The following is a 251,849-nucleotide window of genomic DNA, read 5'->3' as shown; positions in this document are numbered from 1 at the left end:
GATGGACGAAAATAGAGAAGAAGTAAAATACAGGGGCCAGATAGACTTTGTCCTGAATGTGAAAGCAGCAACCACCCTTCCCATCAGTTTGTGTTCAGCTAAGAAGCCAAACACATATCTTCTGGTTCAGGGGATGTTTTTTACTTGGTGAGTAGAATTGAAAATGGGGGTTTGTCATAGAAACAAACATACTAAAATTCATTAATATTTATGTGCATAGACATTTGTTTTAGTGTTCAATGTTATGGCTGCTATGAAGGGGCTGTTCCTTGGTGGACAGTCTGCCTTTCTCTTTATTTTCTTGCCCTGGCCTCTCTGTTCACCTGTTTTCTCTGAAATCAGCTACAACTGACACCAGCATCAATCTTGTGAGGCATCACCGCTTCCTGCCACTTTCTGTCATGTGATGTCACCTGCTTCCTGCTCATGCTCAGCTTGAATCCCTAAGGATGTGGTTGGAAGTTGAAAAAGGAAGGATAAACCAATACCCTTGAATATAAGGCCATCTCCCCAAAAAAGTCACCTCCGCTAAACTTTAAAAATAATTGTAATGGGCTGGGAAGGTGGCTCAGTGGTAGAGCGTTTGCCTTGCATGCTTGAAGCCCTGGGTTCAATACCTCAGCACCACATAAGCAAAAAAGAAAAAAGCTGGAAGTGGTGCTGTGACTCAAGTGGTAGAGTGCTAGCCTTGAGCTGAATTGCTGAGGGACAGCGCCCAGGCCCAGAGTTCAGGCCCCACGACTGGACCCCTCCCCCCCAAAAAAATACAAAAAAAATAATAATTGTAAGAGGAAGAAGAATAGCAGTTAAAAGATTATCTCAGGGTTGTAGGTTTTGCCACTCAGCTCCCTGGAGAGGCAAATTCATCAGGACACAATGCTGATAGATTCTGAAGGAGCAGGAACTAATTATTGACAGTCTTTCTAGGGCATGGCTACCATATCCATCATTCTGTTTCTTTCATCATTGGTCCCTCCTGTCAGACTTCCAATTCCTTCTAGAGCTTGGCTCAAGGAGAGACAGAGAGCCAGTGGCCTGTAATCCTAGCTACTAAAGAGACTGAGATTTGAGGATCCCAGTTCAAAGCCAGCCCAGGCAGGAAAGTCTTGAAACTCTTATCTCCAATCAACCACCAGAAAACCGGAAGTGATGCTGTGGCTCAAGTGGTAGAGCGCTAGCCTTGAACTGAAAAGCTGAGGGACAGCACCCAGGCCCAGAGTTCAAGATCCATGACCAAAAAAAAAAGGTAGATACAGAGAAAGAACCTTGATCTACAACCCCACAGGACCGAAAGGAATGGCAAAGGTAGTTGCATGGATACACAGCAGAGGCTGGATTCTGTCCTTAGTAGAAGAAGGCCTGTGGGCCAGGTAAGAGCAACAGATGTCTCCTCAGGCAGTCATGCTTTTACTGAGCATTTCATTCACATTCACTTTTCTTTACCTTAACTTTAATTTACATATGCATTAAATTATCACAGAAATCCTGGTTATGGGACACCAGAAAGCACGCATCAGGACGCTGGCCGAGGGGAAATAGTAATAATATGCTCTTGCAGAGAATATAATCTCTGATATACTTACACCACCTGGGCTCATTGAACCCAATGATCTGGAGGTGAAGTACAGAAAGAATATATTTTGTATAATTTCTGCATATTTACTGTCTTATAAGCAATCCTTGTAGCTCCCCATCCTTCTCGTGGCTTCCCCCCCCTCCTTTCCATGTCCCCCTTTTCTCTGAGAGGATTGCTCATCAGTTTACCCTCTAGTCCATGAGACTGTCACCCATTCAGCTCTAACATTCTGCCACTCTGGATTGGAACAAGCCTTTCCTATGTCATTGTATTGTAGCCCCCACCTAGAGTTAAAGTTTTAGGAGACCCTTTCTTCTTGTTCTGTATTCTCCTTTAGGCTGCATCAGTTCCTACGAACAGTAGTTAGAGAGTATATGTTGATTAGCTGGTTGATGTTGTGTCTCATCACAATTCATCTCATAGGATATCAATCTCCAAATCACTCCTAGACCTAAGGCATCTGAACATTTCCATGGAGGGCTGAGAAGTGGCTGTTAGAAAGGAATATGCCTGGAGAATTCAGTAAAATGAAACTGTCACTAAGACAGTTCCAGCATAGGCCAATTACTAGAAGCCATTACTTGAAGAGTTTCCCTCCAGAACAACTTAAAGAGTCTACAGCTCACCGTTTTTGAAGCAAAGGCTTAAAAACTAGATTGCCATGATACTTACTATAGTGAATTAATGCAACTGCCCTTAAGCAGTTACATTTCCAAGAAATCATCAGGCATATGGTGTATTTTTCTCTGTGACTTTCTGAGTTGGTTAACTTGTGACTTCTAATGAAGAAGGACATCACTGATGAGTGGCTCTAAATAAAAGTTAAGGTAATGGGGTGGAAATTTAATAACACCAGTAATTTTCTCTTCTGATAGCAAGCTGAATTGTGATTAATGAACCTATTAATAATGGCAATCTGTGTTGTGTTTAAACAACTGAGTTTGTGGACTGTCCTTGTGTCCACAACCAACCAGATGCAATTTTCTTAAAACTGGATTTTTATCTGTGACTGTTACAAGGGAATTTTTGCTTATAAGATCACCTTTCTGAAATTTTCTGAGGGGATTTTTGTTCTTTTTGACAAGTGTCAAGCATTAAAAGTAATTAAATCAAAGGATCTGGCTGGTTTATGGCTTTGTGTCAGTTATTGTACCTCAATAACTCCTTGTTTGTCTTCAATATTTACTCAGCTGTGTACACAGTATTTTTACTTAGTAGTATTAAACCTGATATACTTGAATTGGTCAAAATCATTGCTATTTTCAAAGGTGTTTACAAGATGACTCGTGCAATTTGGATAAAACTTTTTTATCTAAATATTTTATGGGACTATGCTAAAAGCTATTTTATAATTTGATGGGGAAGTAATTATGAAAACTAGAATTGGGATTCTGCCAATTTCTGCCCCTCCCTCACTTCTATAATACAACAGCCTTTGTGTCTGTGTGCCTGTGTGTGCACGCACACACACCCACATCAATACTAAGGCATAAACTCAGGATCTGGGGGCTGTCCCTGTGCTTTCTATTGCTCAAAACTAGCATTCTACCTCTTGAGCCATAGCTCCATTTCCTTTTGTTAGTTAATTGGAGATAAGAGTCGCACAGATTTTCCTGAGCAGGCTGGCTTCACACTGCAATCCTCAGATCTCAGCCTCCTAAGTGGCTAGGATTACAGGCATGAGCCACAGGTTACCAGCCTCAGCTTCTGTTTTTAAAGCTCTCTTAAAATCTGATGTTCTTTGTCTGTGGAGCTTTTTGAAGGCATCCCTAGATTCATCAGTGAGTTTGGGGTGTCATCATGTAGACTAAAATAAAACATCAGGTTGATTAGAATACTCCTCACTCTATAAAATAGTTCATCATAAAAGACCTCTATCAAAAGCCAGCAATAATTTTTAATCTCCACGTACACAAATTTACTAATTTATCAAAAATATCCCTAAGGTATCTTAAAATAGAATTTTATTATTAAGGTGTTGTACAGAGGGGTTACCATTTCCTAAGTCAGGTCATGAGTACAATTCTTTTTAGATAATGTCTCCCCTTCCTTTGATTTCCCCCAGTTTCCCCCTCCCATCCCTGCCCACAAGCTGCATAGTTCATTTTCCACATAGTGTGTTCTGAGTAGCATGACTGAATTTGCTCTAAGATTTTTAATTACAAAACAGTCCCTTTAAAAAATCACATCTGCTGTTCACAAGCATCTTCATAGTGGAAAGCTGTGGAATCATTTTTAAACAGTCTTTTTCTTTTACAGCAGTTTTGAGTTTACTGCAAACTGAGTTGGAAAGTACTGAGAGTTCCCCTGTGCCCCTGGCCCACCACACAGCCTGTCCACTGTCCGCAGAGGGGTCCATTACTTACACTCAGTTAACCAACGTTGATGCACCATTAGTAATGAAAGTTCGTAGTTTGCATTAATGTTCCCTCTTTGTGTCACACATTCTGCAGTTTTGACAAGTAAACAATGATGTATATCCACCTTTTTCAGTCATTTAGAAAGGCTTTATTACCTAAAAGTCCCCTGTGCTCTATTTGAAGTTTATGTCACAAACAGAAAAGTCCATACCAGCTGACACTACTTCTAACCATGAAAATAAAACATCAAATCTATTAGCCTTAAGTGGTTTCTCTTTGTTCTGTCTGCATTATATACTTTCAGGAGAAAACAACTGATGATTGCACCCAGTTATCTTATTCTATACTAATGTTCAATCTACTGATAAAAGTTATCAATCAGAGCCAGGTGCTGGTGGCTCATGCCACCAGGAGGCTGAGATGTAAGGATTGTCTGTGAGATTCTTATTTCCGACTAACTACCAAAAGCAAGAAGTGGAGCTTAGGTTCAAGTGGTAAAGCACCAGTGTTAGTAATAAAGTTAAGGGACTGGGCCTAGGCCCTGATTTCAAGCCCCAGTACTGGCATGCACACACACACGTGCATACACACACACCAAAATATGGACTGGTACACTAGACCTTTTATTTTATTTTGTCAGTCATGAGTATTGAACTCTGGGCCTGGACGCTGTCCCTGAGCTTTTCAGTTCAAAGCTAGTGCTCTACCATTTGAACCACAGTGCCACTTCCGGCTTTTTCTGCTTATGTGGTGCTGAGGAATCGAACCCAGGGCCTCATGATGCAAGGCAAGCACTCTACCACTGAGCCACCTTCCCAGCCCTACACTAGACCTTTTAAAGCTTATAGCCATTCAGGTTTCCTGAGCTGAGCCAGGAGTGAGACAAACATGTGCAGCACTGACCATGCTGAAGGGACTTTGGACCCCATGGCTGCTTTAGCTGAAGGCTGTATACCCCAACCCCAATTTATTCATTCTGATGGAATGGTATTTGGAGTCAACAAGTCACCCTCATTAATGAGATTAGAGCCCTCACAAAAGGGACTTCCAGCTGGCTTAGCTACTGGGGAGACTGAGATCTGAACATCACTGTTCAGAGCCAGCCCAGGCAGGAAAGACTGTGAGATTCATCTCCAATTAACCACCAGAAAACCAGAGGTGGTGCTGTGGCTCATAGTGGTAGAGCACTATCAGTGAACAAAAGACTGCAGGGACAGCACCCCAGCAAGTTCAAGCCCCAGGGCTGACAATAAAAAGGGGAGGAATTCCGAGAGTTCCTTTACCCCTTCCACCATCAAAAGGATATGTTGGCCATGAGAAGACAGCAGTCTGTGAACAGGGAGCCTGCCCTCACCAGACTTGATTTCAGACATGTGTTTTCTTTCTGTTCCACAAATAGGAGTCTCATGAGAGTTAAGGGAGTTTGTCTGATTTGTCCTTCTGCCATGTCCTCAGCACCTGACACCTGAAAGTAACTCAGTAACTATTTGTTGAAAGAACAAATAACAGCATGGACATGATGCCAAGCACTTCCCAACTCCCTGAAGCATAAATGCCGTGTCATCCTGAGTTACAAAAATAACCTCATGTACAGTGAGGGTCACGCATCTGCCCCTGCCTGGGACGAGACCTGGTTTGCACAGCTGAGCCAATACATCTGAATGGGGAGTGAAGCCACTCAGGCATCAGGAGACTTCTGTGGAAAGTGCTCCGCAGACATCCATGTCTCCTCTGGGTCAGACTCAAGAAGCAAAATGTGGTAACAAACATAATTAGCCCCCAGCTGATGTTCAGTCATATGAAGAGCCCGCATGGGAGTGCTTCCTGTGTGCCTAGCTTTGTGGCAAGTACTTCTGGTGGATCACAGATGCAGAAGGCCGGGGATTACTGAGCTTTCCCGTCATATGAAGCCCTGACACTCATCTGCCTGCGGGCACCCTGGGCCTGCAGGGAACACAGGGGCTGGCATTTCCGCATCCTTTTGTTCAGACATCTCTACAGTGAGATATAAATAAATTCGGTGGCCAGGCCAGGGACAGAGTGGGGCCAGGGGAACAGTGTTGTGCCTGTGTTTCAAAGCCAGCCTTCCCAGCATTCCGAGTCGGCGTGCCTTCTCTGTGGCAGCAGTGTTTCCCAACCTTGGCACTGCAGTCATTCCCAAGCAGTGAGTTCTGCGCTTATACTGCCCTGGCCATTGTGCTTCATAGCTGTTCATGTAATGGAGGTCCTAGCTCTTGCTAGCTCACCCACAGAACTGTTAGAAACCAGATAGGGCAACGGGCAAGCTGAATGCAGATCATGGCAATCCTGCAGATAGCGATACATGCCGTCAGATTCAAAACCAGGATGGTTCCTGGTCAAACAACTTCCACATCCAAGCCCCACCCCCGCCCTGCCACACATGGGAGAGGAAGAGAGCCCTGGTGTCTTGCTGTTGCCTTTGCCTGTATCCATGATGCAGTTTCTCGAACTCTCAGCCTGCTAGGCGGTGCTGTGATCACAACTGAGTTCAGGGCAGTAGCAGCTACTGCCACCACCTCTCCCAACACCACCCTTTGCCCGTGCCAGGCACCTGGCTTCTCAGCATGCAAATGCCAACTTATTTACTTCTCCCAAAAACCCCACAGAGCTGGTACTGAGATGCCAACTTCAGCAAAAACCTGCTTTCCTAAACCACCTGCAGAGGTTTTCGTTTCATATCTAATTGATTTTTATTTTTGAATGTACTGAGGTTTGAACTCAGGGTCTCACACTTGCTATGTTGGTGTTCTACCACTGGAGCCACACCCTCAGCCCTGTCTTGTGCTGGTTATCTTCTGCCAAACCTGATCTCAACAGCAATCTTTCATCTTCAGTCTCCTAAGTAGCTAGGATTATGGTGCTGGCACTGGTGCCCCAGCTTCAAGTTGAGATTTTTTTTTTAAGAACTTCACTTTTTTTTGTTTGAGAGGTCATCTCAATATATAATGCAGAACTACTGACCTCCAGCCTCAGCCTCCTAAATGTTGAGATTACAGATGTATGCTACCATACCTGGCTCAAGAATTTCATTTTGGGGGGCTGGGAAGGTGGCTCAGTGGTAGAGTACTTGCCACATGCATGAGGCCCTGGGTTCAATTCCTCAGCCCCACAAAAGCAGAAAAAGCTGGAAGTGGCGCTGTGATTCAAGTAGTAGAGCGCTAGCCTTGAGCTGAAGAGCTGAGGGACAGTGCCCAGGCCCAGAGTTCAGGCCCATGACCGACAAAAAAAAATTCATTTTTGGCCAGTTGCCGTACCTCATACTTACAATCTAAAGTACTCAAGAGGTGAGTGATTGAATCATAGACTAGCCATGGAGTTGCTGTTCTCTCTTTCTGTCTCTGTCTATCTCTCTCTCTCCCTCTTTCCCTCCCTCTCTCTTATTTTTCCTTCCCTTCCTCCCTCATGTGTATGCCAATACTGGGACTTGAACTCAGCGCCTCTAGCTCTCTATTAGCTTTTTTAATTCAAGGCTGGTGCTCTACCACTTGAGCCACAGCTCCAGTTCTAGTCATTTTTTTCTGGTTAATTGAAGAGTCTCATAGACATTTCATTTGGGGCTGACTTTGATCCTTGGTCCTCAGATCTCAGCCTCTTGAATAGCTAGAACTTATAGGTATGAACCACCAGAATCAGTGTTTCCTTCACTCTGAGGGAGATGGTGATGAGGTGGGTTGGATAGGATACGTGCATCAGCAGATTTGAAACAGTCCAACCCACCCACCTAAAGCTACTGCATTTCATTGCAGATGCTTGCATTCTGTTTCCTTCTCAATCCACGCCTCCTTTCTTCCCTCTTTCCCTCCCTCAGACCCCTGCTCAAATACAACCTCGCTGTGGGCCACCTCACTGCCCACTGGCCAGAGCAGTTTCTCTCCTTTGAAGTCCAGTGATGATGGCAAATAGTCCACGGTATTCCCTCACCACTCACATCTGCTGCTCTGCTGGTGTGTGTGTGTGTGTGTGTGTGTGTGTGTGTGTGTGTGTGTGTGTGTGTGTGTGTGTGTGTGTGTGTGTGTGTGTGTGTGTGATCAGAACCTATCCAAAGGAAAGGATTTCTCATTCCTTTTCAGCTCCTTATCTGTCACAATTCCCACCTACTGTTGCAACAAAAAAAAAAAAAAATTCTGATGGAATTGAATACTATTTTTCTATTTGATCCCAGAAGATGAGCACCCATGAACTAGTGTGTTCTGAAGAAAGGTGTTTTTGGTTTTTTTTTTTTTTTTTTTCGCATTTGCTGTTAGTAAGTTGGAGGCCTGGGGAGTCTGGGTGGTGTTTTCTTGTGAGGGTTAGGATCTGTGACGCTCAGGTTCTTGAGAAGGCAGCACAGCTTGTCTTTACCCCTGGGCAGAGAAGGGGGAGAAACTGAAAAATATTTACTTATCAGTCACCATGGCAACACAAAAAGGAAAGAGGACTTGCCAATGAAATAAAGTTCTCACCATCCAGATGCTTAGCATCATGAAGTTGAGTTTCAGGGTAACTGTTTTGCTCTTATGAAGGGTGAAGTATTGCTGGTAATAATCTCTTTTCTATATTTTCTTTTGTTGTTGTTATTTCTTGTTTTCAATATGGGCTTTGACTCAGGTTTTTGCACATGTTAGCCTGGTACTTTATCACTTGAATCACACTCCCCAGCTCTTTCTGCTTTAGTTATTTTTTTTTAAAAACAGGGTCTTGGGGCTAGGAAGGTGGCTCAGTGGTAGAGTGTTTGCCTCGCATGTAGGAGGCCCTGGGTTCGATTCCTCAGTACCACATAAGCAGAAAAAGCCAGAAGTGGTGCTGTGGCTCAAGTGGTAGAGCGCTAGCCTTGAGCTGAAGAGCTGAGGGACAGCGCCCAGGCCCAATGTTCAGGCCCCACAACTGACAAGAAAAAAAAATCAAACCCAAAAACAAACAAACAACAACAACAACAACAAAGGGTCTTATATTTATGCCTGTGATGGCCGGCCTACAGTGTACCTAAGATAACAGGTGTGTGATACTGCCTGGCTTTATATTGATTGAGATGGGATCTCAGGAGTTTTTTGCCCAGGCTGGTCAGAACTCTGTCCTCCTAAACTTGGTCCCCAAAGTCCCTAGAATTCAAAGGCATGAGCCACCACTCTTGGCTGTAACAGTCTGTGGCCATTTGTGTTTACAAGATTCCAGCTGAGGCCGGGCGCTGGTGGCTCACGCCTGTAATCATAGCTACTCAGGAGGCTGAGATCTGAGGATCGCGGTTCAAAGCCAGCCCGGGCAGGAGAGACCGTGAGACTCCTATCTCCAATAAAAACCACCAGAAAACCGGAAGTGGCGCTGTAGCTCAAGTGGTAGAGCACTTGCCTTGAGCTGAAGCGCTGAGGGACAGCGCCCAGGCCCAGAGTTCAAGCCCCACGACCGACCAAAAAAAAAAAAAAAAAAAAAGATTCCAGCTGACTCTTCTTAGTAGAGATACAAAGAGGAAAAAACAACACTGGTGTGCTAAAGCAAAGTCCAGAAGCTCATCTGTCCCCTGTGCCTGGGAGGCCTAGACTAGCACATCTCCAGGTTGTTTTTGTTTTTGTTTTTGCCAGTTCTAGGGCTTGAACCCAGGACCTAAGCACTGTCCCTGAGCTTCTTTGGCTCAAAGCTAGTATTCAACCACTTGAGCCACAGCGCCACTTCTGACTTTTTCTGTGTATGTGGTACTGAGGAATCAAACCCAGGACTTCATGCATGCTAGGCAAGCATTCCACCACTAAGCCACATTCCCAGCCCACATCTCCACGTTTTAGCACAGGATATGACCCAGACACATTGACTAAGGTGAGAGGTTGCTACACCTCTGCTTGGTGCTCTGCTTTCTCCAGCACACAGTACATAGAACCACCAAAGGGCCACCTCTGGCTGAGCCTGGGTCCCACCCTGCATGTCAGGCAGCAGTGCTGTTCTCTCCCTTTTATTCTCTCTACTTTGTTCTGTTTTTCCAGAGTAAAGCCTTGGTAAGACAGGCCCCTTAGCTGTGCCGCATCTTGAAATGCTTTTCCTGTGTGGATCTGAAGCCCATGATTCTGAGTAGCAACTGGAAGACTTGAAGGACCCCTCCCCCCCACCCCGCCCTGTCTAGCCAGTGGTACTCACAGAGTCCAAATCTTAACCCAGATCCTGTATGTCAGCCCAGCACGTGGGCTGCTGACAGCTCAAGGTTCTCTCTGTGTAAGAGGGGAATTATTTTTTTATTCTGTAACAAAGATTTCAGAGTTGCTTGTTATTCAATTGGACTGAGAATTTGCATTTGCACAGACTATATCAAATGTACTACCATTTCCCCAGGACTATGTCCCAGTTGACTTGTTATGGTAATGAATACAGAAAGAGTTGATGAACAGTTCTATTTCAGCATAGAGGTATTAGATAGAAAACACAGTGAAAATAATTTTTATTTAATAGCAAGATGCACTGTATGAAAGAACTAGCAGAATCTTGGTGCGTGGACATTCTGTATTACTAAGATCAGATATCTATCTGTGACTTAAATGACTTGAAATCAAGTTTTCTAATCTCCCTTGGAGGGGGAGGAAATGAACATATTTTAATTAGTTTTTAATTGTTATTATAAATGTGTTAGACAGAGGAGTTACAGTTATTACAGTTATATAAGTCAGGAAAAGAGTACATTTCTTTTTGGACAGTGTCACCCTTACCCTCACTCTCTCCCACTAAGTTTTCTAATCTCTTTTGAGAACACTTCTCTTTCTTTTGAAAAATTGTAATAATAAAAAATTACCAAAGTAAAAGAGACCCTTTCTCCAAAAAAATATTTCTTAAGTCTACAACATGAAATGTTTCGGTCATTAAAAACTTTAAGTTAGCTGGCTGATGGTGACTCATGCCTGTAATCCTAGCTGCTCAGGAGGCTGAGATCTGAGGATCACAATTCAAAGCCAGCCCAGGCAGGAAGGTCATTGAGACTCATCTCCAATCAACCACCAGAAAACCACCCGAAGTGTTGCTGTGGCTCAAGTGGTAGAGCACTAGCCTTAAGTGAAAAAGCTTAGGGACAGAGCCCAGGCCCAGAGTTCAATCCTTAGCATTAGCATGCATGGACACACACACACACACACACACACACACACACACACACTCACAAAGCACACAGCCTGTTTAAAGTACTAAAATAAACCTCCAAAAAATCACTTAGGAAGAAGCACAGACATTGGAATTACTTGATTAACTTTAACCCAATTGTTGCAAAAGTGTTCAAGTAGCTAAAGGAAAACAAAGATGGGAGGAAACTTAAAAAGCTACATAGGAATAAAGTGAGAATATTAACAGATATGGAAATTATTTTTAAATAATCAAAAAAGAAATTGGCAGAGTACAACAATTTGAATAGTAGAGGGTTTAATTGAACATGTATAAGAAAGATTCAATGGATGCAAAGGTGGGTCACGTTAACTTACCAAGTCTAAGGAGCAAAAAGAAAACATGAACAGAGACTAAATTGTAGCATACAATTTTAAGCAGACTAATATAGTTAATATAGAAATCTAAGAAGGAAAAGAAAGAAAAGGGATAATTTATTTGTGATACCAATGGCTGAAAACATTTCAAATTTGATTAAAGGCATAAATACACAAATCATAAAAACCTAGTAAAGTCCAAGAATGGCAAATCCAAAGAATCCCACTGTGAGACACATACTAACCCAATGTCAAAAGCCAAAGACAAGGAGAGAATCCTGAGAGCAGCAAGAGGAAGATGACTTGTCACATAAAAGGTACGCTAAGTTACACACTTTTTGTTTTGTGCCAGTCCTGGGGCTTGAACTTAGGTGCTGTCCCTGAGCTTCTGTTTTGCTCAGGTTAGGGCTCTACCTCTTGTGGCTTTATTTTTTTGTAGTTTATTGGAGATATTTTCTTGCCTGGGGTGGCTTTAGACTGTGATCCTCAGATCTCAGCCTCCTGAGTAGCTAGGATTACAGGTGTGAGCCACTGGCACCCTGCTATAAGTTATATAATCAGCAAATTGCTTGGCTGAACATTGTAGGGTAGAAGGCAGTGAGTTATTTCCAAAGTTCTGAAAGACTATCATATGACAGTTTTATATCTACCAAAACTGTCCTTCAAAAATGAGAGAGGCCGGGCACTGGTGGCTCATGCCTGTAACACAAACTACTCAGGAGGCTGAGATCTGAGAATTATAGTTCAAAGCCAGCCTGGGCAGGAAAAGTCCTGAGACTCTTATCTCCAATTAGCAAAAAAAAACTGGAAGTGGAACTGTACTTCAAAGTGATAGAGCGCTAACCTTCAGCAAGGGTTCAGGGGCAGTGCCCAAGCCCCAGTGTTCAAGCCCCACAACCAAGCAGAAAAAAAAAAGAGGGAAGAGTTAAAATATTTTTAGATGTTAAATGAGAGGTAGTTCATTACCACTAGGCAAGCCATACAGTAGGCATTAAAGGGAATCCTCTACTTTGAAATGAAGGTGTAACAGTCACTTGATGATGCAAAGCTCTCCAGTAAAGGTGAATGTTAAATATTTCTTTAACAGTCCTCCCTTGCTAAGTGCAGGAGGCTCATACCTGTAATCCTTGCTATTCAAGAGGCAGAGAACTGAAGATCATGGTTTGAAGCCAGCCCAGTCAGTGAAGCCTGTGAGACTCTTATGTCCAGTTACACACCAAAAAGCCAGATGTGGAGACATGGCTCAAGTGGTAGAACACTAGCCTTGAGCCAAAAAATAAAAATAAAAAAAAATAAAGCTCAGAGACGGTGCTCAGGCCTTGAGTTCAAGCCACCAGACCTGCATACACACACACACACACACACACACACACACACACACACACACACACACACACACACTCACACACACTCACACACTATTCCCATGTTCATGAATTGAAGAACTTAGTGTAAGACCTGAAATCACAGAAAAAAACTGGAGAAACACTGTACGATATAAGCAATGAACTTGAGGAGCTCAGGAAATAAGAACTGATAAATGGGATTATAAATGAAAGGGGAGTAATACCCAATATATACTATATATACATATGTTTTATATATAATATATACCTATATATAGGAATGTGTATGTGTACATAACACATACATATACCAACATATATATGATCTAAGAAAAATGAACACCAAGATAATAATCCAGTCAGTGGGCCCAAGAACCACTTTTTGAAACAAAGCACAAATGGCCAATACATGAAAAAAAACTTTCAACTTCTTTAGTCATCAGGGAAATGCAAATCAAGATGACACTGAGATCCTGTCTCATCCCAGTCAGAAAGGCCATCAAGAATCAAACACTACAATGCTGGCGGGTACGTGTGTACAGGCAGGGAGAGACTTTTACTCTGCTGGTGGGAATGCAAATAAGCATAGCCACTATGGAAATCAGTGTGGCGATTCCTCAAAACACACACACAAAAATAAGCCTGGTGTGGTGGCTCATGCCTGTAATCCTAGCTACTCAGGAGCCTGAGAGGATCGTGGTTTGAGACCAGCTTGGGCAAAGGGTTCTGAGGACCATCTCAACAGAAAAAGCTAGGTGCGATAGGGCACAGCTGTCACCCCAACTGTGATAAGAAGCACAAATAAAACTTACAATTACACCAGCACAGGCAAATGTCAAGACGCTTTCTTAAAAATAACCAAGAGAAAAAGGTCTGGTGGTATGGCTCAAGTGTTATAGCACCTGCCCCCAAGCCTGCTTTGCCACCTTGTAATCACAATGCCCAGCTGAGACCTACCTCATAATCACACTGGGCAGCTCGGACCCAGGTGCTGGTTCCCACAACCCTCAGCCTTTGGCTCAGTTTCCATGTGACAACTCTGCTTCAATGAGCTGTCCACAGGAGAACCAACCAGTACTGGGCTCAAAGTGCACTAATGACTTCTCTCCACATCAGGGGTCATTTCTCCTCTGCCAACGGTTAGTGCTGTGTGTGCTTTTTTGGGTGCTGGTATTGGGGCTTGAACTCAGGGCCTACATGCTATCCCTGAGCTTTTTTTGCTCAAGGCTAGTACTCTAGCACTTGAGCCAAAGCTCCACTTCCAGCTTTTTTTAAAAAAAAAATTGTATGTGGTTATTTAGAGACAAGAATTTCACAGACTTTTCCTGCCTGGGCTGGCTTCAAATCATGATCCTCAGATCTCAGGCTCCTGAGTAGCTGGGATTACAGGCATGAGCCACTGGTGCCTGGCCTCTGACAAGATTTAAGACTCAAATCCTTTGAGGCAGATACTGCTGTCCAAAGCTCCTAATTTATGAAGCAAAGAATTTATAAATCATGACCCTCAAACTCAGCCTCTTAAGGAACAAGGGTTATAGACATAAGCCACGTGTGTGCCAGGTCACTTTCTGCTTTTTCTTTCTATTTTCTTTCTATTTTCTGTCTATATAATGATAACAAACCTCCTCTGCTTGCTCATTGGAATACTCATTCTAGTTAATGAAATGATGAGTTACATAATTGTAAAATTTAAAAAAGCCAAGTAAGACCTTTAAATGATTATAATTGCCAGGCGCTAGTGGCTCACACCTGTAATCCTAGCTATTCAGGAGGCTGAGAGCTGAGGATCATAGTTCAAAGCCAGCCTGGGCAGGAAAGTCTGCGAGACTGTTATCTCCAGTAAACCACCAGAAAACTGGAAGTGGTGCTGTGGCTCAAGGGTAGAGCGCCAGCCTTGAGCTGAGGAACTGAGGGACAGCACCCAGGCCCAGAGTTCAAGTCCCATGATCAAAAAAAAAAAAAAAAGGAAAGAAAGAAAATTACATCCTCTGAGGATAGCTTGTAAACTTGGAGCTTGTAATTTGAAGAAAGCAGTAAGATGAAAGGTAACAAAAAAACTCAGAGAAAAAATATCTGAGAGGCTGTAACCCAGGGATGCCATCTAGCTGTCACAAAGCCCATCCCAGGGACTCACGCCTGTAATCTTAGCTACTCAGGAGGCTGAGATCTGAGGATTGTGGTTCAAATCCAGCCCCGGCAGAAAAACTCAGAGACTCTGATCTCCAGTTAACTACCAAAAAAAGTCAGAAGTAGAGGTTACCACTCTCAAGTGGAAGAGGGCTAACTTTGAGCAAAAAGAAGCTCAGGGACAGGACCCAATATCTGAGTTCAAGCTCCAGGACTCACACACACACACACACATACACACACACACACACACACACTCACACACACACACACACACACACACACACACACACACAAAGTACACCAGGCTTCCAAACACATATGGCTAATGGAGTGTGTCAGCCCAGGGACTGTTTCCCAGAGCAGAGAGAAATTCCTGCTGTCAGTGACTCTACTTGACAGGCTCTATTACCTGTAGTTATGTATTACTATAAATGAGTGGGTAACAAAGACAATGGCACGTGAACCTTACATGTCCATAAAACCCTCAAAAGCATTGTTGCTGCTAAAATTTTGTGGGTTTCTGACTTAGGAATCATCTAATTCTCTAATAGTATCATGAGAAGCCAATTCAGATGTAAGAGACAGTTTATTTGCACTTGTGGGAGGGGGCTACATTATGATTAAGTAGGCATCTAGGGTCCGGAAACTACTTTTATTTGTATGGTATAATAAAGATATTACATCCTGGGTTAAAGACTTTCTAAGGAGTTGGAAGACTTATGTGGTGAATTATATCTTGACTTAGGCATAAATTGCAATTTGTGTTTGGTGATAAGATTTCTTGTATTTACTTTCTCCTGCCTTTGGCAAGTTCACAAGATGGAAAATAACTAGAATGAGGCTGTCGTTTTCCTGATATATTTCTAGAGCTATAAAGCTCAAGCTTGCTTTACTAGATAGCTAAGAGAGATAAATCTGGGAAATAGTTAAAATGACAGGCATGTCTGAAAGATACTAAATAAGAACAACTGTCCAATTGTGAAAAGCTCCTTTGTGTAACTGGCTTATTATGTAGGCTGGAGGTGATTGAGTCTGCTCTTAGGGTGAGAAAAACAGTAAAGTCAATGGCTGGAAAAACTTGTTCTATCTTCTCCCCTTGGCTACAAAGATGATCATTTCACAGAATCCGGAGCCCCCCCACCCTGCCCACCCCCTAGGAGGTAGTTCCAGCCTCAAACTCACAGTTTCCAAGGTGCTTTCCCTTTGGTCTCCAGCACTTACATCCAACCTGGACTTCAGAGCTAATCTTCCCCGCCCCCCAAGTTCTGGGACTTGAACTCAAGGCTTCTCACTCGTTCTTGGATTTTTTGCTTAAACTAGTGCTCTACCACTTGAGCCAGGTCTCTGCTTTTTTGTGAGGGAGGGAGGCTGGTTAATCAGAGATCAGAGTTGGGAATTTGCCTGATATTTAGATCTTAAGCTCCTGTAATTAAGTGTGATTACAAGTGTGAGCCACTGGTACTGGCCAAAGCTACCCTCTTCAGACACATTTTTTTTTGCCAGTCCTGGGGCTTGAACTCAGGGCCTGGGCACTGTCCCTGAGCTTTTTTGGCTCTAGGCTAGTGCTCTACCACTTGAGCCACAGTGCCATGTCTGGCTTATTTCTGAGTCGTTTATTGGAGATAAGAGTCTCACAAATTTGCCTGCCCAGGCTGGCTTTGAACCATGGCATTCAGATCTCAGCCTCCTGGATTAGTTAGGATGTCAGATGTGAGCCACCAGTGCCCATCATCTTAAACTCTCAGCCTCACAATGTGGCCACTGTTGGATTGGCTCTTGTTTTTCTCCCCCACAATTACTATGCCCTATGTTATGTCTTCCCAGATACAAATATCTCAAGATAGGGGCTGGGAAGGTGGCTCAGTGGTAGAGTGCTTCCTTGCATGCACGAGGCCCTGGGTTCGATTACTCAGCACCACATAAGCAGAAAAAGCCAGAAGTGGCGCTGTGGCTCAAGTGGTAGAGCTCTAGCCTTGAGTTGAAGAGCTGAGGGACAGCGCCCAGGCCCAGAGTTCAGGCCTCAATACTGACCCCCCCCCCAAAAAAATCTCGAGATAGATCTGTCAAGAATTAATAAAGGTTAATGAGATCATAAAAGTGGGGGGGGTCTAAGCTGCCAAGAAGAAAAGGATCACTCAAAAATATTTTTTAGCCAGGTGCCAGTGGCTCATGCCTATAATCCTAGCTACTCAGGAAGCTGAGATCTAAGGGTTGAGGTTCAAAGCCAGCCTGGGCAGGAAAGTCCATGAGACTTATCTCCAATAAAACACTCAGAAAACCAGAAGTGGCACAGTGACTCAAGTGATAGAGGGCCAGCCTTGAGCTGAAGAGCTGAGGGTCAGCACACCCAGGTCCAGTTCAAGCCCCATGACCAACAATATATATATATATATATATATATACATATATATATATATATATATATATAGTTTTGTTTTTGTTTGTTTTTGTCACTCTGCTGCTTGAGCCACAGCCCCACTTCCAGTTTTCTAGTGGTTACTGGAGATAAGAGTCTCACAGACTGGGGCTGGGAAGGTGGCTCAGTGGTAGAGCATTTGCCTTGTATGCTCAAGGCCCTGGGTTCGATTCCTCAGCACCACATAAGCAAAAAAAAGCCGGAAGTGGTGCTGTGGCTCAAGTGGTAGAGTGCTAGCCTTGAGCTGAAGAGCTGAGGGATAGCGCCCAAGCCCAGAGTTCAGGCCCCACGACTGGACCCCCCCCCCAAAAAAAAAGAGTCTCACAGACTTTCCTGCCCCGGCTGGTTTTGAACTGTGATTCTCAGATCTCAGCCTCCTGAGTAGTTAGGATTACAGGCGTGAGCCACCAGCACCCGACTATATGTAGTTTTTTATACAGGTAATGTATACAGGGGCTCCAATTTCATAAGTTATGTAATGAGGACATTTCTTTTGGACAATGTCACCCCTCCCCTCACTTGCTCCCAGTTTTTTTCCCTCCTGTCATCACCCACAGATTGTGTAGTTCATTTTCAACATAGCATCTGGTAAGTATCACTTCTACATTCATTTACCCTTTGTCCCTCTATTTCTGTGCCCCCCTTAACCTCCCTCCCCAAAATAAATGAACAAAGAAGACAAAAATAAAATAAAACAAAACCAAAACAACCTCTTGTTTCCATTTTCTGGAGTTCATTTCAGTATCACTTTGTAAAAATTAATTAATTAGATACCGTACAGAGGGGTTACAATTACATGGGCAAGATAACGAGTACAATTCTTATCAAGCATTGTTGCCTCCCCTTTGTTTACACTTTTTTTTTAAGAGCAAAAGTGACTACAACACTGGTGTACCATGTCTTCTAATCCCCAGACGAAGAGGAAGACACCAGAGGGCTGGCTTTCCCTCCCTCTCCCTTTCCACCCTCCTCCCCCTACTCCTTCTCCTCCCTTTTCCCTTCCTCTCCCTTCCCTTCTTCTCCTCCTCACCCTCTCCTTCTCTTTTGCCCCTCCTCTCCCTTCGCTCTCTCCCTCTTCACTCCTCTTTTCTCCTCTCATCCCATCCCCACTTCCCCTTCTCCTCTAAACATACACAGAGAAGAGGCAATGGAAGAGCAGAGCAAAAAGACAGGTATCTCCAAGACCAGGAAGAGAGATCTCACCAGAAGCCAGCCATGCTGGCGCCTTGATCTGAACACTTGCAGGAACCTGAAGGCAGGACCTTTCTGTTGTTCAAGCTTCCGGGTCTCTGATGCTTTGTTACAGTAGCTGAGTGGACTACTACATGAAGAAAGCCTCCTTCAGACTTGAGAGTCTCATGCTGTGTTCCAAGCGGGGTCTTCCCACCTTCCTCTTGGTAGCAGTTCCTTGTTCTTTACCAGGTAAGTCACAGACACCAGGAGTGTTGAACTTGAATGGGATCTCAGAGATGTGAGTACCAACTGCACATCCTCTGCTATGAAGAATAAATGAGAAACTGGCCCCAGAGAGAGAATGCAGACACATGAGCACATATGCACACAGCACTGCAAACATGATTACTTAGCTGGATGCTGCTGATGGTTTCTGGATTCCCATACCAAATGCCATTTCTCCCTATAATGTGTACTTCTCAAATGCCAAATGGGTTTTGCACAGCCTGTGCAGGAAACAAACCCTCGATTAGGTACAAATGACTCACACACATTAAAGCCTAGAACACAGGAAGTCAGAAACATCAGGGATCAAGTCTCATATTCTCACTGGTTGGAGGTGTTCGGCTTCCCCATCTGTAAAATGACAGAAATACCTCATAGAATTGTTTCAGGAAAGTAACTGTGCAACTTGATACTTATTTTGAGCGTATCTGGATACAGTGGTCTATCCAATAGTAGCTGTTATGAAATTGGTTAAGGTCAGGACACATAACATGAATTTCTTAACTGAAAGTTCTGGAGTTGTTTTTCAGGAAAAGCCTCCAGAATCCACACAGCGGTGGTTTGAAACCTGCTTTTCTAGACTAGACACGCACACAAGAAGTTAGCTTGGTCCTAACCATCTGGGCATTGACCTTTAGATGCCATAACTCAAAATCCTCTGAGCAGAACCTAGCTCTCCTCAGAAGACACATGAGTCAGGTGAAGAGGCCTGCCCTATCCAGGCCTGTGCAACAGAGCCCTAAAATGTCCCCATATTATCATCTAGTAGGTCAATGAGCAATCCTACCACCTACCTTCCTATAATTTCTCAGCTCCCAATTGACTAGCAAGGCAGATCCAAACTTTCCCTCCCAGTTTCTAGCTTTTTTGTAAGCCGACCATGCAATAAAACACTTTTTAAAAAAAAAATAAAACACACAAAAAAGGTCAGTGGGCATTTCTAAATGCAAGTTCTCAATGATCACTAGAAGAGAGTCAATTACTCTGTTTAAAAAAAAAAAATAGGCCGGGCGCTGGTGGCTCATGCCTGTAATCCTAGCTACTCAGGAGGCTGAGATCTGAGGATCGCGGTTCAAAGCCAGCCCGAGCAGGTGAGACCGTGAGACTCCTATCTCCAATAAACCACCAGAAAACCGGAAGTGGCGGTGTAGCTCAAGTGGTAGAGCGCTTGCCTTGAGCTGAAGAGCTGAGGGACAGCGCCCAGGCCCAGAGTTCAAGCCCCACGGCCGACAAAAAAAAAAAAATAGATTTCTCCCTAGGCAGATTCCTCTTCTGATAAACACTCCACATGTAACTCCTGACAGCCTGTTTCCTTCCTTGGTACCAGAGACCTGGCTGGGTTGGGACCTGAATGCTTGCCTTTGGTGCCTCCTACTGGTACTCTGCGCAATTCCATCTCCTTAGTTCCTTCCTCAATTCCCTACAGGAAACCTGGTTATTTTAAAAATTATTGGTAAAAAAAAATTCTTAGTAAGAGCCTAAGTCTATTTGCATTTTAGAGGGACCAGAAATATAGTGACAGAAAGAAATGTGCTATTAGAGGTGTGATATTTTATTAGAGAAATTCTCAAATCACTCCAAATCTGTTCATCAGAATTAATTTTGTAAAGCAGCAGGAAGGAAAAAGCCAATTATGACTTCAATTCTCATTTGAATAATTCCTAGTTGGAAAATTGAGAAGAATCAAGGAATCTTTTTGAGTTGACTGAATCTTTGTAAATACCATAAGTCACTGTGGGAAGCACCTTGTATAAGTGAGAAGAGGAAACTTCAAAATTATTCTCATGCCCTGAGATAGTATGCCTCTGACAACAGCCAAAGAGGCTGAACAGATTTTAGTATATCGTTGTGTTGTTTTGGAGTACTTAGTTCCTTTCTAGATCATACATGCATGTATGAAAACCTATGTAGCAACCCACTAGTGTATATCAGTGCTCAAGAGCTGGGCACCAGTGGCTGACACCTGTAATCTTAGCTACTCAGAAGGCTGAGATCTGAGGATTAAGGTTCAAGGCCAGCCTGGGCAAGAACGTCCTTGAGACTCTGATCTCCAATAAACCACAAGAAAACCAGAAGTGGCTCTGTGGCTCAAGTGGTAGAGTGCTAGCCTTGAGCTGAAGAGCTCAGAGACAGCACCCAGGCCCAAAGTTGAAGTCCCATGACCAAAAAAAAAAAAAAAAAAATCAGTGCTCAGGTAAGCAACAAGACAATACTGGAATGTTCTGGTTCCTTGTCCCCATACTGCTAGCTGGGGATTCTTTTCAGGTACGTTCACTCCAACAAATTAAAGTGAGCAGGAAGTTAAAACTGTCCCGATCTTCATTTTCTCCTTGTTCTGTTCTATACAGCCGCCAGACTGATATTCCAAAGCACAAGTTTTCAAAATTTTCCCAAAACTTAGCTTCCTGTTTTCTAAAAATGAATTTCACACGGGCTGTGTGCTCTGGCCTCCTTGTATAAAGACCTCCTGGGACCCCCCAGGTCCCAGCCAAAGTCTCCAGCATCTTCCAGGCTCTTTGGCTCACTAGCAATGTCCTGAACACAGGTGGCTGAGGGCTTCATCACCCTCTAGAGCCAAGGCAGAGGGGATACCATCGCATCTCATGAGCTTTTCCAGGGGGAAACTGGAGTACTATTACAAGACATTAGATGGCAAAGAAGCTGAGCACAGCTGCAATAGCTGTAACATGCTCTGGAAAACCCAGGACCTGGCTGCATCAAATGGATGCTCTACCACATAGCTGCATCCCCAGCCCTCACTGGGTAGAAGTAATCATGTGGCCCAGGCTGGCCTTGAACTTGTGATCCTCCTGCCTCAGCATCTCTGGGATTATAGGGATGCACTGATACATCTGGCTGAAATAAATTACTCTTTCCCCTTGTTTAATGATGACTCTTCTAACAATCATTATCTGTTTTTGAAAAGTCACTAATCTTTTTTTTCCCCATACTTTGGGCTACAGTCATGGAGCTAGGAATAGGAACAAAGGGTTTATGATTTGCCAGTGCCGTGGTTCACGCCTATAATCATAGCTACTCAGGGGGCTGAACCACCTTCTCTCCTGTGTAGGTGTCCAGAGACCCATTAGCTTCTATGTCCAGACTATGCCATGGAAGAAATTCTAGGCCCAAAGAAGGGGATGCTGACAGGCCTAAGACCGGAGTCAAGCACGCAGGACGAGCCCTGTCTGTGGGCTCGGGACCACGAAGGTGAGCAGGCTGTTCTAGTTTCCCTTCATTTGTCAGAGCCAAGCTTTTGGCCAGAGTGGCTTCTTCATGAAACTTTACTGAGGACATTGCACATGGAGCACTGCTCTCTTTTGGAAGCGGGTTTCTAGAGCTCTGTTCCTATGTTCAAAGGGAGGTAGAGATTATTTAATGTCCTCCAGAGATTCCTGCAAAATTCAAGTTGCCTGCAACCTTCCCATCGCAGACTGTTGATTCAAAAGCTAAGACACAGCAGTCTTCCCCGGTCACAGTCTCTGATCTCTTAATTGTTATAAATCCCGCTTAAATTCAATAGTGGTGGTGGTTGTTGTGGGGTTTTTTTTTGGGGGGGGGGCGGTCAGGGGAGTCTCACGGACGTTCCGGCCCGGGCTGGCTTTGAACCGCGATCTGTGGCTACCCTGGAGGAGGTCGGTTTATAACTGACCACGGCGCAGCCTTCCGGAGGCCCGGCTCTTCACCTGGTGCCGGTGAGCGGAGCCGGGGCGGGTGGCCGTGTCCCCCAGCGCCGCCCCGCAGCTGGTGCCCGCGGACGTCGGCCCTGGGCCCGGAGAGGTCGGCCGGCTGGCCGAGGGCGCGACCCCAGGCCGAGGGCGCGACCGCAGGCGGAGCTCGCGCGATCCCAAGCCGAGTGCGCGCGACCCCAGGCCGAGGGCGCGCGACCCCAGGCCGAGGGCGCGCGATCCCAGACAGAAAGTGACCCCAAGCCGAGGGCGTGACCCCAGGCCGAGCGCGCGATCCCAGACGGAGTGCGCGCGACCCCAGACAGAAAGCGACCCCAAGCCGAGGGCGCGACCCCAGGCCGAGCGCGCGATCCCAGACGGAGTGCGCGCGACCCCAGGCCGAGGGCGCGACCCCAGGCGGAGTGCGCGCGACCCCAGGCCAAGGGCGCGACCCCTGGACGAGGGCGCGACCTCAGGCGGAGTGCGCGTGACTCCAGGCCGAGGGCGCGACCCCAGGCCGAGGGCGCGACCCCAGGCGGAGTGCGCGCGACCCCAGGCCGAGGGCGCGACCCGGAGGGAGAACGGGCGCGCGCGTCCCTGAGGCCCTCGCCAGGTGGGCGGGCGCCGCGGGGGCTGGGGCCGGGCCGGGAGGGCGCAGGGCTGGACGTGAGCTCGGGCGCTCGGTGACCCCAGTTGGAGGCGCGCGCCCCGGGCCAAGGCTCTGTGGATCGCCCGGGCAGGAAGTGAGAGCGCGGGGGAGCGGGGAGCGGGAGAAGGGGAGGGAGGGAGGAGAGGAGGGGGAGAGAGAAGAGGGGGAAAGGGAGGGAGGAGCGGCCGTCGCCGCCGCGGGGCGCACCGAGCGCCAGGTTTGGAGCCCCGCGCGCGTCGGAGCCGCCGGACGTCGGGCCGGGGTCCCGCTCTCCTCCGTCGCCGAGGCCGCCCAGCCCCGCTCGGCGCCCGCCTGCTCGCCCGCATGGCTTCCCCGGGCGACCCTCTGCGCTCAGGTAAGGCCACTGGGCGCCCGGCCCTCACCTGGGGCCTGGGTCCCGCCCGTGGCCGGGGGACGGGAGGGGACGGCGGCGCCCCGGCACGGCCTCGCTGCCCCCCCTGGCCCCCTGGCCCGCACGCGCCGCCGCCCGGGCCGGGCGCCTTTGTTCCGGGCCCCGGCGAGGCCGCGCAGCCCCGGCGCGGGGAGCACGAGGCGCCCCCGGGCCTCGGGCCTCCTCTCCCCGCGCCTTTGCCGCACGGGCTCGGCCGTCGGGGCTGCTCCGTGCCCGTTGCACGGTGGACACTCGGAGGCCTCTGGGCCTCGGCTGTCTTTGAAACCTGGTGCATTGCGCCCGAGGCCCGCGCCCGGCTTTGCCTTTGGTGCCACCTGCCCAGCAGACCCTGCCCGGACCTCTGTCCCCGCTGTCGCACGGGGGGCCGCCGGGCTGGGCCGTTGCCGGGGTTGTTTCTTGAGGTTGTACTGGGGTGGGGGGTGGGGGCGCAGAGCCGGACGGTGCCAGTGCCGACTGGTGCCTGGAGCCGTTAGGAGGAGATAGAGGGAGTTCGGGTGTGTTCAGGTGATCGGATCAAACCCAACGGGTTCGGGAAGTTTCCTCAGGACTTCAGAGGAGACCCCCGTTCTTCTCCAGGTGGGGCATGGTAAACGTCTTATTCACTGCTGACGGAAACTAGCCTGGATTTCTCCTGCCCTCCCCCGCCCCCACCCAGGGTTTCAGAAGACAGAAGGGGAATAAGAGTGTCCCCACCTCTGCTGCCCGGGATCCATGTCAGCGGTGGTGGTCACATGGTGCTGGTGGCAGAATTAAAGGAGACCTTGGGAGGGAAGGATTTACATGGAAGGCCTGCCTGGGCCCCCCAAATCGTAGTTAGCAGAGAAAGTAGGGGCCCACAACCTACTCAAAAGAAATCGTGCCGAGGCCACTCAAGGGCGACAGAACTAGCAGTGAATTTACTATAGGGGAATTCCAGCGAGGGTCAGCTCAGGCCGCTCTGCCCAAGACGCACACCGCCTGGAAACGGGTCCCCAAAGTTCCCAGGGTGTGTGTGCGCGGACAGCTCCAGACGTTTCACTGGTCTCCTGCCCTTCCCCCCCTTCCTGTGTCTGAGCTCCAGTAGAGAACAAATCCTGAGATAAAGGGTGAGCCTGGCAGGACCTCCCAACGTGTGCCCAGCTGGATGGGCCTGTTCCTCCAGAGCCTCCAAGTGTGTGGGGGATGTGTGGTTCTTCCCCCTCTCCCTCCCTCCTCCCTGTGGCTCACCACTCCAGGATGTCTTTGGAACCAGTCATGAAAACAGCTGTGGGTCAAAAGAAAAAAAAAGCCAACAACAACTCTGAAATCCAAGTTCAAAGAGTTGCCTTTAATTCTTCACTGGGGAGCACAAAGCCCCACTCTCTCAGCTCAGGAGGCTCAGGAAAGCGCCTGAAGCCCTCGCTGCTTCCTCTGTTTTCTCTGAAAGATCTCTTCAGAGATGTTTGAACTTCCTATGAGAAAGTCTTCTATGAACTGTGGGCTCCTCTGGAATGGGACAAGGAAAGGGAGGTGTCACCAGGTTGACCTGTGCCCCCAGCCTTGCCAATTTATTATGCCACAGATACAGATATGTGTGTCTTCATGGTCAGGAAACACACCAGGCAAGGTACAGGGGAAGGAAGCATGGCGTGTGCGTGCCTTCTCTGCATTCTCTACCCTTCCTGATATCCCAAGCATGGACAGCCATGTAGAATTGTGATTGGACAAAGGAGGTTTGATGTAGAGACGTGATTGGACAAAGAGTCCAATGTAGAGATATGATTGGATGAAGAGGGTCTGATGCAGAGATGTGATTGGACAAAGAAATCTGGCTCTGTTCTATAGACTGAGGGGACCCAGCAAGGCTGGCAACTCAGATTCCTCCTGCCCTCCTAGTAAGGTACACCCCTTCCTCCCAGGATGGGGCGGGACCTTTCTGATATAGGAATCTTGGACCAACTATCAGATGAAGCAGGTTGGAGAAATTCCTGATGTCCAACTCCAAGGCAGACAGGTAGAGTGAGGTTAGAGTTCATATGGTATCCCCTTGGGAAGGCTGTTGTGAGTCAGAGACAGTGGATTCACACCAAAACATATGGTAGCACAGAGACCGTGAGTGTAGTGGAGAGGCCCCGGGGGAGGGGGAAGGGGGCTGTAGACCAGGTCTGTAAGCTCAGCTCAGACTATTACTGTGTGGCTCCCACAGTCCCCACTCATGGACTTTGACATATGCAGACTAATGGAGGCTCTCTTTCTAACCCCTCGTGTTACAGGTTTAAGGATATGTGATCACCAAAACCAAATGACTGCAGCTTGCCTGCAGAGCCTGAAAGACACCGCATGAGACAGGCAGGCCCCTCAGCCACCTGCAAGTGGGGGGATCTGAGCTTGTTGTCATCACTGGGGGGGGGGGGCAGGCAGCTTTGAGGAGGAGCCTCTGCCAGCCGAGGTGTGACAGCCAGGATGGGGGAGGGTCCCCACTAGCCCTGGCAGAGCTATGGGCCTTGCCCTCCCTGGGCTGAGGCGCCCCCTTCTGCTTCAGGCTCCTTGGTGGCCCCCATCAGATGGGAATTCAGTCCACTGTCACCCAAAGCTAGTAAAAAAAGGTTCATTATAGAACTTTAGATGAAAATTTAACTTGATATCTTTAACCATTGTATTTAGGAAACCCCAAGGCATCTAGGTAAGACTTGGGGAGAACTTTCTACTTACGAATCTGTCTCAAATAACTAGGAGTGCTCTTCACCCAAAATCTGCCTTGCACAGACCACTCTGGGCCTGTGAGAGCTGAGTTCTTCTGTCTTGACCTCAGCCAGCTGCAGGAAAAGGTGCCGGGAACACACGTGGGCTGGCCGTGGGCTGGCTGTGGGGCACTTTGCCATACCCCTGACAAGTATAGACTTCATTCACAGCCTGCTGCACAGCAAAGGCTGGTGCAGTCAAGACTTTGCTGACCAGAAAAAAAAAAAAAAGTCCTGAAAATGCTTGAGTTGCCAGCTTTGCTGGGTCCCTTCAGTCTATAGAACTGAGCCAGATTTTCTTTGTCCAATCACATCTCTGCATCAGACTTCTGCTTTGGCCAGTCACATCTCTGCATCAGACCCTCTTCATCCAATTGGGACCCGCTTTGTCCAATCACATCTCTACATCAAATGCATAACCCTTTCTCGGGGCTGCCTCACCTCACTGCTATGCTTCAGAAAACAATAAACCCCCTCATCCCTTTCTGCTTAAGTTCCATTACCGAAACTGCAGACATGAGCCACCCGGCCCTGTTGCTTTCTGCCTGTCTCTTGATATGCCCATGCTAAACTGGTCCAAGGTAAATGGCTCTTGGTTGGGCTTCTCTGAAATCACAGCGTGGATGTCTGTGGTGCCACACCTTCAGACCTGCCCAAGGTCTTAGCATAGACTCCTGAAAGACAGGTGGAATGCAGGTGAGGACCCCCACCTCCTCCACAGGCTCTGCGCTGCTGCCTTGGTAAGAGTCTTCCTTTCCAAGCCATTGCCTCCATTTTCCTCCCTCCTGTCATGTGCTTTCTTCTCTTACAGTAAGTCATCAGGAGTTTACATCCAGCTGTGCATCAGTGCTAATAAAGTGGTGAGGGAGGACGGTGGGGGGACTCTCTTGGATGCTTCATGGGGGCTTTCCCCCGACAAAACAGGAACCAGAATGGAAGAAGCACAGGAAGAAAAAACCAGAAAGTCGAATGCAGGCTGTGAGGGTGTCGGAGTTCATTTGAAGTCCACACACTTGACCCATTCTGTCCTCTGCGGGCTTGGTCTTTGAGGTTCTTCAGTTGAGTGATGCCACCCATTCTTGGGGTACAGTTGTCAGATCCTCAGTAGGCTCTTTCCCCCTGCGCTGCTGTTCCCGTGGGGTGCCATGCATTTGGCCCCTCCTACTCCCCACCTAAAACTACATTGCAGCTCTGGCCTGGTTCTTAATTACTCAGGGCTGCATGAGTTAGCCATGCAATTCATTTCTTTCCTGTGTATCAAATCTGAGTCTGGATTCAACTAGGATGGTGGGAAATCCCATTGCTGTCAGAATTGCCCCCCTCCCACCCGCCCCCTCACCTTAGGGCCACAGAAGAATCAGAGGCTAATGTGGTGTCCGGATCTCTTTCTGAGCATCCCAGACAGTGACTGAAGGCATTGCTGTCCTCACCATCCCAGCCTGAGCAGTCCCTTGAGACTCTGGCTGTCTTACAAGCCAGACGCCAAACTGGCTTGTGTGTTCTGGGACTGGATGCTGGCTCCTGGGGTTTAAGCTGTTCTGCATTTTCTGACATGTGGTCCCATGTCTCTGTGCTCTACTAGAACGTGGCATAGTCTCTATTCTTTGTGTCACTGGCAAAGGTTCTTTCCATTGGCTGAAATTCTCCCCTTTTCTTTTTTCTTTCCAGATCAGATGACCAAGGAGCCGGTGGAAGACACAGACCCCAGCACTTTATCTTTCAGCACGGTGGGTTCCAGATTGTATGGTTGTGGCTACATGTGGCGCTCAGCTCTCCACATCCCCCTACCCCTTCCCCCTTCCCCCTTCCTCCCTCCCTTCCTCTGTTTCTCTTTTCTTCTCTTTCCCTTTCTCCTCTCCTCTCCTCTCTTCTCTTCTTTCTTCTGGTCATGGGCACTGTTGCTGAGCTTTTGTGTTCAGGGCTAGTACTCTTCCACTTGAGCCACAACTCCATTCCCAGCTTTCTGAGGTTAATTGGAGACAAGAGTCTTGCAGACTTTCCTGCCCAGGACTGCGATCCTCAGATCCCAGCTTCCTGAGTAGCTAGGATTACAGGTGTGAGCCACTAGCAGCCAGCTCCATCCCCCTGTCCCCCTGTTACTTGACATTTTCCACTTCTGGCTTTTTGGTGGTTAATTGGAGCTTGGAGTCTCACAAGCTTTCCTGCCCTGTCTGGCTTCAAACCTGGACCCTTAGATCCAGGCTAGCCTGGTATTCTGTCTTCTGGATAGCTAGGATTACAGCCATGAGCCACCAGTACCCAGAAGGGGCCACTTTCTTTAGTGCCTCTTTCCTGCCCAATTGTATTCGCTGACTTGACACCAAGGCCCATTGGCCATCTACCCATATGCAGACCAGGAGTGGATGTTTGATGAAGTTGGCGTCTCAGAACTTAGACCTGAATCCCTCCCTCTGTTTCATGAGCCTCACTGGAAAGAGGTTCCGTTGTGTTCCACCCAGCCCCACCTTCTTCTGCCCCCTCCACAGCCACCTGGGCTTTGGGCTGATGGCTTCTTGTACCTGCCACTCCCCCACCCTCTGCCTCTTGTGCTCACTGCAGCTGGCATCTGAGGCGAGCCTGCCTTCCTCTGTCCACCCAAGTCCTGGACACCAGCTTACGCATTGGTACCCAGGTGACCTGCACTCAGTCCTGCCCATGTGCTTGTCCAGATCTTTCCACAGCTCTTAGTGTACACTGTGTTGAATCTGAGGGTGTGGCAGACATGGTCCAGTCAAGAACACTCACAATCTACAGGCAACACTGTCACAGTAAACCTGTGTGTAACAAGCACAGAGGACTCAATTGCTTCTGTGCTCTGGGAATGGAGTGACCAGAAGAACTAATTTAGTCTTCAGCAGGGACTTTCTGGTTTTCTGTGATTGAGTGGGAAAGTGTGAAGGTGGCTAATTAGACATTGTGAAACCTGACTGCCTAGCTCCCAAAGAACTCCAATACCCTGATGGCACACTTATTTACTTCTCTCCTCTTTCAGAGCAAGGCTTTTGTGACACTTGCAGAAAACTTGGGAAGTATCACTTTGTTCAGACAAGGCTGTCCCATTAACCTGAAACAAGTTTACAGAACATTAGATACCTGGACCTGCTATCCACAAATTACAAATATGTGACTGGCTGTAAGAACTCTGTGTGTGTGTATATGTGCGCGCGTGAGTGCTTGCTTGCACAGCATGCATATGCTGGTACTCTGCTTGAACTCAGGACCTGGCACTCTAGCTCAACTTTTCCCCCTCATGGCTGGTGCTCTCACTTGAACCAGGCCTCTAGTTACAACTGCAAATTGAATTCTCTGTAGCACGTTTACCCTCAAGTAGTGCATCCAAGTGTGTGCATAATTAGTAACTGAGTCTTAGATCCCTGTGCATTGGATAACACAGTTGTATCCTGTTCTGGAATTCAACCTCAGTGGTGAACAGTGCCTAGAACACATGTTCATGGACTGTCACCAAAATGCAGAGAAGAAATAGCTCTGCCCATAATGCACACAGATCAGAGTCCCTCAGTGCTGGCTGCAGGAAATAGACAGAAAGACTAACAGCCCAACAGAGAGGAAGTGTGGCTGAGTAGTCAGAGCTCAAGGACATAGGAGAACCCTTTCTCTGTTTTAGGTTCCAACACTTGCTTCTTTTCTTTCTTGATTTCATTTCTATAAGTGGAAAATAAAAATCACCAGTAGGTCAAGCCTGTTGTTGATAACTCCATGAAAACCTTCCCAGGTTTTAATTGGAAGTTATGACTTAACCCGCACAAAGCTTTCATTATACTTTGATCTTCTGACTGACATTTAAAACTCACCCTTCTCCCTTGTTGGTTTCTACAGTCAGACAAATATCCCATCCAAGACACTGGACTCCCAAAAGGTATGTACAAATAATATAACTACTTGGACTTGTTATTAATGTCTTGAACCATGCACTAATGTAAGTGATTTTTCACTTTTTAAAATTATAAAATGGAAACATGCCAGCACTTAGCACATGGCATGATACATACTGTAGCTCAGAAATTAATTTTGTTAAAATGTATAATTGGGAGGTAGGCACCAGTGGCTCACACCTGTAATCCTAGCTACTCAGGAGCTGAGATCTGAAGACTGGAGTTTGAAGCCAGCCAGGGCAGGAAAGTCTGAGACTCTTTCCTCCCATTAATCCCCAAAAAGCCAGAAGTGGAGCTGTGGCTAACATGGCAGAAAGCTAGCCTTGAGCAAAAACAAACTCTGGGACAGTGCCCAGAGCCCAAGTTCAAGCCCCAAGACAGGAAAAGAAATAAATAAATAAAATAAAGTAGCCGGGCGCCGGTGGCTCTCGCCTGTATTTCTAGCTACTCAGGAGGCTGAGATAGAGGATTGCGGTTCAAAGCCAGCTGGGGCAGTAAAGTCAGTGAGACTTTTTTTTTTTTTTTTTTTTTTTTTTTTTTGTCGGTCATGGGGCTTGAACTCCGGGCCTGGGCGTTGTCCCTCAGCTCTTCAGCTCAAGGCGAGCGCTCTACCACTTGAGCTACAGCGCCACTTCCGGTTTTCTGGTGGTTTATTGGAGATAGGAGTCTCACGGTCTCTCCTGCCCGGGCTGGCTTTGAACCGCGATCCTCAGATCTCAGCCTCCTGAGTAGCTAGGATTACAGGCGTGAGCCACCAGCGCCCGGCAGTCAGTGAGACTTTTATCTCCAATAAACCACTAGAAAACTGGAAGTGGCACTGTGGCTCAAGCAGTAGAATGCTCACCTTGCGCTGAAGAGTGCAAGGACAGTGCCCAAGCCCAGAGTTCAAGCCCCATGACTGACCTAAATAAATAAATAAAATAAAGTACATAAATTGTGGCTGGAGGTGTGGCTCAGTTGGTAGAGAGCCAGACAGTGAGGGGAAGAATCAGATACTGAGTCCATATTTGGACCAAAATAATTATATAATTTTTTGGTCAGTCATGGGCTTGAACTCAGGCCTGTGTGCTGTCCCTGAGCTCTTCAGCTCAAGGCGAATACTCTGCCACTTTGAGCCACCGCACCACTTCCAGTTTTCTGGTGGTTAATTGGAGATAAGAATCCCACAGACTTTTCCACCCTGGTTGGTTTCAAACTGAGATCCTCGGATCTCAGCCTCCTGAGTAGATAGAGTTACAGGTATGAGCCAGTGGCACCGGGCTAGCCCACTGATTTTAAGAGTCACCCTTTGGGCTCTAGAGAGCAGATGTGTTAGGTGTAGCCTGGTGTACTGGCCCCGAGACCCTTTTCCTTTTTCTCTTGGGCCTCACCCCACCCTCGGAAGCAAAGGATGGGGGAGCAAGGGAAGCAGCAGGTAAGGGCCAGGCAGAGTCACTGCTCTTTCCAGGGTGGATTCTTCCAGAAGGGAAGTGCCTTCTGCATGCCTCTGAACAGCCCTCTCGGGCCTAGGCTGGGACGACCATTGAACACTGCTTAGGATGGTGATGCCTGGCATAGGCGGCCAGAGATAGTCACTAAGCTAGTGGCAGCGCCTGAGCTGAGGCTCCACCAGGTAGAAAGCTGGGCTCTGACTGCAGGCCTTGGTTGTACATTCAGAAACCTTGTGCCAGCACTCCACCAGTCTAGCCCATCACAGGCATTTTCACCCCAGGACAAGAGCATTTTAGGTGAAAGAGAGGGCAGACACCCAACAACGAGAGCACAACCCCAAAGTCCCATCTGGGAACAGCTGCCAGTAGAGCCCAGGTGGTCTCCTTCGTACCTGTGGCGTTGCTCAGCAAGAGCAGTCCACTAATTCTGCCCTTGACCGTGGTGGAGCCTCTGTTGCTTGGGTACTCATGCCTTACTGGGCCAGGCTGGGCCTGGCTGGGAAACAGGGCTGAAAGTCCCGGGCTACATGAGGGCAGGCTTTTAAAGGGCAGCATGCCCCTGGCCCCCATGAAGAAGAGACTGGCTTGTGTAATCGTTCCACAGGCCAGCGAAGCCTGGAACCCACAGAGCATGAGCAAAATCACGCCTGGTCCCTGAAAGGCCAGCAGGCTTGGTCTCGGGAGAAGCACTGAGAAGAGAACTTGCCATTAAGCGATTTAAGCCCTACCAGTTTTACCAGATGGCCAGGCAAGTGGGTGATACTGAGCCTTAATTTTAGTCTTAACACCAGAGCGTGCTCTTTCCAGTCAAGTTGTGTTTTTGTTTTCCCTAGCTGAGGAATGTGATCCAATAACTTTGAACTGCCCACCGAGTTCTGATGATCCACATCAGGTAAGAATAATTTCAGTGGCTTGTCACCCCTTGAAGTATTCAATGTCACCTAGATTTTTTTTTTTTTTGGTCGGTCATGGGGCTTGAACTCTGGGCCTGGGCACTGTCCCTCAGCTCTTCAGTTCAAGGCGAGCGCTCTACCACTTGAGCTACAGCGCCACTTCCTCACCTAGATTTTTTTTAAATAATGATTTCACACAGTGCTTTAGAAAGAAAGAATGTTCAGATAGGGTGACACAAATCTGTAATCTCAGAGCTGTATAGGGAAGATTCTGTCTCAAAGTAAACAAATAGTAAAGAGCAAATAGGAAAATTTAGAGATAACAAAATAACTTGGAATTATCTCGGCAAGGTAGCTATCTTCTATCACTTTGAATAACAGGTCTCTTTAGTCCATTCTGTAACATAAATATGTATTATGATAGAGAGATGAATGTTAGTTGGAAAAAAGAGTTGCTTTCTTTCATGTGTCATTGATACACATAGGGGAAAAATTATGAGCCAACAAAACTGGATAATGCCAGGTGCTGGTGGCTCCTGTAATCCTAGCTACTTAGGGGGCTGAGATCTGAGGATCACAATTGAAAGCCACCCATCCAGGAAAGTCTGTGAGACTCTTATCCCCAATTAACCACCAGAAAACTGAAAGTGCACTGTGGCTCAAGTGGTAGGGGACATTTTAGCCTCAGCTGGCTTCAAATTGTGATCCTCAGATTTCAGCTTTGTGAGTAGCTAGGATTACAGGCATGAGCCACTGGTGTCCAGTGACTTTTTGTTGTTGTTGGTCGTGGGGCTTGACCTCTGGGTCTGGGCATTGTCCCGTGTTGTCCCTCAGCTCTTCCGCTCAAGGTGAGCACTCTACCACTTGAGCCACAGCACCACTTCCGGTTATCTGGTGGTAAATTGGAGATAAGAGTCTCATGAAGGGCTGGGAAGGTTGCTCAGTGGTAGAGTGCTTGTCTTGCATGCATGAGGCCCTGGGTTTGATTCCTCAGCACCACATAAGCAGAAAAGGCAGGAAATGCGCTGTGGCTCAAGCGGTAGAGCGCTAGCCTTGAGCTGAAGAGCTGAGGGACAGCACCCAGGCCCAGAGTTCAGGCCCCACTACTGGCAAAAAAAAAAAAAAAAGAGTCTCATGGACTTTTCTGCCCAGGCTGGTTTTGAACCTTGATCCTCAGATCTCAGCCTCCTGAGTAGCTGTCAAGGCAAGAGCCACCAGCGACCAGTGACATTTTTTTTTGGGGGGGGGTCCGGTCATGGGGCCTGAACTCTGGGCCTGGGCGCTATCCTTCAGCTCTTCAGCTCAAGGCTAGCATTCTACCACTTGAGCCACAGTGCCACTTCTGGCTTTTTTCTTTTCGCTTATATGGTGCTGAGGAATTGAACCCAGGGCCTTCAGCTCAAGGCTAGCGCTCTACCACTTGAGCCACAGCGCCACTTCTGGCTTTTTTCTTTTTGCTTATATGGTGCTGAGGAATTGAACCCAGGGCCTCTGGCATGCAAAGCTTGCGCTCTTCCACTGAGCCACCTTCCCAGGCCCCGACCAGTGACATTTTTTAATGATTTCTAAATACTGTCATTTTTCTTTTGAGAATTCAGAAGTCAAACTTAAACATTTTAATTCTAAAAAAAAACAAACAAACAACAGCCCTAGCCTCCCTACTGTGTTCAGTACCAACTCAGGCAGTGGCTTAACCATTGCTGTTTAGGGAATGGGACTGAGGCTGGGAGGCCTGGTGTGTCAAGGTGGCACAGATGCCAGTGACCTGGGGCTGTGGCTCCAGCTCTTTGTGGCTTGGAAAGTTAGACTTAGTGTGAAGCGTTGAGCAGTGGTGGGCCTTCCAGAGGCAATGAGACCACGAAGGATTTCCCAGCCTCTAGAGCTCTGAGCTAAATCTGCCTGCCTGCCCTTCCTTCCCTCCCTCCCTCCCTCCTTCCCTCCCTCCTTCCCTTCCTTCCTTCTTTCCTTCCTTCCTTCCTTCCTTCCTTCCTTCCTTCCTTCCTTCCTTCCTTCCTTCCTTCCTTCCTTCCCCGCCTCCTTCCCTCTCTCCCTTCCTTCCTTCCTTCCGTGTGTGTGTGTGTGTGTGTGCACAAGCCAATACTGGAGCTTGAACTCTAGGCTTTCCACACTTATCGCTTATGGATGGTACTCTATCACTTGAGCCATGCCTCCAGTTCCAGCTTTTTGCTTGTTACTTGCATTTAAGAGTCTCACAAATTTGTGTGCCCTGGCTGACTTTGAACTGTGATCCTCAGATCTTACCCTTCTGGTTAGATATAGAATTCTAGGTGTAAGCCACCAGAGCCCAGCTTCAGCGTCTCTTTTTGAATTATCCAGATATTAGGAAACCGATTAGGAGCTGAAGGGGCCCTTAGAAGCCTGCTGTTCAGCCCCTCGATACAGAGGAGGGAGCCCAAGACAGCTGGTGAGAGCAGGGATGTAACCTGGGCTTTGTCCAGTGCCACCCCACTCCCCCACGGCCCCCCAGAGTTGCCAACAGCTGGCAGAACGGGAGCGAATGCTACTGGAACAAAACCGGCAAATGGAAGGTCATTCTTCTCAGAGACAGAATCCCATGCAGCAGACTCATGGCTTTGGCCAGACAGCAAGGAGCTCAAGACGTCCGCAGACCTGAAGCCCTTGTGGGCACCGTGGTCCCAGAGCATGGTGACCGGCTCCTCCGCTGTGGCTGTGCTGCGTGAGTCAGCCGGGCAGGCCCCTGCCTGCTCCCAGCCGTGCAGCAATCCTTTCAAGCTCTGACAAGACCTGTGCACACAGCCAGCAGCTCTTCAGCTTTGTCTTCCTCTAGGGGAGAATCCGACAGCACGGGTTGCCTCAGTGCGTCCTTACTTTACCCCTGCTGCAAAGTTTATAGAACTTTGAAGAACCACTGCTATGAGGTGGAACTATAAACTTCTAGAACGTGCCCTCGGGTGAGATGGAGATGCTTCGAAGCCTTCCTGCTATCCTCTGCCTAGCCACACTGTTCTCTCCCAAGCCAGGCTGGGAAAGGGCTCTAAACACTGCCGCCAGGCTTTGGGGAGGCGGGAAGGAATCTCCAGAGGCTGGCCTCCCCAGAAGGAGGTCAGATGTTCTGAGCTGTCAACATGGCCTGGTCTGGCTGCCTCCCCCGCCCCTCCTCCCCCTCCTCCTCTTCCTCTTCCCTCCTCCTCCCTCTTCCTCCCTCTTCCTCCTCCTTTTTTCTCTTCCCTCCTTTTCCTCCTCCCTCCCTCTTCTTCCTTCCTCTTTTTCCCTTTCTTTCCTTCCTCCCTCCCTCCCTCCCTCCCTCCCTCCCTTCTTTCCTTCCTTCTTCATTCCCCCTCCCCTTCTCCTCCTCCAGGTCAAGATAAGATATTTGTAGCTAGGCACCAGGGGCTCACACCTATAATGGTAGCTATATAGGAGGCTGGGATCTGTGGATAATGATAGCAAGGGCAGAAAAGTCTGTGAGACTCTTATCTCCAGTTAACCACCAAAAAGCCAGAAGTAGAGCTGTGGCTCTAGTAGAGATTCAGCCTTAAATGAAAAGCCAAGAGAGAGCATGAGGCCCTAAGTTTAAGCCCTAGTACTGGCACAGAGAGAGGGGGGGGGGGAGGGGGAGGGGGAGGGGAATGAGGAGGGAGGGAGGGAGGGAGGGAGCACACAATTACTGGTTTTAAAAAGATGTCCAGGATGTATTATAAAAAGAAGTGAAAGCAATTTGTAAATGTGGTTTAGGAGTTAAAAGTGTCCTGCTCAGGTGGTTCACACAGGTATGATTAAGTAAACAGGAAGGGGTGGAACCACAGGACACCACCAGCAACCTGTGGTGTGTGAGATGGAATTGAGAAACTGGGTGAAGATTCTCAAACCTAGCCAGGCAAGCACTGGTGGCTCTCACCTGTAATCCCATCTACTCAGGTAGCTGAGATCTGAGGATCACAATTGAAAGCCAGCCCCTGCAGGAAAGTTCGTGAAACTCTTGTCTCCACGAGAGAACCAGAAATGGAGCTGTGGTTCAGAGTGGTAGAGCACAGGCCTTGAGTGAAAGTTCAGAGACAGCTCCCAGGCCCTGAGTTCAAGCCCCATGACCACCACCACTAACAACAACAAAAGGGATTCTCATACTTCTTTTTGCTTTGAAATACATGTGCCCATGCAGACACCAACACACACACACACACACACACACACACACACACACACACACACACACACACACACACACACACACACACACACACACACACACACACACACACACACACACACACACACACACACACACACACACACTGGAATAAATCATCCAAAAGTTTTAAATAGTACTTCATCTCAGGAAAACTTTTTGTACAGTAACACATGCCCCTCAAGGAGCCAAGCTTCAGTCACAGGTAATTCTGCCCTGCAGGAAAATGACAGCCCCAGGAATTTGTTAGCATACTTCCTCAGCACACAGCATATAGCATTCCAAGTAGTATCGGTCACCCTCTTCCCTCACAGTGGGATCTGTGAATGAAGCAGATAGGTGCTGAGACCCCGCCTTGCAGGAAGACCCGTTTCCCCAATGTCTGCCTGTGTTCACATGTATAAACCATAGCCTCCCGACCCACGCTCTGCAGTGCTTCCGAACAATAGCCAACTATACTCCGGGCACAAAGGGAAAACCCGCCTATCTTTCATCTTTGAAAGCATAGCAGAGGTATGGAATTACACCCAAGGATGCCTCCCACTGCAGCTGCAGCGTTGGCTGGCCTGCCTGGCAGCTGGGTGCAGAACTTGTTGGTGGGAAGAAGGATTAAGTGCACGCAGACCTCCAGGTTTGCTCTCAGCCTAGCAAAGCACCGCAGCATTTATTTCAATGATTTTGTTCTTCCATATGTAGGATTTCTTTGTTTTTGTTTTTGTTTTTTTGGTCTGGTTGTGGGGCCTGAACTCTGGGCCTGGGCGCTGTCCCTCAGCTCTTCAGCTCAAGGCTAGCGCTTTACCACTTGAGCCACAGCGCCACTTCTGACTTTTTTTTCTGCTTATGTGGTGCTGAGGAATCGAACCCAGGGCCTCATGCATGCAAGGCAAGCGCTCTACCACTGAGCCACCTTCCCAGCCCCAATATGTACGATTTCTTTCATCCTAGTTGCAATGCTTCCTGTCCCGAGGCCTTGCCTGGACCTCTACCCTGCTTTGTGCTGGCTTTATTCTGCCTGTACCTTTTGTTGTTGTTGTTGTCAGTTGTAGGGCTTGAACTCAGGGCCTGGACACTTTCCCTGAGATTTTTCACTCAAAGCTAGTGCTTTACCACTTTGAGCCACAGTGCTATTTTCCATTTTCTGGTGGTTCATTGGAAATAAGAGCCTCACCAACTTTCCCTCCTGGGCTGGTTTTGAACTGTGATCCTTGAATCTCAGCCTCCTGAATAGCTTGGATTACAGGTATGATCCAATGATGCCGGCCATCTGCCTATGCCTTTTTAACACAAGTCCTAAGATACCAATACTTGGGCACATTACTGTTTCATTACTGGATAGTAAGATTAAGGTAGTAGATCTTTTTGTTTGTGTTCCAGGCCATAGAACATTCTCTTACATTGAAAATATGATCAATGAAGCCAGTTTCTCAAATATACTTTCAAAAAATGGGCTTGTGTCCATTTTTTCTTTATGTGTGCCACGTGCTATAATCCTATAATCCTAGCAACTCAGGAGACTGAGATCTGAGGATCAAGGTTTGAAGCCAGCCCAGGCAGAAAAATCTAAGAGACTCTTTATCTCCAGCCAACCAGCAAGAAGCCAGAAGTGGAGCTGTATCTCAAGTGGTAGAATGCTAGCCTTGATTTAAAAAAAACAACAACAAAACAAATAACAACAAAACTCATGGAAAATGCCCAGGTCCTGAGTTCAAGCCCCAGGACTAATACAAACCAAAAAAACTATATAAATAAAAGAATCTACCTGTCCTTGAGCAAAAAAAGCCAATTGAGAGAGCAAGGCCTTGAGTTTAAGACCCAGGAGTGGCACACACAAAAGAAGTAAAAACAAATACTGTTACTGTCATTGTAACATAGCAGTTTATTATAAAAAGTTGGCTTTTTTTTTTTTTTTTGGCTGTGGGGTCTGAACTCTGGGCCTAGGCACTGTCCTTCAGTTCTTCAGCTCAAGGCTAGTGTTCTACCACTTGAGCCACAGCACCACTTCTAGCTTTTTCTGCTTATGTGGTGCTAAGGAATTGAACCCAGGGCCTCATACATGCAAGATAAGCACTCTACCACTGAGCCACCTTCCCAGCCTGAGCTGGCTTTTTTTTTTTTTTTTAAGACAAGCTCAGTGGGAAGTTCGCAGTATAATATTAATGTCTACATGTGGCTAGCAGATAGATGTTTTCAGAAGAGTTTCATTCTAATATTGGGTCTCTTTTGGAAATTGTCACCACTAAACGCTACTTGAATTTCACAGGCCCAGGAAACAGCTTTAAATGATCTAGAGTCTTGCTAGGTAAACCCTATTACCATTGCACCCCGGCATTTGAAAACCTATTTTTGAAGCAACCTAGTAAAATATGTGCTTAAAACAGAGAGACAAAACCTTAGCAGGGATTACTGTCCCCCCAAACTAGCTAAGTAACAACTGGATGGTGGTCCTTAAGTGTGCATCAGGAGGGCGGAGCTTTCCTCTGGGGCTCCTTGTGATCTAGGCTGCCACCACTAGGGGGCGGGGACAACTTGATTTTGGTCTTGAGGGTGAGTGGACATGGCCTTGGGGACTGCATTCAACTTCACAGTAATGGAGTCAGTCCCTCCCTTGTGTATATCCGGGGATTCTGGGCAGACATTAACTGTGGAATATGAGAAATTAAGCCAAATATGCCAAATATGTAAGACACTTTTGTTTTTAGTAGAGGATCTTGCAAATTTTTTGTCTAGGCTGCTCTTTAAACTCAGTCCTCTAAGGCTGGGAAGGTGGCTCAGTGGTAGAGTGCTTGCCTTGCATGCATGAGGCCCTGGGTTTGATTCCTCAGCCCCACATAAGCAGAAAAAGCTGGAAGTGGTGCTGTGGCTCAAGTGGTAGAGCGCTAAGAGCTGAGGGACAGCGCCCAGGCCCAGACTTCAGGCCCCACAACTTAACAAAAAAAACAAGACAAAAACAAAAAAACCCTACAAACCTCTAGCTCTCTGCCTCCAGATTAGATTGCAGGCATGAATTACTATGCCCAGTTTGATTTTTATTGTTTCATGCTTCCCTCCTCCCACCTCCTCCTCCCACCTCCCCCTCCCACCTCCTCCTCCTCCTTTCCTGATAATCAAACCCAGGACCTCAAGCTTACTAGGCAAGCACTTTACCACTGAACTAGATCGGAAGCCTTTGATTTTTTGAGACAGTCTTGCTGGGTAGCCTAGGCTGGCCTCAAAACACCTGCCTCATCCTGCCAAGTGCTGAGATTACAAGTGTGCCCCCGGCCTTGTAGCATCATTTTTACTTTGGGAAAACCTCATGTTTTAGCAGGGACCACAAATACCACAAAACCTGTCAACTTCTGGCATTCGTGTCTTTCGATATGACCTGCAGTTCCTGTTCTGTTTCTAAGGCCCAAGTTTCCAGTTCTCCAAGCAGAACTGACTGTGTTGATCAAAAGCACACACAGGCCTGCCCAGTCCTGCTAGAAACGTGCAGATGTGCAGAGGCCAGCCACCACCCAGCTGTGAGCTCTGAATGGAGGCCCTGACTCAGGGCTTCTATTCACACAAGGCTAGATGGAAGGAGACATTCCTATCCTCCATAGGCTCCCTGTAGCTCATACACACACACACACACACACACACACACACACACACACACACACACACACACACACACACACACACACACACACACACACACACACACACACACACACACACACACACACACACACACACACACACACACACACACACACACACACACACCCTCTAACTAAAGAAAATGGAAAAAGGGGTTGGGAAGATGGCTTAATGGAAGAGTGCTTGCCTAGCATGCATGGAGCCCTGGGTTCAATTCCTCAGTACCACATAAACAGAAAAAGCCAGAAGTAGCACTGTGGCTCAAGTGGGAGAGTGCTAGCCTTGAGCAAAAATGCTCAGGGACAGCACCTAGACCCTGAATTCAAATCCCAGGACTGGCAAAAAAATGAAAAAAGGTCTGGTTCAATCAATTGGAAAGGAGTAAAGTGTGTTCAGCAGGCTGGTTTGGTTGTTCCAGTAAGCACAGCAAGTCAAGGAAGAGGACTCACACCAGAGCAGGAATTGCTTCAATTAGTCCGGGAAGGGGTCTCCCACGTGGGGAAAACAGGAGATGAGACTGTGCTTAGACAGGTGTATACACCCCTACACCCGGCCGAGACCCAGGGCTGTGTGCTCACAGCGAAGAGAGCGGCCTCGCAGATTCAGAGATGACTGCTTAGGATTACATAGGACACACTGCTACTGCAGAGTTAGCACTTTCATGTGTGCGGAGGTACTGGGCTCAAACTCAGGACTCCACGTTCTCACTTGTTTGTTTTTTCCTTTCTACCACCTGAGGCACAGCTTCACTTTTGGCTTTTTGTTGGTTAATTGAAGATAAGATTCTTGTGGACTTTTCTGTCCAGGCTGGCTTTGAATTGCGATCCTCAGATCTCAGCCTCCTGAGTAGCTAGGATGACAAGCAGGAGCCACCAGTGCCCAGCTTGATCCGCTGTTTTAAACAGGATGTTAACAGGGTCCACAAATACATATGGAGTGTCCCCCGTGGCAGGATCTGTTCTGGGCACTGGGGGTGTCATGCACAGTACAGTGCTGCAGGCCTGCCCCAACGGACAGGGAGCACTGGTGACACCGCCACTCACCTGGGGGCGCGATTCCAACTTTTTATTTTTATGATAAAGGTGATGTACCGAGGGGTTACAGTTACTTAAGTCATGAATCTGTTTCTTTGTGGATGGTGTCACCCCTTCCCTCACTCTCGCTTCTCCCTGTGGGTGTGATTTTAATGAAGGTCACATTCTGGTTTCTAGGGAGAAGAAAACAGCTTTCCAGACAGTACTGAAGAACCTCTTTCAGGTAAAATGACCGACTGTAAAGATATTGGGGCTTCAGGGATAGCTAGATGGTGAACCAGAGTTGAGAATGTGTTTGCCATTAATGTGTGTGTGTGTGTGTGTGTGTGTGTGTGTGCGCGCGCGCGCTCTGGAAAGCGGTGGTGCACAGGTCAGCAGAGCATATAACTTGCTTGGTGACTGTGTCCACTTTGCCTTTTCTGGGGACGGCACTGGGACACAGTGTGAGGAGTTCCTTATTCCTCTGGTCCTGATAATTGCGTGGGACATCAGTGCACACATCCAGAGCTCCGTCCCTTTCTTGGCACACCCCCTAGGCTCTGCATGGTGTCACAGCAGAGGGCACACAGAAGCAGGCATAAATTTACCCCTAAACAAAGTTAACTGGCTGGGTGCCAGTGGCTCACACCTGTCATCCTAGCTACTCAGGAGGCTTAGATCTGATGATCACGGTTCAAAACCAGCCCAGGCAAGAAAGGTTGTGAGGCTCTTATCTCCAATGAACCACCAGAAAACTGGAAGTGGTGCTGTAGCTCCAGTGGTAGAACGCTAGCCTTGAGCTGAAGAGCTGAGGGACAGCGCCCAGGCCCAGACTTCAAGCCCCACTGACCAAAAAAAAAGAGAGGACAGAGAGAGAGAGAGAGAGAGGAAGGAAGGAAGGAAGGAAGGAAGGAAGGAAGAAAAGGAAAAAAAAAAACAAATTAACTGCACGAGTGTGTAAATCTGCTTTGACCCCGGGCTGGAATTTTGCAAGCTCCAGACCTGACACCTGATTTCCGTTAGAACTCTAATCCTGGGCTTTCTCTACAGCCTTCAGAATAAAATGTTTACTGTTTAGTTGTTCTGAGTAATTCAGGCTATAATTACACCTTTCCAAGCCATCCGCTCACAGGGTCCCTGGAGCACACAGGGCTAGGAAGCAGCAGAGGAGATAAAAGGGTGCCTCCCCTCTCCTCCCAGGGAGACTCCATGTCCCCACCATCCCCGCCAGCCTCCAGGGGGAGCCATTTCTAGGGTCCACAGTGTGACCTCTGAACCCAATCGTGTTCCAACTCACAGTGAACTGTTCATTGACTGGTATTTTACCACCTACCAGCCCCAAAGGGAAGGGTTAAGATAAGGCTAAGGCGCCATCTGAAATTAACCATTGTGTGTGTGTGTGTGTGTGTGTGTGTGTGTGTGTGTGTGTGTGTGTGTGTGTGTGTGTGTGTGTGTGTGTGTGTGTGTGTGTGTGTGTGTGTGTGTGCCCTAAGCTTTTTTTTCTCAAGGTCTGTGTGCTACTACTTGAGCCATAGGTCTACTTCTGGCCTTTTGGTGGTTAATTGGAGATAATAGCCTCATGGATTTTTCCTGTCGAGGCTGGCTTTGAACCACCATCCTCAGGTCTCAGCTTCCTGAGTAGTTAGGGTTTGGGGCTTGAACCATCAGCACCCAGCTTGCTGGTTCTTTTGTTGTTGTTGTTGTTGTTATGGGGCTTGAACTCAGGGACTGGATGCTGTCCCTGGGCTCTTCAGCTCAAGGACAGCACTCTACCACATGAGCTACAGCGCCACTTCCGGTTTTCTGGTGGTTAACTGGAGAAAAGAGTCTCACGGACTTTCCTACCCAGGCTGGCTTTGAACCGTGATCCTCAGATCTCAGCCTCCCGGATAGCTAGGATTATAGGTGTGAGCCACCAGCACCCAGCTTGCTGGTTATTCTTAAGATAGAATCTCACAAACTTTTCTACCTACTGGCTTCAAACTGAGACCCTCCCCTCTCAGCTTCCCAGATAAATTGGGATTAAAGCTGTGGACCACTGATGTCTGGCCAAAGCAGTATCAAGAGGAGGGCTGCACTTTCTCAGTGCTGCTATTTTTGTTGTTGTTGTTGGTACTGAAGGTTTGAACTCAGGTCTTTGTGCTCGCAGGCTGGCTTGATATTGCTGAGATCTCTTCCTCCTCCTGCCTTACTATTATTATTATTATTATCAGTCATAGGGCTTGAACTCTGGGCCTGGGTGCTGTCCTTACGCTCTTCAGCTCAAGGCTAGTGCTCTACCACTTAAGCCACAGCGCCACTTCCAGTTTTCTGGTATTTTATTGGAGATAAGAGTCTCATGGGTTTTCCTGCCCAGGCTGGCTTTGAACCATGATCTTCAGACCTCAGCCTCCTGAGTAGTTAGGGTTACAGGCATGAGCCACCAGTGCCCAGTATCCCTTAGCTTTTTTTGTTCAGGGCTGTCTGCCACTTGAGCCACACCTCCACTTCTGGCTTAATTAGAGATGAGTCTCAAGGACTTTCCTGCCAAGGTTGGCTTTGAACCCCAATCCTCAGATCTCAGCCTCTTGAGTAGTTAGGATGACAGGTTTGAGCCACCAGTGCCTGGCTCTTGTTTTTAAATATGCATATTACTGATCTGAATGACCCTGAGCCTGTTTACCCTTTCTATATAGCTAGCAGGACAGGCGTAAACCTCCCCACCCACATTTTTATTGGCTGAGATGGAGTTTAACAACTCTTCACCCTCTGCAGGCCTCTTACTGTGATCTCAGCCTCCGGAGTAGCTGGGATTATAGATATAAGGCACTGTGTCCAGCTAGGTTTAATTAAGACCTTTTAAGGAATCATGTAATCCATGATACCTGCCACTCTTGAGTCTGATGACAAATCTTGCGGGGCAGAGGGCTGAGGCATGCACAAACGTGACAGGTTTCTCAGGGGTCTGGCCTTATGGACTGATCTGATTGCAAGCCACACACTGAGAGGCATGCTGGGAGGTGCAGGGAGCTTTGGTCAGAAAGGACGATACACTTTGTCAAGTCTCACGACTTATCTAGTACTCAAAACAGCTTGTCTTTGGCAGTCAAGAATAATAACCTTGTAGTCCTGAAAATGGGTGTTGTGAACAGTTTCTGTCTATGGAAGGCTGTGATAGTCCTAGATAGATGGATACTGTCAAACTTTGACATGAAGGTAAAGGGCAGGAGGAGTGCAGGACATGTTTGCCAAGCCCCCAGCTGACCGGCGCGTCCCCTTCCTTCCTTCAGGGGTCGGCCAGGACCAGCTGTGTAAGGAAGACTGTTCCTGCTCCTCGTGTTCTCTCCGGGCCCCCACCATAAGCGACTTGCTCGATGACCAGGACTTGCTGGACGTGATCAGGATAAAGCTGGACCCGTGTCACCCCACCGTGAAGAACTGGAGGAACTTCGCCAGCAAGTGGGGCATGTCCTATGATGAGCTCTGCTTCCTGGAGCAGAGGCCGCAGAGCCCCACCCTCCAGTTCTTGTTCCGCCACAGCCAGAGGACTGTGGCCCAGCTGATGGAGCTGTGCCGGCTCTACCACCGGGCCGATGTGGAGAAGGTGCTGCGCAGGTGGGTGGACGAGGAGTGGCCCAAGCGGGGGCGTGCAAACTGCCCCTCGCACTTCTAGACTGCCCGACTGCTGCCGACGGCCAGCAGGCGTGTGAACTATTCCTAGGAGCTCGTGGCGTGTCTCCCAGGGCTGTTGGGTGTGGAGGGGCAGCTCCTGTGGGGTGGAAGATGTTTGTTTTTGCACATCTGTTTTAAGATCTGGAAATGGAAAAGGATATTTTCTAGGCTTCACCTAGGAGCCAAAGCCTACACTGGAATGGATTCATGCTGTGATAAAAATAAAATGAACCTCTCCTTCCTGAATGCTGAAGATTTCCATGAGGCCTGAGCCTTGCATGACTCTGGGTGGGTGGATGCCATGCTCTGGAGGAGTGGCGGCCTCTGTTTACAGCAACGCCACGCGGAGAGCTGGCCCACTCCGTCCCTTCCTTATGGCTTCTCTTATAAAGTCTTGTCTTTGTGTATGGTACTGGGTGAGATTTGAACTTGAGGCCTCTTGTTGGCTAGTCAGGTGCTCTTCTGCTTGAGCCATACCTCTAGCCCTTTTTTTCCGTGCTAGTCCTGGTGTTTGAACTCAGGGCCTTGGTGCTGTCCCTGAGCTTTTTTGCTCAAGGCTAGCATTCTACCACTTGAACCACAGTGCCACTTCTGGCTGTGTGTGTGTCTCTAATTGGAGATGAGTCTCATGGCCTTTCTTGTTCTTCCTGGTTTGGCTTTCAACTGTGATCCTCAGATCTCAGCCTCCTGGATAGCTAGCATGAGCCACTGGTACCCAGCTAGAACCTTTGTCTTTAAATTCAGGGAATTCTGTCACAATATAGCACCCCTCCTCTCTTAAGCTGATGTCATTATTTGTAGAGTCCTGATGGTTATTCATTTCTAGCCCTGGATTTATTATCATTGAGGATGTGGCCATGGAAGCCATATATAGTATATATGTTTTGGTTTGGGTTGGGAGTACTGGAGTCTGAATTCAAGGCCTCATGCTAGGCAGACACTCCACTGCTGAGCCATACTTCCAGACTTTTTTTTCGGCGGTGAGGGGGGGTTGGGAGAAGAGGCCTTTAGTTGTTTGTGAAAGGATGTTGTCTTTTTACATGGGCCTGTGCCCTGACCTGGGTCCCATTTTCAAATTCTCCATCCTGAGAGGTGAGTGCCACCATACCCAGCTTATTTGTTGAGAATGGAGTGTCAACAGACTTGCAGCACATCCAGACTCTGACTGGGTGAAATGTAGGTTGGCTTCGATGTGTATCACATTCTGAAAGACCAAGCAGTGACTCGCCACTGAAGTACAAGTCTAAATCACGTGATAGTCTCAAACAGTTGTTTAATGCTATTAACTTATACCTCCAGTAACAAGAGCACACTGATACCTTGCCCAGACAAGAGTGGAAAGGAAGTTACTTTATGACTAACAGCTTGAATAACTATTGAAAGTTAAGTCCTTTATTAGTGCTGGAGATCCACGTGAAGTTGACCACACAGTAAACTTTAGCACCTTGAGGTGAGCTGGTTTTGCTGTTAGGGTTGATGAAATCTCTTTAGCTAAGGTCCAGGAAGTATTCTCTTTAAACCAACTCCCATCCATAATTCCCTGTGACCAGCTTCTGCATAATACACATATTGTTTGACTGCAATAGCCAAGATCCACAAAGATAGGAAGGGGAAACAAAGCCAAACTGAGCCTTACACACACTGCAGACACACACACAAACACACCTCAGGGGGACCCAGATGGGAGGAGAAAGACAAAAGATGTGTGTTTTTTATTTTTTTTTATTTTTATTTATTTATTTTTTTGGGTCCGGTCGTGGGGCCTGAACTCTGGGCCTGGGCGCTGTCCCCTAGCTCTTCAGCTCAAGGCTAGCACTCTACCGCTTGAGCCACAGTGCCACTTCCGGCTTTTTTCTTATGTGGTGCTGAGGAATCGAACCCAGGGCCTCAGGCATGCAAGGCAAGCACTGTACCACTGAGCCACCTTCCCAGCCCCGATGTGTGTTTTTTAAAATATGGCCTTGAATAGTTAGAACCCCCATTGTGCTAGAATTTCAGATAAAACTGTAGAAAGAGCCAGGTGCTGGTAGTTCACATCATAATCTTAACTACTCGGGAGGGTGAGATCTGAGGTCAAGGTTCTAAGCTAGCAGGTAAGTCTGTGAGACTCTTATCTCTAGTTAACCAGCAAAAAGCTGGAAGTGGGGTTGTGGCTCAAATGATAAAGCATCAGCCCTTGAGGGAAAAAGCTAAGGGACAGCACCAAGGCCCCTGAGTTCATGCCCCAGTACTGGTAAAAACCAAAACAAAACAAAACAAAAACTACACCCCCTCCCCCCCAGTCCAATTTAGATGTACTCTTGGTAGCTAGCAGCCAAATTTTGTTCAGGTTCCTGATTATTTTAACTTCCATTCATGAAAACAAAAAGTCCTTTTCCACAGCACTCAACAAGAAACGTCTTGTTTTACCTGTTTCTGGCAAAGACAGCTTCACACAAGTGAGAAACTATAGAGATGAAATTGTTCTCTACTTAATACTTAAATCTTTTTTTTGGGGGGGGCAGTTGTGGGGCCTGAACTCTGGGTCTGGGCGCTGTCCCTCAGCTCAAGGCTAGCGCGCTACCACTTGAGCCATAGCACCACTTCTGGTTTTTTCTGCTTATGTGGTGTTGAGGAATCAAACCCAGGGCCTCATGCATGCAAGGCAAGCACTCTACCACTGAGCCACCTTCCCAGCCTCAATATTTACATCTTTGCTGAGGAAGATTTCAGGTGTGTGTGTGTGGGGAGAGATCCACTGGGAAATTTCCAGAAGCTTCATTCCCACAACTGTGGGTGCCAGAGAGCAAGCACCACACCAGCCTGCGAGGACCTGGTCCAGCGCGGCCCTGTCCTCTGCTCAGGATCCAGAAGACAACATGGCTCCTCCTGGTGCACCCCAAGCCACTGGGCCTCCGGTGCATCGTCTCCCCATAAGTGCTGTATACACCAAGTGGCTCTGGCCTACCTGGCCTGTTTTAATTCCATCACAGCTAGTAAAGAGGCAGTTTTGAACAGGTATGCTAATGTGTCTGCTGAGTTCAGAAGACAGGCAATATGTATATGGATACTCCATACTATGATTTTTAAATGCTGACCCCACCAAGGGAACCCTCAAAGCTGAACCTCCATGAGTCTCCAGGAAGCGTCTATAAGCAGACATACTTCATAGGACTGGATCAAAGTGCAGGCTCTGTTCTGAGCAGTTTGATGGGAAGCAGGAGTGGACTGGAGGGGGCTGGGCACCACCACTGGAATGACGGTTGGCTGGTAAGTGAACTCTTAAGACTCACTCGGGACATTTTCAAAGGACGGGCACGGGGGTGGAGATCCACTGCTGCACGACATCTAGAGGGTAAGGCCTCCTGGTACTTGGGGAGCGGGTGTCCAGAGCTGTCCTCACTGCCCCTCTGGAGCTCTGGGGTTGCTGGGGACTGAAAGCCTCTGTTGTATGAAGTATGAAAGTTTCCATTGTATTATGTGCGAGCCTTTGATAGAACACATGAAATGCTACATTGAGGCGGAATCCACCTAACCTGACCTTTGGCTGCCACAGCTCCTCAGCGTGAGTGACCTTGCGAGCTTAGGGTGGCGGCTTGGAGAACCCCTGGCTATTGGTCCACCGGATTCCTCATGAGTGAAAAGTTCAAACCACAGGGCTATTTGCAAGCTGTTCCCGTGTTTAAACACAGGACAGCATCTCCGCCTTTGAGATGAATTAATGTACAACCTTAAGAGCTTTCCCATCACTAAGGTTTTTTTTGTTTGTTTTTTTTTTTAAATACAAACCACAGTTCTAGAAGGTGTTTCTTACACCTGAAGAAACCGGACTTGGGATCCGAGCCTACAGAAGCTGAGGTGAGCCCCGTGGATTTGAGCACAGTGGGGCTGGAGGGGGGAAAAGAGGTGAGTGCTCCCTAAATGTAAGAGAGATTAGGAGAAAGCCAGAGGATTCAGAGGTGAGCCAGTTCAGACTGGGAGGATAAGCAGAAGGACTGAGTGATGACTGTAAGGTACACAGGCCTCTCTGTAGTCGCTGCATAAGTGGTATGGTTTGGTGAGGAATTTCTGAAGACTCAGCCTCATTTAAGACTGCTTTTCTCATGGGAATAAACGAATAAACGGGAAGTGAGAAGATGTTCTCGGAGCTCCCACGCTTGTAACTATTGTGGCAAAATTTTGCTTCAATTTTGTCATTATTGTAGGCTCTATAGCTCTGGCTTCACAGCACAATATGTCACTTTTTAAAGCTCTGTGTTTTATTACATCTAATTTGCGCTCCAAAATTATTAATTTAGGTGCTGGGGTACTTAGCGAATGTTCAAAAGGCCAAAACATTCAAGGTGCTGGTGGCTCACACCTGTTATCCTAGCTACTCAGGATGCTGAGATCTGAGCATCGAAGTTCAAAGATAGCCAGGGCAAGGAAGTTCGTGAGACTCTTATCTCCAATGAACTACTCAAAAAAACCAGAAATGGTGCTGTGGCTGAATTGGTCGAGCACTAGCCTTGAGCACAAAAAGCTCAGGGTCAGTGCCCAGCCCTAGGACTGGGGGGCAGGGGAGAGGGGAAACATTAAGTTGCTGTTACACAGCGCCAGAACAATCACCTGAAATAGACCCAGGCAAAACTGTAAAGATATTCAATTGTCTTCATGTTATCAATAACCTAATATTCAATATGGTATTAGGTATCTATTTTTCACAAAGCAGTACATTAAGCACTTGGGAATGTGCAAAACAAGCTCCTTTTTTTTTTTTTTTAACTTACACTAGCATGATGTAGGTCAAACACAGCACACAGAAAGACAACTACACATTTAAAGCAGTGCATGTCAAAGGCTTAAATTAAGCTATTCAATCTTGAAGATTGGATCTTGAAGAGTGCATCAATCGTAAGACAATGGCTTAAGAGCCCCTGCAAGAGGCCAGGGCCCTGGGCTTGACTGTCCTGTGGGGTGCTAGGTCATTCCTCAGCCCCTGTGCACTACCAAATGTTCATCAGGATTTGCAAATTTGGAAGAATTCACAGTACAGACTTTGTTTCTCTACTAGAGGAAAAAGGGCCCCTTCTGTTGTTCCTGTCTTCCTTCTGCTTTCCATTTTATTTCTTCTGGGGAGACAGTAATAAATTATGTCATGGTGGGGGAGGGGGGAGAAAAATGGTAAAGAGAAAAACCACCATAGAGCACTGCTGTAAGAGCTTGAAATGAATTCCTCAGAAAACAAGGGGAACGGACACTAAAACACGTGTGGGAGAAGAGACGCCTTTTAGGTACCTCCTCATTTGTGCTGGCTTTGGGGCTTGAGCTAAATGCTGCCCAGCCTCACATGGCCTTTTGTGCTCAAGGTTGGCACTGCACCATGTGGGCCAGGCCGCCACATCTGGCTTTTGGGTAGTTAACTGGAAATGAACACCACGGACTTGTTCTGCTCAGGCTGGTCTAGAACTCGGATCCTCAGATGTCGCCCCCCGCCCTGAGTGGCTGGGGGGGGGAGGGGACCGAGGTGCCCGGAGCCCCGATCCTCGGATCCCAGCCTCGGACCGGCTCACCTTTCAGCCCCTGACGTCACTGCAGGCAGCCGCCGGGCCGCGGTTCCGTTCCCGGAGCTGCCGGCTCAAGCGACAGAGAGACCTCGGTCACTGCGCGGCTGGCGGGGCGGCTAGCTCCGGGACTCGGCCCGGCCCGCAGCCCCGCCGACGCCGACCCCCCGAGGACGCCGCGCCGCCCCGCGCTCTCCGACCACAGCCCCCACCCCCCTCCCGCCCCGCGCCGCGTCTGCGCACGCGCAGGGAAGTGGGCGTGGCCTGACCTCGGCGGAGCTCGGACGGCAGCCGCGGCGTACCAGCCGGGCTGCGGGAGCGCCGGCGGCTCGGCCGGGGTGAGTGGAGACGCCGGGGGCGGGGGGTCGCCCCGGCTCGGGAGAGGTGAGGACCGGGCCGTCTGTGAGCCTGGGACCGATGGGGCCGTGTCCCGGGTCCTCGGCGCGACGTCGCCCGAGGGGAGGCGCCCGGGGCCCGGTGTCGCCCGGAGCGGGTCGCCGGCCGGGGGCGCGGCCACTGTGGCCTGCGCCACCGCTGCCGTCAGCCCGGCCGACGAGGGGGCGAAGGAAGGGTTCTCCCGGCGTTCCGGGGACCGGCCTGTGTCGGCCCCCGTGACGGGGCGACAGGCCCGACGCCGGTGACGGGCCCGTGGTTATCCTCGGTGACGGGGCTGGCTCCTTGTGGAACCCCGCGGAGCCCCAGTGTTGAACGTGGGAACCCGGTCCCCAAACCCTCGTGGCGGAACCACCCGCGGCGACGGCCGAGCCGGCCCAGTCCCGAAGCCTCCCGCTTCGCCGCGGCTTCCGGCGAGATCACGTGGTCCTGCGCTGCCTAGGCAACCGCGGGGCGGGGCTCCAAGGTCAATCCCCCCCAATCTCGTGCTAGTGACGTCACACGCCCAAGCCCCACCCCCTTGCAGCCTTAAAGGGATCGTCCCCGGCTCAGGACCGACCAAAAGCTTGAACGCCCCTTCTTTTTCCTCTGGTGCCGGTGTCCTGGATTTCAAGGAACAGAGCGAAGAGGTTCTGAGGTTTTGGCTCACACGTGTGTGAGTTCATAACACCGGTGGATGCATTCTTTTTCCCCTCAGTAAAGATGAAGCAGTAGTTGCTGGACAGTGTGCCAGAATCGCAGGAAGTAAAACTAGGAAGTTCCAGTTTCATTTCTCTTTTACTTCTGCCTAGAGGTTACCAAGTATTCCCTAGAATTATTAAATGTGATTACTTATGAGAACTTTTTATCTTTAAAAACGTGGCTAAGCCGGGCGCCGGTGGCTCACGCCTGTAATCCTAGCTACTTAGGAGGCTGAAATCAGAGGATCACAGTTCAAAGCCAGCCTGGGTAGGAAAGTCTGTGATACTCTTATCTCCAGTTAACTACCGGAAAACCAGAAGTAGTACTGTGGTTCAAGTATGTAGAATGCTGTCCTTGAGCTGAAGAGCTGAGGGACAGCACCCAGGCCCAGAGTTCAAGCCCCATGACGGACAAAAAAAAACAAAAACAAAAACACTGAGTTCCAGCTCCAGAACTGGTGGGGGTGGGGGATGGGGGGAAGATATGTAGCCAGATGCTGGTAGCTCACACCTGTAATCCTAGCTATTCAGGAAACAGATCTGAGTATCATGGTTTGAAGCCAGCCTGGGTAGGAAAGTCCGTGAGACACTTATCTCCAATTAATCACAGAAAAAAGCCAGAAGTAGAGCTGTGGCTCAAGTGGCAGAGCACCAGTTGTGAACAGAGGAAAAAACTAAGCAAGAGTGCTCTGAGTTCAAGCTACACATGTAAATATGTTATAAAGAAAATTAATGCATGCTTGTTTTCTTTTCTCCCACTTTGACTTTTACATAGGACAAGTATCTAGGTGTCACTCTGGGTCCCCTTTAAGTGAGACAAGGTTAAAATTTTATACACAGAAGAGAGACTCCAGTCAACAAAATCAACATTAGTTGGAAAGGAATGATGTTGTCCTTAAAGAACTTACAAAATACCATCTACAACCCGGTGAGCAAGTTTTGTGAATTCCCTTTTTTCATATGGCAGAACTAAGAAAATCCAGTGGAATGGAAATTGTGCATTGGGAGCAGAGCAAGAAAAGAATGAATTTAGTGAACACAAGTAATGTCCCTGCTGTGGGATAGGGACAGTGGGCAGTGCTCTCTGAACAAAAGGTCCAGCTCTCATTCTCTAGCAGAAGAATAGGTCACAGTGACAACCAGGTGATGGAACAGTGTCACAGAACATGGGAGAACCAGAAGGAATGGAAATCCCTGTGTGTGGGCTCAGACCATAAAATACAATAAAAAGGAATATGGCTTTCTTACTTTATGAACTTTTCCTCTCCTCTTCTTTCCTTTTCCTCTTCTTTTTTCCCCTTCTCTATTCTTTCTCTATAGTTAAACATTCACAATATCGAGTGCCATATTGCACTGAAGTTAGGCTCTCATTTGTAGTTCTACTTTTTAAAAAGACATTGCAAATAAATCCAGTAAACTCCAGTGTCTTAATCAGCTAGTGTTTTTTACAAGCTAGGCTTAATAACTGTTTTAGAGGTTGGAGGCATGGCTTAGCTGGTAGAGTGCTAGCCAATGAGTGAAAGCCTTAGTACCAAGTTTGAGTCTCAGTCTTGTACCTAAAAAAGACCAAAGTTTTACTGCATTATGGTTATTTTATTATTTCAAACAATGAGGAAGGATAAGACATAAGACTCACTTTTGGGGCTGGGAAGGTGGCTCAGTGGTAGAGTGCTTGCCTTGCACGCATGAGGCCCTGGGTTCGATTCCTCAGCACCACATAAGCAGAAAAAGCTGGAAGTGGTGCTGTGGCTCAAGTGGTAGAGCACTAGCCTTGAGCTGAAGAGCTGAGGGACAGTGCCCAGGCCCAGAGTTCAGGCACCATGACTGGCAAAAAAAAAAAAAAAAAAAAGACATAAGACTCACTTTAATGTTTATTTCATTAATGTTTTAAAATGTTTAGTCTACCTAACTGTCCAAGTTACTTCTCTTAGAAAAGAGAAGTAAATATTATAACTCATTTGTGTCTTTTTTTATTTTGAATATTTTTTGACTAGTTCCATTGATAGAATTCTAAGACTTAAAAATGTCAGGCTCACTTTTCTTTCTATTCAAGTTGATGGAATTTGAATTACTGGTGACTCATGGCTGTACTCCTAACTACTCAGAAAGATATCTGAGGACTGGGAAGGTGGCTCAGTGATACAGCACTTGCCTTGCATGCCTGAGGCCCTGGGTTTGATTCCTCAGCACCAATAAGAAAAAAGAAAAAAGCCAGAAGTGGTGCTGTGGCTCAAGTGGTAGAGCGCTAGCCTTGAGCTGAAGAGCTGAGGGACAGCACCCAGACCGAGAGTTCAGGCCCCATGACTGGACACCCCCCACCCCCAAAAAAAAATAAAAAGGAAAGCTATCTGAGGATTGCAGTTCTAAGCCAGCCATGAGACTCTGATCTTCATCAAAAAGCTAGAAGTAGAGCTGTGGCTCAAGTGTTAGCTATGAGTAAAAAGCTACGGGACAGTGCCCAGGCCCAGAGATCAAGCCCTAGTTCTGGAAAAAAATTGAGCAAATAATTTGGAAGATAGTATCTTCATACCAGAAATGCTGTGTATACTATGCATTTTGTGATTGTTCTTCATAGTTCCTTTTTGTTGTTGTTTATGGGGCTTGACTTCAGGGCCTGGGCACTGTCCCTCAGCTCTGTTCCACTAAAGGCTAGCACTATACCACCTTGAGTCACTGGTCCATTTCCGTTTTATGTGTGGCCTTTGAAGCATAAACAATCTTTGCCAGGTACTTGTGGCTCACACCTTTAATCCTATCTCCTCAGGAAGTTAGATCTGCAGAAGTCTGAAAACAGGAGAGTTCATAAGACTTATTTCAACTAGCCAACAAAAAGCCCAAAGTGGAGATGTGGTTCAAGTAATAAAGCACTAGCCTTGATTAAAAAGGCTAAGGTATAGCACCAGGCTCTGAGTTCATGCCCAGTACCAACACATATGCGCACACACATTAGCATAGTCTTCATCAATCACTGAGTTCCATTGTAATTGCTTCAGAATTTAATTTTGTTTATGTCAATGAACATTTGTCAAACTTTTTTACTTTCTAGACAATCCCCTATGTTGGCACCATTTCTGAGCAGTTGAAGCCTGGCTCTTTGATTGTGATCCGTGGGCATGTTCCTAGTGATGCTGACAGGTAAAATCATTGTGTGGGAAACACACAAATGGTCTAGGTGGTTGCAGAGTAAGAGGTGGAGAGGCTGTCTTGCTTCACTGAGGCCTGGCATTGTTCTCGAGCAGCCCTGCCAGGATGTGAGGAGATGGGGCCGAGCCACCGAAGACCGGTTACTGGGGTTACTGGGGTTTTTCACCTCATGGCTGATATAAAAATTAAGCTCATTGATTAAAAAAGGCTTGTTAAGCTGGGCACTTGTGGCTCATGCTTATAATTCTAGCTACTCAGGAGGCTGAGATCTGAAGACTGTGGTTCAAAGCCAGCCTGGGTAGGAAAGTCTGAGACTTTTCTCCAATTAATCACCAAAAAGTCAGAAGTAGAGCTGTGGCTCACGTGGTAGAATGTTAGCCTGGAGCACAGAAGTTCAGGGTCAGGCCCTCTCCTGCTTCCTGCCATGCCCCATGGCTCCCGCTCCTCAGATTCCAGGTGGACCTGCAGGTCGGCAGCAGTGTGAAGCCCCGAGCTGATGTGGCCTTTCACCTCAACCCTCGCTTCAAAAGATCGGGCTGCATCGTGTGCAACACTCTGACCCAGGAGAAGTGGGGGTGGGAGGAGATCATCTACGACACCCCCTTCCAGAGGGAGAAGTCCTTCGAAATTGTCATCATGGTGCTGAAGGACAAGTTCCAGGTGGGTTGTGCCTGGGCCCACAGGGGACCCTGTTGGTCAGGTGAGCCACCAGTGCAAGGCCTTACACTCACCCTGCTTGTATTGTACCTGACCTTGTCCCTGGGATCGCCATGAAGGCAGAAGGCAGATGTTAAGTGAATCTGCACCTCTGCCCAGGCTCTTCGTGGCCTCTCAGCCTAGGCGTCTTATCTTCCAGCAGGCCTGGGCTCAGCTGCCCCAGCACCCTGTTAATCCTGGGAATGGGGATGGTGGCAAAGGGGGAGGGTGGTGGGAAGGAGAGACAGGCGGTCCGCAGTGCTTAGTTAAGTTTCCCACTAGATGGTGCTGTGCATTTCTGAGGGGATTACAGCCCTTGCCTTCCTGAGGTGGGGACTCACTGCTGGTGTGGGGCCTGGAATTGCACAGCATGCTGCTCCCTAGCTCTCCCTCGACCTCCTGTACTCCATTCCTGAGGGAAACTGTTTTGCAGTGCAGGTACTGGGGCTTGAACTCAGCCTCAAGCCCTCACTTGGCTTTTCTGCACCTGGCTGGCACTTTTATCACTTGAGCCATACCTCCGCTTCTGGCTTTTTGATGTTGGAGATAAGAATACATGGACTTTCTTGCTTGGCCTAACTTTGAACCACAGTCCTCAGATCTTAGCCTCCTGAGTAGTTAAGATTACAGGCACAAGCCACCAGCGCCTGCCCCCAAAGGAAACAGAAGTTTGGATAATAAGTTCATTTGTTAACTGTATCCATCCAGGTGGCTGTGAATGGAAAACATACTCTGCTCTATGCCCACAGGATCAGCCCAGAGAGCATAGACACGCTGGGCATTTATGGCAAAGTGAACATTCACTCAGTTGGTTTTAGCTTCAGCACGGTGAGTGTCCTTCCATGCATGCCTGCCTTGGTGTCTTTAATTGAGATAACGTGGTGGAAGAAACTTCTTCATGTAGGCATGACTGGCTGTTGCTTGCTGCCTCTGACCAGGGCTTTGTGGCCTGTGGGCGCTCAGATGGCAGCTGGTTCTAACACAGGGAAACCCTGCCAGGCTGAGGGTGCACTTCCTTTCCACAGGGATCATGGAGGTTGCCCTTCAGGCTTCTTGGCCTCAGCTAACTTGTTCCTGTAAACAGTTTGCAACCTCAGCAGCTGTGCAGCTGCCCAGGCTCGTGTTCACAGGAGAGCTTTCTCCACTGCTTGTTCACCAGGGGACCCTAGGGTCAGAGCATTTTACAATTGCAGTTCTGGATGTTCAGTACTACTGACCACTTGTATGTTAAACAATTTATTTTCAAAAGATGCTCTATGGGTGTGGAACATTAGTGTGTATTTTCTTTTCTGCAGGATTTACAAAATACTCAAGCATCGATTCTGGGACTATCAGAGATAAATACAGAAAATGTAAGTATTAACTCTCTTAATAGAAAGAATATAGTCATTGAGTAACAGCTGTCATTTTAACTCTCATTTCCTGCATAGGAAATAGAATGTTTCTATTTCTCCCTACTCTGGCCCTGTTATAAATCCTTGCTAAAACTTAAAGTGTTCTTAGGTGTTACTGGTGGGTGTTTTTCTTTTCTTTTTAAAATTATGGTTTTACTAGGAAGCCAAGATAGACACAATTGTTTAAGCATGTGCTGGTGGCTCATACCTAGCTACGTGGGAGGCTAAGAATGGGAGGACTGTGGTTTGAGGCTAGCCCAGGCAGAAGATTTTGCAGTATTCCACCACAACCCATACCTGGACATGGTGGTGCTTGTCTGTCACCCTAGCTATGAGGGGAAGGATTACAGGTGTGAGCCACCTACACCTGGAAGATACCTTTCTTTTAAACGTGCTTTTTTCTTTCTCTTTTGATAGGTACAAAAGTCTGGCATTTCACAGTTTGTAAGTAGTTTTGTCGGTTGTTCCATGTGGTCTGTGTTGTCAGCTGTCTAGAGGAGGGGCAGATTAGCCGTAGATGGCAGCTCCGTTCTTCCCACCCATGTGGACTGTTTCTCTGCAGCCTAGTAATAGAGGAGATATTTCCAAAATCGTCCCCACAACTGTCTACTCCAAGAGCAGAGACTCGACCGCGAACCACACTGTGACTTGCACCAAAATCCTTCCTACCAACTATTTGTCAAAGGTTTGAGGAGCCAGCCATATTGTTAGCTAAAAATTCAGTGATTAGCAGTGTGAGGACCCTGGCCCCCGCCAGGAGCCAGAGGGCCAGCTTGGTCACGCAAGCGTGCGTGCATGTGTGCTGTCCCCGAGCAGAGTCCACAGGCCATGTGTCCTGCTGGAATGGAGCACTGGGGCACCAGCTCTCCCTGCAACCCCTAGCCACAGTGCTCCCAGCTGGGCCCAGAGGCCCTGCTGGCCTAGATGTTCCCCAGGGCAGTGGACAGTCTCTTGGGAGGTCCCTTCGGCAGTTGCCTGCCTGACTGTGGCGTCTTTACAGACCCTGCCTTTCAAAGGGAGGCTCAACTCCCCTATGGGCTTTGGACGGACCGTCGTCATTAAAGGAGAAGTGAATACAAATGCGAAAGGGTGAGTGTTACACAGCAGTGGCCCGGCTGTGGGGACGGGCCTTGCTGCAGGGTGGCCACCTCGCACCTCGTCATGGGCTCGGGGTAGAGGTGGGCCTGATGTCGGGCTCTCGTGTGAAAGGAGCCTTGATGGCTCAGGAGGGTGGCCTGTGATGTTGCCAGTAGTGTTCCTGTGAGTACACACTCAGTTGACAGTCTCACCACCAGGGCACGGCTGTACATGCCCCTCCTACAGTCGCAGTCTGAGCTCCAGTGTGATTCACTCTTCTCTTCTGTTTGACTATTTTTTTTCCTTCTCTTGAAGCTTTAATGTTGATCTAGTGGCAGGAAAATCAAAGGATATCGCTCTCCACTTGAACCCACGCCTGAACGTGAAAGCATTTGTAAGGAATTCCTTTCTTCAGGGAGCCTGGGGTGAAGAGGAGAGGAATATCACCTGTTTCCCATTTAGTCCTGGGATGTACTTTGAGGTAAGGTTGTTTGAAAATGGGGCTGGGTGAGCGAGTACCCACTGCTTCAAGTCCAGTGCAGTGTGGGGCTGTGGAACGCTCCCGTTTCTGTGGAGATGAACTTGAATGCAGGGTGCCACTCATTGGCACTGGAGGCTTTTGGCAGTAAGATGGTCTCAGGACTGGAGGGGATCAGGGGTGCAGGAAGCACTCCATCCAGGGAGTTGGTCCTGCTTACATTCAAAGGACAGTGCATACGTTAGACCTAAGAACCAACTGAGCCCTAGATGTTGGGCACTGCCCCCGTTTCTGGAGCTTGGGTGGAGCATGGTCTCCAGAGATGAGCTGGGTTGCTGGCTGTGTGACCCACTGCGTGCCATTTCCCACCCAGTATTGCTGTCAAGAGAACACTCAGCCACCTGATTTGCAGATTGGGTCTGGTGTCTCCACCTGGCCCTGGTGGGTGGGTAGCAGCCAGGCTGGGCATCCTCCCTGCTTGTTCCTGAAGCTGGCACTGGAACAGAGCTGAGGGCATGGTGGTGGGTGCCGCTGGCGGTATGCTCTCAGCTGCTCAGGTTTGGGGCAACTGGCCTGAAGAGCTTTGGGGTGAGCAGGCTGAGCAGCGCTTCAGCCAGGATGGCCACCAGAGGACATGCCGTGGGAATCCTCAGATCAGTCAGGATCTCCGCGTGCTGCCTGGGTAGCTGCCCTCCATCACTAGTTCCCACCTACTGGCAGGGATGGCAGCTCCCCATATTCCCAGGGAAAGCGAGGAGGTAGGTAGTACAGGTCTGGGGGACCCTGAGTGGCTGAGGCAGAAGACACTGCCAGACACAGGCACAAAGAACCCAGCGTTTCCTTCTGATTCCCCTGGGTGATCCCCAGGGAAAGCACAGCTGGTGCTCCTCCCTTCCTTCCTTCCAGATGATCATTTACTGTGACGCCAAGGAGTTCAAGGTGGCGGTGAATGGGGTGCACAGCGTGGAGTATAGGCACAGGCTCCGGGACCTGGGCAGTGTTGACATGCTCGAGGTGGACGGCGACGTTCACCTGCTGGAGGTGCGGAGCTGGTAGCCGCCACCGCCAACCCAAATACATCAGCCTCTGTGACATGGGCCTGTCCACGTGCATCTCGAGTCACTACGTGTTTGTTGTTGAGCTCTCAGTGTCAAGGCCTCCTGGTGTTCCCCTGCTGTCCGCTGCCCTGTTTGGCCAGTGTGCTTTCTCCTCCAGTGCTCAGGAACAAACTGGCAGCCAAGGCTCTGCCGCTGTTAGTACCACACTCAATAAGCAGCTAAGCACCTGCTCTGCTGTCAGTGCTGAGGAACAGGGGTGTGGTCTGTGCTAGTGGCTGGGCCCCAGCAGGCAGAGCTGAGGTGATCCCTGTCCTTCCGGCTGGGACAGTGTGGTGGTGCTGGGCGCACTTGTCCACATGCGCACTCACTGCGTCCTTCCAGGTCAGGAGAGGTTAAGTGCTGCTGGGTGAGATATTACCCCTACTGCACACCCTTCCTTCCCTATTTGCCTCATCTGATCCTGTGGCCAGGACACTGCACAGTGTCTTTAGCAGTGTAACTAACTCTTCTCGCTATAATAGCTTTACTGAACAATTAACATGGAAACATGAGAACATAGTAAAAACACCCAAAACCAACCATGTGGAGGTTATGGCAGCCAACTTGAGGTGTGTGTATGTGTGTGTGTGTCCCTGCCTGTGGTGAGCTTAGGGCACAGGCCAGATGAATGCATTCAGTAGGGAAACCCTATTGTAGTGCCATGAGACGGGTGGACTCCTAAGGCAGGCACCACTCTGAGAGCTAGGCAGCGGAGGCTGCATCTTGTTCTCCTGCAAACTGGCACTTGCTCTACTTAGTGACTGCTCAGTCATCATGGCATGAGATCAAAACCTTGCTGTGTTTACGTGATTACAATCAGGCCTGTATCGGCAAGTCAGACAGTTGCATTTCTGTAATTTGTCTATTATTTGAAGGGATCTGGCAAATGTCTCACATAGAATCTTTACAGGTCACATCTTGTTATAGATTTCAAAGGTTTGGACGTGGGGCAGAACAGTCTAAACCAGTAGTTCCAAATTCTGCTGGGGTTTAGGAATATTTTCGTAACAGATTTGGATATTATTTGCACCCATATATTAAAAAAATACCATAACCAATCCTATTTTTCAAAATTCTTTTGTTGAAAGTGCTATCCTTTAACTCTCTTCACATTAATTTATTATGCTGTCTTGCCAAACTCAAGATACAAGGGCGGTGGGAATGGGAAGTTAGTAGGAGCAAGGAGGCTGCTCCTGCAGCCCTGCCTTGAAAACATCAGAGGGTCTGACTGAGATGCTGGAGACCGAAGGCACTTAGGAAAACGCAAAAGCCCACTCACTGTTCCCTGCCAGTGTGAGAGTTCCTTTTCATCTGTTGTACATGGAGCATATCTAATTCTTTGATAGAATAAGCACAAAGTTAAATGAGCTGGGTCTGGTGACTCCTGTTCGTAATCCTAGCTATTCAGGAGGCTGAGATCTGAGGATCACAGTTGGAAGCCAGCCCTAGCAGGAAGTCCATGAGACATGAGACTCTTCAACTAATCACAAAAAGTGCTAGAAGTAGAGTCATGGCAAAAAACATCATGGCAAAAAACAAACAAAAAATGCTCAGGGACAGTATCTACCAGTATCCTGAGTTAAAGCCCCAGTTCCCTGCACACACAAAAAAAGGGCTGGGAATGTGGCTCAGTGGTAGAATGCTTGCCTCACATGGGTTCCATTCCTCAGTACCACATAAAAACAGCCAGAAGTGGCGCTGTGGCTCAAGGCACTAGCCTTGAGCTGAAGAGCTGAGGGACAGCGCCCAGGCCGAGTTGAAGCCTCACACTGATTTAAAATAAAAGGATTCGAGTACTTATTAAGGAACTGTACTGAGACGTTCTTTGAGAAGAACGAGTGTTTCTGGGATGTTCTCTAAGGAAAGGCTTTCAGATGCCATGCTGACACCGAGGGGCAGTTCTTCAATGGTTCTTTAAGTTCAGCCTTCACTGTAACACAGTGCTCAAGATTAGAGAACATCAAAACCAGGGAAATGATGCAGATGCTTTCCACGGTGAATGTGCTCATGGCGAATGTGCTCATGGCGGCTGCAGAAGCTCCTACTCCCTCCGTGCTGGTCACAGGACGGGCCCGGGGTGGGTTCACAGGCAGCTTCTTGGCTCCTGGGCCCCCCTTCCCAGAGAAACAGAGACTGGCCCTAGAACTGCCTGCCTCTGCGGCCACCCAAACTCCAGCGGCTCCAGCCAGTATGCCTTGCAGTGGGACGCTGAAAAGCTGTTTTGTTGGGTAGAGGGCAATAGAGTGAGGCCCACAGACCTCTCACAGCACGGAGTGAGGGTGTCACCCTCCAGGACTCGTTGGCCTTGGGGGCCATCCTCTCAGCGCCATGTAGAAGAGACCACACAAAATGGCAGACTGTTTTATAAAAAGATAGCACGACTATTTACCAACTGTACAAAAGGCAGCCCAGCCCGGGCAGGTCATCTGTAGGGAAATCACGAGGTATCTGCAGTGAGCGGTGCCAAAAGCAACATGGCACCAGCACCAGGATCGACCAGCTGAGTGCATGCACGGGGTCAGAAGTAGCTCTGCAGCGGCTCCCCCAGCATGGTCTCCAGCTGCTGGATGCTCTTCTGGCACTGGTGTTCCACTTCTTCACACTCATCTGAGAAGGAAAAGCAAAGTGAACCCACCAATCACCCGCACCTGGGCACTCAAGTCTTCACTGCCTGCACCCTCTGCCCTCGGCCCATCAGAGTGGGGCCGTCACACTCGCTCCTCCCTCCTGCCTGCCTCGTCCTGTGACTCCAAGAACGGGGCTGACACGTACATATCCCACAGCCCGTCACCAGGGGTTGGGGCACAGTGAACAGAGATGAGTGTTCCTTTGCCGCTTGCTGAGTGCACGAGTGTGCGTTCCAGCATGGTGAAGCCCTGCGAGAGTGCATTCCAGCACAGCAACCGTGGCTGCTTCAACCAGTGACATAGGCCACAATCACTGGCTCACTAGTGCTGCTACTGTTCAAACCTCTAAAAACAGGGGCAGTGTCATTTGCCCACTTAGTGGGCCACATGAGGACCGAACACGAAGTACGCGTGGGCGTCTACCACGGCATCCTCTGTGATGCACCACATTCCAGCACAACCTCTAGCTGGGGACAGAATGCTCACAGAAATTACACTACTGCAGCCTGTGTGTACACCCAAACCCAAGACCGTACTGCTGGCAGACATGCAATGACTGCCGGAGAATCCTGCCAGTTCCCACCTGTCTGGGAATGAGGCAGGATGGTATCTGCTGCTAACCACGAAGATCCCAAACGTGGCATTACTGGGGATATATGTATGCGCACACACACACACTCATTCACTCTTTTACCCTAGTTATTAATAGTTTGGGAATTACCTTCCATCAATTCTGCTAGGAAAGGAATGGATTCTGGTAGCAGGACAATGTAATTCTCCTTTAGCTTTTCAGCCAGTGCCACCACAGTAAGCAAGGCTGCAAACCTCACCTGTAGGAGTAAGACAATCAAAGGGTGCAGTTACTTAGGGCTCACAGTCGTGTTTCCTGCCTTAGGACCTGAACTGACTGCAGAAAAGCTCTTCTTCTGATAGCTGTCATCTCATGCATTTATTTTCTCCTTAGTACTCCATCACAGAAAACCAGCTTATCCATTTGTGATCATCTGGAATATGCCTAACATTAAAAAAAAAAAAAGTTTCTCAAACTGTATTTCTACCCCTGAAGCTCTTTAATGAGTCTATCTTCATGGCATTTTCCTTTAAAAACAAAACAAGTCGGATGCCGGTGGCTCATACCTGTAATCCTAGTTCTTCAGGAGGCTGAGATCTGACAACTATGGTTGGAGCCAGCCAAGACATGAAAGTCCCCATGAGGGGAGGCTGAGATCTGAGGATCACAGTTCAAAGCCAGCCCAGGCAGGATACTCCATGAGACTCTTATCTCCAATAAACCACTAGAAAACCAGACATGGTGCTGTGGCTCAAGCGGTAGAGTGCTCACCTTGAGCCGAAGAGGACAGGGAAAGCACCCAGGCCCAGAGTTCAAACCCCATGACCAACAACAACAACAAAAAGTCCCCACGAGACTCTTGTCAATTAACTACTCAAAAACTAGAAGTGGGGCTATGGCTCAAGGTGGCAGACCGCTAGCCTTGAGCTCAGGGACAGCACCCAGGCCAAATTCAAGCCCCACAATCACCATCCCCTCCCACCACAAAAAAAATTGCCATGTGTCACCAGACTTAGCAGCACTGGATAGAGCTGACAGATCCTGAGCTGAGATTGCCGGGCTGGGGGAGGGGCGCATGGAAGGATGCCTGGGCCAGGACAGTCACTACCACCTCAGCACCAAGTGAAAAGTAAAAAGCACACTAGAGTTAAGATTTCCTGACATTGTGCAAGTAACATAATCTAAGATTAAATCTGCTGTTGCAATTTATGTATGAAACTATGATTTTAGATTTGCAAATTCATCGGAACAGCGTCATTGTTTCTGCTTGCTAACATATGTTATGAGTTGAATCCTGTAAAAGTGTTTTGGTCTGTTTTACAGTAGTTTAAACCATTAGAAATAGCTAAAGCCTTTAGAAAGCGTGACCCTCTCATGTCATTGCAGTTACCAACCTCGTGCCCACTGAGTAGAGAGCACACCGTGTCCTGGCAGTGCGCGTGAACAGACTCTAACCCACACCTCAGGGCCCAGTGGCAGACACAAGCAGCAAATGCTTTTGTCATTAGATTTAAGGGCTCTAGAAAGTATTTTAACACTTCTATCTCTCATGTCACGGGGAATTGGAGGAGACTGCTATTGTTTATAAATTAACCAGGAAGGAAAGAGAAGAAATCCCTTGGCTTGAGATTCTGTGAAACTCAGTGGACCAGACCTCTGACACAGATGCCAGAGGCGGTGCACGTCCCTGCTAGTGACCGGGCCAGCCTTAGGGCCCTTCGCTATGGGCTGGCCTTCAGAGCTTGCTGCCCACTGTCCTCTCCCCACCTTGGGCGAGGAGTCTCGTGTCTTCAGCAGAATCTGGTAGTTGAGGGGTTTCCACAGAGAGTCATCAGCTGTGGCCACGGAGAACTGTGCGATGCAGGGAATCAGGTGCTTTGTTACCCGCTCCTGGAACCGCTCCTCTCCGCCGAGCCTGTTTTCCAGCTGTGAAGAGAGAGACAAGGACTTAGAACAGGCTGAACGTTTTCCTTCTGTTAGAAAACATATTCAAGCCGGGCACTGGTGCCTGATGCCTGTCATCTTAGCTACTGAGGTCTTAGGATTGTGGTTCAAAGCCAGCCCAGGCAGGAAAGCCCATGAGATGCATCTCTACCAGAAAACCAGAAGTGGCACTGTGCTTAAAGTGGTAGAGCACTAGCCTTGAGGTGAAGAGCTCAGAGATGGCACCCAGGCCCAGGGTTCAAGCCCCATGGCTGACAAAGAAAACCATACTTGGTGTGTAAGTAGTACAACAGGCTCAAAAATCAGGCCCTTGTAGGACTAGAACTCAGTGTCAGGCTTTTCTCCAGAAGGTTCTGGGGCAGCCACACTCTGAGACTTGTGTGGCAAGGCCGACAGTTAACATCTTAAATCGATTATTTGACTGTAAGACCTTATGTCTTCCTTTTGAAAAATTCAAAAGTAAAACTAAATGAGCTCCACAGTGAAGCTATGTTATGTCCATGAAAAATCTATTTTAAGATGAAAATGTCATGAAAGAACCCTTCCTTCACCCTTAAGATTAAGCAAGTATCATCTTGAAAAGCCTGTGGGGAGGGTGGAGGTGGCACACACCTGGTCTACCAGAGGTGTCATTAAGGCCTCGGCTCGCTCCTTGCTCAGGAAGTGCTGCGTGTCATAGAGGAAGATCTTATGTAAACAGTTCAGGATGAACTGCAGCAGCAGGCAGCACTTCTCAGGGTCATGTTCCGAGTCAAAAAACGCTTCATCTGTAGATGGGGAAGAGAGAGAAAACCACCCAAACTAGTCACCATCTGACACCAGTGCTAATGTGAAACCACACTGAGATTACCCCACTGAGATTCGGAAAACAATCCAGCAATCCTAAAATGAAAGCAGATCGCAAGATCATGGGGCCACTCCGGTCCTGAGGCTCAGCCTGGCACGGTGAGTTACCCCACTGCCCCTGCTCACCAGCACAGACCTACCTACCTTCAGTGCTGAGGATGGAATCCAGGGCCTCATGTGCTAGACAAACATTATACCTCAGCCCTAACTTAAATGTTTTAAAGTCATTTCCAACAAGAAGTAATAGCTCCCACTTAGTTATTCTTTCTCCTCAGTCAGAGGATTCATGCTTATTTTCCATCAAGCTAAAACACAGTTCCATGTTTGACGATAAAGCAGCTCATCCTCCTCCACGGAGAATTCAGGATCCTTCAAAGTCCTGCCTGGGCATTAGCTTGAGTCTCACTAGCTGCTGGGTTAGATGCAGAGCGAGGGCAGGGCTGACAGGGGCTACCGACCTGTTTTGGAGATGTTCACCTGGTTCAAGGTGTCTGCAAAAGGCTTCACCAAGTGCCCCGCAAACAGAGTGAACAGGCCTTTCAGTTTCTCGGCGATGCAGTCAGCCACGTTGAAGAATGTCAGCAGCCTGTCCCTCGGGGCATCTTCTGTTTTGGCCCAGTCGAACAGCTAGAACCACAAAACAGGCGTCGTGTCTCCTCACATCACAAGTCACACATGCCTGAGCAGGCAGTGCCGAGGAAGAAAGCTCACCTTGAAGAAGAGGGGTCTGAACGTGGCCTCAGAGAGCTTCACTACCATGGCCACGAGGCAGGCGATGACATGGCCCTCCGCCTCCCCAACTTCCTCCAGGTCATTCTGCAAACATGGGAACAATGGTGAGCTGGAGTGTGAGTTCTACAGGGCCTGCAGCCAGGTCCGGCCCTGGCTTCTGCTCACCTCTGAGTGCTGCGCCCGGAAGTCCAGGGCCTCCAGGAAGAAGTTGGTCAGCTGAGACTGGTGGGACAAGAGCTCTTCCTTCTTCATCACCCCGATGTGCTCTTGCAGAATGCTCATGAACGGGCCCATGTGATTCTACCACAAATGGGAGACAAAGCTTCACTATGCGCCCCTCCACCACGTGCCCCTCCACCTCCCCCCCCCCTCCCCCCGGGCAGACACAGGCTGGACCATCTCAGCGCCACTGCCCTGAGCGACCATGGTGAGCTTACCTTCCAGGTCCTCTTTATCTCCTTGTATGTTTTGTTAATGGCTGGCAGGAGGACTCGGGGTGCGAGCCTGGTAGCCAGGGTCTTTTTAAGAGATGTGAGACGGACGTTAGCATGGGAGGCAGAGCCCATTTCACGTGTGACTTTCTCCAGATGGATCACCTAGGGAAATAAACAGCAGTGAGCAGGTGTCACAGATCCGTGGTGACAGCCACACTCCTGGACAGGCTTGGTGGCAATGCAGAGCCACACCCAGTGTGGTGTGGTGAACACCGGAGGGCATCTCAGCTAGGCACAGAATTCCTTCTAAAGCCATCTCTGAAGAGCTGTCGATAAAACTGGGCAAAGCTGGCATGGAGGTGCGTGTGTGTAATCACAGCTACTTGACACAGGGGCAGGAAGGTACTGAGTTTCAGGCCAGCCTGGGAAAGGTTAGCATTACCCCATCTCCAAATCAAAATATCAACAAAAGGGCTAAAATAGTAAAGCATCAGAAATGCCACCTGCCCATGGCACACTGAGCAACCTCCTATCAGCAGTGCAGGAATTCTGCCACGCAGGAACCCTAGGTGCAAGAATCTTTTACACACCCATCTCCACACTAACAGGTGGCTCTACCTGCCCAGCTGCCTAGATCTTGCAGAGGGAGAAAAAGTAGTGAAAACTCTGTGCGCAGTCAAAGAAAAGAGCTGCACTGAGAAGCAAGCTAAAGCAGAAAGTATGGTAGAGGAGAGAGAGAAACACGTGTGGTTAAGAGCCGGCTTCCATCTGTCATGCAGAAGCCAGCGCTGGCAGTTCTTCATGACCTGCCGCCACCCAGGCAGCGTGGCGTGGTTGCCAAAGCTTACCTGGCATAGAACATCTTCCAGGTAGGGGCTGATGAAGTGCGGGAGGGTCTCCACCACTTTATGCAGGGCAGCCAGCGCGCTGAGCAGACAGACCTCACTGTGGACCGGCTTGCTGGTGCTCTTCACGGCTGCCAGCAGCGACGGCATCAGGCTGGCAAGAAAGAACGAGCGTGTTAGAGGGACTGAAAGCCCAAGCCAGGGTGCCTAGAGTGGCTCGAGTTCCCAGCATCTAGTGGCTACCTGGGAAGTTGCGGGATGGCCAGTGCCTCCAGGGTGGACGTGACCTCGGCGATGCACAGCAGGGCACTTCCTAGCACGTTCTTCTCCTCCTCCCGCTCTGGAGCGATCAGCGCCACCGCAGTGCTCAGCACCGGCACAAAAGGCTCCTGGTTTTCAGCACCAAAATTCTTGCATAAAAGCTTTAGGGTATACAGCGCTGTCTGCCTGTTGATTGCTTGTTCTTCTTCCGCTTCCTTCTTCTTGTGCTGCACAATGGCCAGAAGGACTGGAACCAGTTTGAGGAAGCGTTGAACCTGCAGAGGATTGTCAAAGTCTCTTAGTTACATGGCTGCACCACAGCCAGTCCATTTTCCCATGTCCCCAGTTTGAGACTACCAAGATGGGGGTCAGCCTGTGGGCCCTGAGCCACAAGGTTACAGGTGAGGGCTGCTTCCTCCCCATTTGTCCCTCATCAGCTGTGCTCCAGCGGGAACTGCCAACGCTGAGGCCACCATGTGGTCCAATCAAGCAAGGACTGCACTGGGCCAAAGTCCATTTTAAGAACTTCTACGACACACCTGTAATACATTCAGATCAGAACCCACCGTGCTGGGACCCTGGAAACGCTTTGGGGAGTCGAATGCGGCTTGTTAAGAGGGAGGCACCAGGATCTGCAACAGTCTTGACTCACCGTTTTCCTCTGCCAGGACGCAGGATGCTGTAGTTTGTTATTTAGAAGATCCAGAGCCTTCCGGCGAACAGAGGGAAGAGGATTGCCCACAAGTCCCTTAAGTACAGTGATGAAAGTTTCTGTGGGCAGCAAGGCATTGGCCTGTATAGTTCCACATTCACATTAAAGGAGAAAAAGAGAAAGGTCAACTCTCACCAGGACTTGTGACTTTTTTGTGAGTCTCATTATGTAGCCCAGTCAGGCCTCAGCCTCCTGAGTGCTGCCATTGCAGGTGTGCAGCATTGGACCCCTACCTGGACTACAGTTTATTGCCTATCTATGGTGCCCGGAATGTTCATAACACTTTCCCATGTGACTCTTATAGTACCCCTTCAGCTAGTCCTTACTGAGGTAAAACACAACAGCACAACAAACTCTCTGATGCTGGGAATAAGTGATAGCTAAATAATCCAGTTAGACTTAAACAGTGATCCTAACGTCAAGTCCAAGGACCAATCTAGTTTATGTAATATTCTTACTTTATTCTGCTCCAAAGAAATGGAGCACTGTACAATACATGACTAAAGACTAAGAATATCAGACTTATGAAGCAATGTGTCCCTGAAAACATTTTTTTTCTGGACAAGTTTTATTTCCAATCTTTAAGAAAATTTGAGCCTTGCTTATTAAGATAAGGTATTGCTAAATTTAAGGTAAAATTTAAAGCTACAAAATATTTCAAGGATACCAAAAAACAGTGACAAAACTCAGTAATTAAAAAATGAGGGCTGGGAAGGTGGCTCAGAGGTAGAGTGCTTGCCTTGCATGTCTGAGGCCCTGGGTTTGATTCCTCAGCACCACATAAGCAAAAAGAAAAAAGCCAGAAGTGGTGCTGTGGCTCAAGTGGTAGAGTGCTAGCCTTGAGCTGAAGAGCTGAGGAACAGCGCCCAGGCCGAGTTCAGGCCCCACGACCAGACGACCCCCCCCCCAAAAAATAAACAAATAAAAATAAAAAATAAAAAATGAGCTGGGCACTGGTGGCTCATACCTATAATCCTAGCTAGTTGCCCAGGAGGCTGAGATCTGAGGATCATAGTTCAAAGCCAGCCCAGGCAATAAAGTCCATAAGACTCTTACCAATTAACCACCAAAAAGCAGAAAGCAGAGCTGTGGCTCAAGTGGTAGAGCATTAGCCTTGAGCACAGAGAGGCTCAGGGACAGTGCCCAGGCGGAGCAAACAAACCAACTAAGGGAAAACAAATGCCAGCAATTCTAGGAAGAAGCGGGAACCCACCTTATCCAGCATGTCGTACGCTTTGCTGAGAAGCGCGCGCCAGAACTTGGCAGTGAGCTGGTCGGCATTCTTTTCCACGGACTGTGCTACAGTGTTGATGTAGCTGAGCACCGTTTCTAGCAGCCTAAGAACAGAGACACAAACAGCAGCTGATGGCATGAAAGCATACTGTCCCCTGTGTGTGGTGCCCACAAACAGAAAAGGCAATTACGGTTTCAGGAGTTGTGTGGAAGGAAAGGAGAAATGTCAGTGGTCAGAGGCTGCTGTCGGGGCAGGGCTTTCTCCAGCTCTCAAGTTGGCAGTTGTAGTATGCTTTTCTAAGAGCATCTCCTACTCTAGGAAAATGTAAAGTACTCAAGGAAAAAAACAAGATGTATAGACTTCATTTCAAATGGCTCTGAGATAAAACCACTGGCAGAGAGGCTGCAGTGAAGCTGGCAGGTGGTGTGTGTGTGTGTGGGGGGGGAGGTTGAGGGGCGTTGCTTCAGCATGTTTACTTGTTTCCAAATAAAAAGTTAAACAAAGTGAACATACCTCTGTTCAAGGCCTTTTAAGATCTGAGGACCCCCGCTTTCAACCACCTGAGTGTGAAAGAATGCTCCATCAGCACATCGTGTGGGAAGCCCAACCCCACACCAATGTCACCTGCACTGCTCTGACTGCTTGAGTCACACGCCCCTCCCTTCCAGGGCCGCCTCAACTCAACACCTCTTCACTTAAATTACATTCTTTCGTAGTGTCTTAAAACATGACAAAGATTTGGAAAAACAGAGCATATAACCCCCGCCTCATTTGTGTACTCTTAAGTTTTATGAAATGCTTCCTTTGTTAGTTCAAAAGAATTAAGACGAGATCCTTTTCAAGTTGTCATTTGTGTCCTTTAATATTTTGGAAGTTTCTCTAGCCTGTTAGTATTAAGGTTTTTTTTGGGGGGGGGGTTGCTCATACTTTACTATTTTCTAATGCTTTTATTTTTACGTTGTAATGGGGCTTGAACTCAGAGCCATGAACTTTCACTTTTTGTTCTCTACCACTTGAGCTACAGCTCTTTTTCTGGCTTTTCGGTAATTAGTTGGAGAGATGAAGTCTCATGAACTTTTCTGCCCACACTTGCCTAGAATAAACAATCCTTAGATCTCAGCTTCCTAGTAGCTAGGATTAGAGGTGTAAATCTAGTTTTGCTAAGATAAACAGCAGCATTAAACACTGCTGTGCAAGATCAGTCCTACCTGCCTCCCCTCACTCTTTTTTTTTTTTTTTGTCAGTTGTGGGGCTTGAACTCTGGGCCGAGGCACTGTCCCTGAGCTCTTCAGCTCAAGGGGAGTGTTCTACCACTTAAGCCACAGTGCCACTTCCAATTTTCTGGTAGTTTATAGGAGATAAAAGTCTCACAGACTTTCCTGCCCGGGCTGGCTTTGAACTGTCACAGACTTTCCTGCCCAGGCTGGCTTTGAACTATGATCCTCAGATCTTAACCTCCTGAGTAGCTAGGATTACAGGCATGAGCCACTGGCACCCAGCTTGTATTGGATGTTGGGTATTTACTGATAAGAATGAAGTTACCGGGTCAGAGGGCCTACACTGTCAACCTTGGTAGAACATGACAAAGTTTTTTTCATGGTGAAATGAATTTCCATTTTTCCTATCTTTAATGGCATGCCTCCTGTTTTCATGAAACAGTTGATAAGCTATTTTCTTAAGTTTAAAACACAGATCTTTTAGTAAAAACAAGATCACTTTATCATAGATACATTTTAAGGAACACATCACCTTTTTAAGGAAATTATTGGAAGCCAGGAGCTGGGCCATGAAGGACACTGACAGAAACTTGAAATGCCGCAGTTGCTTGCTGGTGTGCATGTCCACATTGAAGATTTGCAGCACGTCTTCTTTGACTTCAGTTTTAACAGAGCCTGTCTTGTGGGCAGCCTCTGAAACACAGCAACAAACCTCACTCATCCACAACCTGACTCAGCACAACAAGCCTTCAAAAAACACTGCTAATGACGGGCGTCAGTTGCTCACACCTGTAATCCTAGCTACTCAGGAGACTGAGATCTGAGAATTGCAGTTCAAAGTCAGCCCAGGCAGGAAACTCCGTGAGACTCTTATCTCCAATAAACCACTCAGAAAACTGGAAGTGGGGCTGTGGCTGAAGTGGTAGAGCACTTGCCTTGAGTTGAAGAGCTCAGGGACAGTGCCCAGGCCCAGAGTTCAAGCCTCACAACGGACAAAACAAAAACCACAACAACAACAAAAAACCACCACAAAAAAAAACACAACGAAAACACTGCTGAGTGGATTTCTGATAGAAATTTGCTCAGCTGGAGCACTGCTGTGGATCCTACGTACTTTTTCTTTTTGTATATGTATTCACTGGTATTTTAGTGGGAAGCTGAGAGCCAGCTACCACGGTCTAAACAACTTCCTGTCATTTGAACACAATTCCTCCTGGACACGTGCGTGATGCTCCACCGTTAACACAAGTGCAAGGCACAAAACATAAAGTAGTGTGTGAGAACTAGTTCTTAGTTTGTGTGGGACACAGGGAAAAACACAACAGGGCCCAGTAACTGCAAGTTCTTTTCTCCCTAGCCCTCAGACGGACCATTCCCAGCACCAGACTCATACTTACCTTCTTTTTCCTCTGGTAACTTCACCAAGTACTGAAGGATGTTCATCAAGCTTTGCAGCTGATGCTGGACACCAAATTCACAACACACTGAAATCCAAAATTCAGTATCTGCCTCTAAAACAGCATCCTGTAACACAGAGAAAGGGGAAGATGGCAAAATGAGCCTTCGGATGTACAAATACGAAGCATGCTCATGAGACCCTCAGCCTCAGAGTTGGAACACATGTTCCCCCAAGTAGATTGATCAAGGATGCTTTGATCAATTTGCTTGGGTATAATTGTACAATAAACCCTGTGAATGTTATCATGTATGTTTATTTCTAGACCTAACTTCCAAAAGCAATTTTTAAGAATGCCAAAAACATTTTTGAGACAAGGTTCCAGAGGTGCTGTGTAATAATGTACATCAGCCATCACCAGCCTGTGTTTTAATGGGACACCATGAGAAAATCTGCATGGAGCTTCCTCCCCCAGAGCCCTCTCCCCACCAGGCCCGACGTGCTGACCTTTTCTCCACAGGCAGCAACCAGCACTGTCTTAGTGACGTACTGTTCAAAGAGCAAGGCAAGGAGAACCCACAGGAACTTGTCTGCTCCAAGTGTGTCCACAAGCTGGACCAGGATGGGCAGTCGCCGGTGCTCAGGAACGTGTGGCAGTGCATCCACGAACACGCTGATGATCTTCACCGCGAGCACTTCCACATTCCTTGTGACTTCCATGGAATCTCCATGGTCAGACTGCAGAAGAGTGGGAACAAACCTCGAGTGAGCGGACAGCGCCTTCGGTGTGCCCAAGGGGACACTGAGTGTGAACTGAGAGGAGCGCCCGGGGCTCTTCATCTCATAAAACCTCCGTACGCAGACAGGCACCAATAGTAGGACGATGGTGCGCAGCACGGACACTGAGTCTGCCTGCAGTCCCAGTAAGGACTGAAGCAGGCAGGGCACAGAAGAGACCACTTATTTCCTGCTGCTTCAGAATACAATTGTGTTACTCCAGGAATGGTGCTCAGCGAAAGCACAAGTGAATTACTGAATAAATGCTCGCATGAAAAACCCCACGCCCACGTGCCTGGCTCATCCTGCTCCCCATCAACTGCCTAGTGCGTGCTTCACATGTGCTCAGGCCTGGCCCACACCAGGCCTCTCATCCTGCCACTGAGGGCTTACCGCTCCTTTCCTGTCTTTCTGTCCTAAGGGACACTCTTACTCTCTCCTGCTTTCCAGTGTTCCCTAGTCCTATGGCACACAGCTTAATGAATACACCTGCTTTTCTTCTCAGGCGTGTGTATGCCCTACCTACACTTGCCAACCTGGCAGGCATAGGAAACACCAAATCTGATGTCAAGATTAGAAGGAAAAGGTTTATTCTAAAACGGCCAAGGCCTGGGGAGGCATGCTCATCACGAGCAGTTAAGCAGAATCTCAGTGGAAATAACCACATCCCAACTCTTCCTTCCACCAGAAGAGACGATATCCACATGTCTGAAGACTTTCTTGAATATGCCTTGGTAAATTTTTTTTTTTTTTTTTGTCGGTCATGGGGCTTGAACTCTGGGCTTGGGTGCTGTCCTGGGCTCTTCAGCTCAAGGCGAGTGCTTTACTACTTAAGCCACAGTGCCACTTCTGGTTTTCTAGTGGTTTATTGGAGATAAGAGTCTCACGGACTGGGCTGGCCTGGCCTTGAACCACGATCCTCAGATCTCAGCCTCCTGAGTAGCTAGGATTACAGGCGTGAGCCACCGGCCTGGGCCTTGGTAACTGTTTCAAAATCAAAGTGTTAAAGCTCATCTGGAATTCCACAACGCATCCACATGATCTGAAGGCACTTCTGTTGTTATGCCTTATAGTGCAGCGTAACTGGATGTGACATATTTATTTGTATGGTTGGAAATGGTATTATTCGTAAGAACCCTGTTAGTCTTGCTATTCTTGAGCTTGGGAGGCACAAGTATGAAGGCACTTTAGGAGTGCTGAATGTGCCATTAACGTGCGAACTGCAGAAGTGAATAAACAGTAGTAACCTGAGACAGCTTACCTGGATAAGTGCTGGAATGACCATTTTCACTGTCTTGCTAATAACTTGGAAACTGTAAGAATCATCTAAGCGCATAACATTGGCTCCCATGAAAGTAAAAATAGACATGATATTGTGTAGAACTTTATCCTAAAAGAAAGCATATTTCTGGTATCATTTTCTGTTTCAAATACACCAAATACCAACAATTAATTATTAATCACCAATAAAATGCAGAGTATCTTGCTTTAAAAATGGCAAAAAGCTTGGTTAGCCCAGTGGCAGAAGACAAATTGTGTTCAGTCTCCTACACTGGCAAAAATAAAATCCATAGAGCGCTCGCCTTGGGACAGGGCCCAAGACCAGAGTTCAAGTCCCACAACTGACCCCCCCCCCCAAAAAAAAAAAAGTACTAAAACTTCAGGGCTGGGAAAGTGACTCAGTGGTAGAGTGCTTGCCTTGCATGCATGAGACCCTGGGTTCGATGCCTCAGCACCACATAAGCAAAAAGAAAAAAGCCGGAAGTGGCGCTGTGGCTCAAGTAGTGGTAGAGCACTAGCCTTGAGCTGAAGAGCTGAGGGACAGCGCCCAGGCCTAGAGTTCAGGCCCCATAACTGGACCCAAAATAATAATAATAATAATAATAATAATAATAATTTTCTGGTTTCTGGTTTCTTTGCAATATTGAAGATGAAACCCAGGATCTTGCACAAGCCGGGAAATGCTCTACCACTGAGCTAGACCCCCAACCCTGCAGCCTCAAAAACTGCTATCAGTATGTGCCAATGTACTTCTTCTAGGCAAGGAAATCTTACATCGTTAGCACTTACTGGGAATATTCCAGCAGCAGTACCCAAAAGCAAAAGGGCTTGGTGGTGGGTTTGCGGCATCTCTGAAAGGCGGATGCACTGGACTATCAACTCAACGTTGAACTTCTCCGCATCCAAAATATCTGTGGGTGAGAGTGGAAGGTCAGCGGCAGACACATCCACGCCCAGCGGACAACTTCCACTACCAACATGCACACACCTTTAGGTATCTTGCCACCGTCTGGGGACAGCTTCTGGCAGATGTTGAGCAGACAACTAAGAATTAATTGCTTGGTGTATTCCATGTTCTCCTGCTCTGGGGACTTGGGCTCTAAACACCTTCAGGATGCACAGAGAAACAATAGCAGAACTGTCACATCCATGAGCACCATCCAGAGTGCACAGCAGACAGGAATAACTACAACACTTAATACCAATCACTAAACAGAAGTGCAATTCTAAATTAAGTATAGTAGTAAGGTCTCCAGATAAGATTTAAGATTTCTAACTTGAGTTTTTTCTCATGTAGACAATTCTCTCTCCTCTTCATGGTCTTTCCCATTATACTATTTGGAATCTTACAGGACAACTTGGAAATTTACTTTGCTTTTTGCATGACAGCATGTTCCATATTCTTCAATTCAGTGACGTACTCTACACATAGCTATCTAAAAAAAAAAAATTTGCAGGTGTCTCACTGTATCTCTATAGTACAAGGAACACAGCCCAGGGACCTCACTGAAAGGTGAGTGTCCACCAAGCTATTCTTACATCTTTCAACTATGGAACCTTCCTTTATTGTTCAATTATAAATAAGAACACACTGAAAAAATAAATAAAACGAAGTGGACAACTTATTAAACCCTTATTCTGTCACAGATCCAAGCTGGGTGTTGTTACCTTGACAGCAAGTTAAAAAGACTTGGGATGAGTATCTGGGGGCTTTTGAGCTTCTTCTTGTGCTGAAGCAGTTCAAGGATGAGCGTTACTCTCTGCCAGTACAAACCTCCAACTTCCTGGACAGATTCCACATCTTGTGATTTTCTGGACAACAGAGCAGAAAAAAGGCTGAGATGCAAATGCGATCACCGTTATGTGGAAACTGTGGTACCCAATGAATCATGCCACTGTAATGACATCAAGAATCACAATGGAAGCCAGGCGCTGGGTGCCTCATGCCTGTATTTCTAGCTACTCAGGAGGCTGAGATTGAGGATCACAGTCTGGGCAAGAAAGTCCGTGAAACTCTTATCTCCTATAAACTACCAGAAAACTGGAAGTGGCACTGTGGCTCAAGCAGTAGAGCACTCGCCTTGAGCTGAAGAGCACAGGGACAGCACTCAAGCCCAGAGTTCAAGCCCCACAACAGACAAAAAGAAAAAAGAATCAAATGGTTCCCGACATCAGAGCCTGGAACAAGCATGCACCAGGCAGTCAGTCACAGCTCTTACTTCTGCTGCATTTTCTGCCGTCTTGTTTGCTGGATGGTGCCCAAGGATTTGGCTTTATCTGATGGCTCCAGCTCTACTCTGATTTGTTCAGAGTTAACAGAAATCTGAAATTTGAAAAAGAATGGCTGATGTTATCAACAGTGACCAAAAGAGACATAACAAAGGCATTTATGTCTCCTCCTGTGTCCTGCCACCACACTAAAACCAGCCAAAGACAAATGCCATCGATAATGTATGTCCTCCAGCTGGCTGACTACTGAGATGGAAGATGGAGGGATTTTGGCTGACACTTTCCTTCCCAGAACCTCTTAAATGTTCCAAGATAGTCCTTAATTGAATCAGCACCAAGTCATCTCCACAAGACACTCAAAGCCTGTTAAATACGTGTAATCTTTGATTGTAGTTTTCACCAAGATTTCTTTAGAAGTACTAAGATTGAAAACAAACTTTATCCCATAAGAATTTTCTCAGCTGAGAAGTTAGAATGACTTTGGGGGTCTGTGTCTCCCCCCACTCCTACAATTTTGATGCTACTATCTTAAAAAAGACCTCAAGAAAAAATTTCAAAAAAACAAGAAAGAAGAGAGGGGCTTAAACTAAAACCTCCCTAGCACTAGTCAACATTATTTCTAATTTGAGATTCACTTTTAATTGCACAGTTGCTTCTCCAGGGTGTCCTGAGTCTAAAGCTGCAGCCCTGCACTTCTCTGAGCATGACACTGCACCAGCGCCTGGCCATATTCATCACCACAGAGTCACTCAGAACTCTCCTCCACACTCACCACTTCCAGGGGCTAAACCAGACTCATATGGTCAATGGGAAAGATAACGTGTGCACACGCACAGCTTACCTTGAGAGTCACTCTAGATTGGGAATGGGATCGGAAAAGCTCTTTCTTTAGAAAGTTTCACATATCACAACTAAATGCTTGCTTTTTTTTTTTTTGCCAATCCTGGGGCTTGAACTCAGGGCTTGGGCACTGTCCCTGAGCGTCTTTTGCTCAAGGCTAGTACTCTACCACTTGAACCATCGCACCAATTCCAGCTTTTTCTGTGTATGTGGCACTGAGGCTTCATGCATACTAGGCAAGCACTCTACCACTAGGCCACATTCCCAGCCAATTCTTGCATTTTCACTCAAAAGAATCTCAAAAAGTATTTTAAGACAGCCATAAAATATGATTGTAGACCAAAGTATTACATGTTAACAGGAATTACTGTTAAATTTTTTTCTGGTGTGTTCGCTTCGGCAACACATATACTAAAATTGGAACGATACAGAGAAGATTAGCATGGCCCTTGCGCAAGGATGACACGCAAATTCGTGAAGCGTTCCATATTTTTTAAAAAAAAATTTTTTTCTGGTGTAACAATGGCATATTAAGAAAAAGTCCTTTAAAAAAAAACGCATACTGATGTACATAGGAATACTAGTAAATTAATGCTTGAAATTTACCTTAAAATACTTCAGAAAAAAAAAAAAAAAAAAAAGAACAAAAAAATTGAGCAAATGGGATAAAATTTTGAAAGCTACTAAAGCCAGAGACTAGGACTTCACCATGGGTATTTTCATAAATTCAAAAAACAGAATGGCCAGGTTTCCTGATTTCTCCTTTTATAATAACACAGAGCTGCTTACTAGAGTGATGGTTCCTCACCAGCATGAAGCCTTTCACTCGCATAGACCAGGCAGATCACACCAATGTGGGTAAGATCCATATCTTATGGCTATGGACCTTGGTATTAAATCTATGATCTGCTTTTCCCTGTCTCTTTAATGGTGATAACTGACCTCTCAAAGGGCACCGCAGGATAAGTTAAGTTCACTAACTGGGAAGAGATAAACTAACAAATGACACCAAGTTTGCAACTCACCCCTTTAAAGACACTGCTCACAGTCTGAGCACAGCAGGTGTTTTTGCAGTTCACCAGGAGGTCAAACAACATGCACAAGAGTTTCTGCTGGACCTTTCCATCTGACACAGCTGCAAAGAATGGCTTTGTAATCTGGAGGAGGGAAGAAAACCAAGTGAACTCAACAAGCCTGAGCTCCAAAGACTCAAAATGCAAAACAATAATTGTATTCTCTCACAACATAAAACTGCTCCCCACTTTATTTTCTCATGACAATGTACTTTTTTTTTTTGGCCAGTCATGGGGCTTGAACTCTGGGCCTGGGCGCTGTCCCTCAGCTCTTCAGCTCAAGGCAAGCAATCTACCACTTGAGCCACAGCGCCACTTCCAGTTTTCTGAGTGGTTTATTGGAGTCTCATGGACTTTTCTTGCCCAGGCTGGCTTTGAACCACAATCCTTAGATCTCAGCCTCCTGAGTAACTAGGATTACAAGCATGAGCCACTGGCTTCTGGCTTGGACTTTTTTATGACTCATGTTCAGCTTTCTTGTACAATAGGTGAAATGCATCATGTGCCTTTAAAATGTATCTAGTTCATTAAGAACCTACAGCTAGGTGCTGGTGGCTCACACCTGTAATCCTAGCTACTCAAAAGGCTGCGATCTGAGGAGTGCAGTATGAAGCCAACCTAGACAGATAACCCAAGACTCTTCAATTAACCACCACCAAAGAGCCTAAAAGTAGAGATGTAGCTTAAGTGGGAAAGTGGCAGCATTGAGTAAAAACGCCAAGCAAGAGCTCAAGGGAGGTCTTAAGTCCAAGCCTCAGTGTACACACACACACACCACCCCCCCACCCCCCCCACACACACCTTCCATTACAAATCCTTAACTGTCTGAAGGAGCTGTTGTTTCTGAAGAAAGCCACTGACCTTTTCGAGGGCTGTGATCTGAACGGTTGCCATTCCCGGGTGGAGTTCCTTTGTTGTGTGCACAGCTTTTATAAACATATTTAAGCTCTTGGGGTCCTTATGTAAAAGTGAAACTGAGTGTTCATTGTATTTCCCCAGTGCAAGATGCAGGACAGTGACCTCATCTTTCAGAACGGCTGCGGGGTCCTTCTCTATCTTCTCTAGTAACCGTTCCACCAAGGGCAGCAGCTGGGAAAGCACCATCTACGACAGGGGATTCGTTAGTGATTGCACTCAGCAATGCTGATTTTTCGCTGACTCTGCAGAGACATCCTATTGGAAGACCAGGGGCTTATCCGGGAGGAAAAGCCCCCTGTGGTGATGCGTGGGCTGGGGGTGGTACAACTTTCATAGTGCTTGCCCCTTCTTGCCCTCACTCCGAACAGGTCCCCAGGGATACTCAAAGTGCTGAACACTTCAGACAGGACCAAGAGCCTGTGTGAGCCTTCCTCAACACTCAAGAACAGAACTAAAAACCAAGTATGGTTTACCAATTGAGCAATAATTTACCATTTGCTAAAACACTGTGCTTTTCTCCCTGTTTCCAATTTAGAATGATTAGCATGAATGCAAATTATGTGTGTGCAAATCATGATTTATTTGGAAAATGGACACAAACCAAGAGTTCTTCCAGTAGACTTTTTTTTTTGGGGGGGGGAGGGTGGGGGGTCTGGTCATGGGGCCTGAACTCTGGGCCTGGGCACTGTCCCTCAGCTCTTCAGCTCAAGGCTAGCGCTCTACCACTCGAGCCACAGCGCCACTTCTGGCTTTTTTCTTTTTGCTTATGTGGTGCTGAGGAATCGAACACAGGGCCTCATGCATGCAAGGCAAGCGCTCTACCACTGAGCCACCTTCCCAGCCCTTCCAGTAGATTTTTAAAGCAATTAAAAATCAAGCTGATGATAAGACAGGGATAGCACACTTCATTTTAAAATATAAGGAGATTCGTATTTCTGGTATCCAGTATCCATTTCTCTACCTCACCTTTCCTCCTCCCAAAAGATTAAGACAACCTCAGTGCTGAGAGCACACACGTGACTCCTGTGATTGCCTTCCTCACACATGTGCAGTAATAGTAACTTTTCAGGAACAGCGCATGGCACATACAGTCCGCTTAATTACACATACCTCACTGTTGACGTCCTGAATTACTTTCAGCAAATCTTTTGCAACGTATGATGGGCATTCATATACAGTGTAAAGCAGGGTTTTCAAAGTTTCCGACAACTTCTGATGAGATTTCTGTTTCTTTACTCTCTGTAATTCATCAAACAGAGTAGCCAGATCCTAGAATACCAGAAAGAAAACTGTAATGAAGGGTTCATGAAGGGGGAAGGTTCAATGTAGTAGATATAGGACAACGTGATGTCCTTACACCTTTTCATTCTCTATGAAGTTCCAACTGGGAATACTATCAGTTCCCCAAGAACTAGCTTACTAGAAGCTGGCCATGGTATTGCAACCATTAGAAATGGAGCAAAGACAGTTACTGACATCAGTTTCTAAGTTCAGCAGCAATCTGTCAGATTCCCTGTAAAGTAAATGTTCATGTGTCGAGACAGACAGCCAGACCTGTGTAGTTTACCTGAACCACATAGGTGGGATCTGAGGTGATCTCCTCTGCTTTGGGAACCAGGTGGTCTATGAGCAGCTGAAATGGTGCCGTCAGTCCACTGAGGGCCTGAAGACACTGAAGGGCAGCCCGCCGCACCTCTTTGATGGGGCTGCTCAGGTTTACAAGTAGAGACACCACCACTGAAACCAAAGGGGAGATGTACATCACAATCAATCAAACTTAAGTGGCACCAAAGACATACCTCCCCAGGAGGAGGGGCAGCTTGGTGGTAAAGTACTTACCTAACTTGTGCAGCGTACTAAGTTTGATCCTTAGAACAAAAAAAAATATTAAAACTGAAACTCCCTTTTTTTTGGTCCATCTTGGGGCTTGAACTCTGGTCCTGAGCGCCTTCAGCTCAAGGCTAGTGCTCTACCACTTGAGCTACAATGCCACTTCCGGTTTTCTCAGTAGTTTATTGGAGATGAGTCTCATGGAAGCCAAATGCCAGTGGCTCAGTCCTGTAATCATAGCTACTCAGTAAGCTAAGATTTGAGGATCGTGGTTCAAAGCTGGCCCTGGCAGGAAAAGTCCGTGAGACTCTTATCTTCAATAAACCACCAGAAAACTAGAAGTGGCGCTATGGCTCAAGTGGTAGAGTGCTTGCCTTGAGCTGAGGGACAGCACTGAGGCCCAGAGTTCAAGCCCCATGACTGACAAAAGAAAAAGTCTCCTGGACTTTTCCTGCATGGGCTGGCTTTGAACCTTGATCCTCACATCTCATCCTCCTGAGTAGCTAGAATTACAGGCGTGAGCCACTGGCACCCGGCTCAAACTACCTTTCTGAAGACTTTGACTACCTAATGATTTGTCATTATGGAAAAATGGTCATCTATTCTCTGGCGCGCGCACACACACACACACACTCCGGTTCACACATTGTCTGCACCCACTGCACTATCTCAAGGGAATGCAGAAGTGTTTTCCATCTGGTAATTGTGTTTCCCAATACACACCACCTTAACAGTATGTTTTTTGTAAATGGAAAATGCTCATTTTGGTTGGGAATGTGACTCAGTGGTAGTGCTTGCCTAGCATGCATGAAGCCTTAGGTTCGATTCCTCAGTACCACATAAACAATAAAAGCCAGAAGTGGCGCTGTGGCTCAAGTGGTAGAGTGCTAGCCTTGAGCCAAAGAAGTTCAGGGACAGTGCCCAGGTAGAGCTCAAGCCCCAGGACTGGCAGAAAAAAAAAAAAAAAGAAAGAAAGAAACTGCTCATTTCTAAACCAGGATGTCACTGGGAAAGTTTGGGTGGCTGAAGAATGAGGCAGAAGCAGACACCCCCCCCCCATTCATTCCTGTGCATGTGCACACAAAAGCGTCCGTTTGTGTCAACGACATTGATTCAAGAACATCTCCAGGGGCTGGGAAGGTGGCTCAGTGGTAGAGCGCTTGCCTTGCAGGCATGAGGCCCTGGGTTCGATTCCTCAGCACCACATAAGCAAAAAGAAAAAAGCTGGAAGTGGCGCTGTGGCTCAAGTGGTAGAGCGCTAGCCTTGAGCTGAAGAGCTGAGGGACAGTGCCCAGGCCCAGAGTTCAGGCCCCATGACCGGACCCCCCCCCCCAAAAAAAAAAAAAAAAAAAAAGAGTATCTCCAATTCCCTTCACTTTCACAGATTTGGGAACAACAACAAAAAGTCTAGAATATCTTCCAATTTCCCAGAGGCCACTGCCACTCTGCGATACAGAAGCAGTCATGCTGGTGGGAGGCATTAGCCAGACCCTTTCTCCCACTGACTTTCTACCTTCAGCCCGGTCCTGGCCAGCGGCCAGATTCACCCATCTGTCAGCAGCCAGAAGTCAACACCCTCCCAATACGCACTCACCAACTTCATCAGACTGCAAAGCTGGCATGATGCTCTATAAAACAGTAACCAGTTTGTGCTGAATGGAACCCCTTTAGATAATTGAAGATAATACCAATAAATAAATCATACAAACTTGAAATTTTTTTTTCAGGTATTTCATTAGAAAGCAATGCACCTGCAGATGCCTTGCCTGACACAGATAAACCCAGGAAGGCTTTCTAAATACAGTCTGCTGACCACCGAACTGGGTCAGGACCTGGCCTCTGTAGTGACGAGCTGCTGGAGCTCAGAGGGGAACAGCTGCGTATGAGAAGTGCACACACTCATTTTCCAATCACTCCACAACGCTGTCTACAGAGAAAACCCCTACCTGGCGAGGAGGCGGAAGTGAGCTGCTGCCTGCAGTGTGTCGTCTGAGCAAAGAGCATGGCGGAGCCTATGTAGAGGGCCTGTGTGTGCAGCGCTGACTTCACCCTGCAGCTCAGGGGATCAGCGAGGCTGGAGGGATAGGTCCACAAAAGAGAGAAGAATTTGAATAACTGGAGGACGTCTCCTAGGTGCACCTGATGAAGAAGAAAGTGGAATGGAGAGCTCACTCCAGCACGATGGTGCCAAGTCCTCTCTTAATTAATGTACAATTATAAAACACTAATAATTCAATGTTACATCTTGCTAATAACTGAAATTTTAAGCAGTTAGGAAGGATGTCAACAAAGGTTAACAGAAAGAAGCCTCACTCTAACCTTGCCTTTCAAACACCGAACAAAAATATGAGGACAGTAAATAAGTAGAAACCAAGAGGAGAGTGGTTCAGAGGCTTCATTAAGAAAGTGCTTCACCCAGGCACCGGTGGCTCACGCCTGTAATCCTAGCTATTCAGGAGGCTGAGATCTGAGGATCACAGTTCAAAGCCAGCCCAGGCAGGAAAGTCCGTGAGACTCTTATCTCTATTAAACCACTAGAAAACCGGAAGTGCCGCCGTGGCTCAAGCAGTAGAGTGCTCGCCTTGAGCTGAAGAGCGCAAGGACAGCACCCAAGCCCAAAGTTCAAGCCCCATGACCAAAAAAAAAGCTAGTGCTTCAGCAGGGTGCTGGTGGCTCACGACTGTAATCCTAGTTTTTCCTGAGGAGGCTGAGATCAGAGGATCATGGTTTGAAGCCAGTTGGGGCAAGAAAGTCAATGAGACTCTCATCTCCTATTCTCCACACAAACAGAAGTAGAGCTGTGGGTCAAAGTAATAAAATGCTAGCCTTGAATGAAAGCTCATGGACAGCACCCACGCCCTCTGTAATATCAGCAACTTGGGAAGTGGAGAAAGGAGAACTGTGGTTCCTGGTCAGCCCAAGGAAAGACAAGAGACTGTGAAAAAAACTGAAAGCAAAATGACAGGGTGTGAGGCTAGACTGGCTCAGTGTTTACCTCATAAACTCAAGTCCCAGTCCATAGTGTCCAAAAAAAAAGCCAAACAGACTGGGCTGTGAAGTCGGGCAAGGAATCTGTGGCTACTCGGAGTGCTGCGGTGTGGAACACAGCGTGCCCGGTGAGGACTACTCCCCTGGCTTCTCGTGACCACGCCCCCTCGCATCCCTATTGGAGATGAGCTAGAGTCCTGCTGCAAGGGAGAGGGCACAGGGGGCCGAGTACCTGTATGAAAAGCTTCATCAGCACTCTGAAATGAAGGGCCTCAGTCCCCTGCAGGATGAGCTCAAAGAGCCCCACCAGCAGGTGCAGGTAGTGCTTCCCGTCCTCGTCCAGCCGCTCAGGGTTCCACCACGTGGCACCTGTGGGACAAGGAGCAATCACGCAGAAACTATCAGTACAACACAGCAACTGCTCACTCAAGGCTTGAGTTCCATGTCAACAGAGAGTACCCTTGAAGACCCATGACTAGCACCTTACCTTTAGGAAAAGATTTAGGCTCCTTCACAGCAAAAATGAAAACTTTCAGGGAAAAGACAAGCAAAACTGAGTCTTCCACAGCAATGCTCCGGGCACTGCCCAGCTGCTCCACGTAGTGGGCCCACAGCTCCTCCGGCAAGACTCTGTCTAACATCAGCTCCATGTGCCACTCCGGGGGGATTTCCTGCAACAGTAAAGGAGACCGTTAGAAAGGAAACAATATGCAAAAGGCCCAGGAACCGGGGTCTGCAGGCGGACCCCACCAATGTATTTAAGGTCTTCTGAGCGTTAAGCAAACTGTGCTGAGTCAAGACACAGGCTAGCAGAGAGTGGGGTCTGGCTGTCCTGTTCACAAAAAAAAATCACAGATTAGCCAGGCGCCGGTGACTCAAGCCTATAATCCTAGCTACTCAGGAGGCTGAGATCTGAGGATTGCAGTTCCAGGCCAGCCCTGGCAGGAAAGACCGTGAGACTCCTATCTCTAATAAACCACTAGAAAACTAGAAGTGGCATTGTAGCTCAAGTGGCAGAGCGCTTGCCTTGAGCTGAATAGCTAAGGGACGGCACCCAGGCCCAGAGTTCAAGCCCCACGACCCACCCAAAAAAAAAAAAAAAAAAAACACAGATTAAGTTAAAAATGGGTTCATTTTATCTGTTTTGCCTGAAAACACTATCACGAAAAACAAACTATTCATACAAATTCTACCAAAGGCAGGAATATCTATATACATATGTGTGTGTGCATATATCTATATCTATATCTATCTATCTATATATACCTATATATATCTGTATCTTTATCTATATACCTATCTATATCTAGATATATAGATATAGATATAGATATAGATAGTGTACACGCACATACACACACACAATCCCTTTTCCTCTAGAGGCTCCACAGTACCATAGTCCATACTAGCCTAGGCAGAAAAAGTTCACTAGACGACCTTCCCAAAATAACCAGCAAAAAGCAGGGTTGCAGGAGTGGTTGGAGTGAAAGAGCACCTGACTAGCAAGTAGGAGACCTAGAACCCTAGAACTGGCCTCCTCATTAAGCAGAAATAAACAGGCATTTTCCAAAACAGAAATAGAAGGAACTAGATTTCTAAGAGAACTTTAAAAAGGATTTCTTTCAGGCTAGGAAGGTGGCTCAGTGGTAAGAGTGCTTGCCTTGCATGCATGAGGCCTGGGTTCAATTCCTCAGCAACACATAAACAGAAAAATCCGGAAGTGGTACTGTGGCTCAAATGGTAGAGCTGAGGGACAGTGTCCAGGCCCAGAATTCAGGCCCCACACCGACAAAAAAAAAAAAAAAAAAAAAGGGATTTCTTTCTCTCACTTTATGTTTTTATTGCTGCTCTGAAGGAGTATGGTAAAATCACCAAAGAAAAATGATCAAAAGGTAGATTTATAATACAATAGTATTTGGAAGGGTATTAGGTATTTGGTATTTTATTTCCTCAGTTATGTTTCTACAGCTGTAACAGGGCTTCAGAAAGAAGCGAAAACAAAGCCACACAAAAGAACTATTGTCTGTTTATATAAAACACAAACCTGTCCCACTCTAACCACCGAGAACATTTTACTTCAAGACCGTCTCCAACTCGAATTTTCTCATGGCGAACAGAAAACATTTTTCTAGTCTCCGTACTTTAACCCCGTTGTACTAACATGCATCCTTGCTAAAACTTGGGAGGAAGGAAGGAAAGATTGGACATTAAGAAGGACTCACCTAGGCCGTTTTTTAAACTATGAAGACCGCTCTTAGGGTGGCTCAAGTGTTAGAGTACCTGAGTTCAAACCCATGATCTGCCTCCAAAAAGCCTCACTCTATTCAAATTTATGTAATTTTAGCTAATAGTTGCTATGGTAAGAATTTATACTACAATAATCTGTTACCTCAGGATGGGTGTTAAATACAAATACAGACAACTGAAACAGTCCCAATACTGACACACAATTCTAGGCACAAAAAAGAAATCCCTATCTAATAGCTTATTATTTTAGAGATATATAATATCAAATTTAACCAAATACTAATACAAAATGTTTTGTTCAAGTACTAATTCAGGAAGTAAATGTTCTGTCTCCAGGAGCAGTCAAGTATAACCTGGACAAATTGCCCAATAAACAGAAATAGGTGAGAGTAAACCATTAGTTGGAAAACCTGGCAGCCTCAAACTTCGACAACTGAACTGAACTGTGTGCAGACCGAGCGCCCCAGCCCAGTCTCCGCTTCCATCCCCCTACCCCACTCCACAATAGGAAGCAGGCCCAGCCCAGCCTCCGCTTCCGCTTCAGTCCTCCTACCCCACCTGGCAGGGGCAGCAGGCCCCTGCCTAGCCTCTGGCTCTCAGCATGCTAGGGTTCGTGGCCCAGATAGCACTGCATTCTTCCCCATTTCCTTACCACAGCGGTAATGATGCTTTCCAACTTCTTTATCTTCTTCTGCAACAAGCTGAAGACTCTTATTGCAAATGGAAAGTGAGTTTCTTTGAAAAATGAGCAGCAAGAGACTAGCACAGACACAATCACATGAAAGGCCACTTTCTGCTTCACAGTAATGGATTCTTTTTCAGCAGCATTTATTAATTCCTCCACCTTGAAAAACAAACACACTCCATTACTGGTAGCTCCTGACTTTCTTAAGACAACCTCTTCCACCTCAGGCCCACCTGGGTGCTGTGTGCCTCCCACACTGAGTGAGATGACAAGTACAAAGGCTTCAAGGAGATAGCACTGATTTCTCATTATAAAAGTACTTTCAGGGCTGGAGGTGTGGCTCAACTGGTAGAGCAACAGCCTCGCAAGCCCAAGGCTCTGAGTTCAAGTGCCAATACTAGTGCACATGAAAGCTAAAGTAAGTTGTAATGTACCTAAATGCACTTGCCAACAGGTTAGGGTATTTAAATCACATACCTACCATATCTAATACCATTTACCACTTATTTACAAAAGAGTGACACCGGTCAAGATGCACTGCACTAAGAAACTAAGATGCTGAATTGGAATGTCTGTACAACTATTTACAGATTCTTTTTTAAAAACTTAAAAGTAAGTTCCTCTTTTTTTCTTGGTTGTGGGACTTGAACTTGGACTGGGCACTGTCCCTGAGCTTTTTTGCTCTACCACTTTGAGCCACAGCTTCACTTCTGGTGGTTAATTAGAGATAAGACTCTCAGGGACTTTCCTGCCCTGGCTGGCTTCGAACCATGATCTTCAGATCTCAGCCAACCAAGTGGCTAGGATTACAGGTATGAGCCACTGGAACTTGGCTCAAATTTCTTTTCTTTTCTTTTTTTTTTTTTTTTGCCAGTTGAGGGGCTCAAACTCTGGGCTTGGGCGCTATCCCTCAGCTCTTCAGCTCAAGGCTAGTGCTCTACCACTTGAGCCATAGCGCCACTTCCTTTTTTCTGAATGGTTTATTGGAGATAGTCTCATGGATTTTCCTGCCCAGGCTGACTTTGAACCACGATCATCAGATCTTAGCCTCCTGAGTAGCTAGGATTACAGGCATGAGCTAGCTAGCGCCCAGCTAAATTTCTCCTTTCTTAGAATACACTTTGCTACTATAAAAACAACAAAAAAGATGTTCATACTTTACACAAAAGGAAGAAATGAGGATAACACATCAGTCTCACTAGGTCACTAAAGAACCACAATGAAAAAATATATATACTTCAGACATTCTGCAGACTATGCTAAACATTCTAATTGCTTAAAGAAACACACAGTAGCTGGGTAGTGGTGGCTCACGCCTGTCATCCTAGCTACTCAGGAGGCTGAAATCTGAGGATCATGGTTCAAAGCCAGCGCAGGCAAGGAAAGTCTGTGAGACTCTTTATCTTCAATAAACCACTAGAAAACCAGAAGTGGAGCTGTGGCTCAAGCAGTAGAGCGCCAAAAAAGGGGCTGGGATTGTGGCTTAGAGGTAGAGTGCTTTCCTAGCACATTTGAAGCCTTGGCTTCAATTCCTCAGTACCACATAAGCAGAAAAAGCTGGAAGTGGTGCTGTGGCTCAAGTGGTAGAGCACTTGCCTTGAGCACAGAGAGGCTCAAGGACAGTACCCAGGCCCTGAGTTCAAGGCCCTGGCTGGGGGCGGAGAGAGGGGGTATAGAGATGCAAAAAAATAACTAAGAAAACAGAAGATGATGGTGGTAGAAGCAAAGCTGTGGGGGAGAACAGGCGTGGGGCATGGGGCTCAGAAAGCACACTTACCATCTTCAACATCAAGGAACGATCTCCAGAGTTTATATTGCAAGCCAACAACCAAATCAGCTTCTGGTTTGCTACGCCAATTCGTTTTCCTGGCTTTGTGATTTTAATCAAATTTTCAAGAGCTGTAAAAAAATTTTGAATGGAGAAAGGCCTTATGTTACTAATGATCAAAAAAGCAACTGTGTAAACTTTAAGGTAGATAAAAATTTCACTATTTCTCTTCAACGGTTTCTAATTTTTCTTTTTATCTAACTCTGATTTTGTGAGTCACCTTCTTTTTCATGGTATACTTTTTATCTTAGCAAATATTAAGAAAGAATTGTGCTGGTATATAATAAACACAATTTCAAGTAGCAAAGATGGCTCATCTTAAATGTGCCTATCTTTTTCAAGTCTTATATTCTTTTTCTAAACAACAACTGAATTTCTTACCTTCTTTCCACCCTTTTAACAGAGGGTGCAGAGAGCAAATTCCTGATTTGGACAAATGTATAGCAATTTTCATCTCAGCAGATACCAAATCCTCATTCGTAATGACCATGAACGGCAGCAAATGTACAACCACCCGATTTGCGAGCTCCTGGTTTTCACTCAGTATCTCTTTTTTAATCAATATGTCTGCTGCTATCTCAAGTATCTTGTGCCTAAAAGACACATACACATTTGGTTGAGAGACACATTAAAGACTTCGAGGGACAGGGAAGGTGGCTCAGTGGTAGAGCGCTTACTTTGCATGCATGAGGCCCTGGGTTTGATTCCTCAGCACCACATAAGCAGAAAGAAAAAAGCCGGAAGTGGTGCTGTGGCTCAAGAGGTAGAGTGCTAGCCTTGAGCTGAAGAGCTGAAGGACAGCGCCCAGGCCCAGAGTTCAGGCCCCACGACCGGACCCCAAAAAAAAAAGACTTCGATCTGGCAAAAATTCATCATCACACTATTCTGTCTCACTCTCAACCTGAGTTGAGAAGAACAACATAAAGATGAAAATCCATTTAAAATCCAGGCCAATCATAGTCTTTTAGGACAACAGCTTTGTCCTGTCTTTCTTTCTTTTCCTAAGAGCTCATTAGGTTAACTGCAATGTAAGATGTAACACATAGTGTATCTGAACTCTGCTAGTTAAAAGGTTAACTGGCCAATTCTTTTGGATCGAGTCGGTATGACAGATAGTGCTTGCTCTAAGAAGCTTTGTTACTTTTCCTTGCAAAGAAGTGTACAATAGGGCTGGGAAGGTGGCTCAGTGGTGGAGCACTTGCTTTGCATGCCTGAGGCCAGGGGTTCGATTCCTCAGCACCACATAAGAAAAAAAGAAAAAAGCCAGTGGCCCTGTGGCTCAAGTGGTAGGGTGCTAGTCTTGAGCTGAAGAGCTGAGGGACAGCGCCCAGGCCCAGAATTCAGGCCCCACTACCGGACCCAAAAAAAAAAAGAAGTGAACAATAATGAAACAACCACATCTCCTCAAACACTTCAGAAGGTACCAAGCGCCTCTGCACTTATTGTCTAGCATATCTGTATTTTTTAGCTATAAGTAGTATTATTCCAAGTAGATACACTTTCCCATGCTACGTCATCAAATTTAGGGTTATATCTTAGATTACATATGTCTGCATTTCATTTTAAAAATTCAAGCTCAGTGCTGGGCACCGGTGGCTCACACCTGTAATCCTAGCTACTCAGGAGGCTGAGATCTGAGGATCACGGTTCAAAGCCAGCCTGGGCAGGAAAGTCCATGAGACTCTTATCTCCAATAAAGCACTAGAAAACCAGAAGTGGCGCTGTGGCTTAAGCGGTAGAGTGCTCGCCTTGAGCTGAAGAGTGAAAAGACAGCAAGCACCCAACCCAAGTTCAAACCCCATGACCAAAAAAAATCCAAGCTCAGAAAATAGCATGAGAACACATGTAAACCCAAATTAATTAGTTTTGGAAAAAGTTAAGATAGTACATTCTGTCCTACTGGATCAAATATGACCCAAAGGTCAAAAAAACAAATTATTAATTAAAAAAGAAAAGGAAGAAAGAGAACATGAACTTAACTAGAACACCACTGAGTCAGAAGAAAATGAGTAGAGAAGAGGAGGAATGCACACATACCAACTGCTGTTCTTCGAGAGTTCTGCTCTTTGAAAGATACCCAGAAGATGGGATACAGTCTCTTCCGCACTGAAGTGTTGTTGAAAAACCTAGAGGGAAAAATTATTCACGAGACGAGTATATATTTACTTGCCTCATATTCATATTGTGTTTCTAAATGAATCTGACGTCATTATAAAGAATTTTTCCCACAAGTCCCAGTCAAGTTTATAAGTGGCAGTCATGACCCAATGCTCTACAGACCAGGGTATTTCTTAAAAGCCATTGCTTATTTTCCTTTTTTGAAGAACTTCATCTATCAAATTGTATAGCTGAATCACTCCTTTGTTTTTCCCCTAACCAATTTGCTCTCAAGGAACAAATTTCCAATAAAATAATTTCTGAACATTCTTGCCTTGAGCAGAGCACATGAGAAGGGCAAGATAACATTTATAAACACCTAACAAATTCACTCACCTGGAAAACACCCACTGCTGACAATACAACATCTAAATTCTCATCACCAAGGCGGGCCAGGATGGCGTCTTTAATGAAGGATTCATCAATGCCCTCCTGAGCAACAGAAAAACATGTTATTCCAACCACTCAGGCCAGAAAGGTAGTACATTTTGTGAACAGCTTGGCAAAATTCTAGTAAGGAAACATGGACCCTGTCCTGACGGGTCCCTAATAGGCTAAGACTGATAATTACTTGGTACGAACTTCTGTCAGTTTCCATTGATAATATACAACACGGACAGTTCCAGTACGGTTTTTGAATGAAGAAGTCCATCTTGCTAAAAGAGAACCGAGATACTCAAGTGCACAGGCTGTGACATCACCCCAGGCAAGTTCCTGGGCTGTGCTCCGCTGTTAGGCAACGCAATGTAAACTCCCATTTCCTTCCTCAAAGGCTAGCAGAGGCCTAGAAACAGTACCAGTGCTCAGCACCAAGTGCTCTATGTGCACACACAGCACCAGCTCTGGCCAGCCAGGCACTGCTCGTGTCTAGTCTGTTACAGGAAAATGCACTGCACAGCCACCAGAAACTGTCTATTCTTTTTGAAATTACTGAAGAAACAAAAAGAAAACTAGGTATATACTTGTTCATTACAAGTAGTTAGGATTACAAGTGTGAGCCACTAGTGCCTGATGTAACTTTCTTATTCTGGAATTCTACTGCTCATCCTGAGGGAGAAAAAAATCCCAATTGACAGATAAATGACACAAACCTTTGATGTTTTCAGGGTATTTTTCAGATGATTAATGGCCAAGAGTCTCACAGGAGCAAGTGGATGACAGAGGCTGAGCATCAGGGACGTGTCAGAATCTGCCAAAATCTGCAGGTTCATATGATTGTCAAATGTCACTTATCTTGAGTGGCATATAACTTAAATAAAAGAGAAATCCTCACAGAAAGCCCAACCAAAACCTAAAAGAATTGCTCAGGAGCCACACAAATGAAGACACTGTAAAAGGGGTAGCTGTATGTATTTGTATGTATACACTCAATAGGGAATGTTGTACTTTTTATAGCTATCTAGTCCCGAGTGAAAAGTTCCTGAGACAAATCACTAAATTAGCGCCTTACTCAAGACAGACTGCAACTCAGTAAATAATACAACAAAGGGACACTCCATTAATAACAATTAGGTTTACTCATTAAACCAGACTAACCAGGGAGTCAACCCATCAACCTAACATTTAGAAGTGCAACACAACAGTAGATGGAAGATCAGTTATGAAGAGAAAACAAAACCAGGCATACTTCTCTTCATGACATCAGCTAATTACAAGAACTTCTGCATAAAGGTCTAACTTCTAGGACACTGACTTAGGGCTGATTCACCAGGAAATTTCAAGTTTGATCATGCTCATTGAGTATTCAAATGGACATTTGGAAGTGTCACGCGTGGCGGAGGCTTCACATGCCTAGAGGCATCACCACCACAGGATATCCCAAACAATGCTTTCCTGAAGTAAGTACTGTGTCCACACTTAGTTCAAACCATTATCTTTCCCTCAACTATTCAATTCCTGTCCCAGAACTTTGTTTCTGGCAACTAGGCAAACTGTAAAGTCTCTCCAGAGGTGAGGAAAAAGGGAAATTCCCCTCTACAGCTCTTCTATAACCACACATTTCCTATTTACTGTCTCAGTTCCTGGAGAACAACATACCTGATACTTCCCTCCACTTGTAGAAAGAGAAATGAATTGGTGAAAAAGCTCCTGTTTCTTCAGACCTGTAATTTCTTTTAGGTGGTCCTCTAATACAGCATCTAATGTTTGTGGGTATCTGGGAGAAAATAAGAGTTCATTCAGTAAGCTTAATAAAGCTATTAACGACACATATACAACGCACTTGTATAATTAAAGACACAAATGATATTGATCAAGCATGTTATTAAAATGACTCTAAGAATAAAAAATGTCTTCCTATAAACTATTATACTCCCCACAGAATCCATACAACCCCTTACTGCTTCAGATATATCTAATTCCTATGCTTGTCCCTTACTGAAAAGGACAGTTTCTATTCGAAGTTATAACCTGTGAATCATCTTTAATAGAACAAGAGGCACACATGAACACACACAACTTACTTGCTTTCTAAGAGTCTGATAAGTGGAAGAAATTGTTCATTTAACAAAGATACTTTATGAGGATCGATTTCTTCCTGTGAACAATATGACATATACTCTTCAAAAAGAAGACTGCAAAAGAAAGCAGAAATGTCAGGAAATGTGAGTTCCTACTATATTGTAGGTACTTTACAAATACTATTTCTAATTATTATACCACTATGAGGTTGAAATTATACCTTTCCTTTTTTTTTTTGGTACGCTGGTCTGAGGGCTTGAACTCAGGGCCTGGGCGCTTTCTCTGAGCTTTTTTTGCTTATGGCTAGCACTCTACCTCTTGGGTACCTCCTCTCCCCCTTCCCTCTGGCCCGCAACTTCCCTTTTTTAGTGGTTACTTGAAGATAAGAGTCTCATGGACTTTCCTCTCTGGGCTGACTTCAAATCTCAATCCTCAGATCTCAGCCTCCTGAGTAGTTAGGATTACAGGTATGAACCACCAGTGCCCCATTATACCACTTTCTCTACCAAAATTTTGGTATAAGACTTCTTTTAATTTATCCAACTTGCCTGAGGTTCAATTAAACAATGAAAGTTAGCCTTTAATGAGCCCTCCATGCCAGAAAAAAGCAGAATAGTGTATTAACCCCATTCTGAGTCCCAAACCTAAACTGAGGTTTCATGCATCACATTTAATCCTCAAACTAACTCCGAGCAAGGGGCATGAACACTGCCCATCACAGGAAGGCCCGTACAATTTTACACGAATGGCAAACGCAGATGAAGGAAAACCAACTGCCAGATCTTACTACTCTACTAAGGAGCAGGCTTCCAACCTATGTCTGACTACAATGTCTGCGTTCAACTCATTGTAGTAAGCTGCCTTTTAACTTGGAAAGGAAAAAAATGACACTACAGTAGTATCTTTTCAGAACAGGAAGAATCCTGTTTACCCTGTGCCTATCCTCACTGTTAGGGCTCTACTGCCATTTACCGAGTGTAAACTGTGATACAGGCATTAGGGCTGGCAACTGTTTTTATGATAGGGTCTTGTACACTACTCATATTGATCTTGAACTTCCAACACTATGCAGCCTCAGGCTGGCTTCAAACTCACTATCCTCTCACCACAGCCTCCCAAGTGCTGAAATAATGAGTGCAGCCCCATAGTGGGCCCATTTATTAACAAACACTTTAACAGCCACAAATTGTATTGGGTAATAGTATAAATTCGGCTGACCTATTATCTTTCCATTTTCTTCAGTAAGTTTTAAGAGGACACAGGAAAAGATTTACTTTTTATGCTGCCACAATTACTATATACCCATACTTAATGAAATGCTATACATTAAAAAGAGATACTAGAAAACTAATCAACTCTGAAATGTATACTGAGCCACAAAGAATGTTAAAAACAATAGCTTGCTGGGCGCCAGTGACTCATGCCTTTAATCCTAGCTACTCAGGGGGCTAAGATCTGAGGATTGTGGTTCAAAGCCAGCCAAGGCAGGAAAGTCCCATGAGACTCTTAATCTCCAATGAACCACCAGAAAACCAGAAGTTGTACTGTAGTTCAAGTATAAAGCGCTTGCCTTGAGCTGAAGAGCTCAGGGACAGCGTCCAGGCTCAGAGTTCAAGCCCCATGACTGACAAAATAACAACAACAAAATAAAACATTAAAAAAAAACCAATAGCTTACTTAGCCAACAAATGGTCTAAGTTGTTCTTCAGTGGTAGCTTTATAAGTATGTCTTCTAAGAGTTTCTTGTAGATCTGACCATCTATCTCTTCAGCTTCTCCTTAATATAAAACAAATTAAACTTGAGCTGGGGGAAACTTTTTTTGTATGCACAAACTATTACAATACTTGGAGCAGAATACCTTTTTAGAAACAATGTAAGAACATATATACTGACACTCAGCTTGTTACCTATTTTCAAAGACATATTTTACCTATTTTGTCATTTATAATTCTTGAAGCATTGAAAGCATTCTCAAAACATTTTTCTCATTCATATTTTACCTAAAATTCTCTGTATTTTAATAAGTACTATCATAGCATTTATATTAATAATAGAACATTAAATGCAAAAACTACATAGCTGTTCCCTATGTCACAGCAAAAGCTGGTTGTAAAGTTGAGCCAAGAACCTAGATCCAACTAAACCCTGGGAACATCTCAGGGTCTCCTTATTCAATCAAAGTTGCCATCCTTATTCTAGTTTGCTTTTGACATATGACTCGACATTAGTCAGGCCTTCAGAGCCTGACAACACTTCATGTGTTACCATGGCAATAGAAAGGACACATTTTCTGCCTCCTGAGAGCTAGGATTACAGGCAGGCACCTAGCTAGGTCTGGTATTCCTAAGGAATCTGTTTTTTTTTTTTTTTTTTTTGGTTGGTCATGGGGCTTGAACTCTGGGCTTGAGCGCTGTCCCTCAGCTATTCAGCGCAAGGCTAGCGCTCTACCACTTGAACTACAGCACCACTTCCAGTTTTCTGGTGGTTTATTGGAAATAAGAGTTTCACGGACTTTCCTGCCCGGGCTGGCTGTGAACCGCAATCCTCAGATGTCAGTTTCCTGAGTAGCTAGGATTATAGGTGTGAGCCACTGGCGCTGGCTGAGACTCTTTTTTTTTTTTTTTTTGTCGGTCGTGGGGCTTGAACTCTAAGCTTGGGCGCTGTCCCTGCATTCTTCAGCTCAAGGTGAGCACTCTTAACGCTTGAGCCATAGCACCACTTCCCCAGCTTTTTCTACTTATGTGGTGCTAAAGAATCAAACCCAGGGCCTCATGCATGCAAGGCAAGCACTCTACCACTGAGCCACCTTCCCAGTCCAATATACTTTAATTCCACAGTTGTTTTTACTTTTAAATGTAGATTATTTTAGCTAAACAGAATTCAGAGAAATGACTCTGAATAACAGGATCTCCCTTCAACCAATAGGCTTTCCACTCCAAGTATTTTCCAATTAAGACCAACAGACAAGTCAAAATACTGGATAGCAGAAATTGCAAATAATTTCAAGCTAATAGCCAGATAGTGGGTCAGGGCCCGGAGCGTACGAAGCACGCACCTGTGACATGGTGGATGACCGAGATGACCAGATGGGGAAGCATGTAGCGCAGGAGAGAACTGATGTCATACGTTCCAGAAATGTCCTGAAGCATCATGATAAGGTTGGGAACACTGCACAAGTGAGGGAAAGGCCTGGGGGAAGATGAGCATGTGGTACCCACAAGTTAGACAAGGCCCGAGACTCAACAGTAGCCTGTCACTTGTCTTCAAGGTAACATCATTTACTACTTACTTCTGACTAGTTCTACTTCTCAACTCAGTGATACATACTTTTTCCCAAGGCTCTCTGGCTTCTGTCTCTGCAGCAGAATTATCAAGCAACCTAATCCATCTCTGACCAAAGAGGGAACACTGGTCAGTGTTCTGATGAGCTGCAACGCCAGGGAATTAACGAAGGTATCTTCCATCATCACTTTCACAGAAATCTGACAGATTATCATGTATGTGGCAGCTCTGTAATCTGGTAGAGATGATTTTAACCCCTAGATATTTTTCAAAATATAAGAAAAGTGACAAAGTAAGGAAATTTTCTTCTCCTTCAAATGCTATTTTACTATGACAAATCAGAAATGTCAACATTTACGACAAGGGGCTGGGAAGGTGGCTCAGTGGTAGAGCCACCTTGCATGCCTGAGGCCCTGGGTTCGATTCCTCAGCACCACATAAGTAAAAAGAAAAAAAGCCGGAAGTGGTGCTGTGGCTCAAGTGGTAGAGCTCTAGTCTTGAGCTGAAGAGCTGAGGGACAGCGCTCAGGCTCAGAGTTCAGGCCCCATGACCGGACCCAAAAAAAAAAAAAAAAAAAAACATTTACGACAAATGTTTACCCAACTTTAACTGTTCTATGATAATATATGGAAACTGAAACATCAGTGGTACCCCACAAATATGTGCGGAACTGATTTTTGTGTATCAGTTAAAAAATACAATTTCAAAACAGGTTCTATGTTAGGATGAATAAAACTTAATGCAGGTAGAGGGCTTAATGTGGTAGAGGGCTTGCCTAGCATGCATGAAGTCCTGGCTTCCATTCTTTAGTACTACATACACAGAAAAGGCTGCAAGTGGCACTATTGCTCCAGTGGCAGAGTGCTAGCTTTGTGCAAAAGAAGCTCAGAAACAGTGCCCAGGCCCTGAGTTCAAGCCCTAAGACTGGAAAACAAAACAAAACCTATTGTACACTGTCAATAACTCTTTAGTTAGAAAACATATGCTGGCCCCACAGGGATGGACAAGTCTCTTAAACAGAGAGAGGGGTCCCCTGCACTTCTCCACACATCCAACCACAACAACAGCTCTGCTTTTCCATGTTAGAAAGTGGCTGACTGAAAACAGCAATCAGTGAAAAGCACAACTTCCATGGGGTGGCTGGAAGGACACTGCATGGGGCAAAAGAGGAAAATGGAGCGGCAGAAGCCAGTGGAAGAACAGGTAATGAGCAGCCCGTGCCAGATGACGCTGCATGTTCTTCACGTCAGAAATGACCACTTGAAACAGATCTGAGAGACAGCGTCAGAGGCATGGGGCTGACATCAATTCTTACAGACCAAATTATGGTATGAAAAATTTCCTACTTTTTACTTGAAGATTAAATCTTACTAACCATTAGAAACAAACTGTCAAATTGAAAAATGTTTATTTGTAAGCAAAATTTTCAAAAGAAAGCAATTCCTTTCGATACAAATTAAACTGCTAGAGACATGAGCAGGACCAACCTTTTGGACATAGGGAAACAGTTTGGCGACTATGTTGTCTGACACGTCCTCCGCAGCCAACAGAGCAGCCACAATGGTGGAGGCATAGAAAGACAGGAGCACGCGCAGCTGTGCGGCACTTCCCGGGTGCTCGGAGAAGGCCTGGACGGGGAACAACCAAGACGTTGTACAGGCAGCTTTGCACAACCTCAGACCACACAGCTGTCTAGTACATGAAACCTCAGCTAAAGAAACAATCTTCAATGGTAACCCCTCTATCCATGACCTTGAACGATAATAAAATTTTAAAAAGAAACAATCTCGCTGACTGTCAGGAGTAAACTGCACCCCCAAGAAAGGATGGAATTCCAAACTGCTTGTACACCAAGGCTGCAGATCCCTCAACAGAAGGAATCTCGCCAGCGTTCCACTCTCGCTGGGGAAGGCTCTAGTCTATGTTCTTCATGCAGTGCAGGCAATCGCACTCAGCAAACGATGTGTGACTCACCTTCACAGACTTAGTCACTAGACTACAAATCAAATCCATGAAGCCAAGGTCTTTGTAGCAGTGGGTGACCAAGGTTCCTCGAGCCAGGGGCACTCCAGATTGCTGGTATGGGCACAGAGAAGAAGCGTTAGCAACATTCGTCACCATTCCATTCAGGCATCTACCCTAATGACATCTTTCTTCATACTGTGGCTGTTCATACATATGAATTACAATCTCCCAACTGGTGGAGGTAACTAGATTAATGCAGAAAAATGGTACCACTCTTGAAAGTCAAGAGAGAAGGTGATGGTGGAGGAATTTATTGAAGAATGCTTATTAGGTGTTCCCTATTTTTTTCTTTTGGGCCTTGAACTCTGGGTCTAGGTTCTGTCTCTGAGTTATTTTCCTCAAGGCTAGCACTCTACCACTTGAGCCACAGTTCCACTTCGAGTTTTCAGTGGTTAATTGCAGATAAGAGACTCATGGGACTTTCTTGCCTGGGATGACTTCAAACTATGATTCTCAGATCTTAGCCTCCAAAGTAGATAGAATTACAGGTGTGAGCCACCAGCACTGGGCTTCCTCCATTTTTTTTTTTTTGGTCCGGTCGTGAGGCCTGAACTCTGGGTCTGGGCGCTGTCCCTCAGCTCTTCAGCTCAAGGCTAGCACTCTACCACTTGAGCCACAGTGCCACTTCGGGCTTTTTTTTTTTCTTATGTGGTGCTGAGGAATCGAACCCAGGGCCTTGAGCATGCAAGGCAAGTGCTCTACCACTGAGCCACCTTCCCAGCCCTCCTCCATTTTTTTTTAACCTCTTCAGTTTCAAAACTTAAAATACTAAACATCATAGTACTGTGAAAAAACACAGGCTTTAGCATCAGATCAGAATTCATATGCCAGCTCTAAACACGGGTCATGTGAACTATCTGGCAGGCACCTTATCCATCCAAGCTTATCTTTATTTGTAAAGAGTTTTATGAGACCTTAATACAATGCAAAAATGCTTAACTTTATGTCAGGCATTAAGTAAATGCTAGATGTTACAAATAACGGTAACAACTGGAAGTTAGACAATGAAAGTGATTCAGGTATTATTTGGCTAATACCCCTAAGCACTAGGACTTTATTTCTACTGAATTATATCCCTTAATCAAAAACTGTCATGCTTACGTACAGAGGTCCAACAACAATCATACCTTAACTGGAAACAACCAGTACCATTTGTGCTTTGTATTATTAATTTTTAGAAGCTGTATCACCCGTACAAATATTTTTGTCTCGTGGTATGGCAGAACACAGGCAATGAGACTATCTTGATTGTAAAGGTGGATATGGAACCTGGGGGAAAAAAGCAAATAATTCAAGTGGACAGGAAACCTACAGACACATGTCCTGACATGTTCAAATTCTGCATGAGATAAAACTACCTAAAAGAACAAACCATCTGGTCAGTCATAACCATAAACAAGGAACATAGCACTAAAGTAAGAGGCCTCCAAATCTGCATCCACGTCTACTCAGTACTGTCTGGCCATTCTGATGCTCCAGAACTTATACTCCATTCTCATTCTTTCCTGGTGATTTCTGTAGTTCTGTTAGCTACCTGTGAATCAACCATTCCAGACACTTCTGCGCTGGCTTCAGCAGGAAGTAGGGGGACAGGTGGATCAGGAATAAGGAAATGTTTTCATCCAGCTGCTTGTTCACAGCTTTGGTCTGGACGCTGCGCTCCAGGGTTTTTGCCAGCTGGCTGAACAGAGGTGCTTCAAACTGCTCAAAGGCAGGATCAATCCCCAGCAGTTCCTCCAGGCCAGTGCAGCCTAGGAAAAGACCACATCAGTCAACACTTCTTTCCCAAACAGACTCATCCTACCTAGTCTCTCACTTTCAGAACTGGGGCTTAAACTGAGGGCCATATGCTCTTGCAGAGCCCTTCCACCCAAGACAGGCACTCTACCACATGCGCCATGGCTGCACCTCTGGCTTTTTTTCTGTTTGTTGTTCTGGAGATAAAAGTCTCACTCAGAAGTGGTGCTGTGGCTCAAGTGGTAGAGTGCTTGCCTTGAGCTGAAGAGCTGAGGGGCAGCGCCCAGGCCCAGAGTTCAAGCCCTACGACCAAACAAAACAAAACAACAAAATCTCACAGGCTTCTCCTGCCCGGGCGGGCTTTGACCGCATCCTCAGCTCTCAGCCTCCTGGGTAGCTATGATTACAGGAATGAGCCACCTGCAATGGCTTCCTATTCTGTTTCTACAGCTTTCTTTGCCGGTCACGATGGAGCTCTTAGCATGTGTAACTCGAAGATTCGACAAAGATTCGTGGTTTTTAACAGACGAAGTCAACCCTATCTCACTAGATCAGAAAGCGCTAGGTGGCAGGAGACCACCCTGGCCTTTCTCAGCCTTCTCTTCAGTCCTCAGCCACAACGAGGCCCGGCCTCCGGGAAGGCTGGCCAGATGGCTTCCACCCCGCCGGCCTCCCCGCGCGGTCCGGAGCCCCCTCCTCCGCCCCGAGCCCAGCGCAGCCCACCGCGGGGAGCGGTCCCAGCCCAGTCAGGGCGAGTTACCGATGGCGAAGGCGGTGTCCCGGTCGATGGCGGCCGCTTCCTTGGGGTCGAAGAGCAGAGAGGCGGCTTCCCGTCGGGACAGGAGGCTGGGGTCGGTCTGGGGCAGCGCGAGGCGCCGCAGCTGCTGCGCCAGGGACGTCATGGTCGTCGCCGCGGGGACCTGGGAGCCGGGAGGACGTGTGAGGCGCGGGGTCGAGGCCGGGGGACCTAACCCTAACCGCCCCCTCCCCGACCAGGGCCGGCCCCACGGCTCGCCTCAGCCCCGCCGGGCCGCCCCTCAGCCCCGACCCGGCTCCTACCCGCAAAGCCCCAGCACGCCTGGCCCTCCCTCGCACTGCCGCCCAGCGGATTCCGCAGCCCGTCCGCGGCCCGGGGCTTCTCACCTTCCCTGGAGCACGGGCTTTGGGCGGATCGCTAAGGCTAACCGTTCAAAGGAGCCCCGGCGTGGGGCCGAGGAGTCCAGCGCTCGCCCGGAAACCAGAAGCACATGTCAGAGGAACCTCCGGTTCCGGGCTCTACGGCAAGAGACAAGGTACAAGCTTGTGGAACGTGCGACGCGGAAGCCCCGCCCTCCAGACGGTAGTCACGCCTTCTCAGCAGTAACCACGCCCTTCGGAAGAAACCACGCCCCGACACCACCTTCTTCCTAGTGGTTGCAACGCCTCCCCTGCTGGGCCCGCTCCAGCCAACGGGTCTCGGGGCGCCACTGTAGTTTTTCTGCCCGAGGAATCCATGGGCAGGGGGCGGGGCGTCCCGGGCAGGGGGCGGGGCGTCCCGGGCAGGGGGCGGGGCGTCCCGGGCAGGGGGCGGGGCAGCTCGAGCAGGGGGCGGGGCGTCCCGGGCAGGGGGCGGGGCAGCTCGAGCAGGGGGCGGGGCGGAGGCTGCAGCTGTGCACGCCAGCGTCGCCAACCGAGAAGTGACGTGCTGTGACGGCCAGCGCGGGAGAACACGGTGCAGAAGACGTTTATCCAGGGCTGGAAAGCATCCGGTTCCAAAGCGAGCCGTGTCCCGTGGACTTGGCTGAGTCCTGGTGTTGGAGGCGTGGCAGAGACTTAGATAGTTAATGCTGTCCCTCTATATTTAACCCTTAAAAATCTCACCTTCGTTGCAGCAGAATCAGAATGTTCGTGGGCGGTGAGTGTCACTGCGTGGAGCCCTGCCTGGCACGCTCACTGACTCCCTGAACCGACTCACGAGCGCCGTGTGCCCGCGTTGGCTTTGTGCTCACGAAAGGCGTGTCGAGCGACCGAGAGCCACGTGGAGACGGGAAGAGCAGGAGAGAACGAGTTACTCAGAAACGTCAGGATCTTGTGGACGTTTGGCACACACACATATACATATGTATATGCGTATAGGTATATATACATATATATGACAACGGACGGGTTGCCATCTGAGCCATCAGTGATGTGAGAGATGGATCATTAGCAAAGTTTTTGAAAATCGACATTTCGGCCGAACGTCCACAGACATTTGACAAAATGATTGCGGTCCTCATGAGACTGGGAATTGGTATCTTGTCACTAAAAATGACTGTTGTCTGTTATTTTGAAAGGTGCTCCTGACAACTCGAAGTTGAACAATTTGGAGCTGGAGGAAGCAAGTGCCTGCTACACCGGGAACAACCTACAGGTGCCGCCAAAGCATCTTCTCAATCTTGGAGGTCAGTCCGGATTGGCCCAGGTGTGTGGGTGGGGAAGGTCACATTTTTAAATGCGAAAATTACATGCTATTGCCTGAAGTTACATGTCACGAAATGAAATAAAATGATGGCTTCAGTGTGTCATTTAATATTTAGGAATTTAAAAATGTTTAGTTAGTCTTGCCTAGTGGGAATCATTCAGTTCTTCCCCATCATCACCTCATCCAGGGACTATTTGCCAGTGGGGATATTGATTACTGATTAAGGTAATAATGAATACAAGTCTAAAACTTTATGGAAATTTAAACAGATTAAAATAAAGATTCAAGCTGGGCACCAATGGCTCATGCCTGTAATACAAACTACTCAGGAAGCTGAGATCCAAGGATTGTGGTTCAAAGCCAGCTGAGGAAAAAAGGTCTATGAGACTCTTATCTCCAATTAACTACTAAAAAAGCTGGAAGTAGAGCTGTGGCTCAAGTGATAGAGCACTAGCCTTGAACACAAACGCTCAAAGACAGTGCCCAGGCCCTGAGTTCAAGCCCAAGGACCAGCACACACACATACACAAAAGTATAATGTATTCATTCTCCCTGCTGTAAAAATTGCTTGTATATAATCAACCTATGAATAAAGCTAATGCCCACAAATATAAACTTAATTAGAAAAAATGTTAAAATAGTAGAATACATTATTTCTTGTTCTTAATGATTATAGTTAATATAAGGATGCTATTTAAAGTGGTAGTGTTTACTCCTGACAAAGACATACATTAATTCATATTTTCATATATTGCTAATGATACTAGGAAGTTCTGTACCCCTTTCAGAAGCAGGTTGGAAATAGGAATCCAGAACTAAAAACCTGATTAACTTACTAATTGCATGTCTGGAAGCCATTAAGAGCCACTATCCCACGATAGTCTTCTTGTGTGGGATGGTGGATTTAAAAAAATGCAATGTGTAGTTAAGTATATAGTTAATATATTTAAATATAAAGAAACATACAACTTGATAATATGAAACAAAACAATGTATCCTTGCATACCAAAGATTTCTTTTTTTGGTCTGGGAAGGGGAAGAAAGATTAAAAACTTGAACTTAGTATCTGACACTTTGGCTCATAGCTAGAGTTCTATGGACTAAGCCACGCATTCCACCCGCATACCAATGCTTTCTATATTGTTTCCATTCTGAACCAGAAGCCATGGTTTAAACCTTCAGCATAGTTAACATTTTTCCCATAAATAATTCCATAAAAATAACTTGCTGGAGACCGTGTATCAACAAATATGTAAATAGCATGGCGCGCTTGGCTGTTTGGTTGTCTTAGTGCTGTGTCTGTAGAAGGAAAGGAGAGCTTCCTTTGGAGTCAGTGCTCAGTTCTGCGACCAGATTTCCACCCAGAGAACCAATGAGATAAGTACACCCTCACAGTACTGTAAACCCCTGGGGAAATTTCCACTCTGTAATCTCAGAGGACCCTTATATAAAAGGCATTGTGCATGTAAAAAATAAATAAACTAGATTCACAGTTGCAGACAGTCAAGAATTTAAGACTGCCAGGAGCTCACGCCTGCTCACACCTGTAATCCCAGCATTCAGGAGGCTGAAATTCCAATAAACCACTCAGACAACCGGAAGTGATGCAGTAGTTCAAGTGGTAGAGCACTAGCCTTGAGCTGAAGAGCAGCACCCAGGCCGAGTTCTAGCCCCATGACTGACAAGAAAGAAAGAAAGAAAGAAAGAAAGAAAGAAAGAAAGAAAGAAAGAAAGAAAGAAAGAAAGATAGATTAAGGCTGTAGGTAGGTTAAAGGTGTGTGTGTGCATGCACACGCACATACCAGCTATTACGTATTGTATGGAAGGCAAAAAGGGAATCCATCCCATTAAACACTGCAACATTGGGAAATAAAAATTATTTGGATGGTTGAGGACTGGAAGGATGATCAGATACCTTTCAGAAATTAATTCAAGCTAGGAGCTGGTGGTTCACTTTTGTAATCCTAGCTACTCAGGAGGCTGAGATCTGAGAATCACAGTTCAAAACCAGCCGGGGCAGGAAAGTCTGTGAGACTCATCTCTAATCAACTGCCAAAAAAAACCAGATGGTGCTGTGGCTCAAAGTAGTTGAGCTAGCCTTGAGCAAAAAGAGCTGAGGGGTAGCACCTAGGCCCTCAGTTCAAGCCCCACAACTGATGGGGGGGTTGCGGGGTGGAGGAGCCTGGCACTCTACTGCTTGAGCCATACCTCTACTTCCAGCTTTTTTTAATGGTTAATTGGCAAGAAGAATCTTACAGGCTTTTCTGTCTGGGCTAGCTTTTAACAATGATCCTTAGATAGCTGCCTCTGGAGTCGTTAGAATTACGGCCCATGGCTTGATTGGAATTTTTAAAACTTAAATGATTTATAACTGCAGGAGTGTTTTATGAACTAACCATAGAGTTATCAGAAAAGAAAGCATTAAACAAAAAGCTAATGGTAACTGAGAAGTTAACCTTTGTGGAATGTAGACATTGCCTTAATGCTAGAAGGCTTCCAAGCTTCAACTCCACAGACTTGTAAATCTACATGGAAGAACTGAGGACTGTTGCCAGCAGCACACATCAATCAAATGACTTTCCCCTGCTAGATTTTCCATTGCTTGATCATAATCTTTCCTTTCCCCTGAGACTAACTGAAAGTTTGATTAGCATTAGTACTTTATCTACATACCCAGAACTTAGCCAGAAGGAAGACTTTAGCTAAGATAGCTTTCATCCGGGCACTTATTGCATTATTCATTGAATCCCTGCCAAATACTGGATTTTTTATTTTATTTTTTGCTGGTCCTGGGACTTGAACTCTGGGCCTGTGCTCTGTCCATGAGCTTCTTTGACTCAAGGCTAGCATTCTACCCACTTGAGCCACAGCGCCACTTCTGGCTTTTTCTGAGCCAGCCTAGGCTGGCTTCAAACTGTGATCCTCAGATCTCAGCCTCCTGAATAGCTAGGATTACAGGTGCCTGGCTCAAATGCTGGTATTTGCAAAACCAGATCTTTTGCTTTGAGATACTGAGGTTTTATCTTTGCTTTATGATATGTGATATTGAAGGATTAACTTGTATGTGTGGGTATGTATGCGCACGCATGTGCGCACACACAGTCCTGGTCACTTTCCCTGAGCTTTTTGTTGTTGTTGTTCAAGACTGGCACACTACCCCTTGAGCCACAGCTCCACTTTTTGGTGGTTAACTGAGAGATAAAGAGTCTCACAGATTTTTTACCTGGGCTGGCTTTGAACCTTAATTCTCAGATCTGTTTTCTGAGTAGCTAGGATTACAGGAGTGAGCTTCTGTCTCAATTTTTTTAGTGCTGTTTTCTCTCTTCTTCTTCTTCTTCTTCTTCTTCTTCTTCTTCTTCTTCTTCTTCTTCTTCTTCTTCTTCTTCTTCTTCTTCTCCCCTCTTTCTCCTCCCCCCTCCTCTTCCCCCTCCTTCTTCCTCCTCCTCCTCCTCCTCCTTCTTCTCCTCCTCCTCCTCCTTTTTTTTTTTTGTTAATATTGCTGAAAATAGCAACTTCTGTGTTTGGGCAACACAGGCAGGGTACCCCACTGCCCACAAAGCTCTGTTTTGGGTGGCCTGACTTCCCAGAATCTCTCAGGCTCATGCATTGAGCTTTTGCAGAAGGGTGAGGGAGGGCCAAGCAAATTCGGCCATGCCAGCTACCACGTCTGTCTTCAGGTGAGCACTGTTGTCCTGTGCAGCCATGTGAGTTCCGCCTGGCGTCCTTGGCCACGACCCACCCCAGCCATTCACTCTCCAACTTCTGCAGGATTCTGTCCCCGCAGCCCACACTGGTGGAGCCTAGGAAAGAACGGTGACTGTCAGGTCTGGCGAAAGAAAGGAGAAAGAGGGAAAGCATCACACCCTATACTCTTGCACCTTGGCTTGGCACCCAGCATTCCAATTAAAAACCCATGCGGTCTTCAACTCAGCTGTTTCACCATCAGAAAACAATCTTAAAGAATTCTAAGGTAGCCAGCTGCTGGTGGATCACGCCTGTAATCCTAGCTACTCAGGAGGCTAAGATCTGAGGATCACAGTTCAAAGTCAGCCCAAGCAGGAAAGTCTGTGAGACTCTTATTTCCAACAAACCACTAGAAAACCAGAAGTGGTGCTGTGGTTCAAGCAGTAGAGCACTAGCCTTGAGCTGAAGAGCAGAGGGACAGCGCTCAGGCCCAGAGTTCAAGCCCCATGACCAGAAAAAAAAAAAAAAAAAAGACTTGTAAGGTATAGGCTGGAATCCATACTGACACACATACAGGTGTGCAAGCTGAGGGACTTCCAAATGGGCAGTTCCCGGGCCCTCCACCCATCAGCACTAGTGAGAACTATGGAATAAATTGAGATTTCCATGTGCCAGAAATACAAGCCCAGTGGAAGAGAATATTCTGATACTGTGGTATGCTGATCTTCACAAGCCCTGTGTTACAACCTCTTCCCTATGTACACCCATGGCCGGCTTGGCATCTGAGCGTCACTGTCCCAAATTAGTATAGGCCTGCAGGCATCCCCCTCCTTCCATCTCTGTGGCCTCCTCTCCTATTTCCCTCTGCCTTCCCCTCTCAACTCCAGCTAACGCTTGCCTCTGACTGTTCACTGTTTTTGTAACACAAGGGCCTCAGGGCCTTTTTTACTGGCTGTTCCAGCCACCTTCAATGCTCTTCCTCCAGTCATCTCTATTTGAGTCTTCGCTAACTTGTTCTTCACCCTGTTATCTTCATAAATGTTAGGGGTTCTCAGGCGGTGCTAAGTCCCTCCTTCCTTTATGAACCCATGCAGAACTAACAAGCCATGGTCACTCTGTGACCTGCTCACCTTTCCTCTATCACTTTGGATATACCAAATGTCTGATTTGTTCAGGTTCTTTACTTTTGTTGTTGTTGGTGGTGGTCCTAGGGCTTGAACTCAGGGCCTGGATGCTGTCTCTGAACTCTTTTGCTCAAGGCGAGGGCTCTACCATTGGAGTCACAGCTCTACTTCTGGCTCCTTGGTGGTTAATGGGAGATAAGAGTCTGACAGACTTCCCTACCTGGGCTAGGTTGGAACGTGATCCTTAGATCTCAGCATCCTGTGTTGGTAGGATTTCCTTTCTGTCCCTCAGTCTGTTTACCTAGGTGGAGGTCCGCTTGTTTCTCTAGCCACCGCTGTGTGTTTGGAACAGTGGCTGGAGCAGGTGAGACACTGGAGAATTACTATTTGGATTTATTCACTTGGCAGGAGGATTCATTTTCCACAGTGTGACTTCTTCCGTGGAGCGGTGAGCTGGCCATCCTGCTGGCCTCGGGCATCCAGGTGACTCACACGCTTTTTCTGTTTCGGTGCTCTGCGGCCTGAGGAACCTGATCCCAGGTGACTAAGATGGAAAGAAATAGAACATGGCAGCCTGAGCCCAGAGCCGAGGCTCCCGAAAGTTCATTTGTAAGTCAATTGTTTGGACATCCTGAACCTATTTTCAGAACACAGCCAGGCACGGCTAGTTAACTGCAGAGGAGTCAGAGAAGACAGAAGGTGCCAGAGCCCAGAACTAGATATGCTCTGGGAAAGGGCTGGCTCCGGAAGGACAGGAACAGGTGCGTGGGACACTGGGGGCTCTGTGTGGCTGGCAGGGATGGCGTCTAACGGGAAGTCCAGACACCACCCAGCATAAGAGAGCCCAGAGGGAAGACGGAGACCCCAAGGCAAGCAGACTTGTCTAGCTATGCAGGAGAAGTGGTAGTTCAGAGATAGGTTTATTTACATAAAAACATCAGTACCATACACAAACAGGCCACAGAAGAAAAGACTTGTAATGTCTACAACGGACAAACGTCTGGCAAACGACTCGTATCCACTGTATTTAAGGAAGGGCCCCAAACAATCCAATAAAAGAAATAAGAACCCTCAGCCCAGTGGGAAAATAGGTGAAACACCAGAACAGCCACTTTCAACAAGATGGTAATATCCAGCTGGGTGGCTCCCGCCTGTAATCCTAGCTACTCAGGACGCTGAGATCTGAGGGTCATGGTTCAGTGCCAGCCTGGGCAGAAAAGTCTACGAGACTCTTTATCTCCAATTAACCAACAAAAAGCTGGAAGTGAAACTGGAAGTGGCAGAGTGTGAGGCGTGAACAAAAAAAGCTCAGGGACAGTGCCCAGGCTTGTGTGTGTGTGTGTGTGTGTGCGCGCGCACACACACACACACACTCTCCAAAAAGGGACATTCAAGGATGCCCATGGCAGCATTATTTCGAACAGCTGGACCTGGAGCCCATCCAGATGTTCACGGCAGGAGAATGGTCCCCACCTGGAAACAGCCGCACAACACAGTGTGGCTGAGCAATGAGAATGAACGCACCATTGCCGCCTGTGGCCAAATCACAGAAGCATAAACAGAAGAACACAAAAGATACAAAAGAACACAGAAAGCCTGCCTTATTTGGGGACGTATTACTCACAGACTGACCACGTGCCGTCAGAAATAAGTGAGTAGCCAATCCAAAGAAAGTTTGCAAAGGTTTTAGATTCTCCGGTGCGCAGCTCAGGAGATGCAGGAAACGCCGTCAGTCACAATGTGGTCTCGGCTGTTGTGTTTGCATGGCTGCAGGAACTTCTCTGCCTTTCTTTTGGGGGAGAATCTGCCCCCTACAAACAGTGGTGTCCCAAGGAAGGTAACTGTGAATGAGCTTCATTACAGCAACAGAATGAAAAGTTGGGGTCTGCTGAAAGGTGACATGTCTTCCGCAAAAGTTAGGTGGCAGCGTGGGAAAAACAAATCCAGAAATTGCAGCGTTTGAGATAAAGAATATGAAATAAGGTGTATTTTTTTTTAATGAGCAGTGTTAATACGTGCAACAGGGGCTGGGAAGGTGGCTCAGTGGTAGAGCACTTGCCTCACATGCATGAGGCCCTGGGTTCGATTCCTCAGCACCACATAAGCAGAAAAAGCTGGAAGTGGCACTGTGGTTTAAGTGGTAGAGCACTAACCTTGAGCTAAAGAGCTGAGGGACAGTGCCTAGGCCCAGAGTTCAGGCTCACGACTGGCAAAACAAACAAAAAAACGTGCAACAGTAATTTTGGGACAGCAAAGTAGCCTAGTCTATATGGGTTTTGTTTGTGTGCTTGAACTCAGGGCCTAGGCACTGTAACTGAGCTTTTGTGCTTAAGGCTAGCGTTCTACCACTTAAGCCATAGCTCCACTTCCAGTTTTCTAGTGGTTTATTGGAGATAAGAGTCTCACAGACTTTCTTGCCCAGGCTGGCTCAGAACCATGATCCTCAGATCTCAGCTTCTTGAGTTGCTAGGATGACAGGTGCTCATCTCCATGTGGTTTCTTGTATACTCATGTGGTCCCACCAGAGCCTTAAAGGTAGCAAGGTGGACACTTGTCACCTGGTGCCTGGCCTACCATCAACCTGATAAGCTTTGCTAAAACATGTTCAAGCGCACATACTTCTGTCTTGTAGACACACTTCCCATACCCAGTGTTATGACATCCACCAGCCTGAGACCAACAAGCTGGTTAGAAGGACATGGTGGGCAGAGGCTAGCATACGGCTGCCCAGTTTTCACAGCCTGTGACGTGGGCCCCGGTCCGGTCCGCATCCGTAGCCGGCATTCTCTGAGATCACGGTTCTGTCCAGGCAGCTCACGTCATCGCTCCGTCCCCTCTGGCGTCTGAAGTCTCATTTTAGCCATGAGATCACACCAGCCTGGGGAGCCACTAGTAGAGATCATGTGACTAACAGCTCAGTGACCCCAGGCTGGCCCCAAGCATCACGTGCTGGGGCTGTGACTTAACCAGGCCTTCGCACAGGGCAAACACATCCAACAGAAAATGTGAGCGAGGCAGATTCTTAGTGTTGAGTGACAACTTTGGCCATCATCCCCAGGTAGCTGTGGGCCACGCTGCCCCTGAGGCCCTGGGAGGAAAGAGGCAGGCTGCCTAGTGGAAGGAAGGATGACGGCAGCCATTTTTCCACCTAGCAACTTCTTGCTTTGGTTTTATGCCTGTTCAGTTCCAGATCTAGCCTCATCCAGAGGGAAATACAGAAATAGAATCTGAAAGACTGGGAAAGAAGGCGATGGAAAAGAATCCACTTTAAGTGCTCTTGGAATTTCTGGAATTTCCTATCTGATTAATCCTCAGGATCATCTAAAATAAGCTCAGGCTGCCTTGTGGGATCCTGTGGAGTTCTGGGTCTTGGTCGCCTCCTAGCTTGGACCCCCGGCCTGCAGGTGGGGCTTGGGCCAGAGTCAGGGAGGGGATGGGAGGAGTCGACTGCTCCCTCCCGCCCCCTACTCCCACCCCGGGCAGCTGCTGGAGATTGGGGAGAGACAATTGCCAGATTGCCAGTCGTCAGGGCCAGGTCTGAGAATGTTTGGATGCTAGACATAGATAGGTTTCTCCATAACTCCAGTGCTAAATTTAAATCTAATAAAGCCCTTCTCTACCCACAGAGATCAGGGAATGTTTTTGGAGCAGGGTGGAGGTGAGCAGGGCTCTAACACTAAAGGACTGGGGGAAGAGATTAGCAGACACAGTTTGGAAAAGGTTCCCCAGAATTCTGCAACGCACCTCAAGTCTCAAAGCATGATAGTCCTGGCTTGTCCAGTCATTTGCCAAATGTGCTCCTGACATTTTGTTTTCCCTACTTGGTAGTTTTTGTTGTTGTTTTTGTTGGTTGTAGGGCTTGAACTCAGGGCCCAGGGAGCTCTTTTGCTCAAGGCTAGCATTCTACCATGTGAACCACAGCTCTACTTCTGGATTTTGAATGGTTCATTGGAGATAAGAGTCTCATGGAAACTTTTCTGCCCAGGCTGGCTTCAAACTGCAATCCTCAGATCTCGGCCTCCTGAGTAGCTAGGATTACAGGTGTGAGCCACCAGCACCCAGCTTTGTTTTATTTTTATTTTATTTTATTTTTGTCAGTTGTGGGGCTTGAACTCTGGGCCTGGCCACTGTCCCTCAGCTCCTCAGCTCAAGATGAGTGCTCTACCACTTGAGCCACAGCGCCACTTCTGGTTTTCTGGTGGTTTATTGGAGAGGAGTGTTTCATGGACTTCCCTGCCCGGGCTGGCTTTGAACCGCAATTCTCAGATCTTAGCCTCTTGAGTAGCTAGGATGACAGGCATGAGCTGGCTGCCCGGCTTATTTTTATTTTTTAAAACTTACAATCCAGTGGGTTTTGTTACATCCACAGTGTTTCATAACATCATCCTCTACCCCAAAGCCCAAAGCCTTTGAACAGTCACAGGTCTCTGTCCCCAAAATACCATGTGCCTCTGTCTCTATGGTCTCTGCCTCCTCTGGACATTTTATATAAATAATGAATACTCTATGTGCACATCTAGGGCTAGTTTCCTTCCTTTGCTGTGATATTTTTGAAGTGCTTCAATATTGTTGCGTGTGTCGGTATTTTATTTGTCTTTAAGCCTGAATAACACCCCCACTGTGTGCATCTGCCACATTTGTTGTGGTTGGTCTTTTCAACTCCTGACAGTTTGGAAGGGATCTAGAAAGCACTCAGAAGGATGTCCCCGGGCTCAGCCCCAGCACAGTGCTGCCCTGCGCACTTCCCCGTTGGTATCGGCCAGCAGCAAGGGCGTCTGAGGGCGTCTGAGGGCGAGGGAGAAGGGGTAGGCATAATAACATGTTGACAGCAGCCACCAGAGCGTCTTAGGGTTGATCCTAGAAGACTTAGGGTGTGAGTTTGGATGTTATCAACTGTGGCTTCTCAAATCCCCGAAGTTCAGGGCTGGCTGGACACATGCCGGTGATGGCGTTCACGCAGATGCACCTTTCTGCCACCCAGGTTGCACCCAGTGAATGTCCTCCTGTGGCTGTGAGCTCAGGAGGGATGAGTCAGGAAGTGCGGGTGATTTGGGCCCTGACCTTTGACCTCCAAGTGCATCAAAGGGAAACCCAAACAAGCCCCCATTTGCAGACACTCGCTCAGCCATTTCATGGCATAAATGCAGGGCGAAATCTAAAACCAGAAGTGGGGGACTGTGGTGGGCGCCCTTGGAGGGTGAACTCGGGGGGGGGGGTCCCCATTTCTATAGAGCTGTGGTTCTCAGATGGCCACATGTGAGGACCTGCCTGTCCGCATAGGAAGCTCAGATGCCACCTGCTGGGCTGCCCCTCCTCCTGCCAGGGTGAAGTTCACAGCCAAGTTCCTGGTTAGGTGATAATGAAGCAGACTGCAGGGCACACAAGAGACTGTGAGGTCTCCCACTGAGGGAGATGAGGGGACTGGAGATGTGGCTCAAGTGGTAGAGCGCCCACCTTGAGCAAAAAAGCCAAGCAAGAGATCAAGGCCCTGAGTTTAAGCCCCACTACTGGCTCTCACACAAACAGCAGTGTGGATCATGGCACTTGAAGGTGTATTTCCTCTTGCTTAAGAAAGGGCTGGGACGTACGTAGCTCAGTGGCAAAGTACTTGCCTAGCAAGTACAGTGTTCTGGGTTCGATCCTCAGAAAAAAGACCCAAAAAAACAAAAAACAAACCAAAAAAAAAAAAATCCCAAACCAAACCAAAACAGTTTTTAAAAAAGAGAGAAAGCAATGCAGAAGAGGAAGAATAAGAAGAGAAGAAGGAAAAAGAAGCTACTGCAACCTCAGAAATAAGTATCCAGTGTGAATATTGTATCTCACTGTGTTTGTTGTTCTAGGAATCAAACTGGGGCCTTACACATGTGAAGTAAGCACTCTACCATTCATCCCAGGAAATGATATTTTAAATGTACGTAGTAAAATGTGATGATAATGGGCACTGATGGCTCATACCTCAGGAGACTGAGATCTGAGAATCATGGTTCAAAGCTAGCCCAGGAAGAAAAGTCTCTGTGAGACTCTTCTCTCCCATTAACCATCAGAAAACCAGAAATGGCACTTTGGCTCACAGTGGTAGAGCACTAGCTTTGAGCAAAAAGAGCTTAGGGACAACAGCACCCAGGCCCTAAGTCAAAGCCCCAGAAATAGCACATGTATACATACACACAACCAATCAATAAATGTTTCCTGAATGGCTGTAACTACTGTTATCGTTCACCCTTAGAGGGGAAACCTGGCCATTGTCATCTTCAAAGTTGCTTATCATCTTCTGCCGTATTTAGATGAATTCTTCCACCTCTGATCTTCTCTAGCACTCTAGTGTAGTTTTTATTGTTTTTAGTCTTTTATTCTGTTCCTCGAATTAAATAGAATAGAATTCTATTAATTCCTTGAGACCAAGTTCACATCACTCTTAACTTGTGATTTGCATGCAGAAATTACTCAATAGTTGTTTTTGAATGGAAAATTTCAATTCGCTAAGTCAAATTCTGTAGATGTCTTTCAATTTGCTGTTTTCACACCAAATGTAAGATATCCAAGAAAAACCAACATAGTTATCCCTTCCCCTCTCCTGCCCTTTCCCTTTCCCTTTTTCCCCTCCCTCCTTCTTTCTTTCTAGAGTCCTGTTGTAGTGGAACTTGTCAGTTTCCTCCTCAGTCCTCCATGCTTTGAGATTCAGGGAGTCCTTGTCCTCTTCAGTGCAGAGTGAAGAATGAGAGCGGTGGCCTGGGACCTGAGCACCTGGTCCCGCCCCACCGGCCTCTTCTAGAAGGGGGGATGACATTGGGGGCAGGGCAGGTCCATGTCCTCCTCTGTGAGCAGAGGAAATGGCAGCCATCTGGCCTGTGCTCCAGGCTGCTGTGAAGAGCAAGTGACCTGAGCGTGGGGGCTTGGGAGAAGCACAAATAACCACACTGTAGTCAAGTCTAAGGAGCAGCCACGCACCGGCCAGGCTGGACGTCCGCCGTGGACAGCCCACCCTCTGCCGTGGCATCTTCCCGCTGTCCTGTGGGTATTTGTTTCTGTGTGAATGTCTCCTCCACCCTACCAAGCCTTAGGGATCCTGGGGAGAGTGGATGCGGTGGCTGTGTCCCAGCATGTCGGGCATGTGGACAGACGCTCTGTCTCTCGGGACATCGTCCCCACGTGCTCCTCCTGCTTTCGGATGACACATTCCCGTGAGGATGATGCACACCAGTCCCATGAGGAATAAATGCCCATGGGTTGTGGCGATGGTAAAATGGCAGCCTGGCTTTTGTGAGCGTTTTCTTTGGCTTCCTTTGGCTGCCAGTCTCCTTTCCTTTCTCGCAGGTACAGCTAGGTATTTTTAGGGCTGGACTGGGGCTTGAACTCAGGGTCTGGGTGCTCTCACTCTACCTTGCACACACACATTGAGCTATGGAGAAAGAGGGGTAATGGATTGTTTTGGGGCCTCATCTGCCCTTCTCTCACGGTTCTGGATGATCTTTATGAGATGTGAGCAGAACCCCCCAACACCTGGTAAGCCCAACTTAGGACCCTTGACTATCCTTTGAGAACTAGAACCTGATAAAGCATTCACATAGTCGACGGCTCTCCAGTGTCTGGTGTCTCATGGCCCTTTGGTACAACTTATGGAGTTTGTCTGTTTCTATGAGCTCAAGGCCCCACACCCCAGGGAAGCAATAGAAGTAGATGGCAGCTTTCTCTCTCCCCAGGATTTTGATATAACTACAGAGCTCTCTAGAGCCTGGCACTCTTGCCAGCTCCGATGAAGAGGAACACAAACCCCAGGGGTGTGCCAGGGTAGGAAATCCCTACCTAAAAAAAGACGTGGATGTCTTCAGTTTGTCAGTGCACGTCTGTGGCCTTGACCCGGCTCACGTCAGCTGCCCCCAAGGCGGGAGGCGCCTTCTGTGCTTCCAAGCTGTGCACCCAGGGCTAGCCTGGCCCAGGGGTGGGAGTGAAGGAGGCTGCAGGGGAGGGCGGGCAGGCAGGGCTCCACACACAGGGAGCGGAGGGCAGACTCTTCCCTCTGCAACAAGGATCAAAGATAAATTAACTCCATAGCTTCTACCCTAGGTGAAAGGAATGATTTGCAAGCAAGTTATTTATGTGGAGTAGGAATGGCTCCTTTTGAAAAGGTGCTGGTGACTCACACCTGTAATCCTAGCTGCTCAGGAGGCTGAGATCTGAGGATCAAGGTTTGAAGTCAGTCTGGGTAGAAACGTTTGTTGGGCTCTTCAGTTAGCCAGCAAAAAGTTTACAGTAGAGGTATGGCTCAAGTGGTAAAACCCTAGCCTTGAGAGAAAAAGCTAAGAGGAAGCACAAAGCCATAAATTCAAATCCCAGTATCGGAACACACACATAGATGTGCGTACATGTGCATGTGTCTGCATACATGTATGCACACAGGCACACACACACACACACACACACACACACACACAAGATAATGACATCTGGGCTGGGAAGGTGGCTCAGTGGTAGAGCGCTTGCCTTGCATGTCTGAGGCCCTGGGTTCGATTCCTCAGCACCACATAAGCAAAAAGAAAAAAAGCCGGAAGTGGCGCTGTGACTCAAGTGGTAGAGCGCTAGCCTTGAGCTAAAGAGCTGAGGGACAGCGCCCAGGCCCAGAGTTCAGACCCCACGACTGGACCCAAAAACAAACAAACAAGATAATGACATATGCTCATGGAAAGTTTATTTGACAAACCCCAGGTACAAATAGAACCAGCTCCCTAATTTATGGTGCTCAGTGTGCAAAATGAAAATGCAAGGCCAGAATAAGAAGAAGAGGAAGAGGAAGAAGAAGAAGGAAAAGGAGAAGAAGAAGAAAAGAAGAGGAGGAGGAGAAGAGGAGGAGGACGAGGAGGACGAGGAGGAAGAGGAGGAAGAGGAGGAGGAGGAAGAGGAGGAGGAGGAGGAGGATTATTTCTGGCCAGGGAAAGGAGGGCCTAACTCAAGTGGTAGAGTATTTGTCTAGTGTGTGTGTGAGGGCCTAAGAACCATCAAAGAAAAACAGAAAATGAAAAAGAAGAAAACAGAAGGAAGGGAAGAAGGAAAAGGGAGGGAAGGAGGAAGGAAGAAAGGAAAAAGGAAGGAAGGAAGGAAGGAAAAAGGCAGGAGGGAAGGAAGGAAGGAAGGAAAGAGAAAGTTAGTTCTTGCTCAGGCCGAGCACTAGGCCAGCCCAGGCCCTGGACCAGCACTGTCTTTTGCCTTCTCTTCTTCTGTCCCCTTTCTTTCTCTGGGCAGGAGCATGGGTCCCAGGGGCTCTTGGTCTTCAGTCTCCTGATCTGGGGCCTGTGGCAGGGCCTGGAATCCTGGCTCAGCCCCTCTTTCCCAGAAGAAGGCACCAGACAATCAATTTCATTTAATTACTCATGGACACCCCACCTGTAAAGCCAGTGCATCCCCCTGCTTTAAAGATGAGAAATTTCCAGGCCACAAGTGGTCAAGGAATCCACAAGTGGAGCTGGGATTTAAACCCAGAGCTTCTCAATCCACCTCCATCGCCCCTGCCGTTTCAGGTCACGTGAGACACAGCAGGTGGTCCAGCAGCACTGAGCCCCACTGCCTGGCTGTCCCAGAAAGCCAGCCCCTCCCAGGGCCAGCGTGCACCCAGCCCAGATCCGCCACCACATCCGGGAAGTTGGTGAGGCGCGCTCAGTGGGCCACACAGCCATGTTGGAGTTTTCTGTCCTGGGTGGAGTGGGGCCGGACATGACTTGCCATCCATGTCTCTAGGCCTGTGATCCGCCCTCCAGAGTCTCAGCCCGGCCCTTGCATTCCTGTCACCGAGGCACTTTGAAAGCCTTGGCCACAGCTTATCATTTTTTCCATTCTTAGGCCAGGGCTATTTGTAGTGTCTCCACCTGTCGCCATGCGTGTTCGCTTAACACCAGCAGCCAGCCCTGTAGAACACTGGGCTTTCTTTGAACACTCCATCTTAGGGACTCCAAGGGCCGCTGTGGCGTGGGCTAAGTTAGATGCAGACTGACAGCTCCTCCTTGGCCCCGAGTCATTCCACTGGTAAAAGAGGATCACTTCCTAATTATGTGATAACTTCACTAACTGCTCTATGTGCTTACACTAAAGAAGCTACTTCCTGTATCCAAGGGGCTGGGATGCCCTGTAATGGACTGTTAATATTGCTCTTTTCATGGACAAGGACACTTGGCAGGACAAAAAGATGAGGGGAAACCTAATTTCTTGAGTGTAACTTAGAAGAATGCAAACTGGGAAATATCATGCATGCACCCATTAAAATGGAAAACTAAGCCGGGTGCTGGTGGTTCACGCCTATAATCCTAGCTACTCAGGAGGCTGAGATCTGAGGATCGAGATTCAAAGCCAACCTGGGCACGAAAGTCCAAGAGATTCTTATCTCCAATAAACAACTCAGAAAACCAGAAGTGGCGCTGTGGCTCAAGAGGTAGAGGGCTAGTCTTGAGCTGAAGAGCTGAGGGACCTGGCCCAGGCCTAGAGTTGAAGCCCCATGACTGACAAAAACAATAAAAAAATAAAGGAAAACTATGGAGGCGATTCGTTCCAAAAGAAAATGGAATGTATAGTCCATTAACTTAAATTAGTAAGTATGAAATGCAAAGCTACAAAGCTCTTACAAGATAACAAATGAGAATATCTAGGTAACCTTGGTTTTGGCGATTCGTTTTTTTTTTATTTTAGTTTATCTTATTTTGTCATTTGTGGGGCTTGAACTCAGGGCCTGGGCACTATCCCTGAGTGTTTTTGCCCAAGGCTAGTGCTCTATCACTTTGAACCATAGCTCCAATTCCAGTTTTTAGGTGATTACTTGGAGATAAGAGTCTCATGGCCTTCTTACTTGGGCTGGTTTGCACTGTGATCCTCAAATCTCAGCCTCTTGAGTAGCTAGGATTACAGGTGTGAGTTACTAAGACCTGGCTTAGTTTTTAAATATTATGACAAAAATATAAGGAAAAATTCTTGGAAGCCTGTGAAAATTTAAACTATTGATCTGTAAAGGACAGTGTTAAGAAATGAAAAGATCAGCCATCAGTTAGGGTAAAAGTAATCACAAAGTGTACATCTCATGAAAAACTGGGGCCAAATAGATAAAGAATTTTTTTTTTTTGCCAGCCCTGGGGTTTGAACTCAGGGCCTAGGAACTGTCCCTGAGCTTCTTTTGCTCAAGGTTAGTGCTCTTTCACTTGAGCCACAGAGCCACTTCCTGCTTTTTCTGTGTATGTGGTACTGAGGAATTGAACCCAGGGCTTCATGCATGCTGGGCAAGCACTCTACCACTAAGCCACATTCCCAGCTCAGTATAAAGAATTCTTAAAAGAACCCAATGTATAAAGAATTCCTAAAATTGAATCAAAAAAAACCCCTTAATCCAAATTTTAAAATGAGCTAAAAGGAGCTTGGTATAGCAGTAAGCTGTACGTAAGCCCAGCTACTGGGGAGGCAGAGATCAGAGGATCTCCAGTTGTGGCCAGCAATATTAGTAAGACTCTATCACACAAAAAAAAGGGTAAACAAAAGGATTGGGGATGTGGCTCAAGAGGCAACTTGACTAACATTTATGGGGCCCTGGGTTTGAGCCCCAGGACTGGGCTATGTGGTGGTGGAGAGAGAAGCTGAAGTCTGAACAGCCAGTCTGAACTTCAAGGAAAAAAAAATTACTTAGCTGGTAAAGAAGTACATGAAAAGATGCTTTCCCTGGCATTGTGAAGTATTGAAAACAGAAGCAATGAGCTGCTACTATACACCAGGAACGAGGCTGACAGAGCTGCAAAATGATAGGGCCACTCTGGAAGACATTTGGTTTCTTACAACTTAGGACATAGCTGTAGTGCTCTTGGCATTTGACTCAAATGAATTGAAAACACGAAACCTGCCCATGGATGTTCATAACAACTCTATTCACAGTGACCAAAGCTTGGAAGCAACCAAGATGCCCTTAGGTAAGAAAGTGTGTGGACTGCAGAATGCCCAGACAATGGAATATTATGTGGTGCCTAGGAAAGAGAGGCGGGGGAGAAGGAAGGAAGGAAAGAAGGAAGGAAGGAAGGAAGGAAGGAAGGAAGGAAGGAAGGAAGGAAGGAAGGAAGCGAAGAAAAGAAAGAAAGAAAGAAAAGAAAGAAAGAGGGGCTGGGAAGTTGGCTCAGTGGTAGAGCACTTGCCTTGCATGCCTGAGGCCCTGGGTTCGATTCCTCAGCACCACATAAGCAAAAAAGAAAAAAGCTGGAAGTGGTGCTGTGGCTCAAGTGGTAGAGCGCTAGCCTTGAGCTGAAGAGCTGAGGGACAGTGCCCAGACCCAGAGTTCAGGCCCCACGACTGGACCCCCCCTAAAAAAAAAAAGAAAGAGGAAAGAAAAAAGAATTGGTTATTAGGCCAAGGCATGAAAAGACATGGGAAAGGTTTAGTGTGTGAATGCATATTATCAAGTGAAAGAATTCAATCTTAAAACTCTACTTACTAAGTGATTCTGATTACACAATATTCTGGAAAGGACAACTATGAACAAAGTCAGAAGATCTTCTGGGCCAGGCGCCAGTGGCTCATGCTTGTAATCTTAGCTACTCAGGAGGCTGAGATCTGAGGATCATGGTTCAAAGCCAGCCTGGGCTGGAAAGTCTGTGAGACTCTTATCTCCAATTAACCACTAGAAATTTGAAGTGGTGCTGTAAGTCAAAGTGGTAGACAGTAGTCTGGAGAGCAAAAGTGCTTAGGGACAAAACCCAGGTCCTGAGTTCAAGCCCCACAATCAATCAATCAATCAGTCCTGGAGCTGGGTGGGGGAAGAAGGGCAGGATGATAAAGTCTAACACTTTAATGATGGGCAAATGCGCTGCACACTGTTAAAACCCATAGTCACCCATAGTGACCCCTAACACACTGTGGATTTAGTTAATAGCAATTGGTCAACATTTCCTGATAGCTTAACAAATGCATTATGTTCATGCAGATGTAAATAATGCAAGAAACATTGAGGGGATAGATGTAAGTGAGGGAGTATATGAGGACTTACTTCCCATTAGTTTTTTTTTTTTTTTTTTGTTGGTCATGGGGCTTGAACTCTCGGCCTGGGCGCTGTTCCTCAGCTCTTCAGCTCAAGGCAAGTGCTCTACCAATTGAGCCACAGCACCACTTCCGGTTTTCTGGTGGTTTATTGGATATAAGAGTCTCTTGGACTTTCAAGCCCGGGCTGGCTTTGAACTGCTATCCTCAGCTCTCAGCCTCCTCAGTAGCTAGGATTACAGGTGTGAGCCACCAGTGCTCAGCTTCTGGTTAGTTTTTTTTTTTCCCCTGCAAGTCTAAAAATGATTTAAAATCTATCCATCCCCTGCAGTTGCTGTTACTTCTTCCTAAATATCATTCCCAGAAGCCGGGCACTGGTGGCTCATGCCCATAAACTTTTACTACTTGGGAAGCGGAGGATGGTAGGATCACAGTCGGAGATCCTCGAGATCCTTTTCTATGACCTGCATGGAGACATCTAGAAAAATATTCAAGGTAGTGCGACCTCTAAAACAGGAAGTCACACAATAATTCCTAGTCTTTATAACACTCACGTGTTATAAAAGTAATATTTCAGCATGCATATGCATACAAAATTTCTCCAAGGATTCACAAGTCTTGGCTAACACGGCTTGGTTGTAGAGTTAAGGAGAAATATCATGCTTTCAAAGTTCATTTATCAAACACAAATTGCAATACCTCCCCGCACAGTGAATGGCTCGTACCACACACCAACCCACCTGTGTTTTCTTGTTTTTTGAGGGGCTTGGAACCTAGAGACAACTCAAGAAATGGTAAACATCATCAATAGGAAAGCGAAGGGGCAGGAATGAGTATTTAAAATGCCAAAGATTTCCTGTGGTTGTAAGTCTGTTCTGAAGAGGAAGTAACAATAATTGGTTTGAATCGTATCTTTTGCTTTTTGGTTCTGTGAAAGAAAAAAAAAAGACTTAGGTGTTTTAACTGACTGGCAAATTCAATAGGAGCTGTGGTAGGCATGTGAACACTTAAATTGCATTAATAGAGGTGATGTTCAATTGCTGATGTGTATTGTTCTCCTCTCTGGCAGGAACACAGCTGGAACAATAAATGACAGCATTTATTATAAATGTATCATGTTCACAGTAAAAAAAAAAATGGTACAAATTGTATAAACTAAATGGTGGCAATTACCTCCTCTTTCTATCAGGTCTCTGTGGTTGGTTGGATAATCTGGGATTTTTTTTCCCCAAATACAAACATTTTATGGATGGATAGAATGTTCTTAAACAAAATAAATTGCTTTTACCTTTGTTTCTACGTGATTGACATCTGAATTTGGAGATGTCCCTTAGCTTCCTTAATTGGCTCTTCACACAAGGACATTTGTCACATCCAAAATGTAGATTTAAAAAGCAGAACTTGCCGGTGAGCCAGTGGCTCACATCTGTAATCCTAGTTACTCAGGAGGCTGAGATCTGAGGATCTGAAGATCGTGGCTTGAAGCCAGCCTGGTCAGAAAAGCACCTGTGTGGAGCAGACAAGTCAAGCAAGAGTGTGAGTCCCTGGGCATTCCAAATTTGGCACACTGGTGCAAGGTCAAGAAAGAAGGTCTCTCAATGGAGGCTGGAGTATGTTTACTTCAGTCCAATCAAGTTGTGAGGCTGGGCGCCCAGGGGACGGACCAGCTCCTTTCCTGGATGTCCACCATGCCAGATGTCTAGAGCCAGTGCAAGGAGCAGTTCTGTACACAGGGCTCTTCACCCGCCCGATAATGCCGGCCAGAGACAATGGCAATCCACCGCACCATGTGTCTGGTGAGGTTTAATACCAATGCAGTTCCTCCTCTGTGGAAACCTACAGCACACATGTGAACTGAAGGCCTGGAAATTCCCTAGAGAGTCTCTGGTTCAACTCCAGGTCCAAAGGCCGAGGAGTCTGGAGGGTGATGGTCCATGGAAGGCAAAAATGGGAAGGTGGTGGCTTGAAGTTGCCCGAGGGAAAATCCTGAGAATCTATCTGAAAAAGAATCCCAGCTACTCAGGAGGCTGAGATCTGAGGATCACAGTTCAAAGCCAACTCAGGCAGGAAAGTCTAAGACTCTTTTTTTTTTTTTTTTTTTTTTGTTGTTGTTTTTTTGGGTCCGGTCGTGGGGCCTGAACTCTGGGCCTGGGCGCTGTCCCTCAGCTCTTCAGCTCAAGGCTAGCACTCTACCACTTGAGCCAGAGCGCCACTTCCGGCTTTTTTCTTTTTTTGCTTATGTGGTGCTGAGGAATCGAACCCAGGGCCTCGAGCATGCAAGGCAAGCGCTCTACCACTGAGCCACCTTCCCAGCCCAAGTCTAAGACTCTTATCTCCAATTAATCACCAGAAGTGGCACTGTGGCTCAAGGGGTAGAGTGCTCGCCTATGAGCTGAAGAGCTGAGGGACAGAGCTCAGGCCCAAAGTTCAAGGCCCGCCCCCCAAAAAAAAGGTTTTGAAAGAGGGAGGTGAGTCACTTCTGGGAAGAAAAGGCCTTTGACAGCTCCAAACAGGGACAGAATATTAAACTTTGAAATTTGTGAGATAACTCTGAAAGAACCACCATCTGTAGGTGCTGAGCCAGTCCAAATTGTTCAGATCACAGAGAAACACACAGTTAATTTTTAAACAGCTTTGGTGAGCTATAATTGGCATAAAATGAACCGTGAGTATTTAAAATGTACAATCTGCTAAGTTCTAATACATTTGTACACCTGTGAAACTACCATGGCAAATGAGAATGAATGCATCTATCACCCCCCAAACTTTAGTTCTCAGGAGGCTGAGATCTGAGGATTGAGGTTCAAAGCCAACCCAGGCAGGAAAATCCATGAGACGCTTGCCTCCAATTAACCACAAAAAGCTGGAAGTGGAGCTGTGGCTCAAGAGATATGAATGCCAGCTTTGAGCTTTAAAAAGCTATGGGACAGGGCTGGGAAGATGACTCAGTGGTAGAGTGCTTGCCTCACATGCATGAGGCCCTGGGTTCGATTCCTCAGCACCACATAAGCAGAAAAAGCTGGAAGTGGCACTGTGACTCAAGTGGTAGAGTGCTAGCCTTGAGCTGAAGATCTGAGGGACAGCGCCCAAGCCCAGAGTTCAAGCACCATGACTGGCAAAAGAAAAAAGAAAAAAGCTAAAGGACAGTGCCCAGGTCCTGTGTTCAAGTTTTAGGACTGGCACACACACACACACACACACACACACACACACACACACACACACACACAGCCAAATAAAAGCACCAAGACCTGAGTTCAAGTCCCAGTAGAAGCACAACAGCCTCCTCCCCCTTCAAACCTCCCTCCTCATTTACGCCATGTATTTGCTAGTTGTCAAAGTCTTTAACCAAAACAATAAAGGAATGATTCCAGGCACACTTTTCAACAATTGGTCGCCAAATTGGTAGCCGGGGAATCACAAACAATCCTGTAGCGCCTGCTGGCAATTTTTATTCCATTCATATAAACTTAATGGGGGGGCTGGGAAGGTGGCTCAGTGGTAGAGTGCCTGCCTTGCATGCATGAGGCCCTGGGTTCGATTCCTCAGCACCACATAAGCAGAAAAAGCTGGAAGTGGTGTTGTGGCTCAAGAACTGAGGGACAGTGCTCAGGCCCAGAGTTCAGGCCCCATGACTGACAAAAAACAAAAACAAAAACAAAACTTAATGGGAACCAGGCTCCCTTCAGCCCCTCTGTGTAGCTGGGGTCCTAGGCACTGGGCGGTGAATGCGCCTGTGCCCCAGGACCCTGGGGCCCTGGGATCCTGGGGGGTTAATGCACAGCTCCTGGGCCAGGGCCTGTGCCCAGGAGCCTGGGATCCTAGGCCTGGGGGTTAACGTACGGCTGCTGGGCCAGGGCCAGGGCCTGTGTCCCGGGACCCTGAGGCCCTGGGATCCTAGGTGTTAATGCACCGCGGCTGGACCAGGGCCAGGGCCTGTGCCCGGCCTGGTGCAGCCGCAGTAGCCCGGGTGCAGGGACTCAGGTCTCACACGTCGTAGTTGGGCCAGATGGAAAGGTGAGGCAGGGCCGGAGCAGGGGTTGGGGGAAGGAGGAGAGCGAGGGAGAGACACAAGGGGAGGGCGAAGAGGAAGGGCGCTTCCAATGGAAAGATGGGGACACAAGGAAAACGAGAGTATGCAAATGATATGCAAAGCAGGTGCCGGACCCAGGCCCCGTAGGCGTCCCCTCCCCACCTTCCCCCGCCCCAGGAGGTCGCCCACAGGGAAAGGAATGGGTGTCTCGAGCGCTCCGATGGGCGCTGGCCACCTCCGTGCCTAGCCTCGGGACCGCGAGGATCGCGGAGCCGGACCTAGGCGCGTCTGGGGCGTGGCCTGCTCGGATCCGGGTGCGACTGGGGCGTGGCCCACGGGGAGGAGGGTGTGTCCGGGGCGTGGCCTGGCCGCCAGGGGGCGTGATTTGCGTGGATCCGGGCGTGTCGGGGCGTGGCCAGAGGGCGGGGGCGTGGCTGGCGGCACGTGATGCGCAGCGGGGGTATTAAGCGGCGCACAGCCGCCGGGTCTCGAGCTGGAGCTTCCCCGAGTGCCAGCACCCCCACCGGTCTCCCCGGAGCAGCAGACCGCGAAGGTCACCCGCCCGCCGGCCCCGCCGCACCTCCGCCCGCCCGCCGCGCGCCTCCCGCCTCCCATCCGCGCACGCCGTCCGTCCACTCCCGCCGCAGCCCCGCACGGCCACCGGCACCATGAACCAGATCGAGCCCGGCGTGCAGTACAACTATGTGTACGACGAGGACGAGTACATGATCCAGGAGGAGGAGTGGGACCGCGACCTGCTCCTGGACCCGGCCTGGGAGAAGCAGCAGCGCAAGGTCAGCCGCCCGCCGCGAGTTCGCGCCGGCCCGGGGCGCGCGGGGGGCGGACAGCCGGGAGGGGGCCGCACGGCCAGGGCGCGCGGGGGGGACAGCCAGGGGGCCGCACGGCCAGGGCGCGCGGGGGGACAGCCAGGGGGTCGCACGGCCAGGGCGCGCGGGGGGGACAGCCAGGGGGCCGCACGGCCAGGGCGCGCGGGGGGGACAGCCAGAAGGGCGCACGGCCGGGGCGCGTGGCCCGGGCGCGCGGGGGGCTGTACAGCGGGGGGGGACGCACGATGGAGACGGCGTGAGCCCCGAGTGGAGGGGCGCACGGCCGGGACGCGCCGGGGGATACTCGGAGGGGTGGCGCCTAGTGCAGGCGGCCGGTGCCCCGTGGGGAGGGCGCACGGCTGGGGCAGGAGGGGGTCAGTGGGGGGGGGGCGCACGGACGGGGAGCTCGGGTGGGGAGCAGCCGGAGGGGGGCGCACGGCCGGGGCACAAGAGGGGACAGCCGGGTGGGGGGCGCACGGCGGGGGCGCGCGGGGGAACAGCCGGTGGGGGCGCCTCGTGCAGACAGCCGGAATCTCGTGGGGAGGGCGCACGGCCGGGGCGCACGAGACACGCGCGCGTGCGTGTGTAACACAGTTACCCAAGGAACAGGAGTGTGAGGGGAGGGCTTCCCTGCGCGAGGCCGCAGCCCCCCGACCCCTGAGGCTGTGACCCTGACTGCCGGGCTGGGGACGACCCCGCCCTCCCCTCCCCGACGGTGAGCGTCTCTGGCGCTCCGGGTCGCCCAGCCGCCCTTTTGGGGGGCTTTTCTGCTCTGCGAGGGGCGGCGGGACCCTGGACAGCCGCTGGTCGAGTATCGCGGGTTTCCACACGCTATTTATAGTTCCCTGAGGTCAGCGCCAGGAGGAGCGCGGGGAGGAGGGCGCGGCCGGCCTCGCAGGCCCCCGGCCCGGCCCTCGCGGGGCCCGCTGGAACATTCCGCTGTGGCAAACCCTCTTCTCCATCGTCTTGGCCGAGCCCGCGTTCCACCTGTTCGCTGGACGGTCAGGCAGGACGCACGGACAGGCCAGCCCGAGCTGGGCAGCAGGGTCACGGCAAGGATCCGGCATTCCCCCCCCCCACCTCCGTCCTTCCAGCCTCCAGGAGCGGGGCGCCCCGGCTTTCCCTGGCTCGGGGTCTGGGGGGGGGGTCTTGGGAGGAAGTCTGGAGAGCAACGGTGACCCAATGCGCGAACTTGTGCAAGTTCCTAGGAAACGGCCATATCCCAGGTTGAGCCCTTGGTGGCCAGGAGGAGTGAGGTCTAGTACTTGGATAATCACCCAATAACCAAGCACTACGTTAGACATTTTTACATTGTCTTTAAGTAGTTATACAAAGGAGTTGCCATTTAACAAACGAATGCAGTGCCTCTTGATCCAGGTCACCCTTTCCAACATTCTCACCCAGTCCCCGGCACTACTCTCCTATCAGGATTTCTCTTGTCAACTTTCCTAATACTACCACTTGCCTTTATTATTTCTTTTTTTTTTTTTTAAAAAAAACCAAACCCTATAACTAAGGTGTATTTTGGTCTCCGTTAGTTTCTTAGTACAGCTTTGGCCATCTCTACCTTTCTTAGAAACAAGATGTTGAGGGTGATAGAAGTTGAGTCTATGAAAACTCAACTTTCTTTCAACTTATTGTTCAAACATTTTTACAATTTTTGTTGTAGTTTATTTATTTATTTTTACAGTACTGGGATTTGAACTTAGGACCTTGCACTTGCTAGCTCTACCACTTGAGCCTCTATACCACCCCAAACCTATAAAGGATTGTTTGGAAATGCAAGTCCTGGGAATTTTCCTGTGTCACTTGGATGTGTTTATGCATAGTATGTTCAGTCTGCAAGAAGTTAAAAAGTGACTTTCACTTTTAGCATTGAGTATGTTGCTTTCTTTAAAAAAGAATTCCCTATAAGTTTGGTTATTATATCTTTTCATGGCTTAAAAAAAAACCCTCAAGTCCCATGTCTTCATTCCAAAGATTTTTTTTTCTTATGAGGAACAGTAAAAATTGCTCAAGAATAGGGCAAGTAGATGGCCTATTGTTTCTGGAAGGTTTGACCCCAGAGGTTTCTGTTGATTTTAAAAAAGTAGTTTAATTGTGGGTAGTTTTCCAAGGCCACATTGATATATATATATATATATATATATATATATATATGTATATATATATGTATATATATATACATATATATATGTTGCTGTATTTAATTTTGCTGTATTTGTGTTTGGATACACTGGTTTTGTTGTAGTGGTTTCTAGGTTTGGAATCTCCTCGTAATTGTATTATTATAGTCCTATAGGGCTTGAAGTATTATTTTAGCAAAGAGTCGTACTACCTGATTCCAGTTCAAAATAATGCTGTCAGGTTTAAAGTAAGAACTCCTGTTTTTCTTTTTAGATGGAGAGTTGTAGAGAGGGCGGGGGCGGGGGCAGTGGGTGGGGAGGGAGCCCCAAACTTCATGAGGCTGTGGACCTCATCAGATCAGGGAGAATTCTCTTTCCACTTTTGGTATGGAACCTGCCCCCTTCAGAGGAATCCTAGGGAAGCTGGAGGTCAGAGAGGCCAGGCCTGGGGCCTCTATTTCTGTCCAGTGAGGCACTGCTCGACCGGCAGGGACGGGATGCCATTGTTTCTATTGTGGGCCGCCTTCTCTGCTCTTGCCATTTCAGTGATATGCCGGGCATGCGATCTGTCAACAGATGCTGGTGGCTCTCGATGACGTGGGTAGCGCGCTAATGGATGCAGTGCCTAATTTTACCCACAGTCGAGAGGCCTGGGGACGGTGGTAATCCTGGCCCCCCTGGTGGGGAGTGTCTTCCTGCCAAGGGCCTTGGGAGGAATAAATGGAGTGCTTTTCACGAAAGGTCACTGGGGACTTAGAGAGCGCACCGTCCCATCCCAGAGCCCCTCACGTCCTGGTCCATGCCCACTTCATGGCCATGAACTGTGGAGAATGGCCTAAGGAAGGCTGCTTTTACATCGCACAACCCCCACAGAGGAGACAATCTTCCATCTTGTAACTATTGTAGAAAAAAAGAGGGCGAGGCTGATGCCTGTAGTTAGAACTTTTCCCAGACAGGACATGGTTTGGGGACAGCTAGTTTCAGGTAACCCTGGTATTTCTCCAGGAGGCTGAGAACTTAAGTTTGAACCTCCACCTCCAGGGAGGCCTGGGGGTGGGTAGAAAACCTTGTGGGAATGGCAGTGCCGTGTCCCCCCTCAAGCACGGGGCACTGACCTTATAGGGGGATGGTGCATCCTTTGTTCCCCTCCCTCAAGGTTCCTGACATCCTTCCTCTGTATGTGGCCGTAAACTAACCTATGGAAGTTCCAGGTCTGCTGCTGTCCTGGCCATTTTTATATTTTTGTGCTGGTCCTGGTACTTGAACTCAGGGCCTGAGCACTCAAAGCTAGCACTCGTACCACTTTGAGCCACTGCTCCACTTCCGTGTCCTCTCTGTTTTTATAGATGGATCCCAGCTGACATGTCTGGAAGCATGGGCTGGGGAGCAGCTGCCCACAGGGTGGGGCTTTGACTGAGAACTCAGGGCCCTGCCCCCTGCCCATCTCTTAACTCCCCCGTCCAGAGGACAGCTGCTGGTGGGAACTCCTCCCCCTGGCTGGTGTGACAGTTCTCCCTGGAGGAAAAGAACTAATTGTTAGGACCAATTAACAAGCTAGAGGAATTTCTTGGCTCAACTCTGCTGTTCAGTCCCTAAATCTTTAGTCTCAATTTGTTTATCTTAGAACCAGAGATAAAATTCAACTTCCCTAACAGTGTGGGGCCTTTTCCCCTCAGGGGTCAAATGGCTAAACAATGATTACTATGGGAGGGGTTTTTACTAGCTGTTTAGGGACTGTAAATGTTTGATTATTATCTTTGGGTTTGTTATTTTTAATTAGTAGTCCACACTTTGGACGTGGTGGGGTGGGGGTGGGAGGAAGCTGAAGGACAGGGCTTGGTCCTTAGTGACTCTTTTGTTTTCCTCGGTGGTATACTGTGTGTGGTATACTATTGGGAAAATAAAACCACTGTAGCTACTTTGTTTGGGGCAGTACTTGGATTTTTACACAGAGCCTTGGTTTCAAACCCAGGTCTCTACCGCTTCAGCTTGACTTTAACCATTCTTTTTTGTGTGCTGATACTCGGGCTTGAACTCAAGGCACAAGTGCTGTCCCTGAGCTTCTTTTCCCAAGGCTAGTGTTCTACCACTTGAACCACAGCTCTTCTTCTGGCTTTTTTGGTGCTTCATTGGAGATGAGTGTCATGGGCTTTCTTGCTGCCTGGGCTGTCTATGAACCATGATCCTCACATCCTAGCCTCACTGATTTTAACTACTTTAAGTGTATAATTCAATGGTGTTTTATTGCAACAACCATCATCACTATCCACTATCTACTTATCATTCCCAATGAAACCCTTATCCATCCTATAGTTGTCTTCCATTCTTTTCTCCCCTGATATACTTCTTAAGATTTTCGTACTGAAACATACAGAACTTTAAAAAGAAAATTAAATGCTAGGTGCTTATCTGAAGGATCAAGGGTCCAGAAGGTCGAATAAGGATGAGTTTACCAGGTTCACTGGAATAATGACAATTTCGCTGGGTGTGCAACCTTGTTGCACTAACAAGATGGCTTTGTACCCCACATTTCACAGGATGCTCCCTTTTCCCCTCACAAAGAGATGCGGGAAGAGCACACTCAGAGCAGAGTTAGAAGGTAAGCCACACACAGTTTACCCCCAAAACTTAGCTTCGTATCCTTGGATTGTCTGCTGCTCGTGATGTGTTGGAAGACGTAGGAAATGCAGAAAGCCTTCTGGAAGCTGAAGATGCAGAGTCTGATAGTGAAGCAAGGTGAGAGTGGCCAGACCAGGTGTGGTGAGTGGGTGAGCAGGGCTCTGAGCCCAGGCAGCAAGACCTTCGCAGGCCTTTGGCGCTGGAAGAACTGCACCGACAGTCATGTATCACTTCCGGATTGATCCCAGTGGGAAGGGGCCCATCCAGGGAAGGGAGCCATCAGAGCGGGTGAGAGGACAGGACTGACTGCTCTTCCCTGGTGGCCGCTACACAATCCAGTGGAGCAGATCTTAGCGCCCAGGGCCTCCAGCTGCAGCAGCACTGCTAGCAGTGAACCTCTGGTGTGAAGAACGTGTTTACGTCTAATGGGAGATTGCATCTAGCTAGGCAGCAAAATAGGAATACCATGCACCCTGGTGAGCGCAGGAGAGTCCTGCGTGTTTAGAGGGAAAGTTCTTCCTGAGAGAGAGGGGCGCCCAGGAAACCTCTGCGCCCACCTCTGTTATAAATACACACCTGTTTTGCCCTGAAGGGTCCCAGGGGCGGCGCTTGAGGTGCAATCACGCCTTGTCTCTTTGTATCCTGTCTCGGGTGGGTTCAGAGGCCTCGCCGGTATAGCCAGATTTCACCACGTAAGAGACGTGAGCCCCTGAATAAGGTTTTGTCTACGTGTGGGAGGAAGACTAGAACTCTGCGCTGGGAGCCATCATTAAAGCAGTGGCAGAAAGCTGTCAGCCAGCCCTGCACCTCTGCAGCTGCAGACGCCCACGGGTGAGGCGTGGGTTGGCGTGGGCAGCCGCCTCCGGCAGGGGTGTGGGAACAAGATCGGGGCTCCATTGGAGGACAGTCAGAACTCTGCCATGTTTCCCTGGGAACAAGAGTGATTCTTCCAGAAAGAACAGAAGCCGAGGCTGGGGGGTTGGGTAGGGAGAGGAAGCAGGGTAAATGCAAGGGTAGACAATACCCAAGGAAGGAAAAATCACAAGTGCCAGGCTCGGGCCTTGATGGAGGAGTTGGAGGAAAGTTCTGTACACACACACACACACACACACACACACACACACACACACACACACACACACACACACACACACACACACACACACACACACACACACACACACACACACACACACACACACACACACAGAGTTTTCTAGGCTCCTCTACAGTGTTGAGGAGCCACCTCATGAACACAAGCTGTTTTTGAATAAATGATTGTGAAGGAATGATTGTTCATGTCTTCATTCATCTGACAATCTGTCGTGATGGTCCCTTAAACTCTGGGGAGGTCCAGCTCCCTGTCTTTTAGGGAGCTTGTAGCCTCTTTCAGAAGACAGGACCGGTCCCCCAGAAATACAGATGAGCCCCTTCCCCAATTCAGGTAGGAAAAGGTCAGGGGCGTCATCAAGTCCCTCTCCCACAGGGTTCCCTGTCAGGAAGTGTGCACACATTGGTCCTCAGAGAGGCCCTTCTCCCACATCGTGGCCCGCCATGCCCCCCTTTCTCTGTTCCTCCCGAATGCCATCTGCCTTCCCTGTCCCCGTCAGGTTGGAGCCATCCTCCTTCCTCCCCTCTCCTGCCCTTCCAGCCTTTTCCTATGATGCTGGCAAGAATGGTCTAGAAAAGACACAAGTTTGGTTGAAGTATTTCCTTCTTCCTTCCTCCAGGAGGAAGTTCAGACTCTCAGAGATGGGAGTGTGCGGTCAGGCAGTGTGAGGTCAGGCTCGAGGCCGGTTCAGAGTTCCCCTCCTAGGAGCTGTTCTGCGGTCCCAACCTGTCCACAGCCCTTCACTGAGGCCTGTGAGGCCTACCTCATAGACCTGCTGTTCCTTTCCTATTCCTAAGCAGTTTATGCACAGGAGCACCGCCCCCCCCCACACACCATATCCCACTGTCCCTCATTTGACCGTCAAAGAGAACGTGCTCACAGTTGGTTGGATGGATGGTGAAGTTATGAATCATTTCTTCTAAAAAAAAAAAAAAAAAGCAATTTGTTTTTTTAATGAAAAGATTTAAAACATTTTTATAGTTTCTGTAAACTCCTTGAGCTATAAATGTGTTCATTCCAACTATATTTATTGCATAATGCTTTTTAAAAATGTATTTTTTAAATTTCTCAAATCTCCAAAGGCAATAGAGTACTCTGCCTGGATTCTTGTTTCAAACTGAGCCTTTAGAGACAAGCTGCTCATATTTTTCAAAACTTGGAATTCACAGCTTTTAGAATCGGAAAAAAATCATCCCTCAGCAATCTTTAGTCAGAAAGTTCTAGTTACCTCAGTTTGATTTGAAATGGCCTCTTCCCCCTCTACCCATTTGAAGCAAATCCCAAGTCTGTGATTCAGAAAAAAACATACATTTGAATTTTTGGCTTGGTGTAGAAAACACAGGAACAACTTGAAGGTGCTTTACAGTCCTGGGGTTGGAAAATAGAAAGTGGAGGCCAGGAAGGGTATTGAATGTTTGCCGGTGTGGGGCAGAATAGGCACACGCCATGGTGGTGCCGAAGCCTACATCTATCTCAGAATTAGTGTGTCTGTGATCTGTCCTTTCTCTATGCTGTTGCCAAGAAGTCCATGTGTTCACGTCTCATCTACACAGATGACCCACCAGCCAAGACTGAGTCTGTAAGGACTCAGAAGGCATGACAGTTGGGATTAGCAAGCCTTTTCAGCACTAGCACAAACCTTAGCACAATCTTAGTGCTTGTGAGACCTACACAGAAAAAGAGGTGAATGTGAGATTGTTTGGGACATTGGGAACAATATTCAATGTGTAACAATGATTGGGTTTTGCACCAAAGGCTGTAACAGGAATTGCAAAGGCAAATCAAGAAATCCTGTCTTTGAGAGTTATAAGGAGTCTTTAGTTTACATCATGATGGCCAACCAAGATGTGAACGTAATGATTATCTAAAGCTAGGTGGATGGGTGGTTCTTTGTCAGGGTTTTTGAGATGTTTCATTTGAGTTAGGCAGAGCCATGTGAAATGATCTTCATTGACTGTTTTGACCAACACAACACCAACTTTTTTTTTTGGGGGGGGTGCTCGTCCTAAAGCTTGAATTCAGAGCCAGGGTGCTGTCCCTGAGCCTTTCATTCATGGCTCATACTCTGGCTTTAAAAAAAACAAACACGTTAATTACAGGTAAGAATCTGGCAGGCTTTCCTTCCTCACTGGCTTTGAACCTCAGTCCTCACCTCTCAGTCTCCTGAGTAACTAGCATTACAGGCGTGAGCCACTGGGTGCAGGCAATTTCTTGTGTTCCAACCCAAGGAAACCAATTTGGCTCAGAAGTCCGCTGGATTCAAAGTCTTCCAACAAGACCATGAAATACAACTAAGTTCTAATCATGTCTAGCCTTCGATGTCCACTTGGAGGGAGCAAGGGAACTGTTGGGGTTTTTTGGAAGATAAAAAGGGTGGGATTTAGGTTGAAGGCTTGAAATCCAAATGGAAGTACCCCAAGACTAAGGTACAGGAAGGCAATCAGGCAGAGGTTAACACCTAGGGAGGGAAAACGGGAAGAAGATTTGCAGGGATGGACAAGGCTGGGCCAAGAAGAGAGTCTAGAGGAAGTAGCCGCCATGGAATATAGGCTCCTTGCTTTTCTGATGAAAACACGTGTGTCATAGACAACTTGAGCTGTTAAGATACCTGTGATTTTTCCCTCCTCCTCCTCCTCCTCCTCCTCCTCCTCCTCCTCCTCCTCCTCCTCCTCCTCCTCCTCCTCCTCCTCCTCCTCCTTTTCTTCTTCTTGTCAGTTGTGGGGCTTGAACTTGGGGCCTGGACACTGTCCCTGAGCTTTCTTCACTCAAGGTTAATGTTCTAGTACTTTAGCCACAGCTTCTGACTTTTTTGGTGGTTAACTGGAGATAAGGGTCTCACAGACTTTTCCTGCATTGGCTGGCTTTGAACCATGATCCTAAGATCTCAGCCTCCTGAGTAGCTAGGATGACAGGCATGAGTTTCTGGTATCAGCCCTCCCTTTGTCCTTTTCTGTTAGATTTTTTTCACGGAGGACTCTTTCCCCTGAGCAGCAACATGTTAAGGAATTCCAACCAGACAGTGAAGTGGTATTTTAATGAATAAAAATTTTTTTTTGCCAGTGGGTTTAAAAAAGGTGTGTGTAGGAAGGGATTTTGGCATATCATTCCTGGTATTCCACACTCTTCACGGAATAAAGCAGAGGAGCAGCTGTTACTGAGTAAGAGTGCTGCCTGGCATGATTTAAACTGTCTGTGCAATCCGGCCTCTACAGTAGTCAAGAAAGCTGAGCTTTGGTGTCTTCATTTAGGAAGGTGTAGCTAGCAAATGCTCCCAAGATTTTGTCTAAATGGTGAAAATACCATTCCATCTCACAGTTGCAACTTTCTAGAAGACTAGAGATACCAAGGATTTGATTGCTCCTAGCCGCTGAATCCACGCTGCTTTTACGGCTCTACTGAGCCGTGTGGTCCACATGGGAGCAAAGCCTGGCATTCAGGGGGCCCACGTGTTGCTTCACTTCCAGTGCCTCTGCCCCACCTGCAGGGCCTGTGCGCCGAAGGATGTGGGAAACTGGGAGTGTCTGATAGGAATGACATCTCTGAATCTTCAAGCAGGGAACATATTGACTTGAGGAACAGCTCCAGCCAGATCTTTGTCCAACAGAACAGAGTGGGAGGAAAGGAGCACAGGAAAAGCCACGCAGCCTCTTGGAGCCTTAGGGAAAGACATCTGCCAGGAGCCCGGAAATAAGTTCCAAGTGCCCAGCGTGATCTGAAAGAGGCCAGAGGTCAGGAGGTCATGGCTGGGCATGGAGACATGGAGATCCCCAGGGATGGAGTGGAAGGAGAAGCTGGCACAGGCCGGGAAAACACTCCTCATTATGGAGCACTACAGTGAGAATATAATGTATTCTTTAAAAAAAAAATTTTTTTTTCTGGGTCCAGTTGTGGGGCCTGAACTTTGGGCCTGGGTGCTGTCCCTCAGCTCTTCAGCTCAAGGCTAGCGCTCTACCATTTGAGCCACAGCACCACGTCCGCCTTTTTCTGCTTATGTAGTGCTGAGGAATTGAACCCAGGGCCTCATGCATGCAAGGCAAGCGCTCTACTACTGAGCCACCTTCCCAGCCCCTATAATGTATTCTTCTGGAGCCTTCTCTGGCTGATTCTTCCCTTGGCTGAGGAGGAATCCAGTCCTGGTTTGGGGGTGTCAGAGTCTGAGAGGAAAAGTAGTCTTTGTGGTGCCAAGTGCTTCTTGGGAGACACTAGGAAGTGGTTAGCTGTCATCCCCTGTCCAGAGGCCCTGGCTCCTTCCTGACACCCCCCACGTCCTGCTGGCTTCTTCCTCTTCCACCTGCACCCCTACATTTCCCCAATCCTCATGCCCTTCATAGTTTTTTTTTTTTTTTGTCAGTCATGGGTCTTGAACTCTGGTCCTGGGTGCTGTCCCTCAGCTCTTCAGCTCAAGATGAGTACTGTACTGCTTGAGCCACACTGCCACTTCTGGTTTTCTAGTGGTTTATTGGAGATAAGAGTCTCACAGACTTTCCTGCCCGGGCTGGCTTTGAACTGTGATCCTTAGATCTCAGCCTCCTGAGTAGCTAGGATTAACAGGCATGAGCCACCGACACCTGGCTGCCCTTCATATTTTATATTGTGTTTTATATTTTCTTTTTTTTTGTCGGCCGTGGGGCTTGAACTCTGGGCCTGGGCGCTGTCCCTCAGCTCTTCAGCTCCAGGCGAGCGCTCTACCACTTGAGCTACCGCGCCACTTCCGGTTTTCTGGTGGTTTATTGGAGATCGGAGTCTCACGGTCTCTCCTGCCCGGGTTGGCTTTGAACCGCGATCCTCAGATCTCAGCCTCCTGAGTAGCTAGGATTACAGGCGTGAGCCACCAGCACCCGGCTTGTGTTTTATATTTTCATTCCTGGAAAAGCAAATGTTCCTGAGACTTGCTTTTAGGCACGGCCAAGGTCATTCTACTTACTTATTTAGTAGTACTGAGACTTGAACCCAAGGCCTTGAGATTGCTAGGCAGGCACTCAGGATCACTGCAGCCTTTCCCTCAGCCCTCATGCCCTGTTTGTATTTTTGGTTTTGAAACAGACAGGGCCTCACTAATTTTGCCCAGGCCAGCCTCAGATTCTCAGCCTTCCTGCCTCCAGCCCCGAAGTACCCGGGTTACAAGTGTGTACACCTTCACCATGAAGGCCATTCTAAAGGTGACACTTCTGAACCAGTGGCCCTGGGGTCTAATTCTGGATAATTTCAGATTCCTATGGAGCAGAAGATGGAGCTGTGGTAAGAACACATTTGGGTCTGGGCACCTGTAAACCAGCTCCTCCGAAGTCTGAGATCTGAGGTTCAAAACCACCCAAAGCAGAAAAGTTCACAAGACTCTCATCTCCAATCGACTACTAAAAAGCCACAAGTGGAGGTGTGGCTCAAGTGGTAGAGTGCCAGCCTTGAGTCAAAAACCTAAGCAAGAGCAAAAGGATTTGAAAACAGTAAATAAAAGCACGTGGGCAGAGGCCAGACCTTTTAACACCTCTAGATAAAGGCCAGCCTTACCCACAGGAAGTGGCACTTCTGTTGGATGTGAAAAGGAATAGTTCCCTGGTGCTTTGAACTCCTCTTGTAACAGGGCTCCTCTCCTAGCATCTTCGGTGTGAATACTTTGAGCGGGGAACTCAGGTGGTGTCAGATGAGGCCAGCATCTGAGGACGTTGAATTTGATACTTGGTGTCTTTGTTTCCCCCGCCACCCCCAAGGGCAGCCAGAGGGCCGAGCGGAGTGGACATGGAAGGCTACAGTAAAGGTTATTTTCAGGGTGGGTTGAGCTTTGGAGCATTTTACTCATGGATTAGGCCTTTGCCCTCTCCCATACCTGTGTTTTCCCACAAAAGAGATGGCAGGCTGCATGCCTCGCTAGGCCAGCTTTTGTCTCCCAAGAGCCCTTCTTTCCCCAAAAGATGGCCGATTGGGTGAGGAGAAGGTGGCCTCGTGACCATGGTGAGCAGCTCCCCGCTCCGACCCCCGCTCCCAGGAAGGGAAGCGAAGCGTGTGCTCACTGCAGTGTCCCCAGATCTCACGTCCAGCTTTGCTCAGGACAACCCCGTGGTGGCTCTTGTCCCAGAGGATTATAAATAGCACCTCCTTTGCCTGTCAGAAGTGGACCAGTTCAGAGCATGAACTGTGGCCGTCCTGTCCCAAGGAGGCTCCCAGGCAGCCTTGTCGGCAAGGTCATCATGTGCTTTTAAAAGTACAGGCCTGTTTCTGAACTGGAGAATTATAAACCATGGCTCAAGTGGTAGGGTGCTTGGCGAGCAAACTTGAGGTTCTGAGTTCAGGCCCTGTACCAGAGGGGGGGGTAATTTGGTGTTTATTACCTCATTACCAAAGTCAGGTCTCTAGACTTGTTCTTCTAACAATTTTAGGTCTCATATCAAAATTGTAATTTTTCTTTCCTTTGACAGTACTAGGATTTGAACTCAGAACCTCATGCTTGCTAGGTAGGCACTTGGCCACTTGAGTCCCTAAGCTATTTTGGCTCTAATTATTATTCAAATAGGTTCTTGTATTTCTGCCTAGAGTCAGTCTCCAACTGTAGTTCTCTTACCTACCTACCTAGAGAGTGGCAGGAATGACATAGACGTGCTACACACTCTGTGTTCCTGTAAGAATTTGTCCATTCAGACATCTGAAGAGCCGGCGAGAGTGTTTGTAGTCTGATGGACCAGGCCTGGCCAGCACTGTGCTTGTGTCCCTGCGCAGACAGGCTGGGCTACCCCTGTTTCAGTCTTCCAAGCACTTGGTTGAGAAGCAGGAGAAGCTCTCAAGAGTGCGTGGTGTGGCGGGCGCTGGTGGCTCACGCCTGTAATCCTAGCTACTCAGGAGGCTGAGATCTGAGAATCGCGGTTCAAAGCCAGCCCGAGGAGGAAAGACTGTGAGACTCCTATCTCTAATAAACCACTAGAAAACCGAAAGTGGCGCTGTAGCTCAAGTGGTAGAGCGCTCGCCTTGAGCTGAAGAGCTGAGGGACAGCGCCCAGGCCCAGAGTTCAAGCCCCATGACTGACAAAAAAAAAAAAAAAAAAGAGTGTCTGGTGTGTGGCAGTGGCTGTGGCTAGAACTGACATCTATCTGGGCGCTCAGGCCGGAAGGCTGCAGGGACTTTTTTCTATGGTGCCAGGGCTCAGGCAGGTGGCACCTTCTCCATTGGGGTTTGAAGTGTGATCTTGGAGTAGATATTTCCATGGAAAGCTGAAAAAAATTTAGAAGTAACACCTCATTGAGTGATGAACCCCAAGAAGCTGAGGGCGGTAGACTCTACGCAGCTTGCATAGTCTCTCCCCAATGCAGGAAATCCAGCTGGTGTAATTGTAGATAATCAAGGAAGGACATGATTATTATTACCAGTAATACATTTAAAACAGTAGTTGTGAATCTTGGCTAACGGATTTTATATTTTTATATACTTTGCTGTATGGTTTACCCCCACAGATCGTGCGCGCGCGTGTGCACATGCACGTGCATGTGCTGATACTGGAGCTTGAACTTGGTGCCTCGCTCTCTTCATTGGCTTTCCCCCCAAGGCTGGTGTTGTACTACTTGGGCCACACTTCCACTTCCAGTTTATTTTGCTGGATAATTGGCGATAAGCGTCTTGCAGTCTTTCCTGCCCAGGTTGCCTTTGCTTCGCAGTCCTCAGATCTCAGCGTGCCGAGTAGCTGGGGTTCCAGGTGTGACCCTCCGCACTTGGAACGCTAGCTGCTTTTCATAGGTACAGAAGCTAGGGCCTCACGCATGGACTGTATCCCCAGCCCCCTGCTTTTCTTTCTTTTTGTAAAAAAAACGAGTCTTGCTGTATAGCCCAGACTGTCCTCAAACTGTCAATCCTCTTGCCTTTGCCTCCCAAGCTCCGGATTGCAGGTGCTCCCCGCTCCAAAGTACTTCTTAAAAACATAGTTTAAGAAAGGATCATATAAAGATCGATTACATATTCTTTGTTGAATATACAGATAAGAAAAAAAATTAAACTCACAGCCCAGAGGAAACTAGAATCATGGTGCCCACCAGATTGCTTTAGGCTTCATTCCAGAAGCTTGCATTCTCGTAGAGTAGGCCATCACTGTTAATGGGACAGAGTAGCTCGTGGTCCAGGGACATTGGTCCTGTTCAGTGGGGAGCCCTGGCATGGAATCAGGAGCCCCACACACCCCACTTTCCTGCATTCTCTCCATGTGTAGGGTGTGTGTGTGTGTGTGTGTGTGTGTCCTGTGTTCTCTCCATGTGTAGGGTGTGTGTGTGTGTGTGTGTGTGTGTGTGTGTGTGTGTATGTATGTGTGTGTTCTGGAGTGTGCGTCCTCCCAAGCCCGCGTCTGCGCTCCTCTGTGGAGACAACCCTCTATTTGGGTCCCTGAAAATAGTAACAGTATGGTGAACTTGAACTAAAGAATGTTTATTTTGCTGTCTGTGGGGTGCAAGCTGCTTCCTCAGTTGCCGGATGGGCTGATGGGGCGCAGCATGGGCGTGCTTTTATTGAAGCTTAAACCCACCCGCGGGAAAGGAATGGGGGAAACACAGGATCCACTGTTGCTGGTGCTGCTGCCGCTGCCGCCGCCACCAAACACTAAGCAACAGTTGGGTGCGCATAGTCGCCCCTGCTCCTAGGGAACAGGTGATTTGGGGAGGTACAGGATCGATTGTACAGAGAGCCGCCCCTGGGGAGCCTCAATGGGACAGTCCCCACAAGAATCAGCCACGTTCGTGAGAGAGGCAGGTATAACCGCACTGAACGCCCAGCTGAGGCTTCCTGCAGCGTTAAGCTCTGAGTACCTTCCAGGCGATTCTCCAAGCTCACTGCCCTGGAGATCTGATTTAACTTACTGGTGGGAAACCTAGTGGCACCTTGCAGTCATCCAGAGCGCATCCCTGTGGAGGACGTGTCAGGTGACTGGACTTGCAGAGCTGGAGAAGGGGCGTGGCATGGAGGGGTGGCTGCAGACAAGGCTCCGCTTCCCATCAGGGCCCAGGGCCTCCCCTGTTCCACGCCGCCTCTACCTCCTCATTCCATGGCTGTGATTTTGTTCTGTCCTCCTGGACGTTTTGCGGGGAGGATTCCACATAGCAGAGAGGCCAGGCCTTGTTTGGGCTAGATTTGGCTTCCATGAAAACCCTGGGGAATCTTTTTTTTTGGTCTTGCCATGTAGCCGTGGAGTTTAGTCCCTTCCTTTCTGTCTTCTGCACAGCCTGGCCTGGAAGCTTGACTGAATCTGTGGCTGAGATCTTTTTCTGATGAGAGCCAGGTGGGGGGCAGGGGGGACGCCTGTCTTCTTGAGCGCTGAGACCCATCTTGAACCTGCCAGTTCCAGGCACCATCACGAGCGGGAGTCTATTTTTGGACATCCTCCCCAATGAGGTTGCCTGTTATTTTTGCAAGGTATTTTTCTTTCTTTGGCAAGCGTACAGTGTCTTTCTTCACAGTGAAGGATCCCTTAGCTCTTAAGTTTGACATGATAATCATAATTCTTTAAAACCTAGAACTTGAACAGATACACATTTTTAGTGTTTTGCTCTTTATTTTTTCAGCTAATCAGATAGAATCTGATCTCTATCCCATATAGTCTTACCTAGAAAGAGAGACAATTAACAGAGAGAGAAAGAGGGAGGGAGGGAGGGAGGGAGGGAGGGAGGGAGGGAGGGAGAATGAGTGTTTATTGGTCCTGAGATTTGAACTCAGGGCCTGGGTGTTTTCTCTGAGTTTTTTTTCTTTTTGCTCAAGGCTAGTGCTCTACCACTTGAGCCACAGCCCCACTTCAGCTTTTTGGTGGTTCATCGGACATAGGTGTCTCATGACTTTTCAGCCCAGGCTGGCTTCAAGCCTCGATCCTCAGGCCTTAGCCTTCCAAGTAGCTTGGATTGCAGGTGTGAGCCACCAGCTCCTGGCCACAGAAACTTCTAAAATCACAGACCTTTTTACACTGCCTCTTGCTCTGAAGAAACATCCTGTGAACTTTGCTGAGCAACAGCAGGTTTCTCCATTAGCGGAGGCAGCCTCAACACGCTTCTGTCATGACTACAGGCTGCCTTCCATTTTCCGGAGCAGTCTTGCCTTACCTGAGCCCGCCTGCAGTGATTTCATTGTCTTAAGTTTAAAGCACAGAACCCCTCCGGTTTGAAATCTCATGGATGGCCATGAGCACCGGTGACATTTATGTTTACAAAATATTTCCAATCTCTTGTAACTCTATCATGCCTCCTAGCAGATTGGTTTCATGAGGTAGATGCAGGAATTCCTTAGGAGAGGGACCGTGCATAGAAAAGCGAGCTGATCACTCACACCAGGGTCTAAGCTGGTCCTGGGGTCCGGCTGCAGGCTGTGGGCGTCTGGGATGGAGACAAAGCAGAGATTTGGGGCACAGTGTATTGCTGCCCACCACAGAATAGCATGCCTGATTGTATCAGTTATTTGAACATCAGGAGTCCAAATGGACCTGCAAATATGCTTGTAACTTACTGTAGCTCATGCAGGCTTCTTGGGGTTACCTACATGTACGTACTGTCTGGTTAGCTTTTTAAGATTTGAGCCAGGGGCTGGTGGCTACTCAGCAGGCTGAGATTGGAGGATTGTGATTCAAAGCCAGCCCAAGCAGGAGAGTCTGTGACTCTTTTATCTCTAATGAACCACTGGAAAACTGGAAGTGGCGCTGTGGTTCAAAGTGGTAGAGCCTTGGGGCTGGGAAGGTGGCTCAGTGGTAGAGTGCATGTCTTGCAAGCATGAGGCCCTGAGTTCGATTCCTCAGCACCACATAAACAGAAAAAGCTGGAAGTGGCGCTGTGGCTCCAGTGGTAGAGCGCTAGCCTTGAGCTGAAGAGCTGAGGGACAGCACCCAGACCCAGAGTTCAGGCCCCATGACTGGCAAAAAAAAAAAAAAAAGAAAGAAAGAAAGAAAGAAAAGTGGTAGAGCCTTGAGTAAAAGAGCTCATGGACAGCACCCAGGCCCTGAGTTCAAGTCCCACAACCAATAAGAAAAAGATAGAAAAGATTTACTGTGCATTGTAGGAAGGTGCTTGGGCCCCTGGCTACCTTAAAGGTCTGGGATTTCGCTCAGTTACTTGGTTATCCGGTCTCCAGTGTGGTGATTGCTTTGTTACCACCTCATGGGGCTCCTGGGTTCAGAGACTTCCTGGCTGCTGAGTGGAGGCCAGCAGAAATACTCTTCTAGAAGTTTCTAATATGTCCGAACTTCTGGATACTGAAGCTGAAGATCACACTGTTGGCCTCCAGTGTGGGTGAGGGTTAGTGCTGTGGTGTTTGGTGAGAGACTCGTGTGCTGCCAACTTGTGTGCCTGGGATTTTGGTGGCTGGAAGACCAGCAAGCAAGGCAGCCGCATGGATGGCAGGGTACTTGCCCTGTCCAGCTAGGCCCTGACCCTCCGACAAACAAGTCTCCTCTGTAAGCCAGAGCTAGACAAAGATCTGATTTAGAGAAGCAGCTCTGACCTTTGTGTTCCACCTTCACGGAAGATTCTAGAAACATGTACAGCTCTCTAGAGATCCCTTACTTTTGTTACAGTCATTAAAGACCCAGGAGGGCGATAGGATGTGGGCTTGACCAGGCAGGAGCTTGTGAAGGAGGAGGTAGCAGTAACATGGTGGATGTAAGTGGAGCGGATTTTGGAAAATCGGCTTGGTGGGAATCGGGTTCCTGTGCGAAGGGTGCAGATCCGGCCTGTCGGACGGTGCTACTGGCCTCCTCCTCACTGACCGCTCCTCAGTGCTGGCCACCGCAGCCACAGCCTCCACGGCATCAGGACACGAAGGACAAATAATTGTCGCTGTCACAGTCAGAAATAGACTCTGTGTTGGGAGCCATGACCGGGCCGGACAGGTCTGCCCTTCCTCTTTCCTTTTGGGGACACAGTTACCCCACTGCGGGCTGCAGGCCAGGCTGAGTGCAGGGCAGGCTTAGAACCCACAACCTGGGCTTCTTCCCACCTCGAGGAAAAGAAATGATACACAGCCGCAGAGTGACCGAACGCGGGCGCTTCACCCTGACAGACATCCCTGGTTTAGGATTCGTGCATTTCCCGCCCGCCTCCTCCCGCCTTTAGGTGCAGGGACGTGTGCAGTTTCCTATTTCCTCTGGGATCCAAAGGCTTTTCTCAGAAATGCTGGAGATACAAAACATGTAAGAACAAAGGCCATGGCCGTGGTAATTAAAACCATAATTATAATGAGCCAGGCATCAGTGGCTCACACCTGTCATCCTAGCTACTCAGGATGCTGAGATCCGAGGATCGTGGCTTAAAGTCAGTCCTGGCAGGAAAGTGCATGAGATGCTTATTTCCATTTAACTACCAAAAAAACCCCAAACCTCAAACAAACAAACAAAAACTACACCAGAAGTGGCGCTGTGGCTCTAGTGCTAGAGTGCTAGCCTTGAGCAAAAATAGCTCAGGGACTGCACGTAGGTCCTGAATTCATGCCCCAGGACTATGTGCATGTGTGCATGAGTAACACAAACACAGACACACAGAGATAGAACTTAATTATTTGGAAATAGCTTAAGTGTCCATCCATAGAACCTGTTACAGAAAGTGTGGTATAAGCTGCACAGTGGAATACTATGCTGCTATAGTAAAGGAATCCTCTGTATTGATGTGGAATGATCCTCAAGTCACATTTTTTTAAGTCAGTTAAAAAAAAGCAAGATGCAAAACCATGCGTTTACTGTGATTCGTATCAAAGGCTGTGTGTGTTTGTAAGTGCCCACGTGCATAGATCACGGAGGTTACATGGGAGTCCAGTAGCTTTGATCTCTCTGGGCAGAGCACTAGGTGGCTGAGAACAGGGGGGAGATGGACCCACTTATACTTTATGCCCTCTTGAATTTTGAAGCAAGTAGATATATCAGCAGTCCAAAGGTAACTATAGAATATAGACTAACATGAAGCCATATATATATATATATATATATATATATATATATATTTTTTTTTTTTTTGTCAGTCATGGGGCTTGAACTTTGGGCTTGGGCGCTGTCACTGAGCTATTCAGCTCAAGGCGAAAGCTCTACCACTTGAGCCACAGCACCAATTCTGGTTTTCTGGTGGTTTATTGGAGATGAGAGTCTCACGGAGTTTCTTTCTCAGGCTGGCTTTGATCCTCAGATCTCAACCTCCTGAGTAGCTACGATTATAGGTGTGAGTCATGGTGCCCGGCATGAAGCTATAGTCTTACAGTAACCTTGCCTTCCCCGAACAGCCATCTGTTTTCAGAGCACTGATGTCCTATTACATTTTTGGTCACAAGGACTTTTCTGTAGCTACACAGGCTCACGTAGAGTCCCTGAGCATTGGAAAGGGGCCTGTGGAACTCAGGGGCTCTTTTTAATGTAGTTTCACTTTAACTTAAGCTTAAACAGTGTCTTACAGCTAGGGGCTGCCACATTGATTGTTATGGGTCTAGTATTCCCTGCTTTGAGCCTAATGAAAGTTCACATGTGTTTTAGGAATAATTACTGTACTCGCTGTCAGGAAAAAGTTACTTAAATCCCAGAAAATACCTACATTTTCTTTCTGCCATGGAACTGATTTGCTGTCAGATATTTCTTGTAATGAGGGACTGGTTTGAGAATCTTTTTTATTACACCAGGAAAATCATTTTGGTGGATATTTGGTCTTTTTTTTTTTTTTTTTTTTTTTTGTCGGTCGTGGGGCTTGAACTCTGGGCCTAGACGCTGTCCCTCAGCTCTTCAGCTCAAGGCGAGCGCTCTACCACTTGAGCTACAGCGCCACTTCCGGTTTTCTGGTGGTTTATTGGAGATAGGAGTCTCACAGTCTCTCCTGCCCGGGCTGGCTTTGAACCGCGATCCTCAGATCTCAGCCTCCTGAGTAGCTAGGATTACAGGCGTGAGCCACCGGCGCCCGGCTTATTTGGTCTTTTTTAAATTGTTCATTTTTGAGACAGTGTCTCGTGGTATAGCTAAAGCCAGCTTTGAACTTTCTACGTAGCCCAGTTTAGACTCAGATGGAGCTCTTCCTACCTCCTGAATGCCTGAGTGCTGAGAATATAGGTATGTGCTGCCGTACTTGGTCACGTGGTCCTTTTCTTGTCTTAGTTGGAAGCCACACACATTTTGAGAGGCTGGCTCTGTCAATTTGAACTCAAACCCTGTTTGTGTGTCCCTTGCCTGTTCCTGACCCCAGTTTAACGTGCCAGTCACTTTGTTCCTGGGCCCCGCAGCTGTTGGGAGACAAGGAAACAGTTTCCAGTCTTAGCTAGCAGCTGCCAGAAGCATCTCCAATCTGGGTTTGGCAGGAAATAGTACAGCAGTGGACGCTGTTTAAAGTGAGCTTGAGAAACACACAGAAGGGCTTTGGGTGCCACTAACATAGTGTGCTTGTGCTGTCAGGAGCTGGGCTGTCTCTGGTCCTCTTTAGAATCCAGGATCTAGCTAGGTACCTGGAATAAGCTAGTAAGAGGCTACGATTATTGTTGTTTTTAAGTGATTAATTAATTTAGTTAAGAGTTGAAAACTGTTGCTCATGGGAAGTAAACTTCTTGTTGGTAATTAGTAGCTATGAGTCCTTCCCCGGACTCCCTCTGCCTTTCTGCTACGGGAGCATCGCCCACCCTCTCTTCTAAAGAAAGACATTACTTATGCATTGTTCTGCAGGCAAGTTCATTTTTGTTGAGCAGGAAGTAAAGCCTGTCTTCACGTCGTCTCTCTGCTTCAAGAGGCTCTTTAGGGCTGGGAAGGTGGCTCAGTGGTAGAGCGCTTGCCTTGCATGCATGAGGCCCAGGGTTCGATTCCTTAGCACCACATAAGCAAAAAGAAAAAAGCCGGAAGTGGCGCTGTGGCTCAAGTGGTAGAGTGCTATCCTTGAGCTGAAGAGCTGAGGGACAACACCCAGGCCCAGAGTTCAGGCCCCACGACCGGACCCCCCCCCCCAAAAAAAAAGAGGCTCTTTAGAAGGTGGACGTAGTGCTATAACGCAGCCACCCTTGAAAAGACAGCGTGTCTTCAAGTTGTAAGGCAAACAAATGACTTTGTCTCAAAAGAGGAGTACTTTTGGGTTTTTTGGTGCCATTGGTGGGGCTTGAACTCAGGGCTCTCCATTGGCTTCCCCCCGCGCCCCCCCCCCAAGGCTGATACTCTGTCCCCTGAGCCCACACTTCCATTTTGGGCATTTTGCTAGTTAAAGGGACATGAGAGTCTCATGGACTTTCCTGCCCAGGCTGCCTCAGATCTCAGCCTCCTGAGTAGCTAGGATGACAGACGTGAGCCACTAGTGCCCAGCTCTAGGCCAAGCTCTTGGCTCTGGGTCTCCAAGTTTTATTGCCGTGCTCTTCCGCCTCCTGTGGGTGGAAATGCACAGGCAGTGTGGCCTGCGCCCCCTCGACCTGTGACCCTGCGACCTGTGACCCTGCGACCTGTGACCCCGTGGCCTGTTGTCCTGGGGGATGGGGCCAGGCGGCCATGGCTGCTCAGCAGTGCCTGCTTCTCCCTGCAGACCTTCACCGCCTGGTGCAACTCCCACCTGCGCAAAGCCGGCACCCAGATTGAGAACATCGAGGAGGACTTCCGGAATGGCCTGAAGCTCATGCTGCTGCTGGAGGTCATCTCAGGTGGGTGTGCCCATCCACCCCCTCCCCCCCCACACGCACGAGGAGGGAGGAGGGAGGGGCCACAGCCTAAAGGTGGTGGCACGGAGTCCCCTCTGAACCAGGCCAGCCGAGAACACGGGTCGCTGGAACCTGCCTGCAGGTCCTTTTCAGTTCTAAACAAAGGGACAGATTCTGTTAAAAATGGACTTATTAAAATAATATATTTTTTTGGTCATGGGCCTTGAACTCTGGGCCTGGGCGCTGTCCCTCAGCTCTAAAGAGCAAAGCTAGTGCTCTACCACTGGAGCCATAGCACCACTTCCGGTTTTCTGGAAGTTTATTAGCGATAAGAGTGTCACAGCCTGGGCTGGCTTTGAACTGTGAATCTCAGATCTCAGCCCCCTGAGTAGCTAGGATGACAGGTGTGACCACTGGTGCTCAGCTAAAATAATATTTCTATCCCCCCTCCACCCCTGAAAACAAAAGAAGAGAGAAAAAAAATACCAAGTCTGTGCCTACCCATCCCACTGTCCTATCCACTCACTCCAGCCCATGCCTAGTCTGCAAGTAGCCGAAGGTCAGTGTAGGTACAGACACGACTCGGCATGTTGGTTGAGTTGGGGTTCAGTTGGCTGATGGGGCTGTGGGGTGGGTGGGGGAAGTTTGTCCTGACCTGTATCTTCCTAGCCAAGTGTCTTCAGTGGCCCTGGCAGCTGCACCGGCTCAGATGGGTCTCGAGTACATGTCCATTCCCCTGTGAGTCCTAGAAACTGGAGCCATGTTAGGGAGCAGCCCTCTCTCCCCAAGTTTTAGCATGTTGGTTTTCTTGTCCTGCAGGTGAGAGGCTGCCCAAACCTGACCGGGGCAAAATGCGCTTCCACAAGATCGCCAACGTCAACAAAGCCCTGGACTACATAGCCAGCAAGGGGGTGAAGCTGGTGTCCATCGGGGCGGAAGGTGAGGGGTCCCAGGTGGGGCTGCCCTGCGCTCTTCCTCTGCCCTCTCCCGTGCTTCCCACATTGCCCCCTGCTGGACGCAGAGCATACACGCCGGTGCGAAGGCACGGGGTATTTGGATGGAGTCAGACCCACAGGAGCAAGAGGCTCTTCAGCAGAAGTGATTTCTAGAAAGGAAGCGGCCTTGTTCTTGACATGGGGGTGGTGTTGAGAACCTGGGGATCCCCAGGCGCTGGGACTCTTCTCCCATGAGAAGGGTGTTAGGAAGGATCAGGGAAACCATGAGACCATTTTCTATTTGATCACTTAAGACCTGGGCTCCTGTTGTCATAAGGCCACAAGTCAGATGGCTTTCAGTCTTAAGGCGCGTGCAGATCTGTGGTCCTGATGAACCCAGAATTCTGTCAGCTGGGCGGTAGCGGAAGGCAGAGCCTGCTGGGGAAGGCTGGGCTCACAGGGCCATCTGTCTCTCCCCTGCAGAAATCGTGGACGGCAATGTGAAGATGACTCTCGGCATGATCTGGACCATCATCCTCCGCTTCGCCATCCAGGACATCTCCGTGGAAGGTGAAGGGCACTGCTGAGGGTCTTGTGGTGTTGTGTGGGTATGGCAGTCGGGGGGGGGCCTCCGAGAATGTCGGGCATGGAAGATGAGTCGTGGAAGGTTTGATGTGTGGTTGGGGAAGACTGGGGCGCCATTTTTGTTCACGGCTATGGGGTCCTTTTGGAAGAGGAGTGCATGTGCAGAGCAGCAGTTGCTTTTAGCCATGAGCATTTAGCTGGGCCCCGCAGTTCACGCCTGTCATCCTAGCTACTCAGGAGGCTGCAATCTGAGGATCGCAGTTTGAAGCCAGCCTGGGCAGGAAACTCTGTGAGACTCTTAACTCCTATTAACCCTTCACTCCCCCCCCCAAAAAAAAGGGGCCAAAAGTGGAGCTATGACTCAAGTGGTAGAGTGTTAGCATTGAGCAAAAAAGCTCAGGGACAGTGTCTAGGCCCTAAGATCATTCCCAGGACTGGCACGCACCCCCCTCCCCCACAAACATTTATGGAGCTCCTTTACCCATTATATGAGTAAGTTCACAACTACTGACAGAGCTCTTCTAAGTTTTCCTCCCCCTCCTCAGAAGATAGATCTGAGGATTAAGGTTCAAAGCCAACCTAGGCAGGAAAGTCTGTGAGACTCTTACCTCGAATTAACCGGCAAAAAGCCAGAGGTAGGGGTGTGGTTCAAGTGATAGAGCACCAGCCTTGAGTGAAGGACCAAGCAAGGGCACAAGGCCCTTCCCTTTTTAACCTACCATATCACCTGAGTGTGAAAGGCGGGGTGCCTGCCAAGCCCGTTTGGGGTGATTTTAAGTTATTCACCAATCAGCAAACAGGAATAACCAGCACTTTGCCTATTGTTTTGCTGGGTGACAGGAAGCCTGACATCTTCTTGCCCTCAGGGGGAATTCGAATTCACATACAAAATTCCAATTTTAGCACCAGAGACCCATTTATGTCAGCTAAAAATCCAACCACGACATAGTGAGATTAAAACATTAATTGAGGCTCAGGAATGACAGCCAGCTTGAATTAATAGTCTGAATTAAAATTTTTTGTATAAATTTGGGATTTTGGGTTTTTTGGGACCAGTTGTGGGGCTTGAACTTGGGGCCTGGGTACTGTCCTTGAGCTTTGTTTGCTCAAGGCTAGTGCTCTACCACTTGAGCCACAGTTCCACTTCTGGCTTTTTTTGGTAGTTTCTTGGAGATCAGAGTCTCACAGACTTTCCTGCCCTGGCTGGCTTCAAACCACAATCCTCACTTCTCAGCCTCCTGAGTTGCTAGGATTACAGGTGCAGGCTACCAGCGCCAGGCTCTATTATTTTCACTTTAAAGATACAGGGCTGGGAAGGTGGCTCAGTGGTAGAGTGCTTGCCTTGCATGTATAAGGCCCTGGGTTCAATTCCTCAGCACCACATAAGCAGAAAAAAATAGCTGGAAGTGGTGCTATGGCTCAGGTGGTAGAGTGCTAGAGCTAAAGAGCTGAGGGACAGTGCCCAGAGTTCAGACAAAAAATAAATATAAATAAAAAAAGATACAAAGTTACTACTCACCCTAAAATCTGGCTTCAGTTTTTGTTTTTTAATGTGTAACCTGCGGCTGCTTTTACACTATCCTTTTGAAATTCCGTAAGCGATACCAGGTGTTTGTCTCTGGAAGCCAGACACTGGTATATAGTCCTCACTATAGTCCTTGCTACTCAGGTGGCTGAGGTCTGAGAATTGAGGTCCAAAGCCAGCCTGAGCATACAAATCGGAGAGACTTACCTTCATATAACCAGCAAAAAGCTGGAAGTGGAGGTGTGGCTCAGATGTTAGAGCATCAGCTGTCAGCCAGACAGCCCAGCACGAGCCTGAAAACCCTAAATGCAAGCCCCAAAGAAGTCCGTGGGATCAGAGTCCTGGCTCTCGGTGCTTGTGGAGAGGGTGCTGGGGTGCTGGGAGGTGTGCTTTGAAAGCAAATGGGAATCAAGTAAGCTAGGAGGTCAGAATTCCCTCCTGGACACTTTTCTTGTCTGTCCTGCAGAGACATCTGCCAAAGAAGGGCTGCTGCTGTGGTGTCAGCGGAAGACTGCCCCTTACAGAAACGTGAACATCCAGAACTTCCACACCAGGCAAGCACCGGGCCCGGGGCAGAGGGGGTGCCCTGCCCACATGTGTGAGATTCCTCTCCCCAGCTCCACAGATATCCCCCCCCCCCCCCGTACACACACTGGCTGGGCCTCTCTTGAGTCCTGAGAAGTAGGGAGATCCCACTGGAAGGCAACAGGGACAGGTAGAGGAACCCCCGCCTGGCTGGAGTGCAGCCCAGGAGTGTTTGCCACGCAGGCTGTTTTCTGTGGATGGAGGGAGGGAGGGAGGACAAGGCTGGGAGGAGCCTCTGCCTTCACAGATGCCCTGAGCTGGGCCTGGTGAGCCAGAGCCAGGCCCAGCCCCGGAGCTGATTGGGCTGGGGGGCAGTGGCAGCGCCCCCTGACTGGCCCGCAGCCCCTCCATGCTCTCCTCCTGCTGCCCCAGATGGGGGCCAGTTTTCCGTGTTCCAGAAGGGTCCCCTTCCGCCCCAGAACACAGCATTGTGTCACAGCCCATTCACGATGGTGTCCACACCCCCAGGGGGCGGGGAGGGGACCTCCAAACCCATCCTGCCTGGGAAGAGCAGGGAGTGGGGATTTGCAGTGGGTGCCAGTGAGAAGTGGGGTGCTCCAGCGGCCACCCACTACTGGGTTCTCCCCATTAACCGCGGGCCTCTGCTCCTCGTTTGTGAAGCTGGAAGGACGGCCTGGGTCTCTGCGCCCTAATCCACAGACACCGGCCGGACCTCATCGACTACTCCAAGCTCAACAAGGTCACTGCACGTGGGGCCTCTGCATGTGTCCCCCATCTTGTGCTCAGCATGCCACCGGGAGTGAGCACATCTGTACTACCCACGCCCCTGGGCCTGGCTGAGGGGCCTTGGGGAAACTAGCCTGCCCAGGATGAGGATGGGTAGCATCAGGGAGGCACTGACCCGTGGCCCAGGGTGGGTGGCGGGGAAGGGAGACACCAAATCCTGTCCTGCTCCTTTATGATTTGGCTTTACCTCTGAGGAAGGCTTTATATATTTACCTACAATACTTTATACTCCTGGAGTGTTACTATCAGCAGTACAGCCTCTGTCTTCCAGTGGGTAGATGCATAAATACTCCAAGCCTGGGGTCATGGCTCCAGTGGCAGAGCAAATTCAAGGTCCTGAGTTCAAGCCCCAGGCAGTACTGACAAATACTCTAGGCCTTTCAGTTTTCTCTTTCACTTTCTAGAGGATTTATTTCCAAACTCTATTGAGAATTTAGTACTCAAATTTAATTACCTTGATTCTAGCTACTCAGGAGGCTGAGATCTGAGGGTCAAAGCTTGAAGCCAGCCTGGGCCAGAAAGTCCATGAAACTCTTAGCTCCAAAAAAGGCCAGAAGTGGAGCTGTGGTCCAAATAGTTGAATGTTATCCTTGAGTAGAAAAGGTTCAGGGACAGTACCCAGGCCCTGAGTTCAAAAACAAAAACAAAAGACCCCCAAAGAGGAATTGACTATTTGTCTCTCCCATAGCGGTCTGTCTTAACACTTTCAGTATTGACACGAATTAGTGTCACCTTAGAAGTTTTACAACTTTTTGTTTTGGTCTTTTTTTTTTCTTCAGAAAATTGAACTTTGAAAGGTTGAGTTTTCCCTTTAATTCTAAAAGTTACCATACCTGAGTCTTGAAATTAATATTTCAATTTATTATTTACAAGAATTTTCTTCCTGGGCTGGGAATGTGGCTCAGTGGTAGAGCGCTTGCCTTGCATGCATGAGGCCCTGTGTTCGATTCCTCAGCACCACATAAGCAAAAAGAAAAAAGCCGGAAGTGGTGCTGTGGCTCAAGTGGTAGAGCGCTAGCCTTGAGCTGAAGAGCTGAGGGACAGTGCCCAGGCCCAGAGTTCAGGCCCCACGACTGGACCCAAAAAAAAATTTTTTTCTTCCTTCCTTCCTTCCTTTTTCTCTCTTCCTCTCTTTTTCTCTCTTCCTCTCTTTCTCTCTTTTTCTCTCTTTTTCTGTTTCTTTCTCTCTTTTTCTCTCTCTCTTTCTCTCTTTCTCTCTTTCCTTCCTTCCTTCCTTCCTTCCTTCCTTCCTTCCTTCCTTCCTTCCTTCCTTCCTTCCTTTCTTTCTTTCTTTCTTTCTTTCTTTCTTTCTTTCTTTCTTTCTTTCTTTCTTTCTTTCTTTCTTTCTTTCTTTCTTTCTTTGTCAGTCGTGGGGCTTGAATTCTGGCCTGGGTGCTGTCCCTCAGCTCTTCAGATCAAGACAAGCACTCTACCACTTGAGCCACAGTGCCACTTCCAGTTTTCTGAGTGGTTTACTAGAGATAAGAGTCTCACAGACTTTCCTGCTTGGGCTGGCTTTCAACCGCAATCCTCAGATCTCAGCCTCCTGAGTAGCTAGGATGACAGGCGTGAGCCATTGGTGCTCAGCTTTCAATTCATTCTTTACAAGAAGTTTTAAAGTATGGGTAGGGATGCAGAAAGAAACCAGAGCCCTTTGAGTGGGTGCTGTGTGCTGCAGAGGATTTGGGGTGAGAGCCTGGCCTGTCTCCCCTGGGACCCCCACAGCTGGGTGCTGGTGTGCTCCACTGGATATTGCATGTGTGTGTCACACTTGAGGAGAGCACATGTATGTCGGGTTGGGGCATGGGGGCCGAGCCTGCTGCATGGTGTCCTCACCCGTGCGGTGTGGGCAGTCAAGGGGCGTGTTTTGGCTGCCCCCAGCTTTTTGGTTCCCTTGCCCACCTTCACCACCACCCCGCTTGTCTTCATTGATCTTGAGGACAGGTAAAATTAACTCACACTCAGAGGTGAAGACGACGCCCTGTCATAGAAAGCAGTTTTGCCAGGGCCTCAGTGCATGTGTTTTCTTACCCTGCAGTCATCTTGAAATACGTTAAACATATGGCTCATGCTGGCCATCCTGGCTACTCAGGAGGCTGAGCTCTGAGCATCGAGATTTGAACCCAGCCAAAGCTGGAAAGTCTGTGAGACTCATAACTCCAATTAACCACCAAAAACTGGAAGTGAGGTGGTGGCTCAAGTGCTAGAGCACATCCTTGAGCAAAAAGCTAAGGGAGAGTGTGCTTGTCCTGAGTTCAAGCCCAATAATGGTGTGCACACACACAGGTGTGCACACGCATGCACACACACCATGTGGACATCGCACATTTTCCCTATGAATCTTTATTGCAATGGCAAATGATGAAACCAGGCTGGAGGCGTGGTCTGAGAGGCCAGGAAGCAGTATTGGGCTCTTCACGGGACATGGGGGAGACGTCTTTGGTTTCTCTGGAGGAAGCCATTGTGGCTTTGCACCTCCGACTGTGTTAAGTGACGAGGCATGGCACAGCATCCTAGGTTCTAAACTCTTCAGATGACTTTGCCCATAAAATTGATGAAAGCTGCTCCTGGATCAATGTCTCTTGTCAGTTTGAGTTTTTGTTCTTAGCCTCATCCATTTCAGTTATAACAGTATTTCAGTTCTATCCAATTCTGGTTAATTTTATGATCTAAATTGGTTATATATACGTGCAACCGCTTTTATAGAGGAAAATAAACGAGTCCTCAGAAACACGTCACTTCAAACGTGAAGGTTCCCACACTCTTTCCTAGCCTTTAACCTCACAGTTTTGCTTTTTGTCGCCCCCTTGGGGTATCTTCAGTGAACTGCACCTACTTCCCCTTCCCTTCATGGCTCCATCCCATAAACTTTCACCTGCTTAAAACACACGAGTGGAGTAAACCTTCCCTTCCCCTCTACCTTCCACATCTGGGAGGAAGATGCCGATGACCCTTGTCCCTCCACAAAATAGTGTGTGCTCACATGTGTGCAGCGGGGCTGCATGGCTGTGTGGTTTCTGGTATTCAGAATGTTGGGAGTGATGGACGATGATAAGATGAGGAATTGGGGGATTGCGGCGCCTGGGGGTGGGAGGGTGCTGTCTGCGTGAGAGCACCAGTCACGAGTCTTGTCTGAGCCTCCTAAAAGCTGGGTTGTGTTGTTCTCCATTCAGGATGACCCCATAGGAAACATCAACCTGGCCATGGAGATCGCAGAGAAGCACTTGGACATTCCCAAAATGCTGGATGCTGAAGGTGAGACTGTCACTGCTGTCCCTGCATTAGTCACAGCAGTGCTTGGGACGGCCAGCTCTCTGGGGACTCCAGGACCCTCTGTAGCTGAGCTACGGCAGAAGGATTTATGCTTCCGAACAGATTCTGTCCCCTGGCACACAAGTACTAGAGTTTTAGGTGTAGCTTATTCACACATTACACACACACATATATATATATATATATATATATATATATATATATATATATATATACATATTTCAATTTTTACTCAAACAACACAGCAAAGCTATATTGTGAAAAGCTCAGCTTCAGCTAAGAAGCAGGATACTTTGGTTTATAATTTTAAAATTATGTGTTTCTTTTACTCAGCAACATACTGCATTTTTCTTCACTACACAGAGACAAGTTTAGTACATAAACATCCTTAAAGGACATACTTAAAGGGAAAAAAATCCCTTAGAAGTTATCAAATTAAATTTAAAATATGGAGCCAACAGTATACCATCTACACATTTGTATTTTTAATTAGTCTCAATTGAATTGAATTGAGATAGATCTGAAGGCCTCTCCTATGCTCTGGCAGTAGTCATTTTGAGGATCTCTCTCCCTTTCTCTCTCTCTCTCTCTCTGTCTCTGTCTCTCTCTGTGCCATTATTGGGCTTGACTCAGGGCCTGGGCACTGTCTCTCTGCTTTTTCTCACTCAAGGCTGATACCTCTACCATTTGAGCCATACCTCTGTCATTAGCTTTTTGGTGACTAGAAATAAGAGCCTTATGGACTTTCCTGTCCAGGCTGGCTTCAAACCTTCATCCTCAGATCTCAGCCTCCTTATTAGCTAGGATTATAGGCGTGAGCCACCAGTTTTTATATGGCACCAAGCTTTTTATATGGCAAGTTCATGTGAGTTGTACCTATGGTGGACCATTTAACACACAGGTGCAGGGAAACCATTGACTTCATATCTCGGATCCATTTATATGCTAATGGACATTGAACACTTGCTCTGAGCAAGCTGCTTTGCTGGGTTCTATAGGAAATAATGAAAGTATTACTTCTTCTACCTTTGTTTGTTTGTTTGTTTGTTTTTACTTTGTTGTTATTCACTCACTAGTGATCTGTTGCTTTCAGTAGTTGCATCACTGGGGAAAGAACTCGGTGACAGTTAATAGTAATCACGGATCCTCCATTTCTCCTCATTTCCATGGTTCTGAGAGGGCAAATAGGAGACTTGAATAAGACAGAGATTGCTTTCCCACATGGCTCTGAAGGGGTCTCTTGCATCTGAACTCCAAGTGCCAGCATGGGCTGAGCGCTCTGGGGGAGACCCTGCCTGCCTCCAGGATTCCCAGCACTCCTTGGCTTGGGGCAGCATCCCCCATCCATGGCTTTATCTTCACCAATACTTCTCTGGTCTGTCTTTGGGCATCTTCACTCTCCTGATGGACACCTGGAGGCTAAGATTTCAGCTCATCTTGGGATAGGCACCACCATTCAACCCCTAATAGCGATCCTTGATGGACACACCTATTATCTCCCCCGCCCCCCAAACACCTGTTGGTGCGCTAACCCTTGAACATACTATCAGAATTTTATGTACAGCTTTTCCAGATCTCTAGTAATGAAGTAAAAGTGTAGAAAATCTTCCCCATCGGGTCTCTCCCAGCTGAGTTGGTATTTGTCACCGTCCTTTTCATTTGACCCTTGGTGACACAGCGTTCTTGAATGAGTATCCAGGATGAATTTGTGAATTCATCTTTCAGCTCATTGATGCCTCTCTCATCTCCCGCATGGCGCGTGAGTTTCATTTCTGAACAATCCCTCATCCCCCTGATTATCAGTAGCATCAAGACTCACATCTCAGCCATTCCCACTTTCCTGCCTTTCTGAATCCTGGGTCGGATGGGCGTCCATCCACTTGTCCTTGGTAGCTGACAGGGCATCGGTACCATTGTCTTTTTCTCCCCCTTGTCCTCCATTCCCCCTCTGCGTCTTCCCTCTCTAGTGGTTCAGATGCCTGTATGCAGATGGGTTATTACTCTGTGGAGTCATCTCTGGTAGACAGCTGGCAGACAGCCATGCACGTGGCCTCCCGGGATGGCCATGCTGTGCTCGGTCCCCTCGGCACCCTGCACTTCTACCCTGTTCCGGGAGCCCACCTTCTGTCTGGGTTCTTTCACCATGCTGTCTGTCCAGCTGTGCTCCCAGCGAAGCCTGGCCTCTCCCCTGCTGCCGCTGACCTCGCCCCTTGTGCTTTGTGTTGGCCTCTGGCCCCAGGTGGGCATTTGCAAGCTTCTGATCAGCCCTGTCCCCGTGGCGGGCTGTGCTGAAGGAAGCTGGTGGCCTGCTTTTCAACCTCGCTGGCCACCAGCCTTGTGGAGGGCCGTGCAGCTGCTGCTGTTCAACACCTCCAGCTGTGTGCGCAGCTGTGGGGGCTGGCCTGGGGGCTAGCTCTGTGGGTAGACTTGCATAGAGATTTCTGGTACCTCGTGATAGAAAGACCATAGGGGGAATGTACTAGAATCCTGGAAGCCTCATTCTGGCCATGCACGTACGTTCTTAGAGTCTGGTCTCTTCTGGACCATCTATGCCTTTACCTTGGATAATTCCTTCCTATCGTGCCCCCCCCCAACCCGGGGTAGTCTGCAGAAGTACTTGGAAGTAATGACTTGGACCTGAGCTGAGGTTTAAGCAGTCAGCTGTGTGTGTGTGTGTGTGTGTGTGTGTGTGTGTGTGTGTGTGTGTGTGTGTGTGTGTGTGTGTGTGTGTGTGTGTGTGTGTGTGTGTGTGTGTGTTTGGGGGGTGCCGGCCCTGACTTCAGGGAGCTTTCTCCCCAGAGTGTGCAGTGTTTGAGCATCCAGTAGTTAACCTTCTTTTCTCCACACAGATTTAGTGTACACTGCCAGACCCGATGAACGAGCCCTCATGACCTATGTGTCCTGTTACTATCATGCTTTTGCGGGTGCCCAGAAGGTGAGGACAGAAGCCACTGCTCCCCACTCAGCCTCGCCTTCTGTCTTCCATGATTTTTCTGTCGTTCCTTTCTTTCCCCCGTCTCTCCTCCGAGGAGGGCGTCATGCGGGTCTGAGCAGGCAGCCCTGTGTCTTTTATTTTTCTTTTAAGTCTACTTTTCTTTGAGATGTTCTGTCAGGCATTGGCATTCCATTTGTGTTTGTCTTCTAGAAGGTTCTTTCTGTGGATGGCCCCCACAGACTCCATGATGAGGTCTCGCTGCAGGGGATGAATGGCAGGTTATGGCTCGAGTGGTGAATGCGGGCATTGCCCGGATAGAGGAGCAAGGCTGTGTGCTCACGTGCTTCCCTTTCTCTCTTCCAACTGGTTTCATCAGCAGCCTATGTCCATGGTGACAGGTCACAGTAGTGTAGTCCCCTCCCCCTGGTGCTTTGTGACCCTTGGTGCTTTCCATAGGTGGCACGGTAGGTAAATCATGCACAGAGGCAGCCAGGCAGGGCCCCAGCAGCCCTGTGAGAAGAAGAGGAAGAGAGGGGCGTGAGGAACCCGCATGGCGGCCACAGCCAGGCGCTCTCATCAGCCCCACAGCGGAGAAGGGCCCAGCCTCGGTGGGCACCTCTAGAAATCCTGCTCCCAAATCATCTTAGTGCTGTCCAGCCTTCCCGAGGGTCACAGTCACCGGCCTGTGAGCCACGGGATGTGGTCGGTGTGAACGACTTGTCTTTCCTTCCTTCACCTTGGTTTCTCCTCTGTGTGTGTGTGTGTGTGTGTGTGTGTGTGTGTGTGTGTGTGTGTGTGTGTGTGTGTGTGTGTGTGTGTGTGTGTGTGGTGTGCGTGTCCTGTGTTATTTTCTCCCCCTCAGACATTGTGAATACTCCCAAACCTGACGAAAGAGCCATCATGACTTACGTTTCCTGCTTCTACCATGCTTTCGCGGGAGCGGAGCAGGTATTCAACGCGTGTGCACCGCTGCCCACACCCATTCTCTGTGTGCCGTGTGTGTACCCGGGTGTGTGCGTGCGCGCGCTTTACATCCTACCTTGTTCCCTAAGTGTGTTATAACCATGTAATCCAGCAACTTCCACATGGGGCGGGATTAAAAAAATAGCCGTCACTTTAGGTAGTTCCGGAAGCGCTGTTACCATTTTTCCCCCCTTTCTTTTATTGGAAAATCATGGGCTAGATTTGTACTTTAAGGGGGGGAGGGATTGCCCTGAAGATTGAGCCATCAGCCTGGGGCGGCAGGGGAAGTGTGAGGAGTACGACTGCCTTCCCTGCATCCAGTCTGCTGTCAGCGGCCTGCAACGCGCCTTCTCTATGTAATCACTTGCCTGGACATATTTCCAGAAAAATCTTACTCTGGGTAAAATGGAGGAAGGGTTTAAACAATGCCACAACCTCCCCAGAACATTCTGGGCAGTGATGGTGACTTCAGACACAAGGCGTGGGGGGGGGCGGGGGGAGACACGGCCGGGAAGCCTGGTGGGGCACAGGTGGCTGGTTCTGTCCTCTTCACGATCAACCCCCAGATCACAAGGAACCAGGCACATGCAGGTCCCCCTCCACACACGATGGCATCTAGAAGGTTCTGTAGGTCTTCAGTAGATCCAAGCACAGTAGATCCATACGTTCAAGATGAAATCATTTCTGCTTTGATTTCCAAAGGCCAGCGTCCTTCCGGCAGTGTCCACCCCATGGCCAGGGGCCCGGTGTTGAGGGGTGTTCAGCGTAGATAGGCATTTTGGGACCCCATATTCTTGTCACTAACCTGCTCAGTGTCTTACAAAGCTTGCGTCCTGGTATGTCGTGCGGTACCTTCCGCCTGCCACGTGAGTCTGTGTGGAAACTAATGACTTGACCGTGTTGAGAAGACGTCCCCCCATCCCACCCCCCACGCCCAGCTGCGTGACTCCTCCCTGTGGACCAGCCATCCTGTTCTCCTATTGTGTTTTGCAGGCTGAGACAGCAGCTAACAGGATATGTAAGGTTCTTGCTGTGAATCAAGAGAATGAGAGGCTGATGGAAGAATACGAGAGGCTAGCAAGTGAGGTAAAAGATCGGGGCGTCCGGCTCCGCACCCCTCTCCAGGGCCGCCCGTGTCGCTTGCATCTTGCATCTCAGAGAGAAGGGAAGCAGGAACCACACAGGCTGTCGGTGGCTCCCATGGTAGCGAGCAGTGTGCAGTGCCAACGCTGCTCCGATGCAGAGTCGCAGAGCATGCGCGCATGTGCTGAGGCGCTGGCCTGCTGCATCCAAGCCCCACCCCTAGACAGCCTCGTGCCGGCCAAATCCAGGAGCCTGGCCACACTCGCACAGGTCCTCGTACGAAGGGGACGTGGCCTAGGTCTTCCCCAAAGGGGAAGCTGGGGACCAGAGCCCTCTCCCCACCGCAGCACACCCCTGAAAAGATCTGCAGCCAGAGTCGTGGTTAGAGAACAGCCCTGTCCCTGCTCCTCCCGTGGCCTTTGGTGGCACAAGTGACAGCCAGGCGCCTGGCGTGAGCCCAGCCACGTCCTCTGAGGCTCAGCATCAGCGGGTTCAACACCAAAGAAATGTCACTCTGATTCAAGGTCCCCAATATTTAGTCCACACTGGGAAAATTATGTAGTTACGCAGACGGAATCTTCCAGTCGTATTTGATCGTAACCCAGTATAATGTAGTTGATATTTGTATCCTGGTGCTGTGGGGAAAAGCCCTAGCTACTTTGGGTTTTGTTTTTATTTTATTTGTTGGTCCTCATTATGGCTATGGGAAAACTCAGGTTGACAGCATTGTTTGAAAGTAATCAGCTCCAGGAATGAAGAGTAGGTAGGCCGGGGACAGGGCGTAAGCCTGGGCCACGCACCTTCCATTTCCCACATTGTCCTTCATTCAGTGTCCAGAGACCCCTACACGAGGGCCGACACCACTGGAACTGGTTTGCACCCTAGGCTGATGTCATTTTGTAAGTACAGCAGGCACAGGGGAAGACGAGGCTTCTGGCAGGTCATCTCCAAGGCCAGCATCTTTGTGCAGGAAAAGGGTAAAGCTGGGCTCTGGGGAGTTAATTTCTACACCTTCTATCTAATGGAATGACTTACTTAGATTTAACTTATGCTTGGGTACGGAGCCAGTCTGAGACTTATAGTACCTTTATCTAGGGAATAAACTCATTGGATATGAGCTTAAAAAAAAAAACATTGAGTGGCTGGGCACTGGTGGCTTATACCTGTCATCCTAGCTACTCAGGAGGCTGAGATCTGAGGATCATGGTTCAAAGCCGGCCCAGGCAGGAAAGTCCGTGAGAGTCCTATCTCTAATAAACCACTCAAAAACTGGAAGTGGTGCTGTGGCTCAAAGTGATAGAGTGCTTGCCTTGAGCACAAAGAGCCTTAGGGACAGTGCCCAGGCCCTGAGTTTGAGTCCCACCACCACCAATAGAAAACCATTAAGTGAAATTTAGTTCTTTAAGTGAATTTATTACAATATTTTTCTGGCAGGTTTGGATTTTTTTCTTCTGATTTTGTTTTTTTGGGACTTTTTGTTTTGTTTTTGTTTTTATTTGAAAGCTCCTTCCAACATGTGTCTGCTGATGTCTGCTCCCCAAGTTTCTTGTGGCTGTCACATTCTTTTGTTAGCCATGACGTCACGTGCTGACCGGAAGTCTCTCCCCTTGTGTGGGTTGCTGGGGCAGTCCCTGGGGGTCTCTGGGTGGATGCTGACCATATCATGCATGCCACCACGCAGAGCTGCACCCCTCCCAGATTGGGGGGTGGGGCACAGGAATTTGGGGAACACTAGGCTTCCCGATTCCAGATGGTCAGGCGCCTGAGCATTTGCCTGAGCATTTCCCCAGGAGTGCAGCGGGTGTGGTCAGCAGTGTCTCTGTGTTTGGGAACAGCTTCTGGAGTGGATTCGGCGCACGATCCCCTGGCTGGAGAACCGGACGCCGGAGAAGACGATGCAGGCCATGCAGAAGAAGCTGGAGGACTTCCGGGACTACCGGCGCAAGCACAAGCCGCCCAAGGTGCAGGAGAAGTGCCAACTGGAGATCAACTTCAACACGCTGCAGACCAAGCTGCGCATCAGCAACCGGCCGGCCTTCATGCCCTCCGAGGGCAAGATGGTGTCGGTGAGTGGGCCGGGCCAGGGGCCTCACCTCCCCCTGCTGGGCGAAGAGGCCTTGACCAGCTCCAAGAAAGCTGGTCTTGGAACTGATTTATTACTGATATTCTCCTCGCTAGTTATCAGTTATTTTCATTTTTGTGTGTGTGCCAGCAGTAAGGCTTGAACCCTTCCATCATAGCTGGTGCTCTACCACTTGAGGCATGCCAACAGTCCAACTTTTTTTTTTTGGGTCTGGTCGTGGGGCCTGAACTCTGGGCCTGGGTGCTGTCCCTCAGTTCTTCAGCTCAAGGCTAGCGCTCTACCACTTGAGCCACAGCGCCACTTCCGGCTTTTTTCTTTTTGCTTATGTGGTGCTGAGGAATCGAACCCAGGGCCTCATGCATGCAAGGCAAGCGCTCTACCACTGAGCCACCTTCCCAGCCCAGCAGTCCAACTTTTTGCTGGCTAATTGGAGACAAGAGTCTCTCAGATTTATCTACCAGGACTGGCTCCAAACTTTGATTCTCAGATCTCAGCCTCCTGAGTCATTGGAATTACAGGCATGAGCCACAGGTGTCCAGCAACTAATGGGCAGGTTTATTTTATTTTATGTTTTGGCCATGGGGCTTAAACTCAGGGCCTGGGTACTGGTCCCTGAACTCTTTTGCTCAAGGTTTCACGCTCTACCACTTTGTGCCACAGCTCCATGTATGGTTTTTTTGAGTGTCTAATTGGAGATAAAAGTCTCCTGGGGGCTTTCTGCCTGGGCTGACTTCAAACTGCAATCCTCAGATCTCAGCCTCCTGAACAGCTAGGATTACAGGTGTGAGGCACCAGTGCCTGGCTTCAGGGTTTTGTTTTGTGCTAATCCTGGGGCAGGAACTCAGGGCCTGAATGCTGTCTCTGTGCGTTTTTGCTCAAAGGTAGTGCTCTACCACCTGAGCCACAGCTTCACTTCTGCCCTCTGCTTTTTTTTTTTTTTTGGTGATTTATTAGAGATAAAAGTCTCACAGACTTTCCTGTTCAGGCTGGCTTTGAACCTTTATCTTCTGCTCTCAGCCTTTGAGCAGCTAGGATTACAAGTATGAGCCACCAGCACCTGGCTTGTCTTGTTTTTTGAGACATGGTCTCACTATCCAAGCCAGGCTGACCTTGAACTCAAGATCATCTTTCCTCAGCCTCTCTAGTGCTAGGATTACAGGCATGCATCACTATGCCTGGATGTTTTTTTTTTTTTTTTTTGTCAGTTGTAGGGTTTGAACTCTGGGCTTGGGCACTGTCCTTATGCTCTTCAGCTCAAGGTGAGCGCTCTACTGCTTGAGCCACAGCGCCACTTCCGGTTTTCTAGTGGTTTGTTGGAGATAAGAGTCTCATGGACTTTCCTGTCCCGGCTGGCTTTGAACCGTGATCCTCAGATCTCAGCCTCCTGGGTAGCTAGGATAAGAGGCATGAGCCACCAGCGCCCCGCTTGCCTGGCTGCTCTTGAGTAGAAAATGTAAACTGTGTACATCTTCGTACACATCTGCTGAGAGAGCAGATTCACGAGATCCCAGTGATAATTAAGACTTTTGGAAACCAAGGTGGCTAATGGAGGGAGGGGGAAGCAAAAGGAAGGAAGACAAGTCACTCAGCCCCATATTGGGAGTTCACAGAGGAGCGAATTCTCAGTGTAAGGAAGTGTCGTGTCTGGGCACCCCAGGACATCGCAGGTGCCTGGCAGAGGTTGGAGCAGGCTGAGAAGGGCTATGAGGAGTGGCTGCTCAACGAGATTCGGAGGCTGGAGCGCTTGGAACACCTGGCCGAGAAGTTCAGGCAGAAGGCCTCCACGCACGAGACCTGGGCTTATGGTGAGCGCCTGCACCTGGCTTCCGGCTTACCGAAAGCACGACTGAGTTCTGCAGAACCCGCAGAGGAGAGCAGTGTAGTGTCATTATTGCCTGCCTGCCTGCCTGCTTCCTCCCTGTCTCCCTCCCTTCCTTCCTTCCTTCTTTCCTTTCCCATCCTCCCTCTCCCTCCTCTCTCTTTCTTCCCCCTCTCCCTTCTTTCTTTGTCTCTCTTTTCCCTTTCCTTTCCCTCCCTTCCTCTCTTTTTTCCTTTCTTTCTCTCTTTCCTTCTTTTTTCTCTCTCTCATTCTTTCTTTCTATGTGTATGTTGGTCCCGGGCTTGAACTCAGGGCCTGGGCACTCTCTTTGAGTTGTTTGTTTGTTTGTTTTTGCTCAAGGCTAGCACTCTACCACTTGAGCTACGGCGCCACTTCTGGCTTTTTTGCTGGTTAATTGGAGATGAGTCTCATAGATTTTCCTTCCCTGGGTTGGCTTCAAACTGCAATCCTCAGATCTCAGTCTCCTGAGAAACTTTCATTTTGTTTTTATGAGACAGGGTCCCACTATGTAGCCTAGGCTGGCCTTGAACTCATGATCTTCCTGCTTCTGCCTCCTGAGTGCTGGGTTTACAGACTTGTACCACCGCAACTGGCTTAGCACAAAGGCTTTCTTCATCTATCCCAGTGGCTCATGGGAACTGTTGATTTCTAACTTAACTAAGCGTCACACTAGAAGAGCAGATAGGTGTTCCTTAGCATGCTGTAAGATGCCCACGCATGCTTCCCACACCCCTAGGTGGGCTGGATGTTGATTGAGGATGACCATAGCCCGAACCCACACCGACCTGCTCCTTCAGTCCTGGGGTTCTCGGCCCGCCTTGCTCCCTGAGGGCGTGGCTGGCGAGGGGTACTGCTGGGTGGCTGGGTGGCAGGGCGGCATGACGGACAGCGCGGAGGGGTTCATGCTCCCTCTTTGCAGGCAAAGAGCAGATCTTGCTGCAGAAGGACTACGAGTCAGCGTCGCTGACCGAGGTGCGGGCGCTGCTGCGGAAGCACGAAGCCTTTGAGAGCGACCTGGCAGCCCATCAGGACCGCGTGGAACAGATTGCCGCCATCGCCCAGGAGCTCAAGTATGGGCGGGTGCTGGGGCGTGACTGTGACCGAGGGTGGGCTGTGCGGAGCTCAGCTCGGGTGGTATGCTGATAACAAATAGGCCTAAACGTCTTCGTCATCCTTGACAGTGGCAATTGCTCCTGAGCACCCAACAGGCTTTAATGAGGTGACAGGCATCTCAGGTGCTATCAGAATGTTCTAGAAGAACACGGCAGAGCACATAGTCTGTGCACATAGCAACCCTGCATCTCCTCTGTTTGGTAACACAAAATGTCAGCCAGCAAGTATCACATCTGTATTATTCCAGGGGAAGAAAGGACCGCAGGGACAGTGCCAGCTTTTCTGAGCGTTGACACAAGAGAGACGCTTAAGCCTTAGAGGAATGAATGGTTGGTCAGAGGGTAGAACTTCCCTAGAGCTGGCTCTTCCAGGCTGCTTTTTAAAGAACTCTCCTGCTGGGCGCCAGTGGCTCATGCCTGTAATCCTAGCTACTTAGGAGGCTGAGATCTGAGGATCGAGGTTCAAAGCCAGCCTGGGCAGGAAAGTCCATGAAACTCTTATCTCCAATAAACGACCAGGAAACTGGAAGTGGTGCTGTAGTTCAAGTGGTAGAGCGCTCACCTTGAGCTGAAGAGCTGAGGGACAGCGCCCAGGCCCAGAGTTCAAGCCCCACAACCGACAAAAAAAAAGAAAAGAAAAAAAGAAAAGAAAAAAAAAAAGAACTCTCCAGAAAACGCCTGCACGTCTCCATGGTTCTTGCTTTCTTCTCAGTGGAAAGAGCGATTGGGTTTTTGTGCAGGATTTAAACTTTTTGTCATTCTTCTTGTAAATATCGGGGCTTGAACGTAGGGTCCCCATGCTTGCCTGACATTGTTGATGGGTTGATGCTCTACCACTTGAGCCACTCCTCCAGCCTGGCTTTTTTTTTGCCTGGTTATTTTGGAGGTGGGGTTTCTTGGACTTTTCTGCCCCCTGCTGGCCTTTGAACCCTGATCCTCGGGATCTAAGTCTCCTGAATAGCTAGGATTACAGGTGTGAGCCAGTGGTGCCCAGCTTAAGATCCACACATCTTGTCCCTGAGATACTAGGTAATCTTCTAGTTAGGCATTGCTTTCATAATAAATTTGATATGAAGAAAAAAAAAAGCATTTAACAATGGTGTTACAGGGGTTTGACTCAGGGCCCCATACTCGCAAGGCAGGTGCTCTACTACTTGAGTCATGCTTTTTATTCTTTCATTATCTGTAAGATGGGGCCTTGATTTTTGCTGTGGAAGGCCTGTATAGCAATCTTCCTATATACACTGACCACGTAGTTGGAAAGACAGGGCAGGTAACATTGCACCCAGCTTTTATTGATTTAGATGGGATCTCTCAAGTTTTCATGCCTGGCTGGCATTGAGCTGTGATCTTCTCCAGCTCCAGAGTTGGCTAGGATGACAGGCGCAGGCCACCGTGCCTAGTTGCATTGTGTTGTTTCTGTCACACAAGTGGCATAAGACAAGGCAGAGCCTCACTGTCCCCCCCGCTGGGAGAGCTGTGTTCTCGGTGAGGTCCTGGGGCTTCCTGGGTGGGTGCTGCTCCCTGGGGAGCTTGTGTGCCCTTCAAGAGATGCCAAGGTCACCGTGTGCACAAGCCCACACCTCCCATGATGCCTGAGGAAGTTGAGGCCTCATGGCCGCAGCCTCGGCTCGAAGAGCTGCCTTCATTTGGTTTCCATTTAGCAATCTTGCTTTCACAGTGCTTGTTCTCTCTGACATGAGGAAACTAGATCTGAACTGTACTGGTGTGTGATAAATTGTATAGGATTCTAGATACTCACAGTGAGACCACACAAAGGCACAATGCCTGTGTGCCTTTTCACATTTGTATAAAATTATATCTATAGCTATAGACATATATATAAATGAACTCCAAAATATACAAACGAGAGACCTCTTTTTTCTTTCTTTTTCTTTTATATTTATTTTTGGAGTGTCTGTCTTCAGGAGGTGGGGAGGAAAGGGCACAGAACTGGAGGGAAAAGGGGTGACAAGCACAGGAGTTCTCTGGGCATGGATGAACGTGAACTCTACAACCCGTGGGTAGAGACAGGAGAGAGGGACTGGGAGAGAGGGAGGGGACAGAAGATGCTGTACAAAAGGAAACACACTCATGACCTGACTCACGTCATTGTACTCCTCTGCGCATCACCTGTATCATAGCAATAAAGTAAGTTAATTATCTATTAAAGAATCTCGCTTTCAGGGTGCCTGGCAGAGAAGAGAGCTAGCTGGGGGCGGGACTGGGTAGAAACCCCTCGGCCAGCCTGGGATTGGGTAATGCTCCTTATGATCCTGGGACCGTGTGCATAATGGTGGGGCTGCCAAGCCCCTGGAGGAACCTGCCCGCGCCCCCCCTCCCTCCCCCTGCCCCTGTATCATTCCTTTCTAGAAGCCTCGTGGCGTGGCTGTCCATACCCCCACAGCCTGGGAAGGCTCATCTTGGTTGTTGCTTTTCACAGCGAGCTGGATTACCATGATGCCGTGAACGTCAATGACCGCTGCCAGAAGATTTGCGACCAGTGGGACAGGCTGGGGACGCTCACGCAGAAGCGGAGGGAAGCCTTGGAGGCAAGGCTTTTAAAGCATTTATTAACTCGTTATATTTCTTGCTAATACAAAGGGCTTGAACTCAGGGCCTTTGTGCTTTTCACTTGGCTTTTTCTCTCAAGGCTGGCACTCTACCATTTGAGCCACACCTCCACCTGTGTTTTTTTGCTGATTAATAAGCGATAAGAGTCAGATGGGCTGCTCTGCTAGAGCTGGCTTAGAACCGCCATCCTCAGATCTCAGCTTTCTGAGTAGCTAGGATTACAGGCATGAGCCACCAGCCCCTGACTGGAATTTTTGTAAAACCTTGAAGTGACTTGTTGATGTATCTAAATAGAGATGCTTCAATGCAGTCACTGGTTTTAATTATCTATCTCTCTAAAACCAAACAATTATCTAATGAATGGAACCCTAGAAGAGATAGCCCACCAGCCATGGGAGGTTGGCATTTGAAACCCATCATGAGGATTATGGTATAAACTCATTTGTTCCCAAAAGTCCTCAAGAGGGTGTTCAGTTGACTTAGGGGACAGAGAGGATGACTGGAACTTCAGTACTGAGCATAGGGGGAAACCAAGTCCTTTACTTTAAAAAGTCTTTTCCGAAAAGCTAGCATGTAGTAGAGGACTTTGGGCGCTATGGAGATGGAGGCTGCATCTTTGGTGCCGAAGGTCCCTCAGGCTGCTGCAGGCACTGAGTAGAGCATGCGTTATTCTTTCCTAGCCCTGGGTGGCTAAATGTGGGCCAATACCTTACGTTGTTCTGGGATGCATATTTATTTACAGTTGTCTACACACTGGAGGGGTTCTTGATGTGTTTCTTCTATGATGACCCTTGTTTCCATTTAATTTGCCTTTAGAGAACAGAGAAATTGCTAGAAACCATCGATCAGCTGCACCTGGAGTTTGCTAAGAGAGCAGCTCCCTTCAACAATTGGATGGAGGGCGCGATGGAGGACCTGCAGGATATGTTCATTGTCCACAGCATCGAGGAGATCCAGGTACTGGACTGGGCCTCTCGGGGCCCTGCAGGTGCCATCGAGCTCTGCCTCTGCCGCCTTTCTTTCGTTTTATGCTTTGAGAACATACACGTGTGTATACATATATACACACAGGTGTACATATACACATGTGCACATGCATGCACATACAACACACACTACATATACACATGCATGCACATATACACATATGTGTATATACATACCACACGTGTACATATTCATGCACACTTGTGCACATTCAACCTACCCCATACTTGTGTACATATGCATATGCACAAACACATGTGTATACATGCAGAAACACGTGTACAAATGTATGCTCACATATATGTACATATACATGCACTCATGTGTACATATACACACATACACATGTACATACACATATATGTATGTTCACTTGGGAATGTACAAATAGAAAGTTAAAATTAGCCTTTGAACCTTAGCTTAAAAATATGTTTGTTAAGGTGGATGCCTGTGTGTCATGCCTGTAATCCTAGCTACTCAGGAGGCTGAGATGTGAGGATCACGGTTCGAAGCCAGCCCAGGCAGGAAAGTCTGTAAAATTCTTGTCTCCAATTAACCACCAAAAAGCTGGAAGTGGAGCTGTGGCTCAAAGTGGTAGAGCACTAGCCTTGAGTGAAAAAGCTCAGGGACAGCGCTCAGGCCGAGTTCAGGCCCCATGACTGGTGCTCAGGAAGTGGAGACAAAAGGATCCCAAGTTCAAGGCACCACTGCACAACATAGGAAGTATAGGCTGGCCTCAGCTACACAGTAGAGAGAGGGAGAGAGGGAGAGAGAGACAGAGACAGAGACAGAGAGAGACAGACAGAGAGACAGACAGAGAGACAGACAGAGAGCAGCTAACATCCAGATAATCAGTAGAAAGTGACCCTCACTGCAGCCACCGCTGGGCGCAGTGAGGCAGACATGCACGGTGTTTGTTCGACTCTGTATGGCGGTCCTCACATCATGGTTCTTGTGGTTTCTTCACTCCATCAAGGAACTTGAGTTCCAGGTACCAGAGAGCTTTCCTAGAACCATCAGAAGTTGCCTGACTTACCTCCCCCCTCCCCCCCCCTCCCCGCCGCCCTCATGCCTACCTGCGATTAGACTCCTCTTTGTGGCGTGCAATGCGCAGTGTGTGGTGCGGGGGCCCTCAGTGCCCGTGACTCTCATGCTCACGCGCCTCAGGTTTCTCTGCATGTTCTTGGTGCAGAGTCTCATCACTGCCCACGAGCAGTTCAAGGCCACGCTGCCCGAGGCAGATGGCGAGCGGCAGTCCATCATGGCCATACAGAATGAGGTAGAGAAGGTCATTCAGAGCTACAGCATCAGGATCAGCTCCAGCAACCCATACAGCACGGTCACCATGGACGAGCTCCGCAACAAGTGGGAGAAGGTAGGTGGTGGTGGGAGGGCAGGCAGCATCTGGGGGTGAGGGTTGGGGGGTAGTGGTGTGGGAAGGGCAGGCAGTATGTGGGTGGGTGCGGGGAGGGCAGGCAGCATCCTGGGTGTGGGGGGCTTAGGGAAGAGGAGGTCCCTCCCTGGGCCTTGGGGTTCCTGCCTGGTTTGGCTTCCTGAGGGATTTTCCTCACCCCAAGTCTTGCCGGAGAAGGATGTTCAATACATGAACTCCATTCAGCAGCCTCTGGGGTTTTGGGCAAAGACACTAGGCGTTCTTTTCCTTAAGGAAACTTAGAAATCAGTGCAGGTTACCCTAGTGATAGCAGAGGGAGAAGTCTTTTTTTTTTTTTTTTTTTTTTTTTTTGGTCAGTTGTGGGCTTGAACTCTGGGCCTGGGCACTTTCCCTGGGCTTTTCAGAGCCATAGCACCACTTCTGGTTTTCTAGTGGTTTATTGGAGAGAAGAATCTCATGGACTTTCCTGCCTGGGCTAGTTTTGAACCATGATTCTCAGATCTCAGCCTCCGGAGTAGCTAGGATTACAGGCGTGAGCCACCTGTACCTGGCATAGGGAGGACTTTTCAAAACTTTGACTTGATGGAATCAGCTTGCCTGTAGTATGTCTGTTTTTTTTGTTTAGTAACCCTTAAACAATTTCTTTTGTGCCAGTACTGGGACTTGAACTCAGGGTCTCTCATGCTTGCTTAGCTTTTTTGCTCAAGGAGGGAGTTCTAACCATTTGAGTCATACCTCCAAAAGCTGGTTTTTTTGAGATAAGAATCTCACAGATTTACCTGCTGGAGCTAGGCTTTGAATCCCAATCCTCAGATCTCAGCCTCTTGAATAGCTGGAATTACAGGTGTGAGCTGAACTGTGTGTTTTAAATGCAGGAAATTGCTTATAAGACTGTATCTAAGGAACAGTTTCAATTTGGAGAAACTGTCCACAAACTTAACTACATTGAAAGTGAATTATTTGAGCCCTTTGTCTCATTAAGAGAAGTTTAAGTTTGTGGTTTCCGTTATGATGCCACCGGTGGATAGGTGTTGAATGCGAGCTTTGAGGTTGGCTCTGGTTTTTTGACCTCCCTTCAGTGGAGGTCAAAAGGGAAAGGTGTTGTACTAAGCAGTTCCCGCTCTGGCAGAACGGGGAGGCATCACTTGGTGGTATTGAGGTTTGAACTCAAGCTTCACACACTTGCTCAGCTTACTTTTGGGGCGTGGGCCTTCAGTCCTGCTTTTTTCTGGAGTCCTTTGGACTTTGAACTGTGATCCTCCAGATCTTAGCCTCCTGAGCAGCTAGGATTACAGGAGTTTTCACTGGTGCTGACTGGGAATTTTGCAAAAGGAACACTCAAAATAAAATGTTTTCATGAGCGGTTCACTTATGACACAAACAAGATTTTCAAAGCCTTTTATGTTTTTCCCCATCAGTTCAAAGAGAATTGAGGCAAAGCATTAAAATGTAAGGCACTGATGGGAATGAAAATGTGATTCCCAGGTGCCTTGCCTTCTTCATCCAGTGCCAGGCAGGGCGAAATGCCAGAGCACGATGAGGTGTCCTGTGGATCCCATCTGATAGTACACTTGAATTGGAGCATCCTTACTAAAACACTCCGAGCCATTGGGACAGAGCAAGGAACGCAGGGGCTGGCGGTAGTGTCATGCTCTGTGGCCCGCTGGCTGGGGCGGGAGCCACTGGACCGCCTGCGTGTGTGGTCTGATGCTAGCTCCAAGTCACCCAAGTTCAGAGATCTGCACTGATGCGGGGGCGGGGGCGGGGATGGGGACACAGGGCAAGACTTCCCAGTGGAGGGAGAACGGCCGATGTCCTGAGTCCCCAATGTGTGCCCTCCCCTCAGCTGGGCCCTGGGGGCCCTAGGAGGCAGTCAGAGCTAGCCTCTAGAATGGGAATCCCACCCCAGCCTCCACCCCCAGACTGTAACCCCAAGGCTGGACCCTCACCCCTGTCATCTTTGGGCCCAGGTGAAGCAGCTGGTGCCAGTCCGCGACCAGTCCCTGCAGGAGGAGCTAGCTCGCCAGCATGCCAACGAGCGCCTGCGGCGCCAGTTCGCTGCCCAGGCCAACGCCATCGGACCCTGGATCCAGAACAAGATGGAGGTAGGGATCACTGCCCTGGAGTTCCAGGGATTTCAAAGCTGGTGCTTTGCATGCCACGGTGGGGCAAGGAGGGTTTTTGTCATTGTCGTAAGCAACGACAAGGCTCTTGGTCAATGTTTTGGCCTCTGCGGGAGCTGGACTTTAAGCTTTTCATCCCTGAGGATAGGCAAAGACTTCATGTGTGCTACACATTTCTAGAACATTCTTAACAGAGCAGCGCTGGGAATGGCTCTGAGGTCTGGGTTCTCTTTAGCACTGACACCAGCCAGGAGACATTTCTCTTGCTGTCTCCCTTGTGATGATAAAAAATACTCACTTTTTCCTGAAGGGGAGAACACCAAAAATTAGGAGTGAGCCCTCACAGCAGGGGAGGTGCAGCCGTCCTGTTCATGTCTCTCTGCCAGTTCAGGTCTTCCATCCTGGCCCTGGCCTCCCCACGCACAGGGAACAGGGCAGCTGGGATGTGAGGGTGATTTCTGCCCCTCAAGAAAGCAGGCAGGACATTTTTCTCTGCTTTGGGTCTTGATTGGCTTTTTTTGTTTGGGGCTCAAGACTAGAGCTCTACCACTTGAGCCACAGCTCCACTTCTAGACTTTTGTGGTTTATTGGGCATAAGAGTCTCACAGACTTTCCTGACCTGGCTGTCTTTGAACTGTGATCCTCCTACCTCAGGCTCCTGAGTAGCTAGGATTACAGGCTGGGAGGCACCAGCACCCAGCTTGATTGGCTTTTATTCCATTCCCTAGACAGACGATGTTCAGCCTGAGATCCTGCCCATTGCCACTGTCTGAGAATACCCATGATGGTGGCTAAGTCTGGTATGGGCGTGGCCTCTACTGTGGGTGTGGCCTCTGGCATAGAGTCAGAGCCAAGCCCTCTGTCCTCTCCTCCCCAGGAGATCGCCAGGAGCTCCATCCAGATCACTGGGGCACTGGAGGACCAGATGAACCAGCTGAAGCAGTATGAGCACAACATCATCAACTACAAGAACAACATCGACAAGCTGGAGGGAGACCACCAGCTTATCCAGGAGGCCCTGGTCTTTGACAATAAGCACACCAACTACACCATGGAGGTACCACACACAGGCTGGCTGTGCTTGCTCTGACTGGAGCCATGTCACCCTTACTGCCTCAGGGCGTTTCCTGCACACACACACACACACACACACACACACACACACACACACACACACACACACACACGTGTCTCCTTGTTCCTTCTAAGTTCTACCAGTGTGTACACGAGGGGCTTTAAAGCCTTTTCCTTGCTGTCTTTGGAAAAGCTGGGTAAACTGTATCAAGCACCAGGTAATAGTTACCACCAATGGCATCGTTACTAGGGCCATAGGGAATTTATGACACCTCTTTGGAGAGTGGATTAGAAACTGGACTGTCTCTATTCCATCAGTCTAGCCCAGGAAAGTCTCACAGACTTCCCTGCCTGGGCTGGCTTTGAATTGGGAATCTTCAGATCTCATCTACCTGAGTAGCTAGGGTTACCAGCGTGAGCCACCAGAGCCCGGCAGGCAAATCTGAGTGAACCTGCTCCCCTCATTTGGGTGGATCTCCCCTTGTAACTATGAGAGACCCCAGGCTGATCCCCGCTCTCCTTCCTCCAGCACATCCGTGTGGGGTGGGAGCTACTCCTCACCACCATCGCCAGAACCATCAACGAGGTGGAGACACAGATCCTGACCAGGGACGCCAAGGGCATCACCCAGGAGCAGATGAACGAGTTCAGAGCCTCCTTCAACCACTTCGACAGGGTACCATGCTCTCCTTGCTTGAAAGGCCGCTCTGTAGACAGCCAAAGCACCCTAACCAAACCTGCTTGTTCCACTTACGTCACTCTCTAAATACGTTAGGACGGGACTCTGGTGGACTTTTTCAGTACCTGTTCAGGGTGAATCCCTGATGGAAAGTTAGCCTCCTTTCTACAGAGGAGTCAGATCCTGGAATATTCCAGGCAAATGCTCTGCCATGCTCCCAGTTCTTTTGTTAGCATTTTGAGATAGGTCCTTGATACCTTTTTGCCCAGGTTGACCTGGAAAATGAGATTTTCTTGCTTTCCCCTCCCAGGTGGATGAGATTATAGGTGTGAACTACCCTGCTTGGCAGTCTACTCTTTTCAAATCTCTCCCTCTTCCCCCACCTCTTTCTTGTGCTCAGCACAGTTGTAGCTTCCCATTGCAGGCAGAACTGGGTGTTGCTCTCAGGATTTGTGGAGCTTGATTTTCTGACCTCATCTGCTCTTTTTTTTTTTTTTTTTCCCTCTCTGAACACAGTAGATTTTTGGGAGCATCTGAGCTTGCTACACATGGGGAGGATGCTGTACCCTGGCCAGAGGCTTGGAGAGGGGCTGCAGCATAGTTCTTGAGTTTACTTCTTTAAAGTAGTTAGGATTTAGTCTAGTTAAGCTCTTTAAATTAGTTTAGAATTTGCCATCTGATGACTAGATAAGGCCCAGGAGAGCTTTGTTCTCCAGATATTTGCAGTATGTTCTATTACAGATAGGTGGCAGTAGTGAGCCCCTGCTTTTGCCAACTTCTTTTTAAATTTTATTTTATTTTTTAACTGCCAGTACTAGTGCTTGAACTCAGGGCCTGGGAGCTGTCCCTGAACTTTTACACACCTCCACTCCAGGCTTTTTTGGTGATTAACTGGAGCTAAGAGTCTCAAGGACTGTCCTGTCCCCGCTATCTTTGAATTACAATCCTTAGATCTCAGCCTCCGTAGTAGCTAGGATTACAGGTGCGGACCACCAGTATAAGGCTTGTTACCTTCTCAAATGTGGGTCTTCTTTCATTTTTGTCTAGTCTTCAGAGCCCCAGCCCCTTTTTCCTGTTAAGGAAATGACTTTATAAACATTGTGGTACTGGTGGCTCTGTCCAGCTATGGCTGTCCACCTCTTGGATCTTGGGGCGGCTCAGTATGGCTCTTCTTCCAAAACAGACTTTGCCCATTTCATCAAGCAGAGCAGCCTGGCTGGCCCTAACCCCCTTCTCTCTGCTCTTTGCATTTGCAATAGAGGAAGAACGGCCTGATGGACCACGAGGACTTCAGAGCCTGCCTCATCTCCATGGGTTACGATCTGGTGAGACCAAGTGGAAGTTGTAACTAAGCTGTGACATCTCACTGAGCTGAGATATTCAGGAAAGGACAAGCTTCAATGAAAGACTTGTTTCTGTATATTATATGGGATATTATTTGTCTTTTACTATATAAGAATAATTCTCAAGGGTCCAAAGATACATTTTTATTTGGGGATTGGTCAAATAGTTCTTCTAATATGGAATCAGCTGTATTGCTATGATTCACATACCACATTTCACCCATTTAACATATACATTTGAGTGGCATTTGACATCTTGATTATTTTATTTATTTATGTATATATGTATGTGCCAGTCCTGGGGCTTGAACTCAGGGCCTAGGTGCTGTTCCTGAGCTTTTGTGCTCAAGGCTACCACTTGACCCACACCTCCACTCTCAGCTTTTTAGTGGTTACTTGGAGATAAGCATCTCACAGACTTGCCTTGGTTGGCTTTGAACTGCAATCCTCAGATCTCAGGCTCTTGAATAACTAGGATTACAGGCGTAAGCCACAGGTGCCTGCCCAGCGCCTGTTTTGAGTTTTTAAGGTCCTTTTATCCTGTAACATTTTAGAATGCAAACATTTTTTAGTAATAAATTTTCTAAGAAGAAATTATATTTCCTGTGGGGTACGGTAGTAGCTGGGGACACTTTATTATCTATCACGAGCATGCCCTGGGATGTCCTGTGTGTGGGGTTACAGGACAATCACGTGTACCACCTCCAGATTGCCTTACTGCTTAGCAGTGTTACTTCATATGGGCAGCCAGAGAGAAGCTACCATTATTACGTTCGGGACCCAGGAAGGCACTGTGAGTCCCAGAGATGAAGGTTGCTATAGCAACTTCAACATTTTTGTTGTTGTTGTTTTAATTACATTGAGCCTAAATCACCCATTCTGGGACTAAAATTTTCAAACCCAAAGGAACTCAATGTCTCTATGCTACTTTGCCTCAGGGTGAAGCTGAATTTGCCCGCATCATGACCCTGGTTGACCCCAACGGACAAGGGACGGTCACCTTCCAATCCTTCATTGACTTCATGACTAGAGAGACTGCGGACACAGATACCGCCGAGCAGGTCATTGCCTCCTTCCGAATCCTGGCTTCTGATAAGGTCAGCATTGACACGACTCATTTCCTTTAGCTGTAGCCCACTCCTTCATTTCAGCAACTGCCTCCCCCCAAACACAAAGCAAGCAAAAAACTCAGATTACCAGTAAAAAAAAAAAACAAAACACTCTTAGCTGGACAAGGTGGAATGTGCTTACAATCCCAGCTCCTTGGGAGTCAGAGATCGGAAGATCAGGATCTGAAATTAGGAGACCTTACCTGAAAAATTACTAAAGCAAAAAGTATTGGGGGGGCTGGGAAGGTGGCTCAGTGGTAGAGTGCTTGCCTTGCATGCCTGAGGCCCTGGGTTCGATTCCTCAGCACCACATAAGCAAAAAGAAAAAAGCTGGAAGTGGCGCTGTGGCTCAAGTGGTAGAGCGCTAGCCTTGAGCTGAAGAGCTGAGGGACAGCGCCCAGGCCCAGAGTTCAGGCCCCACGACCGGACCCCCCCCCCCCCCCAAAAAAAAAAAGTATTGGGAACATGGCTTGAGTGGCAAAGTTCCTGCCTCACAGGCACAAGGCCCCATATTCTGTGTTCAAACTCTAGAACCCCCTCCCCCTGCCAACCAGTCCCACAGCATTGTAGCTCCTATATCAGCCCTGAAATTGGAAGCAACACTGTGGTGTGTCTCAGGTAGAGCAGATGTTCTGTCTTGATACTTGTACTCAGGCCTCATGGTAAGAAGAGATCAATAGTGTTTATCTTGTAGTAGATTGGGGTGTGAGTGTGTTTTATTGGTTCAATCCCATTTTACATTGTGTGTTGGTAGATGTGGCTCAGAGACAAGAGTCTGTACATAATCGAAAACCTTCCCTTGCAGGTCAGTGATCCTTTGTCCAGCCACAGGGACAAAGTTATATGTAGCTGTTTGGTTATTAGGACTTCCATTTATGTTCAGCCTGGAAGTTAAATAGGAACAAAACCATATGTTCAGAATTTTAAAATGTCTCCCTCCTCACAAACAATAAAACATCCTAGGACACATATGTCTACTTTAGGAAAGGATTGCTTTAACTAAACCCTTATTCAGTCTGACAGAGTATAGCACAGGACCATGGAAGTTACAATGCTAAATCATCCGTACTTGTTACAATAAAAGTCAGTAGGATCAACTACCTTAAAAGTAATGAGTTTGCTTTAAAATGAGTCTCTTACGGAGTGAACTGGAAAGAGGGCATGCCACTGATTGAAGAGGTAAGAAAACCACAGCCTATCCAGCCTTGCAAAACAAGATTCTTGCTACAAATGAAAGTTATTTGTGACTTACTATGATTTATATTAATCTGTACTTACCAGCATGATCTTATTTCTCATTGGATGTTTCTGTTTTTAGTTCCTTTTAAAAATGTTTACTACTATATAGTCATTGTACAAAATAATGGGCTATATTGTGACATTTTCATAGAAGCATGGAACCTATTTTGATCATATTTAGCTTTATTATTTTTTCTGTACTTGGATTTGAACCCAAAGTCTCATGCTTGTTAGATACTCTACCACTTGAGCCATCCCTAGCCCTAGGCTTTTATGTGTGTTTATAAAAAATCTCTATCCTTGAATGCAGTCTTATTTATTTAAATAAACTAGGTAGGGAAAGAAAGGTCTTTATTGTCTAAAAGCATATGAAACATACAGATTTCAATATATATACCAATTATGGTGAATGAAGTAGCCCTGTGCCCTATGAGTGTATGACCTAAACCAACTGTTTGTGTGTGGTAGGATTTTAGATCATGAGGCTTAGCAACCCCATAATGATAATTCTCCACTTGCCTTCGTGAAGCATATTAAATTTCCTCCTGACCCACATGTGGAGCACCACCTGTGCCCAGGGAAAGCCCTCCCTGCCCTTAGACCTGTTTATAAGCTATGCAAGTGCAGCAGATGCTTAAGCATGAAACCGTTGGTGTTGCAGTGTTTTTTGAGACTGACCTTGCCCGTGTGTGTATTTTCCAGCCTTATATCCTGGCAGATGAGCTGCGTCGAGAGCTGCCTCCAGACCAGGCCCAGTACTGCATTAAGAGGATGCCAGCCTACTCTGGCCCAGGCAGCGTGCCTGGGGCCCTGGATTACACGGCCTTCTCCTCCGCGCTGTATGGGGAGAGTGATCTGTAATCCTTGTCCTGTCCCAACAAATAAAAGCTGAAGTCATGTTGGTTTCTGGAAATGTTGCCAAGCTTTGCTGAGTTCAGAGAGGAAAAAGATTCTGTAGCAGCTCATTATTTTATTTTATTTTATTTTTGTCAGAGCAGTCACATGACCTAAACACAGTTTCCCTGGTGTCTGATGTGGTGTGCTTGATAAACAGATGCAGTCTTCATTTCTGATATTTTTTTCAGCTAAATGGAATGAAATATTAGATTGGTTCATTTCTTTGGTTAAACAGAGCAAATTACTTGAATACTATGAAATTAGGAAGATTTAAGAACAAGAAGAAAAGTGGAAAATGTGAAAGATCACAAACACCCAAGATTCATAGGAGTAACTAGAATCACAGCTTAAGGTTTGATTTTTTTTATGAAATAGTCTTCCTATATAATATGTATGTGTGCTTTTGCCTAGGAGAAATATTTGGGATTCTAGTGCTTTATTTTCTTGGTTATCCAAAGATTAACTTGATTCATATATAAATATCACTGTGTCTCTTCATGGAATTAAACATTAAGAGGTGGACCTGCCAGGAAAAGAAACATAACAATCAAAAGCTCTTTAGTGAGTACAAAACATTTAAGGCAAGCTATCTCCTCCTAGCCCAGACTTGCCTCCAATTCATGATCCTCCTGCCTCAGTTTCTCCAATGTTGGGATTACAGATGTATATCACTGTGTCTGGATTTTAGTAATTAACATTTTTGATGAGTTTGAGGCCAATTTGGGCTGTGTAGTGAGAGCCTGTCTGAAAAGCAAAATTCATTTTTTAATAGAGTGTACAGTCAGCCCTTTATTATTTAGGAATGGGCTGTCTGATTAGTGAGTTTTGATGCCTTACCTATACCCCAGGGAAGGGACCTGAGGCAGCATACATCTCATGCCAAACACAAAGGTGGAGTTGACAGGAAAGTGAGTTTTGTAGGATTATCTGCCCATTGCAGATTCTTGTGTTTTTTTCTAGAGCTTGCTTATAAGAGGGTCTTGAGAGATGGCTGTATGTAAGCCCTAGGTTTTTAAATGAGCACGTTTTTATGAAAGAGTTCATAGCAGGAGACTCCTGTACTCCTGGAACTTGGAGCAGGACTCACTTAGGCTTTGAGCTCTAGGTGCTGTCCAGGGAAGCTGTAGTTAAGAAGGGGTGAATTCAGTGTCAGTGCAGGTAAGTTCTTTACTGCATGACCTGCCCAGAGCTTTTGGGTAGTTTCTTTTGGGTAGGAGGAAGTGGGAGATTCTGTGCTGGTAGTTAGGGGTTTTCTGCTGGAATGGGCCTCACTGTGACCCAGGATGGCACTCATGCCCCGACATGGAGTCGTGATCTGTTTAACATTGGTTCCATTTTCCACCTGGGGTGCTGTCTGTCTGCTTCCCCACCTCATTGACCGCAGGTAGTGAAGAAAGTAGGAAGCCTCTTTATCCTGGATCCTCTGGGTCCTTAATGATCAGGAAGAGAAACAAAAAACAGTTGCAAGCAGCAATAAAAGTGTTGCTAGAGAAGCAGCCGTGTGCCTGTTACTTGCACGTTTTTTTTTTTTTTCTGCTTGTTCTACATTTCCGCACAGCCAAAAATGTAACGTGTTTCTCATTCTCTGATGCTTATACGACCCTGGACTGTTCAAAGCATTTGACCTTCATGTATTTCATTCAGTAGGTGGCTTTACACCAGATGCTTCTCGGGTGGTGTGTAATGAGCTGTTGATTTTTTTTTTTTATTTCAAGCAGGTGCTATATTCCATCCATAAACCCTGGGGGAAACTAGGAAGTCATTTCTCATTTGAAGATGTTTATTTGGGGGACTTCTGTTTTAGGGTGGGTTTGGATAACTCATATACCCCAAATTTTAACTGCTTAACAACATTCATCAAGAGAATGGAGCCATACTATTCGCCAATTAAAAAAACAAGAAACTCGGGAAACAATAAACATGTTCATACTCTGAATCTAGGATTTACTTTTGTTTCTGAGGCTAAATTATCAATTTAAATTTGCAAAAGAAAAATAATGTTTTTTTAAAATTTCAAACAACCAGATGCTTTGATTGACTCCATATAAACTTGTTCAATTAAACATTTACATTGGATTTTAAAAACTCTCATTTGGTGTAGTATGTGTGTCCCTTAAACAAGACAGACAGATTGTTGGGTGTGGGTGAATTTGCTGTGGGCATTTGTGTCGTTGACCTAATTAGAGGTGAGTGATATAAACGAAGTAGGAAGATCGGTTTACCTGACAGGAAACTTCAGAATTCCCAGTAGATATATGTGAGTTAATTGCATGCCAACTCAGCCCTAACCTCTGGGTTTCAAGTTGTGAAGGTCTGGGTTAAGATCTGTATATTTTCAGGCTCCTTGGGGATTCTAGTAACCTCTAACAGATCCAGTAGACTGAAGGAAAGGTTATTAGTACTCAGAAGGTCTCAAACAATTAGAAAACAAATTCTTCCACTTAAACCATGCCACCTGACCCCCTCTGTCCTCTCAGCACTGCTATGTTGAGTATTTGGAAACAGATGTTTGCCTCCATAGCCAATGGGCACTGGAATCCAGCTGCTGGAATGCCCTCAGTGGACCCAGGCTGTAGGAGCCCTTCTCATTTTGTCCTCTGTAATTTTCTTTTACATTGTTTCAGTAACAGAGCTTGAACTCAGGGCCTGGACACTCTCTCTTAACTTCTTCACTCAAGGCTGGTACTAGCTTTTTGTTGGTTAATTGGGGATAAGAGTCTCATGGACTTTCTCACTCAAGCTGGCTTTGAACTGAAATCCTCAGACCTCGTACTCTTGAAGAGCTAGGATTACAGGTGTAAGCCACCAGGGATTGGTTTGTTAATATCTTTAAGCCTCAGTTTCAAGCCATGGAGGGCTTAGGCCAACCCCCTGGTATGGAGTGAAGGTTATGTAAGAGATCATATGTGAGATTTTAAGAGCTAAATTCACAGCTAGCACTATAGAATTAGCAAAAAATCTAAGTTTGCATTCAGTTTTTACCATGTCTACTTTCAGGGGTTGGTCAGATTGGCTGAGTCAAAACTATCTTTTGACAGGGCCTGTGGAGCAGGTGGCACAAACTGAGCCAACAGGTGTCTGGTGTCTCACTGAGAAATGGCAATTCTCACTGTGCAGAAAGCAAAAGGCGAGGGAGGCCTCCCAGGGCTAATGATTATAATAAAAGGACTGCAAATTGTAACCATTATTTTCTATGAGGGCTAGTGTCATCCTTAGACTGGAAATTCAGCTCATTTGGTGTAGTCAATGTGAGTAGTCACAATGGTAGCTGATGTGGAATTCTGGGAAGAAGATATAAATCTTGAGAATATAACAGAATTTGAGGGGTGCGAGTAGCAGAGTTCACCTTTGTGGCAAAGTAGGGAAGCTTCTTGGAAAAGCGGGTCATCACTCTGACAAACTCCAGAGGTAGCAGTATTTTGTTTCAGGTCTGACTTACCTTCTCACACCTGACAAAATGGACACCCAAAGAACTGAAGGGCTCTGAATTCAAGTCCCAGTGCAAGTGTGCGCATGCGCACGCGCGCGCACGCGCGCGCGCGCGCGCGCACACACACACACACACACACACACTATCATAATCCAGGAAAGAGTAATGATCCCCTAGTGAAGTGGGTTAGTTATAGGGAAAGAATGCTGAAACCAAAGCTAAGAATCCTGGCCCCACACTAGAGGACACCCAGAGCTCCATTTCCTTTCTGATAGCCCATGACCACTGATCCTTGGGGGTTACTTGGTTGGTGGTCAGGACTTCTCCTTAGCAGCAGAAGTCTGGGGCCAGCTCTACCCAGGCCGAGGGACCTGTGAAATAGAACCATATGCGACAAACCCCTACTCCTGGCTTCAAGCACACGTTGCCTCTCATACATAGGCTAACTAGAGGATGGCAACCTCGCACATGCGCAGATCCCTTCCTCCCATTCACCAGGCCTTGGGCCCTCATGCCCCCAGGCTCAGCCCACGATCGTGGCCATGAACTCCTACCACACTACTTCCCGTGCTCTCGGGTCGCCTAGCTCGGCTCCGCACCTTCCCTTACTGGTGGATTTTCTTTCTTATTAGATGCCTTGCCTTGCCACTTTGCGTGTGTGTGTGTGTGTGTTCAATTCTCTGCTAGAGATGCCAAGAACCTGGGTTCTCCTGGACCACCCACCACTAGCATCGCGTCCTGACTACAGAATGGAGACTTAGGTCTCCCGTTGTCAGCAAAACGGGTGTAGAGTTCACATTCCCGAGTACGGGGCTCGCGACCCCACACACAGTCGTAGGAAAGGCGGACTTGATACCCGCACGGCAGCACTTCCGGAACAGGCTCCGAGATGCTCGGGCCACTTGGGAGACTTGGTACTGCACTGAGGACTACATCTCCCAGAGGGCCTTGGGCTACGCATAAGGCGATTGGCTGGTATTCCAACCAATAGGCCTGCGAAGGGCTCTTAGCGCCCAATCATAGGCCTGGGAGGGAGGGTCCTCTCGCCCGAGGCTAGACTGAGCGCCGGCGGACTTAACGGCACGCGCAGCTCCGGCACTCCGCGGCTGAGGGCCGGGCCGGCGTGCGCGGAGCCCCGCTGCGGAGCGTGCCAGCGGCGGGGTCGGCGCCGCGGAGCCGGCTGCGTTGCGCCGCGAGCCCCTGTGGAGAGCTCGCCCTCCCCGTCGCGTCCACGGCCCCCGAGCCGGATTCCCGGAGACATGTCGCCCGCGCTGTCGCAACCCGGTAACGCGGCGGCCCGGCAGGGCCTGGTCCTGGGGTGGGGTGTGGCCGTCGGCCGGACGGAGTCCCCCCGCGCCGCGTCCCCTCTCCCGAGATCCCGCATCGCCAGCCCGCGGGGCCACGTATCTACCTCCAGCCACGCCCCCGATCCCCCGGACGCACCGGGCCCTGGGTCCTCGGGTTTGCGGAAACGCTGCGGTCCCCGGAGCTCCGGTGCCCGGTCCTCCCCGCGGGCGCTGGGAAGTCGCCGGACGGGACCCGCAGTGGGCAGAGTTGCCCCGGGACGTTGAGGTGCCGCGGGGCTGAGGCCCCCCCCCCCAGCTCGGTGGGACGGGGAGCCGCGCGCTGGCGCTTCTGCTCCTGCAGAGGCCCCGTTGGCTGCTCCTCCACTTCGAAGTAGATCCCCGGGGGGGGGGGGGGGAGGGGGGTGTGGTGACCCCAAGAGTCAGCCCTGGAGAGCAGGAGCGAGCCCCGGGCTGTGGGCCGGGCCTCCTGTCCCCGGCTCCTTGTGCCGGTTTTCCTCGCCTGGGAAGCGGAGCTCACTGAGCTGCTCTGACCGAGGGTTGAGGCTTTACCAGAGATTTTGTATTGTGTCCACCTTTTTTCTTTTTTTTTTCTTTTTTTGGCATCAGTGTTTGTGGCTTTAGAGGCCGTAGTTCTCTGATGCATTTTTTTTTTCAATGAGTTCCCTTATTGTTGACTCTACATTTCTCTCTCCACACATCTTTTTGCTCACTTTTCATTCTCTGAAGTCAGATTGTCACCCTGTTTAAAGGTGCGCCGAAGAAAGCCCAGCAGGATGAGATTGAAGCCATTCTCCGGAAAAGGATTCTGGTGCTGGATGGAGGGATGGGGACCATGATTCAGCGGTACAAGCTCAGTGAAGAAAGCTTCCAAGGTCAAGAGTTTAAAGACCATGCCAGGCCCCTGAAAGGCAACAATGACATTTTAAGTATAACCCAACCCGATGTCATTTACCAAATCCATAAGGTAAATTATTCCCAGGTTCTGAAACTTTTATTCAAGTTATTTCATGTACACAGGTCAGACTGCTGTGCTGCTTGCTCTTGAGAATGCAGGAGAAAGAGGGGATTTATCAGGAAGCAGGTGTTAGACAACACATAAAAGCCAGGTACCATGTTGGACACTTGTAACAAGCAAACATGATGAAGGTAGGGTTTGCCCTTAAGGCATTTACACTCCAGTGAAAAAACAAACATTCTGGACAGATTGGGGATTTTATGCTTATTAGCTCATTCTCAGGCATTAAGATTTTTCAGTTTTTCTTGCTGTTACTTATTTATTTTTTTGTCAGTCATGGGACTTGAACTCTGGGCCTGGGTGCTGTCCCTCAGCTCTTCAGCTCAAGGCCAGCACTCTACCACTTGAGCCACAGCAACACTTCTGGTTTTCTGGTGGTTAATTGGAGATAAAGAATCTAGACTTTCCTGCCCGGGCTGCCTTTGAACTGCCATCCTCAGCTCTTAGCCTCCTGAGTGGCTAGGACTACAGGTGTGAGCCACCGGTGCCTGCTTTGCTTTTTTTGTTTGTTTGTTTGCATTTTTTTTTTTTTTGTCAGTCATGGGGCTTAAATTCAGGGCCTGGGCACTGCCCTGAGACTTTTTTGGTCAAGGCTACTGCTTTGAGCCACAGCTCTGTTTCCAGGTTTTCTGGTGGTTAATTGGAGACAAGAGTTTCACAGACTTTTCTGCCCAGGCTGGCTTTGAACTGTGTGAGCCACCAGCATGTGGCTGCTTAACTGCTTTTTAAAATTTGTGTAGTTAGTATATGAAGGTTGGTCCAACCCAGGTCTACACCTTCTATCTCTAGCACTTAGTACAAAGGCCAGATACATAGTAGGTGTTGGAGATAGAGTCTTTTGGACTTTTCTGCCCAGGCTGATTTGAACCTCAGTCTTCCAGGGCTTAGCCTCTGGACTAGCTAAGTTCACAGGCATGAGCCACTGGTACCTGGTTTGTACTTTTTTTTAAAAAGCCCAATTTTCATTTTCATACTTAAAAGTTTATATTACAGGCTGATGCTGGCCTAATTTTGGGCTCAGTGGGCAAAGAAGCAAAAATGAAGTGGCTGCATTCCATTTCCTCAAAGACTTTAAGGCATAGTAAGAGCAGTAGGCATAAAGCCAGTTATCTGTAGTGCAAGTTAGGAAGGGTAAGTTGTTGGGAAACATGGGTGTGTCAGTGAAGGTGTGCAGAAGAATGGGGCCTGAGGGCATTCATCTGGCTGGGCAGGCAGCACTAGTACTGGACAGTTTTAGGAATACACGCTCACCCCGTTTCCCTGTCAGCATCAACTAATTCCACAGGTCACACAGCCCTTTACTAGGAAGCCTTCCAGGATCCCAGTAATGAGCCAGTCCCTCCCTGAGTCACTCCCTCTTCTGCTCTAGCATTTGACTTGTGTGATGGGAGCTGTGCACTTGCTGTTTTCCTATCATTGCCACTCCCAAGGATCTGGTGTGAGTCTCTGCAGCTCTGTGAACAGAGAGACCCTACTGAAATGATCTGAGAAGATCAACACCAACTAATGGTGATATCTCTGGGGAAAGACATAGCAATTGGTAGGAGTCGTCGGATTGTTCAGTTCTGGGAGTTTTGTGCATTCATTGAGAAGGCAGGCCATATTCGTTGTATTTAAAGTGGAGATAAGAAAGCTGGTTAGGCAGTCATGCACAAAGCTAAAAGGATGAAAGCCAAACATCTATGAGTGGGCAAGAGAAAGTAGCCTGGACTTTTTTGTTTTTTTTTTTAAAGACTAAGGGAAATGGTGGGGAAATAATAAACACAGTTGTGCTTTTCAGAGGATTAATCTGTCAGCATGTGTAGAATGGCTTGGAATGAGAGGAGGTAGAAAGTTTAGATCTGAGCTGTTAACATTTTGCACATAAGTGATGAGGTCTCAGGCTGGTGACTGGGCTTTGAGGAAAGACAAGTGGCATCTGGATGCTTTCCTACTGCAGAAGTTAGCTTAGGCAGTGTGATGTGTACGGCCGTCACTTAGGAGGACACCTGAAGATAGCTGGGATTCAGCCGCTGGGTTTCCACTTGCCTGCTGAGTGACTAGTGCGCTCTCTCTCTCTCTCTCTCTCTCTCTCTGTCTCTCTCCATTAAGTTTTGTTGAGCTCCAGTGGCTTGTAGTCCTAGCCACTTGGGATCAAGGTTCAGTGTTAGCCTGGGCAAGAGCAAGTCCTTGAGGTCTTCTCCAGCAGGGTGATGTCATTCCAGCTCCTGAGAAGCTTAACCTAGGTGGACTGTGTCCAGGCATGAGGCCCTGAGTTCAAACTGCAGTATCAACCCCCCAAAATTAAATGGAAGCCACATGCTGTTGCCTCACACCTGTATTCCCAGCTTCTCAGAAAACAGATCTGATGATCATGGTTTGAAGTCAGCCTGGGCAGGACAGTCCGCGAGACTCTAATCTCTAATTAACCTGCAAAAGGCTGGAAGTGGAGATGTTGCTCAAGTGGTAGAGTGCCAGCCAAGTGGTAGATGCCAGCCTTCAAGTCCTAGGACTAGCACCCAAAGAAAACTAAATTGCAATTTTAATGAATTCATTCTTGTAAAACAAAGCTCATATATAAGAATAAATTCCCATCTGCCTACTCCAAGTTGCTGTTTCCGCCCCCTCTCCCCCATGGGCACTATTGGTTGGTGTTTGTTTTTCTAGGTTCTTTTGATGTGCCTTTATGTATGTATACTAGTACTGAGGCGTATAGAAAGGTCACAGTACTGTTTGTATATTTATGTTGTAAATTTAATGATAATCGTGTTTTATGTATTTATTTTGTTTTTCTGCTCAGTAGTTTTTGGGAAAGGCTTACTATGTCAATAGTAATACACAATTTTTTTTTTCCCCAGACCTGGGGCTTGAACTCAGGGCCCGGGCACTGTCCCTGAGCTTCTTTAGCTCAAGACTAGCACTCTACCACTTGAGCCACAGCACCCTTCTGGCTTTTTCTGTTTATGTGGCACTGAGGAATGAAACCCAGGGCTCCATGCATACTAGGCAAGCACTCTACCACTAAGCCACATTCCCAGCCCTACACAGTGTGTTTTAAGCTGACACAACAGTTAATAAAATGAGTAGATTTAGTTATCTCTGTGTTGATGATTTTGAGGATGTTTGTGACTGACTGTAAGTGTGCTTTTCTTGTTTTTTTTTTCTTTTTTAAAAATTTCTCATCCCTTCTGTAGTCATCACGTGCCAGCTGAGGAAAGGTTGAATTTATTCACTGTTAGAAACTGAGAGACTTAAGAGGCCCCAGGTGCCAGTCAGATTGAGGTTGTGCTGGTAAAGAGTGAAACCTGGAAGACGGGTTTCAAACAGGAAGGGCAGTACGACAAGTTCTCAAGCTCAAGGAGCAGTGCAAGTGTGGGCTTTAAAACAGGGCAGAATGTGCGATTCTGGAAGATCAGTTTGTGCTGAAAGAGAAGGTAAGGTAATGAGTTCCCAAGATGAGCCACATGTCAGAGATGAGGCCTTCCACTGTCATGCCGATAGCCACGGCGCTTGCAGAATGACCTGTATGCCTTCAAAGGAGTCAAAGGATCTTAACCCTAATGTGTTAACTCTTAGTGAATATGTGTTAACTCTTAGTGAATTTAAATTGCATGCCTTGCTGTGTAATCATTTCAGCCTCAAGGGTACTGTGTGACTCTGGGTAAGTGGTCAGAGATGGTTGGTGGTGATGGTGAGGAAAGAATGAGTTTATTGTTGGAGGGCAGGACTGGAAATGTGCTGTCTCTTCTTGTTGCAGGAATACTTGTTGGCTGGAGCAGATATCATTGAAACAAATACTTTCAGCAGTACTAGCATTGCCCAAGCTGACTATGGCCTTGAACACTTGGTGAGCATTTCCTTTTTTTCCATTTCTGTGTTGCTTATAAGAACTTGTTGTTTTGGAGGGAGCTAGTGATAAAACCTTCCGAGAGCTGCAGTCAGCTGATGCGCACTTTCTTTGTTTATGAGGAGACAGGGTAATGCTTTGAATCTTTGCTGCTTATGTGCACAGTAACCTATTCATTTTATAACTGGCTTTTATGGACAATTAATAGCCAAATTAATAAAAATACTTGTTAAGCTGTAGGGTTTTTTTTTTTTAAATGTGTCAGTACTGAGGCTTGAACTCAGGCCCTCACATTCTTGCTTAGTTTTTTTGCTCAAGGCTGGTGATCTACCACTTGAGCCACACCTCCACTTCTCTCTTGTTGGTGGATAATTAGAGATGAGTCTCATGGATTTTCCTGCCCAGGGTAACTGTGGACTGTTGGAGGGTTCAGAACCACTGTAGCATTGTATAGTGAAGCAGGGAGAGCCAGGCCAGGGCCATTGTGGTAGGAACTGACTGGCTAGTTAGGTGATGGCAGAGCTAGTCCTAGATCTCAGGTCTTGGCCTCAGAAGCCTGTGGCTTTTTTCCCACTATACTCTTTCTTTCTTAGTTTAGTATTTGACTGTGTTAGCTTGTTTTGTGACTTTAAGATGTCTAGAGGTTGTTCTCTTTGCCAGCTACTTGGGGTTTGTGAGAAGGCCCCAAAAGCAGTTGCCAGGGATGAATTTCCATTCCCAGATGCCTTTCAAAGTTGGGCAACTGATAGGGCTTCCTGGCTAGTATTGCACTCAGTCTTCAGATGAATTCATTTGACATTTCCTTGCTGAATACAACTAAATATTAGATGGTTGTCGATTCCTTATTTTGCATGGAGAAAAAACAGGACAAACTAACATTTGTGGTTGATGTGCTAGGCCTACCGGATGAACAAATGCTCTGCACATGTGGCCAGAAAAGCAGCAGAGGAGGTAACACTCCAGACAGGTAAGGGACATTGTACAGGTCATGCCTTGAGTTACAATGCGACACCTCTGATGTTCCCTGCTATGTATTATAGGTGCTTTCTCCTATTATGCCCCATGGCTCAGGAGCTGCTGCAACTACTGTATTTGACTTGTTAGCAGGTTACTTCTCAGCAGTGGCATAATGAATTATTTATCATCTCCCTGGGGTGACGTGGGCTTTGGACTCAGGGCCACCTCTTTTATCTTCTGGTCCTTGTAACTAATTTCCTGAGTTTGTAGTTAGGTCCATGACTTCTCAGAGTATTCAGAGCTAAAATTATTTTTCTCCCTTTGAAAGCACGTTATTGGGTGATTAACATAGCAGCTGGCTGAGTTGATTATTATGGTTTTCATTAGGATGTTTGATCATGTTCTTCTAAAGCTACCTTCTTATTTTGGCATAAATGGCCTTTCAGGCATTTTCTCCCTGTGTATTTGCAATGACCTTGAAGGCCCTGCTCACAGGAGGAGTGTGGCATTAGTGTCAGTCTTGCTGGACATGAAAAGCAGTTCCTGAAATAACTTTTATCCTGGCTGGCTGCCATCAGAACACTGGGCACTAGTGGATAGATTCTGAGAGAAGGAAAGGTATAGAATAAATAATAAGGAGTCCCTTAAAGATGTGGAAATATGGTTATTGCCCATGTGAAACATGTAAAGCAAAATTGTTAAGAAGTTAGCCAAACATGCTAATGAAGGACAAAGCAATTTACAGTTATGTTGCTGAGAGATGAAATTTAAATCTGTACAAATGTGTAGACTGCAGTCCACCTGAGAGGCAGGTTGAGAAGGTAATGAATTATCCCAATGATATTTTTCTTATCCTTACATGTTGTTTAACATTGGGGAAGATGAAGACTAGGTTACCAACTAGTTGGTAGTCTTCTCCAGTTTAATTGGAAAGCAGGCCCTGGGGTATTGAGTGGGTAAAAATCACCATAGCTAATTAGCAATAGTACTCCTGGTTTATGCTGTTCTATGCAAGTGAACTCAATTTCCCATGACATTTTACAGGTACTTTGACTCTGGCCTAGAGACAATGTGATATAGGGGTTATTAAGGCAACCTCTGGTCTGCTTCATACTGGAATTGCAGGCTTTTACTCACATGCAGAAAAACCCTTTGAAATGAGAGGAGGGAGAATTGAGTTTTCTTGGATTGGCTTGGTGATGACATTCACATGTCCCCCATAGTACATGATTTCTCCAGGGAGATCTGGGGAATTATATAACAAACTATATATTGCAGAATCTGAGTTACCTCATGAAATGACATAAAGGAACGAATAGGCTTTTATTCATTAGAAATCAAGTTCTGTTGTCATATGAATCAGAACAAAACAGGCTTTCAGATGCTTTTTGCATTTCTGAGTTGTGGGCAAAGGATTAGGGGTAGCCCAGTGATCTAGAAAAAAAAATCTTAAAGCTTTTTAAATTATAATATATTTGAACAACTTAGAGATCTCATGCTTTCTCTCCTTTTCCCAAAGGTATCAAGAGGTTTGTGGCAGGAGCTTTGGGTCCAACTAATAAGACCCTGTCCGTGTCTCCATCTGTGGAAAGACCAGATTATAGGAATATCAGTGAGTATTTATCCCATATGATCAGGGAACGTGGACGTGGGCCTCAGCAGTGCTAATCTGATATGGATCCAGTAGCAGGATCTGATTAAGGGATACTGTGGTATTGTCTTTTGTTATTATTCTTCCTTGACCTTGCTTTTAGATGGTTATGATGAAGTGATATATCAGTGCTTTTTTCATTTTTTTTTTTTTGATGCCAGTCCTGGCGCTTGAACTCAGGACCTGAGATTTTCTGCTTAAGGCTAGTATTGTTGCCACTTGAGCCACAGCTCTACTTCTGGCTTTTTTGGTGCTTAATTGGAGATAAGAGTCTTCACAGACTTTCCTGCCCAGGATGGTTGTGAACCTTGATCTTCAGATCTCAGCCTCCTAAAGTAGTGAGGATAACAGGTGTGAGCCACTTGTGCCTAGCAGATGCTTTTTAAAACTAATTAAAATAATGGTGGGTGCGGTGATGCATGTCTATAATCTCAGCACTTGGGAGGCAAAGCCAGGAGGATTGGGAGTTCCAGACAAGCTTAAGGTATACAGTGAGACACTATCTCCAAAAACAAAAAAAGTAATAAGTAAAACAAAAGAAATGATGTTTAAAAGTGAAAAGTAAATTTGGATACCAGCTTTTGGTCTACTATAAAACAGTGTATTGTATTTCCCAGTTAATTTTTTCCGAATGCAGCCCAAACCATGTAAACATATTTGTACTATAAAGATTATATACTAGCATGTATAAACATATTTGCTGAGATTTGGTAAAGTTTATAGGCATTCAGGTAAATTTCTCATAAGAACACTTTTAAAAATGAAGAACGAGAGCTCTGGTGCTGAGCAGTGACCCCACGTGTGGTGGAGGCCTTGTGGAGACAGGCAGGTTGGCCAGCGCAGCTGGTGGGTTCTTTTCTGGAGCTCTGCATGCTGCCCGCATCCTCCTTCCCCACAGGGGCTCTTCCAGCCCCATGTGTGGCCCATGCTCCTCTGTCCTGATGAGACTGGGCCGCCCCTCCCCGCTCGGCTGTGGGTGTGGGCCACACCCCAGCATAAATGAGTGCTTCAGTTTCCTCTGTGGACACGCCTGAGCAGCTTTTCTTTTTGAGTTGGAGACAGACTGGGGTGAGGCCTCACTTCTCAGGTGGACAAAGCACAGACATTTGTAACAAACACTTCACCTCAGAGTCAGAAAAGGCTTTGGTTTGGACAAAATCCCCTGTGGGAGAGGCCCCATCTTGTGGAGTTGGTATAGGGCAGGACAGAGCCCACAGGACTGGGGCTTTCACCACTGAGAAACCTACAGTCAGCCCCATGTATGCAAATGATGTGTCTCCACCCACCCCTTTACTGGCTGGTTAACACGTTCTTTGGGAAACCTGGAGGGAGGTGCATGCCTGTAATCCCAGTACTTGGGAGGCTGAGGCAGGAAGTCAAAACCAGCTTGAGCTGTGTATAGTGAGGTTCTAACTTCACACATAAAACATATACCCCCAAATGCGATTTATGGGCAGAATGATGTATTGAGATATATATGTTGAGAAGTCAAGTGCATGGTTCAAGAGGTAGACATGCCTTCCACTCCCATCTCAGACATGGAGGAAGGTCATTTGACCAGCCTTTGCTGTGGCTGTGTTCCGTGTGTGTGTGGGGGGGGGGGGGGGTGGGGGTGGGGGGAAGGGACGTGATCTGGCACTGGCAGAGACTATGGAGCCCTGATGTGCTTGGCGTGACTTATTCTTACAGCATTTGATGAGCTTGTTGAAGCGTACCAAGAGCAGGCTCGAGGACTTCTGGATGGGGGAGTTGACATCCTGCTTGTTGAAACGATTTTTGACACTGCCAATGCCAAGGTGAGTTAGGGAGGATAAAGGATGAAGCTGGACCGGCTGGGAGGAGTCCATAGCTTAGTGACAGGACAGGGTCCTGACCAATGCCAGATGCATTTTCTCTGCTTGTACCTGTTTGTCTTGAAAATTTTAAACAAGGCCCGTGTAAATAAGTAAAATTCAGCAAAGCTGTTTTGAGCTTTTTGAAAATGTTTTCTCATTATGATGGTAAATCTTTTCATAGATGAGTACACAGTATTCATGATTCTAATGCTTAAAGGTTCATAAGTATGTGGAAGAATTATAGTAAGTATACCTTCCTCTAGTACTTGGGTATCTTACTTTTTTTCAGTTGTTACCAGTTTGGAGGTCTGAATGGAGAGTCCATTCAGATGTGTGTGCACATGCATGTGTCTGTGTGTGCTTGCATTCCTTACTTAAGTACAAAGGTGCATGGCCAGTGGGTTGAAAAGTAAACGTGCTTGCACAGATACGTATTACAAGGTATGGTTTTGCAAATGGAAAGAATTTTTTTTACTCTTCCAGTCTGATAGGTAAAAAACCACTACAGATTTAACTTGTATTTTCTTACCATCGATGAAATTGAACTTCTGCTTTAGTTTTAGATCCATTTGTATTTCTTTTTCTGTGATTTATGGCCTATGTTTTTCTATTGGATTAAAAAAAATTGAGTCCGTTACTGAAGACTGAGATTCAGATACTCATTTGAAAAGACTCCTAGTATTGTATTATGTATTACTTGAGTAATGAGAGGAGTAGCTGGGTGTGGTGGACATGTCTGTAATACCTGTACTTGGGAGGCTGAAGCAGGAGGGTCATGAATTTGAGACCAGCCTGGGCTGCACAGTGAGATCATCTTCAAAAAAAGAAAAAAGAAAAAGTATAAAGCAACAGAAGTAAAAAGAACGAGAATAAAACAGCAAATATATTTTATTGCAGAAGGCTCTGGGTTCAGTTCTTAACGTGTAAAAGGGCTATTGAATTTTAAAAATTTGATTTAAACTTTATGTTTTCATTAAGTTTTAAAATGTTTGGCAGACAGTTTTTTTATGTAGTAGTTTTACTCATGATATGTGCAATTTATTTTGGAGTGAGTAATGGAGTGGAGATATACTATTTTTGGTTGGAAGTTAGTTATCTGCCTGTTGAGGTAGGCTACCATACTAGATTTGAGTCCATTCGATCTAGTCTCAGCATGTGTAGAATACGTCTGAGTAGATGCTTAGTGTAGTTACTTTCCTCCTTTGGTGCCAGTTTTGGGGCTTGAACTCTGATCCTGAGCACTGTCCCTGAGCTTCTTTGATCAAGGCTAGTACTCTACCACTTGATACCATTAGTGCTTAATTGGAGATGAGAGTCTCATACATTTTCCTTCCCCCAGCTGGCTTTGAACCATGATCCACAGATCTCAGCCTCCTGAGCAGCTAGGATTACAGGCATGAGCCAATGGCACCCAGCCATGGTTCCTTTTTATAAGCTTCACTTCCTTCCCCCTTCCTCCTCCCAACTTGTTTGGCTATACTTTTGTGGTAGTTTTCCCATAAGACTTTGAAGATTTTAGCTCTAAAAAGGAAATTTTGATATCACCGATTTAATAAGTTTACATTCAATAAAACCCACTGTCTGGGCTTAGGGGTGTACTAAAATGGTAGAGCACCTAATTGGTAAGCTTGAGGCCTCAGCCTGAGTTCAGACAAAGGAAAGAACACTATCACAGGGACTGTATATACTAATGATAAGTTGTATCCTGATTTCAAAAAATTAATTGTGGAAACAAATATACAACATTGAGTCGGGAAATAATATGATGAAAGAGAATCTCTATTTATTACCCAGAACTTAGAACACGGTGTGGCTAGCACAGTGATGTGGAGTTCGTGGCTTTAAGATGCGATTCGAGCTTACTATGTTCCCCGGTGATACACACTGTTGGTCCATGCATCACTGCCCATGTAGAAAGACAAGGCAGGGAGGAAGGTTCTTCTTTGTTTTTTTTGATGGAGGGAGGAAAGAGAACCAGCCCGGAGCTCTACTGCAGAGGAAGTGCTAGTTCTTAATGAACTCTTTTTTTTAGCCAGTACTGGAGTTCACACTTGTGCCTGCTTGGCTTGCTTGTTCAGCTGGCACTCTACCACTGGAGCCACACCTCCTGCTCTGTTTATTTGCTGATTATTTTGGCGATGAAAGTTCTTTTCTCTTGGACTTTTGTTCTTCGGCTGGCTTCAAACTGTGATCTCTGCATCTCAGCCTCCTGATTAGCTAGGATTGCAGGTGGGAGCTACTAGTGTCTGGCTCCAAGCATGTGTTTCAATATGTATTATCAAGTATTACACTTGAGAAAGAAGCTTGCTGTTATGCATTATAGGAAAGTTACTTTCCTTCACTGTGGAGAGTTCTGTGTATATCTTACTGAAGAAGGATGCGCTGCATTGAGTAGTGGACCGACCATGGACGTTTTCTTGGAACTAAGGATGTTCTTCCTTTTTTCCCTGGCAGGCAGCTTTGTTTGCACTCCAGAATCTTTTTGAAGAGGATTATGCTCCCCGGCCTATTTTTGTAAGTTCTAAAATGTTTGCTTGGTAAATTTTGTTTTATTAATAATTGCTATTTTGAGTCTAGCTACCTCCTCAGCTCCTGGAATAGTAGAATGGTAATACCTTCTAGATACCATTTATTGTAACTTCCTAACGCCGCTTCTGGTCAATAACAGACTCCCCTCTGGTGAGGCAAGGAAATGAATCCAGAGGTGATTGTTGGGAGATGGCAGACTGTCTAAAAAAAGCCTGTCTGAATCCAAAAGCTTAAAGGCCTGGTCTGGTTAGCGCTACGCAGGAGTGACCCTGCATGCTGATTAATACCAGATGCTGAAGACTCCAGACACCAGTTCACTCACCCAATGAGCAGATCTATGTGAGCATCCTAAGATTGCTCAGTGAGGACAGAACATCAGTGCATGGGCGTTGTATGAGATGCAGCAAGGGTCTCTTTCTGGTGAAGGAACAAAGAATGTCAGTGTGTCCATTTCATCTCTATTGCTGAATTCTCAAGACTGCATTATTGACTTGCTGTGTTAATTCAGATCTCAGGGACCATTGTTGATAAGAGCGGGCGGACTCTGTCTGGACAGACGGGAGAGGCCTTTGTCATCAGTGTGTCTCATGCAGATCCCCTGTGGTGAGTACCTCTGCCTTTGTGTTGCATATCCCTATTTATGGGGCAACCAGAAGCATCCTAGGTTGGAATAAAGTAAGACTTCTGAAACTCAACTTTATATCTCTTAGCCTGATTAACTAGGGGCAGGTAGAGGCATCAAACAATATGTGAAAGATAGATATGTAAATGTTTAAGAAACTATTGCTCGGGCTGGTAGGGTGGCTCAGTGGTAGAGTGCTTGCTTTGCATGCATGAGGCCCTGGGTTCGATTCCTCAGCACCACATAAGCAAAAAGAAAAAAGCCGGAAGTGGTGCTGTGGCTCAAGTGGTAGAGCGCTAGCCTCGAGCTGAAGAGCCCAGGCCCAGAGTTCAGGCCCCACGACCGGACCCTAGCGCCCCCCCCCAAAAAAAAAGAAACTATTGCTTACTTATTTGTGATATCGTAAAACATATAAACAAAGAACAACAGGATGGAGCCCTATATTATTGTTATTACTTATTGAAGTCCTGCCATGTCCTAGAATACTGGCAAATAAATAAACAGGTTAAAATAAAAAACATAAAGTGCTTTGCAGAAGAATGAAGAAAACTTGGCCATTCAAAGGCATAGTGGGGTAGGATTCAGAAATGGGTCTGTGGAGTAGGTACATTTAAGCAATCTCTGGAGTTCGCTAGTTCCAGAGACAGATTGTGTGTAGCAGAGCGAGTTCATGTCAGTTTGAGAGCTGAATAGTTGAGAGGACATTTCCAAATGTCATGTTGTAGTTGTACTTCAGTAAAACCTGAGAGTCAAGTGGGCATTATTTTATTCACTCAACAGATGAGAACTGAAATCACCTAAGCACTGATATGAAGTATGGGAAAGCTCAAACATCTTTTCTAGTGATAATGATATACAGAATCTTTCAGGGTTTTTTTTTTTTTTTTTGGACACATACTGCTTCTAGGCGACAAGATGAGGGAAAAGGTTAAGTGACAAGATGAGACTAGGCATGGAGCTCAGCTCAGTAAGTGTTCTGGAGCGCTGGAGGCTTCCCACACACTGGGCCTGCCAGTCTGACTTGAGTTGCTCCAGTCTGGCATTGGGACACAATGTCAGACCTACTGGAGATCAGTTTCAGATTTACAGAACATTTGAGGAGAAAGTACAGCGGGTCTCCACTCACACCTACTTAGCTCCTGCCCCTCACCATCCACTTTCTGTATTATTATCATGTACCTTGATGGTTATTTGTTACGATAAGAACCACCAGAGTGCTGTGTAACTGAAGCCTGAGTGTCTTCATGAGTTTTGACAACTGATAATTAAAATTGTATTGCCCTGAGAATCTCATAGGCTCTGCTGGTTTCTCCTTTTTTTCTTGCCTGCTGGCAGCTAATTCTAGAGTTTTGCTTTTTTTAAAGAGTTGGGGTGTAGTTGTAATTGTATAGTATATATCCTTTTCAGGTTGGCATTTTTTTTTCATTTAGCAATATAAATTTATTTATTTATTTTTGGCCAGTCCTGGGGCTTAAACTCAGGGCCTGGGCACTGTCTGTCCCTGAGCTGCTTTTGCTTAAGAGCCGTACTCTACCACTTGAGCCACAGCACCACTTCCAGCTTTTTCTGTTTATGTCATACTGAGGAATTGAACCTAGGGCTTCATGCGTGCTAGGCAAACACTCTATCACTAAGCCACGTTTTCAGCCCTTTTTAGCATTTTTATAGCTCTTTCTTTTTAAAGCTTTGAGTGATACTCTGTTCTTCATATGTACCACTGTTTGCACATTCATGGTGTTCACCTTTCGTGTGCAGTCTTTTGTACAGACATGATTTTAGCTTGCTTATGTAAATAGCAATGAGCATGACTGCTGATCATTTGGTAGGCATTTAATTCTGAAAGAAACCAGCAGTCTGTCTTTCAAAGTAGCTGCGCCTTTTTAGTTCTCCAGCTGCACAGGGTGAGAACGCATGTCGTGCCACGTCCCGGCATTTGTTTTCCACTGTTCTGGGTTTAGTTGTGCTAGCAGGGGTGTAGTGAGAACTCATTTTAATTTTCAGGCTATGGAATAGCTTTTCATATGTTTTTTGCCGTGTGTGTGTGTGTGTGTGTGTGCATTTTGGTTTTGTTTTAGTGAGGTGTTTTACATTTTTCACTTTTCACTTTTCTTGTGGCTTACGTATTTTCTTTGTATTCTCTTACTCACTTTCGTTGGTGTTGGGGTTTGGATGAGAGCCTAGTGCTTGCTGTGTAGCACTCCCCCACTTGAGCCACACTCTCAGCTTTTCTTTTGCGTTTGTTATTTTCATGTGATTTTGCCTGCAGCAAGCCTTGGACATGAAGAGGACCTATGCCTCCTTGTAGCTAGGTGTGATTGATTTGCGATAGAGACTCACTAAATTTCTGCTTGGGCTGTCCTAGAACTATAATTCTCCCAAAATCTATGATTATAGGTGTGAGCTATTATGCTCAGCCCTGTTGATGAGTTTTCTAAGTTTTTATTTTATTTTTTAAAACTATTAGCCAATCCATGACTGTATTTAAACACATTTACTCTGTAAGGCATTGCATCCTCTGGCTGGGTCCTTTAGCTGTAAGGCCATCTGAGGTAAAGGCATAGATAAGAATACTCAGTGCTGAAAGGAGGAGGTGGTTGGGACTACAGCTAAGATAGGGCTTTGCATGAAGAGAGTTTTATTATCTGCTGAATTTTAGGCCAACTCTTTTATATGCATACATATTCTGAATGGAAGATGCTGCTTCAAATATATGTCTTATCCTATTTTGTTCAATTCTAGCATTGGATTAAATTGTGCTCTGGGTGCAACTGAAATGAGACCTTTCATTGAGACAATTGGAAAATGTACCACAGCCTATGTCCTCTGTTATCCTAATGCAGGTGTGTGTTTCACGGGCACGTAAGTGTGGAGAGATCTGTGTACATAAGTGTGGTAGATGGGGCAAGTTATCGTAACTAAGAGACTTTATGTTATAGGTGTGTGTGTGTGTGTGTGTGTGTGTGTGTGTGTGTGTGTGTGTGTACATACTTGTATGTAATTCTGTATACAGAAATTTCTCAAATCAAGAATACTAGGGTGTAGAACAGTTTTTCCTTAGACTTGGAGCTTCAGGGTAGGGACTGAGTCTAGTTACAACTTAACCAAGCCTTTATCCTCAATGATGGTGCCCACTGTGGGGAGATGGCCAGAGGAAGAGAGGGGTCGGGGAAACTTGTGTATACTGTACTCCAAAAGCTAAGGCTTCTAAGGCTGGGTATAAATATTCCAAGGATATTTGTAAGTAATTATCAAGCTATTCAGGTAAATATTTGTAATACATTCATATAGTTAGGGTTAACAGGTTTGCCTGTTTGCCTGTTTGCGTGTGTGTGTGTGTGTGTGTGTGTGTGTGTGTGTGTGTGTGTGTGTGTGTTTGTGTGTTTGTGTATGTGTATATGTATGTGTGTGCCTATAGTGGTGTTTGAATTCAAGGCCTGGGTACTGGTCCTTAGCTTTTTCACTCAAGGCTAGCAGTCTTATCACTTGAGCTACACCTCCATTTTTGGCTCTTTGGTGGTTAATTGTTAAGACTCACAATTTCCCTGCCCACGCTAACTTCAAACCACAATCCTCAGATCTCAGCCTCCTGAGTAGCTAGGATTGTAAGTGTGAGCTATTGGTGCCCAGCCTCAGTAAATGTTTTTGAGTACTAGTCAGCTAATTAGGACTAAAAACAATTTTCTAGCTTTTTTTTTTCTTCAAATATATACATTTTATTTTATTTCTTCTTCAGCAGTATTGGAGTTTGACTTTTACTTGCCTAGTAAATGCTCTGTCACCACAGCATACCCCTGCCCTTTTTGCTTTAATTGTTTTTAGGTAGAGTCTCCTGTTTTTGCCTGGCACTGCAGCCTTCCTACCCTACCTATGCCTCTTGGCCTCAAACCATAATTCTTACCATCTCTACCACCTGAGAAGCTGGGCTTACAGACATGAGCCACCATGCAAGTAAGGTGTCTTACTTGCTTTTACAAGAAATTATTGTTCGATTATGAGTACCAAATTTAAAAACTTTCAATTTAAAACATTTAGAAAAAAAACAGTACTGGGCTGGAACTTAGCTCTAGAGGTAGAATGCTTACCTAGCAATCACAAGACCCCGAGGTCAGGCTCCAGACTACAAATGGACAAAACAAACCAACTGTTCCTGGTACTTTGGAATGATGCTTTTCATGTCCTTCCTCAGGCCTTCCCAACACGTTTGGTGACTATGATGAAACACCTTCCATCATGGCCGCACACCTGAAGGTCAGGCATTTCCTTTAACACGGGTGGGTTGTTTAGGGATGGATGGAATTATAGTGTTTCTTGAGTTTCAGCCTCTTAAGTAATTGGGATTCAGTTGGGCTTAGATGAAGGATATTTAGGAACAATTTACCCACAGAGAGCCCAAAGTATAAAAAAAGGAACAGTTTCGTTCCCTGGATTAAGGTAGCCGAGGCACGGGGCTGTTTCTGGTCGGCACACAGTCTATGAGCTCCGGCTGAATCAACTGAGACAACTCTCTTCTGCCACACTGCTTCAGCTGCAGCCTTTCTAAGACATGATGCTCCTTGTTCACCTGTCACCCTGCTGAATGTCTCACCCGGCTCCCACCTCCGCCCTCTTCTGTGTGCCTACCAGTTTTGACTCATGAGATGATCTGCCTACCACCACCACTCCTCAGCTCTAGTCTGCTCACCTCTGCATCTCTTGTTCCATTCCTTGAATTGCTAGATCTTGGCTCACTGAGTTCTCTCTTAACCATTTCTGAATTCATTTTTAGAATTTCGGTGGCTGGATTTTGCTATGTATTCTAGGGTGGTCATGAACTCAGGATCTCTTACCTCAGCCTTCTGAGTGCTGGGATTACAGGAGTACACTAATATACCATCAGGTCTCAGTGGCATGTATATGATCCTCAGTGCCTGACTTCAGTCTCAGCTATCCTGCGTCCCTGTCCCCTGCTGTGCAGGATGGCGCCTACTGCACATGCTGGTGGGAGAGCTTGAAATGCGCCACCTGTGATGGGAACTACATTTTTAAAGTCTAAAAGTACATTTAAAAACTTGAAAATATATTATCCAAATCACATTCATTCAGCTCAGCTAATGGGTTAAAAAAACCTTTTAACATCAGATGATGTATAAACATTTCATACTTCATTGTAAGTAATGTAAAGATTTCATGATACATGAACTGCCACAGCGCCACTTCCGGTTTTCTAATGGTTTATTGGAGATAAGAGTCTTATGGACTTTCCTGCCTGGGCTGGCTTTGAACTGTGATCCTCAGATCTCAGCCTCCTGAGTAGCTAGGATTACAGGCGTGAGCAACCAGTGCCGGCTCTGAGCTGCTTTTACTCAAGGCTAGCATTCTACCACTTGAGCCACAGTGCCACTTTTGGCTTTTTCTGTTTGTGTGGTACTGAGGAATCGAACCTAGGGCTTCATGAATGCTAAGCAAGCACTCCAACACTAAGTCACCTTCCCAGCCCCAAATATGCTTATTTTGCTTACTAGTTGTATCTTAGATCTTCAGGAAATGTAGAAAGGAACAGTTTCTGTGATGAATTGGGTTTTGTGAATTTGGGATTTAGCTGAAATTCCCTGAACCCTTTCTTAAACACAGGACTTCGCTGTGGATGGCCTGGTCAACGTGGTCGGGGGGTGCTGCGGGACCACACCAGATCACATCAGGTAATCCACCTTACTTTACAAACCACACATGCTCTCCTGCCCTTCCCCCACCATGTCTTAGAATGTGACTGTTGGGCGCCTAGGGCATTTCAGGTAAAAAGAGTCTGTCCTTGCTTTATGTGACTGGTGTCTTTGAAAGCCGGGACACAGTGCACACACAGGGGAGGGCACCCAGAGACCCGGGAGAGGTCAGCAGTCCCTCAGCCATGAGAAGGTCTTGAGGAAATGAACTTCAAGAAGTCTCTATACTTCTTAAGCACCCAGCTTAAGTCCCACTGTTCTCAACTGCTGCTATGTCCCGTGGGTGATATGGGCCTCCATTGAAAGGAGGACCAGGTGGTGAGGCGATGAGATGACGAGCGTGTCAGGGTGCAGAGGAGGGCCCTGCCTGGTCCTGTTTACTCATTGTGCATGCTGGTGAGCCAGAGTGGCAAGCAAAGACACCATCGCTGCATGGAGCGTTCGTTCTTTCCATGGTGTGCCTTAGAGATTGCAATCGGTGCGCTGGAGTACAGCGATGACTTTATGTGCTGTGCCCTCCCCTCATGCACACCATCACACACTGTTCTCATCTCCTGATAGTTCATTGCTTTTATTGACTTCCATGCTAATAAACAGTTCTTGTGGTGCTGGAGTGGGCTCCGTGTCTCATGCATCCTGAGCACATGCTCTATCTACCACTGAGCTTTACCTTCAGACCCAATTTCAGATAATGGTTTTTATTGTTATAAAGATGATGTTCAGAGGGGTTACAGTTATGTAAATCAGGTAATGAGTACGTTTCCTTTTGGACAGTGTCACCCCTCCCCTTAACTCTCACCCAGTTTTTCCCTCCCTTTAGCCCTAATTTTTGTTGTTGTTATTGTTAGTCCTGGGTTTTGAACTCAGGGCCTAGGCACTATCCCTGAGCTTTTGTGCTCAAGGCTAGCACTCTACCACTTGAGCCACAGTTTCACTTCTGGCTTTTTGGTGGTTAATTGGAGATATGAGTCTCATGGACTTACCTGCCCAGGCTGGCTTATAACTGTGATCCTTAGATTTCAGCCTCCTGAGTAGCTAGGATTATGGGTGTGAGCCATCAACCTGTTTGTTTTATTTTTATCTATCTACATATTTGTGTTTTTGCTTAGATGTTCATTTAGGAGGTGTAGAATGAGCACTGGTTACTGGTCCTGATACCTTTAGTAGTGTAGGCAGGTTTTCCTGGTTCATCATTAAAGCTGGTAAGGTGAAAGAGAATGAAGGGCCCTGGCCAGCCCTCTTGCCTGTGTTCTCCTCGAGGGTGACATCCTTTTTTTGATTCAGCTGTTGATTGGCTGTTGGAAATACTCTGTGTGTGGGTCTGAGGAGGGGAGGTTTGAGTTTGCTTTCGTAGACCTTTTCATAGACATAGCTTCAGAAATAGAAACAAGGCAGCCAGTACATGCCTGGCCACCAGCCGGCTCTTCAAAGTTCAGGTTCATGAGAAAACCAAAAGGTAGCCAGGCGCTGGTGGCTCACACCTGTAATCCTAGCTACTCAGGAGGCTGAGATCTGAAGATCGCAGTTCAGTGCCAGCCCGGGCAGGAAAGTCTTTGAGACTCTTATCTCCAATAAAAACCACTAGAAAACCGGAAGTGGTGCTGTAGCTGAAGCGGTAGAGCACTCACCTTGAGCTGAAGAGCACAGGGACAGCGCCCAGCCCAGAGTTCAAGCCTTACCACCGACCAAAAACAAAAAACAAAAAGGTATAATTGCTATAGCACATATGCAAGTAGGTATGTGCATGCTTAATGTTAACATAGACTTTATTTCATAGCTGGAAATTAATTAAATTTATTTCATTCTGAATTAATGAATATAATGTTTTCTGTTTTAACTTAGGGAAATTGCTGAAGCTGTGAAAAATTGTAAGCCTCGAGTCCCCCCTGCTGTGGTTTTTGAAGAACATATGTTACTGGCTGGTAAGTCTTGAAGATGGAGTGGTTATGATTTTGGAAGCCATTTGTACAATGTATTGGTATGTTGATTCTAAGCAATGTTTGTGCCAAGCTTCATGGTTCCTTGATCAAAGAGTAGTATATGTTTTTCGTGGCCCTTACCTGAGTTCTAGGGAAGCGCTGTCTCCAGGGCAGGAGTGGTTCAGGCGCTTTAGGGTAGAAGTGGGTGGTTGGAACAGGGAGTGGCTGGTCACAGTCAGGAACCGTGTCTTGTCTGTCCTGCACTCACACGCCTGGCCAGGCCTAAATATTTTGAATTGTCAGGCTGAGTTTAGTTACTGGACTTTGCAAATTGCCAAGGCCCTGTGCTTGGTAACGGCAGGAACATCTTTCTGGAAGTTTCATTTGCTTCCAAAACATGATTGTTACCTTCTGTTTGCCATATGTTTTGGACTTCACAAAGAGTTGTATTTACTTCTGTTTGTTTTTCAATAATTCTGTGAGTAGCCTTCTTTTTCAGCATGTGTCTTGATATTCAAGGAATGTTATTAAAATCCATCTTTTCCCAACTGTTAGAAAAATAATTTTACACTTTCATATTTTTACCACTACACATTAGTGAAGTAGTAAATAGTTTAGGCAAAAGTAGGATTTTTTTTTAGGAAAAATTATTGTTAACACATGGAGGGACTCTTATAACATGATTTAACAGCTTTCTGCATTGAAATAATTGCTTCTACTGTTATCATAAGAAAGACAAAATAAAATACAAGTTGCAGCCAGAGTTTACTCCTGTGAAGTCAGTGAACGCGTGTCTTCAGGCTAGCCTTTTTTTCTTTTGCTGCTACATGAGTCAGGGTGACACTAGGAACAGTGGGGTTTATAGTTTGTGATGGGTTCGTTGGCTCTGTCAGAGAGCAGCAGGCAGGCAGGTTTACTTCACCCCTGGAGTTTAAGGCTGTGTATTACTGTAGCTGAATGGATGCATATAACCAAGTATCCAGCCTTTGCCAGAATCAGAACAAGATAGATATTGACATAGGACATTTTAGGATTGTATATGTGTGTGCATCAGTACTGGTGTTTGAACTTGGGCTTATTACTCCTGCTTGGCTTTTACTTGAGCCATGCCTCCACTTCTTTTTGCTGGTTATTTGGAGATTACAAGTCTCAAGGTTTTTATCTTCCTCGTCTAGCTTAGAACTTGGATCCTCAGATCTCAGTCTTCCGAGATTACTAGCTAGGATTATAGATGTGAACTACTGTGCTCAGTTTTCACACACTATTTCTAAATTTCTGCAGTGGTCATCTTCTATTAAAATTTGAATGATATACAGCTCACTTTCTGAGCTGAGCTTTGTACCATTTGTTTTGTAGATGATAAACTTCAGGAGGCACTGCCTTTCCTTGATTTTCCATTGATGACTAGATGAGAAGCACTAAATGAGGTGCTGTTCAGCAAGATTGACATCCTTGAAGGAGGAGGACTATCTTGAGACTTGCTGGGTCTCTGAGGATCATTACCAATGGGAAGAGAAATCCAAAGTCAGACCATAGCAGTGATTGTCTTCTGGCAGTGAATAAATGGCCTGGGATAGTTCTCTAACCACCCAGCATCTTCTACTCATTGTTTTTTTCTTATATCTGATAATTTCAGCCACTGCTTTGGCAAAGGACTCGACAGCCCTTTTCTTTTATTAACAACATTCTAGTTGCTGGTGCTAATGTGCTCATTATCACCCAGATAATTGTACAATAGCAATATGTGGCAGGTCATTCCTGTCCCTGCTTTGTAAGCTTAGAGGCTGCACTTGTGGGAGTGGCCTCAGGTGTACAGTCAAGTAAGTGACCTAGGGTTGGCTGTCCACAGAGCCTGCACAGAGCCTGCACACAGCCATCCAGTGAGACAAAAAATAACGAGTAGGACAGAAGCAGTTCAGAGCCTTTTACTTACTGCTGGAATGTGTCCCCATGGATGAGCTGATACTTGCCCTGGAAGTAGCCTGTCCTGGAGCAGATCTGGTGACAGTGCTCAACGCCGGGTGGCTTGCTTGGGCAGCTCCTTAGTGGAATAATTCCTGTCTCCACTTGGGTCCTTCCTCACATGAGCCTTGTTGGTCATGGGTTCTTGATGTGGATCAAAGAAGGAGATGAAAAAAAAAAAAAAGGAGATGAAGTATTGCTCTAAAAGTGCTGAGTGAACTTGTTCCTTCCAGCCTTACACTGATGTCTGGGCAGACACCTGTGGAACAATCCTCTATTTTACTACTACTACTACTACTGCTGCTGCTGCTGCTGTTACTTTTAGTGACAGGGTTTTACTGTGTGACTCAGGCTAGCCTAAAACTTGAGAACTTGAGATCCTCCTCCCTTGCTTCCTGAATGCTGGGATTATAGGCATGTGCCACCATGCCTAGCATTTATGATTTTTACTTTCTTTAAGGTTTGTGTACAGTCTCAGTTTAATAAGAATGTATGATAACTCTACTTTCTCAGAGATGGTTTGGTTCAATAGAGGTATTTGTAGCACAAAGCCCTGAAATATTCCATCTTTTGGGAATTCTGTTTAAAAATATAGCTATAACAAGATGAGCTTTTGCTACATTTGAGTCTCCCTAAGGAAGATATGTTTCCATATTAGCTATCTTGTCTCTCTGCGCAGATGAGCTTTGGCACAGAAATAAGAAGAAACTTCTTTATTTGTATTAATTTTAGAACTCAGGCCCTTGGGCTTGCTAGGCAAGCAGTCTGCCACTCGATCCATGCGTCTAGTTCTGCAATTTTCTTTTACTGAAAATATTTGTGTCTGTCTTATGTCATCCATATGCTTTTTCAGGAAAATTTCAAAATGCTTCTCCTTTTAAGGTCTAGAACCCTTCAGGATCGGACCCTACACCAACTTCGTTAACATTGGTGAGCGCTGTAACGTGGCAGGATCCAGGAAGTTTGCTAAACTCATCATGGCAGGAAACTATGAAGTGAGCATCTTCATAACACCCCAGAGGCGGCTGCTCTCTGTTCTGGGTGGACAGTGCATGTGTCACTGAGTGGCGTGCTGCCCTTTGGCAGTGCCGTTAGCAGTGCTGCTAGGGAGTGTGTAAAGATGGCAGCAGGTTTGGGCTGGTGGGAGGGTGAAGCTTCGGAAAACTGAAGCTGTTCTTGTCAGTATTTGTCAAAAAGTACTGCATTTGGGACATGAAGTGGGATGGGAGGGAGGGATCCAGACTGTGGGCATCAGTTGAGAAGTAAGTTTAAGTACCTGAGAATAGCTTTTACTCTGGCTTCTCAGAAAAGGAAACAAGAAAGTTCCTGTTGAGTTCCTCCTGACCATATCAAATGCCAAATGATGACATAGTACTCTATAGGAGGTAGACTAAAACCAACAAGTAGACATATGTGCTTTGGGAAGTAGTTGTGATAATTTCAGCCATGGTATTTTTTTTTTTTTTGGTCCAGTCGTGGGGCCTGAACTCTGGGCCTGGGTGCTAGCACTCTACCACTTGAGCCACAGCGCCACTTCTGGCTTTTTTTTTTCTTTTTGCTTATGTGGTGCTGGGGAATCGAACCCAGGGCCTCATGCATGCAAGGCAAGCGCTCTACCACTGAGCCACCTTCCCAGCCCCAGCCATGGTATTTTTAACCTTATAGCAGATGAGCAAAGTTTAATCCACACAGTGACTGTCAAAGACATCTGAATAGATGTAATTGTTTTGCAAATATGAAGTTAAAAATGGAAGAACTTGGTTTGAGTTTTAGTATTTATATTATAATTATATATTAGAAGGTTATTTTGTCAACCTATTCTTCTTACTTTAAGGTTACATAATCTTTAAGATTATTACAGGCTCACGCCTGTAATCCTAGCTAGTTAGGAGACTGAGATCTGAGGATCACGGTTCAAAGCCAGTCTGGGCAGGAAAGTCCGTGAGACTCTAATCTCTAATAAACCACTAGAAAACCGGAAGTGGCACCGTGGCTCAAGCGGTGGAGTACTTGCCTTGTGCTGAAGAGTGCAGGGACAGCGCCCAGGCCCAGAGTTCAAGCCCCATGACTGACCAAAAGAAAAAAAAGAAATACATTTTCTGGAAACCAGTGTCACAGCAGATTGAGTTTGCAGTTTGAACCTGCTGATGACTGTCCTGGTGTCCTGGTGTTATCTCTTTCTTCTTAGTGCAGAACCGGTTCCCCAGTTTACTTCCTTCCTCCTTAGTACTGCTCTTTGTTGCCCTATGCTTCCATCATAGTTGGTCTCTAGCTAAAAGTTTATAGAGCAGCTTATTTGTCATTTACTTTACAGTCTACAGTCTTACAGTTGCCAACCTGCCCTTTCCCCGTAGTCTTAGAGCCTTCCTATCCTGGCCTGTCATCTGAGCTTTCTGGAGCTTTTCTTTTGCCACCATGTGTTGGCTTATTTACTCCCTTCTGAAGTGCTAAGGTAATATACAGAATGCCTAGTTATATGGCGTTCTGCAGTGAGTGTTTCTACTTGTGTTTCAATCCTCAGCCTGTTCTATAGTTTTCCTCTCAGCTCTCAATTTGATGGGTTTGACACTGAGGGCAGAGATTATTTTAGGAAGAAGCTAACTGGTGGAAGTCATTCACTTAATGAGCTATTTCTATGTGCTCATCACTGCAGTCCTGCAAATTGGTGCTGCTTGCTGTTCCCCAGTGTATGCATGGGGCCATGGAAGCTTGTTTCACAGCCAGCAAGTGACAGAAGCAAGCAGATCGAGCTGAAGCCCTTAACCACCTGCTGTCTGCCTGGCAGACACAGTAGAGGCAGGAGGAACAAGGTGTGTGTGAGGTTGCTCAGTGGATCTAGCTTTCCCTACTCTGGATCCTTTGAGGCGCGATGGTTTCATGACAAGATCACTGGCCTGTAAACAATTCCAGTCCTGACTTCTTGCTCGACTCCTGCATCTTTAAAGATACCATGACGTGTCTCTTGAGCTTGTGTCGAGGGCAAACGCCTTTGATCTGTTCTCCAGCAGTGCCCATACACCAGCTCAGGTCTTGGCTTTGTTTTCCAGGTTGTTTGCCCTCTGTTGCCTCCCTTGCTTCTCATCTGCTTCCTCCTGTCTCCCCCCACTGGCTGGCTTTCTCCACCACTTCATAGACAACTTTCATGTTTCTGGGTGATTATATAATCTCGGTATCTAAACATCACAGGCAGAAAGTCTGTCAATCAGGAAGTATCCTTGAACACACAGATATTTTGCATAGCATTGTTGAGAGTAGGAACTTAGTAAGACCTCTTTCTTGGTTTCTAAGCACAATAAGTACGCAGAAAGAACAGCAGGAAGTGACAGGGTAATCATGTGACAATGAGGTCCACAGGCCACAGAGCTCATTCTGTTCTTGGACAGTCACAGTACATGTGTATTCAGGGATTTGAACATCCTTCCAGTATAAAGATGTGCTGAAATATATTTATCTCACTTGCATGTAATGCCTCTCAAGAGCCTGTGATAAACGCTTTGTACATTTTGGCAAGCATCGAGAAGTTAGAGTTTTGGATGGGTTCTCTGAGGACCTTGCTGGAAGGGGGTAGGACTTTGGCTGGGTGTAAACCAGAGTGGAAGGGAAAAGAGATTTTGTTGCAAGCAGCGGCGCCAAGTGGGGGCAGTGGGAAGTGCAGCTGGGTGGGAGGTGGGGCCATCTCAGAAGGGTTTGACCACTAGGTGGGTGGAGAGTTTAGGGTCTTTGTTAGAAAGCTGCCTTGGTTGATCCCTGGTAGCAAAATAATGTGTGGAAGAGTTGTGTGAGGAAGATTACTTGGTGGTGGTGTGCCCAGACTCGGGCTGCCTGGGTTGTTTGCAGTTAGAAACAGCTGCCAGGTGGTGTGAATTTTCTTTTGTTGGCCTGCTTAGGGTCACCATCACCTAACTATGCTTCTCTGTCTCTTCTTCAGGAAGCCCTGACTGTTGCCAAAGCGCAGGTAGAAATGGGAGCCCAGGTGCTGGACATCAACATGGACGATGGCATGCTGGATGGGCCAAGTGCAATGACCAGATTTTGCAACTTCATTGCTTCTGAGCCTGACATCGCCAAGGTTGTACAGAGTTTCTGTTTGTGCTGACATCCATGGAGCTTTGCCAGTTGTCTCATAGATCTCTCTACTCATGAACCAGTCATCTATTTTCTTACATTGATTGTCAGCTTTTCTTGACTAATGCTCACATTTTTTTAAAAAGCCTGATTTTTGGACATCTATGGCTGGGCAAGCCTATTTCCAAAGCTCTAGGAGTGGGATTCCCCATGTGTGTGGACAGGCTGGAGCCACTTTCCACACGCTCGAGGAGCTCTGACCTGTTCCTGCAATGCAAACCTTGTTTGCCACAGCCATGGTATGCAGCGTGCACTCGCTGTGGGAAGGGATCTTTTAGGCATGCTGAAACAGCAGCATAGAATACTATTGTATCAACTTCTACATGTGTTCTTTAAGCTTGTTTTTATGTTAGTGTTTTAAGAAGTTTAGAGCATTCTGAAAGTTTTAAAAATCTCACCTCCTCTGCAATTAAATTTGATGAGAAGAGAGTTTTGAAGTTTGGCTTTTTTTTTTTTTTTTTTTTTTTAAGAATTTTCGGTGTTCTAAGAGTTTCATTTCTCAGCTTGAGCTGTCAGCAAACGCTAACGTTAAAATTGCATTTTACCCTCCTTCCATTGAGATATTAAATTCCTTCCTAAAAAGCCTTAGCATTTCCCATAGTAAACTGAGACTTCCAGGCAGGAAGTGGCTTAGTGTCAGTGAGGTGCTGTGCGACGGACCAGCTCGGCCGGAGCACTGGGACCGACGGGACAGGGATCTCGGGATAGGTGGGCAAAGGAGTCGGCGAAGTGACAAACAGACACAGACTCAAAAGAGTTGCATCTGAATGTATCTTTATTGAGGAGAATTAACATTTTTATACAGTGTGTGATTGTGACATAGATTCTTTGTTTATTTAAGCACGTAATCAATTTTTTAAAAAAGCAAAGCATTAATGAATTACATGAAAATTAATGACTATCCCACCAACTGTTTAAGCTAAGTGGTGCGAAACAAGTCTAGCATATTGTTTAATAGAATACGTCATCTATTCAGCCTTTTTTATGTTTAATAATTAACAAACCTAAGACAGGGCTGTACTTACATTATACTCTTTTTAATTTTATCCAACTAATTTCATCTTTATAAGCTCCTGTATAAGGAAATGGTTCTTGGTTCGTTCAGGAAATATGTCACTAACTTTATATTTTGTGTGAAAACACCATCTATTCCCTATAATGTAAGTTGGACTAAACTTAATCATAACTGTTGGGAGAATCTTTCTTTTTCTTTTATAATCAGAGGTCCCTTCTTTTTTAGAACTCTCTAAACTACTGGGATAACTCTTTCTAACTTAGTTTAGTTTATTGATTTTGTCTGTTGGACATATCTAGAAATTTAAGTCTCTATATTTACTATTCGTGAGCTGCAAAACCGCTTGTGAAGTTGTAGGAGTTTCTGGAGGCAACGTCACATCAGATGATAGATTGATTGGGGGATTGTCCACATTTAATCTTTGGCCTTAGTCTTTATTACTTAGAGAAGCCATCTCTATTGGACTGGAAAAATACAACATGCTCTGTTCGTGGATCAATAGAAAAATAGCCAAAACGAGAATAAAAGCAACGAATGTACAGCCAAGAAGAATATAGTAAGAATAAAGGTAGAGGCTATAAAGGTGCAGCCAAGTGTATGGGAAGCCTTGAACCAACACCCCCTTCCTGGGGGCATGCTTCCTTGAAGCTCTTTGTCCAACACAATCTCTCACGCAGACTCCGCAGAAGGTGGCGTGGCACCCACTGGTCACAGAAAGATGTCCACTCAGCTGGAAATACCAGGAACCACTGGAAGTGAAGAAACTTAAGTGTTTGACCTTGTTTCTCTGGCCAGAGACTATTCATTGAACTTGCAGTCCCTTATTCTGTTGTCCATGTCAAATTAGAAGCCATCTATCCACCACAGGCAGCTTTATGGAAGTGCTCCGCCCACCTGCGCTGGCTTCTCTTTGCTGAACCCAGCTAAGGACTCCTTGCAGACACATCTTCATGGCTGCTTTGCCTGCTGTGATCTCTGTTCCTTTCCAAACGCTTGCTTTGGCAGCTTCTTCTCCATTGTGCTTCTCGGACTGGGTTCCCATGGTGGTTGGATACTGAGTTGCTTGTTAGAGGAGGAAACAAGAGTTGTTGTATACAATGGCAGGCCTGAATTGGCCTGGAGGCAGGACAGATGCTCTCCCAGGTGGGACTTGTCAGGGCACAGGGCAGGCATCCTGCCACTGGGCCCTGGGTCACTGTGGTGAGCAACAGTCACACTGGAATGTCTCTTTCTCAGAGAACAATGGGTTAAGTCTGACCAGATTGTCTTTTTTAGGGAATCCAGTTCTCCACCAACTCCTGGGGGATGCCTGGGGCTTGGGTCTATGCCAGGCTCCACTCCTGTCCAGAACCTTTCATTCCAAAAGTTTCAACCAAGTGTATGTGGCATGGCAGTGCTGGTGGTTCATGTTTGTGATCTCACCTGCCCAGGAGGCTGAGATCTCAGTAATCTGATTCAAAAACAGTCTGGACAGAAAAGTCCTTGAGACTCTTATTTCCAATTAATTAGCAAAAAGCTGGAAGTGGAAGTGCGGCTTAAGTAGTAGAATGTCAGCCTTGAGCAAAAAAGCTAAAGGAGAATTCTCTGGGCCTGATTTCAAGCTCCAGTACTGCCACAAGTATGCGTGTGCTTGCACGCATGCACACACATACACACATACACAAGCTTAGTGGCCTGTTCAGAGTCCATCTGTCTTGAGTCAGAGGCAGAGCCAGTTGTCAGCTTTGGGCAGAAGTCTGGCTCCCTCAGCTGGGCACATGATGAGGTTTTGACTTTCCTCAGCTCCAAAGTCGTTCAGCAGGCTGTTGTCACTTGTGAAGAACCTCCTGTAACACGAGGGATTATTACCCGGTATTCCAATTGCCACAAAGCATTTTCCCTGTCTTTCCAGGTTTTTACCTATGACTAAAATCCACTAGAGGCCAAATGTTAGCCAATGAAATAGAACAGAAAAGTGTTTTAATTAGGGCCAGGAGTTGTGATGCATGATTACAATCCCAAGATACTTGGGGAAGTGGAATAGAAGGATTATGTTTGGAGTAGAAGCCAGCCCAGAGCAAAGTTAGCCCAAGATCCTGTCAGAAAAGTTCTGGGGTGTGGATCAAGTGGTAGAGTGCTTACTGATCTGAGTTTCAACCCTAGTACTGCAAAATCCGAAAAAGAAAAAAGTTCTGCTAGCATATTTTCACCAGTGCGGTTGGGACACCACACACGATTAGCAGGCCCTTGAAAACATTGCCCTGGTAGCACCATTGCTTTTGACTCTCTCTAGCGAATCTCTATTAGCAGCATGCTAAGAAAAAGCAAAATTAGCAGAGTCCTTCCTCTTTTTTTTTTCTGTTTTTTTTGGGGGGATGGCTTAGGGAATTGATAACCCACCCAGTTAAGTATCTCCAGCACAGGGAAATGTCCCAGAATTTTCCCCTTCAGCCTCCTTTGTGGGCAGACAGAGTTTAGAGTCTGGGAAGTATGTTTTCATGACAGTCTGTACCTAGTATTCATTCTGTACCTATTATTCTTGAAGGTACTATACTTACATTGTTACTTGTCTAATCATTTATCGTTTTAAGCTTGGTGAAGCTGGTAGCCTGTCTGTCTTATCATTGTCCCAACGTGGAACCCAACATGGTAGTCAGCTATTGAGTCCCTAAACAGTGGGGCCTAGGTTTCATCCTTTGCATGGATGAAACCCTCCCTTGTACCTTTCTTGGAACAGGGTATTAATTAGAAAGGAGCCTGTTCTCTTCTGTACATCCAGTGTTGTCCTTCAGTTATACCCATTTGTTGAGATCCAATTCTCCATTGCAATAATGAAATTCATCTTTTCCCCACTGAAGAATTTGATTTTGTAAAGAGGAGACTGGGTTTGAATGAGTTGGCTGGAGGGCTGTTCCCAAAGGGCTTGGCTGAGCCCAGGGATGTCCTGTTTGAGGTGTTTGCCTTGGAGTTTAGGTGCTTTGAAGTGTAAACTAGGAGGGAAGCTGACCTGATCATTCTGATTGCATTCTGGGTTTTGAATAGCAAATACTCCTTGGGCACGTGTTCTCCGGTAAGCTTTACCTACTTTAGGCTTTAAGCTTAAACAAGTACAGTAAAGTCCTATCTCTCAACACACTGTGGGTGTTTGTTTATTGTTTCTCTAAAGAAGAAACAGCACGTGTTTCAGAGTCCTTGGGAGTGGGAACATACTTGTGACCGAACTGTGGACTTCTTGCCTTTCTCTCTCAGGTCCCCTTGTGCATCGACTCGTCCAATTTTGGGGTGATTGAAGCGGGACTGAAGTGCTGCCAAGGGAAGTGCATCGTCAACAGCATTAGTCTGAAGGAGGGAGAGGATGACTTCCTGGAGAAGGCCAGGAAGATCAAGAAGTTTGGAGCTGCTGTGGTGATCATGGCTTTTGATGAACAAGGACAGGTGAGTCATTTCTGCTGGCCTAGCTCCATTGGGGAGTCAGAGAAAAGGAAGTCTGACTGATGTAGCTGTACACACACACACACACACACGCACGCACGCACGCATACACACACGCGCGCGCGATATATAGCATTGTAGATGTGTTGTTGTTGTCTTTATAGCAACAGAGAAAGGCTAGATTATTCAATAAATGCTATTGGGACAATTGATGATGCATGTAGAAGAAAATGAGCCTGTTTTAACCCATTTTGTGCTGCTTTCCTGAACAGCACAGACATAGTCATTTATAAACACTAGAGGTTTGTTTGGCTGAGTTGGGGAGGCTGGGAAGATTGAGGGACCACATCTGCTGACAGCCTCATGGTGGAGGCCCAAAGAGAAGGTGAGATAGAATGAGAGCAAGTGGCCTTTTTTTTTTTTTTTTTTTTTTTTTTATTGTAAAGATACTATACAGAGGGTTACAGTTACATGAGTGAGGTAATGAGTACACTTCCACTTCCTCTTGAACATTGTTACCCCCTCCATTGTTTTCCCCCTACCATCCCCTCCCTCCCTCCCTTCCCCAAGGTTCTTTTTTTTTTTTTTTTTTTGATTGTGATTAAGTGATTACTTAATTTCTGGAAATTCACAGTATTGTGGAATAATGATGCTCATTTAAAGTCACAAGTTCATTCTAACTTTCCTGGAGCAAATTGTCTATCACAGTCTGTAATATATAACGGTGCTCATATGTTATATACCATATATGTGATCAGCAGCATGGGGATATTTAGTAGTGGTTCAACCAGATGAGTTCTTTGTTTCTTAAGTCCTGTTAGTTTTGTCATATCACCTAACATTTTGGATTCATCATCCACTTATCAGGGAGACCATGTACTGTTTGTCTCTTCATTCTTGGCTTACCTCGCTCAACATGATTCCTTCTAGCTCCATCCATTTCCCTGCAAATGCCATTATTTTGTCATTTCTAATGGCTGCATAATATTCCATTGTGTATAGATACCACAATTTTTGGATCCATTCATCTGTGGTGGGGCATCTAGGTTGTTTCCATATCCTAGCTATTGCGAACAGTGCTGCAATAAACATGGAGGTGCACGTGTCCTTGTATATTGGTTCCTGTTGTTCAGGGTAGATGCCTAGAAGTGGTATGACTGGGTCGTAAGGGAGGTCAATCTTTAGCTTTCTAAGGACCCTCCAGACTGCTTTCCAAAGTGGTTGTATGAGTGTACATTCCCACCAGCAGTGTAATAGCGTTCCTCGTTCTCCACATCCCCTCCAGCATTTGTCGTTGGCTGATTTGTGGATGTGGGACATTCTGACTGGGGTAAGGTGGTATCTCAGGGTTGTCTTTATTTGCATTTCCTTCACCACCAGGGATGATGAACATTTCCTCATGTGTTTCTTTGCCATTTTTATTTCTTCATTTGAGAAGTCCCTCTTTAGTTCCCTTGCCCATTTAGTAATTGGTTTGTTGGGTTTGGGAGGGATTAGTTTCTTGAGTTCCCTGTATATACAGGATGTTAACCCCTTGTCTGATATATTGCTGGTAAATATTTTTTCCCAATTAGTTGGTTGTCTTTCTAGCTTGGTTGCGATAGCTTTATCTGTGCAGAAGCTTTTTATTTTAAGGTAGTCCCATTTGTCGAGTCTCTCTCCAATTTGTTGTGACCCTGGGACTCTGTTCAGGAAGTTCCTTCCTGTGCCTATTAGTTCAAGTGTCTCTCCTACTCTGTCCTGCAGTAGTTTCAGAGATTCAGGTTTAATGTTAAGGTCTTTAATCCATTTTGAGTTGATGTTGGTGCATGGTGATAGGCTGGGGTCCACTTTTAGTTTTCTGCATGTGGCTGCCCAGTTTTCCCAGCACCAGCGGTTGAAGAGGCTGTGTTTCTTCCATTGTATGTCTTTGGCTGCAAGTGGCCTTTTATAACAAACTACTCTTGAGCTAATGAACCCTTTCTCTGATGACAACATTAATCCATTTGTGAGGGAAGAGCCCTCATAAATTACACAAATTACTCAGCCTAATTAGTATCTTAGTACTAGCCCCAGACTGCCATATACTGAAACAAAGTCTACTCAGTTGAAGATTTAAATGTAAAAAATTCTAAAGATGTAGGAAAAAAGGTTATAGATCTGTTGAGGTGAAAATATGAAACTTTATGTGGTAAACAGGTGGAACTGTGGCTGTGTTTGTAATAGGTAGAGTTTTTATAAGTTAGAGGGAATCCTGAGATCTAATAATCTAAGTTCAAAGCCAGCTCTGGCAGAAAAGTCCCTGAGACTTATTTACAATTAAACACCAAAATGCCAAAAGCGGAGCTGTGGCTCAAGTAGTAGAGCAGCAGCTTTGAGTAAAAAACTGAGAGACAGCACCCAGATCCTGAGTTCAAGCCTTAGTATTGATGTTGCACCTGTATGCACGTGTACACACACACACACACACACACACACACACACACACACACACACACACACACACACACACACACACACACACACACACACACACACACACACACACACACACACACACACACACACACACACACACACACACACACCCCTGTACCCACAGAAACACACACAAAGAATGGATAAAGGGAATGGGCAAGCAGTTTACAGGAAAAGGAGAACAAGTAGGCAGTAAACTTATGAGAGGATTCTGTTTTGTAATGATTTCAGCCAAAAGGAAACTAAAGCATCAATGAGATTAGTTTCCTTCATCAAACAAAAAACTATCTACTTATAAATGGCAAGTGTCATCTCTCCAGGGAGTCGGGCCTGCGGGAAGCTTCAGGGACTGGGATGTAAGCTGCTGCATCTGTGGTAACACAGGTTCCCTGGGCAGAACCTGGTTTGAAGATAGAATCCCCTTACTTGAGAACTGCTGTGTGTAGATGCTGTGTGAAGCACTGCAAGCTGACAGGGGAGGAGCTCAGGCCGAGGGAGCCCTGGGGAGGGGCCGAGGGAGCGATCATGCTCTGCGGCTGGGAGAGGGTTAGACAGTGTCAGCGGCAGCCTGTTTGATAGGAGGGAGTCAGAACAAACTTCACAGAGAAGGATGCAATCAGCTGTTTAAAGAGCTGTGTTAGATCAAGTGGAATGAGATGGAGAATTTACCAGTGGATTTACATAGTGTCATTTGGGAGCTTGCTGTCTTGTTTCCTAGGAGATGATAGCTTTGTTGGAGCAGGTTCAAGAGAGGCTAGGAAAAGAACTGAAGTGGCAGGTGTAAAGACTTGCTGAAAAGAGGAATACTGAACATGAATCCTGGATGATACTAATAAACTAATAATTGCAGAGATTTAAAAAAAAAAGACTTGCTGAAAGGGGAGCAGAGAAATAGGATAGAACGCAGGGTGGGGGCCTTTAAGGTTAAGGAAGGGTACACATGTATACGGTATATGACTGTTTTTGTGAGCTGATGGGAAGTGATGTGGGCATTGACGCAGGAAAGCTGTGTGGGTGTTGGCTGGAGCTATGACCTTGTCATTTGGGAGAGCAGTGAGCGTCCTAGCAGACCAGGGACTCTGAGTCAGGAGGAGGCAGGGAAGTGCACACGTCTTTATGCTTGCTGGTTGATGGATGGTGGGAGCCATACTGAAGATTTTTCTCTATGGCAGGAAGCAAGGTCAACCATGGAAATGGGGTCTGGTATGCTTTGCTGGTCTTTCCCTTCCCCTCCTTTCCTTTCCTCTCCCCTTCCCTCTTTCCTCTTTATATTTCTTCTCTGCTTTGTATTGCATTTTGGTAGTAACATGGTTTGAACTCAGAGCTTTGTTCCTCCAAGGCAGGTGTTATACTCCCACAGCCATAGTGCCAGCCATTTTTGCTCTGGTCATTTTTGAGAATAGGGTCTCACTTTTTACCCAGGTTGGTCATGATCCTCCTATTTACACTTTTCTCCATAGCTGGGATGACAGGCACACATCACCACTTCCAGCCATTTCTGTTGAGATGGGATCTTCAGAAGTTTTTTGTTCTGGTTGGCCTGGAATTGAGATCATTCGGATCTCAGCTTCCCACTGAGCTAGGATGGGAGCACTGGCCACCTCGCCTAGCTAGAAGCCGTGAATACACATTTATATGTGCATGAAATGTGATGCTACACAGGGAGCACAATCGTTATTGATAATCTAATAAATATTTTTTGAGGTTTGATATTTGGATTTCTATGACATCCAAGCATTGAGATTTGAGTAAAATGAGCTCTGCTACATGGATAACGCTGTGTTTTTCTTTTCCTTAGGCAACAGAAACAGACATCAAAATTAACGTGTGTACCCGAGCCTACCATCTCCTTGTGAAGAAACTGGGCTTTAATCCAAATGACATCATCTTTGACCCCAACATCCTCACCATCGGTACAGGGATGGAGGAGCACAACCTGTATGCCATCAATTTCATCCAGGCCACACGGGTCATCAAAGTGAGTACAGTGCTTTTCCTTGTCACCCACATTGTATTAGCACATCGGTCCAGTGCATGTCCAGAGCTGTTGCATGTGTTTATTGTTTTTTTTTTTGTTTTTGTTTTTCTTTTTTTCCTGCAAGTCCTAGGGCTTGAACTCAGGGCCTGGGTGCTGTCCCTGAGCTCTTTTGATCAAGTCTAGCACTCTACCACTTTGAGCCACAGTGCCACTTCTGGTTTTTGAGTGGTTAATTAGAGATAAGAGTCTCCAGGGGACTTTGCTGTCTGGGCAGGTTTATACAGTGCTTTTTTTTAAGTTGTGGAGTCTTAAGTTGTGGAGCATCTATAAAGCATAGATGGACCTGCTTACTAAAATGTATGTTTTGAGGCTGGGAATGTGGCTTAGTGACAGAGTGCTTGCCTAACATACATGAAGGCCTGGGTTTGATTCCACAGCACCACATACACAGAAAAAGCTGCAAGGAGTGCTTTGACTCAAGTGATAGAGTGCTAGTCTTGAGCAAAAAGAAGCTCAGGGACAGTGCTGAGGTCTTGAGTTCAAGCCCCAGGACTGGCAAAAAAAAAAGTATTTGTGTTCCCCAAATCTCGGAGGAGTGTGTTCATGTGCAAGGTGATGGCCCCAGGTGAGGTTGAGCCTTTTTGTTTCTGCTCATGTTCTTTACACGTGTGCCCTGGGGCCATCGCTAGTACCAGCTTCCTTTAGTTTTGATCGTGATTTCCTTTTGTTAAAAGTGGTCTTCCCTCACAGAATCAAAATGCTGCGCCACCTAGTGTTCATGGGGTAGGGAAGGCAGTGATGTGCCTGACAGCAAAGCATGACATGTTGATAGGCAGGAGTCACAGTGCTGCTGGGCCATGGATTCAGTCTTATAGGACAGAATTACCAAAAAGTAAACAAGGCCCATATTTTAGCTTAATGTCAATAGAATCATAAGGTGCTTAAGTCTTTTTTTTCCCCTTAAGTGCATTATGTTTTTGAGACAAGGTCTGTTTTTCAGCCCAGGCTGGCCTCAAACTTGTGATCTTCCTGCCTCTCCTTAGTACTTGGGATTATAGGCACATATCGCCATTCCTGACTTCAACCCCAAGTTGAAGTCCCATCTCTGTTGCTGTAGCTTCTGTGTTCATTTTTATGAATGAATACTCTCCCCTTGCATCACTATTCCGCTGTGAACCACTGTACTGTTGATGGACTTCTGATTTGTCCCAGCTTCGGGCTTAGGTGAGCACATACTCTCTCATTCTGTATCTCCAGTACAGACCTTTCTCCACAGCCTTTGTCCAGGAGTGGAATGTTTGGGTCAGAGTACTGGACACCGACAAACTTGTCTCCCTAAAGCTTAAGCCAGTTTGTACTCAAACCAACAGCAGTAGGTGACTGGTGTATTGTTCTTCAGGCCTACTGATGTGTGACATGGCTACAGGTGGCAGGAGCCTCAGTTGCCTTCTGTGTTATTGGAATTGGCCACATCTGTAATAAACTAGAGAGTTTGCTCGTTCAAACTAGGGAAGTGGTCATCGGCTAGGCCTCTCAGTGATAGGAAATGTGTGCGTGCACGTGTGCAGATGCACACTGACTGATGCTGTCTGTCTCCTTGTTTTGTCACTTTTCTAGCAGCTGCTTTGTGGCACCATCTCTAAGTGTTGTACTCATCATGGTTACTGCAGAGGTAGACAGAGACAAAGTAGATTTTGTACTTTCCTGTGAGAGATTAAAGTAGAGCAGGAAAATCTGTTAATGAAGCAGTGTCTCAGCTTTCGTCTGTGTCTGGTAACAGCATGCTCTGAATTACTTGGGACTTCGATGTTTTTATTTTCCATTTGCATATGTAGTTTCAGAGGTGCAACCTATGGCCCCTTTTGGAAAAATAGAATAATTTCTGGTTTTAAATTTTTTCCAGGAAACCTTGCCCGGAGTGAGAATAAGTGGAGGTCTTTCCAACTTGTCCTTCTCCTTCCGAGGAATGGATGCCATTCGAGAGGCCATGCACAGCGTCTTTCTTTACCACGCCATCAAGGTAGGGTGGAAGCCAGCCTTTGCTGTGTGTGACTGGCTCATAGCCGCTGTCTGTCACAGGCATCATTGGAGCTCCAAGCCCCATCCCTGCTTGTAGGTGATCACGTGACACAGGTGTGGCTGGATGGTAGCCTGATAGGTCTTTCTGTTCAGGCATGGTGGCGAGCCCTCTCACGTTGCTTCTCTCGCCCTTAGTGTGGTATGGACATGGGGATTGTGAACGCCGGCAACCTCCCTGTGTATGATGACATCCACAAGGAGCTGCTCCAGCTCTGTGAAGACCTCATCTGGAACAAAAACCCCGAGGCCACCGAGAAGCTCCTGCGGTATGCCCAGGTATGAGGAGGGGCTGCTGAGGTCTCTCTTGTCTTTGACTTAGTTACTCATAGTTCCTGGGCATTTCTTGCATAATAGAAGTAAAAGTCAGTTGGTTTTGGCTCACTTCAGATTTCTCCAGAGAGCTCTGGCTGCTGCCGTTAGGGCTGGGAAGGAGATGAGACCAGGCAAAGATCCCTGTCTCCTTTTCTTAAATCTTAGTAGCATTTGCAAGAATGGGACAATCTAGTGTATAAGGTGGTTTCCTTCATGTAAACACATGGCCTTGCAGTTTTGTGTTTTGTTATTTTGTGCTTGGTCCTGGGGTTTTAACTCAGGGCCTAAAGTTCTGCCTCTGAGCTCTTTTGCTTGAGGCTAGCACTATACCACTTGAGCCACAGCCCCACTTCAGGATTTTTGTGGTTAATTGGAGATAAGTCTCACAGACTTTTCTGGCCTGGCTGGCTTATAACTACAATACTTAGATCTCAGCCTCCTGAGTAGCTTGTATTACAGGCATTACCTACCAGCACTTGGCTTCAGAGACTTACTGTACCTGTTGAGCCCTCTGTCAAGTAGGTTATATTAGTGGAATTATGTTAACTTCTGGTAGTTGTCAACTCTGTAGTAGTTCCTCAGGTGGCACTGAATTCAAGGGGCATGAAATGCAGAAAAGTGTGGGACAAATAAGGATCAGAGAAGTTCCTGACTGATAATATAATTGAAAATATGGGGAGAAACTCTGCCTCTGACCTTCCAAGACTCTGTTCACACTTGAAGTGTGACAGTCTGTTTTGAATCATCATTTCCCTTAACTGGTGCCCTCTGACCTGTGGGGAGTCAGTTAATTTGGAGATGACGTGCTGCTGTAACTCGTGAGGGCTTCCATGGCAGACGCTTCTGAGGGAGGTCATGTCTCGGCACAGGAGGGAGGTGGCTGTGCCCAGCACGGGCCTTCAGTGACTGTGATCTAGGGATCGATTGGATGCCTTTTTTCTGGGCCAGCTCTCCTGTTCCCCAGCCTTTCCTTTCTGCCCTTTGAGTTCACACTCCTCCTCTGTGTCTCTGTCTTGATTACCCGCTCGGTCTTAGTCCAGTTGGCCATGAGCACAGCATGACCATGTGCTGTAGCCCAGGAGCAGCTGGGTGCTGCCAGGCCCAGATGTAAGGAGCCACAGAAGGCTCATGCCTATAATCTGAGCTGCTGAGGAGATGGAGGTTGGGAGGATTGTATTTTTATCACCCTAGTTGGTGGTGATGCTTCATTCTCAAACTAACTTGTGCAGTCTGTGTGACCCACCTCAGCCCTCTGTAGAGTTTGCTTGTGGCTTCTTTTCATTTTTATAGCTTCCACCTCTCTTGTGTGAGGGCTGAGTCTAGGAAGCCTGGCCTGTTAGGACATGGCACAGCTGTAAGCGCCCGCCTCCAGGCCCCTGTCTGCCTCAGCTTCATTCTAGCCTGTACGTGTTTGTGGCTGACCACGATTCTGCCTGAGAGCTGTGATCACCCCACTGCTGGGTTACATCTCCTCCCAGGGTTGGCTGTCCTAGAAATGTTTTCTTCTCAGTTGTTACATTTTAAGAAAGAAGGAGGAAAAAAGAAACCCCAACTCTTTCTAATAAAAGTGCAAATCTTTAAATATTTCTTTTCTTCTCTAAAACATTTACTGAGACTTTAATTAGTACCACTCTGTGGGGGGCTAGAAGTGTGAAAGGAGAGGAAGGAAGGTTTTCACGTGCTGTGGAGCAGCTCAGTAAGTGTCCATTGAGACCCAGGTTTTGGTCCTGATTTCACCGCAGACTCATGGCAAAGGAGGGAAGAAAGTCATTCAGACGGACGAATGGCGGAGCAGCCCTGTGGAAGAGCGCCTGGAGTACGCGCTGGTGAAGGTGGGTATGGGCACGCGCAGGGCGCAGGCTGCACAGAGGCTCTCCTGCCGTCCTGGAGGGTTGGGGACGACAGCAGACAGAGCAGGAGAGGCTCAGACCTCAGCCTCACCTGATTCTTGCCTCTCCCTGGTCCTGGCATCTCCTGAGCCATGTCTAGAGGTGGGTAGGGTTTGGAGTTGGTGCCCAGAAATGTTAGCAAGCATCAGGCAGTGTACAGACAGCCCTGCACAGCCCATGTGTGCTCAGTGCGGGCTGCAGAAACGGCCAGTGGTCCACACCGGCTTTGGTGGCAGTTTAGATTTTAGTCTCCTAGATTCAATTTCCCCATTTGTAAGTCTGGAGGATTCCAGAGTTCTTTCTGCTAACTCCTGGACCCTTTTTTTTTTTTTTTTTTGCCAGTCCTGGGGCTTGAACGCAGGGCCTGGGCACTGAGCTTCTTTTGCTCAAGGCAAACACTCTACCGTTTGAACCACAGGTTTTTTCTGTGTGTGTTGTACTAAGGAATGGAACTCAGGGCTTCATGCATGCTAGTCAAGCATTTTCCACTAAGTCACATTCCCAGCCCTCCTGGACCTTTTGAGATCTCATGATTTGCTTGATGGAGCTGGTCAGTCCCACGCAGGGCTGGAGGGAGAAGGGCTGGTCACTGGAAGCCAGTGGGAGATGCTGTGGTTTTTGAACTTCACTCACAGGTCCAACCCATGGGTATGTGTTCTCTACCCAGTAGTGTTATCATGAGAAAACATACTGGATTTCATACGGGTGTTCATTTATTAACAGGTGATCCGTTGCTGGGAGTCAGATCTTGGGTCAAGCACTTTGATCAGTGCTTACATCATACCAGGGAAGCTGGCTTAGCATTTCCATGTGTTATCTGATGCTCATGGTCAGTGGATTAGGCAGGTACGGTTTTAAATGTGAGGGAGGAAATGGAAGCCTAGTCAATCACCCAAATAAGCCGTAGTGCTGAGGTTTCTACCTTTGGAATTCATCCTTTTAAGCATTGCTGTGATCCACTCTTGGTTGGCTGTTTGGATGTAAGCCAGTTTTCGATGTTTCTACTCCTATGTTTTGTTTTTGCAGGGCATTGAAAAATACATTATTGAGGATACAGAGGAGGCCAGACTAAGCCAGGACAAATATCCCCGACCTCTGAATATAATCGAAGGACCCCTGATGAACGGCATGAAAGTTGTTGGTGATCTTTTTGGAGCCGGAAAAATGTTTCTACCTCAGGTTGGGAGAAATTTGCTTGACTGAATCTTCTGTGTTTCTCTAGGAAGGAGTTTGCCTGTTGTTCCCAGGTTTCATTTTGGGCACGAGCTCAGAGGAATTACATTACTTGGCCTCCCTTCTCCAAGGGTACTTAGGAGTCCTGTGTTGTGACAGGCTGTAGTGCCCTTAGCTTAGTCCCTCCACCCTCACAAGTACAATCGGTGGGGCAGGAGGATAGGAGAGTAGTAGACAGTGAATTTGATCCATGGGCATCATATGCATGTATGCAAAGATCATACATACTGCCAGACTTCTCTGTACAGTTAATATACATTTAAAAATCATACTTTTTTCTGTATTGCTCAAAAGAATAAAATAAATAAAACTCAGTGTAACTGTGAAGTTGATACAGAATTCAATTTGACAATCCAGAGTTCAGCTTTAAGGACAGACTTTAGAAAAGTATTGCTCTGGTAATAATGGTTTGTCAGATGATATGTTTCAAGTGAGGTAGCACTCTTCATTTAAATTAGAGCACTTACTGGGCCCATCCGTTAGTCTTTGAGTCAAGCAAGAGCTTGGTTCAAGGGGGTTGGAGTGCTGGAGACTAAGATGCACGGCTTGGGCAAGGTGCAGGAGCGTGGAACATAAAAGATGGGTGGAATTGAGAAACATGGTGAAGGGACTTGGAGCAGCACCAGCTCAGCAGGCAGATGACATGTTTGCATTCTGGTCTGGTATTCCTTCTGCTGTGTGGGTTCCTAGCATCCCTGCTGGGAGCTCCAGCCTCTCCCTGCTCACTGTCAAAGCAATGCCCAAGGTCAGGGTGCGTATTCATTTCGGCTGCACTTTACAGGTGGTGTTAGCGTTGTGCTGTGGTTTGGTAATGAAGCCTCACTGCTGCTTTCACAGGTAATAAAGTCAGCTCGGGTGATGAAGAAGGCCGTTGGCCACCTTATCCCCTTCATGGAAAAAGAACGAGAAGAAAACAGAGCGCTCAATGGCACTGTGGAAGAAGAAGAGGCAAGTCGTTCTGTTCAGGCCCATGGTCATTGCAGGACCTGGCCCAGCAGATTCCTGAGGGGAAAGGCGGGGAGCGGCGGATCCCCAGGCCACCAAGCTGGGCTGTGTTCATTACTGAGGAGAGTGGAGCAGTGGCAGTGACCTAAGCAGCTCACTCACTCACCTTGTGCCAGGCTGCAAATGCCCTGTTCTCTCTTCTGAGTGTGGCTTTAGGAAATTTGGTTGTAATTGTTCAAAGCCCATGCCCATGGGCCCAAACCAGTTCATTCCTTGATCAGTGGATCACTACTGTATGCCATCACTATTGTATGCCAAGTTCTGTGCCACACCCCTAGCTACCACTCTCGTCCCTGCTTTAAGGATACTGCTGAGCAGTTATTTTGGCATGTCTCCTCTGCCCTGCGGTGCTCTCTGCCCCGAGGCTTCAGGTTGCCTCCTGCTCTTACCATGGAGGATGAAAGACATAACCTGCTATGTGTACCAAGATGGCATGTGGTGCAGGTGGTGCAGGTGGAAGCAGTGTTCACAAAAACACCCTGTGCCTCGCTCACCTCTTCTTTTTTCCTTTCTGCCCATCAGGGGAGGGTCTATGCTGGCAGTGCACAGAACAGCCACACTAGAGAAAGCAAACGGGAAGACGCTAGGCCCCTTCTGCAGGGTCGTCCCAGAATCTGAGGAACCTCTGCAGCTAGCCACACCTCCTCCCTCTCTCCTCCTTTTTCTTAACTTTTATTTTTTTCCCTGAGTTAGAGAGGGCCTTGTGCTTAGAGGGAGGTACTCTCCCACTTCGGCCATGCCCCTAATCCTTTTCTGCTTTAGTCATTTTTCAGGTAGGGACTAATGCTACCTGGGACTGGCCTCACACTAAGATTGTCCTACCTATACTTTCTCATGGCTGGGATGATGGGCTGGCACCACTATGCCTGGCACTCCTCCGTGCACTGTTAGCAGTAACATGGCTAGGCGATGTTTGGGGTGAAGAAGCTATGGTCCTGATGGAAGCCCTTGCACTACCCAGCAGGCCTCTTCCTTGCTCAAGCACGCGAGGCTGCATGTGCACTGGCCTGGCTTGCATGGCGGGCCTGCCTGTGAGGAGGTCCTATGTGCATTTATTCCTGTACTGTAACCTCTGCCTGGCTAATAGACCGTCTTCCCTGACTGGTGTTTGCATGCTTCTATTCCAGGATCCCTACCAAGGCACCATCGTACTGGCCACTGTCAAGGGCGATGTCCATGACATTGGCAAGAACATTGTGGGTGTGGTCCTGGGCTGCAATAACTTCAGGTGCGTGCAGGGCTTGCTCTGGCCAGCTCCTCCTCCCCTTCTGTGAGCCCTGCCTCAACAGGGCAGGGCTTTGTTGGTAGGTTGGTGCTACAACTCAGGGACATAGCTTTTTTCTTATGGCCAGAGCTCTACCACTTAAGCCACTGTTCAGTTTCTAGCTTATTGGTGGTTAATTGGAGATAAGAGTCTCACAGACTTTCCTGTCTGGGGTGGCTTTGAACCTTTATTCTCAGACCTCAGTCTGCTGAATTGCTCAGATTACAGGTGTGAGCTATGGTGTCCAGCAGTGGGGACAGTTCTTTACTGAGGTAGAAAGGAGGGCATGCCGGTGGGTATCAGGTGGCTTTTATTTTTACCCATTGTGTAGTTACACTACCTGCTGTGAATACAGCTTTTTAAACAAGTTAGTAACATTGTGTCTAGAAAAAGATACCTAGGAAGGTCAGGTGACAAGATGCATTCTGGGAGTAGGTGCTGGTGGTTGGACATTGGACTCTCTGTGGCTGGGGGTGTCCCCTTGCCTCTCAGTGAATGGTCATATTTTAGAGCAGAGATCTTAGGAGACTTGGTTAAATGAAGGTTATTTAACTGGGGCCTCTGCCACTGAGCCAGGCTTCCAGGCTGTTTTTTGTAGGGGTTATTTTGGGGGGGGGGGGCGGTCCGGTCATGGGGCCTGAACTCTGGGCCTGGGCGCTGTCCCTCAGCTCTTCAGCTCAAGGCTAGCGCTCTACCACTTGAGCCACAGCGCCACTTCCGGCTTTTTTCTTTTTGTTTACGTGGTGCTGAGGAATCGAACCTAGGGCCTCAGGCATGCAAGGCAAGTGCTCTATCACTGAGCCACCTTCCCATCCCCATGCAGGGGTTATTTTTGAGGTAGGGTCTCTTCTTGCCTGGACATGTGCTTGGACTGTTAGGCTTACTGTTGTAGCTGGGATGACAACCTCCAAGTAGCTGGGAATGGTCACTCTCTGAGTAGCTGGGATTACCGGCATGAGCCACCACCAGACAGGGACTTGCTATGTGGCTCAGGCTGGCTTGGAACTCAGTATGACTCCAAATTGGCCTCAGCCTCAAGATGCTTCCGCCTCTGCCTCCTCAGTATTGAGATCACAGTGGTGTGATGTTTCCCTACTAGAGGCACACAGAGCTGATTAAGAGGCTTTTCACTTGATACATTTTGAAGAGAAGCCTTTCAAGAATTTTTTAAAGTAGTGTCTGCCCTCAACTTTCAGCACTCCTTAACCATGGGTGGGAAACCGGCTGGAGCCCCAGGCTGGTCAAGCACTGCCATCTAGAAGTAGGATGGGTAAATTGCAGGGGCAGCAGGCAGGCTGCTACCAATGACAATCAGGAGTTAAAGGTCCCAGAAAGGGAGAGAGATAGATGCACATTTTAATTTATTTTTTAAACGTGGAGATTACAGGTGTGTGCTACCATACCCTGTCAAATTTCCATTTTTTCCCCCTTTAGACTCGTGGCAGAATATAAGACTGTGTAAAAAGAGGGACCTAGAGATGTAGGGTAGATCTGAAAGTAAGAAAAGTAAAGCAAGGGACTATGAAGGAAGGAGGCCATGCGGGAGAAGCAAGAGTGAGGTGAGGTGAGGTGGAGTCGTGGCACAGGTGGTGGGGAGAGTGGTAGCTGGCACCATATCATGGGTAGATCTTCCCACAACCCCTAGCCAAAGCTTTCCAGCCAGTTTATGACTCTGGACCTCTTTGCTCTCTGCCCGATTGCCCTTAGCATGGAGTTGAGGTAGTTCCTTCTTCATTCAAATCTGGGGTGCTTCTACTCATCTGTTGGCATGGGTGGTGCCTGCCACAGTGTTCTCAGCTTGGGCTAAGCTCATCCCTAGGCTAAAATGCTACATTCTGTTCATTCATTCATCTGTGATAGATACTCATGTCATTCCTAGGATGCTCTTTGTGGTTGCTGTTGTTTGTTTATGGCACTGGGATTTGAATTCAGGCCTCCCCACCTGAGCTACACCCCCAGTGTTTTTGCTTTGCTCTCGTCTACTGCCTGTCACAGTGCATAGAGGATGACACAGGTGAAAGATTCACTGTGCCTCACAGCCTCAGAAGCTTCAGTCCATGGCTGGTGCAGAAACCATTGAGTTGTGTGTTTTCAATGGGTGCAGGTGGAGAACATTTCAGTACAACTCTTGGGAAGAGGCTTGCCAGAGTGACTGGCACATGGCAAATGCCTAATAAATGGCCAATGGTGATGGCCAGTGCTTAGTGAACATTCCAGTGAGTTCCAGGTGAAGTTAGAGCTGCGTTCAATGGCAGATTTTACCTTGTTCATATCAGCTTTGAATCTAATGGACTCCGATTTTCTCCCATTTCTTTTCTGTGCCTCAGAGTTATTGATTTAGGCGTCATGACTCCCTGCGATAAGATCCTGAAAGCTGCCCTTGACCACAAAGCAGGTAAGCCATCCTTCAGCGTCCCCCTTGGTCTCCCTTGCATTTCCCTTGTGTCTGTTTGCACTAAATTCCAACCCATGGGCCACTCTTGCAGCCACTTTTACTGGGCTTGGGAGAGGCGCATGAGTGGCTGTGTCGATCTCCAGAGCTCTGGACATGGGACCAGGCTGGCTCTTTCTGGCAGATTCTCGTCCTGTGTGTGCCTGCTGGGTTTTTGTTCCACTGAACATTGCGATGTGGTCATGTCTGAGATATGAAATAGAGATGTCTTCTACTATACACCTTGCTAACACCAGCAGATATGTTGTTGCAAGTTACAAATCTTGTTGCTGCCCCCAACAAGAAAAATTTTAAATCTTTCAGTCAGAAAAGACGTCTTAGATCTAGAATTGGCCATTTATGCTAGGTCTTGTGTTTTGCTTCATACTTTTTCTGTGACCCTCTTTCTCATTGTCCTTTTTTTCATTTCTTTTTGAAAATAATAACAGATATAATTGGCCTGTCAGGACTCATCACTCCTTCCTTGGATGAAATGATTTTTGTTGCCAAGGAAATGGAAAGATTAGCTATCAAGATTCCGCTGTTGATTGGAGGTGCCACCACTTCCAGGTGAGTCCTGCTTACGAGCTTTGGGCAGCGTGCTTGTGTTTACAGACAGCATACAGGCCCCTCTGCTCTGGTTTTCTGCTTATGCTCAGCATGTACTCATGAATGTGCTTGGCTTCACTTGGGCTAGAACATTTTGAAATGTACTATAGGAACACTGCTACCCCTTCCTTATTTTATTTTTTGATTCCCTCGACTTAGTTATCTTTTTCCTAATCCTCACACCTTGAATTCAGTCCTGTGAATTATAATGAATTGTTATCTCGCTTGAAATCATACTGAGTAGAAATCTATGGTTTGAGGGCACACATACTTAAAAGTGCCCTGGTTCTCCATCTGTGCTCACCAGGTTGGAAGTCAGGAAGTCAGGAAGTCAGGAAATCCCTTAGATTTCAGGCAGGATATCTGGAGGTGTGTCCCCTTGCCTGGAGCTTGCTGTCTGAAGGAGAGGATGATAATTGAATGTGACCTGTGCTGTTTTCATACTAGAGGAAGCTTCTTCGGCATGCTTCCTCCTGTTCCCAGAGCCTTCTCCTGCAGTGCATGCCAGGCATCTGACAGGCCTTGGAGGCAGTGGAGCTGTCCTCTGCTCTAGCCCCAACCTGGCTCCCTGCAGCTGCTCCGCCTCTCAGTTGGGATGCTGTCTCGAAACAGCTGGCTCCTGCTCGGCTGGCTTTCTTACAGTAAGTCCAGTCCTGGCTGGCTGGAGGCTTTAGTCTTTTTTTTCAGTTACTTAGCAGAATCAGATAAAGGTTGTTGATCCTGTTTCATTATAGTTAAGTGTTTTAGGGCCACGCAGGAGAGGTCCTAACAAAAACATATTATTGGCATTTGTAATACTTCCTGATTTTTTATTTTTTGTTGTTGTTGGTTGTGGATCTCGAACTCATGGCCTGGGCACTGTGCCTGAGCTCTTTTGCTCAAGGCTCAGGCTCCACCACTTGAGCCACAGTGTCACTTCTGGTTTTCTGGTGGTTTATTGGAGATAAGGGTCTCATGGACTTTGCTGCCTGGGCTGGCTTTGAACTGCAATCCTCAGATCTTATCTTCCTGAGTAGCAAGGATTACAGCCACCAGTGACTGGCTCTGTTTACACTTTCATTGATTTGGTCATTAGAAGTTGCTTGTTCTCCATATAGACATTGTCAAGGTGGGCGGTAGGGATTTGCTGCTTGTCTGTTTTGTTTTGTGTTGAATTTCAGGTCTGGGATTCTTTACTGCAAGTATCAGGTGTGTTGATGCCCCCCACAATGCAGGAGCAGCAGCTGGGAATGTGTGCTGTGTCCCCGGTCCCCAGTTCATGTGGAGGAGGGAGCCCAGCAGACCTTGTGGGCAGCGGTGTGCACGACTACCCAGAGCTCCTCCCTTCTTTGGGCCCCGGGTTATGATGAGCTCACCCCTTGTGGGCCAAGATCAGAGACAAGGTGTCCTCATCTGGGATGACCGATTCATGTCATTTCACCTTGTTGTCCCATGTTGGGATAGAAAAGCCATTCTTGCTTCACAAGGGAAATTTGAAGTTCAATAAGTAAGAACATTGGAATCTTTGTCTGGAAAACTCTGTAGAAACACGATTGCTAATGGTTCTAACAAGAACTGTGTAGGAGCTGGTGGAGAAGCTCTTCCTCCTGCCTTTCTTTCCAGAACCCACACCGCAGTGAAAATAGCTCCACGGTACAGTGCGCCCGTGATCCACGTCCTGGATGCATCTAAGAGTGTGGTGGTGGTAAGTGTGGGCCTTCACTCCATCACCTTCCATTCCATTGTTCCAGATTGTTCTCACAGAACAAAGCATGCATTGAAAGGGAAGCTGTCACCAAAGATCCATTCTACTAAACAGAGAAATGGAGCAGCAGTCGTAGGGATTTTGGGTGCTGCTCCTGCTTCGACTCAGTAGAGGAAGCCTCACAAGCATGTCCTGTGCTTTCATAGATGCTTAAGGACTGGATAGCAGCTGGTGGGGGGGGGGGGCGCGCACCCTTGACACGTTCCACCCAGACAGGGGTGCAAGTGCACTTCCTTGGCCACTGCTGAGTTAAACAGTGCAGGGTTTCAGAAAGGACACCTGTCCAGATGAAAGGATCCTTTCATCATAACAGCCAGTTGACCCGGCCAGAAGACAGGAGACCAGCCAGCCTAGCAGATTCTGCTTGTTGTTAAGCATTTCTTCCTGCTTGTTGTTAAGCATTTCTTCCTGCTTTTCGCCCACAGTGAGGCTGATGTCCTCGCTTGTTAGCATTTCATTGTTTGCACTAAAAGCCTGGCGCCACAGCTGGGAGACAAGACTGTGTGGTCTCGTGGCTTCCATGTTCTCAGCTGTAGACTCTTGTCTATAAGGCTCAATTCATGTGTACTGCAGTGCAGTACAGGAAAAAGCCTGCAGCCCTTCCGCCCTTCACCCAACTCCTGCCTCTTACTGGAAAACCAGTGCAGCCCAACTTCCACATTTCCATGGGGAGGAAGTTGCAAGGGAGTCTGGTGATCTGAGACTCCAGTGACGCGGAGCCGGCTGAACTCACACCTCACATGTGCAGAAGAATGTGCATGGAATTTTCACAATAGCCACTGTAATTGAAAATATGCAATGTAGGTTGATTTAGTTCTCAGAGTAACCTTAAGACATAGATGCTCTTGTCATTTTAGAAATAGGAAACAGGAAGGAAGAGGCTACCAGGGACATGTCCATAACTTAACAGACATGGTATTTGAATACAGGTGGTTTAACTCTGTGATGTATTATAAGCTTTTTTCTAGTAATATTTAACAATCAGTTATTTAAAAGAATAAAATTTGCCAGATGCTGGTGGCTCACCCCTGTAATTCTAACTACTTAGGAAGCTGAGATCTAAGGATTGTGATTCAAAATTATCCCATACAGACAAATCCTTGAAACTCTTGTGAATTAGCCAGCAAAAAGCTGGAAGTGAAAGTGTGGCAAAAGTTGTAAAGCACCAGCTGTGAGTGGGGAAAGCAGAGCAAGAGTATAGGCCCTGAGTTTAAGCCCCAATAAAGGGTAAAATTAAGTCAAGCTAGAATCATGTACGATTTGCCACACAGACTGTTGTACACAGAAGCCACATGTCTGTGACTACATTTTATTTATTTTTTTATGGCAGGTCATGAACTCCGGCCTCACATTCTCACTTGACATTTGTATCAAGGCTGGGGCTCTACCACTTGGGCCGCCCCTGCACTTATGACTTAGTTTTAACATGGTTTTTATATTGTATGCTTCTCAGGAGCTTGTCTCCTTGTTTGCGTGAGCAGAGGGCCTGTTTTCAAGCTTGTTGCTGTGTCAGGTGACGTGGCTCTGAGCATCTCCATTGGATACAGTGCTGTTGGGTGTACTTAGTGTCGAAGGCAGCCGCCGGCCCTCCAGGCAGGGAGACTGGGCCCTGGGGTTCAACTGTTCAGGACACGAACTCATTCGGGAGCTCAGGTAGCCCAGGCCTTGCTCAAAGCCAGGCAGTAGCCTGTCCAGCAGTAGCCTCCATGCTCTCTATGGTTTGGTACCGTGGGCAGGTGGCAGAAATGCCCCAGTTTTTGAAGTGGCTCAAATGCAGGTCAGATGACAAACCAGTTGGGTAATTGCTGGTGACACTTGGCTGGAGCCAGTGGTGTAATTCGTTTTGGTTGGTTGTTGGCCTGCGTGATTTGATCTAAGTGGAATGAATGGGGGGGGGGGGGAAGATTCTAAAAAGACACAGCAAGTCAGTGTGGGGTCTGGGGATTCCCTGGCTTGCTTTTCTCCTATAATAAAAGGCAAGGCATACCAATATTTCTTCTAAATTACAAAAAGTTTTCAACTTATTTTTTTCCTCACTGTGCAGCTGTTGCCATGAAAAGCAAACTGAAATGAAGGAAAATAACAGGCATACTTTGGCCATGATAGCAGGAAACGTGGGATGGGCCTAATGCTTTGGTGGAAAGTTTGCACAGGTTCATCGTGTATTGCCCATGACAAAGCCCAGGCAGGAGCAGAGCAGGACAGGGCTCTGAGAACAGGAGGCTCCCTGGGACATGGAAGGTGCTAGCAAATTATAGAGCGATATTGTGGCTGCACCTTAGTAGCTGTGGAAGGGCATTGTGAATTCTCTGGCTGTTAGGGAAGTCTAGGTTTTGCTTCCTCAGAGTGGTGATCAAGCAGACTGGGGGACTGGCCTTGTGTAAGTGGGGGAGTATGCAAGTGTGTCCTTGTGTTCAGTGAGTGCTGTGTTCCCTCATGGGACACCGTAGAGGTGAGTTTAATGGAGCGTAGGGAATACTTCATTTGGGAGCCTATTTTTAGGCCTTTTCAGGTTTGATTCCTTAATGGAGTGATTTTGTTTATACTAGGTCATTGGTAATTGGCCTTAAGAGCAGAACTTTGGAATTGTGCATAGAATTACAAGCTGGGAGATATGTTAGAGATCATCCCATGTGACTTGCTATGGGACTTCCTGCCTTTTTGTGTCAGTCCTGCTGGAGGGAGTAGGGCCAGTGCAGTAGTTGCAGCCCATGGGATCATTAGCAGCCATTTCTTCTTTCTTCGTAGCTTTTGCTTTGATGGTAGCTAGTTTTCTAAACCATGTCATTTAGCTCTTCCCAGTGTTAAAATTTAATGAGCAACACCACATTTTCTTAAATTGTCAGTTTCCTTTCACATGGTAGTGAAAGCTCCCAGTTGACCATGAGGATGGGTGTAGGTGGTGGAGACGCCTCTCTGTGCGCACAGAGGAGGCACCACAGTGCCAGATGGTTCATGTGGTCCCAGCTCTCCAGGGCTTGTCCTGCAGCCTGGGCAGCAGACACGTAAGCACACCGTGGTGCATGCAGTGGTGCAGAGATGGACAGAACGTGGGGGAAGGGTTCCCCAGTCATCTCCATGTCAGGGATTTGCTGGATGGATTCATTAGAGGTCAGGAACATGGTATACTCATCATCAGCTTATTAGTGAACATACACAGCTTAAAATCAGCAAAGGTTGTGCATGCGTCAGCGGAGAGCCAGGCTCAGGTTTGAGTGTTCTCTGTGTAGACAAAAGGCTGTTTCTGATGATGGATCAGTAAACAGGAGTGTGGTGGGCCAGGACACTCTCCTCAGCCTTCTGGCTTGGGCTTTAAAAAAAAAAACAAAATGATCCTGGGCTTGAACTCTGGGCTTGAACTCTGCATGGGGTTTATCATCCCAAGCCCTGAGTATCTCTCCTTTGCTGACCCCCACAAGAGTTGTTGAAGTGAGAGCGAATGTGGGGGCAGGCTTCCTGAGGGGGGTGTCCCAGAGAGTCCTGTTACAGCCTAATTTTTTTGTGCCTTTTCTGGGTCTTGAACTCAGAGCCTGGGTGCTGTTCCTGAGCTTTTGTGCTCAAGGCCAGCACTCTACCACTTACTTGAACTACATCTCCACTTCCGGCTTTTTGTGTGGTTAATTGGAGATAAGAATTTCACAAACTTTCCTCCCCTGGCTGGCTTTGAACCAGGATCCAAGATCCCAGGCTCCTGAGAAGTTAGTATTATAGGTGTAAGCCACTGGTACCTGGCTACAGCATTGATTTTTATCTTCTGTTCATGGTGATTGAACCTTATTTTGTTTCAGTGTTCTCAGCTGTTAGATGAAAATGTGAAGGACGAGTACTTTGAGGAAATCATGGAAGAATATGAAGATATTAGACAGGACCATTACGAATCTCTCAAAGTAAGTGCCAGAACCAAACTTGATTGTTTGGGACCTAAAGTGACCCATGTTTTGAGGTGCTCTTTTCAGAGAAAGCGTGTTTCCTGGATCAAATCATATGTACCTCTAGGTTCCAAATAATTTTTGGTTATATTAAAATGAATTTTAATACAGATATGGTTGCCTACGCCTACAATCTCAGGACTTCAAAGGCTGAGTCAGGAGGATGGTGAGTTTGAGGTCAGCCTAGGCTACATAGTGAAACCCTGTTTCAAAAAAAGAATATCTTCATCCAGACACGCTGGGTTTCCAGCAGATCTTAGGCACTATGTTAGACACCAGAGTTATGAGAATGAATAAAACAGGAACTGGGAGCTAAATGATGTCCCACCGTGACATTCAGAGTCAAGACATTTAGTCTTGAGGGGATAATGGAGGAAAGCTGAAGTGTGGGCCAGGATGGACCGTGTGAGCCTAGATTCATAATGGCCTAACCTTGCTTGCTGTCCAAAAGAACCTTCCAGGCTTTCTCCAGTTAGCTTCAGGGACTCCATAATCGCCCTCTGGAAGTCACTGGGGTATTTCCTTCCAGTTATCTGCCTTGTGGATTATTGTGGGATAATTTGAACATGAAGTGAGCACGAACAGCATGAAGAGAAACTGGTCTTGTATGAGGTGCTTGTGGGCCCCAGGTGCTTTGCCCTTTCCTTAGGCTTGCTTGCTGTTGATCTTAGCTCTGCCCACTGGCGCTCAGGGAGGTGGGCGGCAGGCCAGTTAATGGGCGCACGTGTTCTGCCCACTCTGAGGGCCACGCTCTGGGGCCAGTGCACACTTACCAGTTTTCACTGTCTCCTGGGCTGCTTCTAGTGTAAGGGCATGTTGAATGAAGAAGGACGGCTTTGTAGGATAAGGACTTTTATTTAAGAACATTGTAATTATTTTCAGAGTTCCTATAGCAGCCTTCTAGAGGTGGAAAAACTAAATGACTTTTCCCCTTTCAACAGGAGAGGAAATACTTACCATTAAGTCAAGCCAGGAAAAATGGCTTCTACATTGATTGGCTGTCCGAACCTCACCCAGGTCTGTGGCTGTTGCTGGAGACAGGAACCAACTCTGTGCCAGGAGATGTTTGCAGTTACTTGGCTAACATGAAAGTCACTCTCAGTGTGTGTAATAGTGAGTCAGCCTGGCAATTGCAAAGGAAGTAGATAGGTCCCTCCCTTTCTAGGAGGGCCTGTTGTGTGCTAGACCCTGCTGAGAGGGACACACGGAGCTTGCCGAGCCCTCCTGATGGCTCTGCAAGGAACGAGGCACCGTCGCCAGCTGAGTCGGGACGGGCATTAGGATTTCCCCTGGGAGTCATCCTCTCACCCTGGCGGCCCCCTGCCCTCCTAGTGCTCCCTCCTCACTGATGAGTCTCCGCAGATGCAGAGTGCCTTTGCTCTGCACACGTGGCATAACTGTGCCAACTCTAGAGCCCATCTTTGTTCACACTCTGATTCTCTGTCTGGATGATGCCTTCCTTTCTTGAAATTCCTTGTATTTAGCTGCTACTGCTGCTTCTCCTCTTTCTCCTTCTTTCTCCTCCTCCTCCTCCTCTGCCTCCTCTTCCTCCTCATCTTTTTTTTTTAACTTTCTAGTTACCATTCTTACCTCAAATAGGTATTCCTGAGGGAATGAAATATGTACAAGCTGTTTTGACAGGCTTGGAGTGGCATGAGGTATAAATGGAAAACCGAGACAAGGTGAATAGGGCTTATATTAATTGAATCCATATTTCCAAGGTGATGTCGTGGATCAGCTCTCATTGCTCAGGATATCTGTGTTCTAACTGATTGAGTTGGAAATGGAGGTGTGCTGGTCTTAATTTGGTTCCTGTGAGTTCAGTGTGGGTGCATAGAAAGAACACAGATCGGGGCTGAGAAGCCTGGGTGTCTGACAGCATGGCTTCCGGCTGCGATGCGCTGTGTGACCTTAGCTGTCTTCCTTCCACCTCTGAGAGCTGACAGGGTGAAGTAAGGTATTATATGCAAGTCTTTGAAGAACTCGAAGTCACTGTACAGCCGGGCTGTGATTTGCCCTTTACCTTGCACTGTGAAGTTAGGCATTAGGGAACATCTATTTGGGCCAAGCCAGACATCTGAAGTATGCTTTGCAGGAACGTTCTAGAAAGGCCTGGGCAGTCCACAATGCCTGGCCAGTGGTGAGGACTCTGCATGTCCTGCTAAGCTAGTGAGGCCTCTGCTGGGCTCTGTCCTGCGTGTGTGTGAGGCCAAGGCAGGCGCAGCCTGGTGTGGGTGGCTAGGCAGCAAGCGGTATGTTGTTCCTGCCTCCCGGCCAGGGGCCACCATCTCCAGGAGCCCATGTGTGTTTTCAGCAAGCGTCCCACAGCGGCTGCTACCTTGTTACCAAGCAAACCCGCATGGTCTGGGGCACGGAGTGGCAGGGAAGCCCCGTGTGGGAAGCAGGTGTTGGAGGGGGGCTCCTGTACCCCCGTCCTCTCACTTGCCTGACACTTGGGTGTCCCTGGGTCTCTGGTTGTGGGACCTATGAGGGCTTTGGAGCCATAGCAGGACGGGTCCCTGGCTTGTGACCTACGCTGCTCTCTGGGCCCCAGAAAGCCCCACAGCACCTCTGTCTTGCCATTGTTTGTATGGCTATACACTGTAGACTCAGGAGGTGTAGAAAATGTGTATTGAGCATTCCTGTATCCCACTGGCTGATTGAGCAGCCACCTGACAGAACTGAGCGCATGTGCTTGCCTGTGGGCCCCAAGTCCCTGCCTGCAGAGATCACCTGAGCCTCACTGTGGCTTCACATCCAGCCGTGTCCCCTGCCTTGCCTGCACACGTGCTTGTCCAGCCAGGGGTTGCATGGTTCTCGACTTCACGTGCAGGGCCGTCTGCAGTAGTCTTTTCTTCTCTCTCTCTCTCTCTCTCTCTCTCTCTCTCTCTCTCTCTCTCTCTCTCTCTCTCTCTCTCTCCCCCTCTCTCTCCCCCCCTCCCTCCCTCCCCCACCTCTCTCTCTCTCTTTATTTCATAGGTAATGAGTACATTGCTTTTTTGGACAGGGTCGCCCCTACCTACAGTGGTCTTTATTTAAATGTCTTCATTTGCAGGGGTGAGGTTGAGGCAGGCTGTTCTCTTCTGAAATAGGAGTGGGAATAGAGGTGAGGAGGCTGTTTCCAGGGAATCAGGCAGCTGCAAGGGAGAAATTTTGTTCCACATTCAGTGTGGAATTACTCCTTCTCACAGTAGAGTTCCGCTCCTTGTAAGACAGCTGTGCTGACAGGGGTGGGACGCTTGGGGTATGGGGGGGGGGGTGTCAGTGCTGACAGGAAGGAGGGACACGTGGGGTGTGGAGGGTGCCTCTTTCCCTGGCTGGGGCGGGGTTCAGTGTGGCTTCAAGTCAGTGCTGACAGGGGGAGGGACGCCTCCCCCCCCCCGCCCACCGCTGGGGTTCAGTGTGGCTCCAAGTCAGTGCTGACAGGGGGAGGGACGCCGCCGCCCCCCCCCTGCCCACCGCTGGGCTGGGGCTCAGTGTGTCTCCAGCCCCGTGCTGAGAACTGCTGTGCTTTTCCCCCAGTGAAGCCCACCTTCCTCGGCACCCGGATTTTCATGGACTATGACCTGCAGAAGCTGGTGGACTACATTGACTGGAAGCCTTTCTTTGACGTATGGCAGCTCCGGGGCAAGTACCCCAACCGAGGCTTCCCCAAGATATTTCACGACAAGACCGTGGGTGAGTCCGTGGGCCTGCTGGGATGACGGAAAGCCGCACTTAGATGTACCGGGTGTTCAGGTCATGTGGACATGGCTGGCTCTCCTGGTCACTGCCCAACTGCCAGATGGCTTTACATGGCTTCGTCAGTCCTTTCCATACTGACTCACTGTGCTGTTTTGTTCATTGGTTCTTTGAATGTGTGTCTATTGGTGTTGGTTACATGCTGGGCTCTGAGGTGGACACTGGGGACAAACAGGAGACAGTGGCATTCTTGCTATCGTGGCTGTGCCCAGCAGCCCTGGGCACCTCGCTGATGATGGCTGCAGGCTCAGCTGGGAGCAGAGCGGGCTTCCTGGAGGAAGGTGATGTTGAGCTGCCTTGTGGAGACAGTGTGAGTTACTGAGGCTGGGCCTGGGGACGAGAAGCAGTGCTGAAGAAAAGGGCTATCTGTTATACTCAGAGCATTCACGTTTTGGGGTGATAGAAACATGAGCGAGTCAGCTCTCACCTCCCGTCCTCACATCCAGCTCATCCCTGACCCCACCCCAGAGACGGGATCACAGTGAAGCCATTCAGATGGTCAGAATGTGACTGGAATGCCACAGGGTGGCGGGTGGACCCCTAGAAATCCGGGGGTGAGCTGGGAAGAGCCAGGCCTGAGTGTTAGCAGCTCCCAGGTGGCCAGGGGAGGGACAGGGATGTCTCCACCCGTGAGCAGTCAGGCTCCCAGTGGGTCAGACGAGGAAACCAAGGAGGTGACCAGAGCCTGGAGCACATGGGGCAGCTGTAGAGCTGAAGCTCCATAGGACAGCGAGGGTCTGCCCTTCCCCACCCACCGTGGGCCATCCCACAGGCCGCTGTGCTCCGGGGCTGCATGGGGGTATGTGGGTGTGTGGGTGTGCGGGACTGCTGGTGGCTGGGAGCTCTCTGCTCTTCTCTGGCCTCTGATTGCTTTGACTTGAACTGCAAAGCTGGCTGTTGGGGTTCACAGAAGCTGGTAGCCCCTGGCCCTTCTCCCTGACGCTGTACCTGGGACAAAGCCTGAGACAAAGGCTGCAGAGAGGCAGGCGTTTTATAAAGCAGCTTTCTTTGCACTCTTCTCGTCTTTAAGAGATTTCATTTTCCCAACAGGTGAAGAGGCCAGAAAGGTGTACGATGATGCCCAGGCCATGCTGGACGTCTTGATTAGTGAGAGGAAACTCCAGGCCAGGGGCGTGGTTGGCTTCTGGCCAGCACAGAGTGTCCAGGACGACATCCACCTGTACGCAGCAGGGGCAGAGCCCAGGGCCTCAGAGCCCATAGCCACCTTCTATGGGCTGAGGCAGCAGGTGCGCACATGGGCACAGCACACTGTTTTGGCCTTAGGTTGCGGGCACGGAGCTTAGCAAAACGTCAGTGAGAATTAAAGAAATAGTGGAGTCTCTTCAACCTCATCCCGGCTGGCCAGCCACAGGCCCAGGCCCTGCGCACTGGGGAGGACAATGGAGAGGGTGCTGGCCTCTGGGTGCCAGCAGGAGGGAGAGGTTCGTGGGGAGGGCCTGCTGCTGCCCCAGGTATCCTCCAAGTGTCCCTCTGTCCTCCAGCCTCACCTGAGGGCACGGGCTGGCCCGTGTGGATGTGGCCGCCATTTGTCACGGGAAAGTCAGGCAAGCATTCATGCAGTGTCCTCAGGGTGCCAGCTGCAGAGGGTGCTTGTGTTTCCAGTTGAGCAGAAAACAGGTTGCTGGCGGGTGCTGAGCCCCAGTGTGTACCTCCTGTCTGTTCTTTTACCCCCTGTGGTGTGGCTCCCCAGCACAGCTCTCCCACTCCAGACCCTGTTTGGAAGCATACACACAGACATCTTAGGCAGGTTCTTTTAGCTGCTGTAAACAGTAGCTGTCCTGGTTAATTTGTAGTAAATTACTCTTCAGTTTTACCACCATTTTTAGTCATTGGAAAGTGATAGTGTTGACTTTGATCACAACCGTGACATAATTCACGATGAATTTGGTATTTTGACCATAACATCCTACTGGTATTTATTTAGTCAGTCAGTCATGAGGCTGGAAGTCGACCTGGATGCTGTCCCTGAGTTGTTTTGCTGAAGGTAAGTGCTGTACTACTTTGAGCCACAATTCCACTTTTCACAGACTTTGCTTCCTGGGCCGGCTTTGAACCATGATCCACAGATCTCAGCCTCCCAAGTAGCTAGGATTACAGGCATGAGCCACTCACTAGCACTTGGCTCTGACTGGTTATTTAAATTGGGGCTTTGAGCAGTGCTTTAAAGAATTCAGTAAGGATCGCTGTGTTTTATACTGTATACAGTGAGGCTCAGGCTGGGAAAGCACAGCACACAGAGCAGGGTTTTTAATGCTCATCTCTGGCCCCTCCTCACTGGGAAATCAGAGACTTTGCTTTTACAGGCCTGGCTAAGGTCAGGACACCTCTGCTGGGCCTGGACTTTTATCCTCTGAGTCGTCCTCTGTGTCCGCTGCTCTCTCTTCATGGGGAGAATGAAGGGGAAAGCTGCTCCTGCCTCTGCTCCGGCCTCTGTGGCGGCCACTCTGCATTAGGGTGTCTACTGTAGCACATTTCCAGCATCCATCCTCGCATAGCGCCCGGAAGGGGGACTGAGCTCACACAGGCCGTCTGTCTAACGAGGTGTTCTCTGCAGTGTGCTGACAGTTACGGGTGCAGGGCCTTCTGTTGTGCTTGCCATCCCTTCTGAAGCCCTGTGGGGCCGTGAACCACTTGGCCTGTGCCGCAAGGGACCGGGCACCACTGAGTTCTCTGGCATGTCTGTGTGCCTTCATCAAACAGTGCACCTGCAGCAGCTCAGCGTTCCTCTGCCCAGGGTCAGGCTGTCTGCTTTCATGGCAAATGGCTGGCCGCTCCTTGATGGACTGAGAAGTCCAGAGCAGCGCTGTACACACAAGTGCCTGCTCTCGGGACGGAGGGTGTTCTGCCTTCAGTCCTCAGTCCTGCTGCTCTCAGAACCTGAGATCTGTCTTTCAGCTCTCAGATTTCCTGCCTGAAAATGGAGCTGATGGGGTCATTTACATCACTGAGCTGTTGAGAGTTACATCAGGGACACGTGCTCTAGTGGCTCACGCCTACAATCCTAGCTATGCAGGAGGCTGAGCTCCGAGGATTGTGGTTTGCAGCCAGCTTGGGCAAGAAAGTCCATGAGATTTTTATCTACAGTTAACCCCTAGAAAACTGAAAAGTGGCACTGTGGCTCAAAGTGGTAGAGCGCTGGCCTTGAACAAAAGAGCCCAGGCCCTGGGTTCAAGCCCCATGATCAACAACAAATTACCATTTCATTCCATCTCTGTCCATCTTCTGTTGTTACAATAATATTGGAGGCTGAGTAATTTAGAAGGATATTTTGGAGGTTGGGAAGGCCAAAATCCCGAGGGCTAGATGCTTCCAACGTGGCATAAGTCAGAAAGGGGGAGAGCATGTGCAGAGAGAGAGAAGGGCTGGACTTTGACCAGAGCCAGCCTGTTCCCATGGAGGGAGCTCCACACCCCAGTACCCACCAACACCACCACTTCGAGGGCTCAGGTGCAAACACACACTTCTGGGGGGCATTCAAACTGTTGGGGTCCGTTTGTCAGCGAGTGTTAACTGTCAGGCACGTAGCTGAGGCGGTGGCTGTGGACAGCGGGCAGAGCCCCTCCATGCTGTGGCTTCCCACTGTGGGCTCTCCGTCCCGCTCACAGCTCTTCTGCCTGCTGTTTGCGTTTCCAGGCCGAGAAGGACTCTGCCAGCACAGACCCGTACCTCTGCCTTTCCGACTTTGTTGCGCCCCTGGACTCCGGCGTCACAGACTACCTGGGGCTGTTCGCCGTCGCCTGCTTCGGGGTGGAGGAGCTGAGCAAGGCCTACGAGGACCAGGGTGACGACTACTGCAGCATCATGGTCAAGGCGCTGGGGGACCGGCTGGCTGAGGTGGGCCACTGGCGAGCACAGCGTCTCAGGTGGGGGGCGGACGGGGGACCCTGGCCTGAGCCCGCTCTGCTTGGGGTTCGCAGGCCTTCGCCGAGGAGCTGCACGAGCGGGTGCGCCGCGAGCTGTGGGCCTACTGCAGCAGCGAGCAGCTGGGCACCACGGACCTGCGCAGGCTACGGTACCAGGGCATCCGGCCGGCGCCCGGCTACCCTAGCCAGCCTGACCACACGGAGAAGCTCACCATGTGGAACCTCGCAGGGATCGAGCAGGCCACAGGTGCGCATGGGATGTGGCTCCTGTCTCCATGCAGCTTGAGCGTGGAAGGCCTCTCGCTTTAAACAGAAGAGCTTAGGACGCAGTCACTTCTCATCCTTTCTCACTTGTAGCTTTTTTCTGGCATTTCCCCCCCATATTACTGTCTTGTATTTTCACATCATCATTGTAGTCTCTTTTTTTTTTTTTTTTTTTTTTGTCGTGAGGCTTGAATCCTGGCCTGGGCGCTGTCCCTGAGCTCTTGAGCTCAAGGAGAACACTCTATCACTTGAGCCACAGCGCTACTTCCGGTTTTCTAGTGGTTTTATTGGAGATAAGAGTCTCATGGCCTTTGCTGCCCGGGCTGGCTTTGAACCTCGATCCTCAGATCTCAGCCTCCTGAGTAGCTAGGATTACAGGCGTGAGCCACTGGTCCCCTGGCTCATCATTAGAGTCTTACAGTTGAAACCATTTCCTGGTTCCGTCTTGAATGGGAACTGGGCTTGTTCATACATGCAGTGAGGCTTTGTTGTAACACGGTAATGTCGTGCACCCCTCCCTTAGTGCCCAACCTCTGTCTGTGAGGACGGCTGTCCGCCCAGGCCCACACTGATGCTGATGATGTCTCTGGGCACAAAGTTGGCAGAGCTCCCAGTCTCCCTTCAGCTCGCTTTGTGTCCTCTGCTCTGTTGTTCATGCTCGGGCTTCTCTGAAATCCTAATTCCCCTCACATCTCACGTGATTCACAGTTGACTCACAGAGAGACATGGAAGGCTGGCATGTGTCTTTTCCAAATGACCTGGTCGCCAGCCTCCCTGGCGGGGCAGCGTGAATCAGGGTTCTAGACCAGCGTTCTAGGCATAGTGCGTGTTGTGCAGACGACTGAAGCTAAGTTTACCTTTTCAGTACAGTGAGCTGCCAGCGGGTGGGTTGAAGGATCCTCGCTGAGGGGGGAGCGGGAGTGGTGTTGAGTCTGGGTCAGTCGAGATGGTAGCCCAGTCTGGGAGTCTGGGGCCCCGCATCCCATAAGTCTCCCTTGGTGGAGTTTGCTTGTGCACAAGGCAAGTGGTGTGCAGTGGTGTTGAGGCCTAGGAGAAAGCCTGTGTCCTCAGCGTGCTATGGGCAGCAGCTGGCTGTCTGCTCTCATTCCTGGCCATGGCTCTTCTCTTCTGGCCTCAGGGGCACCATGGGGCCTCTGAGTTGGCCACATGGGGAAGGAGAGGATAGATGGGGTCTTTCCCAGACCTGTCTCTACTGGGTAAAATCCCGTGTTCCCCCCACCCCCACCCCGCCCTAGCACTTGTCCAGCCTGCCTGCTGTCACAGTCTCCCTGAAGGCAGGATCACCCCCACTCGTTCCACCAGGCACCGACGGGGTGAGTGCTCTCCTGTGCTCTCTCTAGGCATTAAGTTGACGGAGTCCTTGGCGATGGCCCCTGCCTCGGCAGTGTCTGGCCTCTACTTCTCCAACCTGAAGTCCAAATACTTTGCCGTGGGGAAAATTTCCAAGGATCAGGTAAGTCTGTGGCTTCCCCGGCTGCCTGTCTTGTTATAAATGGGGCCCAGAGCCAATTTGATTTGGAGTGGGCATCAAGTGAAGGGGAGTGCGAGGAAATGCTCTCCAGGTACCATCCTTATACTGTTTCACCCCTGCCCTCCGTGCTCCTGTGCGCACACAGCACATGGCTGCTGCATGCTGTCTTCAGCCCAGAGATAAGACCGTGGGGCAGGGAGAACATACTTCCCTCCACTGAATGCAGTGGGTGGTAATTAAGACAAGAAACATGAGGTACTTAATGTTCCTCCACAGCTGTGGCAGCTTTGGTGGAGAAGGACTTGACGCTTGGCGAATATGACGTTTCTATCTCTTGCAGATCGCAGATTATGCTTCGAGGAAGAACATGCCTGTGGCAGAGGTGGAGAAATGGCTTGGCCCCATTTTGGGATATGACACAGACTAAGTTCTTTTTACCTTTTTTTACGCTTGCCGACCTCAAGGAGGTCGGATCCACAGTGCCTTAGAAAGAACAGCAGATCCTGCCTGGCCTCTCCTGGCCTCACCCTGCCTGTGCTCCTAGAGGGCCTGTGCTGCTAGAGGCTGCAGGGCTGGTGGGGCGGGCCTCCAGCATCCAGTGCCCAGACAAGTGTGGGGCTCCCTGGAGATGGTATGCGTTTCCAAGCAGGTCCACTAGCTTTGTTCTATTTTAGCCTTGGACCTAGATGGGCACTCTCCCCCTTCCCCGCCCCCCCAAAGAAAGGCTGAAACTTGGTTGATCAGAGAAAGGTGTAGAAAAATGTTGCAAGGCACTACTGTGAGAAATGGGGTATTCTAATCTGAATGGTTCCAGTACCCTCTGTCAGGGCAAAAGTATTTCTCTACCCTCTCTACCCTTTCTCTCTCTCTTTCTCTCCCTCCCTCTCTCCCTCATCCTCTCCCTCTCTCTCCCCCTCTCCCTTCCTCCACCCCTCCCCACCTGTTTCTAGAGGCCCAATTATAAATGGTGGCAGAAATCCTCTTGGCAAAAATCATGATCTTACCTCTTGCCTGTTAGAAATCAGTCACTTTGTTGCCTGGTGTGGCAAACCAAGTACAGTCATGTTCTCTTAAGTTCTGTGTGTGTGCACACACATGCATGCACTTGGGTTTGTGTTCATGTGCGTGCACACATGCAAGTATGTCTCTCTATAAATCCATACCCCCCTGCCTTGAGGGGTAGGTAGGCTGGGAGGCAGGGCGAGTGGTGTAAGGGTAGAGAGCATCTTTGAGCTGTTTTCTGAGCTGAGTGGATTTGGGGACAGCAGGGTGGCCCGTGCTGAGTCTCTGGGGGTGGTTAGGCATGTGGGCGCTGAAGTGGGCATGGGTTCGGCTCAGTCACTTGGCTGCCTTGGGTCATAAGTTAAGCACTTCGTCTCCCATCATTGCTTGCTTTCTGTGTGTTGGTCCTCGGGCTTGAACTCAGGGACTGGACACTGTCCCAGAGGGTTGTTTTGCTCAAGACTAGCAATCTACCCCTGAGCCACAGCTCCACATCTGGCGTTTTAGAAGTTTATGGGAGATGTTTCATGGACTCTCTGGCTTGGGTCTGGCTTCAAACTACAATCCTTAGTTCTTGGCCTCCGTGTAGCTGGGATTACAGGAGTGAGTCACCAGCTCCCACCCCATCCCTGCATTCTCATCTGTAAACTGAGGACAGTGATAACTAGTTTTTTCTTTATTGACCTGAGTTGCTAATGATGGTGTTAAGCACACAGTAAGGGTTTAATGGGATTTTTTGGTAGAATTTTAGAACTCTCTACCCTCAGGCTCTGCATCTAGCAGTGCTCACCCAAAGAGTAGAGCATCCGTGGTAGGGAAGTACGCAGTGGAGGAGTGACTGATGGACTCGGCTGGTCCCTGCTGGGATTGGAACCTGTGGGCACCGCGGGGCAGGAGAAGCCACTCTTGTGTTTGTGCACACTATTGGGATGTGTTTCTCTGTGAGATGAAGCCCTCCCTTACCAAGCATGCATTGAGATATGTAGGGTGAAAGGAGGGACTCTCTGGCAGTGTAGACCTGCAGATGGGCATTTTACCCATGTGAACTTGCAGCATGGCATGTGGGCAGTGTGGCTTACCGTGAACGTGTTGAGAATCAGTGCTTCTCTTCTGTGCATGTAAGTCATGCTGCATGGAGCCTGGGGCTTGGTGTCCCGAGCCACTTAACTTGACCTGGTTTTCGTTTCATAGCATGCACGTTATTCAGGCTTGGTGACCTTCTGTGAGAAAGAATCCAACATTTTAGTGTATCTTCTCTGAGCTGTTACCGAGCCTCCCGGCTCCACTTACTTGCAGCTCCACTTACTTGCTGCATCTTGTGAGCCAGTGTGGGCAGCGTGGCCTCCTGGGGTCGCCGTTGGTCTAATCCCATGGTAGATGCTTGCTTTTTCCAAAATGTCCATTAAATAGGAACTAGAATTTGCAGGGAAGCAGGGCTCCAGGGGTCCCTGGGAAGCGCTCTTACCCATGGGCAGGACTGGGCCTTGCACACTCATGCACACTTGGCCCTTCCACATTCACTAGGACTCACATTTAGTGTTCCCTCTAAAGAATTGCCCACATTGTATTGCCTGCCCTGTTGTGTGCTGTGGAGGCTGGCTTGGGGGGGTGGGGGGGGTGGGCGGGGGAGGTGCGGAAGAGGTGAGGTTTATAATGCTCCGCCTCCATGCTGGACTCACAGAGCACAATCTGCCTTCTCCCCGTTCTCATGCATGCGCTCAGCAAATACTGACTGCCACATGCCTGCTACTCTCTCACTGTAATTCAGTGGAGATAGGTGTGTGTGTGTGAGAGAGAGAGAGAGAGGGAGGGAGGGAGGGAGAGAGACTTAGAGTCTTGCCACCAATGACCCCTTAATTAGACTCTGGTCCTTCCAGTGTGTTTTCATCTTCTTGTCGACCTCTTTAAAACTCTTCTTTCTCTCCTGTTTCCTTACCCTCCCCCACCCTTGACATCACTCTTCTGCTTAATTTTCTACATTTTTGATCATTTCTTGGCCATTTTCTGAACTTTCTATCTCTGTCCTGTTAAACGCTCGTGCCCTCAGTGTCTGTCATGAGCTCCCTTAGTAGCCTGTGGTTCCAGTGGTGATGTCATCCTGTCAGTGCCTGCCTGCTCCTTCCTCCCAGATCCTCACAGATAGCTCTCCCAGCCCATGAAGGGCGTGTAAGCACCACACACCAGGGTGTCTCCAGCCTCGCCCTCCGCTGCTCTTCTTGTCCTCAGTGTATTCAGTAATGAAGATGTTGCTTCCGCCCAGGCATCTGTGACAGTTGCCTCAAATTCGCACATAGAAGTTGCACTTTCCTGAGTTGAGATAGTAGGAGGAATATTCAGGAACAAGTGACTGTGTTGCAGATAGGAATATAATAGGTCATACAGATACCCGATCTCCCCAAATTGATGCCCTGTCCCACAGAAAGTGCTGACCTTACACTATGTCAGGCTTTGTTACAGAGATAGTGAGACCTGTGGGGCAGCTTTCTGATCGATGGAACAGAATAGCCTAGGAACTGGTTGATGCCCATGTTGATTTTTGAGGTCGATTGGGGCGAGGGACGGGGGGGGGGGGGCGGCGAGAATAGGAAGGCTAACCCCATGAATAGTGCTATCACAATGCTTATCTATTGGGGAAACAAAGTCTTCTTTATACCCACACTTTACTCAACTGTCAGTCCTAAATTTGTAAAGGGCTTTGATGCAGAAAGCAATAATTGAAAATGTTTTCATGGAAAAACGATAGGGCAGGAGTGAGTGTTTTGAGACACACACAGCACTAATCATGAAGGATGATTAAATCAACTCTACCAAAATGAAAGGATATATGCTAAGCAAATGAACAATTCAAATGAAAAGATGAGAAGACATTTTCAATATAACTGTCAAGGGTTTGTAGTCAGAATGCATGGAAAATGTCTACTTTTTAAAGAGAGATGAGAAGACATTTCACCCACAGCTGGTAAACAGATGTTGCACTGCACTGATTGCAGCACAGTAGAGTTCTGCGTTAGGCCCATTAGATTTGCGCCCCATAGACGGGTGTCAGCTGCCCTTGCTTTAGGACGGCCACATCTCCCAGGCGTGCTCCCAATGTGTGTTCAGCCAAATCTTATGCTTTGTGGGTGTGCAAAAATGTTCATGGTAATGTAACTCGTGATAGTGAACCACCGGAAAAAGTGAAATGTCTCTCCACAGGGGAGGGCTTAATTATTAGATATGTTCACTCTAAAGTATGTTCTGTGTTAAAGGTGAGTGAGCTACGGCTGTGCCTTGTAATGAGTTGAATATTACAGTCAGGCATGGCGGTTCACTTCTGTAATCCCAGAAGGACTGTTTGCAGCCAGCCAAGAGCAGTCAGCCAGATCCTGGCTCAAAAACTGGAAGTCTGGCTCAAGTGGTAGAGCATCTGCCTAGGGCATGGAAGATTCTGGGTTCCATCCTAGATGAGGGGAAGGGAAGAGGAGGGGGAGAATTTAGAAAATACAAGTTCCATGAGACTCCGCATGCTGTTCTATTTATATTGAGCATAAAAGCAAGGAAAACCAAAGACTCTTTGATTTAAAACAGTTGAGAGAAAAAAGGTTGAATGACAAACCAAAATTTACCTTGGTGATTGCCCGTGGAAAGAAGAAAAGGGGACAGAGGCGTGTGGGGGTGGTGAAGATCAGGGGGACGTTCTAGTCCTTGGGTGGAGGGTTATGGTGTTTTCTGTATACTGTATTTTGCTTTATAATAGTTTTATATGCTGTATTTAATGTATCTTAAGTATATTGCAAAAAATAAAAGCAAAGTTAAATAACCCCAAATCTTGTGATGATCTGGTATATGATGGTTGTATACATTAAATACATTTTTGGAATAAAGGGAAATTTTAGGTAAACAGGTGTGATACATACACATGAATATATGTAAATACATATATACACAAGTATATGTATATATGAGTATGTATATGTGTGTGCGTGTCTGTGTACACTAGTATGCCCAAGGCTCTCAATTCAGTCCCAAGCACTACTAAAAATAAAAACAAGCAGTTGGCATGATATATTGTTGGTTAAAAAAAAAATCTGTAGAGATGAGCAAACACATGAAGGCAGCGAAGGGAACATCATTGTGTCAAAATGCTTATTTTTAATTAATGCTGCTTTTCAGAAAAGGGAGCAGTTAGCTCCAAGACATCTCAATGGCTTGTCTCACAGGAAAGTTTTTTCCTAGCCATCTGATTTCTCCTTCCATGGCAATGGAAGCCCTCCCCCAAAGAAGGACCTTATGAGACTTCTACAGACAAGAGCCTTCACTCAGACCAGAGAAGCCTGAGGCTTACTGTGTGTGATGCGGCACTCAAATAAGGACATCGTGGTGCATGATAGGACCTTCCATCATTGCTGAATGGGTGAGATCATAGAGGACCCAATGCCAGGAAGCCAGAGAAGTCTGGGGCTTTGCTAGTCATGCCAGAGGTTTGCTGCACCTACCCTGCACAAGAAGGAAACAAACTCGGCCATCGATCAGGGACCTTTCTAAAACCTACAGTTCAGTAATTGTGGCCATGCATTAATGTGACTCATAAGTATTGCACTATTCTTAACAGTACCTTCTGAGTCATCCAAGGTTTGTTAAAATTCAATTTAGCCTCACTACAAAGTACATATTGCCATGTGACTTACTGTATTTGCAGCTTAGCTACCCAAGTATGATAAATGCAGAGCCGATCCTTTAACTGCAAAGCAGATTAAGTAAAGTTTTTTTCCTGTCACACCAGATTAGCAGAAGAGCGAGGCCTGACATTGTTTCAACTGGAGGGCAGAGGCTGGCTTGTCAGGGTGAGGGGGAGATGCTAGGGGAGCAGGTCGTGATGGGCGTCAGCACAGCACAGGAAGCCCAGGGCACGGATGCAGGGCGCGGCTGACTCATTGGATGCCATTGGCATGGAGGGGGAGCAAAGTGCTAATTTTGGATGGTTTGCAGCAGTGCTATCAGTGGGATGATCTGACGTTAGAAAGCCAAGTAATTATTGGGTTTTATCAAATGAAAAGACACTTGGTTTTGAATGTCACCAGTACATTTTTACTTAAAAAGAATGTAGGGTCGGAGCTGGTGGCTCACATTTGTAATCCTAGCGACTCAGGAGACTGAGATCTAAGGATTTGTGGTTCAAAGCCAGCCCTGGCAAGATGGAGGTCCGTAAGACTCATCTCCAGTCAACTTCCAAAATGTTGGAAGTGGATGTGTGGCTTAAGTCTTAAGCAGATAATGCTCAGGGACAGTGCCCAGTGTAAAAATCAGTGTAGGGTTGAAAAGGAGGGGAGAATTGGCATTTCTGGATGATGAGAATAAGAATGAATTTCATAGGGGGGTTGGTAATAGTAGACAGGTATTTGTGGATATTTAGGGATGGGGAAACAGTCAAGAAAGCCCTAGAAGGGGTGGGGTGGGAAGGATTTCCAGAGAAAAGGCCCTGAGGCTCATCCAGTGAGGTGGTGTGAGGTTACCCTTTGCTTCGATATTGTAAGTGCATTTCCCTTAGGTGAAAAATCCCCCAAAGGTGTACTATTTTGTACATTTGATTGCTACAATATTAGGGCGGAGCCAGGATTTGCAACAAGAGGAGCAAATGCTTTCATTCTACCTTTTAAAGTTCTCTTCCAGGAAGCTTAAACGTGGCCACGATATCAGACAGAATGCTGACTGACTGCCGCATCACCTATGCTTTTGCTTCAGCTGAACCCATCAGGAGGAAATGATTGTATTTGCTGTGCGGTGGGATGTGTGTGTTCATTTGTGTGCATTCACAGGGCCAGATCATGTGCTAGGCTGCACGTAAGGGTCCGCGAGGGGAAATGGCCTGCCCCCCTTGCGGGACGGGCCTCTCCGCAGAGGGGTGGGTGTTCCCCTTTCTCCATTGTTCCAGTCCTGCTTTCCTCCACTGGTGAGAGCAGAGAGGCCTCTCCTGGCCTGGAGCACTTTCCCAAGAGGTTACTTTGTTGCCAAGCACAGCTAGCACTGGTTAGAAAATAGTCCCTTTCTTTCACCTTGCCCATCTGCCTGCTCCAGGTTTGGACTCCAAAGCCTAAACTTACATTGACTTGAAAACTCAGGTACAATGCCCTAGTAGCAGAACCCCTTCTGAACACAAATGCTTTTATTGCTATGCCAGATCAGATAAAGCTGTGTGTGTGTGTGTGCACACGTGCACGTGTGCCTGCGTGCATGTGTGCGTGTGTATGTGCACCTGTGAACACATGGGCATTGTGTGTGTCTCACAGGGAACGTTCTGGGGTTGGCCCTGAGCTTGAGCAGCAGGCAGGATTGCTTCATGAGCGTCGATCAGGACCAGCTACCCCACTCTCCACCTGTGTCACCACCACCTCCATGAACAAATGTGCCCAGACAATTCCTTGCAGGGTAACGAGCTGCACTTGGGCGTCATATTTACAGATCAACATCTGCCCGGGAAGAGAACTCCCTGCCTGAGAGGTTCCACAGATGCTCACTGCCTTCCACCTGGTTCTCAGCCACGGGTCTCTTCTTTGCCCTTCTGTGCCTCGTTCTGAAAATTTAGAGCATTAATGTGACTTCCAAGGAGTCATAATTTCACATTAAAAAAGTCCCTCAACTCACTTTTAGATAACTTTGTTCAGTTCCTAAAGATACTTATGATGAATAAGTATGTATTTATGAGTAAGAATATTTTTATCACTATGCTCTGCCCTCAAACGCCTAGAAAAGAAATGCCTTTGATTACAGTTTGAACATGTCTCCAAAGTTCTGTAATCAAACTTGTTATTTAAACAGTATTTCAAGGTGGGCCTTTAAAATGTGATAGGAAAGCCGGGTGCGGGAGGCTCACGCCTCTAATCCTAGCCAATTGCTGGAGGCTCACGCCTCTCAGGAGGCCGAGCTCTGAGGATCATAGTTCAAAGCCAGCCCAGTCAAGGACCCATCTCCAATAAACTACCAAAAAGCCAGGAGTGGAGCTGTGGTTTAAGTGATAGAGTACAAGCCTTCAACACAAAAAGCTCAAAGATAGCACTCAGGCCCTCAGTACAAGCCCAGAATCAGCGCACGCATGCACGCACATGCACACACACACACAGATGTGATTAGGTCACAATCCTCAGAAGAGCATTAATGAA

At 47.5% G+C, this 251,849-nt stretch overlaps 5 protein-coding genes and 1 non-coding gene across 14 annotated transcripts; 5 read left to right on the top strand and 1 right to left on the bottom strand.

Annotated features, from left to right (window-relative positions):
- The first annotated feature begins 13,767 nt into the window (after positions 1 to 13,767).
- Positions 13,768 to 45,063, top strand: Edaradd (EDAR associated via death domain). Of its 3 annotated transcripts, none has more exons than XM_069991743.1 (7): positions 13,768 to 13,866; positions 18,580 to 18,695; positions 27,828 to 27,886; positions 29,997 to 30,036; positions 32,316 to 32,374; positions 41,379 to 41,424; positions 44,450 to 45,063. In XM_069991743.1, the coding sequence occupies exons 2-7, from the start codon at positions 18,599 to 18,601 to the stop codon at positions 44,830 to 44,832; spliced, it is 684 nt and encodes a 227-aa protein (XP_069847844.1). In that variant the 5' UTR covers positions 13,768 to 13,866; positions 18,580 to 18,598; the 3' UTR covers positions 44,833 to 45,063. The 3 variants fall into 3 exon arrangements, with proteins under 3 accessions (XP_069847844.1, XP_069847843.1, XP_069847845.1); XM_069991742.1 differs by lacking the exon at positions 13,768 to 13,866 and adding an exon at positions 21,802 to 21,941 and having other exon boundaries at positions 18,627 to 18,695; XM_069991744.1 differs by lacking the exons at positions 13,768 to 13,866; positions 18,580 to 18,695 and adding an exon at positions 23,226 to 23,403.
- A 3,413-nt stretch (positions 45,064 to 48,476) lies between these two features.
- On the top strand, positions 48,477 to 60,370 carry Lgals8 (galectin 8). Of its 6 annotated transcripts, none has more exons than XM_069990613.1 (11): positions 48,477 to 48,668; positions 52,202 to 52,354; positions 54,473 to 54,561; positions 55,020 to 55,230; positions 55,975 to 56,094; positions 56,562 to 56,618; positions 57,078 to 57,104; positions 57,223 to 57,345; positions 57,661 to 57,749; positions 58,053 to 58,218; positions 59,122 to 60,370. In XM_069990613.1, the coding sequence occupies exons 2-11, from the start codon at positions 52,310 to 52,312 to the stop codon at positions 59,269 to 59,271; spliced, it is 1,077 nt and encodes a 358-aa protein (XP_069846714.1). In that variant the 5' UTR covers positions 48,477 to 48,668; positions 52,202 to 52,309; the 3' UTR covers positions 59,272 to 60,370. The 6 variants fall into 6 exon arrangements, with proteins under 6 accessions (XP_069846714.1, XP_069846715.1, XP_069846713.1 ...); XM_069990614.1 differs by lacking the exon at positions 48,477 to 48,668 and adding an exon at positions 48,696 to 48,716; XM_069990612.1 differs by lacking the exon at positions 48,477 to 48,668 and adding an exon at positions 50,585 to 50,691.
- A 1,302-nt stretch (positions 60,371 to 61,672) lies between these two features.
- Heatr1 (HEAT repeat containing 1) lies at positions 61,673 to 101,713 on the bottom strand. 2 transcript variants are annotated; one of them, XM_069990610.1, is made up of 45 exons: positions 101,633 to 101,713; positions 101,250 to 101,409; positions 100,287 to 100,503; positions 99,880 to 100,021; positions 98,702 to 98,803; positions 98,215 to 98,355; positions 96,773 to 96,984; positions 96,501 to 96,634; positions 95,122 to 95,221; positions 93,447 to 93,557; positions 93,022 to 93,139; positions 92,076 to 92,183; positions 91,321 to 91,416; positions 90,865 to 90,953; positions 89,209 to 89,420; positions 88,777 to 88,898; positions 86,967 to 87,158; positions 84,555 to 84,738; positions 84,300 to 84,436; positions 83,026 to 83,218; positions 80,817 to 80,986; positions 80,360 to 80,518; positions 79,193 to 79,435; positions 78,284 to 78,415; positions 76,409 to 76,512; positions 75,858 to 76,001; positions 75,178 to 75,296; positions 74,979 to 75,100; positions 74,170 to 74,298; positions 72,639 to 72,869; positions 72,133 to 72,259; positions 71,268 to 71,428; positions 70,032 to 70,078; positions 69,498 to 69,621; positions 68,225 to 68,365; positions 67,555 to 67,847; positions 67,315 to 67,465; positions 66,470 to 66,628; positions 66,198 to 66,332; positions 66,012 to 66,116; positions 65,759 to 65,927; positions 65,067 to 65,221; positions 64,278 to 64,436; positions 62,661 to 62,769; positions 61,673 to 61,919 (listed from the first exon to the last, which is right to left on the bottom strand). In XM_069990610.1, the coding sequence occupies exons 2-45, from the start codon at positions 101,389 to 101,391 to the stop codon at positions 61,831 to 61,833; spliced, it is 6,429 nt and encodes a 2,142-aa protein (XP_069846711.1). In that variant the 5' UTR covers positions 101,392 to 101,409; positions 101,633 to 101,713; the 3' UTR covers positions 61,673 to 61,830. The 2 variants fall into 2 exon arrangements, with proteins under 2 accessions (XP_069846711.1, XP_069846712.1); XM_069990611.1 differs by having other exon boundaries at positions 91,321 to 91,413.
- On the top strand, positions 77,646 to 77,752 carry LOC138806401 (U6 spliceosomal RNA). Its single transcript, XR_011365845.1, has one exon. It is a non-coding gene; the product is annotated as a U6 spliceosomal RNA (small nuclear RNA).
- A 23,551-nt stretch (positions 101,714 to 125,264) lies between the features above and the next one.
- On the top strand, positions 125,265 to 178,113 carry Actn2 (actinin alpha 2). The gene is made up of 21 exons (XM_069990609.1): positions 125,265 to 125,554; positions 146,902 to 147,016; positions 147,833 to 147,952; positions 148,432 to 148,518; positions 150,525 to 150,612; positions 151,265 to 151,343; positions 154,564 to 154,645; positions 158,461 to 158,546; positions 159,555 to 159,647; positions 161,480 to 161,710; positions 163,385 to 163,532; positions 164,487 to 164,637; positions 167,123 to 167,231; positions 168,070 to 168,210; positions 169,433 to 169,615; positions 171,604 to 171,738; positions 172,634 to 172,813; positions 173,360 to 173,506; positions 174,769 to 174,834; positions 175,791 to 175,949; positions 177,903 to 178,113. The coding sequence occupies exons 1-21, from the start codon at positions 125,429 to 125,431 to the stop codon at positions 178,059 to 178,061; spliced, it is 2,685 nt and encodes an 894-aa protein (XP_069846710.1). The 5' UTR covers positions 125,265 to 125,428; the 3' UTR covers positions 178,062 to 178,113.
- A 4,531-nt stretch (positions 178,114 to 182,644) lies between these two features.
- Mtr (5-methyltetrahydrofolate-homocysteine methyltransferase) lies at positions 182,645 to 246,315 on the top strand. Its single transcript, XM_069990608.1, has 33 exons — positions 182,645 to 182,811; positions 183,584 to 183,798; positions 187,586 to 187,675; positions 188,573 to 188,642; positions 190,152 to 190,244; positions 191,973 to 192,079; positions 194,573 to 194,632; positions 195,156 to 195,250; positions 198,009 to 198,109; positions 199,456 to 199,517; positions 200,880 to 200,947; positions 202,811 to 202,890; positions 205,732 to 205,844; positions 208,778 to 208,918; positions 213,218 to 213,403; positions 217,656 to 217,835; positions 219,739 to 219,855; positions 220,050 to 220,190; positions 221,969 to 222,058; positions 223,142 to 223,294; positions 224,186 to 224,296; positions 225,481 to 225,581; positions 227,945 to 228,012; positions 228,498 to 228,618; positions 230,260 to 230,341; positions 234,190 to 234,288; positions 235,272 to 235,347; positions 237,853 to 238,008; positions 239,122 to 239,318; positions 241,726 to 241,926; positions 242,010 to 242,202; positions 243,581 to 243,693; positions 244,052 to 246,315. The coding sequence occupies exons 1-33, from the start codon at positions 182,787 to 182,789 to the stop codon at positions 244,136 to 244,138; spliced, it is 3,792 nt and encodes a 1,263-aa protein (XP_069846709.1). The 5' UTR covers positions 182,645 to 182,786; the 3' UTR covers positions 244,139 to 246,315.
- Positions 246,316 to 251,849: the final 5,534 nt, after the last annotated feature.

The sequence above is a fragment of the Dipodomys merriami genome, unplaced genomic scaffold (genome assembly GCF_024711535.1).
Source record: "Dipodomys merriami isolate MVZ:Mamm:240054 unplaced genomic scaffold, mDipMer1.0.p SCAF_4, whole genome shotgun sequence".
NCBI classification, from domain to species: Eukaryota; Metazoa; Chordata; class Mammalia; order Rodentia; family Heteromyidae; genus Dipodomys; species Dipodomys merriami.
This window is presented reverse-complemented; position numbering and strand designations above follow the sequence as displayed.

Excerpts from the sequence above, each read along its gene's own strand:
- Mtr (XM_069990608.1), top strand. The coding sequence starts at position 182,787 with ATGTCGCCCGCGCTGTCGCAACCCG. Across the intron at positions 220,191-221,968 it reads AGCTCCTGCGGTATGCCCAG|ACTCATGGCAAAGGAGGGAA; the intron begins GTATGAGGAGGG and ends ATTTCACCGCAG. Across the intron at positions 238,009-239,121 it reads ATTTCACGACAAGACCGTGG|GTGAAGAGGCCAGAAAGGTG; the intron begins GTGAGTCCGTGG and ends TTTTCCCAACAG.
- Edaradd (XM_069991742.1), top strand. The coding sequence starts at position 21,842 with ATGGAAGAAATTCTAGGCCCAAAGAAGGGGATGCTGACAGGCCTAAGA. Across the intron at positions 30,037-32,315 it reads AGACACTGGACTCCCAAAAG|CTGAGGAATGTGATCCAATA; the intron begins GTATGTACAAAT and ends TGTTTTCCCTAG. Across the intron at positions 32,375-41,378 it reads GTTCTGATGATCCACATCAG|GGAGAAGAAAACAGCTTTCC; the intron begins GTAAGAATAATT and ends TCTGGTTTCTAG.
- Heatr1 (XM_069990610.1), bottom strand. The coding sequence starts at position 101,391 with ATGACGTCCCTGGCGCAGCAGCTGCGGCGCCTCGCGCTGCCCCAGACC. Across the intron at positions 87,159-88,776 it reads GTTCCTTGATGTTGAAGATG|GTGGAGGAATTAATAAATGC; the intron begins GTAAGTGTGCTT and ends TTGTTTTTCAAG. Across the intron at positions 79,436-80,359 it reads TTCAGGACGTCAACAGTGAG|ATGGTGCTTTCCCAGCTGCT; the intron begins GTATGTGTAATT and ends CCCCTGTCGTAG.
- Actn2 (XM_069990609.1), top strand. The coding sequence starts at position 125,429 with ATGAACCAGATCGAGCCCGGCGTGCAGTACAACTATGTGTACGACGAG. Across the intron at positions 147,017-147,832 it reads GCTGCTGGAGGTCATCTCAG|GTGAGAGGCTGCCCAAACCT; the intron begins GTGGGTGTGCCC and ends CTTGTCCTGCAG. Across the intron at positions 172,814-173,359 it reads ACACCAACTACACCATGGAG|CACATCCGTGTGGGGTGGGA; the intron begins GTACCACACACA and ends TCCTTCCTCCAG.
- Lgals8 (XM_069990613.1), top strand. The coding sequence starts at position 52,310 with ATGATGTTGTCCTTAAAGAACTTACAAAATACCATCTACAACCCG. Across the intron at positions 52,355-54,472 it reads AAAATACCATCTACAACCCG|ACAATCCCCTATGTTGGCAC; the intron begins GTGAGCAAGTTT and ends TTTACTTTCTAG. Across the intron at positions 58,219-59,121 it reads GTCCTGGGATGTACTTTGAG|ATGATCATTTACTGTGACGC; the intron begins GTAAGGTTGTTT and ends CCTTCCTTCCAG.